Source organism: Bombina bombina, chromosome 2 (genome assembly GCF_027579735.1).
Source record: "Bombina bombina isolate aBomBom1 chromosome 2, aBomBom1.pri, whole genome shotgun sequence".
NCBI lineage: Eukaryota > Metazoa > Chordata > Amphibia > Anura > Bombinatoridae > Bombina > Bombina bombina.
In genome coordinates this window covers 439912379-440200736 of record NC_069500.1, presented here as the reverse complement: position 1 = coordinate 440200736, position 288358 = coordinate 439912379, and positions in this window count along the sequence as shown.

The window sequence follows — 288358 nt, the reverse complement described above, 5'->3', positions numbered from 1 at the left end:
GCTATACCTCTTTGTAAGTCCTCCTCTAAATCCATAGCAAAAGAACTAGTACATATATTTAGTCGGTGGGATTCCCAAAAGAAATCCTTACTGATCAGGGAACCCCTTTTATGTCCTGAGTTATGAAGGAGTTGTGTACACTCCTTAAAATAAAACAGTTAAAAACTTCTGTGTATCACCCCCAAACAGACGGCTTGGTAGAGAGATTCAATAAGACCCTTAAAACCATGCTACATAGTGCAATTGACACAGATGGAAAGAACTGGGACCACTTGCTCCCATATTTCATGTTTGCCATTAGGGAGGTTCCCCATTCCTCTACAGGTTTCTCCCCCTTCGAGCTGTTGTATGGGCTTACTCGATATAGTTAAAGAAACCTGGGAACAGGAGACCACCCCATTAAGTAGTGTCATAGAACACATTACTTAAATGCAGGATCGCATAGCTGCCATTAGGCCTATAGTAGTGGAACACATGAAAAAGGCCCAAGAATCCCAGCAAAATACTTATAATCATAATACCCGGGTCCGTGTTTTTCATCAGGGTGATAGAGTACTTGCCTTCATCCCTAATGTAGAAAATAAGTCTCTTGCCACCTGGCAAGGTCCATATGAAGTAATTGAGAGGGTGGGAGAGGTGAATTACAAGATAAGCCAGCCAGGTAGAAGAAAACCTGAACAAGTTTTCCATGTCAATTTACTTAAACCCTGTAAGGATAGGGAGTCCTTGCTAGCATCAGGGGCAACAGCACGCTCTACTGACATGTCCTAAGAAGTAAATGTGTCCAATGGCTTATCCCACCATCAGAGACAAGAGGTTAAAGATTTCTTAATAAGAAACAAAGATGTGTTTTCTAAGTACCTGGGAAAACAGATCTTATAAAACATGATATAATTACAGAAGCAGGGAAGAATGTGAATCTTAAGCCTTACAGGATTCCTGAAGCTCAACGGGAATCTTTTAGCGCAGAGGTAAAAAGATTCTTGAGCTTGGGGTGATCGAAGAGTCCCACAGCAACTGGAGTAGCCCTATTTTACTTGTACCCAAACCTGATGGGTCCATAAGGTTTTGTAATGATTACAGAAAACTAAATGTAATTTCAAAATTCAACACCTATCCTATGCCAAGGGTTGATTAATTGATTGAGAAACTTGGAAGGGCTCGTTATATTTCTACTTTGGATTTGAAAAAGGGGTATTGGCAGGTACCCCTCACAAAACGTGCAAAAGAGAAAACTTCCTTTTCAACCCCTGATGGGCTCTTGCAATACACAGTTTTGCCTTTTGGGTTGCATGGGGCCCCAGCTACATTTCAAAGATTATTGGATAAAATCTTAAAACCCCATATTCACTAGGTATCTGCCTATTTAGATGATGTGGTCATCCATAGTGAGGATTGGGAGTCCCATCTACCAAACGTCCAAGCTGTTCTCAATGCCATCAGGAGTTCTGGTCTTACTGCCAACCAAGCTAAATGTTTTATAGGGTTGGAAGAAGCAAAATATTTAGGGTTCTCCATTGGAAGGGGTTTAGTGAAAGATAGATGCCATCCAGTAACCAAAAAACAAGTAAGAACCTTTTTGGGATTTATAGGATACTACAGGAGTTTTGTTCCTGGATTTTGAACAAGAGCAACCCCACTAACAGATCTCACTAAGGCAAGAAGTCTAGTTAAAGTTAAGTGGACTACAGAGACAAAGCAAGCCTTCCAAAATCTAAAAGAGTCAATTTGCTCTACTCCTGTTCTGGTAGCAAAATATTTCTCTAAAGAGTTTAATGTTCAAACCGATGCTTCAGATGTAGGCTTAGGAACACCAAGGGGCAGAGCATCCTATCATTTATCTTAGCTAGAAGCTTCTGCCACGAGAGCAGAATTATTCTATTGTAGAAAAGATATGCCTTGCAATTAAGTGGGCATTAGAAACCCTTCAATACTACTTCCTTGGTAGAAACTTCAGTCTAGTTACTGATCATGCTACTTTAACCTGGAAGTGCCAAAATAAAGAGAAAAATGCAAGGTTCACTAGGTGGTTCTTGAGTTTACAACCCTTTAATTTTACCATTTAGCACAGAGCTGGGTAAAGCCATGGCAATGCGGATGGGTTGTCTAGAATCTACTCCATGATGTCCGTAGATGCTCGGCCATCTAGGTCAGAGCTGGGGGGAGCGATATGTGAAAGATCCCATGGTTTTGTCATAGAAAGCAGGTATGTGAGGAAAAGGATTCATGCTGCTATAAAGATAGAAATCTGAGTTAGTTCAGGGCCTTCACTTCCTCACTGCAGAAAAGAGAGCAGCTGCCTGCTGTTTGAAGGCCCTATACATTAAGTTAAACATCTTTTGCCTTTAACGTTGTTTGTTTTATGTTAGTTTTGTCAGTTCTAGAACTGCTAACTGACACTAGTTAGACACTATTGTTGTATGTTTAGTTAGTGCCTAGACGGGCAGGATTTTGTTTTATATTTTGCTGCTGTTTTCATTTGAATTGCCTGTGACGTGCAAAATAAACAGGCAGACTGCCGCTTGATCTCCATTATTTTGTGTGAGGAAACTTATTCCAGTGCCCTTTGCAGTCAAGTAGCTGAAAACAGGAAAAACCATATTTATGAAATATTCATATTTAAAAAAATGTTTAACTGTGTATTTACTGTAAATATGTTATATATGTTCTAAGTTTAAATAGATATTCATTTATATGTATATATACAGTACATATATATATTTATATATATATATCTGTATATATTGTGACAGAGTGCTAGGCCGTGTTGTGGATGTGTTGTATTTAAGACCTAGCATTTTAAGAAATCACTACTCTGATATGTGAGATAATACAGGCAGTCCTGGGGAAAGACTGTATTTAAACTAACCTGTTTTAGTAATTGTGTTTTATGGGTTCTGTGGGTTAGAGTATTCAGAAGAGACAGGTCACCAGATTCTCCACTACGCTATCAGGATGATTGATTATACAGGATACAGTCCAGATTTTACTAGGTTCTTTTTCACTGTCAGCTAGATTACGAGTTTTGAGCGCTATAGGGAAATTAACGACTGCCACAAAAGCGGCAGTATTTAAACTCCATATAGCGCTGCTATTACAGGTTTTATAAAACCCGGCTGGCGTGGGCGATATGGTTGCGTTGAGCTCCATACCTCACCCAAATACAAGCAGTGTATAACGTGCTCGTGCATGATTTCCCCATAGACATCAATGGGGAGAGTCGGCTAAAAAAAAGCCTAACACCTGCGATTGCGGAAACAAAAGCTCCGTAACGCAGCCCCATTGATGTCTATGGGGAATGAAAAAGTTACATTTAAACCTAACATCCTAGCATAAAAACCAAGTCTAAACACCCCTAATCAGACCACCCCTAACATCGCCGCAACCTACATAATGTTCTAAACCCCTAATCTGCTGCCCCTAACATTGCAGCCACCTAAATAAAACTATTAACCCCTAATCTGCCGCCCCCAATGTCGCCGCCACTATAATACAGTTATTAACCCCTAAACCTCTGGCCTCCCTCATCACTAACACTAAATAAATATATTAACCCCTAACCCTAACGTAACCCTAAGCATAACCCTAACGTAACCCTAAGCCTAAATCTAACCCTAACCCCCCTAATTTAAATATAATTAAAATAAATCTATATAAAACACAATTATTACCTAAAAAACAATTTAATAATAATTTAAAACTAAACACTTACTCACCTGTAAAATAAAACCTAAGCTAGCTACAATATAACTAATAGTTACATTGTAGCTAGCTTAGGTTTTATTTTTATTTCACAGGTAAGTTTTTATTTATTTTAACAAAGTAGACTAGTTAGTAAATAGTTATTAACTATTTACTAACTACCTAGTTAAAATAAATACAAAGTTACCTGTAAATTAAACCTGCCTTACACTAAAACCTAACATTACAATAAAATAAAATAAATTAAATTAATAAAATACAATTATCTAAATTACAAAAAAATAAACACTAAATTACAAAAAATAAAAAAACAAATTATCAAAAATAAAAACGAATTACTCCTAATCTAACAGCCCTATCAAAATAAAAAAGCCCCCCCCAAATAAAAAACCCTAGCCTACACTAAACTGCCAATAGCCCTTAAAAGGGCCTTTTGCTGGGCATTGCCACAAAGAAATCAGCTCTTTTACCTATAAAAAAAAGAAATACAACCAAACCCCCCAAATAAAAACCTATCTAAATAAACCTAATCTAACCATTGCGCTGAAAAGAGCATTTGGATGGGCATTGCCCTTAAAAGGGCATTTAGCTCTTTTGCCATGCCCTTAAAAGGGCAATCAGCTCTTTTACGAAGTGCCTAAACCCTAAGCTAAAAATTTAACCCACCCAAAAACCCTTAAAAAAACCTAACACTAACCCCCGAAAATACACTTACAGTTTTCGAAGTCCGGACATCCATCCTCATCCAGCCGGCGAAGTCCTCATCAAAGTGGGCAGAAGTCTTCATTCAAGCGGGCAGAAGTCCCCATCAAAGTGGCCATCCAGGCGGCATCTTCTATCTTCATCCATCCGGCGTGGAGCCGGTCCATCTTTAAGACATCTGGTGCGGAGCATCCTCTTCTTGTAATCAGCCAATAGGATTGAGATTTCATCCTATTTGCTGATCCAATCAGCCAATAGGATTGAGCTTGCATTCTATTGGCTAATTTTAATAGCCAATAGAATGCAAGCTCAATCCTATTGGCTTATTGCAACAGCCAAAAGGATTTCTTCACCTTTAATTCCTATTGGCTGATAGAATTCTATCAGCCAATCAGAATGTAAGGGATGCCATCTTGGATGACGTCACTTAAAAGGGAAACTTAATTCTTCAACAGCCATCGGAAAGAGAGGATGCTCCGCGCCGGATGTCTTGAAGATGGACCCGCTCCGTGCTGGATGGATGGATGAAGATAGATGCCATCTGGATGAAGACTTCTGCCACTTGGATGAGGACTTCTGCCCGCTTGGATGAAGACTTCTGCCCTCTTCGATGAGGACTTCGCCGTCTCGATGAGGATGGATGTCCAGACTTTGAAAACTGTAAGTGGATCTTCGGGGTTAGTGTTAGGTTTTTTTTAAGGCTTTTTTTGGGTTGGTTGGGTGGGTGGTGGGTTTTACTGTTGGGGGGTTCTTTGTATTTTTTTTACAGGTAAAAGAGCTGATTTCTTTGGGGCAATGCCCTGCAAGAGGCCATTTAAGGGCTATTGGCAGTTTACTGTAGGCTAGGGTTTTTTATTTTGGGGGGGCTTTTTTATTTTGATAAGGCTATTAGATTAGAAGTAATTCGTTTTTATTTTTGATAATTTTTGTTTTTTATTTTTTGTAATTTAGTGTTTATTTTTTTTTGTAATTTAGATAATTGCATATTATTAATTTAATTTATTTTATTGTAATGTTAGGTTTTAGTGTAAGGCAGGTTAGGTTTTATTTTACAGGTAACTGTATTTATTTTAACTAGGTAGTTAATAACTATTTAATAACTAGTCTACCTAGTTAAAATAAATACAAACTTACCTGTGAAATAAAAATAAAACCTAAGCTAGCTACAATGTAACTATTAGTTATTTTGTAGCTAGCTTAGGTTTTATTTTACAGTTAAGTATGTATTTAGTTTTAAATAGGTTACTTAGGTAATAATTGTAAGTTTTATTTAGCTTTATTTTAATTATATTTAGGTTAGGGGGTGTTAGGGTTACGTTAGGGTTAGGGTTAGACTTAGGCTTAGGGTTACATTAGGGTTAGGTTTAGGGGTTAATATATTTATGTAGTGATGCAGGAGTTCGGCAGTTTAGGGGTTAATAATATTTAAATAGTGTTTGTGATGCGGGAGGATGGCGGTTTAGGGGTTAATAACTTTATTATAGTGGTGACGATGTCGGGGAGTGGTGGAATAGGGGTTAATACATTTGTGGCGGCGATGTCCAGAGCGGCTGATTAGGGGTTAATTAATTTATTATAGTGTTTGCGATGTGGTAAGGCCTCGGTTTAGGGGTTAATAAGTAGTTTATGGGTGTTAGTGTACTTTTTAACACTTTATGAGTTTTATGTTACAGCTTTGTAACGTAAAACTCATAACTACTGACTTTAGATGGCAGTACGAATCTTGTCAGTATAGGGTGTACCGCTCACTTTTTGGCCTCCCAGGCAAACTTGTAATACCGGCGCTATGAAAGTCCCATTGAAAAAAAGACTTTTTTAAAAGTGCAGTACTGACGTTGCGTGATGGCCAAAAAGGTATGCGGTAAATCTATACCTGCAATTGCGGCGTTTGGGAAAACGAATCGTTATGAAGCATAACGATGCTTTTTCACTCATAACGCAAAACTCGTAATCTAGCTGTGTGTTAATTAATTTGATTACATTTACCTGGATTGTGTTAAGGCTATAAAGCTCTTGTTAAGTGAGTAATGAGCGAGCTCTGTGTCATGATGGTGAAATAAAGTGCTGAAGTGTATTATACTGGGATTATATGATGGACTATATGATGAAAACTCATTGTTTTTTTATTTACTGGAATGCTGCTGTGATCCACAAATAAACAGGCTGCAGGCCTTTCAAATTTCACAACAGTTTGGATGTAATTTTCTTACAACTCTAGAGGGATATGCAGATAAAGTCCCATTCAGATAGGTAGTCTTTTACATGTAGTGGAGAATACGGGCACTGCATTGAAGAAGCCGGTGGGTATTGAAGAAAAAACTACCAGGCTACAGTCACACAGCATCAAGCCATAACTGCAGAGCAAGAAAATATGTCATCTTTACAGCAACTGGTAATTGCTCAAAAGGCAATACAGATGCCATGATTCAGCAAGTTGTCATCTCAAACAGAAGCAAACTGTGTGCTTAGGGAGGAGCAGCAACAAGCTACCAGCATTATACAGCAGGAGATTAAAGACTGGGTTATGGGTTTGACTAGAATCCCTGAAGAGACACACCCAGAGGCTAAGATGCCAGCTGTTACCTTCAGAAGATGACACCTGCAGATGATATTGAAGCATACCTTCTGGCATTTGAATTGACTGCTGAGAGGGAAGGATAGCCTGCAAGTGAATGGGTATGCATACTAGCACTTTTTTTGAGTTGGGAAGTTTTGGGAACCCCTGATTTTTCTAAATATTTAGTTGTACAGACAGATGCTTTTGAGGTTGTTTTGGGAGCAGTATTATCTCAGAAAATTAAAGGTAAAGAACATCTTTTCTCACCAAGAGGAAAATAACTCTATAGTTAAGAAACAGTCAGCTAGATTTAGAGTTCTGCGGCCAAAGGGGTGCGTTAGCTACGCATGCTTTTTTTCCCCCGCACCTTTTAAATACCGCTGGTATTTAGAGTTCACAGAATGGCTGCGTTAGGCTCCAAAAAAGGAGCGTAGAGCATAATTTAACGCCACTGCAACTCTCGATACCAGCGGTGCTTACGGACGCGGCCAGCTTCCAAAACGTGCTCGTGCACGATTCCCCCATAGAAAACAATGGGGCTGTTTGAGCTGAAAAAAAACCTAACACCTGCAAAAAAGCAGCGTTCAGCTCCTAACGCAGCCCCATTGTTTGCTATGCGGAAACACTTCCTAAGTCTGCACCTAACACCCTAACATGAACCCCGAGTCTAAACACCCCTAACCTTACACTTATTAACCCCTAATCTGCCGCCCCCGCTATCGCTGACCCCTGCATATTATTATTAACCCCTAATCTGCCGCTCCGTGCACCACGGCAAGCTACATTATAGCTATGTACCCCTAATCTGCTGCCCCTAACACCGCCGACCCCTATATTATATTTATTAACCCCTAATCTGCCCCCCTCAATGTCGCCTCCACCTGCCTACACTTATTAACCCCTAATCTTCTGAGCGGACCGCACCGCTACTATAATAAAGTTATTAACCCCTAATCCGCCTCACTCCCGCCTCAATAACCCTATAATAAATAGTATTAACCCCTAATCTGCCCTCTCTAACATCGCCAACACCTAACTTCAAGTATTAACCCCTAATCTGCCGACCGGAGCTCACCGCTACTCTAATAAATTTTTTAACCCCTAAAGCTAATTCTAACCCTAACCCTAACACCCCCCTAAGTTAAATATAATTTTATTCTAACAAAATAAATTAACTCTTATTAAATAAATTATTCCTATTTAAATCTAAATACTTACCTGTAAAATAAACCCTAATATAGCTACAATATAAATAATAATTATATTGTAGCTATTTTAGGATTAATATATATTTTACAGGCAACTTTGTATTTATTTTAACCAGGTACAATAGCTATTAAATAGTTAAGAACTATTTAATAGTTACCTAGTTAAAATAATTAAAAAACTACCTGTAAAATAAATCCTAACCTAAGTTACAATTAAACCTAACACTACACTATCAATAAATAAATTAAATAAACTACCTACAATTATCTACAATTAAACCTAACACTACACTATCAATAAATTAATTAAATACAATACCTACAAATAAATACAATGAAATAAACTAACTAAAGTACAAAAAATAAAAAAGAACTAAGTTACAAAAAATAAAAAATGTTTACAAACATTAGAAAAATATTACAACAATTTTAAACTAATTACACCTACTCTAAGCCCTCTAATAAAATAACATAGACCCCCAAAATAAAAAAATGCCCTACCCTATTCTAAAATTAAAATAGATAAGCTCTTTTACCTTACCAGCCCTGAAAAGGGCCCTTTGCGGGGCATGCCCCAAAGAATTCAGCTCTTTTGCCTGTAAAAAAAAAACATACAATACCTCCCCCAACATTACAACCCACCACCCACATACCCCTAATCTAACCCAACCCCCCCTTAAATAAACCTAACACTAAGCCCCTGAAGATCTCCCTACCTTGTCTTCACCACACCGGGTCCCGATCTGTCCAGAAGAGCCTCCGATGTCTTGATCCAAGCCCAAGCTGGGGGCTGAAGAGTGACGTCCATCCTCGGGCTGAAGTCTGGATCCAAGCGGCGGCTGAAGAAATCCATCATCGGGCTGAAGTCTTGATCCAAGCAGGCGCTGAAGAAGTCCATAATCGGGATGAAGTTTTCTATGAAGCAGCATCTTCAATCTTCTTTCTTCCGAAGCCATCATCTTCCAGCCGACGCGGAACATCCTCTTCTACCGACTCCTACTTGCCAAATGACGGTTCCTTTAAATGACGTCATCCAAGATGGCGTCCGTCGAATTCCGATTGGCTGATAGGATTCTATCAGCCAATCGGAATTAAGGTAGGAAAATTCTGATTGACTGATGGAATCAGCCAATCAGATTGAGCTCACATTCTATTGGCTGATCGGAACAGCCAATAGAATGCGAGCTCAATCTGATTGGCTGATCGGATCAGCCAATCGGATTGAACTTGAATCTGATTGGCTGATTCCATCAGCCAATCAGAATATTCCTACCTTAATTCTGATTGGCTGATAGAATCCTATCAGCCAATCGGAATTCGAGGGACGCTATCTTGGATGACGTCATTTAAAGGAACCGTCATTCGGCGAGTAGGCGTCGCTTGAAGAGGTTGGATCCGCGTCAGCTGGGAAGAAGATGGCTCCGCTCCGCTCCGGAAGAAAGAAGATTGAAGATGCAGCTTGATAGAAGACTTCATCCCGATGATGGACTTCCGACTTCAGCCCGATGATGGAGTTCTTCAGCCGCTTGGATCAAGGCTTCAGACCCTCTTCTGGACCGATCGCTGAACCCGGTGAGGTGAAGACAAGGTAGGGAGATCTTATTTAATTGTATTTATTTGTAGGTATTGTATTTAATTAATTTATTGATAGTGTAGTGTTAGGTTTAATTGTAGATAATTGTAGGTATTTTATTTAATTTATTTATTGCTAGTGTAGTGTTAGGTTTAATTGTAACTTAGGTTAGGATTAATTTTACAGGTAATTTTGTAATTATTTTAACTAGGTAACTATTAAATAGTTATGAACTATTTAATAGCTATTGTACCTGGTTAAAATAATTACAAAGTTGCCTGTAAAATAAATATTAATCCTAAAATAGCTACAATATAATTATAATTTATATTGTAGCTATATTAGGGTTTATTTTACAGGTAAGTATTTAGTTTTAAATAGGATTAATTTATTTAATAATAGTTAATTTATTTCGTTAGATAAAAATTATATTTAACTTAGGGGGGTGTTAGGGTTAAGCTTAGACTTAGCTTTAGAGGTTAAAAAATATATTAGAATAGCAGTGAGCTCCGGTCGGCAGATTAGGGGTTAATGTTTGAAGTTAGGTGTCGGCGATGTTAGGGAGGGCAGATTAGGGGTTAATACTATTTATTATAGGGTTATTGAGGCGGGAGTGAGGCGGATTAGGGGTTAATACATTTATTATAGTAGCGGTGCGGTTCGGTCGGCAGATTAGGGGTAAGGTAGCGGCGATGTTGGGGGGGCAGATTAGGTGTTAATAAATATTATGTAGGTGTCGGCGATGTTAGGGGCAGCAGATTAGGGGTACATAGGGATAATGTAGCTGGCGGCGGTGTACGGAGCGGCAGATTAGGGGTTAAAAAAATTTAATAGAGTGGCGGCGGTGTGGGGGGCCTCAGTTTAGGGGTACATAGGTAGTTTATGGGTGTTAGTGTACTTTAGAGCACAGTAGTTAAGAGCTTTATGAACCGGCGTTAGCCCAGAAAGCTCTTAACTACTGTTTTTTTTCTGCGGCTGGAGTTTTGTCGTTAGATTTCTAACGCTCACTTCAGCCACGACTCTAAATACCGGAGTTAGAAAGATCCCATTGACAAGATAGGATACGCAAATGGCGTAGGGGGATCTGCGGTATGGAAAAGTCGCGGCTGCAAAGTGAGTGTTAGACCCTTTCCTGACTGACTCCAAATACCAGAGGGCGGTAAAAACCAGCGTTAGGAGCCTCTAATGCTGGTTTTCACGGCTACCGCCCAACTCTAAATCTAGCCGAGTGTCTTGCCATCAAGTAGGCATTGAAGTCTCTAAGGTCTTATCTCCTGGGCTGTAAATTTAAGTTTGTAACTGATCATGCTACCTTAACGTGGATGAGTGAAAATAAAGATAAGAATGCTAGAGTGACTAGGTAGTTCCTAAACTTGCAATGTTATAATTTTACTATTGAACATAGGGCTGGGTCTAAACATGGAAATGCTGATAGCCTGTTCCAACACCATTCATTTATGTACATGGTTGCTCCCTCCACATAGTCTGAACTTGGGACAAGGATATATGACAGACTGGTAGGCCGAGTTGTGGATGGGGTCTATTTAGGACCCAGTGTTTTAAGAAATCAATACCCTGATATGTGCGATAATACAGACAGCCACAGGAAAATACTATGTTTAAACTAATCTGTTTTAATTATTGTGTATTATGTGTTCCCTGGGGTGGAGTATTCGGAAGAGACGGATGGGGCTGATTATATGCTGAAAACTCACTGATTTACTGAAATACTGTTGTGACCTGCAAATAAATAGGCTGCAGGCCTTTTAAACTTGACAACAGTTGGAATGTGCTTTCCTTAAAACACTAGAGGACAGTATGTTGTAATATTTATCTATCTGTCTATCATCACACACACATATATATATATATATATATATATATATATATATATATATATATATATAAATTTACAAAAAATGTGGAAGAAAAACTAAGATGTCCAGAACCTGTCTTAATAAAAAGACACAGGAATTTTTTCCGGTAAATTATGTTTATATATCGAATGACTCAGGGTCAGCTGAAATCAAACGTGGTGCAGACCCCTAAAATTTAAATTTAATCCAGTAATATATAGATAAAGAAAAATGGTAGAGCTATATGAGATACCATAGTTAAAGTAGGGGATTTCAGCACTCAAAATTTTAACCCATTTAATCCAATTTCTTAGAAATGCATGGCTGCAGAACAACACAAAACCCAAAAAAATGAACTACACATGCACAGACCTAAACCCATGCAGACAGTTTATTGCAAAAAGTTACCAAACATACAAGTAAACAGCTAAAAAAAGCTTGTCATCTCTAAAATACACCACTGCAGTGGATTTATTACTTAAGCATATCAAACAAAATGTTGAGACATCACAGGTATTAAAGAAAACATATGCAGCAAGCTAGAGAGAAAACATGTGATCTACAAATTTCTAACTGATTTGCACATAAACACATATTATGCCGGTTTCTCTGTGATGATAACAGAACAAAGTCCTTTTATAGACCATATAAGTCCTTTGTGGAGAAAATCAGATGTTATATTTAGTAGCGATTTGTATCACTTAATAATCCAGCTGAGTGCAACATTTTGTAAGCATATGTTCATTGATTATTGTTAACCGAGGTAAAAACGTCCTCTAATGTTAACTGGAAATTGACATTAATACCGCTTGATAGCAGATAAATCTTCATTCAGTGGTGAAAAGCAGATACAACAAAGCAAACCTGTGTTGAAATATTGCAGCAAAACTCAGAGAAAACAAAGTCACAGTATTATTAGCAAACGGACCGGGACATGAGCCTCTGACATCCTTGTCTCACCTCTTCACAGCCGCGTCTCCCTGCTCACTGGGGACACAAACTTGCAGGTGTATATTTTGCTTCTGTGCTGAGCATTATGGGGCGAAACGCGCGTCGACTTTCCCAGAAACAGCTATTACTGCACCTGTGAATTAAGCAGCTGGCCTGAGCCTGCCCGGGAATTTCAAAATTCAAACTGAAGAAGCAAGCCTGGATCTTGCGGTAATCAAGTGGTTGCTTTAAGCCGCCTGGATACGGCTTATGCACAGAAGCAAAATATACACCTGCAAGTTTGTGTCCCCAGTGAGCAGGGAGACGCGGCTGTGAAGAGGTGAGACAAGGATGTCAGAGGCTCATGTCCCGGTCCGTTTGCTAATAATACTGTGACTTTGTTTTCTCGGAGTTTTGCTGCAATATTTCAACACAGGTTTGCTTTGTTGTATCTGCTTTTCACCACTGAATGAAGATTTATCTGCTATCAAGCGGTATTAATGTCAATTTCCAGTTAACATTAGAGGACGTTTTTACCTAGGTTAACAATAATCAATGAACATATGCTTACAAAATGTTGCACTCAGCTGGATTATTAAGTGATACAAATCGCTACTAAATATAACATCTGATTTTCTCCACAAAGGACTTATATGGTCTATAAAAGGACTTTGTTCTGTTATCATCACAGAGAAACCGGCATAATATGTGTTTATGTGCAAATCAGTTAGAAATTTGTAGATCACATGTTTTCTCTCTAGCTTGCTGCATATGTTTTCTTTAATACCTGTGATGTCTCAACATTTTGTTTGATATGCTTAAGTAATAAATCCACTGCAGTGGTGTATTTTAGAGATGACAAGCTTTTTTTAGCTGTTTACTTGTATGTTTGGTAACTTTTTGCAATAAACTGTCTGCATGGGTTTAGGTCTGTGCATGTGTAGTTCATTTTTTTGGGTTTTGTGTTGTTCTGCAGCCATGCATTTCTAAGAAATTGGATTAAATGGGTTAAAATTTTGAGTGCTGAAATCCCCTACTTTAACTATGGTATCTCATATAGCTCTACCATTTTTCTTTATCTATATATTACTGGATTAAATATATATATATATATATATATATATATATATAAATTGTTATAAATATATATTTTACAAAATAATCTGTATATATATATATATATATATATATATACATATATATATATATATATATATATATAAAAACCATCCAAGAAACAGGCACTCACTGGACTTTATTAAATTAAAAGTATAAATTTATTAATCCATTTAAAAGTTAGACATAACATTTCGGCACATAGTTGTGCCTTTGTCAAATGTTAGAAAAAATCCAAAATAGTATAATAAAGCACCTAAAACCATTAACAAACAACTTAAAACACACTCCTTATATAACATCAAGGTTACCGCCATCTACCCGCTCGTGTCTCCTCAGATGCGCATCATTGACGTCACACTGGCACTCTAACGTCCCTAGCGTGATAACGCATGGCCTGATGTTGCCATTGCAACGTCCACATATACAATAACAAAGCGCATGTTACAACTACGTGCAGCTGATGGGCACATACAAACCAGATGCGCACGCGCTCAAGGTGATCACCGATAGGTACAGCATGTTGTCAAGGCAACCATCAACATAAACACAGCGTGCATCTAGATAATTATATGTGAACATCAGACATCTAGTGGTGATAACAGAAGACCATATGTACTAAATGCCAAGTCTTGCATAGGTGAATAGGACAATAGCTAATTGACCACTCACAGGATCACATCAGGCATAGTGAGTTAAAATACTCGTCAGCCTACTCAAACCTAAGCTAGCATGTTAGCATATGGGACATATGAAAAAAGTCATCAAAAAGAACATGATTAATCATACAGCACACAATAAAATGGCATGCCAGACAAAGAGGAACATGATATTAATTAGGTGGAACTGCCCAAAGTAGATAGTGCCAACTATCTTGTGTGTGTGTGTGTATATATATATATATATATTTATTTGAGAATACATAGAACATATAAATATTTATTTGAGAATACATAGAACATATAAATATTTATTTGAGACTACATAGAACATATTCATCAAAATGAAAAACATTGGAATGTGAAATATTCATATTTCATGTCAGGTTAAGAGCATTTGAATAAATGCAATTGGGTAATCGCGCGAGTATGGGTTTAGGTTTTTCTTGCAGTTCTTGCGCTCCATTGACTTCTATGGGAGAATGCATTAGCACGGTCACAATATTTAAATTTCCACTTTTTGCATGTGTATGTGTTTTCTCCCGCACACTAACTTTTTACTTTCAGATAAACACAGAACAGAGGGGCACCTCATGTGTAGATCAGCAGTACAAAAAGTAGATGCACATCAATAATAGCCAAATGGGTACTCACATATGGCAAAAGCACCGTTGTGTGCTAGTAGTAGTGGGTTGAAATCTCAGGGTGTATCAGCTAACCTTCTCCTGGCTTCATGAAATCGAACTGGATCCAAAGCTGTGAACTCAGTACACCAAAATATTTTAAAGGGTAAACAATAAAAAGGTGATTTCACTATGCTTAAGTTAAAAATGGTTTATTAAAATCACATTTAAAACATCAAGCAATAAGTGAAAGGGGCATGAACAATCAACTAATAAAACAAGCGTGTACAAAAAGCCTCTGTCTAGCGAAGTTAAAGGGACACTGAACCCAATTTTTTTCTTTCATGATTGAGATGGAGCATGCAGTTTTAAGCAACTTTCTAATTTACTCCTAGTATCATTTTTTCTTTGTTTTCTTGCTATCTTTATTTGAAAAGGAATGCATCTAAGCTAAGAAGTCAGCCAATGTTTAGTTCAGAACACTGGGCAGCACTTGTGTATTGGTGGGTGAATGTATCCACTAATCAGCAAGAACAACCCAGGTTGTTCACCAAAAATGGTCCGGCATCTAAACTTACATTCTTGCTTTTCAAATAAAGATACCAAGAGAATGAAGAAAATGTGATAATAAGAGTAAATTAAAAAGTTGCTTAAAATTACATGCTCTATCTGAATCACAAAAGAAAAAAGTTGGGTTCAGTGTCCCTTTAACACGATTTGGAGCACAAAATAGCGCTCCATTTGTAATCTAGCCCTATATGTCAAATGATACAGCTCTGATCTCACTTTTTAAACACTCCTTTCTTGATCATGCACTACACATCATGCACTAATATTTATATTTTTTGTAGTTTTTGTTTAGCTTCCAATATATTGCAAAAAGTAATCCATAAAGGGAAAGGTCAAAATGTTATATTTTTGTTTAAGCTAAACTTCAGAAATGATTGTCACAAAGAGAATAATTCTTAAAAAAACTGATGTTTATTTTAACAAAATGCAAGTTGTATTTATTTCCAATCTTTATGTATTGCACATTCCCCCCATAGGCTTCTTATCATAATAATATCTGATTGATTTTCTATGGGAATGAAAGAATATAGTGTTGCTAAAAGGGCTTCTCCACCATGAAAAGCAAGTGATCTTTTCAAAGCAGAAAAAAATAAAAAAATACACATGATTCTCTGGTTTGGCCCAGTGGTCCCTGTTGTTTGCAGAGGTTTTATTCATACACGCCTGGAAGGCTTCCAGTTCTTGCTTAGCCTTGTAAATGGCTTAAACACCTTCTGCCAAATAGCAGAATTCCCTGGAAATCAAAATGAGAGACAGAAGTAGGGGGAGGCAGAGGATTAAATGCTCAAAGTGTGCAGAGCTTATATTGTAAACCAAAGGAAATCCGTAAAACAAACAGTAGAGCAGAAGAAAAAAAAACCTATAAATTAAGTATTAACAATTTGTTTTAATAGAGCAAGGTGATAAGATGCATACTGTGCCATATTAAATATTATAATTTAAATGACATAAATGTGTCTAAATTATTATGTATTCAAAATTATTTAATTATAGGGAATTTATTTGAATTAGTATTGTGAGGTATCATTTACACGATTAAATGCAATAGTGTGAAATAATCTGACTGTGAACTGAAATACTAGGAAGCAATTTTAAAATGAACAAAGCTTAATTGGCATGGCTATTAATATACAGTATGTAAAAGAATTACAAGGTAAATATCAGACCTGTCTTGCTCCGTGTTCTTCATTCTATTGTTATTCCTAAATTAAATGTCATTAAAGAGACAGTCAACACCAGAATTTTTGTTCTTTTAAAAGATAGATAATCCCTTAATTACCAATTCCCCAGTTTTGCATAACCAACAAAGTTATAATAATACACATTTTACCTCTGTAATTATCTTGTATCTAAGCCTCAGCAGACTGCTCCCTTATTTCAGTTCTTTTGACAGACTTGCATTTTAGCCAATCAGAGCTGTCTCCATGGTAAATTCACGAGCATGAGCTCAATGTTATCTATATGAAACATGTGAACTAATGCCCTCTAGTGGTGAAAAACTATCAAAATGCATTTAGATTAGAGGCGGCCTTCAAGGTCTAAGAAATTAGCATATGAAACTCCTAGGTTTAGCTTTCAACTAAGAATACCAAGAGAACAACGCAAAATTGGTGATAAAAGTAAATTGGAAAGTTGTTTAAAATTACATGCCCTATCTGAATCATGAAAAGTTTTTTTGGACTTGACTGTCCCTTTAAGTTCAGCAAAGATGGATCTTTTCTTAGCTTCTATTAGTTGCTGTTATTGAACAACTAATGTGCCTTTTAACTTGGAGAACCAGTTTTATTGCGTCATTTAATGAAATAGTTTCACAAATCTTTATTTTTGTTATCAAAATCATCTGTTATTGTTCATTATTCACAGTATACTACTTCTCCCACACCATAATTGATATAATTGATGTGTCAGAAAAGTTTGTTTGTCTTCTAATTATAAGATTCATAAAAGTAATAAAATGTAAAATATAATTTTATGTTACAGATTGTTCTTGTAGTTTATTATAAATGATATACCAAACATATGACAAAGATTATATTTGCAGAATATTTAAATAAAGAACTCAACATTCTGACAATAATATTGGATCACACCAATGTAAACAAATTTATGTCCAGAATATGAGTGGAGTACAAATTAACGCTTCCGCTTAAGTGTTAATTGTGCCAAAAGTAAGCTTTTTACACTCGTCGGGTTGCGTTTATATTATGAGTTGAATATAAATTGTTTTCACTCGCATGGCAACCTGGCAAGCACAAAAAGCAAAGTCAGAATATCGCTTGCATGCTAACACCCCACTCTCTCACAAACCTGATTGCATATTCTCATGTGCTCCAATCCAGCATAAAAATATGAATATTTCACATTCCAATGTTCTGCACATAGAATATTTCCTATTTATTCAGAAATACATATCTCTACATATATCTGATGGTATTCTGGTACAATAGATATCTATATATAATTAACATAGAATACTCAAGCACTTCTTAGGATAAAACGCTGTAGTTTATTGATACATGTTATAAAAACAGGCAAAGTTAATGTTCATGTGAAGTCTCCAACTCAGAGACAAAATATCCACACGTTGACACAGCTAATACACAGTGAATGAGTTACTGTTGGAACCCTGTGCAGCAGAGCAGACATGTTTCGTGCTCAAACAGCACTTGTTCACTGCTCACAGGATACCCAGACTCCTTCAATCCTTAAATGAACTTTTTCCTAAAGGCATATATGCTCAATTTAATATGTCCTCATCACATTTCATTTTGAACAATCCTCTGCGGGCACAAAGTTGCAAAAGAGATTTATATATTTTCTTATATTGCTATGTTACATTCATTTTTCTTTTTGTAGAATTAATTAACTATTAACTATTAAAAGTTTGCACTATACAAAATTGCTATTGGAGGTTAAACACATAAGTTAATATCCCTCTTAAAATTTAGACCAATGGGTATGGAAGTATTCATGGTAGAGATCCAAAAGACTTCTCTAAGGCCTAGCTTTTCCTCCATATCTCCCCCTCTTTTCCATATTGGGACATGGTCTATTGCTTGTACAGATAATAAAGTGACATTAGAGTTATGATTTTCCCTAAAGTGTCTTGCTATGGGAGTATCAGAATCAGGATCCTCAATGGATCTCACATGTGCTAGAAACCTGTCCTTTAGGGATTGTTTCGTTTTTCCTATATATTGCCTATAGCACCCCCTACAGGTTAACAAATAAACTACATGTGTTGTAGTGCAATTAATAAAAAAAATAATTTTATGTGTCTTATTTGTACTAGTTGAGACAAAGGTGTCTCCTTCAATTACATAGTCGCAGGTTTTATAGATCTTTTCCCTGCACTTAAAGAAGCCTTTCCTTTGTTTCAACCAACAAGTATTGGTAGATCTTTTTGAACAATCTGACGGTGATACATAGTTTCCTATGGTTTTCCCCCTCCTAGATACATAGTCACAACCTCCTTTCACAATCTCCTTTAATCCTGGATCAGTATGTAATAAAGGAATATTCTGTTTAACAATGTTACAAATCTTTTTATATTCTAAGCTATCAGTTGTAATAAACGTAGGATTCCGTTTTTTATCCCTATTCTGCTGTTTTTGTTCTTATGTATCAGTAATTCTTCTCTAGTTAGTGTGTCTACTTCTGTGCGTGCTTTATTCAGGATATTTAAATCATGTCCCCTGTCCAATAGTCGCTCTGTTATGATGTCTGCTTGTTTCTTATAGCCATCAATACTAGAGCAGTTTCTTTTTGCTCTAATATATTGGCCCTTCGGGATACCATGTATGGTGTGTCTCGGATGGTTTGAATTAAACTCTAATATAGTGTTTCCTGGTGTAGGTTTCCTATATAGATCAGTTTCTATTGAACCTGAGATATAATTTGCTGAAATGAGTATATCCAGAAAACATATTTGATGTACATTTTGTTCACCCACAAATCTGATCCCGCTTTGTTTAATGTTCAGATATTCACAAAACTTTTCCACATTATGCTCATCACTGTCTATGATGAAAATCAGGTCATTAATAAATCTTGCATATAAGATGATGTTATCCTTTAGGGGATTCCCATCTCCAAAGACGTGGAGCCGCTCCCACCATCCCATGAAGAGATTGGCATAACAGGGGGTGAATTTAGCCCCAATAGCGGTTCCACATCTCTGGAGATAGAAACCCCTCTCAAACATAAAAAAATTATGTGTGAGTAAATACTCTATAGAGTACATCATGAATTGTTTAGTCTTCCCATCATAGTTAATCTGGCTTTCCAAAAATAATTCTATTGCTTTAAGATCATTTTGATGTGTTATGGAAGTATATAAAGAAACCACATCTACCACCAAAAATCTATAACTGGATTTCCATTCAACTTTCTGTAATTTTAAAATTAAATCTGTTGTATCTTGTATATAACTGGGTAACATATTTACCAACAGTTGTAGAAAGGAATCCATTAGATCTGACAAGGGTTCGTTTAGGGAATTAATGCCCGCTATTATTGGGCGACCCGGTGGATTTTCCATGTCCTTGTGGACTTTCCGAAAATAATGAAATATTGGCGTGACCGGATTATCTGGTATTAACATATCCTCTGTAGATTGTGTAATTACATTATTATATCTTGCCATTTTAATAATTTCACAGAGGACTCCTTTATATGGTATAATGGGATTCTCTCTTAATCTAATATACACCTCAATATCATGTAACTGTCTTAATGCCTCTGTGACATATGCAGATCTATTTAATACTACAACGTTGCCCCCTTTGTCAGAGGGGCGAACAGTAATTCTTTTGTCATTAGTAATTTTGTTTTGTTCTTCCTTTTCTTTAAGTGACATATTATACTTTGGCTTATTAGATTTTTCATTAAGCTCTCTAAGTTGTTCTTCTACTACTTTCTGAAAAGTTTCTACAGGATGTGTTCTAGAGCTTACCGGATAAAAATTGCTTTTCTTTCTGAATTTAGTTAAATCTATATCACTTTCAGTAACTAGATGTTCTACGTCACCTATACTAGCACCTAGTAGGCCCTGTAAATCCATTACAAAACAGATTTCAGAAAATGTCAAATTTTCTTCTGTTAAACCATCACTAGAAACATTTTGTCTTATCTTGTACATCCACATTTTCTAACAAACCTATTCACATCCAATTTCATATTGAATAGGTTAAAATGCTGTGAAGGTACAAAATTGAGACCCTTAGATAATACATTTATCTGAATACCTGTCAACACCACATCAGATAGATTTAACACATTGTTATTTATGCATATTTTTTCTGATGTGTACCCGATCTTGTCACATAGAGTTTTTTGTTGTTGTATCTTCTTTTTGTCTTGTTTCATATTCTCTACTTCTTCCTCGTGGTCCACATACGATCCTTTTCCCCCATTTTCCTCTATTTACTTTTTTCACCTTCCTGGGGTTAGAGTCTTTAGTTGTTCGTTTTTTGACACCTTTGCTTTCGGTACTTAAAAGGAGGTTTGTAATACTGCTGGTTCTTGTTCTTCTACATTTGTTCTCCTTCTGAGGATTCAACTTCATACTCAGTATCGGAGAATGTAACCTGTTTTTCTTTTTTATTTCGGTTCCTAAACCATCTTTTCCCTCCTTTTTTGGGTTCCCTGCCAAAGATGTCAGCATAAATTCTATTAAGAGCTCAATTAAAGCAAAGGAGCAAGTATCCAGAATAATATTCCATTTATTGATGAATTCAGTGTCTAGGACGCTAAATGAAGGGAATTTGCATATACGTAGTCCTCTTGGTATTCTCTTATTATGTTTATAAATTACAAAGGTTTTTATATCCAATTCCAACTTTATATCTTTTTTCTTAACGTATCAATATAAAAAAAGAGACTGTCAATAGTATAGACAATATCTTCATTTGTGTCATAAAGCGTGAGATATTCCCCAAAATCAGTGAGTACATATGATTCATCCTCACTGCCTTCCATATTTAATATTGAAAAAACACTAAAACAGTCCCAAACCAAGACATTTGATTGTCAACAAAGCGTTAATATATCAGTCCCAGAAAGAGAGATTGATGCAATATATATATAGCAAATATGTGTACTCAATGACCAATACGCAGAATCACATGTGTAATAGCTTAGTGTCAAATCTTCACTCTTGATACTTTTATCACCATTCATATGTCTGTAATATTGCACCTTGTGTGCTATAAAAATACTGCCATAACAGGATGCATTAAAGTTCAGTTTTTACACTTACCCCACTCCTCTTCAGCTGTTCTTCAGTGCTTGCTTTCCGCTATGGGTTTTCAGTAGGCTGCGACCGCTACTCGAAATCATTCCATACACAACAGAGATTGTAGAGTCGCGCTCTGCCTTACCCTGCACGCTTCTACAGCACACTGGAGCTTCGGGGGCTGACGTCAGATGTTCTCACTAGGAAATGCTCACCAGGGAGCACCGCTTGTCAACAGTGCCAAATGTAGGTAATTAACATAGAATATTTTTTTCGCCTTCCTTGGGTTAGAGTCTTTAGTTGTTCGTTTTTTGACACCTTTGCTTTCGGTACTTCAAAGGAGGTTTGTAATACTGCTGGTTCTTGTTCTTCTACATTTGTTTCTCCTTCTGAGGATTCAACTTCATACTCAGTATCGGAGAATGTAACCTGTTTTGCTTTTTTATTTCGGTTCCTAAACCATCTTTTTCCTCCTTTTTTGGGTTCCCTGCCAAAGTTCTCAGCATTGTCCCACCTATATACATTTTGATGTTCATAGTCATATTTTTCCTGTGACATCTTCCTAGATTTGAACTCCCATAGCTCCTGACGGAAAGATATCATGTTTTTCTCAAATTGTTTGTCATATGGTTTAAATTCGGGATCTTTTTGTACTGCTTTCAGTTTTTCTTGTATAATTTTCATTTCTTCCAACAATTCCACCCTCTGCTTTTGTTTAAATTCTATTAAGAGCTCAATTAAAGCAAAGGAGCAAGTATCCAGAATAATATTCCATTTATTGATGAATTCAGTGTCTAGGACTCTAAATGAAGGGAATTTGCATATACATAGTCCTCTTGGTATTCTTTTATTATGTTTATAAATTAGAAATGTTTTTATATCCAATTCCAACTTTATATCTTTTTTTCTTAATGTATCAATATAAAAAAAGAGACTGTCAATAGTATAAAAATTTCTTCATTTGTGTCATAAAGCGTGAGATCTTTCTCCAAAATCAGTGAGTACATATGATTCATCCTCACTGCCTTACATATTTAATATTGAAAAAACGCTAAATAACAGTCTCAAACCAAGACATTTGATTGTCAAATGTCTTGATGCAATATATGTACTTAATGCCCAATACGCAGAATCACAAGTGTAATAGCTTAGTGTCAAATCTTCACTCTTGGAGACTTCACACGAATATTGACTTTGCCTGTTTTTTTAACATGTATCAATAAACTACAGCGTTTTATTCTAAGAAGTGCCCGAGTATTCTATGTTAATTACCTACATTTGGCACTGTTGATGAGCGGTGCTCCCTGGTGAGCATTTCCTAGTGAGAACGTCTGATGTCAGCCCCCGAAGCTCCAGTGTGCCGTAGAAGCGTGCAGGGTAAGGCAGAGCGTGACGCTACAATCTCTGTTGTGTGTATATATATATATATATATATATATATATATATATAGAGAGAGAGAGAGGGAGAGAGAGAGAGAGAGAGAGAGAGAGAGAGAATGAGAGAGAGAGGTATAGATATATACAAATATATAAAGGAATATCTATTTAGAAACAGAACATTTGAATGTGAAATATTGACAGTAAATATATAGTTAAAACCTGTATTAAAAATGAATATTGCATAACTATGCTTTTAGATATTTTCATTTACCTTTATATATGTCTGTATATGTGTACATATGTATATATGTCTGTGGATACATATATACACATATAAATACCTATGTACATATATATAGACATATATACAGTTTATATACATACATATGGATTTTCAACGTTAAAACCTTTTTCCTAACACCTGAGATCTCATATTTTTTAACCTTTATAACATTTGTGTGCAATACTTTATTTTTAAATGTTTTATTAGATGGTGTTATAATAAGTGAAACATTACTTTGCAATTTTTTTTTTAAGTGTTTTGTGCCTCTTTTAGTTTCTCGAAACAGTTAACCAGAGCCCTGAAGTCGAGTTAATCATTCTAGCGTAAATCACAACTGCTCTCAAGGGATCGCGTTTACTTTCAACTCGTAATATGAGCAGTAAGAACTATGAGCTCAAACACTCGTGATTAACCCCTTATCGCTCGGGCGCAAATGTAATCTGGCCCTTAATATATCTGGAACTGAACCTTTTAACTATACCTTTAAAAATAGATTTTTTAGAATGCTCTCTAGATGTGAATTCTTTTAGACATTATATTTTGAAATGGTTTATTTTCAATTTAGATTTGACTAGTTCTGATATTTTTGTTTTTTACTTTTATACTTTAGTGGAAGAAGATAAACAAATAGCAAACTGTTTAAATGATTACTATTGTTCAGTCTTTACAACAGATGGTAAAGATAGTGAGATTCTATTAAGGGATGTTACTGTAAATAATAATGTGAGTAGTACTATTCTTTTTACAGAGGAAGAGGTTTCAAGGGCTTTATCAAAAATAAAATTTAATATGTCTTTGGGTCCAGATAATATTCATCCAAGGGTTCTAAGAGAACTTCGATCTGTAATAGCTTCTCCATTAGCTGATTTATTTAATCAGTCACTTCTAAAAGGAGTTGTTCCAAAAGACTGGAAAATTGCCAGTGTAGTCCCTCTTCATAAAAAGGGTAGTAGGTAGTAGGGAAGATTCTGCTGACTATAGGCCAGTCAGTTTGACCTCAATTGCAGGGAAATTAATGGAAACTCTTTTAAAGGAAAGACTTTTATCTTTCATTCAGAAAAACAACTTAGAAGACAAAGGACAGCATGGTTTCACTGCTGGAAGATCATGCCTGACTAATCTAATTGATTTCTTTGACCATGTAACTAAAATAATAAACCAGGGAGGAGCCGTAGATGTTGCATATCTAGACTTTAGCAAAGCATTTGACACCGTCCCACCCAACAAACTTATTCACAAAATGTATTGCCTTGGAATAGATGCTAAGATTGTTACGTGGGTAGAATGCTGGCTTAAAGATAGACGACAGAGGGTTTCAATTAATGGAGTACCTTCAAATGAGGCATCAGTTACTAGTGGTGTTCCCCAAGGGTCAGTTCTTGGGCCTGTTTTGTTTAACATGTTTATAAGTGATATTGGAAGTGGGCTTAAGGGGAAGGTTTGCTTGTTTGCTGATGATACAAAAATTTGTAACAGGGTAGATGTTCCAGGAGGAGTTGATCAAATGAACTGTGATATTAATAAACTAGAGGACTGGTCAAATAAATGGGATCTGAAATGTAACATTACCAAGAGCAAAATTATGCATATAGGATCCAAAAACCCAAAGGCCAATTATAGTCTCAATGGTACATTACTGACTGTAATTAAAGAAGAAAGGGATTTGGGAATTATTATTTCAGATGATTTAAAATTTGGTACACAATGCCGCAGTGCAGCCAGCAAGGCCAGTCAAATGCTTGGTTGCATTGGAAGATGTTTTAGTAGCAGAAATAGCAAGGTTCTTATGCCACTTTACAGATCATTAGTTAGACCAAATATGGAATACTGTGTACAGTTCTGGAGACCATATCTTCAGAAAGATATAAATAAACTAGAAGCTGTCCAAAGGAGGGCTACTAAAATGGTACATGGTCTAAAATATAAAACGTACAAAGAAAGACTCTATGATCTAAATATGTATAGTTTAGAGGATAGAAGGGAAAGAGGTGACATGATAAAAACCTTTAAATATATGAAGGGACTTAATAAAATAGAAGATGAAAGCATTTTTCACAAAAAAATAAATGCAAAAACAAGGGTCACAATCTAAAGTTAGAGGGTAGTAGATTCAGGAGAAATTTGAGGAAACATTTTTTTACAGAAAGGGTGGTGGATTCATGGAATAAACTTCCATTTGAGGTGGTAAACACAAAGACTGTAAAGGAATTTAAAAATGCCTGGGACATGAATAAGGCTATCCTAAGGAAAAAGTAACATGTAATATGGGTAGACTTGATGGGGCATTTTGGTTCTTATCTACCATCAAATTCTATGTTTCTATGTTTTACTTTTAGGTGGGAGGAAATAAAATAACATTTTATTACAATGTGTAATTATTATTTAAAGTTTGCTAAAAGAAAAAGTCCTTTCCTCATTATTCATTAACATTATATAAACAATTGTTATACTGGCAGACAATTGTTATACTGGCTAGATTACGAGTTTTGGGTTATGAGTAAAAAAGCAGCATTAAGCCTCATAACGCTGCATTTTTTACTACCGCTGCTATTACCAGCCTTGTAGGTACAGCTGTCCCAAACACTTTTTTGGCCGTACTGCAAATTAACTTATGCAATTTTCGTAAAGTCTTTTTTCAATGGGACTTCCATAGCGCCGGTATTACAAGCTTTTTTTTTTAGGCCAAAAAGTGAGAGGTACAGCCTATCCCGCAAGATTCGTAACGCATTCAAAAGTCAGTAGCTGTAGCATAAAACTCATAACTAAAGTGCTACAAAGTACACTAACACCCATAAACTACCTATTAACCCCTAAACCGAGGCCCACCAAAATCACAAACACTAAAATAAAATTATTAACCCCTAATCTGCCGCTTCCGACATCGCCACCACTAGAATAAACATATTAACCCCTAAACCGCCACACTCCCGCCTTGCAAACACTAGTTAAATATTATTAACCCATAATCTGCTGTCCCTGACATCGCCGCCACCTACCTACATTTATTAACCCCTAATCTTCCGCACCCAACGTCGCCACCACTATACTATATTTATTAACTTCTAAACCTAAGTCTAACCCTAACACCCCCTAACTTAAATATAATTAAAATAAATCTAAATAAAACCTACTATTAATAACTAAATAATTCCTATTTAAAACTAAATACTTACCTGTAAACTAAACCCTAAGCTAGCTACAATATAACTAATAGTTACATTGTATCTAGCTTAAGGTTTATTTTTATTTTACAGGCAAGTTTGTATTTATTTTAACTAGGTAGAATAGTTACTAAATAGGTATTAACTATTTAATAACTACCTAGCTAAAATAAATACAAATTTACCTGTAAAAGAAAACCTATCCTAAGTTACACTAACACCTAACACTACACTACAATTAAATAAATTACCTAAATTAAATACAATTAACTAAATTAAATACAAATACCTAAATTACAAAAAAACAAACACTAAATTAAACAAAATAAAAAACAAATTAAAAGATATTTAAACTAATTACACCTAATCTAATAGCCCTATAAAAATAAAAAGCCCCCCCAAAATAAAAAAAAAACCCTAGCCTAAACTAAATTACCAATGGCCCTTAAAAGGGCCTTTTGCGGGGCATTATCCCAAATAAATCAGCTCTTTTACCTGTAAAAAAAATACAAACAACCCCCCAACAGTAAAGCCCACCACCCACACAACCAACCCCCCAAATAAAACCCTAACTAAAAAAAACCTAAGCTCCCCAATGCCCTGAAAAGGGCATTTGTATGGGCATTGCCCTTAAAAGGGCATTAAGCTCTATTGCAGCCCAAAGCCCTAACCTAAAAATAAAACCCACCCAATAAACCCTTAAAAAAACCTAACACTAACCCCTGAATATCCACTTACATTTTTGAAGAGCCGACATCCATACTCAATATAGCCGGGAAAAGTCCTCAGTGAAGCGGCAAGTCTTCAACGAAGCCGGGAGAAGTCTTCATCCAAGCCGGGAGAAGTGGTCCTCCAGACGGGCAGAAGTCTTCATCCAGATGGCATCTTCTATCTTCATCCATCCGGCACGAAGCGGGTCCATCTTCAAGACATCCGGCGTGGAGCATCCTCTTCTGCCGATGACTACCCGATGAACGAAGGTTCCTTTAAGTGACGTCATCCAAGATGGCATCCCTTAGATTCTGATTGGCTGATAGAATTCTATCAGGGGCACCGCACACTTTTTTGGTCTTACTGCAAATCAACTTACGCAAATTGCGTATAGTCTTTTTTCTATGGGACTTCCATAGCTCCAGTATTACGAGCTTGTCCTGGGAGGCCAAAAAGTGAGCGGTACACCCTACCCTGTCAAGATTCGTAACACATTTTAAAGTCAGTAGTTATGAGTTTTACACTACAACGCTGTAGCATAAAACTCATAACTAAAGTGCTAAAAAGTACACTAACACCCATAAACTACCTATTAACCCCTAAACCGAGGCCCTCCATCATCGCAAACACTGCCACTAGAATAAACATATTAACCCTTAAACCGCTGCACTCCCGCATCGCAAACACTAGTTAAATATTATTAACCCCTAATCTGCTGTTCCTAACATTGCCACCACCTATCTACATTTATTTACCCCTAATCTGCCACCCCCAACGTCGCCGCCACTATATTAAATTTATTAACCCCTAAATCTAAGTTTAACCCTAACACCCCCTAACTTAAATATAATTAAATATTTCTAAAGAAAAATTACTATCATTACCTAAATAATTCCTATTTAAAACTAAATACTTACCTATAAAATAAACCCTATACTAGCTACAATATAACTAATAGTTACATTGTATCTAGCTTAGGATTTATTTTTATTTTACAGGCAAGTTTGTATTTATTTTAACTAGATAGAATAGTTACTAAATAGTTATTAACTATTTACTAACTACCTAGCTAAAATAAATATAAATTGACCTGTAAAATAAAACCTAACCTATGTTACACTAACACCTAACACTACAATACAATTAAAGACATTACCTATATTAAATACAATTCCCTAAATTAAATACAATGAGCTAAATTCCAAAAAAAAACAAAAACTAAATTACAGAAAATAAAAAACAAATTACAAGATCTTTAAACTAATTACACCTAATCTAATAGCCCTATCAAAATAATAAAAGTCCACCTAAAATAAAAAAAACCTAGCCTAAACTAAACTATCATTAGCTCTTAAAAGGACCTTTTGCGGGGCATTGCCCCAAAGAAATCAGCTCTTTTACCTGTAAAAAAAATACAAACAACCCCCCCAACAGTAAAACCCACCACCCACACAACCAACCCCCCAAATAAAAGCCTTACTAAAAAAAACTAAGCTCCCCATTGCCCTGAAAGGGAATTTGGATGGGCATTGCCCTTAAAAGGGCATTTAGCTCTATTGTGGCCCAAAGCCCTAACCTAAAAATAAAACCCACCCAATACACCCTTAAAAAAAACACTAACCCCCAAAGATCCCCTTACCAGGAGACGTCTTCATCCAATCGGCAAGATGTCCTCTACGAAGCCGGCAGAAGTGGTCCTCCAGATGGGCAGAAGTGGTCCTCCAGATGGGCAGAAGTCTTCATCCAGATATCATCTTCTATCTTCATCCATCCGGCGTGGAGCGGGTCCATCTTCAAGACATCCAGCGCGGAACATCCTCTTCTTCCGATGTCTTCTTGCTGAATAAAGGTACCTTTAAGTGATGTCATCTAAGATGGCGTCCCTTAGATTCTGATTGGCTAATAGAATTCTATCAGCTAATCGGAATTAAGGTTGAAAAAATCCTGATTGGAACAGCCAATAGAATGCCAGCTCAATCCTATTGGCTGATTGGTGTTAGGGTTAGGGTTAGACTTAGATTTAGGGGTTAATAAATATAATATAGTGGCGGCGAAGTTGGGGCAGCAGATTAGGGATTAATAAATGTAGGTAGGTGGTGGCGATGTTAGGGACGGCAGATTAGGGGTTAATAATATTTAACTAGTGTTTGCGATGCGGGAGTACGGTGGTTTAGGGGTTAATATGTTTATTATAGTGGCGCGACGTTGGGGGCAGCAGATTAGGGGTTAATAAAATTATGTAGGTGTCGGTGATGTTGTGGGCAGCAGATTAGGGGTTAATAAATATAATGTAGGTGTCAGCGATGTTGGGGGCAGCAGATTAGGGGTTCATAAGTTCAATGTAGGTGGCGGCAATGTCCGGAGCGGCAGATTAGGGGTTAATAAGTATAATGCAGGTGTCGGCGATGTCAAGGGCGGCAGATTAGGGGTTAATTAGTATAATATTAAGGGTGTTTAGACTCAGGGTTCATGTTAGGGTGTTAGTTCTAAACATAAAATGTGTTTCCCCATAGGAATCAATGGGGCTGCGTTACTGAGATTTATGCTGCTTTTTGGCAGGTGTTAGACTTTTTCTCAGCCGGCTCTCCCCATTGATGTCTGTGGGGAAATCGTGCACAAGCACGTACAACCAGCTCACCGTTGACTTAAGCAGCGCTGGTATTGGAGTGCGGTATGGAGCTCAATTTTGCTCTACGCTCACTTCTTGCCTTTTAATGCCGGGTTTAGAAAAACCTGTAATACCAGCACTGTAGGTAAGTGAGCGGTGACAATAATGTTAACACCGCACCCCTAATAACGCAAAACTCGTAATCGGGCCGTATGGTTTTTATTATGCAAAATAATTTAATTCTGGGCCCATAGCTCTCATTGTGCTTATATAAAAATTCACAAACTATGCAAAAATGAATTTGAGTTCATTTTTGTTTTTAATGATTACAGCCTTCATTGGAAACTTTCAGGTCTATTTTAAACCAATCCTCATGCTTACACTATTTTCCAAAACTTCAGTGATTGAAATAGGTTGGTTTTTAATAACAATGTAAATCCCTCCCCCCCTTCTTTCATGATGTCTGGGCCCCACCAAGGTTTATTTTCACCACTAAAAAAATGCATTGAGTTTAAAGTCACTTTAATGATTTTAATTAACTCCTCTTAGTTTTTGTTCTGTGCAACTTGTGAAAATGAGACCATAAAGAGGTCCTGGTTTGTGTAAGCTGTAGGTTTTTGGTAGACAATGAAAAAAGTACATCCTCATTCTTGCACTTAAAGTTACTTTTATGATCATTAATTCTTTCACGAGCTTTATGTGTGGTCTCACTAATGTAAATCATCCAGCACGGACACTTTATTAGATATATAGAAAAGGTGGTTCCACAAGTATGGTATATTTTTTACCTTTAAATTTATGTAGAAAATATGAGTCCTTTTTCAGGGAATTACAATTACCATAATTAAGGCACAGGTAACAGCCATTACTTTTACAGGTTAGAAAAGTTTGTCTTACCCTTTTAGAACTCTCTATATCAGTATGTACAAGCTCAGATTTGGTGTTACGCCTTCTTCTAAAAGCAGACATAGTGGGTAAATTAAACTTCACTAGCTCAGGATAACATGTATGTAAAATGATGAATTTTTCCTAAACAATCCGGATGATCTAATTGCTATGCTCAGTATAGTCCATACTGAAAATAAACAATTTCTCCTCACTTAGGGCCAGATTACAAACAAATTGAGCACAAAATATCGCTTCCACGAAAGTGTTATTTGTGTTCAACTTAGTAATACCAGCGCACGCAAATGTGCACTGTTATTACGAGTTAGGTGCATTTGCATTGTACAGAAACATTGCGCTGATGAGAGAGCATTTCCATGGGCTCCAATAGGAGCCTTGCATGAGAACTGGTGCAGCAAAGGGGGTAAGTCACGCAGCGATGGGCAGCAAATCTAAATATATATGTATATGCTTATATAGGAGAAAACAGGACAGTCGGCACTTGCTTCGATTAAAAAGTCCAAATTTATTCAACAAAAATTAAAACGAATTGCTGCAACATGCAGCTAGCAGCAAAAAGCAATTTTCTTATATACACATATACAGGGAGTGCAGAATTATTAGGCAAGTTGTATTTTTGAGGATTAATTTTATTATTGAACAACAACCATGTTCTCAATGAACCCAAAAAACTCATTAATATCAAAGCTGAATAGATTTGGAAGTAGTTTTTAGTTTGTTTTTAGTTATAGCTATTTTAGGGGGATATCTGTGTGTGCAGGTGACTATTACTGTGCATAATTATTAGGCAACTTAACAAAAAACAAATATATACCCATTTCAATTATTTATTTTTACCAGTGAAACCAATATAACATCTCAACATTCACAAATATACATTTCTGACATTCAAAAACAAAACAAAAACAAATCAGTGACCAATATAGCCACCTTTCTTTGCAAGGACACTCAAAAGCCTGCCATCCATGGATTCTGTCAGTGTTTTGAACTGTTCACCATCAACATTGCGTGCAGCAGCAACCACAGCCTCCCAGACACTGTTCAGAGAGGTGTACTGTTTTCCCTCCTTGTAAATCTCACATTTGATGATGGACCACAGGTTCTCAATGGGGTTCAGATCAGGTGAACAAGGAGGCAATGTCATTAGATTTTCTTCTTTTATACCCTTTCTTGCTAGCCACGCTGTGGAGTACTTGGACACGTGTGATGGAGCATTGTCCTGCATGAAAATCATGTTTTTCTTGAAGGATGCAGACTACTTCCTGTACCACTGCTTGAAGAAGGTGTCTTCCAGAAACTGGCAGTAGGACTGGGAGTTGAGCTTGACTCCATCCTCAACCCGAAAAGGCCCCACAAGCTCATCTTTGATGATACCAGCCCAAACCAGTACTCCACCTCCACCTTGCTGGCGTCTGAGTCGGACTGGAGCTCTCTGCCCTTTACCAATCCAGCCACGGGCCCATCCATCTGGCCCATCAAGACTCACTCTCATTTCATCAGTCCATAAAACCTTAGAAAAATCAGTCTTGAGATATTTCTTGGCCCAGTCTTGACGTTTCAGCTTGTGTGTCTTGTTCAGTGGTGGTTGTCTTTCAGCCTTTCTTACCTTGGCCATGTCTCTGAGTATTGCACACCTTGTGCTTTTGGGCACTCCAGTGATGTTGCAGCTCTGAAATATGTCCAAACTGGTGGCAAGTGGCATCTTGGCAGCTGCACGCTTGACTTTTCTCAGTTCATGGGCAGTTATTTTGCGCCTTGGTTTTTCCAAACGCTTCTTGCGACCCTGTTGACTATTTTGAATGAAACGCTTGATTGTTCGATGATCACGCTTCAGAAGCTTTGCAATTTTAAGAGTGCTGCATCCCTCTGCAAGATATCTCACTATTTTTTACTTTTCTGAGCCTGTCAAGTCCTTCTTTTGACCCATTTTGCCAAAGGAAAGGAAGTTGCCTAATAATTATGCACACCTGATATAGGGTGTTGATGTCATTAGACCACACCCCTTCTCATTACAGAGATGCACATCACCTAATATGCTTAATTGGTAGTAGGCTTTCGAGCCTATACAGCTTGGAGTAAGACAACATGCATAAAGAGGATGATGTGGTCAAAATACTCATTTGCCTAATAATTCTGCACTCCCTGTATTTATGTTAATATGTGAATATACATATATTAAAACTTATAACTATATATGTATATAAGCATATACATATATATGTACAGGGGAAAGTTTCCAAACCTTCCGCACTCAACTGTAGTGTTATTCAGCGTCGACACATTCAGTGGGAATGGTCATCTGATAGGTGATACGAGACCACCTCCGTCACGGCAGTAAATTCAAAGATATATATTTACAGGTAACACACAGTTCCCATAGACAGCAATGTAAATGCACTTTTCTTTTCTAACACACCACACCCACCACTTTTAACCCCTAAAAACTGTTTAGTGCAGTATTTTTTATGGAAAAATGCTACTTTATATATATATATATATATATATATATATATATATATATATATATATATATATAAACTAAAAGACCCTTTATTTTAAGGGCAATTAGGGCACTTTTAGAAAGTTAACCAGAGCTCTGATCTCTGTTTAATTTTCTGAGTGTTAATTGCTACCGCAAGCTTGTGGTAGCAATAACCAGCCACTTGTAATGGCTGGTTATTTTTTTTGTGTGCACGCAATATAGCATGTCATTTTAACACTATAATAGGCCTTTAAGGGTCAAATTGTCATAAATTCACTCCCACCTTACCCCAATAAACACGCAGACACAGGTTTGGAGGTAAAAGACTGTGGAGCAAGGTCGCTTTTATTTAAAACAACCAGGAAAAAAACTCTAAACTTTTTCTGTGAAGCTTAAGGCTTAACTCAAGGTGGTGACATCTGAGACCTAGTATATATCTTGATATCTATAAATAACTTAATATATACAACAAGCGTAGTGAGGTCACCGGCCCGGATTGGTAATCACAATGCTCCTACCGAATATTGCCCTTCAGGGGTTGGCATCATCCTCAAGGGGTTTCTAGGACAGCAGGCCCACGGGGAGAGGTGTTACAAGCTGCGACTTGCAACATCATGCCCCTACCATTAGCTCGACCACACCCTCACGGAAAACATAAAAAATTATTAGTCCGGGACCCCGCCACGCCATTCCGTGAAATCTTACCCTCATCTCCTATGCTTCACACCATAAGGACCATCATGACATAAGACGAACAACAAACGCTCCTGCCAAAGTCCTACAACCACCCTAGAGGTAGCCGCTCTCTCAGTGCAGCCCCCTTTTCCTGAAACAAAAAATGGTTAAACATACAAACAGAAAGGGAGGGATGCGCAGGGAAAAAACCTTTCACCAGCAGTCGAAGACCAGAAAGAGGGAGTGCTCCAGCATCCAATATCAGGTAAGAGTTCCCACCCCAACACTGGCAACAATGTTGCACACTCACACACTGCACAGCTTCACGTCTCAGTCAGCATAACCCTTAAGACGTTACAAGCACAATTATGCTCTCCACTACCATAAGGGTCAAATTGTCATGATTTCACTCCCACCATACCCCAATAAACACACAGACACAGATTTGGAGGTAGAAGATCGTGGAGCAAGGTCGCGTTTATTTCAAACAACCAGGAAAAAAACTTTTTCTGTGAAGCTTAAGGCTTAACTCAAGGTGGCAGCATCTGAGACATAGTATATATTTTTATATCTATAAATAACTTAATATCTACAACAAGTGTAGTGAGGTGACTGGCCCGGACTGGTTGTCGCAATGCTCCTGTCGAACATTGCCCTTCAGGGGTTGGCATCATCCTCAAGGGGTTTCTAGGTCAGCATGCCCATGGATAGAGGCATTACAAGCTGCGACTTGCAACATCATGCCCCTCCCATTAGCTCGACCACACCTTCACAGAAATCATAAAAAATTATTCGGCTGGGACCCCGCCACAAGCGATACATACTATACCCCCATAATGGAGCTCTTGCCACCACCACGCTAATTAGGGAATAGCTAAAGAACATTGCACCTCAACGCCTCGATAAATTAGACAAAAACAGCTCAAGGCCCTCCTCAGTTAAATGGACCCCATCGTGTTTATACAGGCACTTGCAGTCCCCTAAAATGTTATTGTGCCTGATCACGAAACCACCTTCCTCCACGATCAGCCTCCCAACATCCCTATTCAGCTTCTTCCGAATGCGTATAAGCTGAACTGTGCACTCTCACGTGCCTCCACTGCAAGCGAGCAATGACATTCGACCATGCCACATGCACTCCTGGAAAACGGGCTCTCATCCACCACACATCCAACTGGATAATAGCCGTCAACTCCAGCACAGGCACACTACCAACATCATTCCCCCCCAGATGCAACACAATCAAAGAAGGCCAACCCCAATGAAGAAAGGCTTCTTCAAGACTTTCCCCGGCAAGTCTCTCCATGGCATTCCCCTCCTCCCCAGCCATCTAATTGAAACCACATCTGGTCAAAGTCCCAGCTACTGGCCGCCCGGATGCTTCAAAACGTGAATTGCCGCCCAATGCACATATGAATGGCCTACTATCCACGCTCTACATGGAGGGATCCTTAAACCTAAAATAAACAAGAGCATCCATTACTACCAAACTTTAATGTGCTGAACCTATTCTAACTATATGTTGCCCTAGAGAGGTCTAATGTACAACTTGTACCTTTTCCACCTACCCAACTTCTGTATCTAACGCTCTGGCACCCTAGCAGCTGCCGCACTGGTAGCTGACCCGATGCAGAACGAGTGTGGAGCAATCACTTCGAGATCAAGGCCGGCTCTTTTAGCTGCCTCCTCCAACACTCTCCTAAACTGATATCTAGACAAGTTGGACCCATCCCCGTGAATGAAAAATTGCTCGGAATTCTCCAGCCTCCTCAAGGAGAATTCCGAAGTGAGCCAGACAGGGCAATATGTTAAGCTAACCTGATGTTGCATAGTCAACCACACACCCTTTTTGTCCTGATCGGTTTTCGATCTAGGAATGAACAACAGCAATGCCTGCATATCAAACCTAATATGACGCGCCTGAATTCCGCTACCCGTAGATACCCTGGATTGGCCAACTAATTCCCCAGTCCTAAGGGCTCCAAAAAACGCAACTGGAAATGCAGCCCTAAACAAACGGACCTCGTAATCATCTGCGCACACCTCTGGGAGCACTGCCAACAAAGCCACTAACCTTTGTATGGTAATCGACTTGTGCCTATCTGCGGGCCGGGCCTCAATCCTACCCCAGCCCTTCATTACATGCTGGACCAAGAAGGTACTCATACCATCCGGGAGGCCCCACCATTTACTAAAAAGGACAAAGCTGCATTGTTCCTTTCTTACAGCCACCCTCCTTCAGACGCACCATCCATTCGAGCAACAATGCTGGAGAGCCAGCCTCTTTAGGAATACCCTTATCCTTCAGAAATACTTCCCACTCTGCCCAGTGTTTAACATAGGCATTCCAAGTAGCAGGCGCCAGCGACGTCCTTACCATTGCCATGCCGCAAAGTCAATATTGTGCCAAAATCACCTCAGCACTAACCATCAAAGATATCTCACAACAATTGGGGAAGAGGCTAAAAGATTGTTGATAGCGAACACAACACTCATATTGTTGCACCAAAAGATCACATTCCTATTGGCCAACTGCTGTCCACATAATTCAATGGCAACTACAATGGGAAACAACTCCAGGAGAGTGAGATTCCTGGTCAGCCCCTGCTCAGTCCAAGTCCGGGGCCACTCCTCCACGCACCACTGAAGTATTCCCCATACCCAAAGGCCCCTGCCGCGTCCATAAACAGGTGAAGAGCCTGACTGGACATTCTACTCTGTCTCCACAACAATACCCCATTAAAGTCCTCAAGGAACAACTTCCAGACCATTAAATCCTCCATCATGTCCTGCAATATACTACACTGCTTGAGATCCCCACTGCCCCCTTTTAATGGGCCCTACAACCTCCTGTTGAACACCCTGCCCATGGGAATAACCTTGCAAGAAAAATTCAACAGACCCAGCAACGACTGCAACTCCTTCAACAGGAGCCAGGCTGCCGCCGCAGTTGCTGAAGCCGCAGCAACCATCAGCGCCATCTTATCAACTGGAAACCTACACTGCCTTTCCTGGGTATCAATCTCGATACTCAGAAACATCAGGCAAGTGCATGGCCCCTGGGTCTTGTCCTCCACTAAAGGAACCCCAAACTGCGGAACAGTGCCCTCATCACTGACATGAGCCTTGCGCATTTCACTTACCCCGCTCTGCCTATCAGCAAGAAGTCGTCCAAATAATGTGCTATTAGCCCCCCTCCTGCCACCGAAGAGACTACCCAGTGTAAGAATGTACTAAACGCCTCAAAGAAAGGGCAGGAGACTGTGCAACCCATCAGTAGACAATGATCTACAAAGTAGGCCCCCTCAAACCAGCTCCCCATCAGCCGAAAGGATGCCTGGTGGATCGGCAGCAAGCAGAAGGTGGACTCAATGTCCAGCTTTGCAATGAGGGCTCCCACGCCGGCCTGCTGCACCAAAACCATCGCTTGGTCAAACAACTGATAGTATACAGAACTAACTTCCGGATCGATAGCATCATTCAGCATCAAGTGCTGAATCAACAAAATTTTCCCCCTTCTTTCTTTGGCACAACCCCTAGCGGGGAAATCACCAATTCTTCCATGGGGTGTTCCCTTAATGGGCCCATCATGCACCCCAGCTTTAGTTCCTTGCCCAACTTTTCCCTTAATATGTCAGAGTACTTGTATGCTGACTTCAAGTTCTGCTTCTGCTGGGCTACTATTTCCCCTGACACTGGAATGCAAAGCCTTCGGCCCGGACAGGAGTAGCTCCCCCGCCCACCTGTCTAGGTAAGCCCTGAGCCACGGCTCAAGGGCATCCAGCCTCAGAGGCATTGGAGCCCTTTGAGCCAGCTGCACCCCTGCCGGCACCCTGGCCTCAACCTTCCTTTCTCCTTCTGCACTCCGTCCCTGGGTGACTCTCTCCACAGTATAAGCAGGAGTGATGAAAGGAGCAGTTCGCTTCCCGCTCACACTTCGCGTTATTATACTTCCAACACTCCCGGCCCTTTCTCTTGACCCCACCTAGCTGCCTGCTCGCCCCCGCCCTTCCACCCAGTGGGGGCGAAGGGGAACACTCCGGCCCCAAGCACTGCCACAAGTGCACATTCGTTGTGCCAAAAGTCAACAACGGGTTCCCCACCATCTTCCTCCTATAATCAGCATTGTAAGATCACCACACACCTTCCTTATAAGTTTTGTGCACAAACTCTATCATCTCCATATATTTCAGCACGTCCACCCGCAACTCTGGCCTTGCCTCAACAAGGCAGGACGCCAACACCCTAAAGCATGTACGCCACTCTTCCATTGTCTCCGGCCTCTTTACCTTTTTCGGACCATAGTCGTCCTCGCTCCTCTTTTTTGCCTTATATGCCTTGAGCGACAAATTACCCCGCTAACCATTGCGGGATACTGAGGGTGCCCAGACCCCGCGGGCAAAGCACGTGCTTCTTGGGCCAATATTGAGGCCAACCTGAAAATTTCCCCCATCACCGCCTGTTGTCCTCGCTCCAGAGGCTCATGCCCACCCCCCAGTTGATCCCCAAACTCCATCCCAGTACCCACTTGAACAATGCTCCAATGTGCCTCTGGCACCCCCGCCACATCACCTGAGGTCCCAGGCCTCCTTCCCCTACCCCCTTGTATGGAGCCAATGTGCCCTCTTTGTCCTTGACCCCCCTGTACCCCAGCACCACAAGTACCCGCCTCTGCCGGTGCCTGCCATCCACCCGCCACCAACTACCCACCCCCTACTGCTACCTGCCTACCTCCGGTGCCACCCCCAAGGATCCCCTGCCTCCCGACTCACCTGAACTGAAGTCATCACCGCTCCGAATGCCCACCTGACCTGAACCGCGCCCGAAACCGGAAATGATGCCACTGCCACGACCACCGGAAGTGACGTCATAACCGAGACACACTGCCCGGAAGTCACCGCCAGATGAAGATGCACCGCCCGCCGCTCCCAGAGAACGACACCCGCAATGGAACCACCTGCTGACAGAACACCACCTGCTGGACCTACCTGGACACCGCTGGACTGCCCACCGCCCGCAGCAACACCCGAACTGGACACCCCTTAGAGGGCCTAGACAAAGGCCACAACTGCCACCCTCGCCGCCTCAGGAATAGGTAAGTCTGGTACGTACTCTGCCCTAAAAGGGCCGCTAGGCCTCCTGACCCACTGGGACCACCAATGAAGGGAGGGGAATCAGCAGGCCGCCACCCATGCCACCCCCATACTGGAAAGGAGGGGGTAAGCCACTAGGCCACTAGGCCCCCCACTCACATGCAGACACATGCACACACAGGCAGGAATAGGCAGATACATGCACACACAGGCAGTAATAGACAGAGACATGCACACACAGGAAGGAATAGGCAGATACATGCACACACAGGCAGGAATAGACAGATACAAGCACACACAGGCAGTAATATACAGAGACATGGACACATAGGCAGTAATAGATAGAGACATGCACACACAGGCAGTAATAGGCAGAGACATGCATACACAGGCAGTATTAGGCATACACACACACACAGTCAAGCCATAATAGCAGACACAAGCACTCACAGGTGAATTTGTGAAAACTTGCCATTGTTATTATGGAGTAAATGACTCATACACACACCCATCACTATTAAGCATTTTTAAACAATAACGGCTAGATTTAGAGTTTTGTCGGTAACGACCCGCGTAGCTAACGCATGCTTTTTTTCCCCCGCACCTTTTAAATACCGCTGGTATTTAGAGTTCACAGAATGGCTGCGTTTTCAGTGCGTTAGGCTCCAAAAAGGGAGCGTAGAGGCATATTTACCGCCACTGCAACTCTCGATACCAGCGGTGCTTACGGACACGGCCAGCTTCAAAAACGTGCTCGTGCACGATTCCCCCATAGGAAACAATGGGGCAGTTTGAACTGAAAAAAAACCTAACACCTGCAAAAAAGCAGCGTTAAGCTCCTAACGCATCCCCATTGTTTCCTATGGGGAAACACTTCCTAAGTCTGCACCTAACACTCTAACATGTACCCCGAGTCTAAACACCCCTAACCTTACACTTATTAACCCCTAATCTGCCGCCCCCGCTATCGCTGACACCTGCATATTTTTTTTTAACCCCTAATCTGCCGCTCGGTACACCGCCGCAACCTACATTCTACCTATGTACCCCTAATCTGCTGCCCCTAACACCACCGAACCCTATATTATATTTATTAACCCCTAATATGCCGCCCCCAACGTCGCCTCCACCTACCTACAATAATTAACCCCTAATCTGCCGACCAGACCTCACCGCTACTCTAATAAATGTATTAACCCCTAAAGCTAACTCTAACCCGAACCCTAACACCCCCCTAAATTAAATATAATTTAAATCTAACGAAATAAATTAACTCTTATTAAATAAATTATTCCTATTTAAAGCTAAATACTTACCTGTAAAATATAAATTATAATTATATTGTAGCTATTTTAGGATTAATATTTATTTTACAGGCAACTTTGTAATTATTTTAACTAGGTACAATAGCTATTAAATAGTTAATAACTATTTAATAGTCACCTAGTTAAAATAATTACACAATTACCTGTAAAATAAATCCTAACCTAAGTTACAATTAAACCTAACACTACACTATCAATAAATTAATTAAATAAAATAACTACAATTACCTACAATTAAACCTAACACTACGCTATCAATAAATTAATTAAATACAATACCTACAAATAAATACAATGAAATAAACTAAGTTAAAAAAAATAAAAAAATATTTACAAACATTAGAAAAATATTAGAACAATTTTAAACTAATTACACCTACTCTAAGCCCCCTAACAAAATAACAAAGACCCCCAAAATAAAAAAATGCCCTACCCTATTCTAAAATTAAAATAGAAAAGCTCTTTTACCTTACCAGCCCTGAAAAGGGCCCTTTGCGGGGCATGCCCCAAAGAATTCAGCTCTTTTGCCTGTAAAAAAAAAAACATACAATACCCCCCCCCCCAAACATTACAACCCACCACCCACATACCCCTAATCTAACCCAAACCCCCCTTAAATAAACCTAACACTAAGCCCATGAAGATCTCCCTACCTTGTCTTCACCACGCCTGGTTCACCGATCGATCCAGAAGAGCCTCCGATGTCTTGATCCAAGCCCAAGCGGGGGGCTGAAAATGTCCATGATTCCCGACGAATGATGGTTCCTTTAAGGGATGTCATCCAAGATGGCATCCCTCGAATTCCGATTGGCTGATAAAATTCTATCAGCCAATCGGAATTAAGGTAGGAAAATTCTGATTGGCTGATGGAATCAGCCAATCAGATTCAAGTTCAATCCGATTGGCTGTTCCAATCAGCCAATAGAATGTGAGCTCAATCTGATTGGCTGATCGGATCATCCAATCGAATTGAACTTGAATCTGATTGGCTGATTCCATCAGCCAATCAGAATTTTCCTACCTTAATTCCGATTGGCTGATAGAATCCTATCAGCCAATCGGAATTCGAGGGACGCCATCTTGGATGACGTCCCTTAAAGGAACCGTCATTCGTCGGGAAGTCGTCGGTGAAGATGGATGTTCCGCGTCGGCGGGATGACCATGGATCCGGAAGAAAGAAGATTGAAGATGCCGCTTGATAGAAGACTTCAGCCCGATCATGGACCTCTTCAGCTCCCGCTTGGATGAAGACTTCAGCCCAATCATGGACCTCTTCAGCTCCCGCTTGGATGAAGACTTCAGTCAGATCATGGACATCTTCAGCCCCCCGCTTGGGCTTGGATCAAGACATCGGAGGCTCTTCTGGATCGATCGGTGAACCCGGCATGGTGAAGACAAGGTAGGGAGATCTTTAGGGGCTTAGTGTTAGGTTTATTTAAGGGGGGTTTGGGTTAGATTAGGGGTATGTGGGTGGTGGGTTATAATGTTGGGGGGGGGTATTGTATGTTTTTTTTTACAGGCAAAAGAGCTGAATTCTTTGGGGCATGCCCTGCAAAGGGCCCTTTTCAGGGCTGGTAAGGTAAAAGAGCTTTTCTATTTTAATTTTAGAATAGGGTAGGGCATTTTTTTATTTTGGGGGTCTTTGTTATTTTATTAGGGGGCTTAGAGTAGGTGTAATTAGTTTAAAATTGTTGTAATATTTTTCTAATGTTTGTAAATATTTTTTTATTTTTTGTAACTTAGTTCTTTTTTATTTTTTGTACTTTAGTTAGTTTATTTAATTGTATTTATTTGTAGGTATTGTATTTAATTAATTTATTGTTAGTGTAGTGTTAGGTTTAATTGTAGATAATTGTAGGTATTTTATTTAATTAATTTATTGATAGTGTAGTGTTAGGTTTAATTGTAACTTAGGTTAGGATTTCTTTTACAGGGAATTTTGTAATTATTTTAACTAGGTAGCTATTAAATAGTTATTAACTATTTAATAGCTATTGTACCTGGTTAAAATAAATACAAAGTTGCCTGTAAAATAAATATTAATCCTAAAATAGCTACAATATAATTATAATTTATATTGTAGATATATTAGGGTTTATTTTACACGTAAGTATTTAGCTTTAAATAGGAATAATTTATTTAATAAGAGTTAATTTATTTAGTTAGATAAATATTATATTTAACTTAGGGGGGTGTTAGGGTTAGGGATAGAATTAGCCTTAGGGGTTAAAAAAATTAGAGTAGCGGTGAGGTCCGGTCGGCAGATTAGGGGTTAATGCTTGAAGTTAGGTGGCGGCGATGTTAGGGAGGGAAGATTAGGGGTTAATACTATATATTATAGGGTTATTGAGGCGGGAGTGAGGCGGATTAGGGGTTAATACATTTATTATAGTAGCGGTGAGGTCCGGTCGGCAGATTAGGGGTTAATAAGTGTAGGTAGGTGGAGGCGACGTTGGGGGCGGCAGATTAGGGGTTAATAAATATTATGTAGGTGTCGGCGGTATTAGGGGCAGCAGATTAGGGGTACATAGGGATAATGTAGGTGGCAGCGGTGTGCGGTTGGCAGATTAGGGGTAAAAATTTTTTAATAGAGTGGCGGCGATGTTGGGGGGCCTCGGTTTAGGGGTACATAGGTAGTTTTTGGGTGTTAGTGTACTTTAGAGCACAGTAATTAAGAGCTTTATGAACCGGCGTTAGCCCAGAAAGCTCTTAACTACTGACTTTTTTTTTTGCGGCTGGAGTTTTGTCGTTAGAGTTCTAACGCTCACTTCAGCCAAGACTCTAAATACCGGCGTTAGAAAGATCCCATTGAAAAGATAGGATACGCAAATGGAATGGAAAAGTCGCGGCTGCAAAGTGAGCGTTAGACCCTTTCCTGACTGACTTTAAATACCAGCGGGCGGTAAAAACCAGCGTTAGGAGCCTTTAACGCTGGTTTTGACAGCTACTGCCAAACTCTAAATCTAGGCGTAAGTAAATAAATAAAAAAAATAAAAAGGCATAATGTCAAAAAGATTTTTTTTTAATTCAACAGTTCTTAACAGAAAACCTGTTCCTTAGTATGTGGAAACCCAATTTTTATAAAGCAACTTTTTTAATTAGCTTATTAAAACGAAAAAATATATACATATCATTATGTAAAGACCATTAATAGTTTGTCATAGGCATAGAACATAACTCTTTAGTGACACAGATCAGTGAGATAGGAGACTGCTTTCCTCAGGGTGATTCCTCTCTTTTTTACTTTCAGTTTTAGCTCTAAGTAGTTATCCAGTCTTAACATGCCCCCTTTGTGATCTTGTTGCTCTATTAGTACGATTGACATCCAATTTAGCCAATTAACAGCTTTTTTAAAAAAAAATAATATATATATATATATATATATATTAATTAATGTATATGCTTGTGATCTGTGTATTTTAACCTTTGCTATACCAGTAGTTTATCAAGCACGGCCACTTTACCACAACTAATATTGAAGCAAAATTGGATTAATTAATGTCTAAAGGGATTAATAGAGAGCTTGACCTTAAGGTTTTCTTGTAATCTGTGTATATGGTAAAATGATATGATAAAATATGAAAATACAGGATACATTTTCAATCTTAGATTTCAATAGGTATTTGTTTTAATGTTTTTATATTCACATATGTATTCATTGAAATAATAGGATAAGTAACCACTAGGTGGTGTCAGTAAATTCTGTATGTCATTGTAATAAGTATTGAATGGGTAAATGTGAAAGCCTAAAAAGAGCATCTAACAGATGAGGCCTATTAGCATGATTAAGGGATAACCTTGTGAAACGTCACTAATACACGTTTGTACCTCCATGTGAAAAGATGCATAAATAAAAGCAGAAGAATACAAGGTGCTGTGGAGCATTTTGCTTTGCCTTTGGGTTTATTAAAGAAAAAAAACAAAAAAAAAACAAAAGCAAAACACAATACTGATAATTTACATATGAAGGAGGAATAAATATTAATTTTATGTCACATGATATACACGGCCTGGCACTTTTTACTAGTAACTTAGCTTTAAAGTTGAAATCTGTTTTGATTCTTTATTTTTATTTAATTTCTAATGCATTTTATTTTTATTCTTAATTTTTTTAGATATTATATTTATTTTAAGACTAATAGTTGAAAGAAATAATGTTTGGTCAAGTGGGTTAGTAGAAAGTTTGAAACTGAGGGTTCAATATACTAAGCAGTTTATGCTGTTTTTGAGTTTTTGTTGGGCAGGCTCGCACATGCAATCCTGTTTTCTGCAATAAAGGACACAACAGTCACTAGAATTCTGCTTCTTACACTCGATACCACCTCTGAGTTGGTAGAAAGAAATCACCCCAAACATGTTAGTTTAGGGTGACTGACAGGCCCTTCACTAGTGTGATTGGTCATTCAAGGGAAGGGGGCAGCATTATATACACACACTTCTGTATAATGATACATATGTGCAGCGGATATACAGTATCTGCTGCCTGTATGCAGCAAAGCCGGGTGGACAGGTTCTCAAGTCGAGATTTTTGTCCGAACCGACCTTAGTACATAGGGCCCTGAGTGTTCAATACCTAGTGAGGGTAGGGTTTATTTTAATTTTTGTTTACCAAGTTTTTGTTTTTATTGTTTACATTTATTATGTTAGTGAATTTAATTTTGTATATTTATATAATTCTTTTTTAATACGTTTATTATATCTAAGGTTTTTATTATATTCTGGTCCAACTTACTAATAACAATGTTAAATTGTTTTTATAGAAATATATAGAATATGTTATTCAATTTTGAATAGCAGCTGTTTTTAATTTAATTTTTACATATGTCCATTATGGAGCGTTCTACTGACTAATTGGATCAGCATAAGGAGTTTAAATAGAGGAAGAAGAATGGACCAATCAACCTTGAAAAAACTAGTTTGTGTGTCATGTCACAGAGAAGGGGAGTACCATCATGTAACTTTATACATACATATTCTGTATTGTAATTAATGTATTGTTGGCTTACTGTGTTTATGCACTTGTATCCCTGAGTGGCTTTGTTTGGTTTAACCTGTGGGTTTATGGTGTTGATGATACATATAGAGTGCTATTCTGTGAGCCAGTTGAGGTTCTCCACTGTCTTAGTAAAATTCCATTGGGAACACACGTAAATAATTAGTAAACAGAATTATGCTATTTTTCTTTCTCTATTTGTTTTATGGGGGAGAACCATCTATTTGGACATGTTTTCAAGTGTACCAACTACATTAAAGAGGCATAGGGCTCCATTTATGAAGCAGCTTCGGAGGCCCATTGTTTCAGGCTTGCATGAAACTGAAGTTATAACTGCTGCTCTTTAACCTGTCCATCACCTTTTAGGTGGCGGATTTAAATCATCCCGATACAATACAATCAGGATGATTGACAGCCCCTGGCCTCCAGTAAGCAGGGGGCACCATTGCACAAGCATTTTACTAGAAATGCGTATTTAATGATAAATGCCGACAGCGTATTTACCCCATTGTATATACAGTATTGCTAATTTTTCTGTATTAATTTATTTATTAGTTACCTCTATTAATTGATAACAAAGACAGCTGACTTTGTTAATTCAGACCTCTGTACCTATTACATACCTATATTTATGTTAATTTTCAAAAATAGGATGTAATAATGTAATTTGTATTTACAGGCTAACCTACAAAATGATCACACTGCAAAAAAAAATATATTGAAATGTATTATTATGAACATTTTAATTTTACATTCTTTAGGAAACAAATGCAAATCTCTAGATGTATAATGATGAGAATAAAGGCAAAATAATAATATTAATAATAATAATAATAATAATAATAATAATAAATAAATAAATAAAGCACACATGTATATCCTATTTTATTCCTTAAAATAGTGAGCTCCTAATTTTTTAATAGGATTTTTAAATTTATTTTACAAGGACCCTCACAGACCTAGCAAGCATAAAATTAGCAGCTCATTTATCAAATGAGTTTTATTTAATTTGTCCACAGAATTACAGTACTATTGCAGCTGCTTATCTAATTGCAGCAACTGATGTTGCCCAAGGATAAGCCTACTTTATTTATCTTTAAATGGACATTAAACTACAAATCTCCAAATGATTGTCATACGTATGACTAATAACTGGAATGGATTTGTGTGCCCCTTATGGCTGTGTGATTGATTGCTTACTTATAAGAGCAGGATCTAAACTTGTAATATGGAGCTTTGGCCAAAGGAAAATTGCTGTAGACAAAAATGGTAACACATGTAACAAGAAATGAAGAACAGCCTGAAACAAAATACCTCTTAGTCAGGAATGGTCAGGGACAGCAAATTTAGAAGAAATAATTGGACTTTGTAAACTTATACTTAGACATTAACTGGGTTAACAACTCTCCAGGTCTGCAGGACAGGACTTAGTGAACTAAGGCATGGATCCCAAACACCCTGCTATTGATAGGGAATGATCCACAACACGATCACTATCAGTAAGAGCCTGCAAATTATCAAAACCCTTCCCTAAAAATGTTGAAAGGTAGCACTCATGTAATAGCTTGTACTTGAACTTTTTATGGCAGTGACTAGAACATATAGTGACAATATGTTAGGCATTTTGCTTTTATTTGCTTTAGCAGACAAACCTTTTGTAGGGGAATGTAAATCCAGATGGTTTTAGCTTGTATACAACTGTTTTAAGGTATGCAAAACTCAATGCAAAGGATTATTTATTATTGATCTTCTCACCCAGTTGTATTAAGTTAAACTCATCTGTACACTTTTCAGTGACGGAATAAAAAATTGTTAATAAGTTTGACAGCCTGTAGTCTACCTTAATTTTTTAGAAATAAAGGCAGATTTTATGCAAAATGTAAAGCAGAAGTTATAACTCTTTGCATTGTTATAACCCTGCCCCATTTTATCTCAAACTAATGTTAAACTGATTACCACAATATAACTGAGCTTTAACGAACCTCCCTTACTGAAAGCAAATCTAAATGAACTTTCCAGATCCTGTCACCATAATTAACCTTTCCTTCAACACCCCAACATCAAACAATAATTAACCCTAGTTGGTGGATTAATCCTTAACCAGCACAATCCAAATCTTAAACACACCTACTACATGATCCCCACCACAAACACCCCTTTCTGCCTGACCCTAGAACAGTAATCCACCAAACTATCCCCAAGTAACCCTTAACTTTATTGACCCTCCTACACTGTCCTGACACCTGATATAACTGAGTCGTTACTGAGAGCTCTAGGAATGGACTTGACCAACTCATAGTTTGGAATGAACAGGTCAGCAGCTGGAGGACAAAACCTGGCAATCTTGTAGGCAGATAAAGATCAGTTGAGCAACTTGGAAATAATCAGACAGGCCTAACACAATTAAAGGTGTTCCTTTAATGCATCTAAAATTAATTTTAAGTTTTACTATAATTAAAGGGAAACTTTCATAATTAAGATAGAGCATGCAATTGTAAAAATGTCTCTGTTTACTTCTGTTATCTAATTTGCTTCATTCTTTTGTTATCCTTATTTTTTGAAAAGCATAACTAGGTAGGCTCAGGAGCAGCAATATGACATCTCTTTATTGAAAACTATTATGAGGAACACTCTTTTACATGGTTGGAGTAGGGGGGGGGCAAAAAGTCAGTTCATTCAAGTCAAACAGAACTGTTCTGAGACTAGGGATTTTTAAAAGAAGGGTATTCTGCATTTATGGAAAAGAGGGTATTCTTAATCACTGATTGATAGTACTTTTGAAAAAATAAAGGCCCTATCTCGACAGTCACTGCTTAAATCTCATCTTGAGTCCAAGCATATTATGGATAAGCAAAATGCAAGAAATAGACCTAGGCTTATCACCAAATATTCTAATCAGTATACAAAGATTCGTAAAATTATACACAAATACCGGCCAATCCTGTATGGTGATTATGACCTCAAGGATGATATCAAAAGGGGTTGCCGATTTGTGTTTACTAAAAATATATACTTCCTCAAAACTATATGCTTCCGGACAAAATGCATCAGATCTGCTTTTTTTTTACCAATTTTAATAAGCCTGACATGATGTTCAAAAAAGTCTTTACTATTTTACTTTATTTTGTCGGTGCTTGGACTCATTTTCATTTCAGGAGCAGCAATTCCATACAGGGAGCTAGCTCCTGATTAGTGGCTTCACATATATGCCTCTTGTCTTTGGCTCATCCTTTGTGTTCAGCTGGCTCCCCATAGTGCAAAGTGGCTCCTTAGATAAAAGTATACCAAAAGAATGAAGCTAATTCAAAAATAGAAGTAAAATGGAAATGTGTTTAATATTAGTATGCTTCAGCAAAATATTGCAAGTTTTAGCATATTCATTCATTCAGATTAGTAGGTCTCATGTGATGGCATAATCAACTTTCTCCAGAATGGCTGTACTTTTATAAGATACTTGTCTCTAGATACTCTCCCTCCCGTCCCCTTCGATCAGCTCAGGATCTCCTCCTCTCCTCCTCTCTTGTTACTTCCTCACATTCACGTTTACAGGACTTCTCCAGACTGGCCCCCATCTTGTGGAATTCCCTGCCTCGCTCCATAAGACTCTCCCCTAGTTTTAACAGCTTCAAGCACTCCCTAAAAACTCTACTATTCAAGGATGCTTACAACCAACACTAACCTTTCCTAATGCCATTGCTTTCCCCTTGAACCCCTTAGATTGTAAGCCTATGGGCCCAGCTGTTTACAGATTGCTTCATAAGAGCTGACTACAACAGTGAAACTCTCGGCAGGGCCCTCTACCCACTTGACCCCTACAAAAGCTATCCTGTACACCGACTATGTTTACAGCACTGCGGAATCTGTTGGCGCTCTACAAATACCTGATAATAATAATAATAATAATAAAAAGATAGACCTTGCCTCATGTATTCAAATGGTATGCAAACAGTATCATATACATTTTTCAAACTATGTGTCCGAACAAAATGATGATTAATTGGTTGTTATTTATTTCCACTTTGGTGGTCATTTTAATTAATTATCATCTTAAAATCCAAATGATTGGCTGTTGTATGCATATGTAAAATCCAGTAAATGAATGGTTTATGGATGTTTTTATTTCTCAGATTACATCATAAACCTTAAGGAAAGTGCAGATATGTTTATATTTTCCTGTTTTTCCTATAATCCCAGCCAAACTTTACTAGACTTTTTATACTAACTGAAATGTGAATCCCTAAGCCATCTTGTATAATGTTTTTTTTGCATTATCATTGATGTTTAGTTATTTACAAATATAGATATTTTTAATATTACAAAAATATGTATTTCTAAATACATTTTTCATCCAGGTATTCTTTTAAAAATGGTGTCTAAAAAAAATACCACAATTAAATTGTCCCAGGATAGATATGTGTACGGCTTGTAACTCATTTCAGTCAATAAATTCAATATGAATTTATTTATTGCTTTTCCAGAATGCAGTAATTACTTTGGATTGAATATGCAATTTTATAGAAGATACAGTAAGTGGCAGGTAGGAGGGAAGTATATTTTTATTACAATTGTAAAACAAGTATTACTTGCTATGTTCTTTCTAGAGTTAAAGAGACAAAGAGGATCTTAAATGATATTTGTTAAAAATTCATTGAATGAGACTACTGTATGTGCCATATTATTAAAATATGCACTAAATTCTTCGTTGTTTTGAATTATGAGACAGTTTCCTAATTACAAGGTTATCAGACTGGAACGGATGGAAGTTTCTTGAAATACATTTATTACAATGGCCTGTTGAGCCCTCCATAGGGTAAAAAATAAATCTTTATTTTATTTTATGAGCATTTTGATTAAGGAAATGAAAAGTTATAGTAGCCATATAGTACAAAACTGTTTTCTTGCTTACGAAATAAGCGCAATATTTTCACACAAAAAATACACAGTGAATACAAACAGGTATATTTCCAATTATTGATTAAAATTTAGATATATTTTATTATTCATGTTCAGATGTATATTCCTGTTAATTAAATACAGAAACATGAATTTGGCAATCTTTCACATAATTAACTTTTTTAGTTTTACATTTAAAGTAAATTTATGTTTATAACTTTATATTGTTTATATTGTTTATTCTGTCATACATATTCTTAAAAAAAACATGTGTGTGCAACTTAAAAACCTAATCAAAATTGTCAACATTTCTTTTGAAATGGTCTTGGACAATGTGTTTGAGTAAAATTCACGTCAGGCATATGATGTTTCTTTAATTGGGATCAGAGATTCATTTCATTTTTGGATAAAAAGCAAGGACATTTTTTTCTGTTATATGTGATTTTGTGAGAGATTGATATTCAAAATAGATTTTTTTTTTTCAAAACAATTTGTAATATGTTTGATGAATAAAAAGTTGATCAGGGGGACATGAATTAAGATAATTATCAGAGTAATGAAAGTGCCCAACATATTACATCATATGTGCTGTGCATGTCTTGGAATGTTTATGATACATACTTATTAATAAATAACTAAATAAACGGAGAGGTTTTCAACAGAATCAGACACTTATTAGAAGTTAGAGATTACTTCACACCCACCATTTCATTGGGTTGGATCAATATCCCTTAGCTAATCTATGGTTTATAGCTCAAGGTAGATCTCATTCTATTGCTGTTTTCTTAGTATAAAATACAGATAGCTTTGGTATGTCTCGATTTGTATTTATTTTTTCTTTAGTCTTTCATTTTATTTTTATTCTATTTAATCATTAATTTTTTTCTAAGACACACCAAAGCTAAAATACAAAAGTTTAAATGGACACTGAACCCAAATTTTTTCTTTCATGTTTTAGATAGAGCACAACATTTTAAGCAACTTTCTAATGTACTCCTATTATCAATTTGTCTTTGTTATCTTGATATCTTTATTTTAAAAGCAGGAATGTAAATCTTAGCAGCCAGCCCATTTTAGGTTCAGCACCATGGAAAGTGCTTGCTTATTAGAGGCTTACATTTACCCACCAATAAGCAAGCATAATCCAGGTTCTCAACTAAAAATGGGCCGGCTCCTATGTATTACATTCCTGCTTTTTAAATAAAGATAGCAAGAGAACGAAGAAAATTTAATAATAAGAGTAAATTAGAAAGTTGCTTACAATTGCAGGCATTGAGGCATATTTAAGAAATGTCTTGCGGACCTGATCCGACAGTGCGGATCAGGTCCGCAAGACATCACTGAATGCGGAGAGAAATACGCTCTCCACATTTAACATTGCACCAGCAGCTCACAAGAGCTGCTGGTGCAACGCCGCCCCCTGCAGACTCAGGAGCTGCCAATCAACCCGATCGGGTTGAATTGTTGCGATTCCTGTCCACCTGCTCAGAGCAGGCGGACAGGGTTATGGAGCAGCAGTCTTTGTGACCGCTGCTTCATAACTGCTGTTTCTGGCGAGTCTGAAGACTCGCCAGAAACACTGGCCGACAAGCTCCTTTCGGAGTTTGATAGATAGGCCCCTCTATCTGAATCATGAAAGAAACAAATTGGGTTTAGTGTCCCTTTAAGCCAATATTTCCCATTGGCAGGAACCATGAATAAACTTAACACAAACATTTATCACTGTCACCACAGTGTACAAAACACAATATCCCTTCGCTTATTGATGTTGACACAAACTTGCTAAAACCTATTGATATGCATGAATTACATTATCTCCTATTTTGATTAAATGCTTTTGAATAAAATAATTGTAAGCTTTAACTTTTTAAGATAAGCAGACTCAGCTTTGAAGTACACAGTATGAGTGAGCAACAGATTTTCTTCAAAGATCAATCATTTTAGGTACAAAACAAACAAATGAAAGAACTTATATCGCTTTATGCAGAAAATAACATAGTAAATGTAAAGCAATTCAATGTCAGTTTTATATTTCTCATTTGTAATGTTTATCCTGAGATGATTGATGTTGTATATTAGATATAGCCGTTCAGTTTCAAATGAATATAATCAATATCTAACTTTTTACTATTTGTCACAATCAGCAGAAAATAAGAAAAGAGAGTTCCTTTACTGAATTAATGAAAAAATAAATGTGCGCAACAACCAAAATGTAATTCATCCATGAATTCAAATGTTTCTCTGCAAGCAGAAAAGGGACTATCCATTAAGGATCCAGCAATGTTCTTGCCAGTTGATTCTTTCCTGTGGTTGCAAATAATTATTTAAAGTTCACTGTTGCTCTTGGGCAGTCCTGACCTGATAAGAGGATGGCTCAAAAACATTATAAAGATATCTGCCTGTCAGTGGTCGTTTCTTTTCACTTACTCGGTCAGCTTGTATGCCTGTATCAGATAGACTGCTTTGCCGAAAGGGAGAAAATCCCTGGAACTCACAGAAAGTGACTCAGTCAGTCCCATACAAGTCTGGGTGCTAAGTACAAAAAGTGCAAAGTCCAATAGGGAGAGATCACGTGTATCAATCAAAGCATACAGGATAACCAGCACTCACTTAAAGGGACAGTCAAGTTAAAAAAACATTTATCATTCAAATAGGGCATGTAATTTTAAACAACTTTCCAGTTTACTTTTATTACCAATTTTGCTTTGTTCTCTTAGTATTCTTAGTTGAAAGCTAAACCTAGGAGGTTCATGTGCTAATTTCTTAGTCCTTGAAGGACGCCTCTGCATTTGACAGTTTTTCACCACTAGAGGGTGTTAGTTCATGTGTTTCATATAGATAACATTGAGCTCATGCACCGGAATTTACAGAGGAGTGAGCACTAATTGGCTAAAATCCATCGGCTAGATTTAGAGTTTGGCGTTAGCCGTAAAAACCAGCGTTAGGGGCTCCTAACGCTGGTTTTGGGCTACCGCTGGTATTTAGAGTCAGTCAGGAAAGGGTCTAACGCTCACTTTGCAGCCGCGACTTTTCCATACCGCAGATCCCCTTATGTCAATTGCGTATCCTATCTTTTCAATGGGATCTTTCTAACGCCAGTATTTAGAGTCTTGGCTGAAGTGAGCGTTAGAAATCTAACGACAAGACTCCAGCCGCAGCAAAAAGCCAGGCGTTAAGAGCTTTCTGGGCTAACGCCGGTTCATAAAGCTCTTAACTACTGTGCTCTAAAGTACACTAACACCCATAAACTACCTATGTACCCCTAAACCGAGGCCCCCCCCACATCGCTGCCACTCTAATAAAAATTTTTAACCCCTAATCTGCAGACCGCACACCGCCGCAACCTACATTATCCCTATGTACCCCTAATCTGCTGCCCCTAACATCGCCGACCCCTACATAATATTTATTAACCCCTAATCTGCCGCCCCCAACGTCGCCGCCACCTACCTACAATTATTAACCCCTAATCTGCCGACCGGACCTCACCGCTACTATAATAAAGTTATTAACCCGTAATCCGCTTCACTCCCGCCTCAATAACCCTATAATAAATTTTATTAACCCCTAATCTGCCCTCCCTAACATCGCCGACACCTAACTTCAAGTATTAACCCCTAATCTGCCGACCAGACCTCACCGCTACTATAATAAATGTATTAATCCCTAAAGCTAAGTCTAACCCTAACACTAACACCCCCCTAAGTTAAATATAATTTTTATCTAACAAAATAAATTAACTCTTACTAAATAAATGAATCCTATTTAAAACTAAATACTTACCTGTAAAATAAACCCTAATATAGCTACAATATAATGAATAATTATATTGTAGCTATTTTAGGATTTATATTTATTTTACAGGCAATTTTGTATTTATTTTAACCAGGTACAATAGCTATTAAATAGTTAATAACTATTTAATAGCTATCTAGATAAAATAATTACAAAATTACCTGTAAAATTAATCCTAACCTAAGTTACAATTAAACCTAACACTACACTATCAATAAATTAATTTAATAAAATACCTACAATTATCTACAATTAAACCTAACACTACACTATCAATAAATTAATTACATACAATACCTACAAATAAATACAATTAAATAAACTAACTAAAGTACAAAAAATAAAAAAAGAACTAAGTTACAAAAAATAAAAAAATATTTACAAACATTATAAAAATATTACAACAATTTTAAGCTAATTACACCTACTCTAAGCCCCTAATAAAATAACAAAGCCCAACAAAATAAAAAAAAATGCCCTACCCTATTCTAAAATAAAAATAGAAAACCTCTTTTACCTTACCAGCCCTTAAAAGGGCCTTTTGCGGGGCATGCCCCAAAGAATTCTGCTCTTTTGCCTGAAAAAAAAACATACAATACCCCCCCAACATTACAACCCACCACCCACATACCCCTAATCTAACCCAAACCCCCCTTAAATAAACCTAACACTAAGCCCCTGAAGATCTTCCTACCTTATCTTCACCACGCCGGGTATCACCGATCGGTCCAGAAGAGCCTCTGAAGTCTTGATCCATCATCGGGCTGAAGAGGTCCATCATCGGGCTGAAGTCTTGATCCAAGCGGCGGCTGAAAAAGTCCATCATCGGGCTGAAGTTTTGATCCAAGCGGCATCTTCAATCTTCTTTATTCCTGATCCATCTTCATCCTGCCGACGCGGAACATCCATCCTGCCTGACGACTTCCCGACGAATGACGGTTCCTTTAAATGACGTCATCCAAGATGGCGTCCCTCGAATTCCGATTGGCTGATAGGATTCTATCAGCCAATTGGAATTAAGGTAGGAAAATTCTGATTGGCTGATGGAATCAGCCAATCAGATTGAGCTCGCCTTCTATTGGCTGTTCCGATCAGCCAATAGAATTCTATCAGCCAATCGGAATTCGAGGGACACCATCTTGGATGACGTCATTTAAAGGAACCATCATTCGTCGGGAAGTCGTCGGGCAGGATGAATGTTCCGCATCGGCAGGATGAAGATGGATCCGGAAGAAAGAAGATTGAAGATGCCGCTTGGATCAAGACTTCAGCCCGATGCTGGGCTTCTTCAGCCGCCGCTTGGATCAAGACTTCAGCCCGATGATGGACCTCTTCAGCCCGATGATGGATCAAGACTTCAGCCCCCGCTTGGGCTTGGATCAAGACTTCGGAGGCTCTTCTGGACCGATCGGTTATACCCGGCGTGGTGAAGATATGGTAGGAAGATCTTCAGGGGCTTAGTGTTAGGTTTATTTAAGGGGGGTTTGGGTTGGATTAGGGGTATGTGGGTGGTGGGTTGTAATGTTGGGGGGGGGGGGTATTGTATGTTTTTTTTTCAAGGCAAAAGAGCAGAATTCTTTGGAGAATGCCCCGCAAAAGGCCATTTTAAGGGCTGGTAAGGTAAAAGAGGTTTTCTATTTTTATTTTAGAATAGGGTAGGGCATTTTTTTTATTTTGGGGGGCTTTGTTATTTTATTAGGGGGCTTAGAGTAGGTGTAATTAGCTTAAAATTGTTGTAATATTTTTATAATGTTTGTAAATATTTTTTTATTTTTTGTAACTTAGTTCTTTTTTATTTATTTTTACTTTAGTTAGTTTATTTAATTGTATTTATTTGTAGGTATTGTATGTAATTATTTATTGATAGTGTAGTGTTAGTTTTAATTGTAGATAATTGTAGGTATTTTATTTAATTAATTTATTGATAGTGTTATTAACTATTTAATAGCTATTGTACCTGGTTAAAATAAATACAAAGTTGCCTGTAAAATAAATATAAATCCTAAAATAGCTACAATATAATTATTCGTTATATTGTAGCTATATTAGGGTTTATTTTACAGGTAAGTATTTAGTTTTAAATAGGATTCATTTATATAATAAGAGTTAATATATTTCGTTAGATAAAAATTATATTTAACTTAGGGGGGTGTTAGTGTTAGGGTTAGACTTAGCTTTAGGGGTTAATAAATTTATTAGAGTACCGGTGAGGTCCGGTCAGCAGATTAGGGGTTAATACTTGAAGTTAGGTGTCGGTGATGTTAGGGAGGGCAGATTAGGGGTTAATACTATTTATTATAGGGTTATTGAGGCGGGAGTGAGGCGGATTAGGGGTTAATAACTTTATTATATTAGCGGTGAGGTCCGGTCGGCAGATTAGGGGTTAATAATTGTAGGTAGGTGGAGGCGACATTTGGGGCGGCAGATTAGGGGTTAATAAATATAATATAGGGGTCAGCGGTGTTAGGGGCAGCAGATTAGGGGTAAATAGCGATAACATAGGTGGCGGCGGTGTACGGAGCGGCAGATTAGGGGTTAAAAAAAAATATGCAGGGGTCAGCGCTAGTGGGGGCGGCAGATTAGGGGTTAATAAGTGTAAGGTTAGGGGTGTTTAGACTCGGGGTACATGATAGGGTGTTAGGTGCAGACTTAGGAACTGTTTCCCCATAGGAAACAATGGGGCTGCGTTAGGAACTGAACGCTGCTTTTTTGCTTTTTTTTCAGCTCAAACTGCCCCATTGTTTCCTATGGGGGAATCGTGCATGAGCACGTTTTTGAAGCTGGCCACGTCCGTAAGCACCGCTGGTATTGAGAGTTGCAGTGGTGGTAAATTATGCTCTACGCTCCCTTTTTGGAGCCTAACGCAGCCCTTCTGTGAACTCTCAATACCAGCGGTATTTAAAAGATGCGGGGGAAAAAAAGCCAGCGTTAGCTACGCGGGTCGTTACCGACAAAACTCTAAATCTAGCCGCATGTCTGTTAAAAGAACTGAAATAAAAGGGCAGTCTGCAGAGGCTTAGATACAAGGTAATTACAGAGGTAAAACTTGTAGTATTATAACTGTTGGTTATGCAAAACCGGAGAATGGCTAAGTAAACGATTATCCATCTTTTAAAACAACAATAATTCTGGTGTTGACTGTCCCTTTAAATGCACACATTTGTGCATTTGGTCCAGGTGAATACCCAAAGCCATGAATTTTGCAGAGGCATGAAATGTGCACTTGCCATTCTGGTTTGAGAGTTTTATTCACCTTTTTTATCCTTTTTTATGATATACAGTATATTGTGAAAATATATATACAGTATATATATATATATATATATATATATATATATATATATATATATATATATATATTAGAGAGGTGCATTAGTTTCTAGCGACAAACAAAGAATGCCCTGGGAGACGCCACATAAGAGGAACGGGTTAGTGCGACTCTCCAGCACTCTCAAGGTGAGTATAAGCTACAGGGGAACTATTTCACCTGTAGCTTAGGAACATTTACATTTGTTCTACAAATATTCAGTATTTTGTTTTGGATCCTGTAATATGTACTGTTCTTTTCAGCATAACTGATTAAGCTATATCAGATTGGATGTGTACTGTTTTTATGAACAACAAGTTTCAAGATTTATAAAAGATTCTCAGTTGGATTGAAGTCTTGACGGAGCCATTCTAAGCCATTCAGGGTTTTTGGTTTTAATTCTCTTCAGTATAGGTTTGACTGTGTGATTAGGATCATAATCAGTCAAGAAGGTAAAGACAGTTTTAGGTGTTGCAAACTAAAAATAGTTTTTCCTCTAATATTACCTTGTATTTAACGTAATCTATCTTGGACACAACCCTAATTCGTTTTCCTGTCCCTGCTGATGAAAAGCAACTCTACAAGAGGATGCTACTGCCACTATGCTTCACCACTGTTATAGTGATTTCACAGTGCTCATACGGTTGTTCAAAATGTGGGATCATGGGGGCGGAGTTAACTGCCGTGCTGGAAGGAAGCACTCTTGAAGAGCTCCGTGACTAAAACCTGACTAAAAGCTTTTAAAAGTGGTTAAATCTAATTTCCTTGCTGAAATTTTGTGGTCCAAGGGAGAGCTTTATCATACAGGACTTGGTCACTGCTTTTATGTGATCTACAGAGGATTTTTTTTTCTACTTTACAGACATTACTCTTGTGCACTTAACGGATGGTGCAGTGCTTGCTGACATATTGCACAAGACTGCATAGATCCAATCTGCCTGTTGCAGGTGAGACTAATTGCCTCGGCTGATATATGAAACCAACTGAGCTCCGGAGGTCCGAGGACTCATACCGGATTAAGCCATGCTGTGCAGCGCTGCTGCCTTAGCTGCTGGAGCGACTGATTTCTAGATCGAGAGTTCACAGTAACTTTTGGGACATAGTCCCCTAACAAGACGGTGCCAAAACAGCTTGGTGACAGATACGATCGTTCTCCAACAAAGGGTGAGGTACGATTTGGCCTAAATAGTGCCCACGGCAAACCGGAGAGCACTATTGAACGGGATATATTGTGTTATAGGCTGCCTGCTATTAGGCGCGAACTGCGGCCATCTTGGATTGATGTAAAAGCAGCAAGGTGGCCTATGTGTTGAGAAGGCTGTACTATTGAGACAACTGAGACTCTTATGGAAGGGACTTTTGATTATTTTGATCACACAGTTCTGTGCTAGAAGCGGATCTACAGCTCTCAGAGGGAACCGGGACAAACAGTCTCATATCAGTAAGTGCGCAGTTCAAATTTACCTGTACATACGTTGTCAAATAGCAGAGGCCTAACTTTAAAACTTCTAGAGGTACAACTCTAATTGAAGTATAGCCAATACAAGATACTGTACACTCCACTGAAGTTTAAGCCATCATTGATTTCCACTGCAGCGCCTAGATTGAACTTTGCAGCTTTCTTTATATGGGAACTATAGACACTGTTGAATTTAACCTGAAAGAGGATTTTCTTTGCAACTACGGAGGTAACAGGGCCCTCTCCTCCCTTTCCCGCTGGCACACTTGCCTGCAGGTCATACCCACTTACCTTTTGCCTTCCACTGTTCAGAAGGAACAATTCCCCAGGAGAGAGCCCTCAGATATACAACACAGGAAGCATTACAAGTGTATAGTATTTGGGCTGAGCAGCGCTGGTGTACCATTTGTGCCCCATCTATGTTAGACACTGCCGCCGGCAATTAAACTATTGTCCTGTATTATTTACATATACAAATGAGATGCTAATGTGTTAGTGCTAAGGAGGAGGGGGTGATGTGAACCACTGAGCACACTTCTTATTTTTGCACCAACTTATTTCTTATTTTTGTCGCCTGTTTTTATTTATCACTTACAACCTTATCTGCAGCTGCGGCCTGAAAGAGGAGTGGGGTTGAGAGGTGTGTAAAACACAAAGTATTAACTATTTTTGCTGCTAGCTCTTCTCTGCCGCTTCAACGAAGTCTACAGTTATGGCGCAACTGAACAAAAGAAAGTCTAAGGCCTTAGCGGCTGGGACCAAAAGGACGGTAGCAGATCACTCCCACACTATATCCCCCGCATCTCCAGATGACCAACAGGAGGACTCAAATATGTCCCAAGCGGAAGGAGACACTGTGGCCTCTACTTTTCAAGCACTTCAGGAGGCAGCTCCTGCTACAGTGACCCCTACTTTTATCCTGGACTCTCTCAAATCTTTACTAGCTGCCCATCACTCAGCTTTCCAGTCTCAGGTTACTGCTTCCTTAGCGGACCTTCGCAGAGATCTCACTTCAACCTCAGAAAGAGTGGATACTGTGGAGAGGAAACAAGAGGACATGGCTTTAGACCAGGCTAATGTTCTAGCTTATGCCCAAAGTTTAGCTGAACAGATGATCTGTCTGGAGGACAAGCTAGCGGATATGGAGGACCGCTCTCGTCGAAACAATCTATGACTAAGAGGTATCCCAGAAAGCATAGCCCCTGGAGATCTTACTCCTTTTCTGACAGAGTTTTTTGAACATCTTGCTCGCCCTGCTGACATGACTGAGGGCCTTATTGATAGAGCTCATAGGGCACTAAGACCTAGAAGTCTGTCGTCTGACAAGCCAAGGGATGTCATTGTAAGACTGCACTTTTTTACATACAAAGAAAGGATAGTCCGAGCATCCCTTACCAGGCCTACCCTTCCAACTAAATTCCAGGATATTGCTGTGTTTGCTGATCTCTCTTACCATACACTCCAGCAGAGGAAGTTATATAGAGAATTTACTAAGTTCCTGAGGACTCATGATATCAAGTATCGTTGGGGTCACCCTACCAGAATCATAGTTCATAAGGACAATCAACAACACATTGTTACTACACTAGACCAGAGCCAATGGCTTATGAAACTATGGGATGCTCCAGCTTCAAATGACTGTCCTCTGGGGGATCCCATGAACCCCTCAGCTCTGCCTTGGGCCTCATCTTCGTTGGGGACTTCAGTTAACACAGACCCTTCTGGTTCTGCACAAGATGCGGATGGTGATTGAATATAGACTGTTCGCAGGGTAATATGTATACTAACCTTTCTTTGTTTCAGGCACTCCGAGTAATTCCCTACTGTAACTAGGTTGTAATGTTGTAATGTGCAATATGCGATTTATATTTTGGTGTGTTTTTTTTTTTCTTTTTTTTTTTCTTTTTCTTCCAGTATATGGATATGTCGCATCATTTAGGAAGGAGTAGAAGCTACTTTTAATATTCCCTGGCATCTTTTTGATGCTGTTAGACTGTTACTGTTCCGTGCTCTACCCTAATATAGAAGAACATATGTAGGGGTTCATATGGCTCCAATAACCTGATGTTGTTTGATGGTTTTTCTCAATTGTTCAGAATAAAATATAGTAACACACATTTGAAGGTTGGTGAAGCCCTGATATAATTTAGCTATGTTTTAGACAAGTTAACTTCAAATGTGTCTAGTTTGTTATATGTTTCAATACTCACATCTGTTACTCAGTTTATGCACACTGTTTTTTCTCTATACCCCTAATGAGAGTGTTTCATGCTACATTATTTCCTAAGCCTACTTATTGTCAAAAATATTGTTTTTACCCCCTAGCACTTAGATACGAGCTTCCAGTTAAGAAGCTGTAATAGCTTTGCTTTATAGGTGTTGAATGCCTCTATGATAATGTATGATTATTATTGTCCAATGATCTACTTCATTGTGGGAGGGCACATCTGAGACCCATATATATCATCATCTCCCCAAAAAGGTTTCATTATGCTCTGGATAGGTTAATCACAAATATATCTGATTATGTGCCATCATAGCCTTAACTGTGGTTTTCTCATACATGTTATGTTTTTCTACAATGTTTATGATTGAAGCGCTCTACATTGCTTTTTGTACATGTCTACTAGTTGTTTGAATGTACAACCCTTTCCCCTGTTTTCCCTTTCCCCCCTTTTTTTTTTTTTTCCTCTCTCATATTCCAATGTGGTTCCCCCCCCCTCCTCCTTCTCTTATACCATCTTCTGTACGATACCCCATATAATCCACCCTTGATTGTCTACCTAGTCACGGTGGCTTAAGATTCTTTCCCCCCCCCTTAAGGTACTCTGAATTTGGTTTTCAGAGGCTATCAAGGCGGTTACCTATTTTATATACCGCACAACCTTGTTTTGTGACATTAGGTTATGACTTCTAGATAAGGTCTCTTTTGTGATACCTGTGTTTTCTTTTCTTCTATCCTCTCTCTTAACTTCTTTGCCTCTTCTTCTCTTCTCGTCTCCCCCCCCTATTTTTTTTTTTTTCCACTTCCCCTATCCTTCCTCTTTCTATCCTCTCACTCCCTCTCCCAGCCCCTTCCCCCCCCTCTCCCTCCTTAATTCATCTATCCATAAGGCTACTCGACTCTGGGCATCATGCCATACACTTGTATTACCCAGAATGTTAGGGGGCTAAACCCTCCGACCAAAAGGAGTATGTTGTTGCGATCTTTACACAAGAGTAAGGCCCATTTGGTCTTCCTCCAAGAGACTCATTGGCTACGGGATATAACAGTTCCCCTGCGATCTAAGCTGTTTCCCGTGGTGGAGACCTCGAGTTTCTCACAGAAATCGAGAGGGGTCGCTATCCTTATTCATAAGGATATAGCATATGAACCTATTTATTCAGAAATGGACCAGCAAGGCAGATATTTGATTCTCCTCTGTAAATTAGATGGAGTGACCTATACATTAGCCTCCTATTATGGACCCAATAAACGACATATTGCGACGTTGCGTAAGTTTTTACATAAAGTAGAAAGTTTACGACAAGGCTCCCTTCTTCTTGCAGGGGACTTTAACTCTGTGTGGGACCCCCTTTTAGACAAAAAAATGCATAATACCCGTAAATGCGATAAAGCTGTGGCGGACTTATCATACAAATTTAAAAATCTTATGTGTCAATTCAACTTGTTCGATGTGTGGCGAGCTCTTAATTCGACTTCACGAGACTATGCATATTTTTCGTCGGTCCATCACTCTTACTCGCGGATTGATTTTTTCTTTTGTGAACCCGGATTATTGGACTGCATTTCCAGATCATGGATCTCTCAATGCCCCTGGTCTGATCACGATCCTGTACATATCATTCTTAAATCCCCTTTAGAATTACAACGTATACCAACATGGCGTCTCTCCCCATCTGTTTTTTCAGACCCTAGTGTAACAGCTGATATATCTAGAAATATCACTGAGTTTCTCCAAATAAATGATAATGGGGAGGTAGATGATTTCACCCTGTGGGCATCATTAAAGGCATATGTGAGAGGGTCTTTTATGAAAATAGCAGCGGCACAAAAAAAAAAACAGAGGTAAATCTCTGGCTCAATTAACGTTATCTCTCCGTAACCTCACTATTGAACATAAAAATGATCCCACACCACGTTTGTATGAACAGCTAGTAGCTGTTAGGACGAAAATAGTCCAATTGGAAACGGAACGGTCGGCGACTAGGCTCCTCAGGCTTAAAGAGGTTTTCTATTTTAAAGGTAATAAAGCAGATAGGCTCTTAGCCAATCAGCTGCGTCAGCGCACGAGCGGCGGCTCATATACACTCTTTGAAGACGGGAGGTAAATCTGTAACTCATCCGCGCGAGATAGGGACAGCTTTCGCGAATTATTATATGTCCCTTTATAATTTATCAAAAGATAAAGAGACCCCACCTCCTACTCTAGATAGTATTGATGACTTCTTGTCCAAGTTAGACCTTCCGGAGATGAGTGATCCTCAAGCAGAGGCGCTACTCTCCCCCATTTCTGGTGATGAGGTTAAAACCGCCATCCTCTCCCTTAAAGCCCTCAAATCACCTGGGCCAGATGGCTTCTCAGATTTATTTTATAAGAAATTTCAGGTACAGCTTGTCCCCCCTTTGTTGCGATTTTTCTCTAAGGCTAGTTCAAGTGGTACCTTCCCGACCGACTTTTTGAAGGCCACAATTATTACATTACCTAAACAAGGGAAGGATCCCACGGAATGTTCCAGTTACCGACCGATTTCATTGTTGAACTTGGATGTCAAGTTATATGCCAAAATTTTAGCTGCACGCCTAAATTCTCTACTACCAGCTCTGATCCATTGTGATCAGGTTGGCTTTGTCAAGGGTCGAGAGGGTCCTGATAACAACAGGAGACTCTTGAATGTATACTTTGCTGCTCAGAAATTAAACATACCGTGTGTCACCCTGTCGTTGGATGCAGAAAAAGCCTTCGACAGGGTGAACTGGGAATATATGTTTGCAGTCCTGAGGAGGTTCGGCTTCCCGACCTCTTTTATAACATCTATAGCGGCTCTGTATTCCAGCCCTTCGGCCACAGTTCAGGGGCTCGGGTTCTGTTCTGATCCCTTCGAGATCACAAATGGAACGAGACAAGGCTGTCCATTGTCACCGCTCATCTTTGCTCTTGTGATGGAACCGCTAGCTGCTGCCATTCAGCTGAATCCCCATATCATAGGAGTGGACATATATCATGTTACTCAAACTACGGCCTTATTCGCTGACGATCTGACAATATTACTTTCAGACCCCATTGGCTCTCTACCGCACCTCTTTGCACTATTGGAAAGGTTTGCTTCAATTAGCTACTACAAGCTTAATGTCTCCAAAATGGAGGCTTATGCTATCCATATCCCGACGGAAACATTGACTGAATTGAAAAAGACATACAAATTTCATTGGTCTACCTCACATATTAGACATTTAGGCGTCTGTCTATCTCATAGTATTCCTACTATTCTCTCGCTAAACTTCTCCCCTTTGCTGGCCGAAATAGCAAAAACCACGGAAACATGGAATGTTCCCTCCCTGTCGTGGATGGGGCGCATAGCCGCATTTAAGATGAGCCTCCTGCCCAAGTTGACATACCTCTTTAGATCCTTGCCTTTTCCGATATCTAAGTCTCTCATTCGAAAATTTCAACAGCTATGTAATAAATTTATTTGGCGAAATAAAGTTCCCAGAATTGCTACTAGTACTCTACAGCAGCCTATATCTTCAGGAGGGGCAGCTGCCCCTAATATTCTCTATTATCATGAAGCCGCTCGTCTATCACATGTGACTCAGTGGGGCTTCCCGGCTTGCAGACGATGGGCAGAATTGGAACAGGCTTCCCTCCCATCGGGGGTTTTGCTTGCAGACCTGATTTGGCTCCCGGCGCATGCTAGGCCACCAATGGCTCTAGTAAACCCTATAGTGAAAACCAATCTAAAATTTTGGGATAAGATTCATAATTTACCTACGATTGCGCCCCATCCGTCTCCGTCTCACTCGATAAAAGGCCTCCTTCTAGCATTGCCGGACACTCATCCACTCCTTTGGGAGGACCTAGGTATCCTTAGGGTTTCGGACCTATATGAGGGGACCCACCTACTCTCCTACCAGGCTTTTCTCCGAAAGTACCACCCACCGCTCCCCCTTCATTTTGAGTTTTGGAGACTACGTAGTTTCCTTAAAGCTTGGGGCTTCGACAAAAGCCCACTACGACCTAAAACTAAGTGGGAGACGAAATGGGACCTTAACCTCTCATTTAAGAAATTACTCTCCTCATCTTACCAGGATATACTACGTCCTCCAATTTTTCTAAAATCTTCACCGATAAAGAGTTGGGAATCTTCCCTAAACATAACCCATGAACCACAGGTGTGGCACTTGGCGACACAACTAACTAGAAAAACGGTGCACTGTGTCACACTGTATGAATTGTTTCTTAAAGTGCTTTTGCAATGGCACCTGACGCCGGTCCGCTTATTTAAGATCTCACACACAAATTCCCCAAAGTGCTGGAGGGGCTGCGATGCCCTGGGTACCCCAACTCACATTTGGTGGTCCTGCCCTGTTATTGTACCACTGTGGCAAAAAGCAATTCACTACTGCAATACTAAAGGTATTTTAATACCATCTACACCAAGTGTGGCCTTGTTCCACATCCTGCCTCCTAAGTTGCCTGTCCCACAGAAAATGTTCTGTGTCTATTTATTCCTTGCGCTTAAACTATCTATTGCTAGGATGTGGTTACAGTCGACCTCCCCAAGCTGGGACCAAATTGTAGAAACCTTAAAATATCTCAAATCAATGGAAGCCTATGTGTCTCATGTTCATAGTACTGAAGATCAACACATTTTGATTTTGGAGTACAGTCCTGATTAGCGCCTTTCAGACTTAGTAGCCTTCATAACTTCTGTCCAAGTCAATACGTCAAGGGACCTTAGGTCCTTATGACTCAACCCTCCTGGTCCCTAAGATTATGATCCTTTTCCCACCAATAATCTGCCTTTCAAGTAACAACCTCTTATCCCTTTTGTTTCCCCCTTCCCCCTGCTCCTCACCCATTTCTCTCCCTTCCTTATCCCCCCCTCCACCCCCCCCCTCCTCTTTTTTTTTTTTTTCTCTCTTCCCCTCTTTCTGCTGTCTCTTTCTCTTCCCCCCTTCTCCTACCATGCATGTGCTCTACTTCTTTCCCACCTCTCTTCTTCTTCTGTCTCTTTGGAGATATTGTCTGTTGTCGAGACCTAGTTATAAGCTAACTCACAGAGCGTTTTATTTTGTTGATATAACTATACTACCTGTGAGTCATCTTTGAAATGTCTGCTAATTATATGTTGTTTCATTATTATCACACTGTCATAACTATATGTTTATGTTGAATACAGAGGCTATTTTCCTATTATGCTGAAGGACACTTTGTTTTGTTGAGAACTTTGAGAGCTCAGCTCTCTTGTCATATGTTGTGGACTACGCCTCATGCGTCTCAATGTCATGCACAATATAATTATTGCTCCTGTAACTTTGACGATTGATGTTCTTAATTATGACTGTATTGTGAATGTTTAAATAAAGCATTTAAAAAAAAAAATGTGGGATCATATTTATATAATTGTCCCTTCTTCCCTAAAACTTAATTTCAGATTTGTTTTGAGAGCTCCATGTTCTTCATGGAGAAGTTTTGTAAAGAGATATGAAACCGATTTTATTTTTATTTTTTTGTAATTTAGACAGAACATTTCATTTTAAAATCCTTTCTAATGTACTTCTATTATCCACTTTGCTTTGTTCTCTTTGTTGAAAAGCATACCTAGGTAGACACAGGAGCAACAATGCTCTACTTAGTAGCAGCACATATATGCCTCTTTACCGATGTGTAAACCTACTTCCAGAAGTAAAATGCTGTTCCTTCAACATAGGATACCAAATTAATGAGGCATATAGATGGAAATTGAAAAGTTAAACATTTTATGCTCTATCTGATCCATGAAATAAAAATAATCATGTCCCTTAAAACATGCTCTCTATCAAACTCTGTGGCCTTTATTTATTGTGTGAAAATGTGAGTGCACTCAATAGAATTCAATTCAGCTAAGTATGTGATTTGCGAAGGCAATTATTATTTGAGGTTTTTCAATTAAATGTGTTTCAATGCGATCACATAATTTCAAGGCTAGGGTTGGATCATAAAGGGCTGCCTACGATGCTTGGCATGCCCCCTAGTCAGATCTCCCATTGATTAAAAAAGGCAGGACGTTCCATTCCATCCTAACGGCATTAAAGCCCAGCTCTGTTAGGACAGCATGGAACTAATGGTGTCGAAGGGTTAGAAAGCTATGGAGCACCTTAAAGGGTCACTCAATCAAAATTAAACTTTCATTATTCAGATAGAGCATGCCATTTTAAACAACTTTCCAATTTACTTCCATTAACAAAATGTGCACAATCTTTTTATATTTAAACTTTTTGAGTCACCAGATCCTACTGAGCATGTGCAAGAGTAAGTGTTTATGCATTTGTGAATGGCTGATGGCTGTCACATGGTACAGGGGGAGTGGAAAAATACATAACTTTTAAAATTGTCAGAACAAAAATCTACTACTCATTTGAAGTTCAGACTAAGTGCTATTGCATTGTCTTGTTATCTTGCATTTGTTGATTATGCAAATCTACAGTGTTGACTGGTCCTTTAAGATTGTCACATGGAAAATGTTTCATTATAAATGTATTATCTATTTTTCCCCCGTTTCTGTAATTTAACTCTGGAGTTGTGGGTTCTGCATCTTCCTGTAAGAATTGGAAGTGCATAGTCATACTTGGCAAGCCTAACACTGCTATATTATAAACAGTGATTGTTTGATCACTGCAGTACCTCATTTATATCTGCTTGTAATTGGCCTCAATCGAAGAGATATGAGGCTATCTGAGGATTCTGCAAAACAGTTTAAATCAAACTGGGAGACTAAGCGCTAGGGAAAAAACACCTGTAGCTCTATATAAACGGTTTCCTAGCAAAACTTTAGCAAAATATAGAAAGTGAGGGGGTGTACAGAGCGCCTATGCAAAAAGGCTAAGGTGGCTAAAATACGATATATTTAATTAGGGTAAGAAACTTACAGCATAAAAGTACAATAAGGCATAAAAATACTATGAAATTAAAAACATGGATCCATGTGTAAACTCTGTAAACAATGTCAAATATTGGTATTCCTAAAAATCGATGTTCCTAAAAACAGCGATGTGGATAGAAGCTCCGGTTCTGCTAAGAACATTAATCTATCTAAAAACAACAATCTTACTAAAAACAAGACGAACCATTCTGGCATACTAAGATGGTTACAAATTCTAAAAATATGTCAACAAAATAAGTAAGTGGTATAGTATAGGACAAGGGAGTAAAAGAAGCGCAAAATAACAATCTTGAGTAATTTATTCAGAACATGTAAATAAATAAACATAAAAACTTACACTCTGGTAAGCAGCAACATTCGTCCAAGTCATACACAAAATAAAATGTGGTCCAGTAAAAGCCTGCGGAGGTCTGAGTCCTGCTCTAAACAAACTGAACATCTGTGATGGAAAACAAGCCGTCAAGCCCAAAGTGGTATAGTATATTGCCTCAAAGAGCGTATAGTGATGTGTACCTTATAAGGTCTAGTACAGAGAAAGGTACATAAATAAGAGAATGAAAATGAAAATGCGTCCAAATAGTGTCCCAAAAAGAGTAAACACAAGTTCGAAGCAAAAAATATAATATCTCTTCAAAAAAGTGGAGCCATGTATAAAAACGTGAACTAAAAAAAGCAAAAATATTGTGGTGGTGTACACAAAAAATATATAAAAATTAATGCAAATAAATGCAAAGAGTGGAACTTGCTGTGTTCTGGTGATCTCAATGTGGCCAAAATGAATTCCTTGAGTGTCCTAGAAGTCCTCGTGGGAATCTTGAATTGTCCTGTGAAAATAAGTCACAATAATGTAGTATGTCTATACCAGTTAGTGTCAACGCGTTTCAGCCTCTATAAGTAGGCCTTTATCAAGACAAAAACTGTGGAATTCTGGTAGCCTTATATAGGTTGTATCACCTATCCTTAAAGTGACATTAAACCCAATTTTTTTTATTTCATTATTCAGATAGAGAATACAATTTTAAACAACTTTCTAATTTACTTCTATTATCTAATTTGCTTCATTTTCTTGATATTCTTTCCTGAAAAGCATATCTATATAGGCTCAGTAGCTTCTGATTGGTGGCTGCACATAGATGCCTCATCTGATTGGCTCACCCTTGTGCATTGCTATTTCTTAAACTAAGGATATCTAAAGAATAAAGCAAATTAGATAATAGAAGTAAATTGGAATGTTGTTTAAAATTGTATTCTTTGTCTGAATTATTAATTAAAATTTTGGGGTTTAATGTCCCTTTAATTGTATTGTTTGAGTGCCAAATTTATTTAGACCTGCCCCTTTCCTGTTAAAGGGCCATAATACCCAAATGTTTAAACACTTGAAAGTGATGCAGTGTAGCTGTAAAAAGCTGACTAGAAAATATCACCTGAACATTTCTATGTAAAAAAGAAAGCTATTTTACCTCAAAAGTTTCTCAGTAGCCACATCCCATTGTAAAGGACTTCTAAGCAACAAATCAGTATGTCTTTCCCGGGACAACAGAAGGAGCGAGCTTACATGTACACTCATCTTATTTACCTATTCAGTGTAAGGAAATTTACTATGAAATCTCATGAGAGTTAAGTGAAATCTCATGAGATCACAGTAAAAGAGTTCATGACCTCAGCACTGTTAATGCTGATTGACTGCTGTTCATTTCTTAATTTTTATTTTTTTACCTGCAGCTGGGAGCAGCTGAGTATAACTTTTTACACAGAACTTACTCTGCAGAGCTGAGGAAATTGTGAGGTAAAATATCTTCCTTTTTTACATAGAGATACTCAGGTGATATTTTCTTGTTAGCTTTTTACAGTTATACTGCATCAGTTTCAAGTGATTTAGCATATGAGTATTATGTCTCTTTAAGCGACATTAGTTTGAACCAGGATCCGAAACCGGAAGTGACGTGTATTACTGGAAGTGATGTGATTTGCTTACATCACTTTTGTTTTCAACTCACGGTTTGATAGTTGTGCGGCTTTATTGGGGCTTCAAATCTCAGATTGGTATGTGAGTTGCTTAACACATGCCTATCTGCTTTGATTATGTATTTTCTATATGATGTAATTGACTTGGTGTTTGATGATTATCCCTTATGGTACTGTTGTTTCCAATCCGATATAGCACCACGTCATTTCCGGTCTCTGGTACATATTATTACAAGTTCATGGAGACACTTACAATGGCAGTAAGAGACTTCTTTCATGATTTTACATTTTCTTAAATATATATTATCAACCTACATTACCAGATGTATTCTAGTGAAATCTCATACATGTATGAACAGTGCAAAATCTGGAAATGATGGTGAAGGTTAAAATATAAAATATGAAATCTAAAATTTAGAATATATTAATAGTGTAAATCATTATAGAATGATATAAATTGAATCATGTTAGAATTGAGGGGGATATTTTGGTGCAAGCTGCATGTTTCTTGCTGTCTGTCATCAGTCTGTAAAGGTGTCTATAGTTATGTTATTTGGATAAAGGTTTGTACATATATTGCTGATGTTTACACAAAAGTGAATCAGTGTTATAGAGATAGTTGTAATTATAACTATAATGAATATATTGATTTCTGTGTGGTGTCTTAGCATCAACTGGGAGAGGTGTGTTCTTATAGTATGGGGTATACGGTCTATGTGTCTGTTTTTTGCAGTATGTAGCACAAACATATTAAGCAATGGGAAGTCACTAAAATGGGTTGCCCCCTTGCCACTTTGTGTATCTTATTCTCTTGGATAGATGTAAAACAACGTTAATCTATAGTCTACTTAAATTCTTATCTTTGGAAAGAAGCTTCCAAATCTCTCTCTATGAGGACTAGTATGGAGATACATGTGATCATGGTCGGGCTTTATTTTCTTCTTCTGTACCCAACATTTATATCCTTATGTTTAGGAGGTTTGATAGGTCTTCTTTATTGTTAAGACCTTTTGGGTACAAGCAGTCCAAGGTGACTATCCATTTAGATTCTGCATTCAATAGTTTCCTCTCATAGTCACCACCTCTCCAATTCCTTCTGACTTTTTGAATCCCAAGAAAAATGGGAAGAACAGGCTGTAATACTAAAGAACAGATTTATTGATAGAGGGTATGAGGAGGACACACTGAATACGAAAATAGACGAAGTAAGGAAGATAGCCCAGAAAGACCTCATCCAATATAAGGACAGAACCCTGAAAGAGACGGAGGAGGAGACCATCAATGTCCCATTTATCACAGAGTATAGAGCGAACAAACATATCATCGAAAAGATATTCAGAAAACATTGGTCTTTACTCAGAAATGATGACATAATTGGAGAGAGACTGCCCACACAACCGGGTATTATCTATAGAAAAACAAACAACCTGATGAACATGATAGCACCCAGCATACCGACTTATGTGGAAAAAAGATCAAAGGTTTTTTCCCATGCCCCAGTTGCGAGGCATGAAAATGCGGCCAAAAAACAAGCAACTTTGTTTCACATAACACAAAAGTGACATACTAAATTTGGGGTCTCATCAGATGTCAGGACAAAGGAGTGGTATAGCTGATCCAATGCACATGAGGACTACAATATGTAGGGCAGACATATAGACCACTAAAAGATAGGATCAGGGAACATCTACTACTCATCAACAAGATGAATATAGAGACACCACTGTATAGACATTTTACAACTAAACATCAAGGTAACATCAAGGACTTTAGCTTTCTTGGGATTCAAAAAGTCAGAAGGAATTGGTGAGGCGGTGTCTATGAGAGGAAACTATTGATCGCAGAATATAAATGGATATTCACCTTGGACTGCTTGTACCCAAAAGGTCTTTACAATAAAGAAGACCTATCACACCTCCTAAAAATAAGAATATAAATGTTGGGTACAGAAGAAGAAAATAAAGCCCGACCATGATCACATGTATCTTCATACTAGTCCTTGTGGAGATAGATTTGGAAGCTTCTTCCCAAAGATAAGAATTCAAGTAGACTATAGATTAAAGTTGTTTTACATCTACCCAAGGGAATAAGATACACAAAGTGGCAAGGGGGGCAACCCATTTTAGGAACCTTCCCATCACCTAAAATATGTTTGTGCTACATACTGCACAAAACAGACACATAGACCGTATACCCCCACACATAGACCGTATACCCCATACTATAAGAACACACCTCTCCCAGTTGATGCTAAGACACTACACAGAAATCAATAGATTCATTATAGTTATTATTACAACTATCTCTATAACACTTATTCACATTTGTTTAAGCATCAGCAATATATGTACAAACCTTTGTCCAAATAACATAACTATAGACACCTTTTACAAAATGATGGCAGACACAGAGAAACAACAGCTTACACCAAAATATCCCCCTCAATTCTAACATGATTCAATTTATATCGTTCTATAATGCTTTCCACTATTAATATACAGGTAGCCCTCAGTTTACGCCGGGGTTAGGTTCCAGGAGGAATGGTTGTAAATGAAAACCATTTTAAATTGAAACCCAGATTATAATGTAAGTCAATGGGAAGTGAGGGGGTTAGGTTCCAGGCCCCTCTTAAAATTGCCATAAGTAACACCTAATACATTATTTTTAAAGCTTTGAAGTGAAGACTTTAAATGCTAAAATTACACCATATAGAAAATACATAATCAAAGCAATAAAGCCGCACGACTCTACCAAACCGTGAGTTAAAAACAAAAGTGACGTAAGCAAATCACGTCACTTCCGGTAATACACGTCACTTCTGTTTTCCGATCCCAGGTCAAGCTAATTACGCTTAACAGGAAAGGGGCAGGTCTAAACAAATTTGGCGCTCAAACAATACAATTAAGGATATGTGATACACCCTATATAAGGCTACCAGAATTCCACAGTTTTAGTCTTGATAAAGGCCTACTTATAGAGGCCGAAACGTGTTGACACTAACTGGTAGGCTCATTCCTTATACCATATAAAGGTGGTATAAACATACTGCACTATTGTGACTTATTTTCACAGGACACTTCAAGATTCCCACTAGGACTTCTACGACACTTAAGGAATTCATTTTGGCCACGTTGAGATCACCAGAACACAGCAAGTTACACTCTTTATTTTTATTATTTTTTATATATTTTTTGTGAACACCACCACAATATTTTTGCTTTTTTCAGTTCACGTTTTTATATATGGCTTCACTTTTTTTGAAGAGATATTATATTTTTTGCTTCAAACGTGTTTTATATGTTTACTCTTTTTGGGACACTATTTGGACGTATTTTCATTTTCATTCTTGTATTTATGTACCTTTCTCTGTACTAGACCTTATAAGGTGCACATCACGATACACCCTTTGAGGCAATATACTATACCACTTACTTATTTTGTTGACATATTTTTAGATTTTGTAACCATCTTAGTATACCAGAATTGTTTGTCTTGTTTTTAGCAAGATTGTTGTTTTTAGATAGATTACTGTTCTTAGCACTGGATCTTCTTTTCACATCGCTGTTTTTAGGAACATCGATTTTTAGGAATACCGATATTTTACATTGTTTACAGAGTTAACACATGGATCCATGTTTTACATGTCATATTTTTATGCTTTATTGTACTTTTATGCTGAAAGTTTATTACCCTAATTTAATATATCGTATTTTAGCCACCTTAGCCTTTTTGCATAAATGCTCTGTATACCCCCTCACTTTCTAGATTCTGCAAAACAAAGCAAATTTTGTTAACTAAATTTTAAAATATTTTATTGTATACAATCTTTTGAAACATAAGGTTTCATATGATTTCTGTTTTATATTCTTTAGTGGCACACACAGTGCACTGAACTGCTGTAATTTAAGTATTTTTATTACATTGGATGCATTACTTACTCCACCTGCCTTTGCTCTGTAGGCTATGTCTTACATAATTTTGCCTTTAGAACTGCCTTAATTTTTTTTGTGGTATAGATTCTAAAATGTGTTGAAAACATTCCTCTGAGATTTTGGTCCTATTGACATGATAGCATCACGCAGTTGCAGCAGATTTGTCTGCTGCACATCCATGATGTGAATCTCCTGTTCTACACATCCCAAAGGTGCTCTATTGGATTGAGAACTGGTGACTGTGGAGGCAATTGTAGTACAGTGAACTCATTATCATGTTCAAAAAATAGTTTGAGATGATTTGAGCTTTGTGACATGGTTTATTATCCTGTTGGAAGTAGCCATCAGAAGATGTGTACACTGTAGTCATAAATGGATGGACATGGTCAGCAACAATACTCAAGTAGGCTGTGGTATTTAAAACAAAGTTCAATTGGTACTAATGGGCCCAAAGTGTGCCAAGAAAATTTCCCCCACACCATTACACTACCACCACCAGCCTGAACCATTGAGCAAGGCAGAATGGATAAATGCTTTAATGTTTTTTATGCCAAATTCTGTCCCTACCATCTGAATGTCACAGCTAAAATTGAGACTTATCAGACCAGGCGACTTTTGCTTCTAATCTTCTATTGTCCAAGTTTGGTGAGCCTGTGTGAATTGTAGCCTCAGTATCCTTTTCTTAGGCTGACAGGAGTGGCCCCCAGTGTGGTCTTCTGCTGCTGTAGCCCATCTGCTTCAAGGTTCGATGTGTTGTGCATTCAAAAATTATATTCTGCATACCTTGGTTGTAACAAGCATTTTTTTGAGTTAGTGTTGGCTTTCTATCATCTCGAACCAGTCTGCTGCCCATTCTCCTCTGGCCTCTGACTTTAACAAGGCATTTTTGTCCACACAAATGCTGCTCACTGGATATTTTCTCTTTATCAGTCTATTCTCTTAAACCCTAAAGATGGTTGTGAGTGAAAATCCCAGTAGATCAGCAGTTTTTTTAAATACTCAGACCAGCCCATCTGGCACCAACAACCATGCCATGTTCAAGAGTCCCTTAAATCCCCTTTCTTCCCCATTCTGATGCTCAGTTTGAACTGATGGCAAGTTGTCTTCACCATGTCTAGATGCCTAAATGCATTGAGTTGCTGCCATCTGATTGGGCTGATTAGCAGTTTGTGTTACTGAGCAATTGAACAAGTGTACCTAATAAAGTAGACGGTGAGTGTATGTATATGTATAGTGTATATATATATAAAATAAATATATATATATATATATATATATATATATAGATATAGATATATATGCATACATACACAAAGCTTCACGCCTTGCAACACAGCTTAGTAACTCACTTGTCTTTTATTTTCAATCTATGTAACAATTAGGTTTGGATTGTTTAGGATAAGGTTTTTATGACCGGGAAGTTACATGGGACTGTTTGTGTATTAGTTGCTATGGTAATGGGCTTATAGGAGTATGATTGGTGATCCGGATACATTTAAATGTTAAAACCAATGCGGTCCACCTAGTCAGCCCTTGTAGATCAGTTGGGAATTATTATTTCTTTGATTATGGTTGATAAATGAGCATGTAAAAAAGTTTTTTTTTACAGTGTTAGGCAGAATAGGAAGTGCTCTGAGTCACTTCTGGTCGCTGTGAGCAAGCAATAAGAAGAGTATCCCTTATGAAGTTTGCTTGTTGCAAATGAAACGCGTAGGGTAATTCAAGGTTTGATCCAACTGCAGTTCAATGTATGTGTAACTGCATCAAGACCTAACTCGTGACGGTTCTTTTGTGGAGAAAATAACAGCGTATTGGCAAAGATCTAGAAGATATCAGACAGTGCTGCAATCCTAAGGAATAAAATGCAAAGACTGCATCTAAATTCCTTAGTAATGACACTGCGGAAACACTTTTCAAGAACCTTCCATTCGGGGCCGGGACACGACTAAGCTACAGAGATTTTGTCACGTTAGTGATACGCCTTCTTACTACCTCTATCGTTGTGAGTGTGATGTATGCTTTTTTGTGCTTGTAAATAAAAACTGTTTATACTACCTTGAATCGGTGGGCGCTGTGTGTCTTTTATATTTTAATTTTCATTATGCTGTTTGGAATATTATTGGTGTGTGGAAGCTTTGTGTGAATTCAAACCAGTTGTGTAACTTCCAGGTTTGCAGAGATCAAGGGAGGGTCTGTGAATTGGGGGAAGGGCCAAGCACGTTTCCCTCTAACAGTCACTCACTGCACATTGAAACACTTCCTTTTCTCTGCAAGTCTTTAGCAGCAAATAACCTGCTGCCAAAGGGACAACATTTTTTCCTTATTTCATTTAACCCCAATGTGCTACTGTGAGGATATGTTGCAGCACTTGTGGGCAGCCATGTGTCAGGGGCATAACTACCATTGGTGCAGCAGGTGCAGTGGCACCAGGGACCAAGTGCTGGGGGGGCCCATAACAGCCAGTCTATATATGTGCATGTGTAGAATGCATACAATCCCTACTGCAGGGGAGCCTTTTATTAGTGCAAATCAATCTATCACCTACCCAAAATCATTATACAGAGCAGCATTCATTTTATTATTATTGCTTACTAATGAGTTGCCTTTGGTGGGCCCTAAATAAAAAACTTGCACCAGGATTGGTTGGTGTTAAATGTATTCCACTCTCTCTATATATATGACTGATAATGTTATGCACTCCCACCATCAAACAATGGTCCACCAGGGTGCTGTGATGTTGATTAAATGTAGATTTGTAAAAATATGCACTGGTCTTCTGCCATCCATGATATCTATCTAGCAGAACATTGGAATGTGTAATATTTACAGTAAATACACAGTATAACACTTTATTAAATATTAACTATTTCTTAATATGATTTTACATGTTTCATCTACTTTACTTCAAAGGGCTCTAATGCACTTCTATATATGTCTACATAGTGTATTTATGTGTTTGTATGTGTATATTTGTCTGTAAATACATATATACACATATAAACACATATAAGTGCCATCATTATCAGTACCTAGCAACACTAGCAGTTCCATAACTGCCACCACTAACAGCAGTAGAAGGGCAGTCATGGGGTGGCTACTGTGTCATATCACTTAAAAATGTGGGATCACAGCATTAGAGATGGGTGCTTTGCTAAGTGCAAATTATGTGAAGTTAGCCATTGGAGAGTTTTGGGTCTCACCAGTTCTGGGATGAATCAACATCTCTGCATGCACCAGAAGGCCATGTTAATGAGGGAAGAAAGGGGGACCAGAAGCAGAAACAGGAGAAGGTAGGGCTTACAAGCACCATCTTAAAACAAGATATTGCTACTAGGTAGAACTCAACTTTGGAGATGGTGGAAAGTATTTTGTAACAACAGAGGTATTCACCATGCTATGGCATCAATTCAATTAATTGGGAATGGGAGCACATTAAGAAGAGATGAGTGGATTAGGATTGGTCAGTTAGTGACAGTCCTTAAGTCTTCTAGGAATGTCACTAAGAACTATAGTCTAAAACATGACCAGTCTGGGGTCAAGTCATACCCTTCATGACCCTTGTTCATTCACTTACTGAGGCAAGTTGGATGCCTTCCTCTACTATGGTAGTAATGTACAGCACTTGTTAAGAAGCTCAAGGGGGCAGCTGAAAGGTCACATGCATGAGTGTCTGAGAAATCCCCAGAACTCATGCAAATAAAAGGAAAATGTCTCTCTGAAATAATACCCTGCTAATTTGGAGGGACAAACTGCTTTTTCAGTGAGTTTGAGATTCAAGAAAAGGTGGGGCATACTATTTGAGGGAGAAGTGCAGCAGCAGAACAACAAAGCTGAGTGGAGCAGGTTGCATTTTGGTTGCAGGCTGTAGACTGTTTGGTTGGGACCCACTGAAGCCCCCTCAAAAATGAGAGTAGTGCCTTTGAAATGGGTTATGGTTTTGTCTTTGTCAACCTTCTTTGTCCCCTACAGCAGATTGGAGCAATTAGGATGACAAGGAGGATTGTGTGACCTGCCCTGTCTATAGGTAGGTCAGGAACTTCCTTCTCTTTTCCTCCAATCACTGTATGAAGTAAGTGAATGTTTTCAGTAACTGGCAAACAAACTAAATCCTCAGTACTCCCAACTTTCACCGCAGCTCATGGAGTGAATAGCATTTCCTTCCAAAGTAGGTTACCCTGCCCTGAGCTTTGGCACTGATTGAACTTGAAATGTTTTGCAATACAGCTGCTGCCTGCTGCTGCTTCTTCAAGACTCATTTAGCTGATGCTGTTACATTAAATGTATTTAAAAGCCTCCTCCAAAATAGCTGCTGCACTCCTAAACTCCACTGCTATTACAGTAAATGTATCATTTGCTGCTGCTACTCCTGCTGTTCCTGCTCTATGGTGGTCAGTCAATGCCAAATCCTTAGAAAAACAGCTAGCCAAGTGTGTCCAAGGGATTTGTTGACATATATTTGTGATCATGTCAACATTGGAAACTAGGCATGTGCATTCAGTGGTCTTTCGGTACTAAACAAATGCAAAAGATGACAGCCTCAAGCCACAGTCTGCAATTTTTAAAATCAAATTCATGATTGTGAAAGTCCAAGTCCAACACACTAAAATCTGGATATGCACATATGTGTGTTGCAATCTCACAAGAATAAATCCAGCTCAGAATATTGCTGAATGCCGTCCTCCATCTTTGGCATTAATTGAGTGCTGAAAGGCACAAATGCACATGCCTGAAAACAGCTCTTCTGCAGCTCATAACATGTAGATAACTATCCACAGCTAGATTGTGATCTGTCCTAATGTGTTTAATTAGATGATAATATAGAACCAATTTAGAAATATACATTAGCCAATAGGCCCATGTACTAAATTTCTTATCAAAGGTTATTCCAAAAACCTTTTAAACCTACGTATTTTTAAAGAAATATTTGTAACAATTAAAAAGGACATGTTTAAAACCAAAAGAAAGACTTTAAGACAAATTATTGCTATTTATTTGGGAGGAACTGGAGGAATTTGCAGATGAACTTTAAAATACAATTTTTTTACACATATACATTTGTAAAATAAAAATCTCAATGGGATATAAATATATATGGTACTAACAGGGTGTTCTCTGGCACATGATTGCCCATAGGGACTGGATTTAAAATCTGGGATCCTTCAATCAATGGTCCATTTAGTTTTTTTTCATTATGTTTATATTTGTTTGGTTCTCCGACAATCGTTAATTACTACATAATATCTGTTCTTTGCACTTTATCACTTTAAAAAAAATATATTTGGTGCCTTATTTATTTTGCTAAAAATAGTTGGAGACCCTTAAAATTAAGTTTTATACTGGGGATATTTTGTCAGGTTACTGAACACTGTGGGCCACATATGAAAGTCAGACGTTGTCTTGTTGTATTAACCTATATTGTTGCCCTATTTTATTGTTTTTCCTTAATCCCTATATCTTGTAATATTTCAGATTCTTATGTATGTCTCCTGTTCTACAACAGAGGTGTATGTACTGCAAAGCAGCAAGTTAATGACCCATTTTTGGTTATAAATAGTTATTATTTCTGTAAAGGACATTTCTTTTTAGGTTGTGCAGTATTTGTTTCATACACAGCCTCGCAACAGTAATTAGTTGCTGCTGTCACTAATTATCCAGGGTAGAGAAACAAACTCACAGGCCCTATACCACTGGTTTTCAAACCTGTCCTCAGGCCTCCCTAACAGGTCAGCTTTTGTGGATAACTGAACTAGAGCACAAGTGAAATAATCAGCTGATTAGTAAACATTTTACCTGCTCTCACCCAAGGTAATCCTGAAAAGCTGGTGTGATGAGAGTGCAAAGTGACGTCACCGGATGGGGGCATGGTTTAGGGGATTGATTGTCTATGGCGCAGTTACCAAGTTATATGTTTTGTACAAGCTGTATACTTCTATGCTCTGCAATAAAATAGGCGTTGTACCTTCTATCTGTGTCCTGCATCTCATGACATGGTGTCAGAAGTAATTGCCTGCGCTTCTGTTTCCTGATTAATGATGATGTCGAAGTTTACCCCACCTGAACCTTTTGATTTCTCTCAGCCTGCAGCTTGGCCCACATGGCTCAGCGGTTTCAGCGCTTAGGATTGCTTCCAAGCTGGACAAGGAGAGTGGTGAAGTACAAGGTAATTCTCTTTTATACTCTATGGGGAAAGATGTGGAGCCAGTGTTCAAGTGCCTTTACTTTCCAAGAAGGGAAGAATTTGACTTTGAAATAGTTATGAACAAACTCAGTGCTTACTTTGTGCCCAGAAAGAGAGATGTGATTCATGAGAGGGCTTGTTTCATAAACGTGCTCAGGGCGTGTGGAGAATCTGTGGAGTCATTTGTATGCAGCCTGTATGAGCTTAGCTGAATTCTGTGAGTTTGGTGTTGCTAAAGAGAATCAAATCAGAAGACAGAATAGTCATAGGAATTGCAGATGCTGAAGTCTCACTGGAAGCTACAGTTGGGAGGCTGATTTAACATTGGATGGGGGCTATTAGGATGGCCACCAGAGTGAACTGGTGTAAAAGCAAAGTGCTGTTCTGAGGTCTGAGAGTATTGTTGATGAGTGCAGCAGTTCAGGAGAGCTGCTAGTGAAAGAGGCATAGTGTGAGCGGTAGACCAAGGCAACAGATTGGCCCAGAAGCGGATGGCGCAGTATGCTCGCTGCACAGGTGTAACCGTACCCATGATCAGAGTGTCGTATCCCTGGCTAGAAGACAAAAGATGTAGAAAATTAAACCGAATGGGGGCCATTTTGAAGTGGCGTGTAAAACTGAAAACATTAAGGCAGGATGCAGGTGGATGGGGGTCAGAGAGTGTGCTTTGCAGGGTTCATTGTTTGAACGGTCTGGTCAGGATGAAGATTGGCGGGTTACTCTTACTGTAATGGGAGCCAAAGTTGCCTTAGATTGACACAGGAGCAGGACATCACTGTTATGTCCCTTGCAGCATTCATAAAACTGCCTCAACAGCCTCAGCTGGCGAAAGTTACAACAAAAGTTCATAGTCCTGGTGGCCGCATCAATTGTGCGGGGAAATTTCTTGCCAGCTTGCGAGTACAAGCAGAGGAAAGTCACCATGTGGGTACATGGTGATTAGAGGTCAGTGTGTTAACAACCTAGTTGAGCAGAAAATCAGCCTGTGGTTTGGGCCTGGTCGCCAGAGTGGAATGAGGATTTCAGTAAGACATGTTTGGTGAATTGGGCCTACTGAATTTGCAAACCCAGTCTGAATATCACTTAAAGGTGACGCAGATCCCATACAGCATTACCACTCCTCATAGAATTCCGTTCCCGCTCATTCTCAAGTGGAGAAAGAACTTCTGCGTATGAAGAATATGGGGAGGTTATTGAAGAATTGTTGAATCAACTAACTGGTGTGCCCCCATTGTGCCTGTTGCAAAGAATAACGGAAAGTATGCATCTGCCGTAGACTTGAAAAGGCGAAATGAGGCGATGAAGAGAGAGAGGATATGTACTTCCAGACACGTGAAGACATAGCTCCAAAATTGGGCTGGGGGCAAAGTTCTTCTCTACACTGGATGCTTCCAGCGGCTTCTGGCAGATACCTCTAGAGTCCAAAGTGCATCAAACTGACTACCTTCATTACACCGGTAGTCGGTTTTTGCGTCTGCAGACTCCCCTTCGGATATCCTCTGATTCTGAAATCGTGCAAGAGAGAGATGATTCTCTCCTAAGGGACCACGAGGGCATGGGGCAGTCGTCATGGACGAGCATTTTTGGAAGAACATGATCAGCGATTGAGATGTTGCTGCAGACCATTAGAGAGTCTGCGCTGGAAATTAAATAAGGTAAATGCTTATCAATGGGATGGCAGCAAGCTGGACCCTGATAAAATCCTGCTATTGAACAGATGAAAAAGTCCTTCTAATGTACATTAGCTGAGATAAATATTGGGCCTTGTGAATTATGTGGGCAGGTTCCTTCCAGATTTATCCACAATACTACACCCTATCACAGAGTTGTTAAAGAAAGATGTTGCCTGAACCTTCACAGGAAAAATCTTTTGTGCAGGTCAAGTCCCTGCTGGGGTCTGCCCCAGTGTTGGGGTTCTACAACCCTTCTAAAAAGACTGTGGTTAGTGCTGATGTGAGCAGTTATGGGTTAGGGGCCAACCTCCTGCAGTTGAATGAGAACAAACTACAGCCCATCTCCTACTGTTCCCGTACACTGATGGCTGCTGAGTCGAAATACGCCCAAATTGAGAGAGTGCCTGGCTGCAGTTTGGGCCTGTGAGTGTTTCCAGTGTTACCTAGTGGGTTTAGAGAAACTTAGTCTGGAGACTGACCATAAAGCGCTAGTCACTCTAATCAACTCCTATGATATTGACAAAACACCCCTACGATGCCAGAGACTTCTAATGAGGCTGCTCAGGTTCAACGTTCAGGCAGTGCATGTGCCGGGGATACAACTGGTAGTGGCAGATACACTTTACAGGCTCCCGCTGGCTGCTGCTGAAGAATGTTCAATGGAATCAGATGTGAAAGTGTATGTAGATTCAGTTCTGGCATCCAAATCCATTTCGTCAGGAAAGCTAGAGCAAATAAGAAAGGAGACATATTTAGATACTGACCTTCAAGAAGTTATTAAGTACATAAAAGAAGGTTAGCCCGAGATCCGGGCAGCCTTGATGTCTTTAAGTTCTTACCAGTCAGAAAGGTCACAGCTCACGGAACTGGATGGGTTGGTGCTGTTCCAGGACCGCATTGTTATTCCTGTTAGCATGCGGCAGGAGATGTTAAGCAGGATTCATAATGGCCACTTGGGCATTACAAAGTGCAGAGAAAGGGCAGCTACAGCAGTATGGTGGCCTGGGATCAGTTCTGACATCACAAGCCATGTGTCAAAATGTGCCTTTTGCCAGGAACGCCGGCCTTCTCAGAGAAATTGGAAACACTACAGTGGTGCTGCTGTGATTTTGTATATTTGATGTTTCTTGGGTGCTTTTGCAGTTTGCAGCCTCACAGCTTTTTGCACAACCTTGGGAAATTCTGTGCTGGATACAGACCTTTGACTTTGTTGGCTACTCAGAGAAGGGAGCCCTTGATTTCTACTCTACTGTCCTGCCGCCCTTGGCAGAAAATAGCTGCTGATTTGTTCGAGACTGCACAGGAAAAAGTACCTAGCATGATTGACTACTATTCCAGGTATTGGAGATTGCACGCTTGAATGAGGATCACAAGTCAAGCCGGTATCCACTCGTCTCAAGAGCTTGTTCGCCCGGTGGGCAGACACAATGGAGTTAGTGAGTGATATTGTAAGATGCAGTTTGCTTCCACGGGAGTTCAGTTTTTCAGCAGTGAATATGATTTTGTCCATTCTACGTCGAGGTCCACATTACCCCCAGGCCAGATGGAATGGCTGAAAGGGCAGGTTTAAACAACAAAGTAAATTTTTAAGCAATCTGAGCCGTATCTAGGCCTCTTGGCCTATAGCGCGACCCCCATTCAAGCCACGGGTTTTAGCCCCGCACAGCTGATGCTAGGACATCAGATTCGCACCACTTTACCCTCTGTGGGTGTCTTCCAGCCAACTAGCTCTGTTCCTCGGGACAAGGTCCTTAGTAGGGATGAAGAGGCTAAAAGTGGCTATCGATTCTTCTACGACAGGAAACACTCTGTGAGGCCCTTGCAGTAGCTGAATGTGGGGCAAAGTGTCAGAGTTAAACTGGATGATGAGAAGAAATGGAAGATGCCTGCTACGGTAATTGGACGCTCTCCAGAACCAAGGTCTTATGTAGTCCTTACTGTTGGAGGGACAGTCACATGTCGAAATTGAAAATATCTTCAGCCAATACCTGAGAGTTTGGGACTGGATGCTTCAGTACCACTGCCGGTGGGATCCCCTGTTTTAAGAGGAGTGTCTTCCCCTCAGCAAGATCACAGCGGGGGATACTTTCTTTGCTTCCAGCAGACTCTCAATCAGCCTTCTTCTGTATCTAGGACAGTTCATGTAAAATTACATCAGTGGAAGGGTGGTGAAACTTCGAGCCCAATATCGGGATTAGCACTAGTTAGAGCAGTGACCGGAAGTATGGGCCGAATAATTCCTTGGTCACTGGTGGACTAGGGTAAACTACCCCGATGTTCAAGTCAGTATTTATTTCATGTTGTTTATGTATATCCTCTTAGACATGTTATTTGTTGTTGTCAGGGGTTTTAAGAACATATTAACACTGGTCACTTTAAACCTGACTCCTTTTACCCTATTTAAGCCCCTCCTGCTCTATACTCCCTGCTTGGTAATTGGAATCAGTTGTACTAATCGACTCCTGCCTAAGAAACCTAGCCCTATTCCTCTGTCTAGGGGGATTTCATACCTTATCTTGTGATACTCTGCTGAGTACTGCCGTCCTCAGCTCCTCTGTGTGCCGTCTACCTGAATCTGCTAACTGCAGCCATACCGGAACCAAAAGGTTCTGCGTTAAGTTGCTCCTTTGTGCTACTCCTGGTGTGTGGGGACATCACACCCGGCATCTCAGCGTTCTCTCTCTCCTCCTTCAAGGTAACGGTCGCCATCCAGCAACTGCTGACTACGCTGTTCCAGCTATTTAACCTCGGATTTGGTCTGTATACATTACTTACCTTGTGCAGGATAACTGAATGTCTCTCATGTTTTGCTATCTGCAATACCGCGACTTTTAATTGACTGTTTTGCGTACCTCCATACTGCAAAATAACCTTATCTGCCTACTCATTGCTTACTAGTTAGCCGGGATATCTGCATGTTCTTTGTAACGGCTTGCTGTGTTTGATTTCAACTAACCTAGTGACTGTTTTGCTTATATTACTTGGCCGGCCATATCATCTACTATCTGCATATCCCAAAATAACTGTAGTCGTCTATCACCATCAACCTCAAGTGTTGCATTTATATACAGTAATTACATCAACATTTTTTGGACAAGGTTTTGTTATCAGCTTCAACTAACACATACTGTGGTTGTGCTTTGTACCATATATTGTCTACATACTCAGTCTTCCCCAAACATTGCAAGTTTAGCATTCCACTCAAATTACATTGGGGGTTATATTCTCTGCCTTATGCTACACTATGGCAGTATGTATGTCTGAGTGTGTGTGACTTCTACATATACTATCTGCCTACTGTGCATGTGTGACTCTTCTACCATATATATACATATATATATACTTGTACCTTGAGGAATATTTATCATATCTATCAGTAGATTCATTTCTATCATATTTATCTGTTGATATCTATCTATCATATATTCTGGTTGCGTGACAACTCCGATTTCACTCTGTACCCTGCAGTAGTGACCCTCAGTTCAATGAGCATAACCGAATTCCTATAAATTAGATCTGTGTGAATTCAAGGTTTGGTGTGAGGCTACAATAGAGGATACTAGGTACCAGAACTATTCTATCACTTGTTCTGACATACAACACGTATCAATGACAGTTGTATACTAGACAAAAGTATTTCTGTATGCTTCTTGTATACCTTGTTATTTGATGTATTCAAAGAAGAAAAAAAAATGTATGCTTTGTCCTTTGAAAAGGGATGGGGGAGTGGTTTAGGGGGATTGATGTCTATGGCGCAGTTACCAAGTTAGATGCGTTGTACAAGCTGTAGACGTTCTATGCTCGCTGCAATAAAATAGCGTTGTACCTTTCTATGCCGTGTCCTGCATCTCAGACAGCTGACCTGTTAGGGAGGCCTGAGGACAGTGTTGAAACAAATGAGTCTATACTGACACTCTACCACATGCTGCTACACTTTCCAGAGCTATATTTGCTCACTCGCCACCCATTTCCTTTCCTTATTATTTCCCTAGGGCCATCACTCACTCTCAGTCCCCCTGCCTTAGATCTGCCTTATTTCCCCTCTCCCTTCCCTTCTGTGTCCATTGCCTTTTCTTTAGATTGTAAGTTTGGAGAGCCACTCTACCTGTAGACCCCTTTGTATGTAAGTGGGATTTCTACTGGATTGTGCTCAAAGGACAATCCGATTTGTATAACCTATTAATTGCACTGTTTGTTAGACAACCTAACAAATGTAATGTACACTTATTGTACTTGTCTGTTATGTATTGCATCCCAGTACCTGTTTTGAACTTTGGGTTTGTGCTGCATAATCTGTTGTGCGCTTTATAAATAACTGATAATAATAATAATACATTTACTTTTAACCTTTACTTCTAATAATGTGTTTTTATAGATGTATTAGATATTGTACAACAATACTATTACTTTCCTAGTGAATAGCACTGTTTAAATCTAGCACTTTAGTATTGATTTGGGGCCATCCCGTTCGTATGCCAATATCCCTGCCAATAACAATACTGATAAAATGTGATTCATTCATGATTTGCTGCCACAAACGTACATGTAATGATTAGACGCATAATCTTTTTTAATGTTTTAAACCCAGTGGAGATCCATCATCTTGATTTCTCTAATTGGTTGTAACATAACTCTATGATTTCTCTGTTGATAATTTATTGGGATTTGGAAACTATAGTAGTCATCTATTCATTGGGGCCAAATTATCAAGCTCCGAATGGCTCCTGTTTCCCCACAAGTCTTCAGGCTCGCCGGAAACAGAAGTTATGACACAGCAGTCTAAAGACCTCTGCTCCATAACTTGTCCTCCTGCTCTGAGACAGCAGACAGAAATCAATTGATTGACACCCCCTGCTAGCGACTGATTGGTCACGAATCTACAGGGGGCGCTATGCTGTTGGCATTTATCGATGTGCGATGGACATGATACGCTGCATCGTGTCATGTCCGCTCACACTATGATAAATTGGCCCCATTATCTATATTTAGTATAGCATTGTCTATGGAGTTTGTTTGTTCCGTTGTACACTATCATGTTGGTAAAGTTGCTATGACAACTGCTTAAAGGACCAGTCAACACAGTAGATTTGCATAATCAACAAATGCAAGATAACAAGACAATGCAATAGCACGTAGTCTGAACTTCAAGATGAGTAGTAGATTTTTTTCTGACAATTTTAAAATGTATGTCTTTTTCCACTCCCCCTTTACCATGTGACAGGCCATCAGCCAAATCACAAATGCATACACGTACCATGTGACAGCTATAGCCATTCAGCAAATGCATACACACTTATTCTTGCACATGCTCAGTAGGAGCTGGTGGACTCAAAACGTTTCATATAAAAAAGACTGTGTACATTTAGGTTAAGTGGAAGTAAATTAGAAAGTTGTTTAAAATGGCATGCTCTATCTGAATAATGAAAGTTTAATTTTGATTGAGTGTCCCTTTAAGCATCTATCAATTACTAATGTCTGTGAGCCATAACAAGACATGGGAAATATGATAGATGGTTCTTTGAGACACAGAAGCTCTGTTTAATCCTAAGGGAAACCTTTCAAACCTGTCCTCAGGCTTTCCCAAAAGGCCTTTTTTCAGGGATTACTTGATGAGAGCAGTTAAAAATCACACGCCTAGATTTAGAGTTCTGCGGCCAAAGGGGTGGCGTTGCTTCGTGTGCTTTTTTTTCCCCCCGCACCTTTTAATAACTGCTGGTATTAGAGTTCACAGAAGGGCTGCGTTAGGCTCCATAAAGGGGAGCATACAGCATATTTACCGCCACTGCAACTCTAAGATACCAGTGGTGCTTACGGACACGGCCAGCTTCAAAACGTGCTCATGCATGATTCCCCCATAGAAACAATGTGGCTGTTTGAGCTGGAAAAAAAATCTAACACCTGCAAAAAAGCAGCGTTCAGCGTCCTAACGCAGCCCCATTGTTTCCTATGAGGAAACACTTCCTAAGTCTGCACCTAACACCCTAATAGTGTACCCCCCGAGGCTAAACACCCTAATCTTACACTTATTAACCCCTAATCTGCCACCCCCGCTATCACTGACCCCTGAAAATTATTAGTTAACCCCTAATCTGCGTTCCGTACACCGCCGCCACCTACTGTTATCCCTAGGTACCCCTAATCTGCTGGCCCCTAACACCGCCGACCCCTATAGTTATATTTATTAACCCCTAATGCTTGCCGCCCCAACATCGCCGCCACCTACCTACAATTATTAACCACAAATCTGCCGACCGGGACCTCAACCGCTACTATAATAAAGTAGATTAGAACCCCTAATCCGCCTCACTCCCTGCCTCAATAACCCTATAATAAATAGTATTAGAATCCCTAATCTGCCCTCCCTAACAGCACCGACACCTAACTTCAAGTAATTAACCCCTAATCTGCCGACCGGACCTCACCGCTTGAGCTTGCATTCTATTGGCTGATCGGAACAGGCCAATAGAAATGCGAGCTCAATCTGATTGGCTGATTGGATCAGCCTATCGGATTGAATTTGAATCTGATTGGATGATTCCATCAGCCAATCAGAATTTCCTACCTTAATTCCGATTTTGCTTGATAGAATCCTATCGAGTGGACGCCATCTTGGATGACGTCCCTTAAAGGAACCGTCATTCGTCAGGAAGTCGTCAGCCAGGATGGATGTTCCGCATCGGGCGGGATAGAAGATGGGATCCGGGAAGAAAGAAGATTGAAGATGGCCACTTGATAGAAGACTTCAGCCGGATGATTGGATCTCTTCAGCCCCTGCTTGGATCAAGACTTCAGCCGGATGATGGATCTCTTCAGCCCCCGCTTGGATCAAGACTTCAGCCAGATGATGGACCTCTTCAGCCCGATGATGGGACCTCTTCAGCCCCCGTTTGGGCTTGGATGAAGATTTCGAGCCTCTTCTGGACTGGATCGGTGAGACCCGGCGTGGTGAAGATAAGGTAGGGGAGATCTTCAGGGGCTTAGTGTTAGTTATTTTAAGGGGGGGTTTGGGTTAGATTAGGGGTATGTGGGTGGTGGGTTGTAATGGTTGGGGGGGTATTGTTATGTTTTTTTTTTTACAGGCAAAAGAGCAGAATTCTTTGGGGCATGCCCCACAAAAGGCCCTTTTAAGGCTGGTAAGGTAAAAGAGATTTTGTATTTTTATTTAGAATAGGGTTAGGGCATTTTTTTATTTTGGGGGGGATTTGTTATTTGTATTAGGGGGCTTAGAGTAGGCGTGTACTTAGCATTAAATTGTTGTAATATTTTTATAATGTTGTAAATTATTTTTTTATTTTTTTAGGTATGTTATTAATTGTATTTATTTGTAGGTAATTGTATGTAATTAATTTAATGATAGTGTAGAGTGTTAGGTTTAATTTTAACTAAGGTTAGGATTTATTTTACCAGGTAATTTTGTAATTATTTTAACTAGGTAGCTAATAAAAAGTATATAACTATTTAATAAGCTATTGTACCTGGTTAAAATAGATACAAAGTTACCTGTAAAATAAATATTAATCTAAAATAGCTACAATATAATTATAATTTATATTGTAGCTATATTAGGGTTTATTTTACAGGTTAGTATTTAGCTTTAAATAGGAATAATTTTATTTAACACCCCTTAAGGGACCAGCGACGTACCCTGTATGTCGCTGGCCTTTTTTGGGACTTGACCTGTTTTTATAGCGTGGACTTTCCACCAAGCGTTGAGACCTGCTCTATTCCACAAAGCCTGATGGACGGAGGGGAATTAATAGCGTGTTCTTGCTAGACTTGTGCTATTATGGTCCTGAAAAAAACCCTTAACGACCAGTGACATACAGGGTACATTGTGGTCATTAGGGGTTAATAAGAGTTAATTTATTTCGTTAGATAAAAATTATATTTAACTTAGCGGGGTGTTAGTGTTAGGGTTAGACTTAGCTTTAGGGGTTAATAAATTAATTAGAGTAGCGGTGAGGTCACGGTCGGCAGATTAGGGGTTAATACTTAAAGTTCGGTGTCGGTGATGTTAGGGGAGGGCAGAATTAGGGGTTAATACTATTTATTATAGGGTTATTGACGCGGGAGTGAGGTGGATTAGGGGTTAATAACTTTATTATAGTAGCGGTGAGGGTCCGGTCGGCAGATTAGGGGTTAATAATTGTAGGTAGGTGGCGGCGACGTTGGGGGGCGGAAGATTAACGGGTTAATAAATATAATATAGGGGGTCGGCGGTGTTAGGGGCAGCAGATTAGGGGTACATAGGGATAATGTAGGTTGCGGCGGTGTAGCGGTCGGCAGATTAGGGGTTAAAATTTTTTATTAGAGTGGCGGCGATGTGGGGGGGGCCTCGGTTTAGGGGTACATAGGTAGTTTATGGGTGTTAGTGTACTTTAGAGCACAGTAGTTAAGAGTTTTATTGAACCGGCGTTAGCCCAGAAAGCTCTTAACTCCTGGCTTTTCCTCTGCAGCTGGAGTCTTGTCGTTAGATTTCAACGCTCACTTCAGCCAGACTCTAAATACCGGCGTTAGAAAGATCCCATTGAAAAGATAGGATACGCAATTGGCGTAAGGGGATCTGCGGTAATGGAAAAGTCGCTGCTGGAAAATGAGCGTTAGACCCTTTCCTGACTGACTCTAAATACCAGCGGGCGGCCAAAACCAGCGTTAGGAGCCCCTAATGCTGGTTTTGACGGCTAACGCAGAACTCTAGATCTAGGCGACAATGTTTACTAAGCAGCTGATTATTTCACATGTGCTCCAGTTCAGATATCCTTGAAATGTGGCCTGTTTGGGAAGCCTGAGCACAGGTTTTGAAAACCAATGCTTTATGGCTTTACGGCTTGTGCAACAAATGTATTGATTCCTGTAAAGGAACAGTAAATTAATCTGAACTTGCTGCATTGTAAACTTTGTACCTAAATATATGTTTTCTTAATTTTTCAAAAGCATTTCAAATTGTTATTTGTGTGAAGAAAATGGCACTGTTTTCAAGTCTAGGGAAAAACCTTTTGAAAGTTTGTTTATATTTTTTTCCTTTCGGTGGAATAAAATAATTAAGATCCTACACATTTCAAGCAATCACTGTGCAGTGGGTAGGAGCACTATGTGGTCTGCATTTGACATGGAGGCAATATAAAAAAACATTTTATTTTTGTTTCAAAGTGTATGTAATCCACAAAATACAATGGGAGGAGCCACAAGTGCAGGGAGTCATTAAGAATCAGAAGCACTGTTTTAAAATAGGAAAAATACTTTAAAAAACTATACTACCCAGCAGTCTTTTGTGGCAGTATGAGGGTTATGATATCACACATAAGGTGTGGAAGTCAGATTCAAATTATGTAGTAAACCCCTTGTCTAATGAGTGTTTCAGTTTGTGATTGAGATAATATATGTGCCGTACCCCCTTGTGTGAATGTGTTTTCTTATATCGTAAAACCCACTACATGTTTTCTGCCTGTTTTTATTATTAAGTACTAATTTCAAATGATTTAATTAAATAATTAACATCTCACTAAAAGCCATTTTATCATTTGTAATTTATGCTTCCCAACTTGGCCTTGTACCTTGAAGATGTGAAAAAACTCTGCATAATTGCTTATAATATATGTGAATGTTTCATAAATTTATATTCTTAGGTCAGATTAAAGTTATTTTCCTGTTTGGGCTAATCAGATTGCTTAACATTTTGATTGAATCACTAGTGCTCATTAGGGAAAAACCTTTAAATCTGGCCTGTTAGGGAACTGGAGGATAAAAAAACATTGCTTTATAAAACCAGTTAAAGAAAGTCCTTTGTCCTCTTATGCAAGTCATATTAACATTTAATACTATTATACTCAAACTAATGCCAAAAGCTATTAATGCAGTAATTGCTTTTTAGCATGATCACACACTTTTAAACTACAGCAACAAATGGTATTTAAAATAAAGAGTTAATAATATGTTGATGATGCAGCAAAAAATATCTGCAATTTGTGGTCATCTTTGAAAAAAAAAATGTTAAACATCCAGAATGAAAGCAAAGTACATTTTACAACCCAGGACTGCAGGCATAGAAAATCGAAGATTTTAACTGCTTTTTACGCTGGCTGAACCAGTAACAAAATAATTCAAATGCTGCTACAAATAAATATATTTTACACTATACCCATAAATATCTAGGACAATCTTGAACACTCATAGGTTGTCAAAATAGCCAGAATTTCAAATGTGCTCTTTTATGATATTTAGTGCTTTAATATTTTTTTATTTGTTGGGAAGAAAAAAAGCAAAAAACTTGAAACTAATGCAGTATAACTGTAAAAAGCTGACAGCAAAATATCACCTGAGCATCTCTATATAAAAAAGGAAGATATTTTACCTCACAATCTCCTCAGCTCAGCAGAGTAAGTTCTGTGTTAAAAAGTTATACTTCACCTGCCTCCCAGCTGCAGGTAAAAAAAATAAAAAAATGAAGAAATGAACAGCAGCCAATCAGCATCAGCAGTGCTCGAGGTCATGAACTCTTACTGTGATCTCATGAGATTTGACTGTTAACTCTCATGAGATTTCAAAGTAAGCTTCCTTTACCTGATTGGTGAAATAATATGAGAGTTCACGAGGCTCATCCCCTAAGCTGTCCTAGGACAGACACACTAAAATGCTGCTTAGAAATCCTTACAATGGGAGGTGGCTACTGAGGAACTTTTGAGGTAAAATATCTTTCTTTTTTACATAGAGATGTTCAGGAGATATTTTCTAGTCAGCTTTTTACAGCTATGCTGCATCACTTTCAAGTGTTTAAGCATTTGGGTATTATGGCCCTTTAAATAATATTTGACAAATTCACATGCTCTGACTGCATAAGAAGAATTATTGTTAATGACACTGTATTTATTTGTCATGCACGTTATTGAGTAGAAACTAAAATAATAATAGTAGATTCAAATATTCATACACTTTGCTTTTATGTAATAAGGCTGCAAATATGGAATTCTATAGCTGTCTGAGAGAATACACATTTTTGTGAGTTATATTTTGGATTAATAAAAAAAATTAATAATAATTCTTAATTTTATAAGAGGAAAACACCAAAGTGTTTTATTATCTTCACAAAAGCATATATTTTAATTACTTACAGTTTTCAAAGCAGAAACAATAAACATTTTCTGTATACTTGTAAACACTATTTAGTATAGCCATTAATTTTTCATAATTCAAAATTCCACGATCCATTTACTAATTGTAATTTTTTTTTAATGATGGGTTTCCACAGCAAAATAAAAACATTAAATTCTAAGAGGACAATATCAGGGATAATATAGATAATTTTGTAAAATATGTCATCTGTACACAGATCACATTTTAACAGAAATGCCTTCCTGAGTTTCTGCAGAACAATTCTCTAGTTCTGTTGTTTTCAATTGTGATCACAAAGCTGTGAATGATAGCCTTCTGTATTGACTTCAACAATTTCTTATTTACTTCATCTTTATTCCACAGTTCTATATTTCTTCTTAATGTGCACAATACTAAAACTGCAACTTTTCTTTCCAAAGTAATTCAGAACATAGTGTGAGCTGCAATTTAATTGAAAAAGCAGCACTAACTGCAGTTGGAGAATGGATATCTAGAACATATTTTTAATATAGATGCATAATGTTAAATAAAATAGTCTCCTGCAGTATTTCCAATCATGGCAATCGTGAGAGGGTTTAAACACCCAGTTATTTTTTTCTGTTATCATCTGTTATTATATTGAGTGGAGTAATTAAATGATGTAAAATGCTGATACATTTTTACAGTATGTAGTAAACAATGTTTGAGAGTTGTGCCAAGAAACGCTTTTCAAAAGATACTAAGAGTATGAAGAAAAAATTATAATAGAAGTAAAGTAGAAAGTTTTTTAAAATTGCATGCTCTATCTGAATTGTAAAATATATTTTTTTGATTTTATATCCTTTCAATATGTGTGCAGTGTATTTTAATTATTATATTTTAAGTGAAGACATACCTATACATTTACCTCCTAGGTAGGTCACTTTATCAGCCTTATCTCATTCCATTGGTTTTTAATTATGCTCAGTGTAACAATGCTATACAAAGTCCCTCCTTTTCCTCTGCCCTCTGTTTTAGATTGCTAGTATGTACGGACAACTGTAATTCAGAGACCAGCCAAAGCAACCATGAAAAATAAGCTTCAACTACCAATCCTATATAATAAAAGACAAGAGTTTGTCTGAAGCCGTCATGCGCAGTTCAGACAAACTCTTGCCCGCGAGGAACCCGGCAGCAGCGCGAGGACTCCAGAGGCGCGCGAGGACCCGGCGAGAGAGAGAGAGAGAGAGAGAGAGAGAGAGAGAGAGAGAGAGAGAGAGAGAGAATGAAAGAGAGAGAGAGAATGAAAGAGAGAGAGAGAGAGAATGAAAGAGAGAGAATGAATAAATAACACGGCCCGTGTCAACGGGCTTTAGGACTAGTTAGCAATAAATGTCTCCATGTACTCAGGCAGCGGATGTTGCACTTGGGGACAGCTTATTACAATGTAGAGGTGGAGGAGATAAAACATGCTAAACATGTTAATTTGGGGTGATTTACTTTAACATAAGTTCTCATGCAAGAGCAGGGGATGGCACTGAACAAGGATGTCCTTGTGCAATATTGTCTGTTGCCCATTCGCTGCAAAGGTGGGTGGACAGGTTCAGAAGTTGGGAAACTTGTCTATCCGATGTTTAGTACATGGGCTTCAATGTGCCCCTAAATTTTTTAAGAACTGTGCTCAAAAAGTTTGGCCTTTAAAACATTTGACTAAAATGTGTGTCCACCTTTAATCTTGTGCAGACAAATTTGGCTGCATCTCATGAGTGTGAACTGTTTAGTATGTTGTTCTCTACATAGTATAATGCATTTATATAAGTATATCAAAGTAATTGTAAGTATAATGGAGAAAGATGAAATAATATACTGTCAAATGCGTTACAATAACATTTGGTCTTTTTGTTTAAGTTTTGTGCTCCATACCTATTTTACTTGGAGAAAGTGTTTGGGAAGGGATTTATTGGTTACCCTACGGTAGTTAACCATTATTTAGCAAGAATATCACATGTAGGTTGCTACTATATACCATATAAAGGAGAAACTTGATATATCACACCATCACTGTAAAATAAATTGGTTCCTTTTGCGCTTGTATAAGGGTCCTGATAACAAATAGAAGGATTTATTCACCAGAGTAACAGCTTCCTGGGGAGCTGCTAATTTGCCCAGAACACCTGCACTGACATCTGCTAAAATGGTGTACCCTTGTGAGTATATTTAATTTGTTTTTTTTCTTCACACATCTATACAAACTATATTACACTATTGGGGTGCTCTCTTTTGTTTTGTGTTATGTTTTCAGGAATTCTTCCATGACAAACTAGAGGATTTGTAAAATAAGCTGATCTGATCTTCAGTGTTACTGTATTTATTTGTACTCTGTCATTGAACACCTCTGAATTTGGTACATTTTAAAAAAAAATGTTATTATTGATTCATATGTTTTCTTTTTGTAATTTGTGTATTGTACTTTCATATTTGTGTAATTCACATATCTGTGTAAATTTTGTGCTAAATTGCTTGCATTTTAGATTAGGTAACTGCTATTTTTTTAACTATGATTCCGTGGTGTATTGCTTTTGTTGCAGAATTTGTAACAGTATTTATTGTGTAGTTTTGTTTTTTGTTTCCCTGTTTAAAGATCTAATTACAGGGAGCAGTTTCACATTGAGACATTTGCATCACACTTTTAGTTTTTGGTGACACTATTTAGTGGCACTTCTAGTTCCATATAATTTTTTTCTGAAAGTGCTTGTTAGAAGGGCATAAGGCCAGTATGACAGTATACAAATGTTAGACAATGTAAGAAGCAATGCACACTTAAAAATTAAATGTGCCCTTGTAGAAGCAAGCACACACCTTAGAGGGGAACAGTTGTTTATTAAAGGGACAGTCTACTCCAGAATTGATATTGTTTAAAAAGATAGATTATCCCTTTATTACTCATTCCCCAGTTTTGCAAAACCAACACGGTTATATTAATACACTTTTTTACGTCTGGGATTACCTTGTAACTAAGCCTCTGCAGACTGCCACATTATTTCAGTTCTTTTAACTGATCTGCATTTTAGCCAATCAGTGCTTACTCCTAGGTAAATCCACAGGAGTGAGCACAATGTTATCTATATGGCACACATGAACTAGTGCTGTCTAGCTGTGAAATGCACTGAGATAAGAGGTGGCCATTAAGGACTTTGAAATTAGCATTACGAGCCTACCTAGATTTAGCTTTCAAAAAAGAATACCAAGAGTACAAAGCAAATTTGATGATAAAAGTAAATTGGAAAGTTGTCTAAAATTGCATGCCCTTTCTGAATCATGAAAGTTAAATTTTGACTAGACTGTCCCTTTAAAGATTTACCAAGTTCAACATTTACTATTGCACAACGTTTAGTTAATATAATTCCTAATAAATGCAGAGTATTTGGTAATTTTTAAGAAGTGGTTGTTTCCCAACTTAAAGCTAAATCAAACATTGTAACCCATGTACTTTAACGCGGATCAGGAGGTCCCGACTTGGGAACCTGTCCACCCTGGATTTACAGCAAATAAGCAGTGGAACTGTACTTTCACTGCTCATATAAGCCATTGCACAAGCATATGTTTATGCAGCACTTCCCCCCTGCTAATGTACAACCAGGGCCTGTTTGCTGTGATTTCTATCCACCAACTCAGAGGTGGCAGTGATAGTAAGAAGCAGCGGTCAGATGACCTCTGCTTTTTACCTTGCGGAAAACAGGTTTGCATTATTTATCCCCTAAAGTATGACCTGACATGGTGTTTCTCATTACTATTGTTCATGAGACCTAGGAATAGGCAAAGGTTGGAAAACCTGGTAAATATGGTCTAGAAATAAGATATATAAATGACCTAAGCAATAATTATCAAAGAGGAATGACTACACAAGTACTGCCAAAAGATCATTTATTTACAAAATTAAAAAGAATAAAAAGGTTTTCAAAGACAGCTTTAAAAGTCTGCTGAGCATCTAACTGATAATTACTAACATACAGGTAGATTAAAAGTTATGCGCGATAGAGGATATTTAGCGAACGCAACAAAAGTTGTGTTATTTCACCCTCCATAACACTGCCATTACAAGTTTTAAAACAGCTGTCTTGTGCATGCGATATGGTTGCATTGAGCTCCAAAACGCACAAAATACAAGCGCTGTTTTGACGAGCTTGTGCACACTTTCCCCATAGACATCAATGGGGAGAAAGTGTTAGAAAAAAAACCTAACACCTGCGATTGCAGAATGAAAAGCTCAGTAATGCACCCCCCATTGATGTCTGTGGGGAAAATAAAGTTACGTTTGAACACCCTAACATGTAAACCACGTCTAAACACCCCTAATCTGCCACCCCCGACATTGCCGACACCTATATAATGTTATTAACCCCTAATCTGCTGCTCCCGACATCGCAGCCACTGAAATAAATGTATTAACCCCTAATCTACCGCTCCCGACATTGCCGCCACTATGAAAATTAATTAACCCCTATTCCGCCGCTCCTCGACATTGCCAGTACTATAATAAACCTATTAACCCCTAAACTACAAGCCCCCCACAACGAAATATACTAAATTAAAGTATTAACCCCTAAACCGAAAGCCCCCCACATCGCAATAAACAAATTTAAACTAGTAACCCCTAAGCCTAACGCCCCCCTAACTTTATATTAAAATTACAATTTCTCTATCTTAAATAAAATTAAAACTTACCTGTCAAATTAAAAAAACTAAGTTTAAACTAACTACCAATTAAAGAAAACTAAAATACACTTTTAAAACACTATAAAAAAATACGTAATTACAAAAAATAACAAACAAAATTATCAAAAATAAAAAAGAATTACACCTAATCTAATAGCCCTATAAAAATAAAAAAGGCCACCCAAAATAAAAAAAAACCCTAGCCTACAATAAACTACCAATAACCCTTATATGGGCCTTTTGTAGGGCATTGCCCCAAAGAAATCAGCTCTTTTACCTGTAAAAAAAACCCCACAAAGACCCCCCAATAGTAAAACCCATCACCCAACCAACCCCCCAAAATAATAAACCTATCTCTTACAAAAACCTAAGCTACCCATTGCCCTCGCACTCAGGGATAAAATTGAAGTTAAAATATACAATATTAGTGAGAATGTTGGTATGAAAAGAGGGCCCTGAACACATACCAAATTTGATAAGGTCAAGCTCAGAATTCATACCTTCTGGAACCCTGGTTCTCAACCTGAATATCCAGAAGGCCTCCCTTTCCGCCAGTTTTCTAGACACAGATGCAGTAAGCACCAGCAGCAGAGTTCTGTTTATCACAGAATATTCCAGAAAATACTCCAAAATATGTGGAATAGTAAGGAAACACTTTCCATTAATTGCAGCAGATGATGGCCTCCAAGAAGTAGTGGAAGAAGGAGTTAGATTTGCATACAGGAGGGGTATGACTGTTGGTAATATTGTGGCGCCCACTAGATTAAAAACCACAGTAGAGAATAATTCCTCCTGGCTCAGAATCAATGGGATGCATCGCTGTAACCATATGACTTGCGTAGCTTGTGCCAAGGCACAAACAGGCAATAGTTTAAGCTCTCTGGTTACAGGGGAGACATTCCATATAAAAACATGCCTCAATTGCCGTTCTACGTACATAGTATATGTAATCTCTTGTATGCAATGTGGACTCCAATATGTGGGTCTCTCCACCCGAGAGGCACGGGTCAGAATAAAGGAACATCTAGAGAACATCAGGACAGGCACCCGCACTACACCTCTCATTAATCACTTCTCAAGGTTTCATGATAAGGATGTGAGAGACTTTAGGTGGAACCTAAAAGAGAGGGTTTATAAAGTCAAATCAGGGGTTAGTAGGAATAGGAAACTGGCGGAAAGGGAGGCCTTCTGGATATTCAGGTTGAGAACCAGGGTTCCAGAAGGCCTGAATTCTGAATTTGACCTTATCAATTTTTGGTAAGTGTTCAGGTCCCTCTTTCCATACCAACATTCTCACTAGTATTGTATATTTTAACTTCAATTTTATCCCTGAGTGCGAGATGACTTGATAGGATAGGATTAGATATGATCTAATTGTAATTTCTAGCTAACTATTGGTTAAAACCTGAGCCAATATGAATTGATATTAACATATCTTATTAAGACATTTATATATGTTATTTGAATATGGTCCTAGTAGAACTAATTCTCATCTCCTCATTGGTAACATTGTGTCCAAATTGAATACCATAGGGGTAGGAGGCGCTAAGGACATAACTTTAAAAATTAATTTCTTAGGATTGGGTCGCTATTAAGTCACTATGATTTAAACAGTATATTTGAAATCCTTAATTAGAATGTATTTAAATATTTGTGCATACAATGAATTTTGTCCTTGTTCCTCCTAACTAGGAAATCAATGGTTACCTTTAAGAGCCATCTGGTATAAATAGAATCAGGTTATTATAGTATTCAGCATCAGGCGGAGTGTCCTTCAGAATTTCAAATCCCAGGGATTGACCATCCTATTATCAGAGAGCGGCAAGACCGTTGGAATTCAAATACTTTTTTCATTGCATTGTTTTGTTGGTTGGTGTCAATTTTTTTGTTTTAGGTTAAATGGTCTGTATTATATTATATATTGTCAGATTGCTAGTTCATCAAATGTATATTTATCAATGAGTATTATCACTGTCTGATTTTATTAATATATATACTAAGGAAGGGCCCCCTATTGGGATTGATGCCTTGTTGCATTTCTCCCTAATATATTTGGGGTGTCTAGTGTACTTAGTTTACTATTTCCTCACCAACAGAGTAACTATCATAGGTAATGACACCCCAGCGTAGGATATGTTTTGTGTCTTATCTTACCTAAGGACACACAAACTAGTGTCAGAAAATGTTGGCACAATCACCATAACATATCGCAATAACAGTAAGGTTTATTCAGCCTCTAATAATCATAGACTGAATGTTTAATTATAGCTGCCCTGTTCAACAGTCATAAATTAGAAGTACAATATATGATTACTGACAGCGCTAATAGAGGGGGCGTTATTTGTATCAATGCCCACACACAGCGTTTCAATGGGATGGGAGCTGTCAGGCACAACTAAGAAAGAAAAAATGTGTGCAGCTTAGTTATTTGGACCACAACTGCTGGAATGTATAAACAATAAAAATTGTATGGTTGTTTGCAACAGAGTGAAAAGGTGAAACAAAATTTAGGAATTAGGCAGCTATGTAAAACATTATTCCTTATTGCAAAGTTTTAGTATACAGGCAGTAATTGAGCATATTCCCTATGGCTGCCACATGTGTCTGGGTAGTCACTGTGAGAAAGTAAATGCAGCAGGGGTATGCCCAGATAAACCTTAGATTTTAACATTAATAAAGGTAAAAATTAAATAAGCAAGGAGAAAATTGTGGAGTAAGGATTTTTGGTAGTATGGTACTATGATCATAGAAAAAAATAAGCAATTGCTATTGTGAACAGAGTTACGGTAGAACAGCAAGATATCAGGGAATGAACTAAAAGTCACAGAAATAACAGCAGCAACTGAGATAGTAAACTTAGAGTATAGCAGCAAAGTAAAATTCAGAGACTGGCTTACCGCTAATAGAACTATTAGAATCTTAGTTGAAAACACCGGGTTGTAATGGCGACTTGCCAGAGGGAGAAAGGAAGCTCAGTAGCAGCTGGCTGATGACATCACAGCATGAGGAAGCAGAGCTCCGTGAAAGGTGAATCCCAAGGCCGGTGTGAGCTGCAGGGAAAACCGGCTTAGAGGTAAAATTGGAGTGAGGCTTTTGAAGTAGCTGAGTCTCTGAGGAAGAAGCAGGCAGGAAGGAGAGGATGACAACAGAAATCCAGTTAGGAGGAGTAGAGCAATCCAACAAACAGAAGTAGTATGATAAATCTCACAGAGAGCAGGCTCAGGTTAAGGTTTAAGTCAAACTTCAATACTAAGCAATGTGAAAATGCTGGGAGGGGCCTTAAATAGGCTGATGTTAATGGGAGGAGGGTCTGATGGACTTGTGCACCTTTGAATATCTCAATGTGAAGGAACCGGTGACACCTATTTTCCATCATTTACCGAAGGTGCACAAGTCCATCGAGAATGTGAAGGGCAGACCCATTGTATCAGGGATCGGCTCATTATTTGAAAATTTGTCAAATTGGGGTTGAGTCCCTTTTACAACCTCTGGTGTGGAAGTTACCAACCTTCCTTCGAGACACCAAGCATTTGTTGAATTGTGTGGAGGAGATCATGTGGGTGTTCAGAATATTGCTGGCTCACGGTGGATGTGGTGGGATTATTATTCCGCCATACCACATGATAAGGGCCTACAGGCCATTAAGTATATGCTAGACTTTCTGAGTGACTATTCGCCTGAACTAAGGGATTACATTGTACGAGTCATTGAATTTTTGCTTGATCACAATTTCTTCAATTTTAATGGATGTTTTTATCTGCAAAGGCGTGGGACAGCGATGGGAGCCAAATTTGCCCCAGCCTGTGCTAATTTGTTCATGGGCTGGTGGAAGCTGTCCCACGTCTTTGCAGATACAAATCCTTCAGTGAACAGATAGTTGGCTACAAGCGCTACATAGATGACCTGTTGTTTGTTGGTCAGGCAGCAGGGAACAAAGTGAGCAGTTTGTGTCATACCTCAACAGCAACGATGTGGGCTTGTCATTTACTCATTGTTTTGACAAGATAAAGGTAGATTACCTTGACATCACGCTAATAGGTGACAGCGTTGCTGGTGGGGTTAGGACGAAACTGTTCACTAAACCGATTTCAGCCAACTCATTGATTCATGCGAGAAGCAGTCACCCATGCCATATGCATTATGGTGTGGCAAAGGGCCAGCTAATCAGGGCTAAACGCAATTGCTCTGACGAGTTGGACTTTGAAACAGAAAGTGAGACTCTCATGGCAAAACTAGAGAAAGGGGGTGGTACCCAGAGGGTCCTATAAAAAGAGCTCAGAGAGAAGTCAGGAATATGCCCAGAGAAACATTGTTATTACCAAAACAACGAAAACAGGAAAACCCGTAGTGAGATTACATTTGTTACAGCATACACCAGTCAATTTCACAAGATTTGTAACATCATCAAAAAGAATCTTCAGATTCTAAGAGGTGATGACATCTTAAAAAATGTGATAGACAAGGGCTGTCGATTTGTTCCTAGGAGGAATATCACCATAGGGAATATGATCTCCCCAAGTATGCTCAAGCCACCGAAAAAAGAGAGTAGCTGGTTGAGCAGCAAAGGGCACTACAAATGTGGTGCCAGAAGTTGCACAGCGTGCAGCTATGCTTTAATAAGCAAGGTGTTTCAATCGGCACATACAAAGAAGGTTTTTGAATGTCAGAGATGCACTAACTGCAGGTCAGAATTTGTCGTGTACCTGGTGACATGTAACGTTTGCAATTTGCAATACGTGGGGTGCACTTCAAGAGAGGCTAGAGCAAGGATAAGAGAGCATCTCAATGATATCGACAAAGAAAAAACAAGTACAGGGGTAGCGAAACATTTTCTGTATGATCATCATGGTGATGCAAGTAACTTCAGATGGATGATCATAGAGGTGATAGACAAGAAACCTAGAGGGGGGGAGTAGGATGCAGGAGCTATTACGTAGAGAGGCATACTGGATCTTCACCCTAAATACACGGAGACCAGTGGGCATGAATATAACAAATGACATCATCAATTTTTGGGAGTAGTGGAAAGGACAAGGAATAGGTGTACCGAACTCCCTTGTATAATTAACACAATATGTTGGTGTTCATTACTGTGATATAAAGATTGAAAAAATTGTGTTCAAATTTAGGAAGTTTATTTATGTCAGATTTATTTACAAAAAGCGAATACAGATAATGATAATCGCTGCTCCATACATATAACAATTTAGGAACATTAGTGTTAAGCTACATGAGGGCTGGCTAATTTTATTTCTTTTCTTTTCTGTGACACACAACATTATAAACCAACACATATTTTCCCTTATTCTTATCCTAATTGGGTTTAGATAATAGGTCCAGAAATCACTGAGGCAAACGTGACATGTCTATGAATGTAATAGGCAACTGTGACAGGCTTTAAATAATGAAAAGTATGTTGTGTGCAAAGGCAGATGTCAATCAATGTCAATTACGCATAAGGGAGGAGTTATTACAGACACATTACACAGGCTACCAATCAGATTGTGAGGGGGGCATTTAAAGTCCCACAGGTGAATTAACAAAATTAAGTCTATGAATAAGGCATATCAGCCGAAACGCGTCAGACTGGCCTGTTTGTGACTAAGCAGCTGTTTGAAAATACTTGTTACTGCACGCTGGCATCAAGTTTTTATGTTGATCAATAAAGTACTGAGTTTTACCTTAGCGGCATTCTCTTTTTTCTGTGGATATCGTTTGGCCTAGGAAGGGGCCATTGCTTGCTGCAATAGGGCTGCTTGCCCGAATTTACCCGTGAGAGCTCCGGGTAGGTGTAATTCAAATCACTGCTGTGACCGGTAGGAGCTGGAGAATAGCAAAGACACCGCGCACCCAGTCTGCCCCGTGATTGGCTAGGTACGGTCACGAGAGAGTGACGTCAGACGCCGTCCGAAAAAATTCCCCGAGCACGGTCGAGAACCGAGGACGGGTACAGAGGAGATGGCAGTCATCGGGACAGAGGTGTTTTGAAGGTGAGGTCATTTCTTTCACAGCCACCGCTAGCAGGACGGATCCCCATGAGTCAGAGGAGTACCTTTCTTTACACATTTGAACCAATTTCCTTCCAAACTCCGAGACTGGGCATCCGGGACTCCAGACAGGTAAACCCAATTGGGAGTTTACTTTTTTCACGTTATTAACGTATTGTTATTTATGATCGAATTGAATTACATGAATGAGCTCATATATACCAAGTGTGGACACAACATTACATTCTTTGAAACAATATTGAATGTTTACACCAGTACTTAAATATGGCACAAGGACTGTTGACTGTTGACAGATATTACGGATATATCTAGAAGTACATACAGGCAGTCTAAACATGGATAATAGACCAGCTACGTGCAGTAACTACTACTCACTCACAAGTTTTGAAGACATAGAAAGACACAGACCAGCACTCAAAGATATTTTCAATCCAGATACACAAATAAGGGAAATATCAGATGTATTTTTATCAATGGAGAAAACACTCACCAAAGAGTATCAAATATGGTGGGATAAGAAATCATTAGACAAATACATAGACATGAGAATGATCCCAAGGGGTCTCAGGATTAGGAAATATCCTTCCTTTCAAGTCACAGAGGAGTGGTTCATTACTGAATGGAACGACACACTAACAGATTGCTCCATCAGGTTAATGAACATCATTATCAAGTATAAAGACCTTAAACTTGAAGAAACTAGGAGACATATTAAGGACATACAGAAAGACCTAAACAACTTTGTCGATCATGACAAATATGAACAACTGGATATGATATTAAGGGAAACGATAGATAATCTCAAAAGAGAAGTGGACAGACTGAAATACCGTAAATATGTCAGGGATGCAGAGGACTATACTAACAACAAGGTTTATCAGTGGAATACACAGAATCCAAGAAGATTGAGGCAATCAAGGAGGTTTAACAACAAGAAAGGAAATACATCAGGAACTAAGGGACAGCCAATAGAACAAGGAAGGAAACAAGTGACTTTTGTGGACACTGATTCAAGTGAAGAGGCTGACATGCGAGATTTTGTAGATTATACTACAAGTGGGGGCTCATCTGAGGAAGAAGGACCCCCTAATAGCAAACTTAGTGAGAGTCCAGCATCCATTCTGTCAGCAGAGAATGTTAGTATTCCCCAGTTACCAGTTACCGCCCCTACAGGGGTTTTAGGTATATTGAGAAATAAAGGTAGAGGTGGCAATAAAATGAATAAATATTCTGCCACATTAGACACCCAGCCCAAGCCCAATCCATCACCCGTAGATTTTCAGGTTTTTCGGGAGGAAGAGGACAGAGGGCAGGGGGGACGGACAGGAGCAACGGGGGGAAGAGGAAAAGGAAAAGAACCATTAGCCAGACGAGAACAATACACATTGAGAAGAGGGAAACAGAACAAATACAGAATATGAGAGTTATCAACCTCACGGGTATTGAATTAAGCACTGAAGAAATAAAGGTTTTAGAACTAGGTCTTAATTTTGTTCCAGCAGCTGACTTCAGGGTATTCGATACACTAATGGATGTCAATAGGTTTGTTCGTAGTTTAACCTTAAAGAAGTATTATTATACTGAACAGACTTTAGAACAACCTCCAGGGGGTGTCGGGATCTTGAAGTCAGAAACTGGACAGGTGGTGAATGATTGTTTTCTCTTCAGAGACACCATTGATCTGTTAACTTTAAGTCAGTTAGAAAAAGAGAGTATGGGAGAATCAACACTAAAAGATAGCCATACAGAGTACAAAAACAAATCAACATTCTATCCAACTCACTACAGGGGGGAAGTGCTGGAGAGTTTTCACAAGAGAGTTGAGGAGGATTTGGTAAAGCTCAAAAGTGAAAACAGCAATCACACACATAATCTCACTCACATTGAAAAGGTGGGTCTGAAGAAGCTGAAAGAGAGACAAGGTATAGTGATTAAGAATGCCGACAAAGGTGGCACAATAGTTGTCATGACCGAATCTGACTATATCAAGGAGGCTAATAGACAGCTCAGTGATGGAGAAATATATCAAAGACTGTCCTATGATCCCACAGTCAGGTTTCAGGCAGAGCTGAGAGATCTGCTTGATGATGGTCTGGAGCAGGGTCTGATGGACTTGTGCACCTTTGAATATCTCAATGTGAAGGAACCGGTGACACCTATTTTCCATCATTTACCGAAGGTGCACAAGTCCATCGAGAATGTGAAGGGCAGACCCATTGTATCAGGGATCGGCTCATTATTTGAAAATTTGTCAAATTGGGTTGAGTCCCTTTTACAACCTCTGGTGTGGAAGTTACCAACCTTCCTTCGAGACACCAAGCATTTGTTGAATTGTGTGGAGGAGATCATGTGGTGTTCAGAATATTGCTGGCTCACGGTGGATGTGGTGGGATTATATTCCGCCATACCACATGATAAGGGCCTACAGGCCATTAAGTATATGCTAGACTTTCTGAGTGACTATTCGCCTGAACTAAGGGATTACATTGTACGAGTCATTGAATTTTTGCTTGATCACAATTTCTTCAATTTTAATGGATGTTTTTATCTGCAAAGGCGTGGGACAGCGATGGGAGCCAAATTTGCCCCAGCCTATGCTAATTTGTTCATGGGCTGGTGGAAGCTGTCCCACGTCTTTGCAGATACAAATCCCTTCAGTGAACAGATAGTTGGCTACAAGCGCTACATAGATGACCTGTTGTTTGTTTGGTCAGGCAGCAGGGAACAAAGTGAGCAGTTTGTGTCATACCTCAACAGCAACGATGTGGGCTTGTCATTTACTCATTGTTTTGACAAGATAAAGGTAGATTACCTTGACATCACGCTAATAGGTGACAGCGTTGCTGGTGGGGTTAGGACGAAACTGTTCACTAAACCGATTTCAGCCAACTCATTGATTCATGCGAGAAGCAGTCACCCATGCCATATGCATTATGGTGTGGCAAAGGGCCAGCTAATCAGGGCTAAACACAATTGCTCTGACGAGTTGGACTTTGAAACAGAAAGTGAGACTCTCATGGCAAAACTAAGAGAAAGGGGGTACCCAGAGGGTCCTATAAAAAGAGCTCAGAGAGAAGTCAGGAATATGCCCAGAGAAACATTGTTATTACCAAAACAACGAAAACAGGAAACCCGTAGTGAGATTACATTTGTTACAGCATACACCAGTCAATTTCACAAGATTTGTAACATCATCAAAAAGAATCTTCAGATTCTAAGAGGTGATGACATCTTAAAAAATGTGATAGACAAGGGCTGTCGATTTGTTCCTAGGAGGAATATCACCATAGGGAATATGATCTCCCCAAGTATGCTCAAGCCACCGAAAAAAGAGAGTAGCTGGTTGAGCAGCAAAGGGCACTACAAATGTGGTGCCAGAAGTTGCACAGCGTGCAGCTATGCTTTAATAAGCAAGGTGTTTCAATCGGCACATACAAAGAAAGTTTTTGAATGTCAGAGATGCACTAACTGCAGGTCAGAATTTGTCGTGTACCTGGTGACATGTAACGTTTGCAATTTGCAATACGTGGGGTGCACTTCAAGAGAGGCTAGAGCAAGGATAAGAGAGCATCTCAATGATATCGACAAAGAAAAAACAACTACAGGGGTAGCGAAACATTTTCTGTATGATCATCATGGTGATGCAAGTAACTTCAGATGGATGATCATAGAGGTGATAGACAAGAAACCTAGAGGGGGGAGTAGGATGCAGGAGCTATTACGTAGAGAGGCATACTGGATCTTCACCCTAAATACACGGAGACCAGTGGGCATGAATATAACAAATGACATCATCAATTTTTGGGAGTAGTGGAAAGGACAAGGAATAGGTGTACCGAACTCCCTTGTATAATTAACACAATATGTTGGTGTTCATTACTGTGATATAAAGATTGAACAAATTGTGTTCAAATTTAGGAAGTTTATTTATGTCAGATTTATTTACAAAAAGCGAATACAGATAATGATAATCGCTGCTCCATACATATAACAATTTAGGAACATTAGTGTTAAGCTACATGAGGGCTGGCTAATTTTATTTCTTTTCTTTTCTTTTCTGTGACACACAACATTATAAACCAACACATATTTTCCCTTATTCTTATCCTAATTGGGTTTAGGTAATAGGTCCAGAAATCACTGAGGCAAACGTGACATGTCTATGAATGTAATAGGCAACTGTGACAGGCTTTAAATAATGAAAAGTATGTTGTGTGCAAAGGCAGATGTCAATCAATGTCAATTACGCATAAGGGAGGAGTTATTACAGACACATTACACAGGCTACCAATCAGATTGTGAGGGGGCATTTAAAGTCCCACAGGTGAATTAACAAAATTAAGTCTATGAATAAGGCATATCAGCCGAAACGCGTCAGACTGGCCTGTTTGTGACTAAGCAGCTGTTTGAAAATACTTGTTACTGCACGCTGGCATCAAGTTTTTATGTTGATCAATAAAGTACTGAGTTTTACATTAGCGGCATTCTCTTTTTTCTGATGTTAATGGGAGCAGGATGCTTTAAAGGGACAGTGCAGAGAATAAGTATGGCATTATCCTGACAGAATCCCCCCTCCAAGGAGCCACTCCAGAGGCTCAAGGCCCAGGACGATCCGGATGTCTCTGGTGGAAATGAGATATCAAACGAGGAGCGGATATGTTGGTAGCTGGTTCCCAGGAATCATCATCTGTAGAGAAACCCTTCCAACGAACAAGATATTCAATACGTCCCCTGCGGAGACGGGAATCCAGGATTGAGTGAACTTCATACTCCATTTCAGGGTCTAGAGAAATAGGTGGAAGAGACGTTTGTAAAGAGAAATCCCTGAGATCCTTATAGGGTTTGAGAAGGGATACATGGAATGTGGGATGAACCCTTAAGTTATCGGGTAACTTAAGTCGGACAGCATTGGCATTAATGACGAGTTCAACAGGGTATGGACCAATGAACAACGGAGAAAGTTTTTTCGAAGGGGTTTTCAAACTTAGGTGTTTGGTGGATAGCCAGACGAGATCACCTTTTGTGTAGACAGGAGGCGGAGTTCTGCGGCGATCATAATACTGTTTCTGGAGTTGTTTTGCTGCTATGATGTTGGACTCAATGGTTTTAAAGTTGGAAGAGATGGAATCAGAGAAATCTGATATACTAGATACTGGAACGGTAGAAGATGGTAGGATGTGAAACTTGGGGTGAAAACCGTAGTTTGCGAAGAAGGGAGTTTGACCAGTAGTGGAATGAATGGTGTTGTTGTAACAAAATTCAGCGTAATGCAGGAAGTCACTCCAAAGATGTTGCTGAGAGGAACAGAAGAGTCTTAAAAATTGTTCCAACCACTGGTTACAACGTTCAGTTTGACCATTACATTGCGGGTGGTAAGCAGTAGTTAACTTTCTCTCAACAGATAAAGTTTTACAGAAATGGTACCATAGTCTGCTAGAAAATTGACTGCCACGATCACTGAGGATTGAAGTAGGAAGTCCATGATACTTAACAATATGTTTGAGAAGCAATTGTACTGTCTCCAAAGCGGTAGGAAGTTTGGAGAAGGGGATGAAATGGCACATCTTCGTGAAGAGATCTACAACGACAAGGATGGTGGTATTCTTTGAAGAGACTGGCAAATCTACAATAAAGTCTAAAGCAATCTCCGACCATGGATTCTTTGGAGTAGGCAAAGGCAAAAGCAACCTATAAGGAGAGCTTTTATCCCTTTTTGAAATGGTACAATTAAGACAAGAGTTTACATAGTCCTTGACTTCAGTTGCCATTTGAGGCCACCAGTAATCCCTTTTTACTAGATCGAGAGTTTTATGGATACCTGGATGACCAGCTAGAGGTGAATCATGTACAGATTGAAGGAGAATGAGTCTGAGGGAAGGCGGAACGTATATCTTTGATTTATGAGAATAAAGTCCTTGAGTATTAAGTTGAAGAAGGTGTGATGGCTTTGTAGAGTCGGCCAACTGTTCCTTTTTAAGGTTAGATGAGACTTCAAGAGTAAAAGAAATGAAGTTTTCTTTTGGTATGATGGATTGGTCGGTAGTTTGATGTGGAAGACTTGTGGGTAACCGGGATAGTGCGTCAGCTTTTTGGTTCTTTCCAGCAGGATAGTATGTGATGAGGAAGTTAAAACGAGAGAAAAAGAGATTCCAGCGAACCTGTCTGGCTGACAAGGTTCTAGTGGCCTTCAAGTACTGCAGGTTCCTATGATCTGTATAGATGAGTGTAGGAATGAAAGTACCTTCAAGGAGGTGTCGCCAGTGTTCCAGGGAGAGTTTTATGGCTAAGAGTTCTTTGTCACCAATAGGATAGTTTTGTTCCGCACTATTCAAAGTCTTGGAGTAAAAAGCCACAGGATGTAACGGTTTTGACAAGTTTTCTCTTTGGGAGAGAACAGCGCCAATAGCAGAATTTGAGGCGTCCACCTCAAGAACAAATTGTAGACTAGGGTCAGGAAAACGGAGTATTGGTGCTGAAGTGAATTTTTGTTTGAACAAATCAAAAGCGGATTGTGCTTCTTTAGTCCACCTGAAATGTGAATTATTTTTTGTTAGAACAGTTAAAGGAAGAGCAAGTTTGGAGAAATTTTTAATAAATTTGCGGTAGAAATTCGCAAAACCCATGAAGGACTGAACTTGACGTTTAGTTGTTGGTATGGGCCAATTTAAAACTGCATCAACCTTTTTTTTGTTCCATATGGATACCTGAAGGAGAAATTTCATATCCCAGAAAGGATATGGTCTGTGAATTGAACAGGCATTTCTCAGCCTTAGCATACAAGTGGTTACCTCTGAGCCTTGATAAAACTTGTCTAACATGGGAAATGTGTTCCTGATAGGTCTTGGAATAAATTAAAATATCATCCAGATAGATGACAATAAAGACATCTAATATATCCCTAAAAATGTCATTAATTAAGTGCTGGAAAGTTGCGGGCGCGTTACAGAGCCCAAAAGGCATCACAACGTATTCGAATAATCCGTATCTTGTTCGAAACGCCGTGAGCCACTCATCTCCAGATCTAATTCAGATGAGATTATAGGCTCCTCTTAAGTCCAATTTTGTGAAAAATTTTGCTCCCTCCAACCTTTCAATTAACTCCGGGATGAGGGGTAATGGATATCTGTTTTTTACTGTAATTTTATTTAGTTGTCTGTAGTCTACGATTGGCCTCAATGAGCCATCCTTATTTTTAACAAAAAAAATCCCAGCACTAGCTGGAGAGGTGGAGGGACGGATGAAACCTTTCCTTAGATTTTCATCTAAGTAAGATTTAAGGTGTGTTAATTCAGGGTTTGAGAGTGGGTAAATATGACCCGTGGGGATCTCAGAGCCAGGTATGATCTCAATAGGACAATCATACTTCCTGTGAGGAGGAAGATTGTCGCACTGGGTTTTGCTGAATACATCTGCATAATCCTTATAAACCTGAGGAATTTGAATTGTCTCATTGGATTCGGTGGTTTGCAAAATAGTAGCTGGGAAACAAGTAGTAGAGCAGAATGTAGAATTAAATGTGACTGTTGAGGTAGACCAATTTACTTCAGGATTATGAATTCGGAGCCAGTTTATACCGAGAACTATGGGTGAAATAGGGGATGAAATTACATCAAATGACATATACTCCCTATGGTGGTCTGGGGTAACAACAAGTAAGGGTATTGTTTGATATTTAACTGGACCTGATGTGATTGGATTACCATCTATTCCACGTAATAACACAGGAGACCTTTTTTGCACAAGTGGAATTTTATTGAATTTAGTGAAAACAGTATCTATGTAGGAGGCTGTAGCTCCTGAGTCAATAATCGCGGGAGCGTTGATTCGATGTGACTCCCACTGTAAAAGAAGAGATAAATTTAGGTAAGGGAGAGCATGATCCTGAGTGGTACAACAGAAAGGTTCTTTATACATCTTACCCTTGTTTTGTTTCAGGAGGGAAGGACAGTCCCTGACAGTGTGTTTGTCTGAAGCACAGTATAAGCAGAGGTTATTAGCCCTTCGTCGGATCTTCTCCTCAGGGGTTAATGGTCCCTTAACAAAACCTATATCCATAGGTTCAGGAGTTGATTTGCTGGGGCTGGGTGTATGTTGTTTCTTTGCAGGATATTCATGAAATGATCTCTCCTGCTGTCTCTCTCTAAGTCTTCTGTCTATAGTTATGCTAAGTGACATTAAAGCCTCAAGAGTATGTGGTAGTTCAGATCTAGACAACTCATCCTTAATTCCTTCTGAAAGGCCTAATCTAAACTGATTTCTCAGTGAAAGGTCATTCCATTGAGTGTCTTTCGCCCATTTTTTAAATTCGGCAATGTAATCCTCAACTACTCTTTTCTTTTGTTTCAAGCCTCGCATTGCAGTTTCAGCAGTAAGCTGTTTATAAGGATCCTCATATAGCTGACCCATAGCAGAAAAAAAACTTTCCAAGGAATTAAGTATATCATCGTTATTCTCAAAGTAAGTGTTGGCCCATGTGCGGGGCTCACCTCTCAAATAGGATATAACTGTGAGTACCCTTGCTCTATCAGTGGGATAGGTATGAGGTTTAAGGGAGAACATAAGCAAACAAGCATTCTTGAAATCTCTATACTCAGATCTCTCACCACTAAATTTTTCTGGGGTACTAACCTGTGGTTCTAATATAGGTACCCTCTTATCAACCACATCCCTGATATAAGCTTTTAAAGTATCATTTTCTGTTTTCAAAATATTAACAGCCTCGGTTAATAGATCAACCCTCTGTGTGATATTTTGCACATGGGCGTTCATTCCAGCTGGGTCCATAGTTTAGGCTTAGTATTATGTCAGGCACAACTAAGAAAGAAAAAATGTGTGCAGCTTAGTTATTTGGACCACAACTGCTGGAATGTATAAACAATAAAAATTGTATGGTTGTTTGCAACAGAGTGAAAAGGTGAAACAAAATTTAGGAATTAGGCAGCTATGTAAAACCTTATTCCTTATTGCAAAGTTTTAGTATACAGGCAGTAATTGAGCATATTCCCTATGGCTGCCACATGTGTCTGGGTAGTCACTGTGAGAAAGTAAATGCAGCAGGGGTATGCCCAGATAAACCTGAGATTTTAACATTAATAAAGGTAAAAATTAAATAAGCAAGGAGAAAATTGTGGAGTAAGGATTTTTGGTAGTATGGTACTATGATCATAGAAAAAATAAGCAATTGCTATTGTGAACAGAGTTACGGTAGAACAGCAAGATATCAGGGAATGAACTAAAAGTCACAGAAATAACAGCAGCAACTGAGATAGTAAACTTAGAGTATAGCAGCAAAGTAAAATTCAGAGACTGGCTTACCGCTAATAGAACTATTAGAATCTTAGTTGAAAACACCGGGTTGTAATGGCGACTTGCCAGAGGGAGAAAGGAAGCTCAGTAGCAGCTGGCTGATGACGTCACAGCATGAGGAAGCGGAGCTCCGTGAAAGGTGAATCCCAAGGCCGGTGTGAGCTGCAGGGGAAACCGGCTTAGAGGTAAAAGTAGGAGTGAGGCTTTTGAAGTAGCTGAGTCTCTGAGGAAGAAGCAGGCAGGAAGGAGAGGATGACAACAGAAATCCAGTTAGGAGGAGTAGAGCAATCCAACAAACAGAAGTAGTATGATAAATCTCACAGAGAGCAGGCTCAGGTTAAGGTTTAAGTCAAACTTCAATACTAAGCAATGTGAAAATGCTGGGAGGGGCCTTAAATAGGCTGATGTTAATGGGAGCAGGATGCTTTAAAGGGACAGTGCAGAGAATAAGTATGGCATTATCCTGACAGGAGCTGACACTAAACATACATGGAGTTCTGATTGGAGCTATGTTGGAAGGTGTGTACCTCTAGTCCAATCAGTAAACAGAAAGTCATTTTAAAGCTTTAGGGTGTGAAATGTTTTTCACGAGGCTACGAGCACAACTAAAACCGAAACATGTCAGCCTATGATTTCATTTTCTGTATCCCACATTGATGGTTTTACCTTGGGTATTTTTAACCCTTATGCTTTTATAATTGGACTTAAATAAAGATATTACATTTTAACCCTACCCAGCTCGGTTCTCCTCACTCATTTGCCTGTTTTTGGTTAAAAACTTTAGTAAAGTGGGGGCGATGTCGGGGAGCGTCGGAATAGGGGTTAATATACTTTATAAGTGGCGGTGATGTCATAAGCTGCAGATTAGGGGTTAATAACTTTAATATAGTGTTTTTGATGCGGGAGGACTTCGGTTTAGGGGTTAATAGGTAATTTATAGGTGTTAGTGTACTTTGTAACAGTTTAGTTATGAGTTTTATGTAACAGTTTTTTTGCGTAAAACTTATAACTACTGGTCTCAGATGGTGGTACGGATCTTGTCATTATAGGGTGTAACACAAGCTTTTTAGCCTCACCGCAAAACTCGTAATGGCAGCGATACAGAAGTTCCATGTAAAAACGTAATTTTTACGAGTGTGGGACTGACGTTGCGTCACAGGTTAAAAGGCTATACTGACAAGACTTGTAATGGCTGCTGTTTTAATGCTGAAATTACAATTTTTCAGAGATAAAAGATGAACTCACAACTCGTAATCTACCTGTAAGAGAAGTATGTAAAGTTTTCTAAACTGCAGCCTCAGAAGTATTAGCATCAAAAGCCAATTAAATTTAGACTGCAAAGACCCTCTGGAATTAGCTGAGTTTGTAGATGATAATCATTAGCAATACATTGTACTATACAATTTGATAAAGTTGTCCTTGAAGGAGCATTACCTTTCATATGGCCTTGTGGAATAACATATAGAGGGAATTATGTTTTGATGACACTTACTTTGTCCTCTCCAAAGAAATGTGAATGTAATGCACTAATTTCGAAGTGTGTAATATCAAATCCTACTAACGATCTTGATCTAAGAAAGATTAAATATAATTTTCTGAAACCTAGAAAAGACATGTAAACGTTTGATACTGCATTAGAGAGTAAACTAGTCACAAAGAATAGCAATATTCTGATCAAGCTCTGAAACCCACTATGCAGATGCAATAACAACCTAGAAAAGTAAGTTTAATGTCAGATTCCACAAAGAAGGTTCAAATGAATACTCTTTTAGAGAAGCAAGCATGGACAGATCCTAAGGTGGCATGAAATCCTTTACTTTAGGTAATTTGTGAGCCAATGCCTGAAAAAAATAATGCCCATCACATCACTGAGATTGCTGAGATGGCTAAACATTTTAAGTTTTAGAAGCTTGAATGTCTGCAGTAGAAGAGTAATGTTCAATCATCAAAGCATACAATGTATTCCAGATATATTAGTGATAGTGAACTATAGATGAAGAGTACTTTCTTGCCAAAACCTTAAAGGATTACTTTCCGTTATAATTTTTAAGCCAAACAACTAACATATTAAAGTAAATAAACATTAATTAAAACCTACTGACCTATATTTTCTCCAAAACGAAGTTTCATAACGTTCTAAAAGTTATATCTTTTATTTGCTGATGATGTCACGTTATCCTGCCCACTATTTTCAGCACTGCATGTTCAAAATACTTAAACCAATGAAATTGTGTTTAAAGCGCCATTTTGAAACCTAGGTATTGTAAACGGATTGGTACAGAGCAAAGGATACCTGCAGAGTGGGTTTGGAAAACAATTAAATTTGCAGACAAGATTTCTGATATACGGTAAAGATATGTTAATGAAATGCTATTGATAAAAAGCCTTTTTGGGGTAGCTAGTTAGTAACAGGCATAGAAAATATTTACTTACAGTGGCCCTTTAAGTCTGAATTACTGGCTCTGGAATGTATATTATCTATTATCATGATCACTCAACATCCAAGTGGCCAACTGGAGTTTCTCTGGATTTGGACGAGTCAAAGGACTCTAGTATAAAGAACTTCTAGCAATACTTAAAGAAACCATAGTGGTCTTTGAGCTAGAATATTGTATAAAGAAATCACTGAAATCAGATTATTTTAGCAGTTTCTTGATTTAACAAAGTAGACAAGTTATGAGGACTACTACAGGGTATGCATAAACCAGGCTGGTTCTTCAAATATATAGCTCAAAGTATCCATTCCCGGACAGTGGCCACATAACTGAATGCATTCAACTTTAAGTGATCTGTAAGTACTTTAGACAGGAAACCGAAGGTCTGTTGTGAACATGAAAAAATAGGTTAAGAAGATTCTGCCCTATCTTTTTTATACATTTATGGGGTTTTAAAGGGTTTCAAAGCTGAAAACTATGCAAAAATCATGATGAATACTGGAATAGATACCAATGAATTTTTTTTCTAATTGAGATTCTCAGTCTTCTATGCGAAACTTTTCAGTGTGCTTTTTCGTGAAACTTTTGCTTAGAATTTTACTCACATTTATTTCACTTCTGCCCTTTTAAACCCGTTACTTATAATACTTACCTATTGTTACGTATGATTAATTTGTTTTATTGTCCCTGTCTTCAGACTGTCTCTCATTTTCGTGTGGTGTTAAATGACCTATGTAAACTTTGCAATCCTGATGTAATATTCCAGCTCTCTAAAGCATTTTGTTTAATCATTCATTTAGTCTTTGATCTATTTTTGTACTAATTTGTTTTCATTTCAATTTAATTGACTTTAAAATACTGTAAATTATTTAAATATATTAATGTTCTCCATTATATTTTAACTAGGAATACAATGCACATTGCTGATTTATTATACATACATTAGTTCAATGTACAATTTATAGTCTTTTACAGTTATTGTAGTCTGCAAGTGATAAATGTTTCAATACAATACCCCCATTAAAAATAAAATTATTATACTAAGTCAAAAAAAATAACCTCATAATTACCTAGGTGACATTACCTTTACATTCTGTATTAGTAACAATTTATAATTTGGAAATAAGGCACTGCTTCTTTTTTTAAACAATATTTGACCCGAATGACTATTACAGACTGAGACATAAAAGGTGTGCATCTAGTCAACAAGATTTAGCTTGGGATAATGTTCACTTTAATTTTTTTTAAGGAAAATAAAATGAGGTCGGATTTATATACCTCGAGAACTCCTCCTGTATCAATGTCATTGCCATGTCTAATCGTATTATATTGTTTACCATAATGTACATCTGCTTATTGGTGCAGAATACTATAGTGCTTTACAATTAAATGTTAATACTATTAATAATAATAATTATAATAATAATTATAATAATACAGTGCATTGCAATATTGTTAAATGCTTAATGTCCGTTTAAGAGAACACCTGCTACAATCGTTCTAACCCCTTTTAAGTTTATGGTGCACATTCTTTCAAGAATTGAGAGATTGGTAATCTTTAGTGAGAGCTTTTATAGAATAATTCAGGGTTTTGTATTATATAAATAAGACACACAGTATCAAACCAAGTGCTAAGTTTCTAAAGTCTAACAAACATGGGTAAGAGGATGAAAGATGTGGTAAACAGGTTAGGTAATAGGAAGATAGAGAGAAGAGGAAGTCGTGCTTGTTTTCAGCAGGGAATGTTGTATAGCTCTTTTGGAATCTGTTATGGCCCTGGTTAGATTGTAAAATTGATGACAAGTATTACAAGGTTTATTTCCTTAAATTATGTTTCTCTTTGAATGGCTGCTCTAGTAGTATATGGTATTATAAAAACTTGTAAGTGAATATTTAAAGGGACAGTCAAGTCCACAAAAAAATGTTTCATGATTGAAATAGGGCATGCAATTTTAAACAACTTTTCCAATTTTGATATGTTCTCTTGGTATTCTTAGTTGAAAGCTAAAACTAGGAAGTACATATGCTAATTTCTTAGACCTTGAAGGCCACCTCTAATCTGAAAGGATTTTGACAGTTTTTTACCACTAGAGGGCATTAGGTCATGTGTTTCACATAGATAACATTGAGCTTATGCACTGATTGGCTAAAGTGCAAGTCTGTCAAATGAACTGAAATAAGGAAGCACTCTGCAGAGGCTTAGATACAAGGTAATTACAGAGGTAAAACGTGTATAATTATAACTGTGTTTGTTATGCAAAACTGGGGAATGGGTAATAAAGGGATAATCTATCTTTTTAAAAAACAACAATTCTGGTGTTGACTGTCCCTTTAAAGTTCAAAGCTCTGTGTTTGCACATAGGGGTTTTTTGATATTTTAGTCCCTTTTAATCAATAATAATTTGACTGCCAGTAATTACAGATTTGTAATAAATTATTCTTATCTCTCTCTATTTTTGCTTCCTCTGTTAGCTTTTCTCACTTAATTTTAAATTTCTAGAACTTCACCTGGATTTTATCAATGCAGAGAACCCCTAAAACACATCTCTCTACATCCCTGTACTCTCCTCAAGAAACAAATTTACTACAGATCCATCAACCTCATTCACTAGGATTCACCTTGCACACATCTCTCTACTTTACCCTTTGTTCTGCAAATTTACAATGGTTATGAAGTCTCTGTTCAATTAATGTTATTATAAACAGTCATATATTTTCTGTATGTCTTGTGCTCTATTTCTTACCTACCTCATCACTATCTCGCTATGTACATGAATTAAGACTGCTCTACTATTTCCATCCTCTGCAATACTTTCTATTCTATCATCCTTTTTTGTTTTGATTGCATTAATGCAGAAAAGGTTTGGAATACCACACTGTGATTAGCTCGAAATACAACCACTTCTTCAACCCACCCATCCCATCTACACACCAAGCCAATCATCTTCCCCAGCTCTAATTATTATTTTTTAAATAATAATCACAGCCCCATTGATGTCTATGGGGAAAGAAAAAGTTTAAACCTAACACCCTAACATAAAAAAATTGGAATAGCCAATAGAATACAAGCTCAATCCTATTGGCTGATTGGATCAGCCAATAGAATAAAAGCTCAATCCTATTGGCTGATTGCAACAGCCAATAGGATTTTTTCACCTTTAATTCCTATTGGCTGATAGAATTCTATCAGCTAATCGGAATATAAGGAATGCCATCTTGGATGACGTCACTTAAAGGGAAACTTCATTCTACAGCAACCATCGGAAGAAGAGGATGCTCCGCACCGGATGTCTTGAAGATGAACCCGCTCCACACCGGATGGATGAAGATAGAAGATGCCGTCTGGATGAAGACTTCTGCCCACTTGGATGAAGACTTCTGCCCACTTGGATGAAGACTTCTGCCGCCTGGATGAGGATGGATGTCTGGTCTTCGAAAACTGTAAGTGGATCGTCGGGGGTTAGTGTTAGGTTTTTTTAAGGGTTTATTGGGTGGGTTTTATTTTTAAAATAGGGTTTTGGGCCATTTAAAAGAGCTAAATGCCCTTTTAAGGGCAATGCCCCTCCAAATGTCCTTTTCAGGGCAATGGTTAGCTTAGGTGTATTTAGATAGGTTTTTATTTGGGGGGGTTTGGTTGTGTGGGTGGTGGGTTTTACTGTTGGGGGGTTGTTTGTATTTTTTTTTACAGGTAAAAGAGCTGATTTCTTTGGGGCAATGCCCTGCAAAAGGCCCTTTTAAGGGCTATTGGCAGTTTAGTATAGGCTAGGGTTTTTTATTTTGGGGGGCTTTTTTATTTTTATAGGGCTATTAGATTAGGAGTAATTTGTTTTTATTTTGGATAATTTAATTTTTTATTTTGTGTAATTTAATGTTTATTTTTTTGTAATTTAGATAATTGTATTTGAAATTTAATTTTAATTGTAATTGTATTTGTAATTTTAATTGTATTTGTAATTTAATTTTTTTTATTTTATTGTAATGTTAGTTTTTAGTGTAAGGCAGATTAGGTTTTATTTTACAGGTAAGTTTGTATTTATTTTAACTAGGTAGTTATTAAATAGTTAATAACTATTTACTAACTAGTCTACCTAGTTAAAATAAATACAAACTTACCTGTGATATAAAAATAAAACCTAAGCAAGCTACAATGTAACTATTAGTTATTCTGTAGCTAGCTTTGGTTTTATATTACAGGTAAGTATGTATTTAGTTTTAAATAGGAATTATTTAGGTAATAATTGTAAGTTTTATTTAGATTTATTTTAATTATATTTAAGTTAAGGGGTGTTAAGGTTAGGGTTAGGGTTAGACTTAGGGTTACGTTAGGGTTAGACTTAGGGTTATGTTAGGGTTAGGGGTTAATATATTTATGTAGTGATGAGTTTTATGCTACAGCTTTGTAACGTAAAACTCATAACTACTGAGTTTAGATGGCGGTACGGATCTTGTGGTTATAGAGTGTACCGCTCACTTTTTGGCCTCCCAGGGAAACTAGTAATACCGGTGCTATGAAAGTCCCATTGAAAAAGGACTTTTTTGAAAGTGTGGTACTGACGTTGCGTGATGGCCAAAAAGGTGTGCGGTACACCTATACCTGCAAGACTTGTAATTGCGGCGTTAGGGAAAAAGCATCATTATGAAGCATAACAATGTTTTTTCACTCATAATGCCAAACTCATAATCTAGCTGATTATGATTTATAGCACATTGGTTACTTTACTCTGCAACATAGCACTCATATAACTTAGCCTGTGACTTTTTTTCTTTTAATTTATCTCAACATGAGATTCTAAGCTTAAAAAGCCTGTCTGTCTGTGGTACACTTTGTTTAAAGCTGCACTAATTATCATTGTTCATTATAGGAAATTATCTCATCTTGTTCTGCTATTGTCTAAATCTCTATTGTTATTATTCACATTCATCATTAAATTTGACATAGAGCTTAAAGGTGTAGGTGATTTTGTTTTTCTGATGGAAAGACAAGCAGGTCAGAAGATATACAATTTCAAAATGGTGAAGCAAAATATAGCAGGTTAATTCAAATTTGTATTCAATTTATAATAGGTACAGCTTCTGTTTTCAAAAACAAATCAAAATAAGTTTTATATCCGTTTTGAAAGTGTTAATATTATTCATGGATTTGTGGATTGATCAATAATATAAATATCAAGTAAATTTATCTTTTTCTATAACAATCACAGACACACAGAAGCACTAAAATCCTCTTTTTGTTTGAAATATATGATAAATCAATATACTATTAGTAATGTGAATACACACACAACACTACAACAGTCTTACTTTGGGATAGTAGTAGTACTTTAAGTCAGTCCAGTAAGTCCAATGAATCCAATATAGGATATATCATAAATGTATCCCAAAAAGTTTCATGAGACACACTCAGTTCCAGCAGTCTTAGAAATGCAACTCACAGTTTGTTCCACAGCCGGCAAAGTATCAAGAACAACAGGATCTAGAGCGCAAAAGAAAACACCCAAGGGTAGTGTGAGATCCGATAAACATTTATTATATTCACATAATTCGAACTAGAGATACATGCACGCGCAACCATTTACTCACACCACTTCCTGGATTCCTATTTTTAAACAGGAAATTAAATATTTGTGGCACCTTAAAAAAATGTGTGTATATTTGAGTTATTTTGTTATGTAGTTTAAGGATTTCTTGAATGTCTTGTAGTGTGTATAAAATATTTTAAGGTTTCTTAATCTCTCTTAAATCTCTAGAAATCTCCTAAAAATCTAATCTCTATTAGATCTTGCCCATTGTGTATCATTTGCTAATCCTTGTAAAACAACTGAGGATGTTACTGAAGGTAGGGTCTTATGTAGGCTTTACACGTGTATCATGCTGTGACAGCATTATTTTGCTATTGGAGCATCAGCTGTCCATGTTAGATAGCAACACAATTCAAGAAAAAAATAATAACATTTTCAGATCAATTATCATCTTTTACAGGCATCAGAGATGTATAATCCACATATTTTAGTCAATTCTACCAGCTGGGATTTTACAGCATTCAGTTTTATTGTAACAGTTGGTTTAGAATGTTCAGTCAAATGGACATGAAACCCAAAATTTGTCTTTCATGATTCAGATAGAGAATACAATTTTAAACAATATTCCAATATACTTCCATTATCTAATTTGCTTGATTCTTTAGATATCCTTTTTTGAAATAATAGCACACGAGGCATCTATGTGAAGCCACCAATCAGCAGCTACTGAGCCTATTTAGATATGATTTTCAACAAATAATACCAAGATAATGAATCAAATTAGATCATAGAAGTAAATTGGAAAGCTGTTTAAAATTGCATGCTCTTTCTAAATCATGGGGGACAAATCTGGCTTTCATGTACCTTTAACATATCAATGAAATATAAATTAGGGCCATATAAGAGAAATAATCATTCTGTGATTAAGCCAATGACGAAATATGTAGAAGGTACAGACCATTAAAATATGCAGAAAACATAGGCCTAGATTACGAGTTGTGCGTTAGGATTAAAAAGCAGCGTTAAGAGGTCCTAACGCTGCTTTTTTAACGCCTGCTGGTATTACAAATCTTGAAGGTACAGGTGTACTGCTCACTTTTTTGGCCAGACTCAGAAATACCGCAAATCCACTTACGTCATTTGCGTATCCTATATTTTCAATGGGACTTGCATAGCGCCTGTATTACGAGTCTGACCAAAAGTGAGCGGTACACCCTCTCCTGTCAAGACTGGTACCGCATTTAAAAGTCAGTAGTTAAGAGTTTTACACTACAACGCCGTAGCATAAAACTCTTAACTAAAGTTCTAAAAAGTACACTAACACCCATAAACTACCTATTAACCCCTAACCCGAGCCCCCCCCCACATCGCAAACACTAAAATAAATATTTTAACCCCTAATCTGCTGAACCTGACATCGTGCCACTAAAATAAATATATTAACCCCTAAACTGCCGCACTCCTGCCTCGCAAACACTAGTTACATTTTATTAACCTCTAATCTGCCGGCCCTAACATCGCTGACACCTACCTACATTTATTAACCCCTAATCTGCCACCCCTAACGTCGCCGCCACTATAATAAAGTTATTAACCCCTAAACCTAAGTCTAACCCTAACCCCCCTAACTTAAATATAATTTAAATAAATCTAAATAAAATTACTACAATTAACTAAATAATTCCTATTTAAAACTAAATACTTGCCTATAAAAAAAAACCTAAGCTAGCTACAATATAATTAATAGTTACATTGTATTTAGCTTAGGGTTTATTTTTATTTTACAGGCAACTTTGTATTTATTTTAACTAGGTACAATAGTTATTAAATAGTTATTAACTATTTAATAACTACCTAGTTAAAATAAAGACAAATTTACCTGTAAAATAAAACCTAAGTTACAATTACACCTAACACTACACTACAATTAAATTAATTACCTAAATTAAATACAATTAATTACAATTAAATAAAATTATCTAAAGTACAAAAAAACAAACACTAAATTACAGAAAATAATAAAGAAATTACAAGATTTTTAAACTAATTACACCTAATCTAATCCCCCTAACAAAATAAAAAAGCCCCCCAAAATAAAAAAAGCCCTACCCTACACTAAATTACAAATAGCCTTTAAAAGGGCCTTTTGCGGGGCATTGCCCCAAAGTAATCAGCTCTTTTACCTGTAAAAAAAAATTACAATTCCCCCCCAACATTAAAACCCACCACCCACACAAACAACCCTACTCTAAAACCCACCCAACCCCCCCCTTAAAAAACCTATCACTAACCCCTTGAAGATCACATTACCGGAAGACATCTTCACCCAACCGGGCAGAAGTGGTCCTCCAGACGGGCAGAAGTCTTTATCCAACTGGGCAGAAGTGGTCCTCCAGACGGGCAGAAGCCTTCATCCAGACGGCATCTTCTATCTTCATCTATCCGGCGCGGAGCTGGTCCATCTTCAAGAAATCCGACGCAAAGCATCCTCTTCATCCGACGGCCGACGACTGAATGAAGGTACCTTTAAGTGACGTCATCCAAGATGGCGTCCCTTCAATTCCGATTGGCTTATAGAATTCTATCAGCCAATCAAAATTAAGGTAGAAAAAATCCTATTGGCTGATGCAATCAGCCAATAGGATTGAACTGACATTCTCTTGGCTGATTGGAACATAGAATGCCAGCTCAATCCTATTGGCTGATTGGATCATCCAATAGGATTGAAGTTCAATCCTATTGGCTGATTGCATCAGCCAATAGGATTTTTTCTACCTTAATTCCGATTGGCTGATAGAATTCGTTCAGCCATCTTGGCTGATGTCACTTAAAGGTACCTTCATTCAGTCGTCGGCCGTCAAATGAAGAGGATGCTCCGTGTCGGATGTCTTGAAGATGGACCCGCTTTGCTCCGGATGGATGAAGATAGAAGATGCCGTCTGGATGAAGACTTCTGCCCATCTGGAGGACCAATTCTGCCTGGTTGGATGAAGACTTCTGCCCGTCTGGAGGACCACTTCTGCCCGGTTGGGTGAAGACGTCTGCTGGTAAGGTGATCTTCAAGGGTTTATTGTTAGGTTTTTTTAAGGGGGGATTGGGTGGGTTTTAGAGTAGGGTTGGTTGTGTGGGTGGTGGGTTTTAATGTTGGGGGGGGGGATTGTAATTTTTTTTACAGGTAAAAGAGCTGATTACTTTGGGGCAATGCTCCGCAAAAGGCCCTTTTAAGGGCTATTTGTAATTTAGTGTAGGGTAGGGCTTTTTTATTTTGGGGGGGCTTTTTTATTTTGTTAGGGGGATTAGATTAGGTGTAATTAGTTTAAAAATCTTGATATTTCTTTATTATTTTCTGTAATTTAGTGGGGGGGTTTTGTACTTTGGATAATTCTTTTTAATTGTAATTAATTGTATTTAATTTAGGTAATTAATTTAATTGTAGTGTAGTGTTAGGTGTAATTGAAACTTAGGTTAGGTTTTATTTTACAGGAAAATTTGTCTTTATTTTAACTAGGTAGTTATTAAATGGTTAATAACTATTTAATAACTATTGTACCTGGTTAAAATAAATACAAAGTTTCCTGTAAAATAAAAATAAACCCTAAGCTATTGTAGCTAGCTTAGGGTTTATTTTTAGTGATGTCGCGAATAGTTCGCTGGCAAATAGTTCCCGGCGAACATAGCATGTTCGCGTGTGCCGCAGCGGGCGAACATATGCGATGTTCGATCCGCCCCCTCTTCGTCATCATTGAGTAATACTTTGACCCTGTACCTCACAGTAAGAAGACACATTCCAGCCAATCAGCAGCAGACACTCCCTTCCAGACCCTCCTACCTCCTGGACAGCATCCATTTTAGATTCATTTGAAAGCTGCATTCTTAGTGAGAGGAGGGACAGTGTAGCTGCTGCTGATTTAATAGGGAAATTGATAGCTAGGCTAGTGTATTCAGTGTCCACTACAGTCCTGAAGGACTCATCTGATCTCTGCTGTAAGGACAGCACCCCAAAAAGCCCTTTTTAGGGCTAGAACATCACAGCAACACTTTTTTGACTGTGTTAAATAATAGCAGTCAGTTTCCTTTACACGTGTGAGTTTCAGGGCCTGCCTGCCAGAGCACAGCGTCACCCCAGTGCAACTCATATCTGGTGTAACAGTAGTGTAGATTTAAAAAAAAACAAAAACACTTTTTTGACTGTGTTAAATAATAGCAGTCAGTTTCCTTCACACGTGTGCATTTCAGGGCCTGTCTGCCAGGGCACAGTGTCACCCCAGTGACACTGGGGTGACACTACCTGATCGATACAACATCATACCTGATGTTTTAAAGCACGTTATTCCAAACAATTTAGGAATGTTAGGTGATTTATGCCCTTTATGGCTTAAAACCAGACTCTGCATCAACTATGTAATTTTCCATGGGAGTTTTGCCATGGATCCCCCTCCGGCATGCCACAGTCCAGGTGTTAGTCCCCTTGAAACAACCTTTCCATCACTATTGTGGCCAGAAAGAGTCCCTGTAAAAATTTGCCTGCCCATTGAAGTCAATGGGGGTTCGCCCAGTTCGCAAACTTTTGGGGAAGTTCGCATACGCTGTTCGCAAACCCAAATTTTTAGGTTTGCGACATCACTATTTATTTTATAGCTAAGTATTTAGTTTTAAATAGGAATTATTTAGTTAATTGTAGTAATTTTATTTAGATTTATTTAAATTACATTTAAGTTGGGGGGGTTAGGGTTAGACTTAATAACTTTAATATAGTGGTTGCGACGTTGGTGGCGGCAGATTAGGGGTTAATAAATGTAGTTAGGTTGCAGAGACATTGGGGCGGCAGATTAGGGGTTAATAAATATAATGTAGGTATCAGCGATGTTGGGGGCATCAGATTAGGGGTTCATAATGTAGGTGGCGGCGGTGTCGGGAGCTTCAGATTAGGGGTTAATAATATAATTTAGGTGTCGGCAATGTCGGGGGCGGCAGATTAGGGGTTAATAAGTGTAAGATTAGGGGTGTTTAGACTTGGGGTTCATGTTAGGGTGTTAGGTGTAGACATAACTTTTGTTTCCCCATAGGAATCAATGGGGCTGCGTTAGGAGCTTTACGCTGCTTTTTTGCAGGTGTTAGGTTTTTTTTCAGCCGGCTCTCCCCCATTGATTCCTATGGGGAAATTGTGCACGAGCACGTTCAGCCAGCTCACCGCTATCGTAAGCAGCGCTGGTATTGAGGTGGTATGTGGAGCTAAATTTTGCTCTACGCTCAGTTTGCCGGGTTTGTAAAAACCCGTAATACCAGCGCTGTCTGTAAGTGGGCGGTGAGCATAAACTGCTCGTTAGCACCGCACAGCCTCTAAAACAAAACTCGTAATCTAGGCGATAGATTCTTTAAAAAAATACGATTGTCTAAATATTGAAAGATTGTATTGTGTTTGGTAAGGTTGTATTGTATTGCTATGGAGACTCAATTGCATAGGCCACAGATATATTTTCTTTTGAAATGTATTACTTTATTCATACTGTTCACTGATGATCATGAGAAAAATATTCCATTTAACAGATTTTGTTTAAGTATAGATATAAGCATTGTGTGCTTCAACAAACAGATCCACACAACATTTCACTTCTGCTTCAATTCACTCTGATATTTATTCTCCGAGGATACATTCTGTCATTTTCCCATACACACACAGTTTAGATGAATCCTTGAAATGAAAAATATACTATACATGTAATTTGTGTTGAATCATAGGATTTTTTTTAAAAAATATATCAGCAATATTTAACTACTATTTTCATTTTTTTGCTTTTGCATAAGATAGTTTAATTGACAACTGGGATGATAAAAAAACAAAAACAATTATATTATTGTATGTATATATCTATATATCAATTTAGCTGCTTTATACACTTTATTTAATAAGAGATAAATGCTAGCAGAGGTCACAATTTAAGGTTGGAGGAAAGGAGATTTAATCTCCTGCAACGGAAACGTTTTTTCACTGTAAGAGCAATAAAATTGTGGAACTCATTAGCAAAGGAGGTAGTAAATGCCAATACCCTAGATACATTTAAAAATTATTTGGATACATTTCTGTCTATAAACAAAATTCATGGATATGATTGCTGGTATTGAATGGGTCACCTTTTAGTGGGATTATTTAAGTTTAACTGGAGCTTTTTGTATATATTTTAGATTTGTGTAGGTTGAACTTGATGGACTTCGGTCTTTTTTCAACCTCATCTACTATGTTACTATGTTACTATGTAAAATACTTCTTGACATTTTAATAATAGTATGAAGGCTGATAAAACAAGGTGGTTCAAAGTAAGAAACAAATAAAATAAAGATACATTTTATTTGTCTATATAGTAAGGGCTAAATTACAAGTGCCGCAGTAAATAAAAATGATGCGCTAGTGAAAACACAATGCTAGCATTATACTTTTTGCGCTTCTCAGGTTCCCTTGTATTACAAGTTGAAATAATCTTGCTTTTTCGCTAGTGGTAGCTCGAAAAGTTCAAAAATTGCTAGCAGGGTTTTCGCATGCACTTACATGTGCTCCCTCATAGAAATCAATTGAGAAACACCCTACTCAAGGAAAACGATAAAAAAGTGAAAAAACCTAAAACCCTTGCATAAGCACCTAGCCTAATAACCCCTAAACCTCCATCCGCCCACATCGCAAACAATAAATAAAACTGTTAACAAACTAACTAAACTATTAACCCATGAACCGCCACCCCCACATAAAATAGCTAAATAAATTATCAGCTCCTAAACCCCCATTTCACCCACATTGCAAACTAACTAAATAAACTATTAACCCCTAAACCACCATCCCCCAAATCACAAACTAACTAAATAAACTATTAACCCCTAAACCACCATCCCACCCACATCGCAAACTAACTAAACTATTAACCCCTAAACTGCCACCCCCACAATGCAAAGTAATATACTAACATCTAAACCCTCTAACCTAACACCCCCTAGCATAACCCAAATTAAAATATCCATAAATTAACTTTAAAAAATCCTAACTACCTTAAAAAAACTAAAAACTTACCTGTAAAATTAAATTCAAGCCTAAGCTTACCTTAAAAAAACATACCCTTACTGTAAAAAAAACTAACATTACAAAAATAAATAAAATTTTCAAAAAATAAAAAACCTGATGGTCTGAAGATGAGTACTAAAGTCTTACCCTTAAAAGGTAGAGATAGAAGCTTGGATTTGGAAGTCAGCAGACCAAGACTAGAAATTTTGGCTCCCAGCCTGACTACTTGCATACTGGCATCACAGATAAAAGAATTAGCCAGCTTTGGAGCCTTGATCCTATCCTGGATCTCCTTTATAGTAGTCTCCTCAGAGATTAGATCAGACAATGAGTCACAGCAATAAGAGGCTGCACAAGCAACCGACGCAATACTAGCAACTGGTTGCCATTGCAAAACCTGATTTTTCTTAAATAACCCTCCAGCTTCTTATCCAGAGGGACCTCTAAAAGAGGAACTATACTCAAGAGGAATAGTAGTTCTCTTGGCTAAGGTATATATATCGCCCTTTACTATAGGAAAAGTGTGCCAAAGATCTTGCACAGAATCAGCCACAGGAAATATATTTTTAAACACAGGAGATGGGTTAAAGGGAACCCATTCCTGAGATATGTCAGACATGCAATCTGGAACAGGAAAAACCTCCACAGATTTAGGTTTGACATCAAAAACTCTGTTCAGCTTATTAGCCTTTTTAGGAGCCTCTGCAATCATTTCAGAGTCATCCAAAGTAGCTAAAACCTTCTTCAAAAGTAAACAGAGATACTCCAGTTTAAATCTAAAATAAACCTCCTCAGAATCTACTGTACCAAGAACCGCAAATTCAGAATCAGAGATCTCACCCTCAGAAGCTGGAGAGGAATGATGCTCGCTAGATAACTGAGAATGACTAACCAAATCAGTCTTGGCGAAATCAGAATATAAATATTCTTAGATTTTCTCCTTCTTTTACCAGAACTAGGTAAAGCACTTAGGGCTGCAGAAACTGCAGAAGTCAACTGTGCAGCAAAATCTTTAGGCAAACAAACACTCCCAGAGACTGACGGAGAGGAACCGCAGGGCACTGCATGTGAATATATCAAAGACTGAAACATGTTAGAAAAAGGCTGAGGCAAACCCTGAACAGCATTATCCTGAGAAAAAGAAGGCACAGATAGAGAATCCTTATCTTTAGATAATAAAACCTTATTAAGGCAAGGTGAATAAAATTGCACAGGAGGTATAACCTGGGCATCTACACAATAAATACATTTGTCAAAGGACAGAGAAAGGTTAGGATTGGCATCCATAGCAAATTAAATAACCCCTTTTTTCCCTTATACTCTAATTCCTATATAAATAATTAGAATTTTTTTTTTTACATAAATATCAATTAATTAATATAAACGGCACCTCTAAAACCCAGTCATGCTGGAGAGACTCACCCAACTGGTAACCAGGAATCAAATCCACGCCAGCAGATCCTGTTTAAACTGCAGATCCTAGAAAACTGCAAACATTAAAAACAATCCACATCCAAAAAAAACAATCCAACACCAGAAAATCTGCTTTGTCCCCTTGTAATCTGGCTTTCAAACAGTCGACTAGAAACAAACCGCTCAGCACTCAGGAAGTAAACTAAGCGGTCACATGATCGCAAGTTCAAAAGTGATATGCGTTAAAAAGAACCGCCAACAAACTCCTTAAAGAGATATTACCCTAAATGAAAAATCAAGGAAACTGTGCAAACAAATCCCCATAGCAAAAATAAAACCTTCTTATGACAGAACAGTGCCCAAACAAATCCCCAATCTTAAAAGGGATATACAGTCCCATAAGGATCCACCTTGTTCTATAAATATCCTTTTTCTTCCTTTCAAACAAGGAACTCCTAAGTGCTGCATCATTCTCACCTTGGAGGTAAAAGCACTTAACTGTGGATTCACTGTAGGGCAGGTACAGCAACAGGTGTGACAGAATCCTCACTGACATAGACCTGTAGAAAATACAAAGTAACCAACCCTGGTTTTCTATATAGGGGTAGCAAAAATGACTACCTCACCATCTTCCAACTGCTAAAAGCCACCATTACTCTTACTAAAGATTAATAACTTGATTTCCTTCAGACACCATCTTCGCACATCACCAATGTTACACAGGCAAAATATGACTGGGTAATGTGGGAAGTTGGAGGATACTTGAAGCTTTGCTGGGGTGTTCTTTGCCTCCACCTGGTGGCCAGGAGTTGAATTACCACTAGTAATTGAATGGATTTGTGGACTCTCCATGCCATTGAAAATAAATATTTTTTATTTTCATGACATTGCTGGCATTTGTAATGCAATTTTAACACAAAAATATGTTTCTTGATATTATAACAATATTGCTGGCATTGGTAATAAAATTTTAACAGAGAAATATGTTTCTTGATCTTTACAACAAAACTGTATACATGAATTATACATTTCCCCAGTCAAATATTATTGAAACATTTTTTTCAACTTGTGTTTTTATATATTATATAATATTGGTATGTGCCAATTCCAAAATTAATGTGACAGTAGTGTGAGAAATAGGGTGAACAGTTGCTGCTGTGAGGAGGAAGGGGGCAGAAAGGATGAGGTATAGCGAGTGGAAGGGGCTGTGTGTAAGATAGAAAATTGGAGTGGACATCTGGTTTGTGGAATACTGTGTGGATCCAGAATATCATTTATCAGCTAATCCTGAAAGTTGAGTTTTTTAACAAAGGCTCCAATCGTTCAGCTTTTCTTGATAACAAGCTATGCAGCTTCATTATTCTACTACTGCCAATGGGGATACTTCACTGAACTGCTTCATTCCACTGATCAACAACATTTCTAACTTCATTCTTTTATTTATTTTTTATCGATGTAGGCTTCAGGTGTGGTAAGGTGATGATAATCACACAATGATTTTGTTTTGCTTTTTTCTAAACTATTTTCCATTAGATAACATCCAACTGTAATTCTGTAATTTATGCTTTACTATATAATACACTTCCACAAGTCTCAGTTTTATTGCAGATGACTGAAGAAGCTTTACTTATACACTAGATGTTACTTGTTATATTCTTTATCAATTTTCTATAATTAGAGGTTTCTGGTTGTTTATCACTGTGTAAGATACTAATCACCTACAAATAATGGTGTATACAAATCTCTTTTCAAACATTTGGCCAGATTGATACTAATCACCTACAAATAATGGTGTATACAAATCTCTTTTCAAACATTTGGCCAAGATTAAGCTTGCATTCTATTGGCTGATTGGAACAGCCAATAGAATGCAAGCTCAATCATATTGGCTGATTGGATCAGCCAGTAGGATTGAAGTTCAATCCTATTGGCTGATTGCATGAGCCAATAGGATTTTTTCAACCTTAATTCCGATTGGCTGATAGAATTATATCAGTGAATCGTAATCTAAGGGACGCCATCATGGATGACATCATTTAAAGGAACCTTCATTCAGCAAGAAGACGTCGATTGAAGAGGATGCTCCGCGCCGGATGTCTTGAAGATGGAGCTGCTCTGCTTTGGAAGGATGAAGATAGAAGATGCCGTCTGGGTGAAGACTTCTGCCCGTCTGGAGGATCACTTCTGCCCATCTGGAGGACCACTTCTGCCGGCTTCGTTGAGGACATCTTGGCGCTTGCGTGAAGACTTCTCCCGGTAAGTGGATCTTCGGGGGTTAGTGTTAGGATTTTTTAAGGGTGTATTGAGTGGGTTTTATTTTTAGGTTAGGGCTTTGGGCCGCAATAGAGCTAAATGCCCTTTTAAGGGCAATGCCCATCCAAATGCCCTTTTCAGGGCAATGGGAAGCTTAGTTTTTTTTAGTTAGGGTTTTATTTGTGGGGTTGGTTGTGTGGGTGGTGGGTTTTACTGTTGGGGGGTTGTTTGTATTTTTTTATGGGTAAAAGAGCTGATTTCTTTGGGGCAATTGGTAGTTTAGTTTAGGCTAGGTTTTTTATTTTGGGTGGGCTTTTTTATTTTAATAGAGATATTGCATTAGGTGTAAGTAGTTTAAAGATCTTGTAATTTGTTTTTTATTTTCTGTAATTTTGTGGGTTTTTTTTGTAATTTAGCTAATTGTATTGAATTTAGTTTAGGGAATGTATTTAATTGTAGGGTTAGGTTAGGTGTTAGTGTAACTTAGGTTAGGTTTTATTTTACAGGTCAATTTTTATTTATTTTAGCTAGGTAGTTATTATATAGTTAATAACTATTTATTAACTATTCTACCTAGTTAAAATAAATACAAACTTGCCTGTAAAATAAAAATAAACCCTAAGCTAGATACAATGTAACTATTAGTTATATTGTAGCTAGTTTAGGGTTTATTTTATAGGTAAGTACAGGTGGCCCTCGGCTAACGCCGGTTCAATTTGCACCGTTTCAGAATAACAACCTTTTTTTTCAGTCATGTGACTGCTATTGAAAAGCATTGACTGCTATTGAAAGCATTGAGAAGCATGGCATACATTAAAATAGCCAGTAGGTGGAGCTGTTTGCTTGTATTGCAGCAAAGACATGCAAAGCCAAGCATGCCAGACGTGATCAATAGATCAGCTTTCAAAGGAACAAGATCTAGCAGCCACTTCCCTTAGCTGCAGACTCAATGCAGAGAATTGTTTGCAGAAAAAGGCAAGTAAAAACACGTTTTTGTTCATTAAACTTAGTTTGATGATGATACAGTCTGTTGTGTGATTAAACACAGGCAGGCTGATATTAATCAGTGTATAACAAGACCTGAGCAATGGAGATGTTTTTAAAGGAACAAGATCTAGTAGCCACTTCCCTTAGCTGCAGACTCAATGCAGAGAATTGTTTGCAGAAAAACGCAAGTAAAAAAACGTTTTTGTTCATTAAACTTAGTTTGATGATTATACAGTCTGTTGTGTAATTATTGTGTTTTTGTTCATTAAACTTAGATTAATGATGATACAGTCTGTGTGATAATTTTATTAGGTGCGGTTTAGCAAATGTTTTTGTTCATTAAACTTAGTTTGATGATGATACAATTTATTGTATTTGGTTTATAATGCTGTTTACCATTTAAAGTCTTCATTTCAAAGCTTTAAAAATAATGTATTAGATGTTACTTATGACAATGTTGAGAGGGGCCTGGAACCTAATTCCCTCACTTCCCATTGACTTACATTATAAACTGGGTTTCAATTTACAACGGTTTTGATTTACAACCATTCTTCCTGGAACCTGACCCTGGCGTAAACTGAGGGCTACGTGCATTTAGTTTTAAATAGGAATTATTTAGTTAATGATAGTAATTTTTATTTATATTTATTTTAATTATATTTAAGTTAGGGGGTGTTAGGGTTAGGGTTAGACTTAAATTTAGGGGTTAATAAATATAATATAGTGGCGGTGACATTGGGGGCGGCAGATTAGGGGTTAATAAATGTAGGTAGGTGGCGGTGATGTTAGGAACCGCAGATTAGGGGTTAATAATATTTAACTAATGTTTGCGAGGTGGGAGTGCGGCGGTTTAGGGGTTAATATGTTTATTATAGTGGCAGCGATGTCGGAAGTGGCAGATTTGGGGTTAATCATTTTATTTCAGTATTTGTGATGCGGGAGGGCCTTGGTTTAGGGGTTAATAGGTAGTTTATGGGTGTTAGTGTACTTTTTAGCACTTTAGTTATGAGTTTTATGCTACGGTTTTGTAGCGTAAAACTCATAACTACTGACTTTAAAATGCGGTATGAATCTTGACGGGATAGGGTGTACCGCTCACTTTTTGGCCTCCCAGGACAAGCTCGTAATACCGGCGCTATGGAAGTCCCATTGAAAAAAGACTATACGCAAATTGCGTATGTTGATTTGCGTTAAGGCCAAAAAAGTGTGCGTTGCCCCTAAATCTGCAAGACTCGTAATAGCTGCGGTAGTAAAAAAAGCAGCGTTATGAGGCTTAACGCTACTTTTTTACTCATAATGCAAGACTCGTAATCTAGCCGATTGTATTTAACAACCTGTTATTTAATATTTGTATGTAATACCCCTAAGTGAATATATATTTAACTGTGCCAGATAATTTGACCTAAGTGTACTCACCTAGCATATACTTTTTGACTATTTTCTTGCTTCTTTGGTTATCTAACTATTTCCTGTGTTAAAGACTAAAAGTAATTTTACCCTCACTCCTCCACTCTGATCAAACGGCTTTGTTCACAAAAGAACTTCTGTTGTTAATTTACGATATGTAAAACATATTATTACATATTTTTGGACCCTAAAGAGGGATCTTGGGTTAAGCCCAGAGTTGGAGGCCTTCCTGCTGTCCTTGGATGTAGGCATTTGACCTGGTAGAATGGGATAATCTATTTAATTCATTGAGAAATTTTAACTTTCAAGGCTCATTTTTTTGACAATATAATAAATATTGTATTTGTTAATAATCCTCTCCAAAATTGACCTAAAATCCTGCAAGTTATTAAAGACTTCAGCAGCTTCTCCGCATACAAGATCAATATGGGTAAATCAGAATTTCCAAACAAGTCAGCGCTCTCAAAGAGGACCACCAACACCAGAACAATGTAGATAAAACAAACCTTTTTTATTACAATTCTTTAAAAACCAAAATACACAAAGAGTGAGGGTACTAAAAACAAGCCACCAGTACAAAAAAATATTACCGTCTCTTGACAGAAATGGGTTTTGTGCGCATGCTCGCTTGTTCACTACAACTAGGAGCTGTTCAGAATGGCCATATATATATAGCAAATTTGAAGGCATTTATACATCTTTATATATTTGATAGTATGCAATCCCTAAAAATTAACAAATAAAGTGTAGGCACAATTTATTATTAAATATTACTAAAAAATGAGTTTTAACATTAACTATCTTTCAATCTCATAAACACATACAGTGATGGCGAAAATTATAAAGATCTTACACAATGAGTGTCTGAGAGTTCAAAATTCTCAACTACTTGAATAATGCTTTGAAGGTATATTGACTAAAGGAGAATATGCAAATGAGTTCACACAAACACATTTTCATCAGATTCAGTATTTAAATCCTTAGGTTTACTAGTATTCAAAACAAAAATTCAATAAACCTCTCTTAAACTCAATGTTGCTTTCCAATCCCCTCCTCTCTTATGAATCGGAAAAGAAGCAATTCCCTGTATTTGTAAAAGTGTGGTATAATACTCTTAAAATTGATGGAAAGCGCATACCACAGGAATATCCGAATCTGGATGCTCTATGGACCGGGCATGCTCCAAAAATTCTCTGAGTCTTCATTTCATTTTACCAATGTTTTGTTTTAAACAGCTTCCACATTTGTTGCAATTGATGCAATTTGTTGCAATTGATGGAATACCTAATATTGTACTCATGTCCTGTTATCTCAAATTTAAAAGAGGTCCCTTTCTTGACAAAATGAAATGTTTTGCAAATTCTACCATTACACGTAAAGAAACCTTTTCTTCAACTAAGTCAATTCTTCTTAGTTTTGCTAGATAACATTGATAAGATAATTGCCAACAGTCTTCCCTTTCTTTGCTACAAATGTACACCCTTCATTTACAATGTCTTGCAAAATAGTGTCTGAATATAAAATGAGTAGTGTCTCTTTCTATGTTACAGATTTTGTTGCATTTGAAACTGTCCCTAGTTACAAAAATAACTTGATCTCACTTAATCATTTTGTTACTTATTTTATAGCTTAAAGTGCCATACAACAGGTTGAGATCTGTGCATATCCTAAAAGGGCTAATTAAAGGGACACTGAACCCAAATGTTTTCTTTCATGATTCAGATAGAGCATGACATTTTAAGCAACTTTCTAATTTACTCCTATTATGAAATTTTATTTATTCTCTTGGTATCTTCATTTGAAATGCAAGAATGTAAGTTTAGATGCCGGCCCATTTTTGGTGAACAACCTGGGTTGTCCTTGCTGATTGGTGGATAAAATAATCCACCAATAAAAAGTGCTGTCCAGAGTACTGAACCAAGGAAAAAAGCTTAGATGCCTTCTTTTTCAAATAAAGATAGCAAGAGAACCAAGAAAAAATTATAATAGGAGTAAATTAGAAAGTTGCTTAAAACTGCATGCTCTATCTGAATAATGAAAAAAAAAATCCTGAAAGAAAAAATTTGGGTTCCGTGTCCCTTTTATCAGTGTTTAGACACAGGCATTGTATTTCAACTGAGTTCACAGCTTCTAGGCATGCTCCAGCAGATAATCCCTATTTACTTCTGCATTTTACCAAAACAAAGGTGGCTATAGCTACAGCCATAAAAGGAAATGTGTGGGGGGAGTTAGAGCTCTACAATTCAGAAACTAAAAAGAAAGGGTTAATGACGAGGCACTGCAGTATAACTTTGCAGGTAAAGTAATTAAAGTACATATTACATTATTTTGTCTCTATTTCAACTTGTTTTATGTCCCTTTAATAATTCCTCTTGAGGAATAGCATCTACCTCGAAACATATCTTCTTAATGATCTAGCATATCCTCTCAAAACTAAGCAATCACACAAAGCTTTAGCCTACCTGTTATACATTATATCACTAGAGTAGTTTCTTTTAACCCTAAGCTGTCTCTTGGGAATGCCCCTCATATTGTGTCTAGGGTGACCGGAATACTACTATAAAATTGTATTGCATGCAGTTAATTTACAATAAAGTTGGGTTTCCACCTTTTTATGTGAAGAATTAACTCTTAAAGACACATCCAAAAAGTCAATCTCCTCACTAATCTGTTCTGCTGTAAACTTGTCCAAAAATTAGTTCATCTGTCAGAGCATGCTCTGCTCCTTGGAGTGCCTGGAGTTGAACCTGTGTTGAAAATTAGGTGCCTGGAGTTGAACCTGGAACCTCCAGTCTCTGGCCATTTACCTTACACCTTGAACCACTGGAGAGCTTAAGCCGCTTGTTTTGTGAGTGAATTATTGAATTATACTGCCGGCACTGGCTTACTCTCTAGCTCCACCTGCCTGCCAGCTGCAGGCAGTTACCTAATCAGCAGCTTATAAAAGGCCGCTTCCTGTCCTTGCCCATGTATGGTTCTCTGTTTCCTGGGTGCACTACTTCTGGTATTGTACTGTTTGCTGCTGATCTCTGCCTGGATATTTGACTACTCTCTGCTTGCCTCCTGCCCTGACCTCTTGGACCATCCGGACTACTCTTTTGGCTCTTCCTTTTGGTACCTTTGCTGAACATCCAGTATACTGATCATTGGCCTGTCTCTGACTCTCCTTCTGTTTGATGATTCTGCCTCACTCTGTGCCTGCCTGTTGCTGATTTGAACTGCTAACTATACCTCTGTGTTTGTGCCCTCCTCTGTCTACGTGCTGCAGGTTTTCATGGGAATCTCATTGCCTCTAGGTCCCTTACTCGTTACCTCTGGCTGCCGGACTTTCTACCTGTCACTTCACCTGGTGCTGGGATAAGAAGACTACTGGACAGGCAATTGGAGTGGCAGGTGAGTTTCCATGCAGGCCTGATATCATCAATATACCAAAAAAAAATTTGAAGTTTTTATTTCTGGAACAGCTCCCACCAACTCATAAGAAGGTTTGCGTAATGAGGGGGCTAAAATAGCTAAAGAGGTTTACTGTAAAAAAGAATCAACAAATTCTGAAAAAAAGTTAATTAAGTGAATTAATCCCTGCTACTATAGGGCGTCCTGGGGGACACTTAAAAGTGAATGTAAATTTTGATGCTAAAGTGCCCGGTTTTTAAAACTTTGATTAAAAACAGGGGCACTTTAATTCATCAATATTTTCATTTCACTCCTGTTGTGAAAATAAACTTACTTTTTAATCTTCACAGCAGCTCCAGCTTCCTCCACCTGTTTCAAAGCCTCTTCCTGGGTCTAAAATGAGGTATCTGGCTTCCTCCAATCACAGCAGTGAATCAGACACTGAATCCCCCGGGGGGGAATCTGTGATTGGAGGATGACCTATCAATCATTTCTGACATCAGAAATGGCTTGTGAGACCGGAGGAAACAGCAGCTGCTGTGAAGTTTAAAAGGTAAGTTTTTTGTCACAACAGGAGTGAAATGTAAATTTTGATGAATTAAAGTGCCCCTGTTTTTAATCAAAGTTTTAAAAACCGGGCACTTAAACATCAAAATTTACATTCACTTTAAGAGTTCTTTGGAATATTTTGCAAAAAATGAAACAGAGGAGTAACTGGAAATTTTGGTAACAATTAATCATATATTTGAGCATTGATTAGACCATAATGTCTACCTAATATCAATATCACTATTATATCTTAGAGAGTTTTTAATTAATATATATATAAATATACAAGAGATGAGGGGAGAGGGAAGCTAAATTGAGTTTAAGAGAGGTTTATTGTATTTTTCATCTGAATACTAATAAACCTACTAGTAAACATAAGGGTTTAAATACTGAATCTGATGTTAATTTGTTTGTGTGATCTAACTTGCATAGCCTCCTTTAGTCTATGTACCTTCAAACCATTGTTCAAGTAGTTGAGAATTTGAACTTCTCAGACACTCATTCTGTAGGCTCTTAATATCTTTATATATATATATATATATATATATATATATATATATATATATATATATATATATTTTTTTTTTTAATTGTTGTATCTATTTACACACTAACAGGTTAATGAGATTAATAGATTGTTAATGTTAAAATAATTTTTTTTATTTTTTTTTTATAATTAATTGTACCTAAACTTTAGCTGTTAATTTTTAGGGATTGCCTACTAGTAAATAAATAAAGATGTATATATGCCTTTACCTTTTGTATGTATATATGGCCATCTAGAAAGGCTCCTAAGTGCAGTGAAGAAAGTGCACATGCGCACGAAATGCATTTGCATCAAGAGTCAGTGGTATTCTATTGTACTAGAGGTGTGTTTTTGGTACCCAGACTCTTTGTATAGTTTGCGTTTAAGGATTTTAATAAAGAAGATTTGTTTTATCTTTATTGTTCTGGTGTTGGTGGCCCTCATTGAGAGCGTTAACTTGTTGTTTAGATGTAGGCTGTTTGAGACTGGGAGTGAGAGTCATTTTCAGCTTTGTGTATGGGCACCTCCGATTTGACATAAGTGCTGTGATGGAAGATTTACATATATATATATATATATATATATATATATATATATATATATATATATATATATATATATATATATAATAACTCATAGTGTAGTTCATTAACAAATCTAGACAGGCCCAGAGGCTTGTTTTCCCACAGAAAACTTCTGAATTACATTATTTCCAATGCAGCAAAGGATTCTGGGTAAGATATGCAAATTAAGTACACAATGACACACCTTTTTACTTCAGTCTGCTTTTCAGCAGGTTCCCTTTACGCCAAAGTATCGCTGTTCACACAGCTTATAAACTTAGCTAGGGTTAGTGCAGTGATTCATAACCATCCCAGGACAGACTGTTTCGTGGTTTTTGCCACTCATCAGCTGGGAGAAGGTTAGAATCACTGCTGGGTGAAGTTGATTCCAGGCAGAATACAACAACATTTTAAATTAGGGGGAGATAAAAGGCGAGTTTAAAATCCTCCACTACGCACAAAATATAGAAAAAATAACTCATTGTGTAGTTCATTAACAAATCTAGACAGGCCCAGAGGCTTGTTTTCCCACGGAAAACCTCTGAATTACATTGTTTCCAATGCCGCAAAGGATTCTGGGTAAGATGTGCAAATTAAGTACTAGATTTGTTAATGAACTGCACAATGAGTTATTATTTCTATATTTTGTGCGCAGTGGAGGATTTTAAACTCGCCTTTTATCTCCCCCTAATTTAAAATGTTGTTGTATTCTGCCTGGAATCAACTTCACCCAGCAGTGATTCTAACCTTCTCCCAGCTGATGATGCTGCACTGACGATTCTGGATTCTGAGTCATGGGGAAAACAAAAGAATTGTCAAAGGATCTGTGGGAAAAGGTAGCTGAACTGTATAAAACAGGAAAGGGATATTAAAAGATATCCAAGGAATTGAGAATGCAAATCAGCAGTGCTCAAACTCTAATCAAGAAGTGGAAAATGAGGGGTTCTGTTGAAACCAAACCACAGTCAGGTAGATCAACTAAAATTTCAGCCATACCTGCCAGGAAAATTGTTCGGGATGCAAAGACAAACCCACAAATAACTTCAGGTGAAATACAGGACTCTCTGAAAACATGTAGTGTGGCTGTTTCAAGATGCACAATAAGGAGGCACTTGATATTACAATTCAAACAGCACAAAGACAAGCCTCAAACCTTCTGACACAAAGTCATTTGGAGTGATGAGACCAAAATTGAGCTTTTTGGTCACAACCATAAACGCTACATTTGGAGAGGAGTTAACAAGGCCTATGATGAAAGGTACACCATTCCTACTGTGAAAAACAGAGGTGGATCGCTGATGTTTTGGGGATGTGTGAGCTACATAGACACAGGAAATTTGGTCAGAATTGATGGCAAGATGAATGCAGTATGTTATCAAACAGAACCCCTCATTTTGCACTTCTTGATTAGAGTTTGAATACTGCTGATTTACATTCTCAATTCCTTTGATATCTTTTTACATCCCTTTCCTGTTTTATTCAGTTTAACTACCTTTTCCCGCAGATCCTTTGACAATTCTTTTGCTTTCTTCATGACTCAGAATCCAGAAACGTCAGTGCAGCACTGGACTAAAGATGCAAGGGTCTGTCAGGAGTCCAGAAACTCAATGACCTTTTATAAACATACACTAATTACAAGCAAACAGATCACAGGTGAGGATGGTTACCTTTTATAGCCATTCAAACCCCTTTGTGTCAGCTTGTGTGCATGTTATCAGACCAAAATCACCAGGGTATGTAAACTTTTGATCAGGGTCATTTGGGTAGTTTCTGTTGTCATTATGATTTAAAAAGAGTAAACACAGTTGATTGATAATAAATGGCTTCAGCCAAACACTAACCATGAGTGAAAGAAAAGTTTGCTTTCACTCATATTCATATTCTCTGAAAAATGGCCAAGAAATCATAAATTCTGCCAGGGTATGTAAACTTATGAGCACAACTGTGTGTGTATATATATATATATATATATATATATATATATATATATATATATATATATATGTTAAAGCCCTTTGCAGGCTTTTTTTTCTATCACCTAAGACCGCATATCTTTGATCCCTTATAACTTTTTTATGCTATTTTTTGTAAAACAAAAATATCTGATAGTGTAATTAGAGGTGTAACTGTACTTTTCAAGGCATTTTTGATGTTTTTTGTGCAACTTTTTTCTGATAACATTTAACCAGAGCTCTGAAGTTGCGCTTATCTGATGAGCATTAAATTTGATTGAGTTCAAGCGAACGCGTTTACTTTGAACTCGTAATATAGGTGCTACTTGCGACGTGCACAAAGAGCTGTGATATACCCCTTATTCCTCACACGCAACAGGTAGCACTTGAATTGTAATCTAGCCCTTAATGAGCTTAAAACAGCAAGATGAAACTGCGAGACAAGATACTTTACAAGGGAAATAGGTTCTTTATGAATCCCACATGCTGGGTTCGGTTACCATGAAAAATCCATCTATGCTCTGGAAGATCCTGGAGACACCTTTCTTTCAAGACAACCTAACTTTAACAAAACTGACATGCAAATATTCTACAATAACCAATTATGTTACCAATTTTGCAGTCCTGTTTCCTAAGCATTGTAGTTGTAAGTGTTGTTTTTATACCTTACTAGCGGTTGTCATATGATGTGCGAGATGTCATGTATTGGGAACAACATACAACTATAGAAATTAGTAGAAAAAACACCCACTAACAAAATGCTGGAAAAAAGGTAAAGCAATGCTCAATTTATTTTGAACAAGGCCCTTGTGTAATCTCACAAGGTCTAGCCTATTATCTGAATGTTTTATCTTCTATATACAACTGAATATTTTGTTTTACTTTTGCTATTCTCCATGTCGCTTTCAAAATGGGCAATGTTTCCCTTTCTGAGCTGCATGAGATATTATTATGTAAAGAGACCACTTTGATACAACCTGATCTATTAGACAAATGGAGACTGAGACTAGAGAGCATTACTCTTCAAGAATTTAAGAATAGCTTGGAAAAAGTGAAAAACAACAGTAGCTATGCAATTTAGAGATGCCCAAATGCGCATGTTACATCTAGATTATATTACTCCTAACCAGTTGTCTCATTGAAAACAATCTATTGAGAATAAGCATATAAAATGTGCTCATGAAGCGCTAATTTTTATCTTGTGCCCAAAAATAAAATCCTTTTGGGGTTAATAGCAATATTGGATTCAAAGTTGTTTCTATGTTGATGTTAACTTAAATTTGGAAACAATACTGCTATTTAATTGGGGCAAATCTCATGCTGAACAATAGAGCTTTTGGACTGTTATATCACTAGCTAGACTGTGCATTTTAATCTTATGGATTGATAACTGAATAATTGAAACAATTGTTTATAGAGCAATATGACGTCAAACTGGACATACTTAAAGGGACACTAAACCCAATTTTTTTTCTTTCATAAGTCATATAGAGCCTGCAATTTTAAGCAAATTTCTAATTTACTCCTATTATCAATGTTTCTTCGTTCTCTTGCTATCTTTATTTAAAAAGCAGGAATGTGATGCATAGGAGCCGGCCCATTTTTGGTTGAGAACCTGGGTTATGCTTGCTTATTGGTGGTTAATTGTAATCCTCCAATAAGCAAGCACTATCCATGGAGCTGAACCTAAAATGGACTGGCTGCTAAGATTTACATTACTGCTTTTAAAATAAAGATAGCAAGAGAACGAAGAAAAATTGATAATAGAAGTTAATTAGAAAGTTGCTTACAATGTCATGCTCTATCTGAATCATGAAAGAAAAAATTTGGGTTCAGTGCCCCTTTAATAGACTAAGCCCTTTCTTGAAAAATTGGGGGTATACATTAAATTGCTTATCCCTGCTATTCAAAAACAATTATTGATGCCATTTCCTCAAACTGAATTGATGTTATCAGCATCTTTGCATGGCGAATGGACAATTTTATATTCTACACATGAAGATAGCTCCACTCTTAACACTGTAGGAGGCTTGTTGCTTGAGAATGTTTTTTAAGGGTGGAGTGGAGCTGGGAGAAGATGGAATGTTGAACTAAATCTTACTTCCTATCTTTTTTTTTTAAATATATATGTGTGTGTGTGTGTGCGCTAACTCGACATAGAAAAAATGTATTTTTATTATTAAATATATATATATTTATATATATAGTATTTTCAAAATAGGACTGCACTCACTGGGTTTAAGCATAAAAACTTATTTTATTGTGGTAACGTTTCGGAGTCCACAGACTCCTTCCTCAGACCAGAACCACGTTCTGGTCTGAGGAAGGAGTCTGTTGACTCCGAAACGTTACCACAATAAAATAAGTTTTTATGCTTAAACCCAGTGAGTGCAGTCCTATTTTGAAAATACTGTGAATATTACTGACTTGGCACCCTGGTTGATGACTGGAGGAGATTGTGAGTGCAGATACACATGGAGGATATTTTTATTTATATATATATATATATATATATATATATATGATACTGTTCATGTAAAATATATATCTATAGCAGGGGTTTCAAACTCATTTGAGTCACGGGCCATATTACATACAAGTACAACTCACGTGGGCCGCACACTACCTACAAATCTGGTCATTAATAAACAAAGCAGTGGCATTTGCTATAACTGTATACATTTGAAAAGATTGTGTTCTTTAACTCCTAATTAACTTACTCTGGCTTGATGAAACGTGCTCTAATGCTTTTAAGAAGGTGACACACACGCTCCATCTGTGCTATCTTTTTCTATAGCAGCCCTATTCTGGGCCCACTCACAGTTTAGCATACCGATGCGCATAGTATAACATTTCCTGTGCATTATAAATAGTGGGTCACAATACTGTTGGCATAGCCACCCACTGTTTATATAGTGACATATAACTGTTTTATATAATGTAAAATAAATACATATAAAAAATATATTTATCAAATATAAAGTATGTGATTTTAGTTAAAGAAAAAATTATGCAAAGGAATGGGGCAAAAATGATGTGTGAAATCAGTAATGAACACATATAAAGTGCTGCGTGTGTCAAATAAATCATTATGTACTTATCTGTGCTAATGTTTTCTGTTTAATAACAATGTTACTCGTTAAAGACAGTAAGCACACTGACTCTTTAAGTAATAAGCATATTATAATTATTAGAAAAAAAATCTGTCTATGCTCTGGAAGCCTCAAGAGTCACATTTTATTCTATCCAGCGTCTATCCAAGTCTTGTTTTTCTACATAACGAGTATTTGTCTTATGATGTGCGGGATGTCATGTATTGAGCACAACATACAACTATAGATTTTAATGGAAGGAATGCCCACTAACAAAATGCTGGGAAAAAAATTAAAGGGACAGTCAAGTCCAAAAAACTTTCATGTTTCAAATAGGGCATGTAATTTTAAACAACTTTCCAATTTACTTTTATCACCAATTTTGCTTTGTTCTCTTGGTATTCTTAGTTGAAAGGTAAACCTAGGAAGGCTCATATGATAATTTCTAAGCCCTTGAAGGCCACCTTTTATCACATCCTTTTTTATACACTTTTCACAACAGGGGAGAGCTAGTTCATGTAATCCATATAGATAACATTGTGATCAGGCCCATGGATTGTGGCAGACACTGCACTAATTGGCTAAAGTGAAAGTCAATAGATAACAAATAAAATATCATGTGATCAGGGGGCTGTCAGATGTTTAGATACAAGGTAATCAAAGAGGTAAAAAGTATATTAATATAACAATGTTGCTGGGTAATAAAGGGATTATCTATCTTTTAAAACTACAAAAATTCTGGTGTTGACTGTCCCTTTAAAGCAATGCTCAACTGATTTTGAACAAGGCCCCTCTGTAATCTCACATGAACCTATCTAGCCTATTATCTGTATTTTTATACTCTTTTTTTTTTATACAACAGAATAGTGTTATAACTTTGTTTTACTTTATTAATAAATAACATACATGGGTTTATATGTACATTTTTTACATTGCTTTGCAGTGTTAAAGGGATACCGAACCCAATTTTTTTTTCTTTCATTATTCAGATAGAGCATGCAATTTTAAGCAACTTTCTAATTTACTTCTATAATCATATTTTCTTCGTTCTCTTGCTATCTTTATTTGAAAAAGAAGGCATCTAATCTAAGGAGTCAGCAAAATTTTGGCTCAGCACAATGGACAGCACTTGTTTATTGGTGCTGTCCAATCAGCAAGGACAACCCAGGTTGTTCACCAAAAATGGGATGGCATCTAAACTTACATTCTTGCTTTTCAAATAAACATACCAAGAGAATGAAGAAAATGTGATAATAGGAGTAAATTAAAAAGTTGCTTAAAATTACATTCTCTATCTGAATCACAAAAGAAAAAAATGGGGTTCAGTGTCCCTTTAATAGCAAATATACTTAGGTACAGTTTATATTGGGGTGTTTTGAAATGAAAGTCAAAGTCAAACTTTCACAATTCAAATGGAATTTGACTGCACACTGATAGCCCTTAGGGTAAAGCCACAGACCATCTGCAAGTTTAGTGAATGCCAATATTTTTGGTATATCTCCTCCTTTTCTGTCATGTCAGTTTGAGATAGATTCCCTGTTTAGCCAAAACCTCCCTGTCTGTTAAGACATTTAATCCACATCTGGGAAAGAAAACCCTTTGTGTGCCTTTTCCTGGGGACAACTACTGCATCTCACCTGTATTCCCACTATTGCCTCCTCCTGCATCTGCTAAGGAAACCACACGGTATTCATGATTACAGTTGGTCATCAAAAGGTGAAGGTACAGCTATGTGGCTTTTTTTATATTTGCTTACTATAATTTGTCTGTTGTTTGCTTTGACAAATATGGATCAATCCTCTTGTTGTTTCCTATGGAATTCACAACTTAAAAGGTGTAAAATATAAACAAGTAATTGCGATATTCTTCACACTACAGATATAGTCTGATTAAATGATAACTTTAGTTTGATTGTAAATCAATGATAGGTTATATTCTAAGGTGAAGCATATACCCAAACAGATGGTTGAAATCTTCATACATGGTCGGTCATGCTCTCTCTCCCCTCTCTTTTATTCTCTCTCTCCTTTCTCTGTTGCTCTCTATCTCCCCTGTCTTTTGCTCTCTCTTTCCCCCCTTTTTCTCCTCCCCTCCTCTCTTTTGCTCTCTTGCTCCCCTCTATTTTGCTCTCTCTCTTTCCTCTCTTTTGGTCTCTTTCTCCCCTCTCCATTGCTCTCTCTCTCTCTCTGTCCTTTTTTATTTGTATTAGGGCACTCCCACTGCCTCCTCTTCCCTGCTGAGCCACCCACCCACCATCCGCCCACACCTCCCGCCGGCACCAGCAGAAGATCATTACAGACGGTGACACACACAGTGTCACCATCTGTAACGATCAGGCATCTGGCTTCATATGGAGACGGAGCACTGATCGCGCTTTGGCTCCATATGCAGCAGATGCCTGAAGCTTCAGGAGCTCCAGCTCTCAGCTGTTATGTTACAGCTGAGAGTTGGAGCTCCTGAAGCTGTCTCGTCACAAGGTGGCTGCGCGCATCCAGCATTCTTTTGAGGATGCGTGCGCAACTGCCGACGGCGACGGACATTACAAACACAATTATAGTATAGTTCATTATCCAATGTTTCAACTGGTTTGTGGGTTTGATTTGAATTGTAATAATTATAATGCCTCTCAATAACTAAGGCTTTTCATTAAGCAGCAAATGTTGCATAAACTATACATGAGAGAAACATAACTTTAAAGGGGTAATAAACTAAAAAACAACAACTTGGGAACCTGTCCACCTGACTTTGCAGTGAATGAGCAGCAGAAACTTACATTTGCTGCTCAGATGTATCATTACACACCCACTTGAGTGTTTAATACCACCCCTTCCTTCATGTGACCAATCATGCAAAAGATGGGCCTGTCAATCACTCACAAACTAATGTATTTGAGATAATTTTTATCCACCAACTCAGAGGTAGTGGAGAAGATAAGAAGCAGCGTTCTGTCGAGCACTGAATCTTATTTTACAGAAAGCAGTCTCCATTACTCTGCATAGTACATTAAACCTTACATTTCAATCTATTATTATATTGATAGTTAAAAACAGATGGCTAACTGAAAATTGTTCATTTTAGTCCCAAGGGCAAACAATGGGCCTTTATTATTTTTTAAAGGTATGCAAATCTTGATCTACTTCTGTAGGTAGTCCCAATAGTTTGTCCTTTAGTGAAGAAAACTTTTTTAAATTAAAACTTATGGTTCTTTCTTTCCAAAATGTATTTAAGGTTTTGCCCATTTTAATCTAAACTCTATATCATTTTAGGACATCCATGCTTTTTTTACCATAAAAAAATGTTATGGCACAAGTTTTTTCAATATAGATTATAATGTTGCATTCGGATTGCTATGACATTGAATACAAACTCTATATTTGTAATTGCATTAATGAATATATTAAACACTGATACACTTTTTTTTAAATAAAACCACAATTGAAAATTTGTTTTTATGGTGGTGCATCTTAATCATAAACTGTTTTATAACATCAAATATCAGAGTTTTATTAAAGATCAAGATCATAGACAGCAGTAATAAGAATCTCAACTTTATTTAAGAATTTTGATCAAAATATGTTTCTATGCAGGTATATACACTCAATTGTTTTACATCTGAAGAAGGGGATACTAGATTCATGATAAGGGTTTTTAGGAAAATGAGTAATAAATAACTTGAAAAGTCTGGTTGATAAGTTCATGGAAAAGAATTAAAGTAAGTCAGCCTTTTATCATGCAGTGTACTGAGCCATAAAAACTGACAGAGATTAATTGCTCCTCCGCTACTGGCAAATTAGTCACTTGATTATTAAAACTGAGTTTTCTACTGCTCTTGCTTTTATTAATAATTAAGTGCAACAATTGTGGACTCATTTGGCATGTGATTTTGTTTTATAGTGGATTTTAGAACAGCCTCTACTATTTTGTTATACAAAAGAATCTAATCTGCATTTACCGATTGATACTGATCCAGTATCCTGAAAAGATATAAAAGGAAGAGGAGGTTATGACATGGAGTTTATGCAAAAGTTGCATGGATAATCAAATATATCCTGACTGAGATAATTGCAATATACTCATCTAAAGCCATATTTAACAATTTCATGATTTTGCTATTTAGTTAGTTTGATGTCCCTTCAAGTTTTGCTTAGAAAGAGCTTTAGCATATTAAAAATTATATATATACAGCTCTGGAAGCAATTAAGAGGCCACTGCAAACGTATAATTTTCTCTGGTTTTACTATTTATAGGTATATGTTTGAGTAAAATTAACATTTTTTTTAAATCTATAAACTAGTGACAACATTTCTCTAAAATTCCAAATACAAATATTTTCATGTAGAGCATTTATTATATCACATTATATATACCACTGCTGCGGTCATCACTTTCCTCTTTTAATAGGACTAGCTGCATTGATGGCAACAACTGTGCTATTAGTACCTCAAAAGAAATTGAAATAAAAAAAATAAATATTGACCATTCCAAAAGAGTTAAAAAGAAAAGTTTAGAGTGAGACAAAAAAGAGGTTTAATTCTGTCGATATTGCTAGAGAGATACAGTGAGTGTCAGGTTGCTTCCATCCTTAAAATTTCAAAGACTGCAGTTCATAAGAACAAGCAGCAAACATAGTGGACAACAAAGCTGCAGACAGGCAGAGAGCGAAAATGACTCTCCACTGCCCAGGATGACCGCCACCTCATTCGAATGTCACTCAACAACCGTAGGATGACATCAAGTGACCCTCAAAAAGAATAGTAAATGGCAGCTGTTGTGAAGTGTGTGGTGAGGGCAGTTTGAAAAGGGCTCCTAGGGGCAGGGCTGATGTCATGCAAAACGAGAAAAAGCTCTTCATCAATGAGAAGCAAAGAAGAACCAGGCTGAGGTTTGAAAAGGACCATGAGGATTGGACTGTAGAGGACTGTAGAAAGGCCATCTTCTCTGATGAGTCCAATTTTCAGCTTTACCCAACACCTAGTCATCTAATGGTTGGATGAAGACCTGGAGAGGCATACAAGCCACAGTGTCTCACACGCACTGTTAAATTTGGTGGAGGATCGGTGATGATCTGGGGGTGCTTCAGAAAGGCTGGAATCATGCAGATTTATCTTTGTGAAGGATGCGTAAATCAAGTCATGTACAAGGTTATCCTGGAAGAAAACGTGTTTGCTTCTACTTTAACAATGTTCCCCAACTCTGAGGATTGGTTTTACCGCAGGACAATGCTCCATGCCACACAGCCAGATCAATCAAGGTGTGGATGGAGGACCACCAGATCATGTCCCTGTCATAGCCAGCCCAATCTCTAGACCTGAAACCCATTAAAAATCTTTAGAATGTGATCAAGAGGCAGATAGTTAGTCACAGGCCATCAAATAATTCCGAGCTGCTTGAGTTTTGGACAAGGAGTGACATAAAGTCACCCAACAGTAATGTGAAAGACTAGTGGAGAGCATGCTGAGACACATAAAAGCTATGATTGACAATCACGGTTATTTCACCAAATACTGATTTCTGAACTCTTGCTAAGTTATAACTTGTGTTGTTTAGAAAATGAATATGAACTTACTTTACTTTGCCTTAATCAAGGTCTGAAAACACTGCATCTTTTATGTTATTTTTTTTTTTATAATATTTTTATTGAGGTATATTTAAAGGCATACATCAATCATAAAAATAAGTTTTTGCATCACATGTCACATACAGTAAGGCTTCAATGTTACAGGAATGGTGAAATAAACATAAAAGAAACGTAATAACAATAATTTACATACCATGTGACCATTGTATATATGGGATGCCAATCATTTAGAAACCTTCTACATGACACCCTAGGCCACTCTTGGACCATCATAAATAATAGAAAACACTAAGGTGGAAGAAGGCAATTATGAACAAAGGAGACCACTTTCGGATCTCATTAGTAAACCTCGATTTTATAGGGTTTTATAATGTGCTTATATAAATTGAGTGTATATTAAAAAGTTTTATAGGGATGTATAGTATAGTTATATACCTAGTCCAGAATAACATAAAAGGAAAATAGTAGTGTGTCGCTCTCAATATGAATAGAGGTAAGAGAAAGGTTACTAGGTTAAAGGGCTTCTGAACCGTCTGGTTCTGGAGTTTCAAGGTGGGAATTTTCATAGTTATAATTGCGGTATAGAAAAGATGAAGCGCTTTGGTAATCCTCCAGACAATGGAGGCATATTATGTTGGGTTTGGGGGGGCGGAGGAGGTGGTTAATTAAAGTGTGATAAGGAGGCAAGATATCTTATAATACAATAACTCAAGAATGAGATGAACTTCAGTATTACTCTCAGGAGCAAATGGGTTACTAAGGGGATAGTATAGAGGAATGGTATAGAAGGGTTGGCTTCGTGCTAAGCTTTTTTTCTGTCTTTCTTTACTTTTCCTTATCTTTTTTTTCATTCTTTTTCTTCCTTTTTTTTCTCTTTTCTTTTTTCCCCTCTTTCATTTTCTCCCCCTTTTTCCTTTTCAGACTGACCTGTCAAACCTTTAGGGTCTGAACCTTCTGTTTAAACATGGATTATACAAGGTTTAATATATAGGGGGACTGTAAGATAGAGGAGCAATAGTGGAGGGGAGGGGGTGATATTGTGTAGGAGGTAAGCGGAGTAGTAGTCAAACTGCCATAGCTATGTGAAAAATTTTAAGGGCGCCTGGATGATCTAAGAATATATTGGCACAAGCTCATTATCAGATGGGCCAATACTGCACCCAACAGGAGAGGAGCAATAAATCCAAGATGGTAACTCAGGCTTCGGTTGAGTAGCTCATTTACAAAGTTATGATGAGGGAAACTATACATAATAGCACCAGTGTAGGGCCAGCCTTCTCTAGTACTGTTTTCTAATATGCTCATACGAAAACCCTCAGGGCATAATTACATAAGTCAGGGTGTGTTGACGGGTGGGATGGAGAACATGCAAAAACATAGGTTAATATTGGAGCAACATAAATACTAAATGTGATTCTATAGCCCCCCAGTTTGTGTAGATTATTGTAGGGGTTAGGAATATACATATAAATTAGCTATACTTTTAATTTAGGGGAAGAGATTTAAAGAAGTTATATATATGCACAGTGAGATTTTTCTAAGCTCTGACCGAGATAAAGAGAATGAAAAATTAAACTGTTGCAGCATTACTTACTTACAGCATAGTAAACAATTTAAGGCAAGAGTGTAGCTGTGGCAACATTACTTCTGTGAGAGTGCGAAATAGGGGCGTAAATCAGAACGTAAGTGAGTTGCCCCTTTCCTGTATATACAATGTATAAGCAACTACCACATTTTCAACAAGTTTATAGTATTTAGAGCTTGCATGGTATAAAGACCCAACCTTTTGGTTAAACATAGCAAAGATTAATTAAACATTAAAAACTAGGGCGACCTGGGTCCTAACACTCAGAACCCAGCTGCTAAGCAAGCAATACAGAGAAAAATGTAATATTTGAAGGTATATGTAGGTAAGTGCAAATGTAGTATGCAATGAGAGAGCTACAGGATAACATTTTGGATACACATAAAACGCCAGGGCATATTAGTAAATGTGATGGGAGAGGAGGTATTAAATTTAAATAAGCCATATAGTGTGAAGAGTAGATCTGCTGCCGGGCATAGGCCCTATGCCCCGCAGCATTAGATATAAAGTTCTTACAGTCAGTTAAAAGCAGTATCAAACTATTCCCAAGTATATAATGTGCATAATAAGACAGCAGCTACAGGGAGTGCAGAATAATTAGGCAAGTTGTATTTTTGAAGATTAATTTTATTATTGAACAACAACCATGTTCTGAATGAATCCAAAAAACTCATTAATATCAAAGCTGAATAGTTTTGGAAGTAGTTTTTAGTTTGTTTTTAGTTATAGCTATTTTAGGGGGATATCTGTGTGTGCAGGTGACTATTACTGTGCATAATTATTAGGCAACTTAACAAAAAACAAATATATACCCATTTCAATTATTTATTTTTACCAGTGAAACCAATATAACATCTCAACATTCACAAATATACATTTCTGACATTCAAAAACAAAACAAAAACAAATCAGTGACCAATATAGCCACCTTTCTTTGCAAGGACACTCAAAAGCCTGCCATCCATGGATTCTGTCAGTGTTTTGATCTGTTCACCATCAACATTGCGTGCAGCAGCAACCACAGCCTCCCAGACACTGTTCAGAGAGGTGTACTGTTTTCCCTCCTTGTAAATCTCACATTTGATGATGGACCACAGCTTCTCAATGGGGTTCAGATCAGGTGAACAAGGAGGCCATGTCATTAGATTTTCTTCTTTTATACCCTTTCTTGCCAGCCATGCTGTGGAGTACTTGGACGCGAGTGATGGAGCATTGTCCTGCAGGAAAATCATGTTTTTCTTGAAGGATGCAGACTTCTTCCTGTACCACTGCTTGAAGAAGGTGTCTTCTAGAAACTGGCAGTAGGACTGGGAGTTGAGCTTGACTCCATCCTCAACCCGAAAAGGCCCCACAAGCTCATCTTTGATGATACCAGCCCAAACCAGTACTCCACCTCCACCTTGCTGGCGTCTGAGTCGGACTGGAGCTCTCTGCCCTTTACCAATCCAGCCACGGGCCCATCCATCTGGCCCATCAAGACTCACTCTCATTTCATCAGTCCATAAAACCTTAGAAAAATCAGTCTTGAGATATTTCTTGGCCCAGTCTTGACGTTTCAGCTTGTGTGTCTTGTTCAGTGGTGGTCTTCTTTCAGCCTTTCTTACCTTGGCCATGTCTCTGAGTATTGCACACCTTGTGCTTTTGGGCACTCGAGTGATGTTGCAGCTCTGAAATATGGCCAAACTGGTGACAAGTGGCATCTTGGCAGCTGCACGCTTGACTTTTCTCAGTTCATGGGCAGTTATTTTGCGCCTTGGTTTTTCCACACGCTTCTTGCGATCCTGTTGACTATTTTGAATGAAACGCTTAATTGTTCGATGATCACGCTTCAGAAGCTTTGCAATTTTAAGAGTGCTGCATCCCTCTGCAAGATATCTCACTATTTTTGACTTTTCTGAGCCTGTCAAGTCCTTCTTTTGACCCATTTTGCCAAAGGAAAGGAAGTTGCCTAATAATTATGCACACCTGATATAGGGTGTTGATGTCATTAGACCACACCCCTTCTCATTACAGAGATGCACATCACCTAATATGCTTAATTGGTAGTAGGCTTTCGAGCCTATACAGCTTGGAGTAAGACAACATGCATAAAGAGGATGATGTGGTCAAAATACTCATTTGCCTAATAATTCTGCACTCCCTGTATTTATCAGAATCAGGAATAAGAATTCCCAATCTACATTTCTCTAATTGTTGTGCATACTAGGTATGACAATGGAGCATTGAAAACTCTGCCAGTATCGAAGACGGGCATAGTTATTTAGCATATATCATGTAAACTAGTTTGGAGCACATTATGCAAATGCTTGTAATGCAACACCTAATGCAGCAACAGCATCTTATGCTATTAATTCTTCCTGGGGTCCATCAGAGCTGATTAAGATAACTGGATTCCTAATAATATGAACTAATAAACATATGTTTAGTCTATTACTGACCAAAGTTCAGCTAGTGCTCTATATCTCCAACCTATGTTAGTTCTATCATACAATCCATAAAGACTGAAAATATGGCATAGTAACTAGGGTTTTTCAAAAAGAAAATAGGCAACTGTTGGGCTAAACTCAGTTAACTCCTATCTATATACATGGTAATGTGGGGAACTACCATCTACTTAATACAAGGCAATGGAAACATTATAAGGCAGCAATTATTAAGCCCTGTAAGTAAGGGAGAATAAAACAATTTCAACAGCAGGCACAGGATTGTAACCACGACTCATTTCAAGCAAATATAAGCATATTGTCACTGAGAAAAAACGGAACCCCACATAACAGTAACATAATACACTATATTATGAACAAAACATAAGTTGGGATGTCTATATAGTACATAACTGGGGATGGGTAATCCAGCTGATGCACCGGTAAGTCAGGAAATCAAGTGCAAGACTGCCATAAAGCTGCTGATTAACCCCAGAGCCCCTAGAAGTTCATCCTTTACAGCTAATGGAGAGTGGACATTTTCGCCTGCGGTCCCACTGATAAAGGTAATGGTAAATAGTCATTATCCCACGCCGGATCACCAGAGAGACCTCTCACTATTTCCATAGCTCCTGGACTCACCCAGGGAGTAGGTGTAAATCAGCCCCATATCACTTTGGAAGGTGTGTTCAGGTGTCCCTGCAGGATTACGATTGACACCATGCAGACCGGGACTCTTAGGTACAAGGGTGAAGCAGGGTCTCTGTTGATCCACTGAACTCAGCTTCTGCGTCTGACTTTGCCAGGGAACTTGTACGGTAGTAAACACTGCCTCAGCATTAGCTCCGTGGGTGGCAGCAGTTGTGTCCCATGTATTCCCTCTCATATTGCATGTCCCGCAGTCTTGAGTTGCCTGAGAGATAGGTAGGAAGTCACAGCCGGGTTTCATAAAAAACTGAAGTAAGTGTACTTTTACAAGCTGAAAGGAGGCCTCAATGTAGCCCAGAGCCACTGATTCCCAATCTTCGGCAGTCGCCATTCCTCCACACCTCCAGTATTCGGGTCCCCAAGCAGAGTAGAAATATCGGTGCACACTGAGGGGATTATACTATGAAAAACTTGTAGTGGTTAACTCCAGTCTGTCATCAACTGTGCTTGCAGACTATATTCACGTGGCTGCGTCATAGACCAAAAGTAAGAGTTAGCTTGATGCAAAAAACTTCCCACGCCAGGTTAGGAGAATGTTTTATGCCGCAATATTGTAGGGATCTGTAGTGGTACGCCTGCATCCCTTGATGAACTAGATTTTGCCTCTAATTATCTGGCCTAAGAGCCAGAGCTCTTACAATGTGCGTCCGACATCTTAGGCAGTTGGCTCCGCCCCCCCCCCCTTTTATGTTATTTTGACCATTTGTCATTCTCTAAAAATAAATGCTCTAAATGACAATGGGACAGATTACAAGTGGCGCACTAACAGTTACTGTGGTTGTTTGCACGTGTCGGTTGTAAAGCTCATATTACAAGCTGATGGTAAATGCGATCGCTTGAGCGTAATTGAAGTTAACACGTGTCAAGATAATGTTTCCTCAGAGCTCTGGTTAAAAGAAAAAATATGTCACAAAACACATAAAAAATAAATTGAAATGTACAGTTACACTCATAATAACACTATTTAATGCAAATTATAAACAGAAAAAACAATTTACAGAAAAGTTATAAGGGCTCAAAGATATGAGGTCTTAGGTGTTAGAAATATATATATATATATATATATATATATATATATATATATACTAGCTGTTGTCTGTGGCTTCGCTCGCATGGATTTTGTGATTTTGTACATTTATTTTTTAAAGAAACGTGAGTTTTTTTGTGCAAACTCTACAAAATATACTTTACAGGTTGATGTCTAAACAAAATAAGCAATGTTTATTGCAGACGTTAGTCGAGGCGTATTACAAAACAAAGATAGTTGTTATTGGTTCTCCCTTCAGGTTCTAGGAACACCAGAGAGTTAGGTGAGCTCACAGGCAAGAAGCAGTCTTCCCTTAGGTCAATCCCTGCTATTGCTATTAGAAACATCATCAAGCTATTAGAAACATCATCAAGCCAAATAAGCATCAAAATGGCCACTCAAAAGATTTTTCATAAAACATAACCATTATACAGGGTTACCTTCGTTACTGAATTTATTTTTTGTGAATATATTATAGAAAGATAATTTAAACCAAAGAAACAGAAACAGTATTTGAAATGAAGTAAGAAATCAACCGTATCTAGGAACAGACCAATACAGCTACAAAATATTATTAAAATCAGCTAACTTGTGGGCGGGGCATCCATCAGGCACATTAAAATATGTTATTATTATTCTGTTCACAATTAGTTTAATATTAAATTGTAATTATATATTAGGGCTCAATAGTCATATGTGAAAAAAGGATATTCATTTTTAAATGATATCTATATCTTGAGAACTACTGACGTTAGGAGCAATACATTATATATTTTTTTCTTCATTTTTTGAGATATAGGTCTCCTCATAAAAAAATCACCTCTTAGGGATGTAATTTAAAAAAATCCTACGTGATAAAAACAACTTACCTTCCAAATTTCACATTCCTTGGATAAACGGTTTGAGCTGGGCGTTGATGAGTCAGTCAGTCAGGACTTCTTCTTTTATATACAGTCAAAAAATATTGGCACCTCTGCATTTCTGTCAGATAATGCACCACTTCGCCTAGAAAATTGTTGCAATTACAAATGCTTAGGCATTCTCATGTTTATTTCTTTTGTTTGTATTGGTATGACACAAAAAAGTGGAGAAAAAAAGCCAAATCTTGAGACATTCCACGCAAAACTCCAAAAAAGGACTGGACAAATTTATTGGCACCCTCAATTTAATATTTGGTAGCACACCCCTTGGAAAAAAAGCTGAAATCGATTTCTTCCTGTAACCATCAATGAGTTTTTTACACCTCTCTACTGGAATTTTGGATCACTCTTTTTTCACCAACTTCTCCAGGTCTCTCAGATTGTAAGAGTACCTATTCCCAATTGCGGTTTTGAGATCTCTCCACAGGTGCTCTATGGGATTGAGATCTGGACTCATAGCTAGCTAGTTCAGTACTCTCCAGTGCTTTGTTCTAATCCATTTCTGGGTGCTTTTTAACATGTGCTTTGGTTCATTGTCCTGCTGTAAGACCCATGCCCTCTGGCGGAAACCCAACTTTCTGACACTGGGCCCTACATTGCTTCACAGAATTCTTTGGTAGTCTTCAGATTTCATAATGCTATGCACAAAGTCAATATAAAAGTAGAAGGGGTTATCTGTACACACTTTCTAATGTGATATAGCTCTTTTAATGAGGATCGGCCTCTATTACCAATCCTGTACAAAGATGCAAATCTATAAAAAAAAGGTGAAAAAGAGCGCTAAAAGCAATCACATAAATCAATATGGTAAAAAGCAATTCCTATTAAAAACATTTGAAAATAAATGACAAAAGCAATTAATATTTAAAAACACTTTATAACAATGATTATTCAAAAACACATATAAATAAACAAAAGAAAAGAAAATAGAAAAAAAATAAATAAAAAATATATAGAAAATATATTGGTACAAATAAGTATTACTGTCCAGAAAAACCACTGGCGGTTATATTATCCCAAAAAAATTGCTAGCATAAAATGTTTCCATAAAATGTTTCCAAGACTTGTTTCGTCTCCAGAGTACAATAAAAAAAAACAACAGGTGCCAAGGGGATTCCCCAGCTTCCTTGAAAGCCTTCATATTAATAGTAAGGTTACTCACAGGGAAAGATAGCCGTCTACTTTACACAATGGCCTCTAGTTATCAAGCCGTCAACCTCAAATACGCTGGAATTCTGCAGCGTATTTGTGGCAAGGCTGATTCGCCTAAGTTATAAAGCACTACACACCGGCAAAGGTAGAATTTAGTGACGTAAGCTTCGATCCACCGGACTCAGTCCGACACAGATCGATTCTTACGTCACTCCAGATGTTCCGCACACAAGTTCGGCACAATCTGACTACTTTTGCTAGTTAGCAAAAAACTAGCAGGTACGCTCGGCACTTTTCCCGGCCCAGCATACCTGGTTTTCAATCCGCCGCCCTGGAGGTGCCGGATCCCATAGGAATCAATGGGAGTCTGACCATAGCGAAAGTTGATGTTCGCTGCTGCCCGACATCCCATTGATTCCTATGGGAGCTGTCTACACCTAACACCCTAACATGTACCCCGAGTCTAAACACCCCTAATATGTCCCCCACTACACCGCCGCAACTAAATAAATGTATTACCCCCTAAACCGCCGCTCCCGGAGCCCACCACCAGTCTAATAAACTGATTAACCCCTAAACCACCACTCCCGGACCCCGCCGCCACTATAATAAATATGTTAACCCCTAAACTGCCGCTCCCGGACCCCGCCGCCACCTACATAATACCTATTAACCCCTATCCTGCCCCCCTACACCGCCACCACTATAATAAATTTATTAACCCCTATCCTGCCCCCCTACACCGCCGCCACTATAATAAATTTATTAACCCCTATCCTGCCCCCCCTACTCCGCTGCAACTATAATAAAATTATTAACCCCTAAACCTAAGTCTAACCCTAACCATAACACCCCCCTAACTTAAATATTAATTAAATACATCTAAATATTATAACTCTTATTAACTAAATTAATCCTATTTAAAAATAAATACTTACCTGTAAAATAAACCCTAAGATAGCTACAATATAAATAATAATTATATTGTAGCTATTTTAGGATTTATTTTTATTTTACAGGCAAATTTCAATTTATTTTAACTAGGTACAATAGCTATTAAATAGTTAATAACTATTTAATAGCTACCTAGTTAAAATAAAGTGAAATTTACCTGTAAAATAAAAACTAACCTTTTACAGTTACAATTACACCTAACACTACACTATACTTAAATAAATTATTCCTATTTAAAACTAAATCCTTACCTGTAAAATAAACCCTAAGATAGCAACAATGTAATTAATAATTACATTGTAGCTATTTTAGGATTTATATTTATTTTACAGGTAACTTTGTATTTATTTTAGCTAGTTAGAATAGTTATTAAATAGTTATTAACTATTTAATAACTACCTAGCTAAAAGAAATACAAAATTACCTGTAAAATAAATCCTAACCTAAGTTACAATTAAACATAACACTACACTATCATTAAATTAATTAAATAAATTACCTACAAATAACTATAATTAAATACAAATAAATAAAATAACTAAAGTACAAAAAATAAAAAAAACTAAGTTACAAAAAATAAAAACAATAAGTTACAAACATTCAAAAAATATTGCAACAATTTTAAGCTACTAACACCTAATCTAAGCCCCCTAATAAAATAACAAAGCCCCCCAAAATAAAAAAATGCCCTACCCTTTTCTACATTAAAAAGTTAACAGCTCTATTACCTTACCAGCCCTTAAAAGGGCCTTTTGCAGGCCATGCCCCAAAGAATTCAGCTCTTTTGCCTGTAAAAAAAAATTACAACCCCCCCAACATTAAAACCCACCACCCACATACCCCTAATCTAACCCAAACCCCCCTTAAATAAACCTAACACTACCCCCCTGAAGATCATCCTACCTTTAGCCGTCTTCAGCCAGCTGACCACCGATGGAACAGAAGAAGACATCCGGAGCGGCAGAAGTCATCATCCAAGGGGCGCTGAAGAAGTCTTCCATCCGATTGAAGTCATCATCCAAGGGGCGCTGAAGAAGTCTTCCATCCGATTGAAGTCAACATCCAGGCGGCGTCTTCAATCTTCATCCATCCGGAGCTTAGCGGAGCCATCTTCAGACGAGCCGATGCGGAGCCATCTTCTTCCACCGACAACTGAACGACGAATGACGGTTCCTTTAAGTGACGTCATCCAAGATAGCGTCCCTCGAATTCCGATTGGCTGATAGGATTCTATCAGCCAATCGGAATTAAGGTAGGAAAAATCTGATTGCTCACATTCTATTGGCTGTTCCTATCAGCCAATCGGAATTCGAGGGACGCCATCTTGGATGATGTCACTTAAAGGAACTGTCATGCGTCGTTCAGTCGTCGGTTGAAGAAGATGGCTCTGCGTCGGCTCGTCTGAAGATGGCTCAGCTCCGGATGGATGAAGATTGAAGACGCCGCCTGGATGATGACTTCAATCGGATGGAAGACTTCTTCAGCGCCCCTTGGATGATGACTTCTGCCGCTCCAGATGTCTTCTTCTGTTCCATCGGTGGTCGGCTGGCTGAAGACGGCTAAAGGTAGGATGATCTTCAGGGGGGTAGTGTTAGGTTTATTTAAGGGGGGTTTGGGTTAGATTAGGGGTATGTGGGTAGTGGGTTTTAATGTTGGGGGGTTGCATTTTTTTTTACAGGCAAAAGAGCTGAATTCTTTGGGGCATGCCCCGCAAAAGGCCCTTTTAAGGGCTGGTAAGGTAATAGAGCTGTTAACTTTTTAATGTAGAATAGGGTAGGGCATTTTTTTATTTTGGGGGGCTTTGTTATTTTATTAGGGGGCTTAGATTAGGTGTAAGTAGCTTAAAATTGTTGTAATAATTTTTTAAATGTTTGTAACTTATTTTTTTTATTTTTTGTAACTTAGTTTTTTTATTTTTTGTACTTTAGTTAGTTTATTTAAATGTATTTAATTGTAGTTATTTGTAGGTAATTTATTTAATTAATTTAATGATAGTGTAGTGTTAGGTTCCATTGTAACTTAGGTTAGGATTTATTTTACAGGTAATTTTGTATTTCTTTTAGCTAGGTAGTTATTAAATAGTTAATAACTATTTAATAACTATTCTAACTAGCTAAAATAAATACAAAGTTACATGTAAAATAAATATAAATCCTAAAATAGCTACAATGTAATTATTAATTACATTGTAGCTATCTTAGGGTTTATTTTACAGGTAAGTATTTAGTTTTAAATAGGAATAATTTATTTAAGTATAGTGTAGTGTTAGGTGTAATTGCAACTTAGGTTAGTTTTTATTTTACAGGTAAATTTCTCTTTATTTTAACTAGGTAGCTATTAAATAGTTACCTATTGTACCTAGTTAAAATAAATTGAAATTTGCCTGTAAAATAAAAATAAATCCTAAAATAGCTACAATATAATTATTATTTATATTGTAGCTATCTTAGGGTTTATTTTACAGGCAATATTTATTTTTAAATAGGATTAATTTAGTTAATAAGAGTTATAATATTTAGATGTATTTAATTAATATTTAAGTTAGGGGGGTGCTAGGGTTAGGGTTAGACTTAGGTTTAGGGGTTAATAATTTTATTATAGTTGCGGTGGTGTCGGGGGGGCAGGATAGGGGTTAATAAACGTATTATAGGTGGCAACGGTGTAGGGGGGGCAGATTAGGGGTTAATACATTTAATATAGGTGGCGGCGGGGTCCGGGAGCGGCGGTTTAGGGGTTAAACAATTTATTTAGTTGCGGCGGGGTACGGGATCGGCAGGATAGGGGTTAATAAATGTATTATAGGTGGCGGCGGTATAGGGGGGGCAGTATAGGGGTTAATAGGTATTATGTAGGTGGCGGCGGGGTCCGGGAGCGGCGGTTTAGGGGTTAATCAGTTTATTAGAGTGGCATTGGGCTCTGGGAGCGGTGGTTTAGGGGTTAATACATTTATAAGAGTTGCGGCGGGGTCTAGGAGTGGCGGTTTAGGGGTTAATAACTTTATTTAGTTGTGGGGGCTCTGGGGGCGCCGGTATAGGGGGTAGAACAGTATAGTTAGTGTGGGTGCTTAGTGACAGCTTGTCAATAAAGCTGTAAAAAAGCCGAAGAGCAGCAAGATCGAATGAGTGATAACTATCACAGTCCGCTGCTCATCGCCCCATATTTGGTATGCGGCTTTTTGACAGATTTATTGATAACTTTGGAGAGCGTATTCAGGTCCGCTGTTGATAACTAGAGGCCAATGTCTGTCCAGTTGAAACTACACATCCGCCGTTTGCTCACCTTTAGCTTCCAAACTTCATGTGCTTTATGTTCTCACTTACTGCGATCTGCACTGGTTTGTATGGCTCTCCCAGGTGTATCCGTAACGCTCTCTTGGCGTCCTGCTCGGCTTGTTACAGTGGTGTGTCTGTGTCTCCGGTCACGTGGTCAGACCTTGTCCAATCCAGACCTTCCTCCTCCGTGTAAGTGTGCAGACCTTTTTTTCCACATTAGCCAGGTAGTTCACAGAGCTCTCTGTATCTCAATTGGCAATATCAAATCTCCTACATTAATCTACTCATTTCAGCCTGCACTTGGCCTTTATCAAAATTTTGCCTTTTCCAGAGTGAGCTCACCTAACTCTCTGGTGATCCTAGCACCTGAATGGAGAACCAATAAGGTAGTTTACAAAGAAGTACTCAAATAGTTTTTTTTTGTAGGCTGCAGATTATTTTTTACTCTGTCTCATTGTCTGTTTGTAATTACAACATGAATAAAATTGCTGGACAAATATCAATGGAACAACTATCTTTAGATTTAATATTGCCAATTGAAATACTGAGGCCCATTTATCAAGCTCCGAATGGGCCCGTCTGAAGACTCACCAGAAACAGCAGTTTTGAAGCAGTGGTCTAAAGACCGCTGCTCCATAACCCTCTTGTGAGCTGCTGGTGCAATGCTGAATACGGAGAGCGTATTGCTCCCCGCATTCAGTGATGTCTGTCGGACCTGATCTGCACTGTCGGATCTTGTCCCACAGACATTTGATAATTCGGCCTCACAGAGCGCTCTGTGAACTACCTGGAAAATGTGGAAAAAAACGTCTGCATACTTACACGGAGGAAGAAGTTCTGGATTGGACAAGATCTGATCACGTGACTGGAGACACAGACCCACTGCTGTAACAAGCTGAGCAGGACGCCAAGAGAACGTTACGGATACACCTGAGTGAGCCATACAAACCAGTGCAGATCGCAGTAAGTGATAACATAAAGCACATGAAGTTTGGAAGCTAAAGGTGAGCTAACAGTGGATGTGTAGTTTCAACTGGACAGATATTGTGTAAAGTAGACAGCTATCTTTCCCTGTGAGTAACCTTACTATTGATACAAAGGATTTCAAGGAAGCTGGGGAATCCCCTTTGCACCTATAGTTTTTTTATGGTACTCTGGAAAGTCTTGAAAACATTTTATGGAAACATTTTATGCTAGCAACTTTTTTGGGATAATATAACCACCGGTGGTTTTTCTAATTTCTTTTCTTTTGTTTATTTATATGTGTATTTGAATAATCATTTATATAACGTGTTTTTAAATATTAATTGCTTTTATAATTTATTTTCAAATGTTTTAATATGAATTGATTTTTACCATATTGATTTATGTGATTGCTTTTAGTGCTCTTTTCACCCCATTTTTTTATATATGCACACAGTCAAGACATCCAGTGCCTGGAGCAGCAAAGCAACCCCAAAACATCAGTGAACCTCCACCATGTTTGACTGTAGGGACTGTAATCTTTTCTTTAAAAGTCTCATTTCTTTTTCTGAAAACATTAGAAAGATGGGCTTTACCACAAAGCTGTCATTTTGTTTTGTCTGTCCACAGCACATTTTCCCAAAAGGATTTTTGCTTCCTCATGTAAGTTTTGGAAAACTCCAATCTGGCTTTTTTATGTTTCTGTGTCAGCAGCGGGGTCCTCCTGGGTCTCCTACCATAGCGTCCCTTTTCATTAAGATGACGATGTATAGTGCAAGCTGACACAGTTTTACCCTGTGTCTAAAGGTCAGCTTGAATTTGTCTGGAAGTTGATTGAGGCACTTTATCCACCATTCGAACAATCCTTTGTTGCAATCTTTGATCAATTTTTCTCTTTTGTCCACGTCCAGAGAGATTAGCTACAGTGCCATGGGCTGTAAACATCTTGACAATGTTGTGCACGGTGGACACAGGAACATTAAGATCTCTGGAGATAGATTTGTAACCTTGAGATTTTTCATGCTTTTCCCCAATATTTGTTCTCAAATCCTCAGACAATTCTTTGCTGCTCTTTCTCTTCTCCATGCTCAGTGTGGCACACAGAGACACACAACAGAAATGTTAAGTCAAATTTTCACCATTTTAACTGGTTGTGGGTGTGATTTCTATATTGTCAGAACCTGTTAATTGATACAGGTGAGTTTAATTACAAATTACAGGAGCATCACAAACTTGGAATGCAATTATTTCTTACAATTTTGAGAAGGTGCCAATAATTTTGTCCAGTCCAATTTGGAAATTTTGCGTGGAATGTGTCAGATTTGGCTTTTTTTCTCCACTTTTTTGTGTTATACCAATACAAACACATGAAATAAACATGAGAATGCCTAAAAAAAATGTAATTGCAACAATTTTCTGGATGGTGCATTATCTGACAGAAATGCAGGGGTGCGAATATTTTTGGCCATAACTGTATATATGTTTATACATTTTCAACTTGTAATGCGAGTGTTAAACAATGTGCGTAAAAAGCTTACTTCTAGCTTTTATATGGAATTTGGGAGAAATGTTGTCAGTAGTTTATAAAATAAAACAAAAATGTTTATTTTACTCAAACACGTATCTATAAATAGTAAAACTAAATAAACTGAATACTTTGCAGTGGTCTCTCTCTTTCTCTCTCTCTCCTCTCTCTCTCTCTCTCTCTCTCTCTCTCTCTCTCTCTCTCTCTGTCTATATCTCTCATCCAGCCTTACAACCACTTACTTATAGCATTAGAAGGATTGTAATAATACTGCAAAAGAAGACATAAACATGAAACCACCTACTCTTCTGTAGAAAATGTATTAAATGAGATCGCTAATGGCAAATTTATTATCAGTGAAAAAATATTTGCAGAACAACAAAATAAATAATTATTACCCTTTTGAAAATCTTGTTCTCTGGAAAACGTATCAGATATACAACACATAGTCCCCCTTTTATCATAGTTCAGACAAACAAGGTTCCCACCTGGTAACTTTTATTCCCGACATTGGGGAGAGTGGGCAGCATTGGCTACCCGTGGTTATTGCCCCATCAATGTTAAGCTGCACCCCCTGCGTGTATGCAACCAATTACTTGATAGGAGGGCTTGTCAATCATCCTGGTTAGGATCATTTGAAAAATTGCTTGATATCATCAATTTATAGATGATTTGGAATGAGAATATGTGTCATACCAGATTTTTTACTAGATTAAAAAATATTGCTTATGAATTCAGTGAAGAATAGGAGGAGTCACTGCTTGTCAAGGGATATCTCAAATGCCCAGAGTCTAAAATATTCATTATATTTAACCTACAGTTAAAAACGTTGTGTCAACTTTTACCTGTGCAAGGTAGGGAAGAGGAAGGAGCAGTGATTCTATGAATAGAAGGCGTATGCATAACATTAAAACTGGCAACCAGAAGAAAATTACATTTTACAAATTCGTATTACAACTAGTCTAAAAAATGAATTTGCACCAGGGAACATTAGATAAGGAGTAGCCTCTGTGTAAAAATTATTGAGTTTGTAGATACCAATTAAATTTAGAATAAGTATTGGAAAATAAATTTGTTCAATTAATACTTGTTCTTTTTGTCTTTTAATTTCCTTGCATGCCAAATAACACCCAGATTATTAACAAATTATTTATGTTCCCTGTATTCTAAGAGGTTGGGCAATGAGATATGTGAAAGTTCTGGTTTTCTCATATTATAAAGAAATTACATCCATTGACCATAAAAAAATAAATAAAATAAAAAAAACAGCATACATAACTTTCCATTGTGAAATTCTTCACCATGAAACACTGGGGAAACATAATGGCTGGACTTTCCAGATTATGACAAGGAATAAAAAACAATAAATGGGTTCAGTGACACAAAACATTGAAGTCTGTAAAAGGTGGATATGGTTCAACATCAATTTAGAAGGAAAAGAACAATTCTAATAATAGAACTAGTTTGTTTCCTATAAAGTAAAACATTCAGCAGAGCAGAGATGGACCTAAGCCATAGTCAGAGAAGTATGAGTCAATAGAAGGAAATCCCCAGAGTTGCAAAAGAAAATTAAATGGGGAATATAAAGTAAAATTGTCATACTGTTTTACAATCCAAATTTAATGACACACAATCATTGCAAAATGGAGACCAAGTAAAATAGAAGTATGGCAACAGATTATATATCAAAATGAATAGACCTGACAGTCTATTTGGTTTAGGGGAGGTAGATCCTTGATAAAGATAATGTCAAATAACCTAGAAGTTATGTTAGGGCAAAGTAAAATTTTTGAGAAAAGTGGAAAACTGGCATAGGCAATGTATCCTTGACAAAAAGACAACACAAGGAATAGCTGGTGTTTCATTTGTGGAATTTCATTGTTACAGAATTAAAATTATTTTAATACCATTGAGTGTGGTTAGTGATATTAACATATTTAAAATGTTGACCCCATCCTTCAGTATCATCTGTAACTTGATATGACAGTTATGTATATAACTGATAAAATTTCTTGGCTTTGTCTTCAGACTTGGTAGTAGAGCTCCCCATGAGCTCAGTCTACAACAATTAGACATCAGGCAACATGGTATGAAACCATCTCTGTTGGCAACCTGGTAAGGCATTCCACAAGGTGCAGCTGGATGTTGTAGATTGTTAGGTTGGTCCTTTGGAAACTTTTGTTCAGATCCTCTATGTCAAATTCTTTGTCTTTTTTTTTTAAGAGTTGTTTTCTAAGATAGTGGAAGTGACATTTCTACTTCCTGGGTATGGCATTCAGCGTTCCCTCTAAGGCCACATTTTATGAGCGACCCAACAGTGAAACAGTTAATAAGGGAGCCATACTTTGCAGTTTGCATTTTTTAGTGTTTACTATTTGCAGGATGGGGAACCCTAATTAACTGTTTCACTTTTGGGCCACTCACAAAATGTGGCCCAAGAGAGAACATTGATGGCATTCCAAAATAGTTGTCATACATGTTTGTATTATTATTATTTTTATTATCATCATTAATTTATAAAGTCAACAATTTCAATCTTTCGTAAAAGGAAAATGGTTATTTTTTTCTTTACCTATATCAGCTCAATTACAGTTCATCTCAGTTATATCTAAATCACATATTTTTGATTCAGCTGTTTTGAATGAAACGCTACCTGTGTATTGGTTAAAGCAACTGTAGCTTGTTTTTTTTTTAAATGTATTTTTTTATTGAGGTTTCAAAAATATACAGAAATCAGAAAAAAAACCTCAACATTCCAGCGGTCAGTGGTGTTATAGAACGATAAAAGGAGTTGTAACTCCATTAACAGACAGTATAAATCAACAACATAGGTATCATATTGGTGTACAAGAAAATGAGGACTCAGATATCCATCTCTGCTACATGGTAAACCTGACTGATGAGTTTTGTTCTATGAGTAAGTTTTAGTAAAAAGACCATGAAAAACATGCTATACAATGTTGAGTTGAAATAAAAGTGACCTCAGTTTTTAATATAGGTTATATTATGGTAACTAGAGCTCAGGTATAGTATAAATTAATGGAGAAAAACGTACTCATGAGAAGATTAGTGGAAACCTTGTTACTTCTAAGATTAAGTAAATAATATATGGTTCCATAAAAAATTTAAGGCGTATAATCGATGAGCCTAGTTAGTGAACGGGGTAAAAGGTAAGGAGGTACAGCGGGCAAGAGCCGCTCAAAGACGGGTGAGGGAGTATTCCAATTATATAAACCGGACCTCTTAGAGTATGTTATTAAGGGTAGGGGTTGCATGTAGGGGTTATTAACGGAGACGCATATGTAAGTGGGGTCAGCCATGTGGAGGCAAAGGGGCCCAGAAGGAGTAAATGGAAATGGCTGCTTAGGGGGCAGGGGTGAGACCCATCAGGCATAAGATAAGTGATGGGATCTGTAGTCAATACTAAGCTATGTAGGGTAGGATAAGGGGGGGATACATTGTTATAAATTGTAAAGTAATGGGGATAATTACTCAATGTTTGGGGACAGGGGTGAGACCTACAAGGCATGAGATGTCAGATGGGAACTGTAGGCTATGCTAAGCCTTATAGGGTAGGAAAAGGGAGAGACACTTTTTACGTTGAGAAAGCAAGAAAACCAAATAAATAAGAATGGCCAAGCATAGTGTAATATAATATGTTCTCTATCTTTGTAGATATACGTAGTAATAGATAACTGGGGAAATCTCATAACCATTGCTGATCTAAAGTTGTATGCAGTTTTGTGGATGTAAACTATAAAAGAGGTCATTCTGTGATCACCAAACTGTAAAATGCTTCATATGACTAGTTAATAATCTAGGGCTACTCAAAAAGAGAGTACACATCTCCAAGTTCCTAGGCTAAAGTAAACCACTAGATAGATACATAATAATAATAAAGGGATGGAGAATGCTAAAAATTGCTATATGGGTCATAGGTAAGAGAATAAAGGAGTAGGTTGTTGTATGATTTGAGGGCAGAAAATAATCGCCCAATGTAAACAGATAAGACTGTACTCTGCAATATTCATATCTCAGGGGACATGTAATCTATTTGTTCTACCTTACCTGAACCCATGCTGTTAAACATCAGGTAATCTGCGCCATAAGCAATCTGTGGTTTATGCATATAACATTTAGTACATGGATCAAGTTTTATATACAGATCAAAGTGTTATGTTGGTTGCACAAATACAGTTTAATATTAGGTAATTTAAATTCCCCATTTGGTACTCATATGTGACTTGAATTACTAATAAGAGCTTAGCCTGTCTGAATATGCAATGGTTATAGTTACATGCGAATGGCCTAAGTGGGATGCTTACAGCAAAGAGGATCCCTTGATTTAAACAACATTAAGAGGGTAGCAATCTCACCGGGCTGCTAAATACTACCAAACATGAAGAACATCTCAGAGTAACATACCAAACCACAACAATATCATCAACATCTGTGAGACAGTAGGGAGGTAAATAAATGTGAATAACAAGAAATTTAGTACAGATTTGTTCCTAGGCTGAAAGTATGAGTCCATTCCACCATAAGTGACTGTGCTGTTTCATCCTATGCCAATCGGTTTGTGAAGGCAGGGGCGTGGATAACTAATCCACATAAATTCACTTTCAGGGTGTGAAGAGTTTCGCTGATAGAGCCCTTCAGCTAACAGAGAGTCATCTTGGTGCCTTGGTGATCCGTTCGTTGGTAAGTCCACAGTGGTGCACGGCAAACACATGATAGGATGCTTCAGGTTGAGGCCTAACCGGAACCCCCTTTTGACTGGCCACAGCTCCAGTGGGTCTAGCTTCGGCTCAGTATCGCTGGGTGAAATGTCAGAGCGTAGGCGTGTGGGGAGCATGGTGTCTGGCCGTGTAGAGCCAGATGTGGTCTCTGCAGTATCTCCGGATAGACTGGCTATGAGATCAGCTACACCTGGGCAATAAAGGTAATCGCTGCTGTAAACTGCAACTATCTCCTTCTGTATAGTGATTAGGTTGGCCTCTGAGCTGAGATTCACGTCTTCACCATCGTCATCTCTCTCAGATCTCAATGCCGCCATGAGGGAGATGTGATGTCTTTCCATTTTGCGTATAAGTAATTGTAGTAAGGCTTTTATTGCGGCTTCCATCGTGGGGTAGTATATTCTCGTTTGCTTGCTAGAGTTAGTAGATAATGTTGCTCACCCCTCCTCCACATGAAAACCCCTCTGAGTTTGGATGCAACCGTTCTACCCAGCTAAATATGAGGCCAGGGGGGAGAGATGGTAAGATAGTAGCATGGGCCACAGCCAGAGGTCTCAGCTGTTTAGGATCATCTGAGGTGTAGAAATTAAGTAAAAATACTGTAATTGAAGATCAATCCTCTTCTCCGGTAGATGCATAGCAAAAATATTGGAGTTATATTTCTGGAAGTTGAGAATAAATATCCAATTCTTCAAAATAGTACCGGAGCTGCTAAGAGGCATGGCTGTGGCTTGGACACGCCCCCCTGTAGCTTGTTTTTAATATATTCTTGGTATTTTAGGAAGGGCAAAGAGTTGAGGGAGTATATCTAAATGGAATGTATTTACCTATCTATTTTTTCCTCTTTTCTCTTTTATTGTAATTAAAAAACTGGGAGTAATGTATATATCTTGAATTTATATCTTACATATCATTAAACCCATATCTAAATGTTGTTAAAGTTTGGCAATGTTTTGTTTATTCTGAATCTGATGTATACGTTTCAATAATGAGGATTTATTTATATAAATTATGATTTTTTATGTTTGATTGTTTTGTTCTTGTATCTCCCTGTAATATATAAATATTAAAAAAAAAATTATAGTAAAAGAAATCAGCTGAGGTGTGAGATTTCCTCCAGTGCTGTTTAACATTTTGGGCTATAGTGTGGGCTATACTATAGGGTGACCAGACGTCCCTGATTTCCGGGGACAGTCCCCGGATTGAGGTGACTGTCCCCGGACAAATTATGTCCCCGGAAGACAGATGGTCTGTACCGCTCCTGTTACAAAACATTCTCACATCTTCAGCACGTTCAGCTGGCCAGGGGCGGAGCTACTACTAGAGGTGCAGAAGTTGCTATATTCAGTGCAATCGGCAGTACATGCACTGTGTGACTGTATTTTGTTCAGCAAGCACAAGCCTTAACAAACTGTGCGGCATAGGTGGCAGCTCTGTAAGTAACACTATCCTACCATAAGTTATTTAGTTGCACCTTGGCCCCGCCAACCTCTTCTTGCAGTACACTAAACATGTATATAGTCTGTAATCCTGTACCATCAGCATGCATGTCCAGGGAGAGGCGGTGAGAGGAGCTGGCATTTTGATCCCTGACATTTGTGTGCTTGATTTAAACTTCTCCCTCTGTGCTCTGGCCACACTCCGCTCAGGGATATTTTCCTGCAATAAGGCTCTAATTGAGCAGAGTTTAGGTGAGGGATGGGGCACACAGACAGCAAGAGACACTAGAAGAACCTGGAGTCAGTTTATGTTTTATTATATTATATTGCCCCCTCTGTCCTTTTACATCTGCCACTAGCCGGTGAACCCTGCTGCTTCCTGAGCTGTCTGTCACAGTAAGCAGCCAGTGAGATAAATACTGCAAGTCCTCATTGCCTGACAGTCAAGCCTCTATCACTATTTGCTTAATTAGTAGGAAGATATTTTTAATTGCTGTATTTTATTTTTATAATATTGTTTCCCTGATCTCCTAATTCTCCCAACCAAAATGTTATTACACCCCCATACTATCACCCAATGTGTAAGCAACTGTGGAGTATCCTGTGCTAATAAAATAGTTTTTTACCATTTGCCAATATAAAAAAAATGTCCCCAATTTCATTTTAAAAATATGGCCACCTTACTATAATGGGAGGAAGAGATTAGTGTGGAATTATACAGAAAATATTTAATTAACAGATAAGATCTAAATTGCACTACAATCCAAAAGAGTGAGAAAAGTGTATCAAATAAAAAGATTTCTATGAGATACAGTGCTAATCCTCCAAAATAACAATTCAATTAAACAAAAAAGAGAAAGTATGGGGGCTTACAGCACTATTCCCTACTAATAAAACATAGCCTTTATTAATAAATTAAAATAATTGACAGAAGGTAATATCACATCTAATCACCCTGCTCACATACCACCCTCCTTTGGGTAAGGTTATAAAGTACAGAAAAAAAGCAGAGTGAATAAGAAAATAAACAGAAAAAGTTTAAAAGAAAGCATCACACTAATACCAAAGAACTGTGGCTGATATACTGGAACCTCGGCATCTGGTGGGATAGTGGAGAGGCAAGTTAGAAAAGATAGTGCAGCAAACAAGTTTTGGCCATGCACAGCCTTTTTCAATGCTAAAATACAGCATTAAAAAAAAATGTGTATGGTCGAAACCTGTTTGCCTAGGTTCCATTATATCTGCCAGGACTCTTTGGGATTAGTGTGATGCTTTCTCTTTTTTAACTTTTTCTGTTTATTTTCTTATTCATTCTGGGTTTTTTTTTTTGTACTATATAACTTGAGAGGGTGGTATGTGAGCAGGGTGATTAGATGTGATATTACCTTCTGTCAATTATTGTAATCTATTAATAAAGGCTATGGGGGCCATTTATCAAGCTCCGTATGGAGCTTGTGGGCCCGTGTTTCTGGCGAGTCTTCAGACTCGCCAGAAACACAAGTTATGAAGCAGCGGTCTAAAGACCGCTGCTCCATAACCTGTCCGCCTGCTCTGAGCAGGCGGACAGACATCGCCGTAATTCAACCCGATCAAGTACGATCGGGTTGATTGACACCCCCCTGCGAGTCTGCAGGGGATGGCGTTGCACCAGCAGCTCTTGTGAGCTGCTGGTGCAATTCTGAATACGGAGAGTGTATTGCTCTCCGTATGCAGCGAGGTTTGGTGGACCTGATCCGCACTGTCGGATCAGGTCCGCCAGACTTTGATAAATTGGGGCCTATAAGTTATCAGTAGGGAATAGTGCTGTAAGCCTCCATACTTTCTCTTTTTTTGTGTAATTGAATTATACAGAGAAAGAGAATACTCAAGACAGAAGAGGGAAGACATTGTATGGAGAAGGTGGTTAAGAGCTGGAGTATTTTTGAGTGGTTAGGTGGTGAGTGTGCTGTAGGTGCAGGTGTTGCAATGCTACCTTTTAAGAGATGGTGATACGAAAGATGGAATGGGAAGTTAGTAAAAAAAAAAAAAAAAGACAACTGCAGTGGCTAAAAATTAGATAAACTTAGTGGACATCTCATTAAGTGTCCATTGTGAGATGATAAAGGATGAAGTAAACTTGAAAAATAGAAGCACTGGGACTAAGAGTAAAGATATTTCAGTCACAAACAATAATGGCAGATGTGTCAAAAGAAGGAAAATAGGGTAGCTAGTCAGCAAAATAAATAAGGAATTTCATAGTTGATCCAAGGGGGTAATATATGACAGCAACTCATTTTGAAAATGAAGAGAAAATTTCATCCCATGGACTTTAAATGAAGAGAAAATAATCTAGATCTTCTTATTGGAAGGAGGGGAGGTTCTTTTGGGTGTTGGATCTAAATCCTTCATGGCCTGAATAAAAATAGTTCCTGTACATTTATTGTTTTAATTTTCCCAAACAGTAGGTGAAAACATGGTTACAAAGAATTGAAAGTAGAATCACGTTTCTGCAGATTAGCAAATGCTCTGCAGGATATTAAAGGGACAGTCTACTCCAGAATTGTTATTGTTTAAAAAGACAGATAATCCCTTTATTACCCATTCCCCAGTTTTGCACAACACGGTTACATCTGTAATTACCTTGTATCTAAGCCTCTGCTGACTGCCCCCTTATTTCAATTCTTTTGACAGACTTGCATTTTAGCCAATCAGTGCCCTCTCATAAGTAACTCCATGGCGTGAGCACAATGTTATCTATATGGCACACATGAACTAACACCCTCTAGCTGTGAAACTCTGTCAAATGCATTCAGATAAGAGCCTTCAAGGGCTTAGAAATTAGAATATAAGCCTACCTAGGCTTAGCATCCAACTAAGAATACCAAGAAAACAAAACAAATTTGATGATAAAAGTAAATTTGAAACTTGTTTAAAATGACATGCCCTATCTAAATCATGAACGTTTCATTTTGATTAGACTGTCCCTTTAACAGAATATATGCTTATGTATTACCAAATTAAAGGTGTTAAATTATATACTAGAAACCCATATCATAGTTTATTCTGCAAGTTAATAAAGTGCAAAACTAGAAATAGAATAATTAATTGAACCTGGTTTTGTAAAATGCAAATATCCTGACTTCTTTATAGCAAGTGCATTGACATTGGTAGATATAGTGTACAAAAATTAAGCAACAAAACAGCAAACAAAATATATGAGTTGCTGTGAAAATGAGGGATGTTTATGCCAGTTGATAAACTGAGAACAAGACAGATGTAGAAGCTGTTTTTTTAACAATTATCATCATGTTAACTGATGAGCCATTTCCAATTACAAAGAGCTCCTAATCAGTTATTTTTATTGCTTATCATAACCCATTTAGTTTATTATTGTTTTGGTAAAAAAATTATATAATTATACCATCCTTTACATGTGCCACTCCAGTCCAAATTCTCTATACTGAATAATACTGTACATTTATAGGGTAATTTTTCTCTAATCAAATTTAGCATATACAGTTGTAATCAAAATTATTCAACCCCCATAGCAAATTAGGCTTATTGACAAAATGTACAGACTTTCAGCTGTTCTCAATGAACAAACCAAACAAAAGCAATTTACATATCTCAGCACAATGAATGCTTTAAGTGGTTTCCCCAAATTCAACAAAAAATGCAACTTTTAATGAATTCTGCAGTCTCAAAATTATTCAACCCTATCATGGCAAGCATCTTTAGTAATTAGTAGAGCACCATTTTGCTGTTATGACCTGCTGCAAACAAGATGCATAGCCAGACACCAGCTTCTGGCAGCGTTCCTGAGGAATCTTAGCCCATTTCTCATGAGTAATGGCCTCCAGTTAAGTAATATTCTTGGGCTTGAGTGCTGCAACCTCTTTTTTTCAAATCCCACCACAGATTTTCTATGGGGTTCAAGTCAGGTGACTTTGATGGCCACTGTAGAATCTTCCAGGAATTATTCTGCAACCAAGCCTTGGTGGAATTTGAGGTATGCTTGGGATCATTGTCCTGTTGGAAGGTCCAATAACGCCCAAGCTCCAGCTTCCTTACAGACGGCATGACGTTTTCTCCTAGGATTTCCTGATAGGATTTCAATTAATCCATCTTGCCTTCTACACGCTGCAGGTTTCCAGTGCCAGAGGATGCAAATCAGCCCAAGAGCATCGCCAAGCCACCACCATGCTTAAATGTAGACAGAGTGTCTTTTTCAGCATATGCTTCATTCTTCTTCCTCCAGACATACCGCTGATCCATCAGGCCGAAAATTTCCAGTTTTGTTTAATCGTTCCACAGAAAAGAATCCCAAAAACTTCTGTGACTTATTTATTAATTTAAGCACATTGGAACTTACTTTTTTGAGCTCTAGAGTTAGTCTTGGAGTTCTGGCATGGAAACCTTCCGTGTTTAGTATGCGCCTTACTGTTAAAACTGAAACCTCAGTGCCTGTTGCCACAAAGTCTTGATGCAGGTCTTTTGCAGTCACCTGAGGGTTTTTCTCAAGCTGCCTTATCAGAAATCTGGTTGCAGCCATTGATAGCTTCTTTTTTCTTCCCCGTCCAGGTAGTGTAACCTCTGTTCTTTTAACTTTGAACTTGCGAACTATGATTCCAAGGTGTCTCTCCTTGTTTGTGAAGGGCGATGATCTCTTTTCTTAACTTTTTTGGACCATTCTTTTTACTTATCCATATTTCTAACATGCAGTCAAAATGTGACACTCAACAAACTCCTAGCCAGTTTAGATATTTTTTATGTGTTCTAGCTCAAGCACACCTGGTGCAACTAATGAAGCCCTTGATTAGTTGCATCAGGTGTGCTTGAGACAACACCTGTTTTGCATATTTGTGCTGTTGTGAGTGATTCTATTCAGGGAGTTGAATAATTTTGACAATGCAGAATTTATTAAAAGTTGCATTTTCAGTTGAATTTGGGGAAACCACTTGAAGCATTTGTTGTGTTGAGCTATTTCAATTGCTTTTTTTAATTTGTTGATTGCAAACAGCTGCTTGCGCGAGTCGGGTTGCACTAGTTTTATGAGTTAAAAGTAAAAAGTTATTGCTCCAGCGCTAACCCGACTCGCGCACAAAGCCACTATCACTACACTATCATGCATGCGTGCAAAAACCTACTGCCACATAAAAGTCAAAGGAGACAAAAAAGTGGGAAAAAACGCTACTCGCACATTAATCAGAATCCCCATAAGACCCCTACTCTAATAAACCATAAACTGTCACATAATTAACTACAAAGTCTGCACTACACTATTAACCCCTAAACCACCAGCCCCTCAACGCAAAGTAACCCACTTATATCCAAACCCACTAACCTTACACCCAAATTAGACTAACCCTAGCTTTACACAAATAAAAACTTACCTTTTTAAAAAAAAAACTACCGTTACTATTAAAAAATAAAACTACTATAACTGTTAAAAAAACAACCTACCATTACCAAAAAAAAAAAAAAATGCATTACTAAAAAAAATAAAAAATAACTAACATTACAAAAAAACCTCTAACATTACCAAAAAAACCCAAACACTAACGGCTAGATTATGAGTTGTGCGTTAAGGTAAAAAAGTAGCGTTAACAGGTCCTAACGCTGCTTTTTACACCTGCTGCTATTATGAGTCTTGCAGGTATTGGTGTACCGCACACTTTTTTGGCCTTACCACAAACCATTTTACGTAAATTTCGTAAAGGATTTTTTCTGTGAGACTTCCATAGCACCGGTATTACGAGTTTGTCCTGGGAGGCCAAAAAATGAGCGATACAGCCTATACCGACAAGATTCCTAACGCATTTTAAAGTCAGTAGTTATGAGTTTTATGCTACAAAGCTGTAGCATAAAACTCATAACTAAAGTGCTAAAAAGTACACTAACACCCAAAAACTACCTATTAACCCCTAAACTGAGTCCCTCCCACATCGCAAACACTATAATGAAACTTTTAACCCCTAATCTGCCACTCCGGACATCGCCGCCACTATAATAAACATATTAACCCCTAAACCGCCGCACTCACGCCTCACAAACATTAGTTAAATATAATTAACCCCTAATCTGCTGTCCCTAACATCGCCACCACCTACCTACATTTATTAAGCCCTAATCTGCCACCCTCAACATCACCGCCACTATTCTAAAGGTATTAACCCCTAACCCTAACCCTAACACCTCCTAACTTAAATATAATTTAAATAAATATAAATAAAATTACTATCATTAAATAAATTATTCCTATTTAAAATTAATACTTACCTATAAAATAAACCCTAAGCTAGCTACAATATAACCAATAGTTACATTGTAGCTAGCTTAGGTTTTATTTTTATTTTACAAGCAAGTTTGTATTTATTTTAACTAGGTAGAATAGTTACTAAATAGCTATTAACTATTTACTAACTACCTAGCTAAAGTTACACTAACACCTAACACTACACTACAATTAAATAACTTACCTAAATTAAATACAATTAAATAAATTAAATACAACTACCTAAATTACAAAAACAAACAAACACTAAATTACAGAAAATAAAAAAACAAATTATAATATATTTAAGCTAATTACACCTAATCTTAGAGCCCTATCAAAATAAAAAAGCCCCCCCAAAATAAAAAACCCCTAGCCTAAACTAAACTATCAATAGCCCTTAAAAGGGCCTTTTGCGGGGCATTGCCCCAAATAAATCAGCTCTTTTACCTGAAAAAGAAATGCAAACAACCCCCAACAGTAAAACCCACCACCCACACAACCAACCCCCCAAATAAAACCCTAACTAAAAAAACCTAAGCTCTCCATTGCCCTGAAAAGGGTATTTTGATAGACATTGCTCTTAAAAGGGCATTTAGCTCTATTGCTGCCCAAACCCCTAACCTAAAAATAAAACCCACCCAATACACTATTAAAAAATCCTAACACTAACCCCCGAAGATTCACTTACCGGGAGAAGTCTTCATCCAAGCGGCAAGATGTCCTCAACGAAGCCGGCAGAAGTGGTCCTCCAGATGGCATATTCTATCTTTATCCATCCGGATCCATCTTCAAGACATTCGGCGATGTCCATCTTCAAGACATCCGGCGATGCCAATAGAATGCAAGCTCAATCCTATTGGCTGATTGGATCAGCCAATAGGATTGAAGTTCAATCCTATTGGATGATTGCCTCAGCCAATAGGATTTTTTCTACCATAATTCTGATTGGCTGATAGAATTCTATCAGCCAATCAGAATCTAAGGGACGCCATCTTGGATAACGTCACTTAAAGGTACCTTCATTCCGAAGAAGCCGTCGATTGAAGAGGATGCTCAGCACCAGATGTCTTGAAGATGGAGCCGCTCCGCGCCGGATGGATGAAGATAGAATATACCGTCTGGATGAAGACTTCTGCCCGTCTGAAGGACCGCTTCTGCCCGTCTGGAGGACCACTTCTGCCGGCTTCGTTGAGGACATCTTGCCGCTTGGATGAAGACTTCTCCCGGTAAGTGAATCTTCGGGGGTTAGTGTTAGGAGTTTTTCAGGGTGTATTGGGTGGGTTTTAGCAATAGAGCTAAATGCCCTTTTAATGACAATGCCCATCCAAATGCCCTTTTCAGGGCAATGGGGAGCTTAGGTATTTTTAGATAGGGATTTTTTGGGGGATTGGTTGTGTGGGTGGTGGGTTTTACTAAGGGGTTGTTTGTATTTCTTTTTCAAGTAAAAGAGCTGATTTCTTTGGGGCAATGCCCCGCAAAGGGCCCTTTTAAGGGCTATTGATAGTTAAGTTTAGGCTAGGTTTTTTTTATTTTGGGTGGGCTTTTTTTATTTTGATAGGGCTCCTAGATTAGGTGTAATTAGTTTAAATATCTTGTAATTTGTTTTTTTATTTTCTGTAATTTTTTTTTTTTTTAATTTAGCTAATTGTATTTAATTTATTTAATTGTATTTAATTTAGGTAAGTTATTTAATTGTAGTGTAGTGTTAAGTGTTAGTGTAACTTAGGTTAGGTTTTATTTTACATATAAATTTGTATTTATTTTAGCTAAGTAGTTAGTTAATAGTTAATAACTATTTAATAACTATTCTACCTAGTTAAAATAAATACAAACTTGCCTATAAAATAAAAATAAATCCTAAGCTAGCTACAATGTAACTATTAGTTATATTGTAGCTAGCTTAGGGTTTATTTTATAGGTAAGTATTTAGTTTTAAATAGGAATTATTTAGTTAATGATAGTAATTTTATTTATATTTATTTAATTTATATTTAAGTTAGGGGGTGTTAGGGTTAGACTTAGACTTTAGGGGTTAATACATTTAGAATGGTGGTGGCGACGTTGGGGGCGGCAGATTACGGGTTAATAAATATAGGTAGGTTGCGACGACATTGGGGGAGGGAGATTAGGGGATAATAAATATAATGTAGGTGTTGGCGATGTTGGGGGCAGCAGATTAGGGGTTCATATGTATAATGTAGGTGGCGGTGATGTCCGGAGCGGCAGATTAGGGGTTAATAAGTATAATGTAGGTGTCAGCAATGTCGGGGGCGGCAGATTAGGGGTTAATAAGTGTAAGATTAGGGGTGTTTAGACTCGGGGTTCATGTTAGGGTGTTAGGTGTAAACATAAAATGTGTTTCCCCATAGGAATTTAAGGGGCTGCGTTACTGAGTTTTACGCTGCTTTTTTGCAGGTGCAGACTTTTTCTCAGCTGGCTCTCCCCATTGATGTCTATAGAGAAATTGTGCACGAGCACGTATAACCAGTTCACCGCTCACTTAAGCAGCGCTGGTAATGGAGTACAGTGTGGAGGGCAAATTTGCTCTACGCTCACTTCTTGCCTGTTAACGCCGGGTTGATAAAAACCTGTAATACCAGCGTTGTAGGAAAGTGAGTGGTGAGAATAAACTGCAAGTTAGCAACGCACAGCTCATAATGCAAAACTTTTAATCTAGGCGTAAGATTACAGAAAATAACAAACAAATTACCAAAAATAAAAAGAGTTATGCCTATTCTAAAACTCCAAAATAAACTCTTTGAGCAGTAAATGTGATTGCATTTGCACAATCGTATTTTCTTTCAACTTGTAATATGAGTGCATATTACAGCTCTACGCTATCCATAGAAAATATGGTAAGTGTAAATTACTGTGAGTTCACACAAACAAATTTTCGTTACTTTTAACAGCGCACCACTTTTAATATGGATTGAGCTTAAAGAACACCAGAATCTCGCAATCGTGTTCACCCTCCGCTCTTTAACAGTAATGCTCTAGGCCTATATTAATAATGCCCATCTTCAATATCACTGAACACTGTAGAAAAGAGATCAAGCAACAGGCTCTTAATCTGTGATGTAATTGATAAGCACAAAACTAAACAATTGTGAGTTGAACAACAATGAGCCTACACACCTCTTCAGCTTGTCCGGTGTATTGTAAGTTTTAAACGTATATGCCAATAAATGTGAAGTTGTATCCACATTACGATCCAAGCTAAGATTGTTGCCTTTCTTACTATTATGCTTCTGTACCTTTGTTCTATGGATATTACCTTTTGCAGTTTTGTATACGAGTGTGCAGGATTCTTTCAGGTGCTACACATGCCTTAGCCGGGGAAGTAACGTTTGCTATCTGGAATCGGCAGAAAGCAAAGTGAGTGACAGATTTTCTCATTTCTATGTTAATGAACAACAATGAGTATGTGTTGTTTTCAGTAGATAATGATTTTGAACTTTAGGGATATTATCAGCAGAAGTAGTATGGTATTATGATCACTAAAAACACACTGGAAATATTGGCCAAAGCTCAGAAATGATTATCTACAAAAAGTGCAAGATTGTGATCACCTCCATAATGATTTATTCTCTGTAAGAATAACAAACAGTATTTATCTAGACGTTCTAGGGTTCTTTTTCTGCTTTTTTAGAGTACAGAGTACAGGTCTGGGTGCTTTGTAGAAAGGAGTGATTAATATATATACCCCTACGCTAACCGTACCTTTATTACTGACTATAAAGCCAAGGTGCAATTGTTTTACGATGAGTTGCACATTTTATTCTCATCAAAGTATGTATTACTTTGGCCATTCTTTTACATAGCATACACAAAATAGCTTTTATTGATTGACTGTTAAAAAAACATAATTTATGTAAGAACTTACGTGATAAATTAATTTCTTTCATAGTAGCAAGAGTCCACGAGCTAGTGACGTATGCGATATACATTCCTACCAGGAGGGGGCAAAATTTCCCAAACTCCAAAATGCCTATAAATACACCGCCCACCTCACTCATTTCTTAGTTTAACTTGTAGCCAAGAAGGGAGGTGTAAAAAAAAAGGAGTAAAAAGCATACATAAAGAGGAACTGGAAAAAAATAATGTGCTTTATACAAAAAAAAAATCATAACCACAAAAAATAGGGTGGGTCTCATGGACTCTTGCCACTATGAAAGAAATTAATGTATCAGGTAAGTTCTTACATAAATTATGTTTTCTTTCATGTAAGTGGCAAGAGTCCATGAGCTAGTGAGGTATGGGATATAATACCCAAGAGGTGGAATCCACAAGTCACTAGAGAGGGAGGGATAAAATAACAACAGCTAAATCTGCTTAAAATTAAATCCAAAAAAATAATTGATTTCTTAAAAATTAAAAAAAAAACTCAAATCAAAGGCACTAGAATCAAACTGAGACAACTGCCTGAAGAACCTTTCTACTAAAGGCTGCTTCCGAAGAAGCAAACACATCAAAATGGTAAAATTTAGTAAAAGTATGCAAAGAAGACCAAGTTGCTGCTTTGCAAATTTGTTCAACTAAAGCTTCATTCTTGAAAGCCCAAGAAGTGGCAACTAATCTAGTAGAATGAGCTGTAATTCTCTGAGGCAGAGACTAACCCACCTCCAAATAAGCTTTGTGAATCAAAACCCTCAGCCAAGATGCCAGAGAAATAGCAGAGGCTTTCTTACCTTTCCTGGAGACAGAAAAATAATATATAGACTAAAAGACTTTCTGAAATCTTTAGTAGCCTCCACATTATATTTCAAAGCTCTAGCCACATCCAAAGAATGTAAAGACCTTTCAAGAGTATTCTTAGGATTAGGACACAAAGAAGGAACAATTTCCCTATTGATGTTGTTAGAATTCACAACTTTAGGCAAAAATTTAAACGAAGTCTGCAACACAGCTTTATTTTGATGGAAAATCAGATAAAGAGACTCACAAGAGAGAACAGAAAATTCAGAAACTCTTCTAGCAGAAGAGATAGCCAAAAGAGATAACACTTTCCATGAAAGTAATTTAATGTCCAGAGAATGCATAGGCTCAAAAGGAGGAGCCTGTAAAATCTTCAAAACCAAATTGAGACTCCAAGGAGGAGAAATTGATTTAATAACAGGTTTAATACGAATCAAAGCCTGAACAAAACAGCGAATATCAGGAAGTTTAGCAATCTTTCTATGAAATAAGACAGAGCAGAAAGGTGTCCTTTCAAAGTATATGCAAACAAACCCTTATCCAATCCATCCATTCCTGAAGAAACTGTAAAATCCTAGGATTTTTTAAAAGAATGCCAAGAATAATCATGAGCTGAACACCATGAAATATAGGTTTTCCAAACCCGATAAAAAATTTCCTTGAAACAGACTTACGAGCCTGTATCATAATAGTGCTAATAACTGAGTCAGAGAAACATCTATGACAAAGCACTAAGCATTCAATTTCCATGCCTTCAAATTTAGAGATTTGAGATCTTGATGGAAAAATGGCCCTTTAGACAGAAGGTTTGGCCTTAAAGGAAGTGGCCAAGGCTGTCAACTGGACAGCCTGACAAGGTCCGCATACCAAAACCTGAGAGGCCAAGCTGGTGCTATCAGAAACACATAAGATTGTTCCATTATGATCTTGGAGACCACCCCTTGAAGAAGAACTAGAGGTGGAAAAATGTAAGCAGGTTGGTAAAACCAAGGAACTGCTAGAGCATCCACCATCTCCGCCTGAGGATCCTTGGACCTGGAAAGGTATCTTGGAAGCTTCCTTTTCAAACGCGAGGCCATCAGAACTATTTCTGGAGGACCCCACATCTGTACCAAAAAAACACATCTGGATGTAGAGACCGCTCTCCCGGATGTAAAGTCTGATGACTGAGATAATCCCTTTCCCAATTGTCTACTCCTGGGATATAAATCACAGAAATTTGACAAGAGTTGGATTCTGCCCAAGAAAGTATCAGAGATACTTCTTTCATTGCTGAAGGACTGTGAGTCCCCCCTTTATGATTGACATATGCCACTGTAGTGACATTGTCTGTTTGAAAACAAATGTAAAGTTCTCTCTTCAATATAGGCCAAGCCTGAAGAGCTCTAAAAATAGCATGGAGTTGTAAAATATTGATTGGTAACCTCACCTCCTGAGGTTTCCAAACACCTTGTGCTGTCAGAGACCCCCTAGACAGCTCCCCAACCCAAAAGACTTGCATCTGTTGTGATCACAGTCCAGGAAGGATGAGCAAAGGAGGCCCCTTGAACAATAAGGTGATGGTTTAACCACCAAGTCAGAGAGTGTTGAATGTTGGGATTTAAGTATATCCACTGTGATATCTGAGTATAATCCCAGCACTATTGGTGCAACATGCAAAGCTGCAGAGGTCTCATATGAAAAAGAGCAAAGGGGATCATGTCAGATACTGCAGTAATGAGACCGAAAACTTCCATGCACATAGCCACTGAAGGGAATTAGAGACTGAAGGTTTAGACAAGCTAAAACCAACTTAATTTGTCTTTTGTCTGTCAGAGAAAGAGTCATGGACAATGAAGCTATCTGGAAACCTAAAAAGATTACCTTTGTCTGAGGAATCAAGAAACTCTTTTGTAAATGGATCCTCCAACCATGTCTTTGAAGAAACCACACAAGTTGTTTTGTGTGAGATTCTGCTAAATGAAAAGATTGAACTAGTACCAAGATATCGTCCAAATAAGGAAACACCGCAATACCCTGCTCTCTGATTACAGATAGAAGGGCACCGAGCACCTTTGAAAAGATTCTAGAAGCTGTCACTAGGCCAAACAGAAGAGCGACAAATTGGTAATGCTTGTCTAGAAAAGAGAATCTCAGAAAACGATAGTGGTCTGGATGAATAGTAATGTGAAGATAAGTATCCTTTAAGTCTATTTTGGACATGAAATTACCTTGCTTAACAAATGGCAGAATAGTCCTTATAGTCAACATCTTGAAAGCTGGGACTCTTACAAAACAATTTAGAGTTTTCAGATCCAGAATTGGTCTGAATGAATCTTCCTTCTTTGGAACAATGAACAGATTTGAATAAAAACCCAAACCCTGTTCCTGTTGAGGCACTGTAACAATCACCCCTGAAAGCTCTAGATCTGAAACACACTTTAGAAAAGCCTGAGCCTTCACAGGGTTTGCTGGAACATGAGAAAGAATCTTCCCATGGGAGGTATTATTCTGAAACCTATTCGATACCCCTGAGAAACAATATCCTGAATCCACTAATTTTGGACAGAATCTGCCCAAATGTCTTGAAATAATTTCAATCTGCCCCCCACCAGTTGAACTGGTTTGAGGGCTGCACCTTCATGCAATCTTAGGGGCTGCATTTAGTTTCTTATAAGGCTTGAATTTATTCCAATTTGTATATGGTCTCCAATTGGAACTAGAGGCCTCAGGGGAAGGAGTGTTTTTTTTGTTCTTTAATCTGACGAAAGGAATGAAAACGATAGGGAACTTTGAATTAACCCTTAAATTTCTTATCTTGGGGCAGAAAAACTCCCTTACCCCCAGTGATAGTGGAGATAATAGAATCCAATTGAGAATGAAATAAATTATTACCCTGAAAAGATAGACATAGTAATCTAGATTTAGACACCATATCAGCATTCCATGATTTAAGCCATAAAGCTCTTCTAGATAGAATAGCTAACGACATAGATTTGATATCAATTTTAATCATATCAAATATAGCATCACAAATAAAAGGATTAGCATATTGAAGTAAAAGAACAATGCTAGAGAATTCAGTATTTGATAACTGCTGTGGTAGACTGTCCAACCAAAAAGTTGAAGCAGCCGCAACATCAGCTATAGAAATAGCAGGTCTAAGAATATAGTCAGTATGTAAATATGCTTTCCTAAAATAAGATTCAATTTTTCTATCTAAGGGATCCTTAAAAGAAGTACTATCTTCCATAGGAATAGTAGTACGTTTGGCAAGAGTAGAAATAGTGCCCTCAACCTTAGGGACGTTCTCCCAAAGCTCTAAATTGGACACAGGTAAAGGATACAATGTTTTAAACATAGAAGAAGGATTAAAAGAAGTACCAGGGTAGACCAGTCCTTAGTAATCATATTAGAGATAGCATCTGGAATAGGAAAAACATCAGGAGTAACCTCAGAAGTCTTAAAAACAGAATTCAAACTTTTGCTATTCTTGTTATCAAGAGGACTAGATTCCTCAATACCTAAAGTGAACAATACTTCTTTTCACATAGAATGAATATATTCAATCTTAAAAAGAAAGGTTGATTTATCAATTTCAATGTCTGAAGTAGGATCCTCTGAGCCAGAGAAATCCTCATCAGCAGAAAATACTTCAGTATGGTGTTGATCAATACAAACTTCATCAGATTTATGAGAAGTTAGGAGAGACTTTTTACGTTTATTTGAAGGTAGAATAGCAGTCATAGGGGCCTATTTATTAAAGGTCATGTGGACCTGATCCGACAGTGAGGATCAGGTCCGCAAGACCTCACTGAATGCAGAGAGCAATACGCTCTCTGCATTTAACATTGCACCAGCAGCTCACAAGAGCTGCTGGTGCAACGCTGCCCCCTGCTGACTTGCGGCCAATCGGCCGCCAGCAGGGTGGTGTCAATCAACCTGATCGTACTTGATTGGGTTGATTTCTGGTGATTCCTGTCCGCCTCATCAGAGCAGGCAGACAGGGTTATGGAGCAGCGGTCTTTAGACCGCTGCTTCATAACTGGTGTTTCTGGCGAGTCTGAAGACTCGCCAGAAACACGGGGCCACAAGCTCCGTTCAGAGCTTGATAAATGGGCCCCAGTGCCTTCTCTATGGCTGCAGCAATATAACCTTTTATATCTACAGGAATATTATGTACCAGGGACGGAACTACAGGGGGTGCAGAGGTCCCAACTGTGCCCCTGAGGGTGGTGGCCCAGCTTAAAAAAAAAATATATTTTTTTTCAATAAAAAACATTGACCTGCCACTGCCTGCACTGATATCATGTGAGTGTGATGGGATGCTTCACTAGTGTCTCTGTCTCTGACTACAGGGGTTAGTGTTTCTGTTTTACCCATTGGTGCTTATGTGTGTGTATGTGTGTATGTATGCATGTGACTGTGTATTTATGCATGTATGTGTGTGTGTGTGTGTATGTTTGTAGAACCAGCAAATAACAGACCTTTTTACTACAGCATGGGGGGGGGTAAACAGTGTCACTATACAGTACCACTATATACAATACAGGGGGGGGGGGCTGGACCATGTCACAGACTACTGTGGTCACTTTATAAAGTACTAGGGTGGGTAGGGTCAGGCCAGCCATCTCACCGGCAGATTACAAACTGTGTCACTAACTCACTATATACAGTACTGGTGGGTTAAACGGTGTCACTATATACAGTAATAGGGGGTCAGACCATCTCACAGACTGTGGGAATAGGGTACCTCCTTTTGTAGACATGTAATCTGTTAAAAAAAGATATGTATCAAATTCACCTTTTTTTTGGGGGGGGGTCCTTCTTAGATTCTTGCACCTTGGCCCTGTGATTTCTAGTTACGCCTTTGTCATGTACATTAGACTATGAAGGTTTAACAGTAAATGTATTTGTACTTATAGAAACATTATCAGCATGTAATAGTTTTTCATAAGAAGTGCCACATATTTGAGTTGAAGAAGTAAGATCAGCTAATTTACAACATACATACTTAGCTTTGGTAGATTTGTTTTTTAGGCAACATGGTTCCTACAGTAACATCAGAGGCAGGATTAGTTTGAGACATCTTGCAAAATATAACAAAAAAAAAAAGAAAAAATAACATTTAAACAAAATATCCAATTTCCTCAAAATAGCAGTTTCAGGAATGGGAAAAATGCTTATGAAAAAATATTTATATGAAAATAAAAGCAAAAGCAAACATCATAGAGGGAGAGACTTATAACCAATTTTTGGCGCCAACAATGACGCAAACAAAGATGACACAAATGCTGTAAGGATTTAGTAGAGAGTGAGGATGGATCTCAACTGCAGAGTATGCAAAATAAATGATTTGTATCACTTTTGGCAAATGGATTATTGAACAGCATAGACCAAGCTGCTTTCAGTGAAGTTGTTATTCTCAAGTAATTGAATTGCAGATCAGAAACTTGTCTGGCAACGAATGATGTAAATCACATATGCTGTTGAACGTCACAGCATTAGTATAGACATAAACAAAGGCTGGATCAGAAGAAATATAAAAAATAAATCAATTTCTTAGTAGCAATCTTTAGAGTTCAGCTAGCTCCCAGTATGATAAATCTTGATAAAGAAAAGCAGAGTTCCAGAAAGCAGGTAGTGTTGCTATTAGTGCTGGAGTAAGATATAACAGTTCAGTGTGAAGTGTAACTCTCAGTTTTAGACACTGTTAGTTAGTTTGTCACAGAACGGTATACACATGTGCTGATAGTCTTGCGGTCAGTAGTGCAGCAGGGAAAAGCAAAGTTCAAGGTTTATTTGTACAGCACAGCTTAAAGTAACTACAGTGCTTACCCCCAGTCACCGAATGGTGTGTAATAGAAGCGGAATTAATTCTGGGATGTCCTTGTACTTAGTCCGTGGGAGGTTGTTTGTAGAAAAGTTGCACTGTGTTGCAGTGGAAGAGAGGTTGAAGTCCGGTGTGTGAGAAACGCTTCAGTGGCTCAGATGAGATAGCAACTCAGAGGGAGATGGCAGCAAACATACTGCAGTATGAAATAAGTCTCTGTTGTAGCGTGCACGCTAAAAAGAATAACTCGCCTCTGTAAAACTTTCTGTAGGCAAAATGAGCATATGAACCGGCAGTAAAAAATAAGTAATCCCAAGGTAGTAGCTGGTTCAGTAATTGGAAGAAAAGCAGACTGGTTTGTTTTCAGAAAAAACACACAGCAAGTGGAAAACAGACACGCTTCAGAGCTAGTCTAGAAACTTAATAATTAAGCACCTGTCTGCAGTCAGCTGATGCCTTAAGTACAGGTAAGGCTGAAGTCAGGTGAATGGGAAAGGCATAGGTAAAACATGGAGCGGAATCCATACATAAGGTGAATGGGAAAGGCATAGGTAAAACATGAAGCGGAATCCTTACATACGCCCCCCTTCAAGCAAGCCGATCCTCGGCTTGATGTTTAGGTCTAAGGGGATATCGTCTGTGGAAACGAGAGATGAGTCTAGGTGCATCTATATTGGTATAAGGCTCCCAAGTGTCATCATCAGGTGAGTAGCCTTTCCATCTGACCAGATATTGTAAGACACCTTTATGCCGTCTGGAATCCAGGAGGTCTTGAATTTCATAAGTGTCCGGATCTAGGGGTACAGGTACAGGTGGTAAAATGGTTTTCACTGAAGGATCATCTGAAGCTGGTTTAAGAAGGGACACATGAAAAGTAGGATGGATGGGTATAGAACTAGGAAGGTCCAGAGTAACTGCATTCGGGTTAACAATGTGAGTGATAGTGAACGGTCCGATATATAATCCTGCTAGTTTTTTACTGGGAACAGGGATTTTGATGTTTTTTGTCGAAAGCCAAACTTTATTGCCTATGGCATAAGATGGTGATGGTCGTCTGCGTAAGTCGTAGTATTTCTTCTGTGAGGTCTGAGCCTGTTGAATATTTGCTTTTAGGAAGTGGAAGTTTTCAGCGAGCTTCTGTAGTAGATCATCTACAGAAGGAGAATTTGGGTTATCTGTTTGTTCCAGGGAGAAATGAGGATGAAAAGCATAGTTTGCAAAGAAGGGTGAAACTTTGGTGGATGAATTAACCGAGTTATTGTAGGCAAATTCGGCCAGATATAGGTATTGTGACCATTCATTTTGCTGATAAGAGCAATAACAGCGTAGATACTGCTCTAGCCATTGATTTAATTTCTCTGTTTGGCCATTTGTTTGTGGATGGAAGGCAGTACTTAGGCGATGATCAATTTTCAGTTGAGCAGAAAGACTTTTCCAGAACTTCGAGGTAAACTGAGTACCCCTATCAGTTGTTATGATGGAAGGAATTCCGTGGTATCTGACAATCGAATTTAAGAAGAGTTGTGCTGTCTCACTGGAAGTGGGAAGTTTGTTAAAAGGGATAAAATGAGCCATTTTGGTCAGGATGTCTGTGACAACTAGAATGGTGTTGAAACCTGAACTCACAGGTAATTCAACAATGAAGTCCATGCCGAGATGTAACCAAGGTCTATCAGGTATTTGAATTGGAAGAAGATGTCCATACGGCTTGGCCCTTTCCTTTTTGGAAGTAATGCAGATGGAGCAGTTTGAGATATAGTTTTTCACAGATGTTTCCAAATTTGGCCACCAGTAGGATCTGCTGAGAAGTTCCTTTGTTTTCATAATACCTGGATGTCCAAGGAGAGGTGGATCATGATGTTGTTTAATTAGAGCAGGTCTAAGAATCTCGGGGACATACAAGAGAGTCCCATGATAGTAGAGGTTGTTTCTACGAGATAGTCGGAGTTGAGGTAGCTGAGGATCTGACTGTAAAGCTGTTTGAAGTTGCGTCTTGAAAGTGGACAGTAGACCCAAAAATCTATCTGGGGGAATGATAGAAGTAGATTCCTGAGTGTTTGGAGGTCTAGGGTCTTTCCTAGAACGTGCGTCCGCCTTTCCATTTTTAGAGCCGGGCCTGTAGATGATTTGATAGTTAAACCTGCTGAAGTATAGACTCCATCTTACCTGTCGACTAGAGAGAGTTTTATTCCTCTGTAGGAACTCGAGATTACGGTGATCCGTGTAGATGATTATTGGTAAAACGGTGCCCTCCAGGAGATGCCTCCAATGTTCAAAGGCACGTTTTATCGCCAGGAGTTCCTTTTCTCCAACAGCATAGTTCATCTCAGGTGCAGAAAGAATTTTGGAATAGAAAGCTACTGGATGTAGTGGTTGGGATATACTGCGTCTTTGCGAGAGGACAGCTCCAAGGGCATAATCGGAGGAATCCACCTCCAAAATGAATTGGAGAGAAGGGTCAGGAAATTGAAGTATTGGAGCTGAGCAGAAGGAGTTTTTTAATGAGTTGAAAGCTTCAGTTGCCTTGGAGTTCCAGGTGAAAGGTGTACTGGAACTGGTGAGTACAGTGAGAGGTTTAGCAATTTGAGAGAAATTTTTAATAAACTTTCTATAATAGTTGCTAAACCCGAGGAAACATTGTAGTTCCTTCCTATTTTTTGGTTGTGGCCAGTTTTTTACTGAATCGACTTTGTTAGCCTGCATTTGGATACCTTTTGGGCCAATGGAGTACCCCAAAAAATCTATTTCCTTGGTGTGGAATACACACTTTTCTAGCTTTGCATATAGCCTATGAACTTGGAGCCTGGAAAGTATCCAACTAACATGTTTAACATGTTCTTCAAGCGTGTTTGAGTACACTAGAATGTCGTCCAGGTATACGACCACACAAGTATCAAGAAGATCGTGAAATATATCGTTAATAAAATACTGGAATGTGGCCGGGGCGTTAGTTAACCCGAACGGCATTACCAGGTACTCAAACAGGCCGTATCTTGTCCTAAAAGCGGTCAACCACTCATCCCCTTCTCTTATGCGGACAAGGTTATAAGCCCCCTCTTAGATCTAATTTGGTGAAGATTTTGGCATGTTGGAGGTGTTCAATGAGTTCGGGGATGAGTGGTAGGGGATACCTGTTTTTTATCGTAATTTTATTGAGTTCCCTGAAGTCGATGATTGGTCGAAGGGAGTTATCTTTGTTTCTTACAAAGAAGAACCCGGCTGCTGCTGGAGAGACTGAAGGACGTATAAAACCTTTTTTTAAGTTTTCATCTAAATACATCTTTAAATGATCAAGCTCGGGTTGGCAAAGAGGGTAGAGATGACCGTAGGGAGGAGTGGTACCAGGTTTGAGGTCGATCGGACAAGTCATACGACCGATGAGGAGGTAGAGTATCAGCTTCCTTCTTACTGAATACTTCTGCAAACTTCTCATATACTTTAGGTATGTGTGGAGTTTCTGTCAAATGGAAGAGAACAGAATGATTTAGACAGGTTTGCTGGCAATATGGTGAATCAAATTTTACTTCCAAAGAACTCCAATTGATCACAGGTTCATGTAAACGAAGTCATTGCAACCCTAGTACAATGGGGAATAGAGGAGAGGTAATAACATCAAAGGTGATGTATTCCTGATGTGAACCTAGGGTGGATACCAGAATGGGAATTGTATGCTGAGTAATAGGACCAGAAGAAATTTCAGACCCATCTACAACCCGTATAGAGACAGGAGACAATTTAGTGATGAGAGGTATTTTATTTTTTTCAACAATAGCTTTATCTATGTAATTCCCTTGGGCTCCTGTGTCAATTATAGCTTCTTTCGTCATGCGATTGCTGTCCCACTGTAAAGAGAGGGTTAAAGTACAGTGAATTGGTTTATCATGTTCAATCATTGAAGTCAAATGTAAGAGAGACTTACTATTTTTATTTTTACGTAGGGAGGGGCATTCGCGGATAGGATGGTTTGGACTTCCACAATACATGCACAGTCCTTTTGATTTTCTTCTAAACCTTTCTTCAGAGGTCAATGGACCCCTCATAAAGCCTATAACCATAGGTTCAGGCACACTTGATGAAGAAGCAGTTGGAGGAGGATGGAATGATCTCTTGTAAGAAGAATCCCCAATTTGACGCTCTGACTTCCTTTCGCGAAGCCTTCTATCTATTTGCATTGAGAGCTTCATGAGGCCGTCTAAGGAGTCAGGGAGATCAGTTCGGGCTAGCTCATCTTTAACTGCTTCCGAGAGTCCTAGGCGAAATTGGTTTCTTAAGGCAATCACGTTCCATTGGGAGTCAATGGCATGTTGTTTAAACTCCGTTATATAAACTTCAACAGGACGGTTGCCTTGCTTTAGTTTCCGCATCTTGCTTTCTGCAGTCAATTGTAAATTTGAGTCTGAATAAAGTTCATCCATGACTGCTAGAAAAGACTGTAGGGATGATAGAATAGGATCGTTGGTTTCAAAGAGCGTGTCTGCCCAGATTCGGGGTTCACCCCGTAGATAGGTAATCATTGTGAGCACTTTAATCTTATCATTAGGATATGTGAGTGGCTTAAGGTTGAAAGTGAGGAGGCAGGCATTCCTATATTGGCGATAGAGACTCCTATCACCATTGAACAAATCAGGTGCTGCAATCTGTGGTTCCACAATAGATTCAGCAGCTTTTGCTTTGGGAGGAGTTGTCTCTCTTATAACCTTAGTTAAAGTCTCATTTTCAACCTTTAGATCTCTAAGGCCTTGACTGAGTTCATCTACTCTTTTAGACAGGTTGTAAACGAATTGGGGCAATTCTGCTGGATCCATAATTTTTTAGGGCTTAATTATTCTGTAAAGATTTAGTAGAGAGTGAGGATGGATCTCAACTGCAGAGTATGCAAAATAAATGATTTGTATCACTTTTGGCAAATGGACTATTGAACAGCATAGACCAAGCTGCTTTCAGTGAAGTTGTTATTCTCAAGTAATTGAATTGCAGATCAGAAACTTGTCTGGCAACGAATGATGTAAATCACATATGCTGTTGAACGTCACAGCATTAGTATAGACATAAACAAAGGCTGGATCAGAAGAAATATAAAAAATAAATCAATTTCTTAGTAGCAATCTTTAGAGTTCAGCTAGCTCCCAGTATGATAAATCTTGATAAAGAAAAGCAGAGTTCCAGAAAGCAGGTAGTGTTGCTATTAGTGCTGGAGTAAGATATAACAGTTCAGTGTGAAGTGTAACTCTCAGTTTTAGACACTGTTAGTTAGTTTGTCACAGAACGGTATACACATGTGCTGATAGTCTTGCGGTCAGTAGTGCAGCAGGGAAAAGCAAAGTTCAAGGTTTATTTGTACAGCACAGCTTAAAGTAACTACAGTGCTTACCCCCAGTCACCGAATGGCGTGTAATAGAAGCGGAATTAATTCTGGGATGTCCTTGTACTTAGTCCGTGGGAGGTTGTTTGTAGAAAAGTTGCACTGTATTGCAGTGGAAGAGAGGTTGAAGTCCGGTGTGTGAGAAACGCTTCAGTGGCTCAGATGAGATAGCAACTCAGAGGGAGACGGCAGCAAACATACTGCAGTATGAAATAAGTCTCTGTTGTAGCGTGCACGCTAAAAAGAAAAACTCGCCTCTGTAAAACTTTCTGTAGGCAAAATGAGCATATGAACCGGCAGTAAAAAATAAGTAATCCCAAGGTAGTAGCTGGTTCAGTAATTGGAAGAAAAGCAGACTGGTTTGTTTTCAGAAAAAACACACAGCAAGTGGAAAACAGACACGCTTCAGAGCTAGTCTAGAAACTTAATAATTAAGCACCTGTCTGCAGTCAGCTGATGCCTTAAGTACAGGTAAGGCTGAAGTCAGGTGAATGGGAAAGGCATAGGTAAAACATGGAGCGGAATCCATACATAAGGTGAATGGGAAAGGCATAGGTAAAACATGAAGCGGAATCCTTACACAAATGCAGAGAAAAAAACTTTTGGAGCCAAAGTTAACAATAAATGACACGACTCGCATCGTAACAGACGCGATTTTGCGGCAAAACAAACAAACAACAAAGACTCAAGAAAGTGACTCGATTTACAACAAACGCAACCTTCACGCCAAAAATATTTGCTCCAAGAATGATGCAATAAATAGAAGCATTTTGCATCATCCCAAGTCTAATTTGCCCGCGAAAATTTGAAAAAACAAGTCCGAAGTTACAACTAGCTGGAATGCCAGGTAAGAAAAAATAACAACATTTCTCCCAAAAACATTATTTCAATGCTGAAACTGTAAGACTTCAAAGGGAAAGAAACATAGACCTGACTCATGGCAAATATATACAATATATATTAAAACTTTAAAATATAAAGTGCCAAGCATAGCTGAGAGTGTCTTAAAAAATGATTTATACTGTACTTACCTGAAGACACCTATCCACATATAGCAGACAGCCAAACCAGCACTGAAACATAGCAGCAGAGGTAATGGTAGGGGAGTATAATGTCGATCTGTAAAGGAAGGTGGCAGATGAATCCCCACAACCGAATTTACAGAGACCCTTAGAATAGATTTCCCATAGGTGAAAACATGGTATCATTAGGCACATACTCCCTTCACATTCCTCAGACAAACACTGTACTTTGAGAGGAACTGGGCTTCAAAATGCTTAGAAGCACCTTTCACAGAAGAAATCAAGCACGACTTGCTTCACCATCCTCCAACGAAGGCAAAGTTTATATGAGTGAGGTGGGAGGTGTATTTATAGGTATTTTGAGGTTTGGGAAACTTTGTCCCCTCCTGGTAGGATTGTATATCCCATACGTCACTAGCTCATGGACTCTTGCCAATTACATGAAAGAAAACAGTGATTTGTAAAAAACATAAAATATAGATATTGTCCCAATTAAAAGCAGACTTATCCTTCCATATAGCTTCTAATGAAGTAAAACGTTAGCAGGAGGGGGGGGGGGACTGGGTGTAACCTTTCTAATAATTCTGGTTTTCCATAAAACCCAAAACCTCAAAATATGATTAACAGGAAATGACCAGATTGCCTGTTTCCATTGCTGAATTTTAATCAAAAACAATTAGATGGAACAAACCAAAATTACCTCAGGGGGTGATATATTTTAATAAGAATATAATACAATCAAAAATCCCCTGGTTTATCCAAAAATATATTTGACCCGATAGGATCAGAAAATATGCCCTGCCTTGGTGGTAGTTAATGGGACATGAAACCCAACATTTTTCTTTCATGATTACTTTCATGATTCAGATAAATACCATTTTTAAAAATGTTTCCAATTTACTTCTATCATCAAGTTTGCTTCATTCTAATGTTATTCTTTGTTGAAGAGATATTTAGATAGGTAGCTTGCATATAACTGGAGCACTACATGAAAGGAAATAGTGCTGCCATCTAGTGCTCTTGCTAATATAAAACATTGTTTTTAAACTCCTGCCATATAGTGCTTCAGCCACGTGCACTCTCCTGTGCACGTGGCTGAAGCACTATAAGAAAAAAAGACAAATAGATAATAGAAGTGAATTAGAAAGTAGCTTAATGTTATATCTTGTATCTGAATCCTGAAAGAAAAATGTGTGTTTTTATGTCCCTTTAAGCTCACCAAATCTTCCATTTTACCATACTACACAGTGACAAAGAAAATATCAGGAATCGAGTGATCTCCCCTATCTGTTTCATGGTTGTAAATAAAGCAGGTTAAGGGCTTATTAAAGTATAAGAAATAAGAAACCCCTGCCATAATAATAACTACTAAATATGTAAATTACTACATAAATACAGAAGAACAAAGACAATCCTTGAAAATAAATATTTCAATAGATTTTTAGCACTTACCTTTTCCATGAACTTTTTCCTTGAAATTATGATGCATTCACAAGTTCATATCTGTAGGGTTTATATATTTTCCACACATACCAAAGATAACAAAAGAGTCTGTGTCAAAAACATAAATGCATCATATAAGTCCGTAGATTAAATCTTAACACAAAAGCTGTACACATTTCTACAGTGATTGTATTTTATGAAATACTTTATATAAATATATTTGTTTGTTCTTCATGTGAAATAGACGTTGATACATTTGTTTTAACTACCTTAAAGGGACAAATTAGCCAACATTTTCTCTCCTTTAATTTGTTCCCAGTGATCCATTTTACCTGCTGGAGTGTATGAGATAGTTTACAAATAGCTCCTTTACCTTTATTTTGGCATTTGAGATAGCTGTGGTATCCCTACCTATACTGAACGTTTCAATACTTAAGCATAAGCTATAGAAAAGCTGTTGTCAGGTACCTTTCTTTCTTGGGATGGCGAGTGTTCATCTCTGGTCGTCGGGGTCACGTGGCTATGTGTGGATCGCTCGTGTTCATGTGCTGCACCTGCATAGACATGTTTACAGGTTTGGCAATGTGGCAGGTGCTCTTTCTTTTTCCTAAATTCGCTATTCTCATGCATGTGCTTCTGGCCTTCCTAGTCAGCTTCAACGAATACCTTGGGGCCCATTTATCAAGCTCCGGATGGAGCTTGAGGGCCTGTGTTTCTGGCGAGCCTGCAGGTCCACTGCTCCTTAACCTGTCCACCTGCTCTGAGCAGGCGGAAAGACATCGCCGCAATTCAACCCGATCGAGTGCGATCGGGTTGATTGACACCCCCGTGCTGGTGGCTGATTGGCCGCGAATCTGCAGGGGGTGGCTCACAAGAGCTGCTAGTGCAATGCTAAATAAGGACCTGATCCGCATAGTTGGATCAGGTCCGACAGACCTTTGTTAAATTGGGCAAATTGATGTCCGCAGCCTTTCCGCAGCCTCAGAGCAGGTAGAAAAGTTATGGAGCAGCGGGCATCAAGCTCCATTCGGGGGTTGATAATTCGCCCCCCTAGCATAAAGTGAAACCTAAATAAAATGTATTAACCCCTATTCCGCCACTCTCCGACATTGCTGCAACCTAAATAAACATATTAACCCCTAAACCTCTGGCCTCCCACATCACCACCACTAACTAAACCTATTAGTCCCTAAACCGTCAGCCCCCCACATCGCCATAAAAACTAAATTAAGCTAATAACCCCTAAACCTAACAAGCCGCTAACTTTAAATTAAAATTACAACATCCCTATCTTTAAATACATTTAAATTTTCCTGTAGAATTTAAATAAACTATTTTAAATTATTAATTAATCTACCCTAACTATTATCCAACAATTAAATTAAACTACCAATTAAATAAAAAAAAATACATAACTCAAAAAACCTAACCCTACTCAAATTATTTAAATATACTATTAAACATTATTAAAAGTACTAAATTACCGGGGCGTGTCTGGGCAGGGGGCATGTTGAGTCGCAGAAATGGGAGCTCCACATCTCTCCTAAATAATCCGCCGATTATTATAATATAGCTGGGACATCAATGAATGCTTTATATATTGTTTATGAGCTTTAACAGGATTACCTGCATCGATAGATAACACAATTGAGTATAATACCTTATGGGGAGTCCTATTCCAGACCATTGCAGAGTTTGGCGGCGGCCTATTTACTACTCTCTATACCCCCCTCCCCGGCCTCCAGGGTTAAGCAGTATATACCAAACTGCGACATCAAGCCTACAGTAAACATCTACCGCAAAAGCTTCAGCAACACATTATTCAGACTAAATATGGAAGAATTTAACTTTGAGCTACATATACTCTTGTAGGATCTGGGGGAAAATTTTAGTGCCCAGATTGAATCCTTGACTCTATCTCTGAGGTTGGGATTTGAACAACCAACACCAGTAATAGGAGTACTCTTGACTACAACTTTCACATCGCAGTCTGAAGAACTACCACACAAAGTGCCATGCAATTTGGCTTCACCTCTGATAATGGTTCCGAGATCGGATATGGAGGCAGTGGATGAAGTAGGAGGTGATTAGGTCATACCATACGCTGAGATTGCATCATGGAATACCCAACAAGTACCGCTATTACATATCAACTGCACCAGTGGATTTCCTACTCTGACACTAGCTCAGGTGGATGTGGTTGGCCTGCCGAGGCAGGTGGTCAGTTATTTGACGAGGGGGGCTATGGATAGAAGAGATGTGGAGGTCTTTTTTTCCTCTTCTCACACCCCTTATAAGCCTCTTAACGACATTAGACATCATAACAAAAAATAGGTAATCAAATGATATCCTTAAGGGGCGCCTACAATAGTCTAAAATGGAAAATAATTGTGCGTGTGTGTGATGCTCTGCTGATCCAAAAACCTTGAGTGGAAAATTTCCAAAATACACTTGTGTGTCATCACATGTGTTAGAAAATATAAATAAGAATATAAGTGTGACCTAATAAAAAATTTAAATAAAAACTGAATGACTTCCACAAAATTGTCTGTACACCTATTAGACAGATAGAAAACAATAAAAATCATACATAAAAAAAGATAATTAGAAAAGTGGCTGTGAGTGAAATAGGTTCACTGTCCCATAGAGAAAATATGTCCCAAAAAGCAAAATGTTAAAATAAAAATGTCCCAATATCAATAAAATTCAATTTAAAGTCTCAAATGGAAAGACAACAATACTGTTGGGTACTGTGCCAAACTGGGGTCGGTAGACCAGATAGAAGAGTAAGGCTGCTCCCCTGGAAAACCTGATGCTGCAGGCTTGTCTGTAGAAAATATAGAGAAGAGAGAGGAGGCACTTAGTGTGTTGCGTAAAATTCTGCACGATGTGGAAATAACAAAGTTACACTCACCCAGTGTGATGGCACCCGTATCGGATTGGGGTGCAAATGGGCTGGCTAACACTCTCAGCGGTTAGCACACTGATCACAGATGTTCCATCAGCTTGTCACCAAAATCCTGACCCCTGGGAGTATTGACCAAAAAAGTTGCAGGAAGCGGGTGGTTCCAGGATCCGCTCAGGAAACTGCTCAGTGCAAAGTGCTGCAGGACTGTTAGTCTTTGGAAGAGAGCTGATCCAAATAATGATCAAGTCCTGTTAAATAAAAAGCATTTTAATAGTGGGTCATAAAATTGCAACGCGTTTCTCAACCATTCTGAGGTCGTTTCATCAGGCAAAAAAGTATATAAAAAAACAACTAACATGCAGTCCTTTTGTACATCCGAATCATAGACCGGAAATGGTTTAGTTCTAGAAGGGGGCCAATCACGGATATTCTTTAAAAAAGAGTTACACTCACTAATGCTAACACGTATACATATTGTTACATTCAATTTAAAAGCTTAAACAATAAAAAAAATGTTATTAAGAAAAAAAAATATATATATATATATATATATATATATACACACATATATATATGTGTGTGCATATATATACTGTACACACATATACACATGCATCCTAAATTAATATTGACAACAATAATATGAATAAAAATAGAGGGAATATATACAATCTACACAGATTAGTGATCATAATGCAGAGATAAAATTATGTTTTAAATCAGAAAATTAAATTGTAATTAAAATTGAAACAGTTATTTGTGGCCGATCAAAAAAAGTATATAAATATTGCATAATTTTCTCGTATATTTGCATCCTGTAGTCCTAATATTTTATGTTTATAAAACAGCTGATAATGAATAGATAAATGTGTAAGCATTATATCTACAAAATAATGTAAATAGGGTAATGTGTAATTGCAGTGTAATTCATGTATGCGGACCATGGATTAAAAAAATATTTCATGAAAAAGAAATATATATATACCATAAAAAATATGGCATCAAAAAATATATATATAAATATACTTGGTAATGTTTGTAAGTATTGGATCATGATAATCATGATATCTAGATGTAGAGAATAAAGTAATGTGAATATGTAGGTGTTTCAAAAGGGGAAAGTGGGGCAAAAGAAATATATGTGTGTGTTGACTGTGTTTATGAAATGAATAGTGTGTGAATGTGAAGGATTAGTGATCATTGAAAGGTATCATAAACTGTTTAGTGTGATGCTCTGGTGTGGACCTAGTAATATAAAATAATATAGCAAGTGTATTTTTGTTAGTTAAAAGCTGCCACATCAATATTGGCATTAAATCCTAAAGGTTATAAAGTCTTAAAGGGCCACTGTAAGTAAATATTTTCTATGCCTGTTACTAACTAACTACCCCAAATACGCTTTTTATCAATAGCATTTCATTAACATATATCTACCGTATATCAGAAATCTTGTCTGCAAATTTAATTGTTTTCCAAACCCACTCCGTGGGTATCCTTTGCTCTGTACCAATACGTTTACAATACCTAGGTTTCAAAATGGGGCTTTAAACACAAAGTTATTGGTTTAAGTATTTTGAACATGCAGTGCTGAAAATAGTGGGCAGGATAACGTGACATCATCGGCGAATAAAAGATATAACTTTTAGAACGTTATGAAACTTTGTTTTGGAGAAAATATAGGTCAGTAGGTTTTAATTAATGTTTATTAACTTTAATATGTTAGTTGTTTAGCTTAAAAATTATAACAGAATGTAATCCTTTAAGCTTAAAAATCCAGAAAGTCTCTTGTTGTCTAAGTATTAAAAGTCGATTATAGTCATTTGATCTTGGAACATAGTCAATTGGTAGAAATTTGTAAATGTGAGCATTGCTTGCATGAACAGTCAAACAGTGATTAGGGGGGGAACTTCCGGGCGGCGGCCATGACAGGTCGCATTACAGTTAGCTGCGACAGACCTAAAGATTAATCTTGCAAATATCTGTTTCCACATCTGACATCGAGCTGAAACAAATACAAATTCTGATGCAGATAACAATGCTCAACTGATTGCAGCAAAAATTTATTAACTTACTCGCAATTACTATATACCGGAGACTACATGAGGTTGCGGCCTCCTATCTAACCCCCCGGCAGAGTATCCTTGGATCTCTGTCGTTACTTAGGGCTGTGAGAGAGCACCCTTTCTTTGCTTCTATTCTATATACACCCGCCATCAATATCTATTTGAAGTGCTGGAGAGATGGCAGATTTACTCTTACAGGCGATCAGCGATCTGTTAGACACATACCAAACGGCTTTCACCGAGGCCATGTATGCAGCTTTTCATCCCAATCCACTGGGCGAGAAACCTATATATGCACCCAATGGGTATGGGGGTGGCGGTGCTTTGGGGCCCCGGCATCAGCCGCCTGCCTCCCTGGCTGTTAATAGAGACTCGGACAATAATTACCTGCTCAGTGGCGGGAGTGAGAAGCTTCCTGTGATGGAATTGGGGGATAGCAGCGTAACTACCGTACTTGTAGAGGGAGAGTCTACAGCAGTGAGCCTAGATGGTGAAATTGAATCTTTTGGCGCAATACCCATAATACTAATTGCTTCAGGACATCGCAGGGTTAGCGCTCCATCACAGCCACTACCGAGACCTACCGGAACCCAGGAATCGCTGGACTTAGCCGAAAGGCAGCAACCACGCCAAGTGAGCTCCATGCAGCAATCATCAGGGAGGTATCTGAATTTCACCTCCATGGCGCGCACTGACAGAAGGTACCTACCCTTATTGCTACAACCCTTCAGAATTCCTGGGAGTCTATACAAGGGTGAGCGGGACATTATAACTACCGCATCCCTCTTACTATACCTCCTCTGGGTCACCGCACTGAACTTTCTCTCCTGCACGGGATGCCGATCCCTGCCCGATAGATCTGGAGTGGGGTAGCTATGCGATGATAACATGAGGACTGCCATACAGATACTGGACCCTAATGTTCTTCCCTATTTATACCTTACACTGCAAGCATATTGTCAGGGATTCTGTACCTTTAAGCAGTAACATTCCTTTCTGTCTACCTGCAACTTCCTGGCAATCACTGCTTAGTAATTCTTGTTTGTCCTAACAGTCACCTGAAGACCTGAGCTACATTGCAAAATACCTGAGAAGGGATAAATCCACTGATTGAATATTTTCCAGTCTGACAAGGATAATTCTAATTCTATCGTCTGAGGCTAAATACTCCAAACGAATCTATCACTCATCTCATCAAAACTCAGACCACCTTTCACAGATCTACAATCAAGTAATAAGTATTCACAACTCTCACCACTGCTGTCTCTGCCTTGTAATATCCACAGTCAGCTTGTTTGTTTGGCAATTCGGCTTCACTGCTTCAGCCGCACACGGGAGTTGCACCCTCCCCCAACACAGACTTCCGCCTTCACACGCTGCAGGAGAACGCCGCGGATAGAATCCTATTCAACCGGCTGCAGTGTAATTCAGCCCGCATTCAGCAAGGAGTTGTTAAGGTAAAACAAACATTGTTCAAGTACCATATTCGCACTGATGAACTGTTTAATAACCGAGTAATCATTACTCTGAAGAGAACTGTTATTCATTTGAATATCCTGCTTGTTCATAAGGTATCTGTTATGCAGCCATTGTAATACAACATATAACTATAAAAGCCTGAACTTTACACCAACTGAAAATCTGGGATTAATTCTAATCTGTACAACTCCATACTTGTTACAGACTTTAAACTATATTACTCACTTGCTTGCAACATTGATTAATTCACTGCTACAAAGATACCCTTTACACATAGGGGGATTCTAAAACCTCAGTGACACAAATAATAACCAGGTTTACTACTGCTGTTTCATAAATAAACTGTGTATTATCTACTGCATTTACGAATTAATAGATAAAGAAGTAATCTGCAGCTGAGCTCCTTAAAGGGATAATAACCTCCTTACATAATTACTAAGCCTGTCAGAATGGAGCCAGCAGAACTTCCTCAAATAGTGTATAATCTCACACAGAAGGTTGATCAACTAGCACAAGCTGTGCATGACTTACAAATTGAAAATCAATCCCTCAGGAACATTATTAGGGATTCCATTTCAACTAGACCCTCACATCATGATCCAACCCCAGAACCACAGATTACGCTTGCAGAGCCTTTCTCTGGGAATCGTAAACTTTACAGACAGTTTAAGAACTCCTGTCAATTGCTGTTCAACCTAAAGCCTAGAACATACCCCACTGAGAGGGTAAAAGTTTTGAGTACAATTTCCTTCCTCAGGGGTGAGCCTCGCACTTGGGCAGACAACCTCTGTGAAACAGATGACCCCCTACTGGGATGCTTAGAGGATTTCTTTACTTCCTTGGATGAATTATACCAGGACACTGACGTTCAACTCACAGCTGAATCCTCCATGAGGAATCTAAAACAAGGTAAGAGACCAGTGGAGGACTACATAACTGACTTTAAATTGTATGCTACAGATTCGCAATGGAACCAAGTGGCTCTCAGGAACCAATTCAGGCTTGGTTTGGCTGATAATCTAAAGGATGAGCTAGCACGGATTGAACTACCCAAATCTTTAGAAGCACTCATGCGAACTGCCACCTTAATGGACCGCAGGTTACGTGAGAGACGTGCTGAGCGCTATGCAATAGAAGCTCGTCCTAGACCTTCGACTTTTCTACCACCCAGGGAGGTTCCCTCCACAACTAAACAGTTGGACCAACCCATGGAAATTGGAATAATAAGAGGTCCTTTAACTCCTGAGGAACGACTTCGAAGAAGGGTTAAATCTTTATGTATGTACTGTGCCAACCCTACACATACAGTACAAGATTGCCCTACACTACTAAAAAATAAACAAAGTAAGTCAAAAAATGTCTATACATCAGTAATTAATGCTAACAAACCTGCTTACTGCATTTTATCTCTTTCCCTACAGTGGGACCAAAGCCAGTTGACACTTGATGGAATTATCGATTCTGGAGCCTACGGAAGCATCATTGATTTAGAAACTGTAAAATCAAATAATTCCAATTATTCAAAAAGCAAATTTCCATCTGTGTCCGTGTCATTGATGGTTCTACAATCACTACTGGTCCAATAACTCACCACACCATACCCATAAAGGTTTCTGTTGCTGGTCATAGTGAATTACTTTCTTTTGATGTTTTACCTTCTCCTCATTTCCCTGTTGTTTTAGGTATTAAATGGTTGCAGCACCACAACCCCCAAATAAAATGGTCACCCTATCAAGTGACATTTAACTCGCAATATTGTTTACATCATTGCAATCAACATCAAATCCTGTTAAATACTGATACTAATATTCCGGCTTTGCCTGTCGAATATTCTGATTACTCCGATGTTTTCAGTAAAACTGAGTCAGAGACTTTACCACCACATCGTCCGTACGACTGCCCGATAGAACTTCAACCTGGAGCAACTATACCCTACGGACACCTCTATCCTCTGAGTCAACCCGAATTGGACCATTTAAAGACATATTTGGAAGAAAACCTCAGGAAGGGGTTTATCAGGGCCTCAACCTCACCAGCTGGTGCGGGCATCTTCTTTGTCCAAAATAAAGATTCAAGTCTCAGGCCTATCATCGACTACCGGCAACTGAACAAAGTAACGATAAAAAACCGTTATCCACTTCCTCTAATACCTGAGTTAATTGAGCGACTCTCGGAAGCTACTATATACTCTAAACTTGATCTAAGAGGAGCGTACAACCTAATAAGAATCAAAGAAGGTCATGAATGGCTCACAGCGTTCAGAACCAGGTATGGGTTGTACAAATATTTGGTCATGCCTTTTGGCCTATGTAATGCTCCCGCCACCTTCCAGCATTACATAAATGACGTTTTTCGTGACCTCCTCGACATTTGTGTTGTCGTCTATTTAGACAACATTTTAATTTATTCAAAGTCTTATACAGATCATGTCTCACATGTGAGGAGTGTCCTCTCCAGGTTACGACAACACAAGCTTTTCGCAAAACTAGAAAAATGCATGTTCCACACCGACAGAGTGTCATTCCTTGGCTATAACATCTCACCAATTGGCATAGAAATACAGAAAGAAAAGGTTGATGCCGTGAAGAATTGGCCTACACCAAAAACCAAAAAATATCTCCAGAGATTTCTTGGGTTTTCCAACTATTACAGTAAATTTATAAAAAATTTCTCAAAACTTGCAAAACCACTTTCCAGACTCACTAGTTCATCTGTTGTGTTCCACTGGACTCCAGACGCTAACTCAGCTTTCCAAACCTTAAAGAACTGTTTCATTTCCGCACCTATCTTGAGGTTCCCAGACCCATCCTCTTATTACGTTCTGGAAGTAGACTCCTCTGATTATGCCATAGGAGCGATACTATCACAACAGACTTCACTGGATTGTCCTATTCACCCAATATCTTACTATTCTAAAGTCATGTCTACAGCTGAGAGGAACTACCCGATTGGGGACAAAGAGCTGTTAGCGATAAAACTCTCCCTAGAACATTGGAGACACTTACTAGAGGGCACAAAAAATACCCCATTAAGATTTATACTGACCATAAAAACCTTCAATACTTGCAAAGTAACAAGACTCTTTCTGCGAGACAAGTCAGATGGAGCTTGTATTTCTCTAGATTCTCTTTCAACATCATCTACAGACCAGCTAATAAGAATGGGAAAGCTGATGCCCTGTCACGTTTACCAGTAAAGCCAGATAATGAGTACATCAACGCTGACATAATACCAAAAGAAAGATTTATAGGATTAACTTCTTCCCTTATGTCACAACTCAAAGAACACACAATCCAGGACAGAAAAGATGTTACATCTGAGCATCCCACTCTTACAATTAAATCAGGGGTTCTATATCATGGTGATAAAATATACGTACCCCAAGGTATGAGACCAACTATATTGAAGATATTCCATGATTCACCACTCTCTGGTCATCCAGGTTTCCGAAGAACATCAGAACATATTAAGAGAACCTTCTGGTGGCCCAAGATGGATAATACTATACACCAGTACGTTAAAACCTGTCTAATTTGCACTACCTCCAAATCTGAAAAAAACCCTCCATATGGATTACTCATGTCTCTCCCAGCTCCTACAAAACCATGGCAACATTTTTCGATGGATTTTATTGTGGACTTACCAATATCAAAGAGTCAAACTACAATTTTTGTTGTTGTGGACATTTTCACCAAGATGGCCCATTTCCTGCCATACCATAAACTCCCAACCTCATCAGAAACTGCTCAACTTTTTTTGCATCATATAGTTAGACTCCATGGAATACCACCAACTCTCACAACTGACAGAGGTTCCCAGTTTACCTCTCGTTTTTGGACCAACCTCTGCAAGCTGATGCACATGGATCACAGGTTTTCTACCTCCTTTCATCCGCAGACAAATGGTCAAGCAGAGCGAGTTAACCAGTGGTTGGAACAGTACCTAAGATGTTTCTGTGCTTATCATCAAAACGACTGGATGGATTACCTGTCCATGGCAGAGTTCGCTTATAATAATTCGGTTAACTCTTCTACGAAACTTACTCCTTTTTATGCGAACTATGGATACCATCCAACCTTTGCACTATCCACACAAGAAACCATTGATTCACCTATAGTGGATGATTTACATAACTCCCTTGTTGATAACTTTAATTATATACATCAAAATATTAAAGATGCCCAGGATGTCCAAAAGAAGTATTATGATCTTCGTAGACGGGTACCCCCAGCATATTCCATTGGAGACAAAGTTTGGTTGTCCACAAAGAATATTAGGCTACAGATCCCCAGCAAGAAGATGGCAAGTCTATACATTGTTCCTTATTCAATAAAACGAATAGTAAATCAAAATGCAGTTACTTTAGAACTTCCTGATAATTTAAAGATCCATCCCACCATACATGTATCTTTATTAAAGCCTTGTGGAGAATTACGTGACACCAGCACTTTACTTCCTCCACCTCCAACTGTTCTGGATCCTAATGAGTATGAGGTTCACTCTATATTGGACTCTCGTATGCGCTCTGTCAAGTTACAGTATTTGATACGCGGGAACCCGCTTCCAACCTCAAAGCTCCCAGATTGCTTTCTGCTTTCCATCGGAGACACCCAGACCGACCTCGTTCGGTAGCTGTGGAACAGCTCCCTTAGCGGGGGGGTCATGTCAGGGATTCAGTACCTTTAAGCAGTAACATTCCTTTCTGTCTACCTATTGGTTGCTTCCCTGTTAAATACCTGCAACTTCCTGGCAATCACTGCTTAGTAATTCTTGTTTGTCCTAACAGTCACCTGAAGACCTGAGCTACATTGCAAAATACCTGAGAAGGGATAAATCCACTGATTGAATATTTTCCAGTCTGACAAGGATAATTCTAATTCTATCGTCTGAGGCTAAATACTCCAAACGAACCTATCACTCATCTCATCAAAACTCAGACCGCCTTTCACAGATCTACAATCAAGTAATAAGTATTCACAACTCTCACCACTGCTGTCTCTGCCTTGTAATATCCACAGTCAGCTTGTTTGTTTGGCAATTCGGCTTCACTGCTTCAGCCGCACACGGGAGTTGCACCCTTCCCCAACACAGACTTCCGCCTTCACACGCTGCAGGAGAACGCTGCGGATAGAATCCTGTTCAACCGGCTGCAGTGTAATTCAGCCCGCATTCAGCAAGGAGTTGTTAAGGTAAAACAAACATTGTTCAAGTACCATATTCGCACTGATGAACTGTTTAATAACCGGGTAATCATTACTCTGAACAGAACTGTTATTCATTTGAATATCCTGCTTGTTCATAAGGTATCTGTTATGCAGCCATTGTAATACAACATATAACTATAAAAGCCTGAACTTTACACCAACTGAAATTCTGGGATTAATTCTAATCTGTACAACTCCATACTTGTTACAGACTTTAAACTATATTACTCACTTGCTTGCAACATTGATTAATTCACTGCTACAAAGATACCCTTTACACATAGGGGGATTCTAAAACCTCAGTGACACAAATAATAACAAGGTTTACTACTGCTGTTTCATAAATAAACTGTGTATTATCTACTGCATTTACAAATTAATAGATAAAGAAGTAATCTGCAGCTGAGCTCCTTAAAGGGATAATAACCTCCTTACACATATGACCTCTCCTCATAAAAGACAGAGCTTCCTCCCCACCTTACTTGCCGTGTTTTGAAGGTTACTATCAGAGACAAATTACAACTGTTTATTTACCTATAGGTATTATTGCACATCGATTGTATCCCAGATCTCAGTGCGTCTGTTCACTTGTGTATGAGTCTTGCAGGAGCTATTACGCATTATTTGAGATGCCCGCTTTCACTATAAACTCTACTTATTGACAATAATCTTTCATGGGGTACCCGGCACCCTGCTGCGAAGCCTGCGGCCGAGGCAGGGCAGCATACTGTGTGTTGGGGCTTCAATATGTACTCACATTGCTTATCTGGGATATGCGATACCACTATTTCCTAAACTGCTTTACCTAATAAGATAAAAGTTTATTGCTATCATTTTCGCCAACTTTGTGATATAATATGTACTCTTTAGCTGACCTGGTTAATGTATGATATGTCTGTTAGTTTTGTATTAAGCTCTGGAGGACCAGGGATAACATACTAGAGGGCTCAGAATAAGCCTCCAATAGCAATATAGTAATCATATGAGATTCTATGTGATATAGCTTGGAAAACTTTATATATAACAGTGTGTAACTACTCTTAAGAAGGGAACAGGCCTGGCCATATTTCTAATAGATCATAGGCTCATACCTACAATTCAGATTCATATTACTTACAGCCTATATGATTGAGAGTGTCTGTTTGACTATCAGATTACCCAACTCCTGGCCCAACTCCTGTACTTCAGTACCTTCCCCACATAGTAAGAGCTGAGGAGCTCCTGTCCTACTCACCAAGTTTTACCACAATCTTGTTAGAAGACCACATAGCTGTTTAGTTTTTATGCATATTAAGTCTGTAACGAGCAGTAGATGTTAAATATCTGCCTGGTAATGTGGAAACTGGCTTCCCCCCCTCCTATTTATGGCTGGACATGTACAGCAGATATTTGAAATACCTTGTACATAAAGACAACTGGCGGGTGCCCTGACTAACTATATGTAATACATATTATATACACCTAACACTTACAAAGCTTCTCAAAATGTTGACTCTACCTTGTGTATACCAAATATCCTAAATCTATGTGTGATTTTGTCAAACTTATAACACTGTACTACCCCGTATTTCTATATGAGTTACTATTAAATTTATATAAAAGAGGTTCTCACTTAGAGATCCAAGAGTGGTCTCTTCACTAGACATAGCCCCCTATCTATGATCCTGTGTATATGAATGAGGTCCAAGAGTGGCCTCCTTTGTCAACTAGGAGGCACACAGACTATTAGGCATAACTCTTGAATAGTATGCTTTTGCATTTTCCTTTTAGAAATGTATTATGGTGTCACGTAGAATTGTACAATATGTTCCCTGCAGTTTTCTATCACTGTGTTTGTTTTTCACATTTCATGTATGCCTTACTCAGAACCTCAATAAAAAGATTTAAAAAACAACAAAAAAACAAACAAACAAAAAAAACAGTGATTAGGGATACTATGTTTAATCTTGCCTTTTTGGCAATTCTTGCAATTTCTAAAATGTTCGCCCCAACGTATCTTTCTGGAGGTGCGGCCTACATATTGTAGGCCACACAAACACTCTAAGAGATAGACAACAAAATTGGAATTGCAATTAAAAAAAAATAAAATAGGAAAATTTTCCGTGGTTACTGTAGATGTAAATGATTTCTCCATGGAACGAATATATATCTACAGGAGTTACAACCTCTTTTCCCACATTTATACACCCCTTTTAATCCAAATAATCAATTTTTTATTAATGGTTTGTTGTTCCTCAAATGAGAATTGGCATGCTTGTCTTTCTTGCTAGGTGTTAAACTGTTTCTAAGTGTGGGAGCTCTTCTATAAACTATGTTTGGTTTTTCATTTATCAAATTTCTCAAAATGAGATCTTTCTTTATGTCATGCCAATGTTTATACAGTGTGTTATTAATTTTGTGGTAATTGCTATTGTATTGTATTGTATTGTGTTATGAACAAAAGGGTATGAACAAAAGGGCTGATTCACTTTTTGTTTTTCTTTTGGAATTGCTTATTCTATTCAAGAGGGATGTTCTATCTAGAGCTTTAGCTCTGTCTAGTGCTTGATCTAATAGAAGAGTGGGGTAGCCTTTTTACTTTGTTCTAGAAACATGTCTGTATTGGTGCAATTTTTTCTAATTCGTCTGAATTGACTGTATGGGATATTTTTAATCCAACTCTTGTGGTGATTACTAGAGAATTCCAGATAACTGTTACTATCTACTTCTTTAAAGTAGGTTTTAGATGTAAGGAGAGTCCCAACTTAAAATAAGATCTAAAAATTCAATGGAAATGGTCTGTATGTTAGCCGTAAAAGAGATCCCTAGGTCATTAGACATCACCCTACTCAGAGCACAGAAGGAAGATTTTCTTGCAACTGGTATGTAATAAGAGATTCATCTGTGCTAAAAGATCCTTATGCAACTATAACTGAATCCAGAACTGCTCCACTACTCCATTATGATTCTATACAGCAAGCCCCTGGGATGTGTGAGTTGTTTCTTTTTCAAGATGTTCTGGTTAACTCTCTTGACTACTTGCTCAATAAATGTTTTTCCTTGTGTGCTTTATTTTCCTTGAATTTGCGAGTCAGTGTGTGGTTTCCCTTCTCTGCATTTGACCACTTGACTAGATAAAGAGGAATTTTGAGAGACATTGAAAAGCTTGTATGTCATATTAACTTAATGTTTGTCTGAATAATAGTATTTTATGGAGGGTTTCCTAGTCTATTTGCAGATCCTTGTAATTACTTCACCCACATACCCAATTGGATATATGAGGTCTGTACTGCCTGTTTTTTCAATAGACGCTTCGATATAGGCTATGTAGTGCTTCCCCATAATAAGTATATTATCCTAGTTTTCATCCTATAGCAAATTACTTCCTTGGGGCCTCGACCATACATTGTGCTCAGATAATCCCTATATCAACATGAGCATTGATTGCATTTTCCCTATAGATGTGACCTCTCATGTGACCTCTCACTGATTGATAAGATAAGTTTTTACTATCTTGTTTGTACCACTATATTCTGTCTATCTATGTTTATATATGCTCCTTAAAACCTGCATATGTTCTGATAGTAAGTTATTAATTTGCAGACTGACTTGCAGGCACATTTCTCTATTTTAGTCCAGTTGTCTGTTATATTTACTGATAATAGAGATCTCATCGCATCTCTATAGGGAATTGGGTAATTAATGTTAGCAGAGAGTGTATTGAGAGGATTGCCTCATAAGTCTGGACTTCCTCAGACTCCCTTCAACCTCTCCCCCTAACTTATATATTAGATAGGCCTCTGATATTGGCGTATAGGGCCCTAATGATTGTAGCACTACTTGAGACATGGACCTGTAAGCTCTCTTGCGCTGGCCACTTGTATAGCTCATATTTTGTATATTCCTTCTCTGGTTTTCTCTCAATGGCAACAACTAGACAAACTAGTTGTAACTGAGAGTACAACAAAGTTTTAAAGAGAGAATAATTCCACTTGTGTATTTATCAAACTTAACTCTACTAGATTCATAAAGTGTTCAAAATAATAAAATCGTTCCCAATCATTCATACATTAAAGTTTATTAGTTCAACTAAGGAACTCACACTCATACAGTAGCAAAAGCTGTGAATTAAAACCACTTAAACTCTGTGGTTTTCATAATAGCTATTAAGTTAATATGTCCACTGTTAAGTATCCTCAATCCGTTAGAATTAAAGTTAACTAAGCCCTTACAATCCGAGGGCTGTATTAATTTTTACATATAGCAATAAAGGATTAGAGGATATAATTATAACTTCTTAATAAACTAATTTTCCACAAGAGCAAGCAAATTAAAAACGAACAACAGGAGACACAAAGCTACCCCTGTTGGACCCCTGACGCGCGTTTCACGAATGCTTCCTCAGAGGGGGTCGCGTGAAACACGCGTCAGGGGTCCAACAGGGGTAGCTTTGTGTCTCCTGTTGTTCGTTTTTAATTTGCTTGCTCTTGTGGAAAATCAGTTTATTAAGAAGTTATAATTATATCCTCTAATCCTTTATTGCTATATGTAAAAATTAATACAGCCCTCGGATTGTAAGGGCTTAGTTAACTTTAATTCTAACGGATTGAGGATACTTAACAGTGGACATATTAACTTAATGGCTATTATGCAAACCACAGAGTTTAAGTGGTTTTAATTCACAGCTTTTGCTACTGTATGAGTGTGAGTTCCTTAGTTGAAATAATAAACTTTAATGTATGAATGATTGGGAACGATTTTATTATTTTGAAAACTTTATGAATCTAGTAGAGTTAAGTTTGATAAATACACAAGTGGAATTATTCTCTCTTTAAAACTTTGTTGTACTCTCAGTTACAACTAGTTTGTCTAGTTGTTGTCAGTTGTTTCAGTGAGTAATCCACTCCAGGTTTTGCTTTTTTACAACATTTATAATTCTAGTATTTTGAATACCATTTGCAAATAGTAAATACATGTAAAACCTGGTACTATTTTTATAACTCTACTCCCCCCAACCCCTCTTCTCTAAACAGTTTCTCTCAATGGCATTCCCTTCCTAATTTGTAAATTTAAAAAGGGTCTTGTAGTTATCATATTATATAGATCAGAATTAGTGTCCCATTAGGCTTAAACACAAGGATAACATGTATACCATATACCTAACGCTCTGAACACTTGAATACAGCATAACCACTAGTAAGCTAGATTCATAGTACTATTTGTTATTAATTGCTAACAGCAGGGTTTGTGGGTAGCTCTGCATTTTATCATCACTTATCTGTTAGTTTCATGCGCTCCCTAGATGAAACATGTCTGCTAGCGACATCTGCACTTCATGATTCAACACCAGCAGACCTATGGGTATGCAAACGTTCAGCTTTGCATCTAGCTTAAGTCTTTTATCTTTGAAGTTGGTGGGTATTCACCATGTTATCTCCAACTGTCCATGCTGATATTACTGGTTTACAGCCACTATTAAGGAGGTTATCTCTCGTTATTGTGCTATTGTACATATATATATATAGGTATGTGGTACTTGTCCTACCCTAAATCTCTAAACATCTCAAGGTCTCCTGATAATGTGTTTATGTTTGACATTTGAGGTTATACTTTCTTATATAGCCGATCTATCACATAGACTTCCTCATTCCTCCTGAAAGTATTTACCTCAGCATGATAGAAACTCACCAACTCTTTTGTCATCTCACCAGAAGCTATCAAATATTAGTCAACACTTCTTATAAATGATCCAAATGAGACTCACTTAGGACCCACCCCCATGTCATAACCCCTCATCTGGGTACAAGAGGGACCCTGCACAGCTTAGGAGGTGTTTCAGTTTAGTTCAATTGATATAAATGAGGGAATGAAAAACCTATACCTAAGACTTATATAATGATATTAAATATTCAGTTACTATATAAAAAGCTACCTTAGTTAGCCAATTTTTTCCATTGTAATTGCTAAGCTATATACACAAATATTTTTTATATATCTATACCTACCGTCTTTATATGCTGGTTTTTATCCTATACCTTAGAGAACCTGACTTCATATGTTCGCCCCCAGACATATCTTACTGTTTAATATGAATTACATATACAGCGAGCCTCATGGGATCCACGTGACCTATAACTAGATCCATTCTCACATTACAGTACTACTTTACCCAATTTGCTATATAACTTTAAAAGGGAGCACCTCACTATCCCATCATTTCAGAAAATTCTGCTAATTGCAACATAGGCACACATATCTCAGCAATATTTTAAAGCAGATTGTGTGTAACCTCTAGACAAGGAGTTATACCCTCTTGCACCCAAGTTTGAATATTCCTATATCATTAGACTTCCCGGACACATACCTCCCCTTCTCCCCCCTTCTCCCCCCCCCCCCCAATATTTGAGCAGCTCTTGTCTGCTGATTTCCCCCAACTTTTCATGTATTACCACATATTCAATGTTAACCCTATCAAAAAATCATTATCCTAGTCCCATTTACTTATTCAATGGTGAAGACCTGAGATGACTAATAGGTATGTTTAGAAATCTTATAAGGGAAAATGTTTTATTACATCTTAACACACAATCATGTATTGTTATATAAAAGGGCATCTCTGTTGGGTACTTAATTGAAATTGTATCTACTTTTCCCTTTAAAAGAACTTTTATAGCCATACATGCTTTGAGAAAATACTTGTGTTCCCTATCATTGTCACAAAAAAAACTAAGGCCTAGATTTGGAGTTTGGCGGTAGCCGTGAAAACCAGCGTTAGAGGCTCCTAACGCTGGTTTTAGGCTACCGCCGGTATTTGGAGTCAGTCAGGAAAGGGTCTAACGCTCACTTTTCAGCCACGACTTTTCCATACCGCAGATCCCCTTACGTCAATTGCGTATCCTATCTTTTCAATGGGATCTTTCTAACTCTGGTATTTAGAGTCGTGTCTGAAGTGAGCATTAGAAATCTAACGACAAAACTCCAGCCGCAGAAAAAAGTCAGGAGTTAAGAGCTTTCTGGGCTAACGCCGGTTCATAAAGCTCTTAACTACTGTGCTCTAAAGTACACTAACACCCATAAACTACCTATGTACCCCTAAACCGAGGTCCCCCCACATCGCCGCCACTCGATTAAATTTTTTTAACCCCTAATCTGCCGACCGCCACCTACGTTATACTTATGTACCCTAATCTGCTGCCCCTAACACCGCCGACCCCTATATTATATTTAATAACCCCTAACCTGCCCCCCTCAACGTCGCCGCCAGCTACCTACACTTATTAACCCCTAATCTGCCGTCCGCACGCCGCCGCCAGCTACATTATAGCTATGTACCCCTAATCTGCTGCCCCTAACACCGCCGACCCCTATATTATATTTATTAACCCCTAACCTGCCCCCCACAACGTCGCCGCCAGCTACCTACAATAATTAACCCCTAATCTGCTGACCGCAAAGCGCCGCTACTTACGTTATCCTTATGTACCCCTAATCTGCTGCCCCTAACACCGCCGACCCCTATATTATATTTGTTAACCACAAATCTGCCCCCCACAACGTCGCCTCCACCTGCCTACACTTATTAACCCCTAATCTGCCGAGCGGACCGCACCGCTATTATAATAAAGTTATTAACCCCTAATCCGCCTCACTAACCCTATAATAAATAGTATTAACCCCTAATCTGCCCTCCCTAACATCGCCGACACCTAACTTCAAACATTAACCCCTAATCTGCCGACTTGAGCTCACCGCTATTCTAATAAATGTATTAAACCCTAAAGCTAAGTCTAATCCTAACACTAACACCCCCCCTAAATTAAATATAATTTACATCTAACGAAATTAATTAACTCTTATTAAATAAATTATTCCTATTTAAAGCTAAATACTTACCTGTAAAATAAATCCTAATATAGCTACAATATAAATTATATTTATATTATAGCTATTTTAGGATTTATATTTATTTTACAGGTAACTTTGTATTTATTTTAACCAGGTACAATAGCTAAAATAGTTAAAATAATTACAAAATTACCTGTAAAATAAATCCTAACCTAAGTTACAATTAAACCTAACACTACACTATCAATAAATTAATTAAATAAAATACCTACAATTACCTACAATTAAACCTAACACTACACTATCAATAAATTAATTAAATACAATATCTACAAACAAATACAATGAAATAAACTAACTAAAGTACAAAAAATAAAAAAGAACTAAGTTACAAAAAATAAAAAAATATTTACAAACATCAGAAAAATATTACAACAATTTTAAACTAATTACACCTACTCTAAGCCCCCTAATAAAATAACAAAGACCCCCAAAATAAAAAAATTCCCTACCCTATTCTAAATTACTAAAGTTCAAAGCTCTTTTACCTTACCAGCCCTGAACAGGGCCCTTTGCGGGGCATTCCCCAAAGAATTCAGCTCTTTTGCCTGTAAAAAAAACACATACAATACCCCCCCCAACATTACAACCCACCACCCACATACCCCTAATCTAACCCAAACCCCCCTTAAATAAACCTAACACTAAGCCCCTGAAGATCTTCCTACCTTATCTTCACCATACCAGGTTCACCGATCGATCCAGAAGAGCTCCTCCGATGTCCTGATCCAAGCCCAAGCGGGGGGCTGAAGAGGTCCATGATCCAGCTGAAGTCATCATCCAAGCGGGAGCTGAAGAGGTCCATGATCCGGCTGAAGTCTTCATCAAAGCGGGAGCTGAAGAGGTCCATGATCCGGCTGAAGTCTTCTATCAACGGCATCTTCAATCTTCTTTCTTCGGGAGCCATCATCTTCCATCCGACGCGGAACATCCTCTTCTCCCGACGCCTACTCGCTGAATGACGGTTCCTTTAAATGACGTCATCCAAGATGGCGTCCCTCAAATTCCGGTTGGCTGATAGGATTCTATCAGCCAATCGGAATTAAGGTAGGAATCAGCCAATAGAATGCGAGCTCAATCTGATTGGCTGATTGGATCAGCCAATAGGATTGAACTTGATTCTGATTGGCTGATTCCATCAGCCAATCAGAATATTCCTACCTTAATTCCGATTGGCTGATAGAATCCTATCAGCCAATCGGAATTTGAGGGACGCCATCTTGGATGACGTCATTTAAAGGAACCGTCATTCGGCGAGTAGGCGTCGGGAGAAGAGGATGTTCCGCGTCGGATGGAAGATGATGGCTCCCGAAGAAAGAAGATTGAAGATGCCGTTGATAGAAGACTTCAGCCGGATCATGGACCTCTTCAGCTCCCGCTTGGATGAAGACTTCAGCCGGATCATGGACCTCTTCAGCTCCCGCTTGGATGATGACTTCAGCCGGATCATGGACCTCTTCAGTCCCCCGCTTGGGCTTGGATCAGGACATCGGAGGAGCTCTTCTGGATCGATCGGTGAACCTGGTATGGTGAAGATAAGGTAGGAAGATCTTCAGGGGCTTAGTGTTAGGTTTATTTAAGGGGCGTTTGGGTTAGATTAGGGGTATGTGGGTGGTGGGTTTTAATGTTGGGGGGGGTATTGTATGGTTTTTTTTTACAGGCAAAAGAGCTGAATTCTTTGGGGCATGCCCCGCAAAGGGCCCTGTTCAGGGCTGGTAAGGTAAAAGAGCTTTGAACTTTAGTAATTTAGAATAGGGTAGGGCATTTTTTTATTTTGGGGGTCTTTGTTATTTTATTAGGGGGCTTAGAGTAGGTGTAATTAGTTTAAAATTGTTGTAATATTTTTCTGATGTTTGTAAATATTTTTTTATTTTTTGCAACTTAGTTCTTTTTTATTTTTTGTACTTTAGTTAGTTTATTTCATTGTATTTATTTGTAGATATTGTATTTAATTAATTTATTGATAGTGTAGTGTTAGGTTTAATTGTAACTTAGGTTAGGATTTATTTTACAGGTAATTTTGTAATTATTTTAACTATTTTAGCTATTGTACCTGGTTAAAATAAATACAAAGTTACCTGTAAAATAAATATAAATCCTAAAATAGCTATAATATAAATATAATTTATATTGTAGCTATATTAGGATTTATTTTACAGGTAAGTATTTAGCTTTAAATAGGAATAATTTATTTAATAAGAGTTAATTAATTTCGTTAGATGTAAATTATATTTAACTTAGGGGGGTGTTAGTGTTAGGGTTAGACTTAGCTTTAGGGGTTAATACATTTATTAGAATAGCGGTGAGCTCCAGTCGGCAGATTAGGGGTTAATGTTTGAAGTTAGGTGTCGGCGATGTTAGGGAGGGCAGATTAGGGGTTAATACTATTTATTATAGGGTTAGTGAGGCGGATTAGGGGTTAATAACTTTATTATAATAGTGGTGCGGTCTGGTCGGCAGATTAGGGGTTAATAAGTGTAGGCAGGTGGAGGCGGTGTTAGGGGCAGCAGATTAGGGGTACATAGGGATAATGTAAGTAGCAGCGGTTTACGGAGCGGCAGATTAGGGGTTAAAAATAATATGCAGGGGTCAGCAATAGCGGGGGCGGCAGAATAGGGGTTAATAAGTGTAAGGTTAGGGGTGTTTAGACTCGGGGTACATGTTAGGGTGTTAGGTGCAGATGTAGGAAGTGTTTCCCCATAGACAACAATGGGGCTGCGTTAGGAGCTGAACGCGGCTTTTTTGCAGGTGTTAGGTTTTTTTTCAGCTCAAACAGCCCCATTGTTTTCTATGGGGGAATCGTGCACGAGCACGTTTTTGAGGCTGGCCGCGTCCGTAAGCAACTCTGGTATCGAGAGTTGAAGTTGCGTTAAATATGCTCTATGCTCCTTTTTTGGAGCCTAACGCAGCCATTCTGTGGACTCTCAATACCAGAGTTATTTTAAAGGTGCGGCCAGAAAAAAGCCAGCGTTAGCTACGCGGGTCGTTACCGACAAAACTCTAAATCTAGCCGTAAGTTACAAAAACAAACACTAAATTACAAAAAATACACATTATCAAAAATAAAAAATAATTACACCTAATCTAATAGCCCTATCAAAATAAAAATGCTCCCCCAAAATAAAAAACCCCCATAGCTTACAATAAACTACCAATGGCCCTTAAAAGGGCCTGTTGTGGGGCATTGCCCCAAAGATATTAGCTCTTTTTCCTGAAAAAAATACAAACAGCCCCCCAACAGTTAGACCCACCACCCACCCAACCAACCCCCCAAATAATAAACCTATCTAAAATAACCTAAGCTCCCCATTGCCCTGAAAATGACATTTGTATGGGCATTGCCCTTAAAAGGGCATTTAGCTCTTTTACATGCCCAGACCCTAATCTAAAATTAAAACCCACCCAAAAAAACCTTAAAAAAACCTAACACTAACCCCCGACGATCCACTTACAGTTCTTGAAGTCCCGCCTGAAGGATCCATCCAGCCGGAGAAGTCCTCATCCAGGCGGTAAGAAGTCTACATCCGGACGGCCTCTTCCATCTTCATCCAGCCGGAGAAGTCCTCATCCAGGTGGCAAGAAGTGTTCATCCAGACGGCATCTTCTATCTTTTTTGGGTGGGTTTTATTTTTAGATTAGGGTCTGGACAGTAAAAGAGCTAAATGCCCTTTTAAGGGCAATGCCCATACAAATGCCCTTTTCAGGGCAATGAGGAGCTTAGGTTATTTTAGATAGGTTTTTTATTTGGGGGGGTTGGTTGGGTTGGTGGTGAGTTTAACTGTTGGGGGTGTTTGTATTATTTTTAACAGGTAAAAGAGCTGATATCTTTGGTGCAATGCCCCACAAAAGGCCCTTTTAAGGGCCATTGGTAGTTTATTGTTGACTAGGGTTTTCTTTTTTATTTTGGGGGGACTTTTTATTTTGATAGGGCTATTAGATTAGGTGTAATTCTTTTTTATTTTTGATAATGTGTTTTTTTTTCGTAATTTAGTGTTTGTTTTTTGTAACTTTTTTGTGGTAATTTAGTACTTTTATAATGTTTAATAGTATATTTAAATAATTTGAGTAGGATTAGGTTTTTTAATATGTAATTTATTTAATTTAATTGGTAGTTTAATTTAATTGTAGGATAATAGTTAGGGTAGGTTAATTAATAGTTAAATAGTTTATTTTAATTCTACAGGTAAGTTTAAATTTATTTGAAGATAGGGACGTTGTAATTTTAATTTAAAGTTAGTGGCTTGTTAGGTTTAGGGGTTAATAGCTTAATTTAGTTTATGGGGGGGCTGATGGTTTGGGGTTAATAGGTTTAGTTAATAGTGGTGATGTGGGATGCCAGAGGTTTAGGGGTTAATACGTTTATTTAGGTTGTGGCGGAGTCGGGGAGCGGCGGGATAGGGGTTAATAACTTTCTTTAGGTTGTGGCAATGTCAGGGAGCGGCGGGATAGTTTTTAAAAAGCCAGCTTCTGCACAAAATACAAGCGCTGCTTTGACGAGCTTGTGCACGCTTTCCAATAGGGAGAGAGGGTTAGAAAAAATCCTAACATCTGTGATTGCAGAATGAAAAGTTCCATAACGCAGCCCCATTTATGTCTATGGGGAAAAAAGTTAAGTTTAAACCTAACACCCTAACATAAACCCTGAGTCTAAACACCCCTAATCTGCTGCCCCAACATTGCCGCCACCTACATAATGTTATTAACCCTAATCTGCCACTCCCGATATCGCCACCACCTAAATAAATCTATTAACCCCTAATTCCCCTGCACCCCAACATCGCCCACACTATAATAAATCTATTAACCCCTATTCCGCCGCTCCCCGACATCGTCACCACTAAATAAAGTTATTAACCCCTAAATCTCTGGCCTCACACATCACTACCACTAAAATAAACCTATTAACCCCTAAACCGCCAGCCCCCCACATCGCAACAACCTAAATTAAAACTATATTAACCCCTAAACCTAACCGTAACCCTAACCCTAAAACTAACCGTAACCCTAACACCCCAACTTTAACATAATTAAAATAGTGCTAAATAAAAGTTACAATTATTAACTAAATAATACCTATATAAGACCAAATACAAACTTACCTGTGGAATAAAACCTAAGCTAGCTACAATATAACTAATAGCTATATTGTAGCTAGCTTAGGTTTTATTTTTATTTCACAGGTAAGTTTGTATTTATTTTAACTAGGTAGACTAGTAATACAACTTACCTGTGAAATAAAACCTAAACTGCCTTACACTATAACCTATCATTACAAAAATAATTGTTTCACAATCCTAACCTTTGGATTGGTTAAATATTGGCTTCTGGTTCACTAACTTTTTTGCAAGACAACCGTATACAGCACCCACATTGGCAAGCCCCCCTCTCTGGAGGAAACTTCTCTTTAGTACTGCACCGGTTCAAGACATTTTGCTAACCCTGCATTTGAGTCCTCGGCACAGATCCCATACAATACAGTGACTGGCAGGATCTCGCAGTGGCATATTCTACAACAGAATCTACACTAACACAGACATAGTCTGTTCGGAACAAAGATTCTACCTTCAAACCAGAAGCCGATATTTAACCAATCCCAAGGTTAGGATTGTGAAACACTGACATCTAACCAATCCCATGTCTAGGATTATGAAACATCGTCATTCATCCAATACCATTTCTACAAATACTTGACCCGGAACCATCCAGGTTTGAACAGAGTCACATCAAACATATTGGCGAAAGTTTGTTTGTTTGTTTGCTATCTGTATCCACAACGATCTGGAACCCTCCGGTTTCTATTTCTGCTCAGGATTGCTAAGGTACTGACTGTTTTTCACCTCACTTCAAGACTTTTCTAGCTATTGCCTGAATAGCAGAACAAGTGATCTATTCTGCTATACATTCTTATGGTCCTTCTTTTTTATCGTACCTTACACTGCAGTGTGAATCCTATGGTTATTTATGTTACCTTGCAAGGTGTATGTTTTTAATGTTTATTACTTCTTTTTTATCTTCTCATTATTAGATTTTTAGGTGTTTATTATCTTTTATTTATATATTTTTATTAAAGTGACCACTTTTCCCCTTATTTAGTACATTTGATTTACTATACTACAAATATGATACAAGGTACCTATCACCCTGATATATGGGTTAATCACTTAGGGGCCTATTTATTAAGCCGTCAACTGCAAATACGCTGGAATTCTGCAGTGTAATTGTGGAGAGCTTGATTCGCCTTATTTATCAAAGCCTACAGACCGGCAAAAGTACGCCTAGATTTAGAGTTTGGCGTTAGCCGTCAAAACCAGCGTTAGAGGCTCCTAACACTGGTTTTGGGCTACCGCTGGTTTTTAGAGTCGTGTAGGTAAGGGTCTAACGCTCACTTTCCATTGCGTATCCTATCTTTTCAATGGGATCTTTTTAACGCCGGTTCATAAAGCTCTTAACTACTGTGCTCTAAAGTACACTAACACCCATAAACTACCTATGTACCCCTAAACCGATCGGAAAACAGCCAATAGAATGTGAGCTCAATCTGATTGGCTGATCCAATCAGAATTTTCCTACCTTAATTCCGATTGGCTGATAGAATCCTATCAGCCAATCAGAATTCGAGGGACGCCATCTTGGATGACGTCCCTTAAAGGAGCTGTCATTCGTCGGGAAGTCATCGGTGAAGAAGGATGTTCCGCGTCGGCGGGATGAAGATGGATCCGGAAGAAAGAAGATTGAAGATGCCGCTTGATAGAAGACTTCAGCCGGATCATGGACCTCTTCAGCTCCTGCTTGGATCAAGACTTCAGCCGGATCATGGACCTCTTCAGCCCCCGCTTGGGCCAAGACTTCAGCCGGATCATGGACCTCTTCAGCCCCCACTTGGGCTTGGATGAAGACTTCGGAGCCTGGACCGATCGGTGATACCCGGCGTGGTTAAGATAAGGTAGAATGATCTTCAGGGGCTTAGTGTTAGGTTTATTTAAGGGGGGTTTGGGTTAGATTAGGGGTATGTGGGTGGTGGGTTGTAATGTTGGGGGGGTATTGTATGTTATTTTTTACAGGCAAAAGAGCTGTTTTCTTTGGGGCATGCCCCGCAAAAGGCCCTTTTAAGGGCTGGTAAGGTAAAAGAGCTTTTCTATTTTTATTTTAGAATAGGGTAGGGCATTTTTTATTTTGGGGGGCTTTGTTATTTTATTAGGGGGCTTAGAGTAGGAGTAATTAGCTTAAAATTGTTGTAATCTTTTTGTAATGTTTGTAAATTATTTTTTTATTCTTTGTAACTTAGTTCTTTTTTTATTTTTTGTACTTTAGTTAGTTTATTTAATTGTATTTATTTGTAGGTATTTTATGTAATTAATTTATTGATAGTGTAGTGTTAGGTTTAATTGTAGATAATTGTAGGTATTTTATGTAATTAATTTATTGATAGTGTAGTGTTAGGTTTAATTGTAACTTAGGTTAGGATTTATTTTACAGGTAATTTTGTAATTATTTTAACTAGGTAGCTATTAAATAGTTATTAACTATTTAATAGCTATTGTACCTGGTTAAAATAATTACAAAGTTGCCTGTAAAATAAATATTATTCCTAAAATAGCTACAATATAATTATTTGTTATATTGTAGCTATATTAGGATTTATTTTACAGGTAAGTATTTAGCTTTAAATAGGAATAATTTATTTAATAAGGGTTAATTTATTTCGTTAGATTTAAATTATATTTAACTTAGGGGGGTGTTAGGGTTAGGGTTAGACTTAGCTTTAGGGGTTAATAAATTTATTAGAATAGCGGTGAGGTCCGGTCGGCAGATTAGGGGTTAATACTTGAAGTTAGGTGTCGGTGATGTTAGGGAGGGCAGATTAGGGGTTAATACTATTTATTATAGGGTTATTGAGGCGGGAGTGAGGCGGATTAGGGGTTAATACATTTATTATAGTAGCGGTGAGGTCCGGTCAGCAGATTAGGGGTTAATTATTGTAGGTAGCTGGCGGCGACGTTGTGGGGGGCAGATTAGGGGTTAATAAATATAATATAGGGGTCGGTGGTGTTATGGGCAGCAGATTAGGGGTACATAGGTATAATGTAGGTTGCAGCGGTATACGGAGCGGCAGATTACGGGTTAAAAAAAATATGCAGGTGTCAGCGATAACGGGGGCGGCAGATTAGGGGTTAATAAGTGTAAGGTTAGGGGTGTTTAGACTCGGGGTACATGTTAGGGTGTTAGGTGCAGACTTAGAAACTGTTTCTCCATAGGAAACAATGGGGCTGCGTTAGGAGCTGAACGCTGCTTTTTTGCAGGTGTTAGGTTTTTTTTCATCCCAAACTGCCCCATTGTTTCCTATGGGGGAATCGTGCACAAACAAGTTTTTTAAGCTGGCTGCGTCCGTAAGCACCGCTGGTATTGAGAGTTGCAGTGGCGGTAAATTATGCTCTACGCTCCCTTTTTGGAGCCTAACGCAGCCCTTCTGTGAACTCTAAATACCAGCGGTATTTAAAAGGTGCGGGGGAAAAAAAGCCAGCGTTAGCTACGCGGGTCATTACCCACAAAACTCTAAATCTAGCCAGTAGAATTTTGTGACGTAACATACGATCCGCCAGTCTCAGTCCGACACAGATCGATGCTTACGTCACTACAGATGTTCCGAATGCAAATTTGGCACTATCTGACTACTTTTGCTAGCTATCAAATAACTACCAGGTACACTCGCCACTATTCTGGCCCAGCGTACCTGGTTTTCAGAGCGGCGGATGCCATAGGAATCAATGGGAGTCCGAAAGCAGCGAACGCTTATGTTCGCTGCTGCCCGTTATCCCATTGATTCCTATGGTAGAATAAAATTTAAGTTTACACCTAACACTCTAACATGTACCCCAAGTCTAAGCACCCCTAATCTGCCGCCCAACCTACATTATACTTATTAACCCCTAATCTGCCGCCCCGACACCGCCGACACCTACATTATACTTATTAACCCCTAATCTGCCGCCTACATAAAGTTATTAACCCCTATACCACTGCTCCCGGACCCCACCGCAACTAAATACATTTATTAACCCCTAAACCCCTGGTCTCCCACATCACTAGCACTTACTAAACCTATTTACCCCTAAACCGCCAGCCCCCCACATCGCCATAAACTAAATGAAACTATTAACCCCTAAACCTAACAACCCGCTAACTTTATATTAAATATTAACTCATCCCTATCTTATAATAAATTTAAACTTACCTTTAGATTTAAATTAAACTATATTAAACTATTAATTAATCTACCCTAACTATTAGACTAAAATTACATTAAACTATATTAAACTAATTAATTTAATCTACCTTATTATACTAAAATTACAATAAACTATATAAAATTAATAATTAACCTACCCTAACTTTTATGCTAAAATTACAATAAACTATATTAAATTAATAATTAATCTACCCAAACTTTTATACTAAAATTACAATAAACTACAAATTAAATTAACTATTTTATATATTTAAACACCTAACCCTACTCAAATAATTTAAATCTACAATAAAAATTACAAAGTTAGAAAAAACTAACAACTAAGTTACAAAAAATAACAAACACTAAGTTACACAAAAAAAAATAAACACTAAGTTACAAAAAATAAAATAGAAATTATCAAAGATTTAAACTAATTACACCTAATCTAAGGGCCCTATGAAAATAAAAAATCCCCCACAAAATAAAAATAAAAAAACCTAACCTACAATAAACTACAAATAGTCCTTAAAAGGGCCTTTTGTGGGGCATTGCCCCAAAAAATTCAACTCTTTTACATTTAAATAAAAAATACAAATACCCCCCCAACAGTAAAACCCACCACCCACACAACCAACCCCCCAAATAAAAACCTAATCTAAAAAAGCCTAAGCTCCCCATTGCCCTGAAAAGGGCATTTAGCTTTATTGCAGTCCAAACCCTAATCTAATACTAAATCTCACCAAATACATCCTTAAAAAATCCTAACACTAACCCCAGAAGATTCACTTACAGTTTTGAAGATCCGACATCCATCCTCCAAGAAGCCGGCAGAAGTCTTCATCCAAATGGCCGAAGTATTCATCCAATCCCGCAGAAGTCTTCACCCAGACGGCATCTTCTATCTTCATCCAATCAGCCAATAGGATTGAGCTGGCATTCTATTGGCTGATTGGAACAGCCAATAGAATGCGAGCTCAATCCTATTGGCTGATTGGATCAGCCAATTGGATTGAAGTTCAATAGGATTTTTCAACCTTAATTCTGATTGGCTGATTGAATTCTATCAGCCAATCAGAATCTAAGGGACGCCATCTTGAATGACATCATTTAAAAGAACCTTCATTCTGAAGAAGCTGTTGATTGAAGAGGATGCTCCGCGTCGGATGTCTTGAAGATGGAACCACTCCGCGCCGGATGGATGAAGATAGAAGATGCCGTCTGGGTGAAGACTTCTGCTGGCTTGGATGACGACTTTGGCCGATTGGATGAAGACTTCTGCCGGCTTCTTGGAGGATGGATGTCGGATCTTCAAAACTGTAAGTGAATCTTCTGGGGTTAGTGTTATGATTTTTTAAGGTTTTATTGGGTGGCTTTTAGTTTTAGGTTAGGGTTTGGGCTGCAATGGAGCTAAATGCCCTTTTAAGGGCAATGCCCATCCAAATGCCATTTTCAGGGCAATGGGGAGCTTAGGTTTTTTTAGATTTGGTTTTTATTTGGGGGGTTGGTTGTATGGGTGGTGGGTTTTGCTGTTTGGGGATATTTGCATTTTTTCTTTACAGGTAAAAGAGCTGATTTCTTTGGGGCAATGCCCCGCAAAAGGCCCTTTTAAGGGCTATTTGAAGATTATTGTAGGTTAGGGTTTTTTTTATTTTGGGGGGCTTTTTTATTTTCATAGGGCCCTTAGATTAGGTGTAATTAGTTTAAATCTTTGATAATTTCTTTTTAATTTTTTGTAACTTACTGTTTATTTTTTTGTGTAACTTAGTGTTTGTTATTTTTTGTAACTTAGTTGTTAGTTTTTTGTAACTTTGTAATTTTTTAGTGTAGATTTAAATTATTTGAGTAGGGTTAGGTGTTTAAATAAAATACAGTCCTAGAAGACAAAAAACGAGAGGCGCTCTTGGTGCAGCAAATTCCAAAAAGGTGCAAATATGATTACAAAATATGTATCATATACTCACAAGTAAAATTGCACAAGCAGTGCAATATCATGCAGGCCGAAACTTCTGAGCCGTTCGGCTGACTCACAGTGGCTGAAGCAGATGGTATCCAGAATGAGGCTCCAATCCTGATACTCGTCACCTCTCAGGAACGCCAACAGAAACCGATCAGTGCTATAGAAATCCAGCACTAGGACATACAACATTACAAGAGAAGGAAACACAGAGCGCGGTTCTACTGTGTGAGGGAGAGCGACTGAGCGGGTTATTATACTGAATGAGGCAGTGGGGCTTTACGGACTGACAGAGCGCACTGTACAAACACACGGCGCTGTACCCGGGGGACACAAGGAGCCACTTAGTCTTGCTCTGGACCCTTTATTATCTCCGGTGTTGTTGGAGTGAAACACCTGGTTGGACTCTCAGCCGAGTGCTGGATTTCTATAGCACTGATCGGTTTCTGTTGGCGTTCCTGAGAGGTGACGAGTATCAGGATTGGAGCCTCATTCTGGATACCATCTGCTTCAGCCACTGTGAGTCAGCCGAACGGCTCAGAAGTTTCGGCCTGCACGATATTGCACTGCTTGTGCAATTTTACTTGTGAGTATATGATACATATTGTGTAATCATATTTGCACCTTTTTGGAATTTGCTGCACCAAGAGCGCCTCTCGTTTTTTGTCTTCTAGGACTGTATTTTCTTCCTGCCATTTTTTTGGAGAGAGCTGCTGCACGTCATGGGATCTGGTCTATGGTTCATATGGACTTATATATATATTTATATTCACTCTTCTGATTTGGGACTTTGATAGGCTTATTAAATATATATAAAAAAATTTTTTTTTGTTATCTAGGTTTTTATACTATTATTAATCATTTATTATTTAACAGTTTATCTCGTATGGTCTTTATCTATGCCCCAATACTAACAGGCTTGAGAATTGATTTTATATACGCTAATTTTTTCGATTTCTATTGGCGCACCTCCTATATAGACCCTGATAGTGCAGCTATTTAGGTTTCTAGTGGTTTTAAATATATAATATAGTTAATTTAATTTGTAGTTTAATGTAATTTTAGTATAAAAGTTAGGGTAGATGAATTATTAATTTAATATAGTTTATTGTAATTTTAGTATAAAAGTTAGGGTAGATTAATTATTAATTTAATATAGTTTAATGTAATTTTAGTATAAAAGTTAGGGTGGGTTAATTATTAATTTAATATAGTTTAATGTAATTTTAAAGGTAAATTTAAATTTATTATAAGTTAGGGATGAGTTAATATTTAATATAAAGTTAGCGGGTTGTTAGGTTTAGGGGTTAATAGGTTAATTTAGTTTATGGCGATGTGGGGGGCTGGCGGTTTAGGGGTTAATAACTTTATTTATGGTGGGCTCCGGGGGTGGCGGGATAGGGTTTAACCCCTTAACGACCGACGACGTATGCCATACGTCCTCAAAAAAAAAGCACTTAACGACCGAGGACGTATGGCATACGTCGTCGGTTTAACAGAGCACTGGAAGCGATCGAAATCGCTTCCAGCTGCTCTAACAGTATTGCAGGCTTGCCTTGAGGTCTAGGCATCCTGCAATACTGTTCCCGAGTGCCGGGACCGGATTGATCACTCCCCCACGAGTGATCACTTCCGGTTTCGCTCCACTTGGAGCCCGGCAGTGTTTCAGAGCATCGGAAGCGATCGGACACGCTTCCGATGCTCTGCTTGTTTGCTAAGTGCCTCGGTGGGTCGAGGCACTTAGTTAGTTGTAAATTAAAATAAAAAATAAAATAAAAATAAAAACAATTAAAATAAAAAAAACACTAAATAGCCCCCTTCACTAGGCATCCAAGATGGCGATGCCCAGTGCATCATGGGGCCTCTGGGGGTGTCCCTAGCCTGCATCATCATAGGGGCAAGCTAGGGTCACCCAATCTGAGCCTCCCACCCTAAAAAAAAAAATAATAATAAAATACCCCATTTGTCTGATCATGTCAATATTTGTAAATATTGACTATGATCAGTGTGGATCTCCCTCCCTCTCCTCACTTGCCATTTTGTTGGAGAGAGAGAGAGACCTGTATTTAGCAGAGAGAGAGATTTATTTCTTTTATTTGTTAAAAAATATAGAACCAAAGGCTCTTTTCAGAGCCATTAACCCCTAGCTTGCCAGTGATCACTATATATCACTGGCAGTAACATAGGTGCACTTTTTTTTTGCTGCATTTTGCTGTCTGTGCGTTTTTTGAGGGGTTAATTTTGTTGTTGTAATTTTTTAAAAACCCAAAGGCTCTTTTCAGAAACATTTAGTTAATTTAATTTAATTTTCAGAGCCATTAACCCCTAGCTTGCCAGTGATCGCTATATATCACTGGCAGTAGCAAAGGTGCACTTTTTTTTTTGCTGCATTTTGCTGTCTGTGCATTTTTTTAGGGGTTAATTTTGTTGTTGTAATTTTTTAAAAACCCAAAGGCTCTTTTCAGAAACATTTAGTTAATTTAATTTAATTTTCAGAGCCATTAACCCCTAGCTTGCCAGTGATCGCTATAAATCACTGGCAGTTGCATAGCTGTACTTTTTTGCTGTCTGTGCATTTTTTTAGGGGTTAATTTTGTTGTTGTAATTTTTTAAAAACCCAAAGGCTCTTTTCAGAAACATTTAGCTAATTTAATTTAATTTTCAGAGCCATTAACCCCTAGCTTGCCAGTGATCGCTATATATCACTGGCAGTAGCAAAGGTGCACTTTTTTTTTTGCTGCATTTTGCTGTCTGTGCATTTTTTTAGGGGTTAATTTTGTTGTTGTAATTTTTTAAAAACCCAAAGGCTCTTTTCAGAAACATTTAGTTAATTTAATTTAATTTTCAGAGCCATTAACCCCTAGCTTGCTAGTGATCGCTATAAATCACTGGCAGTAGCATAGCTGTACTTTTTTGCTAGTTAATTTAGTTAATTAATTTAGTTAATTTAATTTAATTTTCAGAGCCATTAACCCCTAGCTTGCCAGTGATCGCTATAAATCACTGGCAGTTGCATAGCTGTACTTTTTTGCTGTCTGTGCATTTTTTAGGGGTTAATTTTGTTGTTGTAATTTTTTAAAAACCCAAAGGCTCTTTTCAGAAACATTTAGTTAATTTAATTTTCAGAGCCATTAATCTCTAGCTTGCCAGTGATCGCTATAAATCACTGGCAGTAGCATAGCTGTACATTTTTGCTAGTTAATTTAGTTAATTAATTTAGTTAATTTAATTTTTTTAGTAATTGTTTTCTGTGACAGATACAAAAATGTCACAGAAAAGATATAGTGCTGAGGAGGCGTATGCCATCCTTGCGTCAGAGTCAGATGCCTCTATTTCTGACTCAGACCCCAATTTTGACCCTGCCATGTGCTCAGATACATCACTAGAGGCAGTCTCAACTGATAGTGATGTATCTGTGGCTGCTAGCCCCCTGCCAGCCCCCCTGCCAGCCCCCCTGCTAGCCCCCCTGCCAGAAGGAGGCGTGTTGCTGCCATTGCTGCTGAAGAGTGGGTAACGCCTCATCTCCAGAGGCCAGATATCCCACCCTTCACAGCAAATGCTGGCATAAATATAGATGTGGCAGGTTTTAGCCCCCAGCAGTTTCTGGAAGTGTTTCTGGGCGATGATATATTGGGGAACATTGTCGCCCAAACTAATTTATATGCCCATCAGTTCCGTGCTGCAAAGCCTGGAACATATTTGGCAAAGCAGCAATGGGCCCCCATCAATGTGCCAGAATTCAAAAAATTCTGGGCATTGACTATGCTGATGGGCATCATAAAGAAACCCTCCATTCGCTCCTACTGGAGTACTAGCCCCATCTGCTCTACCCCCATTTTCTCCCAGACTATGTCGAGGAAGAAGTATGAAATGATTCTGCATTTCATGCACTTCAGCGACAACAGCCTGTGCCCCCCTAGGGAGCATCCCCAATTTGACAGGCTGTATAAAATCCGCCCCCTGATAACCCACTTTTCTGCCAGGTTTGCAGAGGCTTATACACCTGGAAGGAATATATGCGTTGATGAATCCCTAATGAAGTATAAGGGAAGGCTGGGATTCAAGCAGTATATTCCTTCCAAACGCTCCAGATATGGGGTAAAGGTGTATAAGCTCTGTGACAGCGAGACTGGGTATACTCAGGCCTTCCGGGTGTATGAGGGAAAGGATAGCCACCTTGACCCTCCAGGTTGCCCAGAACATATGGGAACCACTGGCAAGATTGTCTGGGACCTGATATTACCCCTAATGAACAAAGGGTATCACTTGTACTTAGACAATTTTTATACAAGTGTCCTTTTGTTCAAGCTACTGTATTGCTTTGATACAGTAGCTTGCGGTACAATTAAAAAGAACTGTGCAGGTTTCCCAGGACAGCTTGTACGCACCCGGCTACGAAGGGGGGAGACCTCAGCTCTGCGCCAAGAGGAGCTGTTGGCACTGAAGTACAGAGACAAGAAGGATGTATACCTTCTTACCACCATCCACACAGAGAGGACGGTGGCAGTTTCTGTACGTGGCAGAGCTGAGATCATAAGGAAGCCAGTGTGCATCAAGTCTTATAACCGGCATATGGGTGGGGTTGATCTGGCTGATCAGCTGCTGCAGCCCTACCTAATTATGCGGAAGACAAGGGCCTGGTACAAAAAGGTTGCAATTTACCTAATGCAGATTGCAACCCACAACGCTTTTTTGTTGTTCAAAAAAGCAAACCCCAGAGTTAAAAAGACTTTTTTACAGTTTCAGCTCCAGATTATTACGGGGATTTTGTACCATGATGCACCTGCTCCCCGGGCGGTGATGGGAGAGAGCAGAGTTGGGGCTACCCATTTTATTTTTAAAATCCCCCCTACTGCCACAAAGCAGAAACCACAAAAAAAATGCAGAGTCTGTACCAAGAGGGGGAAGAGAAGGGACACCATATATTTCTGTCCTGATTGCCCTGGACAGCCTGCACTCTGCATTGGGGACTGCTTCAAGCGGTACCATACAATGGTCAATTTTTAAAAAAATAAATACATTTGCTGTTACATATATATATTTTTTTTTTGGTTATGTTTACAGTTAGATGTTTTTTTGTTTTTTTTACTTTTACTGTGCCAGATTTTTACATTTCACTACTCTATTTTTTTCTAAAATTGGGCCTGTTTTTTTTTTAACCAAAACCCCTGTCAAACCTATGCTTGGGGGACATAGGTGTTCTCAGGGTGCCTTGCAGAAAACAACCTGAAGTATGTTTTTGTAATAACTTACAACAGTCTCTCCTAAATTATAGTCAAAAAGCAATGTGTCTGTAAAAATGAAAATTGAAAAATTACCACCATACACTTTCTCCAATTTTTTGGGCTAAAACGGTTGCTTCAAAGGCATCAAAGCACACCATATACAATACCTTGGGGTGTCAACATTTAAAAAATATACACTTTGAATGCAATAAATAAAAGTGGGGTATGTGATAGGCCCCAATCTAAAGATAGGCCTATCAGAAGAAATACTCTCATTTTTAATAACTAAAATCACAAGTCATAAAATTGTAACATAACCTTCCCAAAATCCTGGCAAACCTATGCATGGGGGGCATAGGTGTACTCAGGGTGCCTTGCAGAAAACAACCTGAAGTATTCTTTTGCAATAACTTACAACAATCTCTCCTAAATCATAGTCAAAAAGCAATGTGTCTGTAAAAATGAAAATTGAAAAATTACCACCATATACTTTCTCCAATTTTTTGGGCTAAAACGGTTGCTTCAAAGGCATCAAAGCACACCATATACAATACCTTGGGGTGTCAACATTTAAAAAATATACACTTTGAATGCAATAAATAAAAGTGGGGTATGTGATAGGCCCCAAACTAAAGATAGGCCTATCAGAAGAAATACTCTCATTTTTAATAACTAAAATCATGTAACATAACCTTCCCAAAATCCTGGCAAACCTATGCATGGGGGGCATAGGTGTACTCAGGGTGCCTTGCAGAAAACAACCTGAAGTATTCTTTTGCAATAACTTACAACAGTCTCTCCTAAATCATAGTAAAAAAGCAATGTGTCTGTAACAATGAAAATTGAAAAATTACCACCATATACTTTCTCCAATTTTTTGGGCTAAAACGGTTGCTTCAAAGGCATCAAAGCACACCATATACAATACCTTGGGGTGTCAACATTTAAAAAATATACACTTTGAATGCAATAAATAAAAGTGGGGTATGTGATAGGCCCCAAACTAAAGATAGGCCTATCAGAAGAAATACTCTCATTTTTAATAACTAAAATCACAAGTCATAAAATTGTAACATAACCTTCCCAAAATCCTGGCAAACCTATGCATGGGGGGCATAGGTGTACTCAGGGTGCCTTGCAGAAAACAACCTGAAGTATTCTTTTGCAATAACTTACAACAATCTCTCCTAAATCATAGTCAAAAAGCAATGTGTCTGTAAAAATGAAAATTGAAAAATTACCACCATATACTTTCTCCAATTTTTTGGGCTAAAACGGTTGCTTCAAAGGCATCAAAGCACACCATATACAATACCTTGGGGTGTCAACATTTAAAAAATATACACTTTGAATGCAATAAATAAAAGTGGGGTATGTGATAGGCCCCAAACTAAAGATAGGCCTATCAGAAGAAATACTCTCATTTTTAATAACTAAAATCATGTAACATAACCTTCCCAAAATCCTGGCAAACCTATGCATGGGGGGCATAGGTGTACTCAGGGTGCCTTGCAGAAAACAACCTGAAGTATTCTTTTGCAATAACTTACAACAGTCTCTCCTAAATCATAGTAAAAAAGCAATGTGTCTGTAACAATGAAAATTGAAAAATTACCACCATATACTTTCTCCAATTTTTTGGGCTAAAACGGTTGCATCAAAGTCATCAAACCACTCCATGTATAATACCTTGGGGGGTCAACTTTTTAAATATAATCACATTTATGGAAAACAAATAAATTGGGGTATGTTAAAAGACCCCCAAAAAAAGACGATAGGCAAAGAAAATATGTTAAATGTGAAAAAAAATCACAAACACATGTCAGACATTTGGCATTGCACCGCCCAAACAAGCCACCAAACCTATGCATAGGTGGTATCACTGAACTCAGGAGATGTTGGTGACCACATATTGGTGTCTTCTTTGGTAGTAACACATAACAGGAGCTGTGAATCCATGTCTAAAGTACAATGTATGTGAAAAATAACACAAAGAAATGAATGCCCAATAGTTTGACAAAGACTAGTGGTTGAATTAGTGTATGGAAAGTGTTAAAACACCTGCATTTGAAATATAAAAAGAAATTCCTGAGGAGGAAAAAACTTAAGAGGATGCGCTTGGAACACAGGTTATCAAAGTGGGACCTACCACTTTATGATTGGGTTTGTACCCGTATGCATAAATAAAAAAAATATTTTTATAAACAGCACAGTGTTTGGTATGTGTAAAAAATTATAATAATGACGAAAATAAATTGTGTGTAAAACAAGTGCTCAGGACAATTTGTGTATAATATTAGTGATACATTGAAATAATCAGATATCACAGATAAACAATGATATTTGTGGCGATTAGTAAAATATATAAAAAAAGTACTTATCAATGTCCCAAAAATTGCTGTGATGTAAAAAATAAGTGTCCAATCCTAATATGTGAACGGTGATGTGTTCAGGTGTTTGGCGTGCTCCTCTTGTGTCCCGCGGTGCGATGGGTCAGGGTGTCTAGAATGGAAGATAAACAAGGGGCGCCAACATAGTGTGAATCGTTCAAACAACAAATATAAAAGTGATGTGCAAAAAACTACTCACAAGGAAAGTGGCACCTTAAATGAATAAGGTGCGATAAAGCAGGCTGACATTCAAATTCCAGCAGTCAGTACGCTGGAGGTCTCACCCAGAGGACCTGTGGAATCCAGATAGGCGTCTAGAAAGTAGCACCCACGTTTTTTAGGGCCAATGGCCGAACCAGGTGAGCTGCAAGCTGATAGGTGTTCTCCTGCTGCACTCACGCCACCGAGACTTTTCTCCAAAAACGACAGTGTCAGTGTATGAAAGGTTCCGTGGTAAAAGTCCTGTTTCAAAAACAAGTGGATCGTGGAAAGAAGCAAAAATACCGGGTCGTGGTATAAAACAAACAGTATTTATTTTGCAACGCGTTTCTCAGTCTATTCCAGACCGTTTCATCAGGCCTGATGAAACGGTCTGGAATAGACTGAGAAACGCGTTGCAAAATAAATACTGTTTGTTTTATACCACGACCCGGTATTTTTGCTTCTTTCCACGATCCACTTGTTTTTGAAACAGGACTTTTACCACGGAACCTTTCATACACTGACACTGTCGTTTTTGGAGAAAAGTCTCGGTGGCGTGAGTGCAGCAGGAGAACACCTATCAGCTTGCAGCTCACCTGGTTCGGCCATTGGCCCTAAAAAACGTGGGTGCTACTTTCTAGACGCCTATCTGGATTCCACAGGTCCTCTGGGTGAGACCTCCAGCGTACTGACTGCTGGAATTTGAATGTCAGCCTGCTTTATCGCACCTTATTCATTTAAGGTGCCACTTTCCTTGTGAGTAGTTTTTTGCACATCACTTTTATATTTGCATTTGAAATACCCTAGGATGTCTAATTTTCAAAAATATATGGTTTTATGGGGGTAAATTACATTGGCCGGCTTCAGAAATGTCTTAAATAGAACATGGGTGCATGGGATGTGAAAATGGGAAGTGTAAAAAATGGAATGCGCTTCCTAAAAATAAGGCCTTCTAGCCCCCAGAGAACCCAACACACCTATACATGGGTGGTATCACTGTACTCAGGAGATGTTGTTGAACACATATTGAGGGTTTTTTTTGGCAGTAACACATAACAGGAACTGAGAATCCATGCCTAAAGTACAATGTGTGTGAAAAATAACACAAAAAAATGACTACCCAAAAGTTTGACAAAGACTGGTGGTTAAATAAGTTCATGGAAAGTGTGAAAATACCAGCATTTCAAATACCCTAGGGTGTCTACTTCTCAAAAATATATGGTTTTATGGGGGTAAATTTCATTGACCGGCTTCAGAAATGTCCCAAATAGGACATGGGTGCATGATGACCGATGTGAAAATTCCAAGTTGAAAAACTGGAATGCGCTTCCTAAAAATAAGGCCTTCTAGCCCCCAGAGAACCCAACCCACCTATACATGGGTGGTATCACTGTACTCAGGAGATGTTGTTGAACACATATTGAGGTGTTTTTTGGCAGTAAACACATAACAGGAACTGAGAATCCATGCCTAAAGTACAATGTGTGTGAAAAATAACACAAAAAAATGACTACCCAAAAGTTTGACAAAGACTGGTGGTTAAATAAGTTCATGGAAAGTGTGAAAATACCAGCATTTCAAATACCCTAGGGGGTCTACTTTTCAAAAATATATGGTTTGATGGGGGTAAATTCCATTGACCAGCTTCAGAAATGTCCCAAATAGGACATGGGTGCATGATGACCGATGTGAAAATTCCAAGTTGAAAAACTGGAATGCGCTTCCTAAAATTAAGGCCTTTTAGCCCCCAGAGAACCCGACACACCTATACATGGGGGGTATCACTGTACTCAGGAGATGTTGTTGAACACATATTGACGTTTTTTTTGGCAGTAACACATAACAGGAACTGAGAATCCATGCCTAAAGTACAATGTGTGTGAAAAATAACACAAAATAATGACTACCCAAAAGTTTGACAAAGACTGGTGGTTGAATTAGTGCATGGAAAGTGTTAAAATACAAGCATTTGAAATACCCTAGGGTGTCTACTTTTCAAAAATATATGGTTTGATGGGGGTAAATTCCATTGACCAGCTTCAGAAATGTCCCAAATAGGACATGGGTGCATGATGACCGATGTGAAAATTCCAAGTTGAAAAACTGGAATGCGCTTCCTAAAATTAAGGCCTTTTAGCCCCCAGAGAACCCGACACACCTATACATGGGTGGTATCACTGTACTCAGGAGATGTTGTTGAACACATATTGAGGTTTTTTTTGGCAGTAACGCATAACAGGAACTGAGAATCCATGCCTAAAGTACAATGTGTGTGAAAAATAACACAAAAAAATGACTACCCAAAAGTTTGACAAAGACTGGTGGTTAAATAAGTTCATGGAAAGTGTGAAAATACCAGCATTTCAAATACCCTAGGGTGTCTACTTCTCAAAAATATATGGTTTTATGGGGGTAAATTTCATTGACCGGCTTCAGAAATGTCCCAAATAGGACATGGGTGCATGATGACCGATGTGAAAATTCCAAGTTGAAAAACTGGAATGCGCTTCCTAAAAATAAGGCCTTCTAGCCCCCAGAGAACCCAACCCACCTATACATGGGTGGTATCACTGTACTCAGGAGATGTTGTTGAACACATATTGAGGTGTTTTTTGGCAGTAAACACATAACAGGAACTGAGAATCCATGCCTAAAGTACAATGTGTGTGAAAAATAACACAAAAAAATGACTACCCAAAAGTTTGACAAAGACTGGTGGTTAAATAAGTTCATGGAAAGTGTGAAAATACCAGCATTTCAAATACCCTAGGGGGTCTACTTTTCAAAAATATATGGTTTGATGGGGGTAAATTCCATTGACCAGCTTCAGAAATGTCCCAAATAGGACATGGGTGCATGATGACCGATGTGAAAATTCCAAGTTGAAAAACTGGAATGCGCTTCCTAAAATTAAGGCCTTTTAGCCCCCAGAGAACCCGACACACCTATACATGGGGGGTATCACTGTACTCAGGAGATGTTGTTGAACACATATTGACGTTTTTTTTGGCAGTAACACATAACAGGAACTGAGAATCCATGCCTAAAGTACAATGTGTGTGAAAAATAACACAAAATAATGACTACCCAAAAGTTTGACAAAGACTGGTGGTTGAATTAGTGCATGGAAAGTGTTAAAATACAAGCATTTGAAATACCCTAGGGTGTCTACTTTTCAAAAATATATGGTTTGATGGGGGTAAATTCCATTGACCAGCTTCAGAAATGTCCCAAATAGGACATGGGTGCATGATGACCGATGTGAAAATTCCAAGTTGAAAAACTGGAATGCGCTTCCTAAAATTAAGGCCTTTTAGCCCCCAGAGAACCCAACACACCTATACATGGGTGGTATCACTGTACTCAGGAGATGTTGTTGAACACATATTGAGGTTTTTTTTGGCAGTAACACATAACAGGAACTGAGAATCCATGCCTAAAATACAATGTGTGTGAAAAATAACACAAAATAATGACTACCCAAAAGTTTGAAAAAGACTGGTGGTTGAATTAGTGCATGGAAAGTGTTAAAATACAAGCATTTGAAATACCCTAGGGTGTCTACTTTTCAAAAATATATGGTTTGATGGGGTAAATTCCATTGACCAGCTTCAGAAATGTCCCAAATAGGACATGGGTGCATGATGACCGATGTGAAAATTCCAAGTTGAAAAACTGGAATGCGCTTCCTAAAATTAAGGCCTTTTAGCCCCCAGAAAACCCGACACACCTATACATGGGTGGTATCACTGTACTCAGGAGATGTTGTTGAACACATATTGAGGTTTTTTTTTGGTAGTAACACATAACAGGAACTGAGAATCCATGCCTAAAGTACAATGTGTGTGAAAAATAACACAAAATAATGACTACCCAAAAGTTTGACAAAGACTGGTGGTTGAATTAGTGCATGGAAAGTGTTAAAATACAAGCATTTGAAATACCCTAGGGTGTCTACTTTTCAAAAATATATGGTTTGATGGGGGTAAATTCCATTGACCAGCTTCACAAATGTCCCAAATAGGACATGGGTGCATGATGACCGATGTGAAAATTCCAAGTTGAAAAACTGGAATGCGCTTCCTAAAAATAAGGCCTTCTAGCCCCCAGAGAACCCAACACACCTATACATAGGTGGTATCACTGTACTCAGGAGATGTTGTTGAACACATATTGAGGTGCTTTTTGGCAGTAACACATAACAGGAACTGAGAATCCATGCCTAAAATACAATGTGTGTGAAAAATAACACAAAAAAATGACTACCCAAAAGTTTGACAAAGACTGGTGGTTGAATTAGTGCATGGAAAGTGTTAAAATACCAGCATTTGAAATACCCTAGGGTGTCTACTTTTCAAAAATATATGGTTTGATGGGGGTAAATTCCATTGGCCAGCTTCAGAAATGTCCCAAATAGGACATGGGTGCATGATGACCGATGTGAAAATTCCAAGTTGAAAAACTGGAATGCGCTTCCTAAAATTAAGGCCTTTTAGCCCCCAGAGAACCCGACACACCTATACATGGGTGGTATCACTGTACTCAGGAGATGTTGTTGAACACATATTGAGGTTTTTTTTAGCAGTAACACATAACAGGAACTGAGAATCCATGCCTAAAGTACAATGTTTGTGAAAAATAACACAAAATAATGACTACCCAAAAGTTTGACAAAGACTGGTGGTTGAATTAGTGCATGGAAAGTGTTAAAATACAAGCATTTGAAATACCCTAGGGTGTCTACTTTTCAAAAATATATGGTTTGATGGGGGTAAATTCCATTGACCAGCTTCAGAAATGTCCCAAATAGGACATGGGTGCATGATGACCGATGTGAAAATTCCAAGTTGAAAAACTGGAATGCGCTTCCTAAAATTAAGGCCTTTTAGCCCCCAGAGAACCCGACACACCTATACATGGGTGGTATCACTGTACTCAGGAGATGTTGTTAAACACATATTGAGGTTTTTTTTGGCAGTAACGCATAACAGGAACTGAGAATCCATGCCTAAAGTACAATGTGTGTGAAAAATAACACAAAAAAATGACTACCCAAAAGTTTGACAAAGACTGGTGGTTAAATAAGTTCATGGAAAGTGTGAAAATACCAGCATTTCAAATACCCTAGGGTGTCTACTTCTCAAAAATATATGGTTTTATGGGGGTAAATTTCATTGACCGGCTTCAGAAATGTCCCAAATAGGACATGGGTGCATGATGACCGATGTGAAAATTCCAAGTTGAAAAACTGGAATGCGCTTCCTAAAAATAAGGCCTTCTAGCCCCCAGAGAACCCAACCCACCTATACATGGGTGGTATCACTGTACTCAGGAGATGTTGTTGAACACATATTGAGGTGTTTTTTGGCAGTAAACACATAACAGGAACTGAGAATCCATGCCTAAAGTACAATGTGTGTGAAAAATAACACAAAAAAATGACTACCCAAAAGTTTGACAAAGACTGGTGGTTAAATAAGTTCATGGAAAGTGTGAAAATACCAGCATTTCAAATACCCTAGGGGGTCTACTTTTCAAAAATATATGGTTTGATGGGGGTAAATTCCATTGACCAGCTTCAGAAATGTCCCAAATAGGACATGGGTGCATGATGACCGATGTGAAAATTCCAAGTTGAAAAACTGGAATGCGCTTCCTAAAATTAAGGCCTTTTAGCCCCCAGAGAACCCGACACACCTATACATGGGGGGTATCACTGTACTCAGGAGATGTTGTTGAACACATATTGACGTTTTTTTTGGCAGTAACACATAACAGGAACTGAGAATCTATGCCATAATACAATGTGTGTGAAAAATAACACAAAATAATGACTACCCAAAAGTTTGACAAAGACTGGTGGTTGAATTAGTGCATGGAAAGTGTTAAAATACAAGCATTTGAAATACCCTAGGGTGTCTACTTTTCAAAAATATATGGTTTGATGGGGGTAAATTCCATTGACCAGCTTCAGAAATGTCCCAAATAGGACATGGGTGCATGATGACCGATGTGAAAATTCCAAGTTGAAAAACTGGAATGCGCTTCCTAAAATTAAGGCCTTTTAGCCCCCAGAGAACCCGACACACCTATACATGGGTGGTATCACTGTACTCAGGAGATGTTGTTGAACACATATTGAGGTTTTTTTTGGCAGTAACGCATAACAGGAACTGAGAATCCATGCCTAAAGTACAATGTGTGTGAAAAATAACACAAAAAAATGACTACCCAAAAGTTTGACAAAGACTGGTGGTTGAATTAGTGCATGGAAAGTGTTAAAATACAAGCATTTGAAATACCCTAGGGTGTCTACTTTTCAAAAATATATGGTTTGATGGGGGTAAATTCCATTGACCAGCTTAAGAAATGTCCCAAATAGGACATGGGTGCATGATGACCGATGTGAAAATTCCAAGTTGAAAAACTGGAATGCGCTTCCTAAAATTAAGGCCTTTTAGCCCCCAGAAAACCCGACACACCTATACATGGGTGGTATCACTGTACTCAGGAGATGTTGTTGAACACATATTGAGGTTTTTTTTGGCAGTAACACATAACAGGAACTGAGAATCCATGCCTAAAGTACAATGTGTGTGAAAAATAACACAAAATAATGACTACCCAAAAGTTTGACAAAGACTGGTGGTTGAATTAGTGCATGGAAAGTGTTAAAATACAAGCATTTGAAATACCCTAGGGTGTCTACTTTTCAAAAATATATGGTTTGATGGGGGTAAATTCCATTGACCAGCTTCAGAAATGTCCCAAATAGGACATGGGTGCATGATGACCGATGTGAAAATTCCAAGTTGAAAAACTGGAATGCGCTTCCTAAAATTAAGGCCTTTTAGCCCCCAGAGAACCCGACACACCTATACATGGGTGGTATCACTGTACTCAGGAGATGTTGTTGAACACATATTGAGGTTTTTTTTGGTAGTAACACATAACAGGAACTGAGAATCCATGCCTAAAGTACAATGTGTGTGAAAAATAACACAAAATAATGACTACCCAAAAGTTTGACAAAGACTGGTGGTTGAATTAGTGCATGGAAAGTGTTAAAATACAAGCATTTGAAATACCCTAGGGTGTCTACTTTTCAAAAATATATGGTTTGATGGGGGTAAATTCCATTGACCAGCTTCACAAATGTCCCAAATAGGACATGGGTGCATGATGACCGATGTGAAAATTCCAAGTTGAAAAACTGGAATGCGCTTCCTAAAAATAAGGCCTTCTAGCCCCCAGAGAACCCAACACACCTATACATAGGTGGTATCACTGTACTCAGGAGATGTTGTTGAACACATATTGAGGTGCTTTTTGGCAGTAACACATAACAGGAACTGAGAATCCATGCCTAAAATACAATGTGTGTGAAAAATAACACAAAAAAATGACTACCCAAAAGTTTGACAAAGACTGGTGGTTGAATTAGTGCATGGAAAGTGTTAAAATACCAGCATTTGAAATACCCTAGGGTGTCTACTTTTCAAAAATATATGGTTTGATGGGGGTAAATTCCATTGGCCAGCTTCAGAAATGTCCCAAATAGGACATGGGTGCATGATGACCGATGTGAAAATTCCAAGTTGAAAAACTGGAATGCGCTTCTTACAATTAAGGCCTTTTAGCCCCCAGAGAACCCGACACACTTATACATGGGTGGTATCACTGTACTCAGGAGATGTTGTTGAACACATATTGAGGTTTTTTTTGGCAGTAACACATAACAGGAACTGAGAATCCATGCCTAAAGTACAATGTTTGTGAAAAATAACACAAAATAATGACTACCCAAAAGTTTGACAAAGACTGGTGGTTGAATTAGTGCATGGAAAGTGTTAAAATACAAGCATTTGAAATACCCTAGGGTGTCTACTTTTCAAAAATATATGGTTTGATGGGGGTAAATTCCATTGACCAGCTTCAGAAATGTCCCAAATAGGACATGGGTGCATGATGACCGATGTGAAAATTCCAAGTTGAAAAACTGGAATGCGCTTCCTAAAATTAAGGCCTTTTAGCCCCCAGAGAACCCGACACACCTATACATGGGTGGTATCACTGTACTCAGGAGATGTTGTTGAACACATATTGAGGTTTTTTTTGGCAGTAACGCATAACAGGAACTGAGAATCCATGCCTAAAGTACAATGTGTGTGAAAAATAACACAAAATAATGACTACCCAAAAGTTTGACAAAGACTGGTGGTTGAATTAGTGCATGGAAAGTGTTAAAATACAAGCATTTGAAATACCCTAGGGTGTCTACTTTTCAAAAATATATGGTTTGATGGGGGTAAATTCCATTGACCAGCTTCAGAAATGTCCCAAATAGGACATGGGTGCATGATGACCGATGTGAAAATTCCAAGTTGAAAAACTGGAATGCGCTTCCTAAAATTAAGGCCTTTTAACCCCCAGAGAACCCGACACACCTATACATGGGTGGTATCACTGTACTCAGGAGATGTTGTTGAACACATATTGAGGTTTTTTTTGGCAGTAACACATAACAGGAACTGAGAATACATGCCTAAAATACAATGTGTGTGAAAAATAACACAAAATAATGACTACCCAAAAGTTTGACAAAGACTGGTGGTTGAATTAGTGCATGGAAAGTGTTAAAATACAAGCATTTGAAATACCCTAGGGTGTCTACTTTTCAAAAATATATGGTTTGATGGGGGTAAATTCCATTGACCAGCTTCAGAAATGTCCCAAATAGGACATGGGTGCATGATGACCGATGTGAAAATTCCAAGTTGAAAAACTGGAATGCGCTTCCTAAAATTAAGGCCTTTTAGCCCCCAGAGAACCCGACACACCTATACATGGGTGGTATCACTGTACTCAGGAGATGTTGTTGAACACATATTGAGGGTTTTTTTGGCAGTAACACATAACAGGAACTGAGAATCCATGCCTAAAGTACAATGTTTGTGAAAAATAACACAAAATAATGACTACCCAAAAGTTTGACAAAGACTGGTGGTTGAATTAGTGCATGGAAAGTGTTAAAATACAAGCATTTGAAATACCCTAGGGTGTCTACTTTTCAAAAATATATGGTTTGATGGGGGTAAATTCCATTGACCAGCTTCAGAAATGTCCCAAATAGGACATGGGTGCATGATGACCGATGTGAAATTCCAAGTTGAAAAACTGGAATGCGCTTCCTAAAATTAAGGCCTTTTAGCCCCCAGAGAACCCGACACACCTATACATGGGTGGTATCACTGTACTCAGGAGATGTTGTTGAACACATATTGAGGTTTTTTTTGGCAGTAACACATAACAGGAACTGAGAATCCATGCCTAAAATACAATGTGTGTGAAAAATAACACAAAATAATGACTACCCAAAAGTTTGACAAAGACTGGTGGTTGAATTAGTGCATGGAAAGTGTTAAAATACAAGCATTTGAAATACCCTAGGGTGTCTACTTTTCAAAAATATATGGTTTGATGGGGGTAAATTCCATTGACCAGCTTCAGAAATGTCCCAAATAGGACATGGGTGCATGATGACCGATGTGAAAATTCCAAGTTGAAAAACTGGAATGCGCTTCCTAAAATTAAGGCCTTTTAGCCCCCAGAGAACCCAACACACCTATACATGGGTGGTATCACTGTACTCAGGAGATGTTGTTGAACACATATTGAGGGTTTTTTTTGGCAGTAACACATAACAGGAACTGAGAATCCATGCCTAAAGTACAATGTTTGTGAAAAATAACACAAAATAATGACTACCCAAAAGTTTGACAAAGACTGGTGGTTGAATTAGTGCATGGAAAGTGTTAAAATACAAGCATTTGAAATACCCTAGGGTGTCTACTTTTCAAAAATATATGGTTTGATGGGGGTAAATTCCATTGACCAGCTTCAGAAATGTCCCAAATAGGACATGGGTGCATGATGACCGATGTGAAAATTCCAAGTTGAAAAACTGGAATGCGCTTCCTAAAATTAAGGCCTTTTAGCCCCCAGAGAACCCGACACACCTATACATGGGTGGTATCACTGTACTCAGGAGATGTTGTTGAACACATATTGAGGGTTTTTTTGGTAGTAACACATAACAGGAACTGAGAATCCATGCCTAAAGTACAATGTGTGTGAAAAATAACACAAAATAATGACTACCCAAAAGTTTGACAAAGACTGGTGGTTGAATTAGTGCATGGAAAGTGTTAAAATACAAGCATTTGAAATACCCTAGGGTGTCTACTTTTCAAAAATATATGGTTTGATGGGGGTAAATTCCATTGACCAGCTTCAGAAATGTCCCAAATAGGACATGGGTGCATGATGACCGATGTGAAAATTCCAAGTTGAAAAACTGGAATGCGCTTCCTAAAAATAAGGCCTTCTAGCCCCCAGAGAACCCAACACACCTATACATAGGTGGTATCACTGTACTCAGGAGATGTTGTTGAACACATATTGAGGTGCTTTTTGGCAGTAACACATAACAGGAACTGAGAATCCATGCCTAAAATACAATGTGTGTGAAAAATAACACAAAAAAATGACTACCCAAAAGTTTGACAAAGACTGGTGGTTGAATTAGTGCATGGAAAGTGTTAAAATACAAGCATTTGAAATACCCTAGGGTGTCTACTTTTCAAAAATATATGGTTTGATGGGGGTAAATTCCATTGACCAGCTTCAGAAATGTCCCAAATAGGACATGGGTGCATGATGACCGATGTGAAAATTCCAAGTTGAAAAACTGGAATGCGCTTCCTAAAATTAAGGCCTTTTAGCCCCCAGAGAACCCAACACACCTATACATGGGTGGTATCACTGTACTCAGGAGATGTTGTTGAACACATATTGAGGGTTTTTTTGGCAGTAACACATAACAGGAACTGAGAATCCATGCCTAAAGTACAATGTTTGTGAAAAATAACACAAAATAATGACTACCCAAAAGTTTGACAAAGACTGGTGGTTGAATTAGTGCATGGAAAGTGTTAAAATACAAGCATTTGAAATACCCTAGGGTGTCTACTTTTCAAAAATATATGGTTTGATGGGGGTAAATTCCATTGACCAGCTTCAGAAATGTCCCAAATAGGACATGGGTGCATGATGACCGATGTGAAAATTCCAAGTTGAAAAACTGGAATGCGCTTCCTAAAATTAAGGCCTTTTAGCCCCCAGAGAACCCGACACACCTATACATGGGTGGTATCACTGTACTCAGGAGATGTTGTTGAACACATATTGAGGGTTTTTTTGGTAGTAACACATAACAGGAACTGAGAATCCATGCCTAAAGTACAATGTGTGTGAAAAATAACACAAAATAATGACTACCCAAAAGTTTGACAAAGACTGGTGGTTGAATTAGTGCATGGAAAGTGTTAAAATACAAGCATTTGAAATACCCTAGGGTGTCTACTTTTCAAAAATATATGGTTTGATGGGGGTAAATTCCATTGACCAGCTTCAGAAATGTCCCAAATAGGACATGGGTGCATGATGACCGATGTGAAAATTCCAAGTTGAAAAACTGGAATGCGCTTCCTAAAAATAAGGCCTTCTAGCCCCCAGAGAACCCAACACACCTATACATAGGTGGTATCACTGTACTCAGGAGATGTTGTTGAACACATATTGAGGTGCTTTTTGGCAGTAACACATAACAGGAACTGAGAATCCATGCCTAAAATACAATGTGTGTGAAAAATAACACAAAAAAATGACTACCCAAAAGTTTGACAAAGACTGGTGGTTGAATTAGTGCATGGAAAGTGTTAAAATACCAGCATTTGAAATACCCTAGGGTGTCTACTTTTCAAAAATATATGGTTTGATGGGGGTAAATTCCATTGGCCAGCTTCAGAAATGTCCCAAATAGGACATGGGTGCATGATGACCGATGTGAAAATTCCAAGTTGAAAAACTGGAATGCGCTTCCTAAAATTAAGGCCTTTTAGCCCCCAGAGAACCCGACACACCTATACATGGGTGGTATCACTGTACTCAGGAGATGTTGTTGAACACATATTGAGGTTTTTTTTGGTAGTAACACATAACAGGAACTGAGAATCCATGCCTAAAGTACAATGTGTGTGAAAAATAACACAAAATAATGACTACCCAAAAGTTTGACAAAGACTGGTGGTTGAATTAGTGCATGGAAAGTGTTAAAATACAAGCATTTGAAATACCCTAGGGTGTCTACTTTTCAAAAATATATGGTTTGATGGGGGTAAATTCCATTGACCAGCTTCAGAAATGTCCCAAATAGGACATGGGTGCATGATGACCGATGTGAAAATTCCAAGTTGAAAAACTAGAATGCGCTCCCTAAAAATAAGAGCTTTTAGCCCCCCGAGAACCCGACACACCTATACATGGGTGGTATCACTGTACCCAGGAGATGCTGCTGAAGACATATGAGGGTGTTATTTGGCAGTAACCCTTAATATTATCAGTAAATGTATTCTTAAATTGCTATTTTGTCAAAAAATCAAATTATTTTTTTTCCCCCCCCAAACTTTGGCATAGATTGGTGGTAAAATGGTTGCATGAAAAAAGTCAAAATACCCCAAGTTTAATACCTTAGGTTGTCTTCTTTTAAAAAATATATACATTTGAAGGGTTATTCAGGGATTCATGACAGATATTGGTGTTACAATGTAACTATCGCCAATTTTGAAAAAACATGGTTTTGAAATAGCAAAGTGCTACTTGTACTTATTGCCCTATAACTTGCAAAAAAAGCAAAGAACATGTAAACATTGGGTATTTATAAACTCAGGACAAAATTTAGAAACTGTTTAGCATTGGTATTTTATGGTGGTTGTAGATGTGTAAGAGATTTTGGGGCTCAAAGTTAGAAAAAGTGCATTTTTTTTCATTTTTTCCTCATATTTTATATTTTTTTTTATAGTAAATTATAAGATATGATGAAAATAATCATATCTTTAGAAAGTCCATTTAATGGCGAGAAAAACAGTATATAATATGTGTGGGTACAGTAAATGAGTAAGAGGAAAATTACAGTTAAATACAAACATTGCAGAAATGCAAAAATAGCCTTGGTCCCAGATGGTCAACAAATTGAAAAGTGGTCTGGTCACTAAGGGGTTAATAACATAATGTAGGTGGCGGCGGTGTAGGGGGCAGCAGATTAGGGGTTAATAACATATGTAGGTGGCGGTGGGCTCCGGGAGCAGAGGGATAGGGGTTAATGCATTTATTAGAGATGTGGTGGGCTCTGGGAGCGGTGGGATAGGGGTTAATAATTTTATTAGAGTTGCAGCGGGGTTCAGGAGCGGCGGGATAGGGGTAAACAGTTTAGTATAGTGGCGGTGCATAGTGACAGTATACAAATAAAGCTGTGAAAAAGCCGAATAGCAGCGACATCGATGACTGTTAGTTAACAACAGTCCGCTGCTCATCGCCCCGTACTTGGTGCGCCGCTTTTTGACAGCTTTTTTGTTAAATATGGAGAGCATATTAAGGTCTGCGGCAGCAATGTTAGTTGATGTCAGGCGAGTGTATTGGTGCCGGCGAATGCAGCAAAGTTGACGGCTTGATAAATAGGCCCCTTAGTGTTTATTAATACAATATATTTGATCTCAATTTGCTATTAATTTAGCGCTCACCTATATTGCTTTTTTGTGCTCACTTTTATTACAACTTGAGGAAAGGTTGTAATTTTGTAGGTGTAGCTTATATTGAGACTTGGAAGTGTTTTTCCTCTGTTTTGTTTCTAAAGTTATTAACCCCTAATCCGTTGCTCTCCGACATCGCCGACAACTAAATAAACCTATTAACCACTTAAACACCTGCCCCCCACATCGCAAAACACTAAATTAAACTATAAACCTTACACCCCCTAACTTTAAATTAAAATTATAATATAACTGTCTTAAAATAAATAAAAACTTACCCATGAAATAAAAACAACTAAGTTTAAACTATAAATTAACCTAACATTACTATTCTAATAAAATAAAAAAACTACCAATTAAAACATTTAAATTACAAATTTAAAAAACCTAACACTACTAAAAAATTAAAAAAATCTAAAATTACAAAAAATAATAAACACTAAGTTATGAAAAATAAAAAAACACTAAGATTAAAACAAATAATAAACGAAATTATAAAAAATAAAACAATTACACCTAATCTAATAGCACTATAAAAATAAAAAAGCCCCCAAAATAAAAACACCCCCTAACCTACAATAAACTACTAATAGCCCTTTAAAGGGCCTTTTGTAGGGCATTGCCCTAAGTTAAACAGCTCTTTTACCTGTAAAAAAAAATACAAAGTCCCTCCAACAGTAAAACCCACCACCCAACCAGCCTCCCAAAATAAAAAACTAAGCTACCCATTGCCCCTAAAGGGGCATTTGTATGGGCATTGCCCTTAAAAGGGCATTCAGCTATTTTTCACTACCCTTAAAAGGGCTTTCAGCTCTTTTACACTTTGTCCAAAGTCCTAATCTGAAAAAAAAAACACCCCCAAAAAATAAAAATAATACCTAACACTAACACCAGAATATCTACTCATGATTCCAGTCCGGACATCTATCTCCTTCAAGGTGGCGAGAAGTCTTCATCCAGACGACGAGATCTTCATCCATCACGGGGTCGTCTTCTATCTTTATCCCGGCGGCACAGAGCGGAGCCATCCAGGACGATGAAAACATCCTGCACGGAGCGTCCTCTTCATACGGTCACCGCCGTACACTTAAGTTGAATGCAAGGTACCGTTTCAAAATGGCATACCTTGAATACCTATTGGCTGATTTGATTCTTCAAATTCAAATCAGTCAATAGGGTCAGAACTTCTGAAATCCTATTGGCTGTTCAAAACAGCCAATAGCGTGAGGGCTACTGAAATCCTATTAGCTGTTCAAATCAGCCAATAGGAATGCAAGGTATGCCATTTTGAAACGGGTACCTTGCATTCAACTTCAGTGTACGCTAATTTTAGTATGCCACTTGCCATTTCAGTGTACGCTAATTTTAGCATGCCACTTGTAATCTAGCCCATTATTGGTAACATAACATTTTTTAAATCATAAATATAATTATATATTAACCTCCAAATATTCAGTCCCTTTTCTGCAACCATACTTCATTTTATACCCTAATACTAATGTTTAGAAATACATTAACCATGTTGTTACATTATTCAGGCTCAATGCACATGTTTGGAGTAATTGAGCTATAACTATAGACACCAATATTAGTTAATCAATATTTGTAAACAAATGTATACACTTTGTATATATCTTTATACTGTATGTCCTTTTCAATCTCTGGGTTACACGTAAGTTACATATTGAAATAGGATTCTCTACATACTGTTTATCACAATTATATTTACAGAATATCTGTATCAAAGTAATGGTATTAAAATCCCAAGTCTGAGCTGATATTCAGATTAATCTTAATGGCAAATAGTAACAAAAAACAACAGTATGTTATACTCAAGATATTAACTTGATTTTCCATCTAAAGATTTTTCAATGCCAAAAATGAATCAGATCAAACTTGGAATCAAAACCCTTTGGCATTCTATTCTTCAGACAAAAGATCCAATACACTTTTACTTACGGCTAGATTACGAGTTTTGCGTTATGAGCGACGCAGTGCTAACTTGCAAATTATTGTCACCGCTCACTAACCTACAGCGCTGGTATTACAGGTTTGCAAAAACCCGGCGTTATCAGGCAATATGTGAGAGTAAGCAAAATTGTGCTCCATACCGCACTCCAATATCAGCGCTGCTTTGAGCTGGTTTTACGTGCTCGTGCATGATTTTGCCATAGAAATCAATGGGGAGAGCCGGCTGAAAAAAAGCCTAACACCTGCAATAAAGCAGCGTAAAGCTCGGTAACGCAGCCCCATTGATTCCTATGGGGAAACTAAATTTATGTTTACACCTAACACCCTAACATAAACCCGAGTCTAAACACCCCAAATCTGCTGCCCCCAACATCGCTGACACCTACATTACACTTATTAACCCCTAATCTGCCACCCCCAACATCACTGCCACCTACCTACACTTATTAACCCCTAATCTGCCACCCCAAATGTCGCCACCACTATACTAAAGTTATTAACCCCTAATCTGCCGCCCCTAACATCACTAACACCTACCTACATTTATTAACCCCTAATCTTCGGCCCCCAACGTCGCCGCCACTATACTAAAGTTATTAACCCCTAAACCTAACCCTAAGTCTAACCCTAACACCCAATAACTTTAACATAATTAAAATAAATCTAATTAAAAATTCCTATCATTAACTAAATAATTCTTATTTAAAACTAAATACTTACCTGTAAAATAAACCCTACGGTAGGTACAATATAACTAATAGTTACATTGTATCTATCTTAGGTTTTATTTCTATTTCACAGGCAAGTTTGTATTTATTTTAACTAGGTAGAATAGTTAGTAAATAGTTATTAACTATTTACTAACTACCTAGCTAAAATAAATACAAATTTACCTGTAAAATAAAACCTAACCTGTCTTACACTAACACCTAACCTTACACTATAATTAATTAAATTAAATTAATTAAATACAATTAACTAAATTACAAAAAAACCCACTAAATTACACAAAATAAAAAATAAATTATCAGATATTTAAACAAATTACACCTAATCTAATAGCCCTATCAAAATAAAAAAAGCCCGCCCAAAATAAAAAAACCTAGCCTAAACTAAACTATCAATAGCCCTTTAAAGGGCCTTTTGTGGGACATTGCCCCAAAGAAATCAGCTCTTTTACCTGAAAAAAAAAATACAAACAACTCCCCAACAGTAAAAACCACCACCAACACAACCAACCCCCCAAATAAAAACCTAACTAAAAAAACCTAAGCTCCCCATTGCCCTGAAAAGGGCATTTGTATGGGCATTGCCCTTAAAAGAGCATTTAGCTCTTTTCCGCCCAAACCCTAATCTAAAAATAAAACCCACCCAATAAACCCTTACAAAAAAACTAACACTAACCCCCGAAGATCCACTTACAGTTTTTGAAGACCGGACATCCATCCTCAGCGAAGCCAGGAGAAGTCTTCATCCAAGCGGCAAGAAGTCCTCAACAAAGGCGGGAGAAGTCCTCAACGAAGCGGCAGAAGTCTTCATCCAAGCCGGCAGAAGTCTTCATCCAGACGGCATCTTCTATCTTCATCCATCTGGTGCAGAGCGGCTCCATCTTCAAGACATCCGGCGCGGAGCATCCTCTTCAATCGATGTCTTCTTGAAGAATAAAGATTCCTTTAAATGACGTCATCCAAGATGGCGTCCGTTGAATTCCGATTGGTTGATAGGTTTAGGGGTTAATAGGTAGTTTATGGGTGTTAGTGTACTTTTTAGCACTTTAGTTATGAGTTTTATGTTACGGCATTGTAGCATAAAACCCATAACTACTGACTTTCAATTTACGGTATGGATCTTGACGGTATAGGCTGTACCGCTCACTTTTTGGCCTCCCAGGCAGACTCGTAATACCGGCGCTAGGAAAGTCCCATTGAAAAAGGACTTTTTGAAAGCTGCAGTAGTTAAGTTGCATTACGGCCAAAAAAGTGTGCTGTACAGAAATACCTGCAAGACTCATAATACCAGTGGTAGTGAAAAAGAGCCATAACAATGCTTTTTCACTCATACCGCAAAACTCGTAATCTAGCCGTTAGTTATTTATCTAGGTCTCCACCTCTTGGATTTACTATAACCTTTTCTATAATTGTCCAACTAAAAGAATTTGTCTGTATAATACATTTGTTTACAAATATGAATGAACTAATATTGTTTTCTAATGTTATAGCCACTACCACTTTTTTTATGTTTTTGATGTGTTTTTTTTTATTACTTTTGCTGCTTTTAAATGACCTAATAACATTTTTGTCATTTATCGAGCTCCTGGCTGGATATCTTGCTCCTAAGCATACCAATGTATGCTTTTATACAAAAGATACCAAGAGAACAAAGCAAATTAGATAATAAAAGTAAATTAAAATGGTATGCTTTACTTGAAACATGGGCATTTAAATTTGACTTTCCTGTCTAGTTAAGCACAAAATTAGGTGAAACTCTATAACAGACATAGCTTACATTTTTTAAAAGTAAATTAAAAGTAATGCATCAGAAAATTAGCTCAGCAATTATGATGATTGATATCTCTTCGCATGCTTTTCTACTTAAAGGGACATGAAACTCAAAAATTGTCATTCCTGATTTAGGTAGAACATACCATTTTAAACAACTTTCCAGTTTGCTTCTATTATTAAATTGGCTTCATTCTTTTGTTACCATTTGTTGAAGGAGCAGCAATGCACTTCTGGTTTCTAACTGAACACATGGGTGACAATCAGTTTATTTATGCAGCCACCAATAAGCAGCTAGAACCTAGATTCTTTGCTGCGCCTGAACTTACCTAGATAAACCTTTCAGCAAAGGATAACAAGAGATGGAAGCAAATTAAATAATAGAAGAAAATTGTATAGTTGTTTAAAATTGTATGCTTTGTCTAAATCATGAAATAAAATATTTGGGTTTCATGTCCCTTTAACCAATAATATAAAAAAAGTGTGCAAGTAATAATCCCATTTCTTATTAATTAATTTTATGAATAATATTTCACTGAACCGAGAAATTGCACCTTTTTATGAAACATATTTTAATGTGTGAGAAAAGTTTAAAAGCCCACTATGTGGGCCAGAAAATGCTGCATCCATTTTTATATGCGAGCTACTAATATTCTGTACTGTTAAAGGGACATGAAACCCACATTTTCTCTTTCATGATTCAGAATTTATGATTTTATACAAATTTCCAGTTTACTTCAATTATATAATTAGTTTTTTCCCTTTGTGTCCTTTATTGAAAAGTATACCTATGTAGGCTCAGAAGTTGCTGATTGGTGGCTGCATTAGCTTTGTGTTATTAATTTCCAAAGGCATTCAACTGCGCTCCCACGAGTGCTTTACCTGCACTGAACTTTTGTTTATCATTGCGCACCCAGTTGTGCACGCATTACAGGTCACAAGTAAAACTTTTGTACTCTCATGGTCAAATCCTCACCCTGAGAATAAAAGACTTTGCAAAGTTTCAAACGCAGGATCGTATTCCCCCTTAGACTTTAATGCAGCCTCGTTTTAAACCTAAACAATAGCCGCTATCTTGCACAAACACGAGCATGGATCCTATGGATCCCTATGTAAAAGCACTTTTGGCCCTGACATCTCATATCTTTGTGCCCTTTTTATTGCAGATTTATTAGATAGTGTTATTATGAATGCTACTGTACTTTTAAATGTATTTTTAACGTGTTTTGTGGCATTTTTTTTACTCGCATAACAGTTAACCAGAGCTCTAAAGTTGCAGTAATCGAGCGTTAATCACGATTTTGCTCACTTATTTGCATTTACTTTCAACTTGTAATAGGGGCGGAATTTAACTTAACACAAAAACCCGATATCGCTTTATGACGCACCACTCGTAATCTAGCCCTTATTATCTAATGCCATTCAAGGTTTCTGCGAGGTGCTTATTTAGTCAGCTTGTGTGTGTCTTAGTTTATTGAGTTATCATTATAGTATAGTATAAGAATGTGATATGTTGTTGATTTCCATGTCATTTAACTTTTTAAATCATATTTAATTAAATGTAATAATGCATATTAGAATGAGAATACATAAACACACACACAATATTAACTAATAGAAAATTAGAATGATAATATATTATTAAATAAATTGCAAGTGAGAACAAAAATATATTTATTAATTATGTAGTTAGAATGAAAGTATGTTAACAAAAAAGCAAGTAAGAACAAGTATATATTCTTCCCCACTAGAAATTGCATGAAACTAGTTTCGGTAACACATTCCGTTTGGTATCTAATTTTCGGACTAAACAAATTTCCATATATAAACAATTTTTGATCAAAATAAAAAAATGTAAAAGCTCTGAACAATGATTCATATCAAATACATTTTGATCCCCTTTGCTTTCTGGTGTTAACATAATAGGGTTTTTTTTTTGTTTTGCACTTCAATATATATTTTTTCAAGGTTTTATGTCCTTTTAAATAATGTATAACTTGAGTCCCTGTCTTTTCTGAGATGTACGTTTATTGCACTTTTTCTACCTTATATATTACATAAATTCTATTATGGATCTGCGCCAATTGAATTAATAAAATGAATAGGTTTTGATTTTATTTGTATGCTCTCTTCATTGGGTTTTTTAACATATAAACTATTTAGGGCTAGATTACAAGTGGAGCACTAAATTATTGTGCTCGTGCAAATGGGCAAACTTGCCGTTTGCGAGAGTGCAATAATTAACCAGCCATTACAAGCGGCTGGTTATTGCTACCGCAACCTCGTGGTTCCAATTAGCGTTCTGAAAATTAACAAGAGATTAGATCTCTTTCTAAAAAATACTGATCTAGGCATTTTTGGTGCTTTAAGTTGGTGATAGTGGGGTGTTAGGAAAAAAACTCAACTGACAAGTGGCTTTACATTGTGGTCTATGGGAACTGTGTATTCCCATAGACCGCAATGTAAAGCCACTTGTAAATACATATGTAAATACATATGTATATGCTTTTATATATATATATATATATATATATATATATATATATATATATTATATATACAGTATATATATATATATATATATATATATATATATATATAGGCATCCAAAGAGAAAAGCACTCACCGGGTCTTATTGAGCAAAAACACTTTTAATCCGTGACGTTTCGGGGTTGCCCCCGTCTTCAGACAACAATTACAGTTATACACAATAACTCACCCTTTATAACAAACAAACCTGCTCCAAAGTGCAGTCCCGCCGGTGGCGTACCTGAAGTCAGCAGCCGTGCGCAGAACACTACGTCACTGGTTGCCATAGCAACCAGGACGCCTCCCGGCGGAATCCCTGTTATAAGTTAAAACTTTAAAAATTAAATAGCTGTGCATAGATACAACATTATATACAAAATACTGAATCAAAAATATATATATGCTGGGAAACACTTCTAAAGAATGGGCTCAGACATCCAGGTAGTAAATCATACCCTAATCATTAGGAAAACATCCTAATCTCCCTAAGTCCCTACACTATAATAATCAATATACAATATCAATGAAATCCTAGATTGAGTGTATAGCAAACACATAATAAACGGGGATAAATTATCCTAACACCGTAACAAACAAGGTAAGCTAAATAAGCAAATCTAAATATATTCCATATTAAGTCTCAAGCAACATAACATAAGCAATGGCAAAGTATCATTGTCACTATGTATTTGTTACACTGTGTATGTGGTTTGTTCTATGTGGGGAAAACTGTGGACGACCTCCGTACAAGAATGGCCAACCACAGATCAGTCGTGGTGACTCTGAGCAACCGGTGGCAAGGCACTTTGCCTTATTGAAACACTCAGTCGCTGATCTAAAGTATATCATTATTGATCATGTGCCCCCACTTACAAGAGGGGGTGACAGAGGAAGAATATTGTTGCAGTGAGAATCTAAATGGATTTTCAATTTGTGCACTATGGCTCCACGGGGCCTGAATGTCAACTTGGATTGGCATTGTTTTCTATGATATTTCTCCCTCTATTTTTATTAAATTGCATGTCTCTTGGTTCTTCTTTCTTATTCTTTCTTATTCTTGTATTTTGGCTTTCCCCTTCTTTTTGCTCTAATTCACATTTCATCCTTTTCTTTCTTTTTTATTTTATTTTATTTCTATTATTATTATTTTTATTTTTATTTTTATATTTATATTTATTTTTATTTTTATTATTATTATTATTATTTTTTTATTTTTATTTTTTATTTTTTATTATTATTATTATTTTTATTTTTATTTTCTTTCTTTTTTATTACTATTTTTATTTTTATATTTATTTTTATTTTTTATTTTTATGTTTATGTTTATTTTTACTTTTATTATTATCATTTTTATTTTTATTTCTATTTCTATTTTTATGACTATTTTTTGTTTTTGTTTTTATTCCTATATTTATTTATTTTTCCACATGGTGTTTATTTTCTTCGTTTTTTAGGTTTCCTTTATTAATTAATTTTTGGATTTCTAGGTTGTACTTCTGATCCATGATCCAAGATTCATTGACAATGATATTTTGCCATTGCTTATGTTATGTTGCTTGAGACTTAATATGGAATATATTTAGATTTGCTTATTTAGCTTACCTTGTTTGTTATGGTGTTAGGATAATTTATCCCCGTTTATTATGTGTTTGCTATACACTCAATCTAGGATTTCATTGATATTGTATATTGATTATTATAGTGTAGGGACTTAGGGAGATTAGGATGTTTTCCTAATGATTAGGGTATGATTTACTACCTGGATGTCTGAGCCCATTCTTTAGAAGTGTTTCCCAGCATATATATATATATTTTATTCAGTATTTTGTATATAATGTTGTATCTATGCACAGCTATTTAATTTTTAAAGTTTTAACTTATAACAGGGATTCCGCCGGGAGGCGTCCTGGTTGCTATGGCAACCGGTGACGTAGTGTTCTGCGCACGGCTGCTGACTTCCGGTACGCCACCGGCGGGACTGCACTTGGGAGCGGGTTTGTTTGTTATAAAGGGTGAGTTATTGTGTATAACTGTAATTGTTGTCTGAAGACGGGGGCAACCCCGAAACGTCACGGATTAAAAGTGTTTTTGCTCAATAAGACCCGGTGAGTGCTTTTCTCTTTGGATGCCTGTATTGTTATTTTTAAGCACCCCGGGCAGGCTGAATAAGGATTATGTTACCGTGAGTGCTTATACCTCTTGGGATATTATATATATATATGTATATATTCATATATATTTAAAAATGATGCCCATCACTGTGCTACTTACCTCCTTCGCTGCGCAAGGTTTAGATGCCATCTGTGACAGCATCAGAACTAGGCTCCCATAGGAGCCTATGGAAGTGCGCTCTTGTGAGCACAATGCTTCCTAGCAATGGGAATGTGAGCTTGTGTTTGCATTCCAAATAACTTGTAATACCAGTGCACATTATCGAGCGCTGGTATTTCGAAGTGGAGCGCTAATATCGCTTGCATGCAAGAGATATTTAGCACTCCACTTCTAATCTGGCCCTTTATATGTTAGATGTAAGGTAAATTATTATTTCACTATTTTAAAGTGTTACTAGAAAATTATATGTATCTAAACGTTATAGTTCAAAATGTCTGCTTTTATAGAAAAAAAAAAGAAAAAGAAAACATAAATGGAAAGCTTTACTGTTCAACCAGTATCAAGTTATTTGACATGGTGTTTGAAATAGTTATTAAGTATCATTGATTTTGACCAAGATTTAATGGGAACAAAGACACAAAATAGAAAGCCCAGGGTTATAAGACTTCTGATTAAAACAGAGAGTTAGACTGTAGTGCTATAATTTGTTATTCCGGTGTATCAACAATTTTGTGAGGTTTTAAGGCCAGACAGCTCATTCAAGGCTGTTGGCTGATTCATTCTAAGTAGGTTTTACCCTTGAGAATTTGTCTGTTTTGTATTGATTAATGTAGTGTCTCATTCCTCCAGATTTTGTTCTGTGAAGAGTAGTTAGTTTCACAATGGGTCTTAATTACTGAGTTTATATGAAAGCAGAAAATACAGTTTACAGCAACAAGGTGAATACAGTTCATTAAGCATACAAAAAGCTGGCCTCTGGTTTTAAATTTGCAATAACTGAATTTATTATGTTTGAGTTCAGTTCATTATAAAAAAACATTTATTTTATTTTAGTTAAAGGAAAATAGCACTCAGTTTTTATATACAAACTATATAATAGCAATTTAGAGGAATATTTCAAAAGGTCTGCATGTAAAATAAATGTTTTAAAAGCATATAAACTAAATAAAGGTTCATCATCTGCTCTTTCATTGTCTCAGGGAAATCAAGATATTGGGGCCTATTTATCAAATGTCTTGCGGACCTGATCCGACAGTGCAGATCAGGTCCGCAAGGCATAGCTGAATGCGGAGAGCAATACGCACTCCGTATTCAACATTGCACCAGCAGCTCACAAGAGCTGCTGGTGCAACGCCGCCCTCTGCAGACGTGCAACCAATGGGCCGCCAGCAGGGGGGTGTCAATCAACCCGATCGTACTCGATCGGGTTGATTTCCGGCGATTCCTGTCCGCCTGCTCAGAGCAGACGGACAGGGTTATGGAGCAGCGGTCTTTAGATCACTGCTTCATAACTGCTGTTTCTGGCGAGTCTGAAGACTCGCCAGAAACACGGGCCCACAAGCTCTGTTCGGAGCTTGATAAATGGGCCCCTAAGCATCATTTTGAATAAAATGAAACACACACTATTATTGTGTGGGGTATCTAGAAACTTAAAGTAGGCCATCAAAAAGGTCTAGCAACCCCAAAGACCTCTTGTATGCTTGAGTGCAATTGAATTTAATCCGAGTCGGGTTAGCGGCACAAAATTAATCAAAAATACATTTAAAAATTAGTTTAAATTCATAATAACTCTATTTAATAAAAAATTATTAAAAATAAATTGTATAAAAAGTTGTAAGGGCTCATAGATATGAAGTCTCAGGTATTAGAAAGAAAAAAGAGAACGGGGGTACTATAGATCTTAGATTCAGATCTAAAGAGTAATAGTCTTCAGATATGGAACTGCAATTAAACTATAGTAAGGAGATATTTATCCAGCTGTTATTGTGGAAAATTCGTACTCAAATACTTAATAAAATGTGTATATTAACTTAGGATATAAGTATTCAGAGCGTGCTTAGAAATTTGTGATATAAGTACTTGTGTATAAACATTCAGTCTTAGCTGATATGGATAACAAATTTGTGTAATCTAATTTTATTCTTTACCCTTTGGTATCCATTATTTTATTGCAACACTACCCAGTATCCAGTTATCTTGGCAATTGGCTCTTAACGGGTGAGCAATAACCGCACATTTGTATTCTGAGCTGATCACAGTTCTGTCAGCTGGAAAGACTGCCTGGAGCAGAGACTACCACCGGAGCTAGCACAGCCGGTCTATACGAGAGGACGTATCCTACCACACTGGAGTGGGAGTTAACTGGACGACTCTGAGGGTCCAGGAGGCTGTTGTGACACTTCTCAAGTGTCTGCAATCTTGTGAGTACATTTCGACTTACATTATTTGCGTGTCTTACCTCATTGATTTTTGCACTATGTTGGCGCCTTCTTTTATCTCACTTTCTATCTGGATAACAAATTTATTGCCGCTTTATAAGAAAAGTAATAGGTGTCATATAATTCATAACATATATTACAGGTATAATTTTATCCTTAAGTTGTATTCGTTCCAATGTATAGAGGGATGTTTATACTGCTGATATAGTTGAGGGGATTATACTAAATACTGAATAGCGTATATATATATATATATATAGACTCAGGATATGAGTATTCAGAGCGTGCTTATGGATTAATATAAAACGTGCTTGTGTAATACCATTAAGTCTTGGCTGATGTTAGTAACAAATTTAATGCCTCTTTTTGAGAAACATAATTAATGTCATATAATTCGTAACGTATATTACTGATATAGTTTTTCCTTATGTTTGAATTCGCTACAATGCATGGTCTGTATAATAGCTTCTCAAGTTATACTTATTTTAGTTGCAGTACTTTCCTCTCAGTAACTATGTCTCTTTTACAAATAGTTTAATGCAAACGTTACCGTGTTGCTGTGAATATATGATAGACTTTCCAGTTTAAACTCAAGATAAGTGTTAGTTACATATACGCTAAATAGCGGTTACTTGTATCATTTTAGTACTTGTGCGTTTAAGATAGATTATAAGTAATATAGGTATATAACCAAACACGTTTCCAATATGATAGTAAGTGATTATTACTGAAATCCAACTATAAAATAGTAAAGATGAATCGTGTACAACAGCATTATATATGGCTATCTGCCTCAGATCAAATGATTCTGACGACGCTGATATTTGTAGTCACCGCATATCAATGAATACTTATGATGATTTGAATTACAGTAAATCGCGGTAAGTTATTATAAGCTAAATGCTTAGAAGAGCGGCGTTTGCTAATATAAGCTGAATACTTAAAGCTTTAAGTTAGATTCCATATAGTTGGTATATGTTCAACCGTCACAGACTGCAGCTGCTATAGCTGCTGTGTGTCCAATATTAAATATGGATTGTATGTAGTTGGATTAAATATAGTCATCTTCTGTGTACAATTTTTAAAGTCAAGTATCGCTAAATACCAGTAACCGCCAATGCCCAAATACACTGTAGTAGTTTTTAAGTAGTAAGTTTAAATAAGTAGCTGGCGGTTACCAATATAGGTTAAGTATTACAAGTTTAAAGTAAATTGTACGTGGTCAGAGTATATATGACCGTCCACACTAGCTAAGTATTACAAGTTTAAAGTAAATTGTACGTGGTCAGAGTATATATGACCATCCACACTAGTACTAGCATTATGAGATCAGATTTAGCTAATGTTAACAACCACAATTTCTATCCCTGCAAGTTTAAAATTATCTTTATAACAAAAAGATTAACTGGTCCCTGACATGTTTCTCCACATTTGGCTTTATCAAAGGGTACAGCGCGGCGTGAAGCGTGAGTATTTATAGGCTTAAACACTCCACCTCCTATGATGTCACATTCCACTTACAACGGGTTTAACAAAGATCCAATCACTAGTGATTACAGAATGTTTCACAGACTGTGCTGCATAGTTATTGGCTTGATTGATGTAATGTGTGGGATTAGGCTGGCTAAAGATTATGGATATATTGATAAGATGACAATCTGTAAGTTAGATCTAACTAATTCAACTAAGATCTGTATTTAGGTATACATATAGAACGATTTTGCTGATGGCTAGGTACACCAGTATATATGATAATAATGTATATGCTTATACCATTATCATTTGTTGATCGTTAGTATCAAGTGCATATTTTCAACAGTACTGCAAGTAACTAGCATCTAGTTTAAGTAACTCATAAAATAGTTTCTAAACAGTACTAAGAGTAGTAAGTATTTATTGCTCGTAAAATTGTTCTTACATTATTAGCCCAAATAAATTAATAAAGTTAGACCTAGCAGATTAGTATAAGATTCCTGTTAATGTATACATGAACATAAATTTAGCAAGTTATCTCATATGCCAATATATAAAATAATATTTACCTCTTGGTTACCGTAATAAATTAATTAATGCTAAGTGTATATACTTCAAAGAATATAATAAAAATTATTTTTAAAAAATATATTTTTAATGATAATGTTAAAATAATCTTTATTTATTTTTAATGTGATTATCTGATAGTGTGTTCTATTATAAAATTAAGAAATGAAAAGATGAATGTTGTATATAAACATCCATAGATAAAATATATATTGTAATGTTATAATCTGGTGAATAATGTGCAAAAACTAAGGTACTAAAGTGTGCAAAAAATGATATTTAAATATCGAAATACCATTAATGTGATAAAGTGATGAATACATAAATATAATAGTGTAGTGATAATTATTAATAAAATATGCTACTAATAGAGAACTTTCCATTGTTCTTGTGTTATATAAATTACAAGGTGACTAATATCAAGTGTGATCCTACATTATCTTAATGATTTAGGTAGTTTATTATAAGTCTAAAATTGTATGAATTAATAGTACATGTAATCATACAAAAAAGTGATATTTTCCACTGTAATAATTGTTGTATATTCATGTTAAGAGTTTGTTCTTGATTGGTAATATTTTTATCCATGTATCAAAGTATAACAGTTGTTGTACTTAAACTTGAATTCACAGATAAGAAAAATAGTTGTTATGTTCGTTTAACCCATTTGGTTGAACTGCATTAAGCAGATATATCCATCTGCTTTCGAGTTGCAGTAGAACATTTTCTTTATCACCTCCACGTATGCCAAGGTTAACTTTTTGAATCCCATAGCATTTCAAGCCATCTGTTTTAGCCTGATGATATCTATAAAAATGATATGCTACAGATGTAAGAGATTTCTTATTCTGTATATCTTTGGCAGCATTTCTGATGTTACATACATGTTCCTGTAGTCTTGTTAGTAGTTTTCGTGAAGTCATACCTACATATACCTTAGAACATTTACAGTGTAAAACATAGATCACCCCTTCTGTATTACAGTTAATAAACGATTTGATGATATGTATTTTATTAAATCTGTCTTTGACAGTTACTGTCTTTTTTAGGAATTTACAACTGATACAGGTACCACAGGGGTATGATCCATTTGGTATACTTCTGTTGGTCATGGTTTTATTTTTGTGAACAAAGTGGCTAGGACTTATCAAGTTTTTAAGGTTTCTAGTTCTTCGGTAGCTAACCTCTATTTTAGGTCCAATTAGCTTAGCAAGTATGGGATCTGACTGAAGAATAGGCCAATGTTTCTGTACAATTTTAACCACTTCCTGACTTTGAGCATTATAGGTTAGTACCAATCTGGTTTTCCCATCATTTTGGCGTGATTTTGTTTTTAACAGGTCTTGTCTTTTGGTATTCTTGGCTCTTTGCCTTGCCTTTTTGATGGATGACTTACTATACCCTCTTTGACTGAGTCTATCTGTTACTTCTTTAGCTCTAGTGTGGAATAATTCATCTTCTGAGCAATTTCTCTTGATCCTCAAAAATTCACCTATGGGTAAGGACTTAATTGTACTCAGGGTGTGTGCACTTGTGCTATGCAAGATTGTATTAGTTGCAGTCTCCTTTCGAAATAGATCTGTTCCAATCATACCATCCTCTTTCTTAAAGATTCTCAAATTTAAGAATGATATCTCAGTTTGGCTGGATTGGTATGTTAATTTGATGTTCAGGTCATTAATGTTTAGCTTTAATAGGAAAGCATCAAGTTTATCCTTCTGTCCCTCCCATATTAACAGAATGTCATCTAAATACCTCAGCAAAAGAGGGATATGTTTGATGTATTCTTCATGTTCTTCTGAAAAGATGATATTATGCTCCCACCATCCGAGAAATAAATTTGCATATGTGGGGCACGTGCGGTGCCCATGGTGGTTCCTCTTGTTTGCAAATAGAATTGATTATTAAATGTGAAGAAGTTCTCTTTAAGCACAAATTCCAATAATTTCAAAATGAATTCATTATGGTTCTCATCTTCTTCTGTAGACATGTTCAAATAATAATGTACTGCTTTTAATCCTAATTCATGCTTGATGCTGGTATATAGGGCCTCAACGTCCGCAGTGACTAACCACATATTAGGTCCTTATTGAATATCTTGAAGTTGTTAGAGTGTTTCCATCGTATCTTTTATGTATGAAGGCATTTGTGTTAAAAATTCTCTTAGCCTTATATCCACATACTTGCTAGCTATCTCTGTTAAATTTTCATTCCCTGATACTATCGGTCATCCAGGGGGATGTTTGTTATCTTTGTGGACCTTCGGTAGTAAATAGAAGGTTGCTACCTTGGGATTGACTACAGTTAGGAATGTTTTCTCTTTTTCTGTAATGATGTTGTTGATTTTAGCATATGCAATTAGATCTTTGTATTGAGTATGAAATTCTTCCATTGGATTATTCCACAATTTTTTTATAACACATGTTGTTATTTAATTGTGAATATACTTCTTTCAAGTACATTACAGTAGGCCAAATTACAATGTTCCCACCTTTGTCAGCTCTGCGGATGATGACATCATCCCAGCTTTGAATTTCAGTTAACGCTTTCTTCTCTGTTGAGGTCAAATTATTAGGTGGTGCTTTAATCTTTAATTCAGAAATTTCCTTACATACTACATTGTTGAAGATTTGTATACTAGGGCTTTTAGAGGACTTAGGTAGATATTTTGATCTATTTATTACATTCTGTCACCAATTTTGGCTATGGTCTGGTTCATTTTCTTTTAATAAATCTTCCATATCTTGAAGTAATGATAATTCATCTGCAGTCCAATTGTTTGCATTCTCTACTTCTTTATTATTCTGCACTATTTATTATTCTGCACTATTATTGTGTGGGGTATCTAGAAACTTAAAGTAGGCCATCAAAAAGGTCTAGAAACCCCAAAGACCTCTTGTATGCTTGAGTGCAATTGAATTTAATGCGAGTCGGGTTAGCGGCACAAAATTAATCAAAAATACATTTAAAAATTAATTTACATTCATAATAACTCTATTTAATAAAAATTATTAAAAATAAATTGCATAAAAAGTTGTAAGGGCTCATAGATATGAAGTCTCAGGTATTAGAAAGAAAAAAGGCAGGCAAAGGGCTTTAACATAGAGATACATACATATACAGTAAATGTCTAAATATGTGTATATATATATGTATATATATATATATATAGATATATACTGTATATATATATATATATATATATATATATATAATATATATATATATATATATATATATATATATATATATATACATATACAGTCTTGGCCAAAAATATTAGCACCCCTGCATTTTTGTCAGATAATGTACCACTTTGCCCAGAAAATTGTTGCAATTTCAAATGTTTAGGCATTCTCATGTTTATTTATTTTGTTTGTTTTGGTATGACACAAAAAAGTGGAGAAAAATCTGACACATTCCATGCAAAACTCCAAAAATGGACTGGACAAAATTATTGGCACCTTTTCAAAATTGTAATAAAGAATGGCATTCCAAGTTTGTGATGCTCCTGTAATTTGTAATTAAACTCACCTGTATCAATTAACAGGTGCTGACAATATAGAAATCACACCAGCAACCAGTTAAAATGGTGAAAAATGTATCAACCTTTCTGTTGTGTGTCTCTGTGTGCCTTACTAAGCATGGAGAAGAGAAAGAGCAGCAAAGAACCGTCTGAGAATTTGAGAACAAAAATTGTGCAAAAGCATGGACAATTTCAAGGTTACAAGTCCATCTCCAGAGATCTTAATGTTCATGTGTCCACTGTGTGCAACATTGTCAAGAAGTTTACAGCCCATGCCACTTTAGCTAATCTCCATGGACGTGGACGAATGAGATAATTTGATCATAGATTGCAACGAAAGGATTGTTCGAATGGTGGATAAAGAACCTCGATCAACTTCCAGACAAATTTAAGGTGACCTTCAGGCACAGGGTACAAATGTGTCAGCTCGCACTATATGTTGCCATCTGAATGAAAAGGGACGCTATGGTAGGAAACCTAGGAGGACCCCGCTGCTGACACAGAAACATAAAAAGCCAGATTGGAGTTTGCCAAAACTTACCTGAGGAAGCCAAAATCATTTTGGGAGAATGTGCTATGGAAAGCCCATCATTCTACTGTTTTCAGAACAAGAAATAAGGCTTTTAAAGAAAAGAATACAGTCCCTTCAGTCAAACATGGTGGAGGTTCACTGATGTTTTGAGGTTGCTTTGCTGCTTCATGCACTGGATGTCTTGACTGTGTGCATGGCATTATGAAATCAGAAGACTACTAAAGAATTCTGTGGTGCAATGTAGGGCCCAGTGTCAGAAAGTTGGGTCTCCATCAGAGGTCATGGGTCTTACAGCAGGACAATGACCCAAAGCACATGTCAAAAAGCACCCAGAAATGGTTTAAGACAAAGTGCTGGAGAGAACTGAACTGGCCAGCAATGAGTCCAGATCTCAATCCCATAGAGCACGGAAGGAACCCTTCCAATCTTAGAGACCTGGAGCAGTTGGCGAAAAAAGAATTGCCCAAAATTCCAGTAGAGAGGTGTAAGAAACTCATTGATGGTTACAGGAAGCAATTGATTTCAGTTGTTTTTTTCAAGTTCTACATGGAATGTGTCAGATTTGGCTTTTTTTTCTCCACTTTATTGTGTCATACTAATACAAACAAAATAAATAAACATGAGAATGCCTAAACATTTGTCATTGCAACAGTTTTCTGGATGAAGTGGTGCATTATCTGACAGAAATGCAGGGGTGCCAATATTTTAGGCCATGACTGTGTGTATATATATATATATATATATATATATATATATATATATAGACTCCAAAAAGCGCACTCTCACTCGCCAAACAAAACTCCAGACCAGGGTGCTCAAAGCATATTAAAATAGATCCAATAATAAGCACTCTCTGGATTTAAACACAGCAACAAATTTGTAAACATCATCTCTTATTGGGTGATTGGTTCAATTGCAATGGGGGAGGGGCCTATTGGGTATTTAATAATGCTTGTATCACATTTCTGGTTGTCTGAGGAAGGGGTGAATGCCCCGAAACGTCACTGCCTATTAAAGTTGCTGTGTTTAAATTCAGAGAGTGCTTATTATTGGATCTATTTTTTTTATATATATATATATATATATATATATATATATATATATATATATATATATATACAGTATATATATATGTGCATTGGAGACCTTTGCAGTCAAGTAGTTGAAAACATGTAAAATCCTATTTAGGCAATATTCCTATTTAATAAAGTGTAGCACTATGTATGTACTGTAAATATTTTACATTCTAATGTTCTTCACATAGGGAGGTATGTTAAGTATTTTTAAATAGATATTCCTATATATATCTGTAGTATATCTATAACTTTATATAATCATATAGATATATAGCAATAGATATATATTTTACAAAAAGACCATCAGATATATATAGCAATATATATTTATAAATAAATAGAACATATTTGTTTATGTGAAGAACATTGGAATGTGAAATATTAATATTTCATGTCAAGGTAGTGCACTTGGGAAAATGCAGTTTGCTTGTGAGTAAGGGTGTTAGTTTTTTTTTTTTTTTTTTCACTTTTCTTGCTCCATTGACTTCTGTGGGGGATACGTTAATGTGATTGCAATATTCTATCTTCGGCTTTTTACTTGCAACTTGTAATACGTGTCTACCTGATACGCACAAAAAGCTTATTTGTATCGGAGTTAGAGCACAAGTGGGAGCGATAAATAGGGCTCCACTAGTAATTTAGCCCTAAATCTGGTTTTCTGAAAAAAGTATTATAGTTTTTACAACAGTTAGAACAGTTAGAAAGGGTAGGAAGGAGAGAGTAAGTGGATGAGAATGGAAGAGAAGGGGAAACAAATCACTATTTCAGGCAAACAATGCAATTCTTAGTTCTTAGTCGGCAAGAAATCGCACTTTCTAACCTCTTGTAGCCTTCAGGCAGGAAAGGACATTGTTACTGGTATAACGCAATCTATTTTTAAAAAGTGTGGGAGCTTTTTCAAACTCCTATATAGAGAAAATGCAAACACATAAGTTTTAGGACTTTAGCTAAATTGTGACCACATTGTCAGTAACATACGAAAATATGTTCATATTCAATATATAATCTAAACAACTGTTATTATTGGAGCACAAAAAGAGTGGGAATATTTGAAGAGTTTCACTTCAGTTACAGCTGCAAACTGTATTAGTCATGTATGTGAAATAAAAGAAATAGGAAACCAATACAGTTTTCAAAGAAGTAGCACGTGCTGTAAACACAAAAAAGATAGTTAATAAATGGTATAATCACAGTCAGATGATGATATGCAAACATGAAGACTCCAACAAGAAAAATCTAAACAGTTAATTAGGATATCTAAAGATCAAGCAGAAGAGAAGATAGCACAATCAGTGAGAGATGGAGACAAAACTCTCCTTAGATATATCAGGAGAAAAAAATAAGAGAGGAATAGTAAAACTGCTGACAGTAGAGATACATTTTAGATTGTCTAAATAATTCTGTTCTGTCTTCACCAAAGATTGTGCAGATAGAATAACTACATTAAGGAATGCTACTAAAAATAAAAATTGAATTGGTGCTTATCTTTTTATCGGATGAGGTTTTATTTGCATTATCAAATATTAAAGTAAAAAAAGTCTATGGGTCCAGATAGTATTCATTAAAGGGTCAAAGGAACGTTTATCTGTGCTATCTGCCCCATTCAACTGATCTATTTAATCAATCACTATTGACAGAAGTTATTCCACACGACTGGAGAATTGAATAATTTAGTACCTCTCCATAAAATTAGAAAGACTGTGGTAACTAAAATAGTAGGGAAATTAATGGAAGGTCTTTTAAAGAAAAAAAATATGACTTAGAAATATACAAACTTTTCAGAGGACCATTAAAGGGACATTAAACACTAAATAAATGCTAGATAGAATGAAGCATTTTAAAGAAAATATTAGTCTGAGAATAACATATAGATGTATATAAGGTTTTATTAGCTGTTTAAACAGTGACAAAATAAGTGTAAATGTTTAGTGTCTATAAAACAGTAGGAGCTGCCATGTTGTAACTTAATTTACCTTCTCTGCTGTGGCAAATTTTGGACAGTTATAAATAGGTCACTAGAGTGTATGGAATAACTGTATGCAATATAACAGTGTTCTGCACTTCCATTTCTAACAGGAACTGAAACATTTACAACTGGAATTACAGGAAAAGGGGACAAAATAAATAATACAAATGTATTGCAGAGTTTTTTTTATATATCTGATGTATAATTTTATATTACAATCTCATAGTGTTTAATGCCCTTTTAACAGCACAGTTTTACTTCTGGAAGAATGTGCCAAGTTAATATAATTGACTTATTTAACTATGTAGCTAAAGTGTTAGACCAGGGTGGAGCAATAGATGCAACTTATATAAATTTCAGCAAAGCATTTGACACTGTCCCACACAGCAAACTAATTATTAAACTTTATTTACCTAAAAACTTATGAAATGGGTAGAATGTTTGCGGAGCTATGTCTGCAGAGGGCGCCCTGCATCATCAGGGATCCCTCCCATCCCAACCATGGACTGTTCGCTCTTCTACCATCTGGGAGATGTTACAGGAGTCTGAATGGCAAGAAAGATAGGCTACGGAATAGCTTATTTCCCAGAGCTGTTACCCAGCTGAACGCAAACTCTTAGTGCTAACTCCCATCACCCACTACCTCCATACCCCCCCCCCCCCCTGACTATACAACCCCATGCCCCTAAGCTACCTTGGACTACAACTGTCCATTATTCTGATTCTCACTATGCACCTATTTGCACTATGCTGACAAATAGACCCTCACTGTCTGGTCTATTGCTCTTGCACACATTATACTTATATTGTACATTTTTAATGTGTTTTAAGCCATTATTCACTTATTCAGTATAACAATACACTGTTCTTTAATTATCGATACTACATATTACACAATGTATGTACATACACCTAGTCATCTTCTATCTTGTAACTTCCAACTGCACTAACTTTTGCACTTTATATTACTTCTTTATATAAAAATTGAATTGTTGCTCACTACTCTGATTTGCACTATGCGCTTATTTGCACCATGCTGACAATTTATTGTCAGCACATAAGGACCCCCATAAGGACCCCCGCTGTGTGGACTATTGCTTTTGCACACATTACACTTATATTGAAAGTATGCATTTTAAACCTTTGTTCATTTATTTAAATTCACAGTACACTGTTCTCTAAGCATTGACACTACATATTTCACAATGTATGTATATACACCTAGTCATCTTTCATCTTGTAATTATCAACTGCACTAATGTTTGCACCTTATGCTGCTTTTTGCTATGTCTGGGTTAGATACTATTAGATACTATTAGATAATAGTTACATTTCATTGTACTCGTTTTTATACTTTGTACAATGGCAAAAAAACAACCTAATCTAATTTAAGAATGCTGGCTAAAGAATAATGTCTTAATACATGGATAGCATTCAATGGAAGGGGCAATTATTAGTTGTGTTCCTAGAGGGTGGTTCTGGGGCCTATTTTTTATATATTTATCAGTAGAGGGATGCATGGTAACGTATGTTTCTTTGCAAATGATATACCAATGTTTAATATGGTTGATGGATCAAATAAGAAGTTATATAAAAAACACAAGTGTAAATTATGCATTTAGGAAAGAAAAAAACAAAAGTTAATAAAACACTTAACAAAAAAAAAACTTCTTTGACTGTCACCAAAGAGGAGCGAACAAAGTGTGTGAATTATTATTTCAGATGAGTTGAAACTTGGTTAACAATTTAGTATTGCAGCTAGTAAAATCATTAGAATGCTTGGTTGTAAAGGTAGAGATATTTGCAAAAGAAATAGTAAGGTTATTATGCTACTTTACAGACAGATCACTAGTTAGAACTCATCTTGAGTATTGAGTGAAGTTCTGGAAGCTATATCTTCAGAAGTATATAAATAAACAGGAATCTGTTCAAATTATTCTAGCAAAAGTTGGAACAGACATTACTAAAGGTTACTAGCTGTAAGGACTGTATCACAGACAAATGTGAACTATATTTAGATACACATTTAACAAAGATGTTATGGATGTATGATTCAATAAAAAAATGTGCCTAAATTATTTCTAAAATTTCAGAGATTAATAGGGTAATACACTAAATGTGTCTTTTATGGAACCTTTAATGAAGCAAAACTTTACTAGAGGTAAAGGCCACCATTTATGATGCAAGAATCACTGTTGGAAGTTAAAGAACGATTTCACACAAACTTACCCCCTGTTTTTGAATAGCATACAAACCAAAAGCAGGGGTTAACAATCACCCTGATTAGATCAGTTCAGAGAGTTTTTTTATCCAGCTTTATTGAAAAAAAGAGAAAACAATAAAATACAAACGTTTCATAAGAATGAAAAACAGTATATTTCAGAGAAGAACTACCTTTTTTAAGAAAACATTTGCTGGAATTTCCCCCCCCCCCCCCAAACTTTATAGAACACATGAATGAAATAAGACAAACATCATATACCAATTCTTTGGACAAAATAATAGGGGCCAGATTACAAGTAGAGCGGCATTTTGCACTTTCGCTATACGAAAACTCGGGTAGGAGTTTTCATTTTTGCGTTAGCCAGGTTGCCCTGGTATTACAAGTTGAAAGTAAACAGTTTTTTCTCCAGTGGTAACGCAAATCACTCTTAAATTCGAAAGTTGAACATCGCAATCACGTTTTCACATACCATCATAGAAGTCAATGGAGAAAAAAAGTTGAAAAAACACTCACTCTCTCGCGCTATGACATATTCTCATTAGCGCTAACTTGACATGTTCTTTAGCATGTTTGCTTGTAATATTTGCATACCCGATTGCATACTCTAATATGCACAAATATGATCGCATACTGTAATATGCGCATAACTGACATGAAAATATGAAAATTATGTATACATATATATTAATGTTTTAATATGTGTATATGTTTCTGTAAATACATATATACACATATAAATACATTAATACATATATATATATATATATACAGTATCTCACAAAAGTGAGTACACCTCTCACATTTTTGTAAATATTTTATTATATCTTTTCATGTGACAACACTATAGAAATTACACTTTGCTACAATGTAAAGTAGTGAGAGTACAGCATAACAGTGTAAATTTGCTGTCCCCTCAAAATAACAACACACAACCATTAATGTCTAAACCATTGGCAACAAAAGTGAGTACAACCCTAAGTGGAAATGTCCAAATTGGGCCCAATTAGCCATTTTCCCTCCCTGGTGTCATGTGACTCGTTAGTGTTAAAAGGTCTCATGCGTGAATGGGGAGCAGGTCTGTTAAATTTAGTGTGATCGCTCTCACACGCTCTCATACTGGTCACTGGAAGTTCAACATGGTACCTCATGGCAAGGAACTCTCTGAGGATCTGAAAAAAGAATTGTTGCTCTACATAAAGATGGCCTAGGCTATAAGAAGATTACCAAGACCCTAAAATTGAGCTGCAGCATGGTGGGCAAGACCATACTGCGGTTTCACAGGACAGGTTCCACTCAGAACATACCTCACCATGGTCGACCAAAGAAGTTGAGTGCGCGTGTTCAGCGTCATATCCAGAGGTTGTCTTTGGGAAATAGACATATGAGTGCTGCCAGCATTGCTGCAGAGGTTGAAGGGGTGGGGGGTCAGCCCATACGCTGCACACTGCATCAAATTGGTCTGCATGGCTGTCTTCCCAGAAGGAAACCTCTTCTAAAGATGATGCACAAGAAAGCCCGCAAACAGTATGCTGAAGACAAGCAGACTAAGAGCATGGATTACTGGAACTATGTCCTGTGGTCCGATTAGACCAAGATAAACTTATTTGATGGTGTCAAGCATGTGTGGCGGCAACCAGGTGAGGCGTACAAAGACAAGTGTGTCTTCCCTACAGTCAAGCATGGTGGTGGGAGTTTCATGGTCTGGGCCCGCATGAGTGCTGCCTGCACTGGGGAGCTACAGTTCATTGAGGGAACCATGAGTGCCAACATGTAGTGTGACATACTGAAGCATAGCATGATCCCCTCCCTTCGAAGACTGGGCTGCAGGGCAGTATTCCAACATGATAACGACCCCAAACACACCTCCAAGGCGACCACTGACTTGCAAGCGAAGCTGAGGGTAAAGGTGATGGACTGGCCAAGCATGTCTCCAGACCTAATCCCTATTGAGCATTTGTGGGGCATCCTCAAATGGAAGGTGGGGGAGCGCAAGGTCTCTGACATCCACTTGCTCTGTGGTGTCGTCATGGAGGAGTGGAAGAGGAGTCCAGTGGCAACCTGTGAAGCTCTGGTGAACTCCATGCCAAAGAGGGTTAAGGCAGTGCTGGAAAATAATGGTGGCCACACAAAATATTGACACTTTGGACATTTCCACTTAGGAGTGTACTCACTTTTGTTGCCAACGGTTTAGATATTAATGGCTGTGTGTTGCTTTATTTTGAGGGGACAGCACATTTACACTGTTATACAGGCTGTACACTCACTACTTTACATTGTAGCAAAGTGTCATCTCTTCAGTGTTGTCACATGAAAAGATATAATAAAATATTTACAAAAATGTGAGGGATGTACTCACTTTTGTGAGATACTGTATATATATATATATATATATATATATCTGTATATATATATACATACATGTTGACATGTATATGTATGTATCTCAATGCTAAAGCCCTTTTGCAGCTTTGTTTTTTCTAATATCCGAAATATAACTTAATGCAATATTTTTTTTATTTTTTTTATTAGACAGTGTTATTATGAGTGTAACTGTACCTTGTAATGTATTTTTATGTGTTTTTTGAACACAGTTAACTACAGCTCTGAGATTGCGGTAAGAATTGTAGTGCTCAACTTGTAATATCAGTGCAATTAAAACTGCTTGCAGAAACACGATATCGCTTGCGCAAAAACATTTGCACCTTACTTGTAATCTAGCCCTAAATATGTAAAATCATGATATTCCTAGAAATATTCCTAAGCATACTGAAAAAGAAAGGGGCTACAAATAATAATAGTTATGGACACATAACTAATGGGTAGGGGTAAAACCCCTAGGTATTGGTAGGTAGAAGGGATACAATGAAGTATGTATGAATCACAAATTTCTGTTATATATATGTAAACTTTTCTTGTAAATTTAAGTCCACCAATTCTGTCAGCTTTGCTACCCACATGCCCAAGGAAGGAGCATCCTGCACTTCCAGTTTAGGCAAAAAGTATATTTAGCACTATTTATAACTACTTTGAAAAATGTGAGTTGAGGAGTATTATGAATTGATGGGTTCTTGCTAATTAACCAAATAAAAGGGTCAGTTATACATAATATATTAAGGGTATGCTCAATTTCCTTTGAAGATGGCAAGATTATTGTGTCAAGATTCCTTTCCCACCCTTCCATACAAAAGGGTAGATAACCTAGGGTTTTTGGAAATATTAGCTTGTATATGACACCAATAAAAACTCTTTTCACCTAAATAATTTCAAGTGATTGATGTGTCAGACTCTATAGTAACAAAGTGTATCTGTAGGTCTCAAAAACACTACTCCTAGAAATAATTAATTATTCATTATTAAGGATGCAAAAGATTATGGTTTGGAAGAAGTCTGTTTGAAAAAGTGCAAAATATGTCCCAAAAAATGAATGTTTCATTAATGATAGGATTAGCAAATTAATTTAAATTTATAGAAAAGGGTAGAAAATATAAGGCACCAAAATGGCAAATTTGACTAAAATCATGAAAGAGTTGAACCCAACACTTGAATTCACAACAAATACTCCAATCAACTATTCTCTATAACTGAACTGCATATCTTTAGTATTCATGGTTTGGCATTCCCAAACTACCTCGACACCTAGGGGAAACACCCTGATTCTAGGGTGTTTCCATAGTGATTTTAATGTGCATCCTCTGAGTTTTTAGACAGGTTAAGGAGCAGTGGGGTTACGATCACTGTTACTTAACCTGTCCATTAGCCAGCCTGCTGGCGTAAGAGCTCCTAAACTGTAACCATAGCTTCCTAAATGGAGCTCAAAATACTTTGCTTCAAAATAAGATTAAGCCTTTTCAAAGTAAACTTAGCTTTAAGGATTGTAATAAAATGATTGCTTCAAGTTCACAGGTATTTATGAAGAATTTGTTATTTATGTAAAAAAAAAGACTAAATGTAGCCACCAATCAGCAAGTGCTACCCAGTTGCTGAACTAAAGATGGGCTGGCTCGTAAACTTTACATTCATTCTTTTTCAAATAAAGATACCAAGAAAAGGAAGAAACATTTATGAGGAGTAAATTAGACAGTTGCTTAAATGACATGCTCTATATGAAACATGAAAAAAAAAGTTGGGTTCAGTATCCCTTTAAGAATGCTCACTAGTACTACTATTTCCCTAGTGGAATTTTATAAAGCCACTTTTTACCGTGAAAACAGGGTATGTCGCTAAAGGGTGTATACTGCATTTTTGTATGGGAAGGAGATACATACATTATAAAAGTATACAACGAAAATCATAATTTAAATATCATAAAAAATATATATAATTGAACCATTCACAAAACAATACTCAGTATAAAATTGTATTGCTAAGGTACACCCAAAATCGTAACAATATTGTTCACCCAAAATCTGATTTGATCAAAAACGTTAAATTTGTATTTAAATTACACAGGAATAAATTGTATTAAATATGCACAGCATAAATCATAATTTAACTATACATAGAAATTTGTAGTTATACGTACAAACTAAAAAATGTATATTTTTTTCATAAACTGAGCTGAACATGGGCGTTCCATGGGTAAATATGAAATTTTCTATCAAATTCCAGCATAATTCTGTAAACATTTTCACACTACAGATCTCATTGTTTTTTCTCGCGAATTAAAAGGTTGAGAAATTTTATCAACATACTCAAAACACTAATTACTCTGAAAGGAAAATCGATGCCTAAGGAAATAACACCAATTTTAGGGTGTGCACTGAAAACAGCATAATTTGATTTGCATTAGGCATATTTTTAAAAAATTTGCTGGGTTCACCCTGTGTACTTGTCCTTCATTGCAAAATTTTACATAGCAGAGAGCTCTCATTTTATTACTCACATGGACAGCCCTTTTTTTTTATAGAATCCCATAAGGGCTGCACCTGCAAGTGTCGACTTGGAAAACCAAATCTATAGTGGCAATTTTTTTTAGAATTGGACCCTATATAGTGTACATGTGTACAGAAAACAGGGAGTTTGGATGCTTTGAGGTAAATATTGTGGGAAAACAATTCCATATTCTCTCCTGAATTTGTTTTTTTCATTTTTTTTCGGAATTTGCAACCATAAATGTAGTTTTACAATATGATTTGTGCGAACTGAGCTATATCTATAAATTGTAAACCTTATAAATTATGTTTTTATGGTCTTATCATATCTGTATTTGGATTTGTGATGCAATAAAAAAATGCTCTGAAATTATTAAATGAGAATGATTTGTGCCGTAAGTTTTTAAACAAATAAAATCTGTGATTTTAGAAAAGACTTATAATGAAATACCATCTCAAGGGCAAATAAAGGCCAACCCTCTTATATAGCATGGGCCATTCCCAATGGTCAGTTTATTCAACTATGTCTGAAATGTACCACACCTGCAAATGAGCCTGAGCACATATGGTCATACTAAAGTCATTTCCTATTGGCTTATAGTACATCTTTAAAGTGGGATACTAAAAAAGAACATGCAAATGTATTTATGTGTTTATTCCTTTTAATAGCATCAAAAGATAAAATCCCAAATGTTTGATAAAGGAAACTTATGTCACATTTTCACTAAAGGTATTTGATGTTATCATATTGTATTGTATTAGAATTTTTATAACGTATCCAGGATTTTAATTGAGCAGATAAAATGCTTATCAGTTTGGGATAATGGAGAGATTAGAATCTAGACCTTTTCTGACAGTGTCTTTAATGTCTATTTGAACAGAAGTTGAATATAAACCAAGCCTTATATCCTATGCTAAAGACTGAAATTAAATGCCAAAATCCCCCAGACTTTCTTCTGACTGATTACTCACAAACCAACTGTCTGTCTGTGAGAGCCTTTTAAACTCAATGTCATATAAACAGAAAGTCCTGGCACAGGAAAGTGATTTGGTAGTTGTGCTCTGTAAAGAGATTATACAGTATTTAATTGTTTTAATGTAAAATCATCAAAACGATGTGCTACAGAATCTGTGTGACCTCTGTTTCCATCTTTTAAACTGAGCTTAAAATACACATTGTTTTTCTTTTTGTCAAAGCTACTGAGTCGCACACTGTGCCTCTGTGTGTTGCATTTTATCCGGTTATTATAATAGGTGTGCATGCCTCTGGTTGAAAATAATGAGACCAAATGGGAATGGAAAAGCCCTCTGAAAAAAAAAAAAGAAACTGATATTTACTGTGAACAGTTTCAATTAGACCACTGGGTAAATCAAAGGCATGTTGCTTCACAGTAGGCAGTAATGCTGTGTCAACTAGTGAACTGTCCACAAATGTAAATAAAAAAAAAACAAAAGATGTTATTGTTCATTATTGGGCTGCTATGTGCATAGAAAACCTTCTTATTTTCTCTTTTAAAAAAATAAAAAAAAAAAAGCTATAGATTTGTAACAAAAGTGTCTTGCTGCTGTCAGCAGCATCTTGGGGTTTCAGATGCATGAAAAGAACATAGTTTGAATAATACAACAACTTTATTATAAAATGCAAGCAGAATCAATATAGTTTACTGTCACTGGCTTGTAACTCTATATACGCTGCAGCAATAAAGCACAAATTGTGCAATACTGAAAATAATATGTATGATTTAATGTTTTTCATTTGATTTTAAGCAACAAATATGAGAAAAGGGCAGTTATAAAAAGTAAATTAGCATTTAAAAATTTATTTATACTTAATGCCGTTTATTAGCAAATAGAAAATAAGAAATGAAGTCAAATATAAATAGAGCAGTAATGACTGGATTAGCATAATTGAAGACCATACTTTTCTGAGGAACTCTCTCTCTTTCAGAGCTATCTTTATTATTTTTGCTTATTCCATAATATAATGATAATGGAAAATGGCATGCAAAGTTTAATTGTTCAATCGCTCAATTAAATGTGGTTGAAGGCTTTAAATTTAACAAGAATCATCATTGTATTGATATCAAAAGTTTTTCTAAACAGTCTGTCTTAAAGTGACAGTCTAGTCAAAATTACACTTTCATGATTCAGATAGGGCATACAATTTAAAAAAAACTCTCCAATTTACTTTTATCATCAAATTATTATATTAGTGCCTTTTGACAGTTTTTCACCAATAGTCACTGCTAGTTCATATGTGCCATATAAATAACAGTCACCTAGATTACAAGTTTTGAGTTGCGGCTTGTAACGCTGAAAATATGGCATTTTCAGTGTTAAAACATAAAAAAAAAATAAGTTTTTTCATCCCATAGCGCAAGTATTACGAGTTTTGCGTTCTGGCTAAAAAGTGAACATTACAGCCTAAAACGACAAGATCTGTACCGCCATCCAAAGCTGTAGCATAAAACTCATAAATAATGTGTTACAATGTACAATAAACACCCATAAACTACCTATTAACCCCTAAACCAAGGCCCTCCCGCATTGCAAACATTCAAATTAGCCAATAGAATAAGAGCTGCTTAAATCCTATTGGCTGATTTGAACAGCCAATAGGATTTTAGCAGCCCTAATTCCTATTGGCTGATTCAAATTTTTCAGCCAATAGGAATGCAAGGGATGCCAACTTAAATCACGTACCTTGCATTGAAGATTCAGTGTACGGCGGCGACCATATGAAGAGGATGCACCGCGCCAGATGTCTTCATGATGGACCCGCTCCGCACTGGCTTGATGAAGATCAAAGAGGCCACCTGGATGAAGACTTCTTGTCAGATATTTTAATAATGGATCTATGTGTAGAAATAAAAATGATAGGTTTAACCCTGAGTATGCAAATTGTAGCATTTGTAGCTTAAACAATTAATTTCTGCAATTACTAATTGCTACAAGATGCAGTTGTTATACAAATAACTACTCCTAAAAGGTTTTATCTTTAACACCAAGGAATAATTACTACTGAATATGATACAAATATATAGATATAACCGGTTCAGGATGAATAGGAAACGGTTAACCAAAAATTATTTCCAGATTGATATGTATGCATACAAAAAAGGTATGGAAGTCCTTCACTCCAATAAATAGACATGCAAAAAAGAGCGGATAATGCTGGGATTCAATAGTGATTATACAGAGCAAGTTTACAAGAGCTTAGAAAGCTGGTGATGCAAGTTTTCCAAAAACACTAAAAAAAATTGGGGAATAATCCGAAAAGAGAGCTAATTTAACTTATTCAGCCAGTCCCATAGTTGAAAGCTTAGAGGGTCCGGAAAGCTGAATGATCTATGCAGAGGAGCTGAGCTTCAGTTTGGTGAAAATCAGAGAGGAAGAGATGCATCAAACTGTCGGGATCAGAACAAGGCTGTGATGTCATGAGATCCGGCAATGTTCACCTGAAGTTAAACAGAGTATCTGTAACTTCGGAACCAAATATGCTGCAAGAGACTGAAAGCAACAATATGCAAAAGTGAAAAACAAAAAGATCAAAGTATTATTCAAGTTGCCAAGATATAGCTTCAATTCAGCTATGACGAACTTGCCCAGGAAACCTTCAGGGTACAAATTTCCAAGCAATTTGGAAAAGGCAGACAGCCACCTTTTAAAGCAGCACAGCTTGTAGCAGCTAATTATTTAAAGAAATAGTACAGCACAACTTGAAGTAACTAAATATACAGAGACAGTACAGAACATTATACTTCTTGCCACCTGGATGAGGACTTCACCGGCTGGATGAAGATAGAAGAGGCCGCCTGGATGAAGACTTCTTGCCGTCTGGATGAAGACTTCACCGGGATGAAGATCGTTCAAGCAGGACTTCAAAAACTGTAAGTGGACCATCTGGGGCTTAGTGTTAGGTTTTTTTTAAGGGTTTAATGGGTGGGTTTTATTTTTTAGTTTAGGGTCTGGGCAATAAAAGAGCCAAATGCCCTTTTAAGGGCAATGCACATACAAATGCCCTTTTCAGGGCAATGGGTAGCTTAGATTATTTTAGATAGTTTTTTTTTATTTGGGGGTTTGGTTGGGTAATGGGTTTTACTGTTGGGGGGAGTGTTTGCATTTTTTTTACAGGTAAAAGAGCTGCTATCTTTGGGGCAATGCCCCACAAAAGGCCCTTTCAAGGGCCATTGGTATTTTATTCTAGATTAGGTTTTTTTATTTTGGGGTGGTTTTTTATGAGTATTAGAAAAGCAATTTTTTTTTATTTTTGATAATTTGTTTGTTATTTTGTGTAATGTATATTTTTAGGGGGTGTTTGTATTTTTTGGAGTAAAAGAGCTGTTTATCTAAATGCAATGCCCTACAAAAGGCCCATTTGAGGGCCCCCAAAAGGCCCTTTTAAGGGCCCTTGGTAGTTTGGGGGGTTGGGGGTTTGTATAGTGTTAGGGGGTGTTTGTATTTTTTTGGAGTAAAAGAGCTGTTTATCTCAGGGCAATGCCCTACAAAAGGCCCTTTTAAGGGCCCCTCAAAAGGACCTTTTAAGGGCCCTTGGTAGTTTATTCTAGAGTAGGTTTTTTTATTTTGGCGTGTTTTTTAAGGGTATTAGAATAGGATTAATCTTTATTTTTTTGGATAATTTATTTTTTTGTAATGATAGTTTTTTTATTTTTTGTAATGGTAGATTTTTTTATTTTTTGTAATGATAGTTTTTTTATTTTTTGTAATGGTGGGTTTTAGTGTAAAGCAGGTTAGGTTTTATTTGACAGGTAAGTTTGTATTTATTTTAACTAGGTAGTTAGTAAATATTAGTTATATTGTAGCTAGCTTAGGTTTTATTTCACAGGTATGTGAGTATTTAGTTTTAACTAGGTATTATTTAGTTAATAATTGTAAATTTAATTTAGATCTAAATTAAAGTTGGGGGGGGTAGGGGTTAATATATTTTAATTTAGCTTGTTACGATGTGGGGGGGCTGGCGGTTTTGGGGTTAATAAGTTTATTTAGTTAATAATTGTAAATTTAATTTAGCTATATTATTATTATGTTAAAGTTTGGGGGTGTTAGGGTAAGCGTTACGTTAGGGTTACGTAGGGTTAGGTTTAGGGATTAATATAGTTTAATTTAACTTGTTGCAATGTGGGGAGCTGGCGGTTTGGGGGTTAATAAATGTAGTATAGTAGCGGCGATATCGGGAGCGGCAGATTAGGGGTTAATAACTGTAGGCAGGCATCAGTGATCTTGGGGGCAGCAGATTAGGGGTGTTTAGACTCACGGTTTATGTTAGGGTGTTAGGTTTAAACAGTATTTTTATTTCCCCATAGACATCAATGGGGCTGCATTACGGAACTTTTGTTTCTGCGATCGCAAGTGTAAGACCTTTTTTTGCTGACTCTCCCCATTGATATCTATGGGGAAAGTGTGTAAGAGCACGTCAAACACAGCGCTTGTTTTGGGAGCGGTATGGAGCTTAAAATCTCCATATCACCCGCACAGGCAGTGTTTTTTTAAACTGGTAATAGCAGCGCTATAGGGAATTCAATAATGTGGCGTTCTTTACTTTCCCTATAGAGCTCAAAACTCGTAATCTAGGTGAGTGTTATTTATGGGTCAGCACTGATTGACTAAAATGCAAGTCTGTAAAACGGACTGAAATAATGTGACAGTCTTCAGAGGCTTAGATACAAGGTAATAACATAGGTAAAAGCTATCACCTAGATTACAAGTTTGTGCGTTTGTATTTTAATGCTGAAAATATGGTATTTTCAGCCTTAAAATAGCACTGCAGCCATTACAAGTCTTGTCGGTATAGGTGTACCGCAAGCCTTTTAGCCTGTAACGCAACGTCAGTATCGCACTCCTAAAAATTACGTTTTTCAATGGGATTCCCATAGCTCTGGTATTACAAGTTTTGCGGTGAGGCTAAAAAGCAAGCGTTATAGTCTAAAATGACAAGATCCGTAACGTCATCTAAAGTCAGTAGTTATGAATTTGACTCTACAAAGCTGTAATATATAACTCATAACTAAAGTGTTAAAAAAGTACACTAACACCCATAAACTACCTATTAACCCCTAAACCTAGGCCCTCCCGCTTCGCAAACACTATTTTAGTTTTAACCCCTAATCTGCTGCTCCCGACATCACCGCCACTAAAAATGTTTATTAACCCCTATTCCGCCGCTCCCCGACATCGTCACCACTATAATAAACGTATTAACCCCTAAACCGCCGCCCTCCCGCATCGCAAACACTATTTAAATATTATTAATCCCTTATCTGCCGTCCGCCCATATCGCCCCCACTATACTAAAGTTATTAAGCCCTACACCGCCGCCACTAAACTAAACCTATGAACCCTTAAACTGCAAGCCCCCCACAACGAAATATACTAAATTAAACTATTAACCCCTAAACCAAAAGCCCCCCACATCGAAATAAACTAAATTAAACTAGTAATCCCTAAACCTAACGCCCCCCTAACTTTATATTAAAATTACAATTTCCCTATCTTAAATTAAAATTTACCTGTCAAATTAAAAAAACTAAGTTTAAACTACCAATAAAACGAATACCGTATAACTATTAAACTAACTACCAATTAAATAAAACTAAACTATACATTAAAAAAATCCTAACACTACTCTAAAAATAACAAACTAGATTACGAGTTTTTGTCGGTAATGGTGTGCGTGGCTAATGCACAGTTTTCCTTCACCGCTCACCTAAAGTAACTCTGGTATTACGGGTTTTTTTAAACCCGGCGTTAGCCGCAAAAAGGTGAGCGTAGAGCAGAATTTAGCTCCACGTCTCACCTCAATACTAGCGCTGCTTACGGTAGTGGTGAGCTGCTAAAATGAGCTCATGCACGATTTCCCCAAAGGAATCAAAGGGGCAGAGCTGGCTGAAAAAAACCTTACACCTGCAAAAAAGCAGCGTTCAGCTCCTAACGCAGCCCCATTGATTCCTGTGGGGAAACACATTTATGTCTACACCTAACACCCTAACATGAACCACGAGTCTAAACACCCCTAATATTACACTTATTAACCCCTAATATGCCGCCCCCGACATCGCCGACACCTGCATTTTATTATTAACTCCTAATCTGCCGCTCCGGACACCGCCGCCACCTACATTATCCCTATGAACCCCTAATCTGCTGCCCCCAACAGAATTCTATCAGCAAATCGGAATTAAGGTAGAAAAAATCAGCCAATCAGCCAATAGAATGCGAGCTCAATCCTATTGGCTGATTGGATCAGCCAATAGGATTGAACTTCAATCCTATTGACTGATTACATCAGCCAATAGGATTTTTTCTACCTTAATTCCGATTAGCTGATAGAATTCTATCAGCCAATCGGAATTGAAGGGACGCCATCTTGGATGACATCACTTAAAGGTACCATCATTTAGTGTTAGTCATCGGATGGAAGAGGATGCTCCGCGTCAGATGGCTTGAAGATGGACCCGCTCTGCTCCGGATGGATGAAGATAGAAGATGCCGCCTGGATGAAGACTTTTGGCCATCTGGAGGACCTCTTCTGCCCAGATCGGATGAAGACTTCTGCCTGTCTGGAGGACCACTTCTGCCCGGTTGGGTGAAGACATCTCAAGGTAGGGTGATCTTCAAGGGGTTAGTGTTAGGTTTTATTAAGGGGTATTGGGTGGGTTTTAGAGTAGGATTGGGTGTGTGGGTGGTGGGTTTTAATGTTGGGGGGTATTGTATTTTTTTACAGGTAAAAGAGCTGATTACTTTGGGGCAATGCCCCGCAAAAGGCCCTTTTAAGGGCTATTTGTAATTTAGTGTAGGGTAAGGATTTTTATTATTTTGGGGGGCTTTTTTTATTTTATTAGGGGGATTAGATTAGGTTTAATTAGTTTAAAATTCTTGTAATTATTTTATTATTTTCTGTAATTTAGTGTTTGTTTTTTTCGTACTTTATTTAATTTAATTGTAGTTAGTTTAGGTAATTAATTTAATTATAGTATAGTGGTAGGTGTAATTGTAACTTAGGTTAGGGTTTATTTTACAGGTAAATTTGTACTTATTTTAACTAGGAAGTTATTAAATAGTTAATAACTTTTTAATAACTATTGTACCTAGTTAAAATAAATACAAAGTTGCCTGTAAATAAAAATAAACCCTGAGATAGCTACAATGTAACTATTAGTTATATTGTAGCTAGCTTAGGGTTTATTTTATAGGTAAGTATTTAGTTTTAAATAGGAATAATTTATTTAATTGTAGTATTTTTTTTTAAATTATTTTAAATTATATTTAAGTTAGGGGGGGTTAGGGTTAGACTTAGGTTTAGGGATTAATACATTTAATATAGTGGAGGCTACGTTGGGGGTGGCACATTAGGGGTTAATAAATGTAGGTAGGTGTCAGCGATGTTAGGGGCGGCAGATTAGGGGTTAATAAAATTTAACTAATGTTTGCGAGGTGGGAGTGCGGCGGCTTAAGGGTTAATATATTTATTACAGTGGTGGCGATGTCTGGTAGGCAGATTAGGGGTTAAAATTTTTATTTAACTGTTTGCGATGTGCGGGGGAGCTCGATTTAGGGGTTAATAGGTAGTTTATGGGTGTTAGTTTACTTTTTAGTCTTTAGTTAAGAGTTTTATGTTAAGGCGTTAGCCCATAAAACTCTTAACTACTGACTTTAACATGAGGTAGGAGTCTTGACAGGAGAGGCTGTACCACTCACTTTTTCCAAGACTCGTAATACCAGCATTAGGAAAATCACATGGAAAAGATAGGATACGCAATTGACGTAATGGGATTTGTGGTATGCTCGAGTCGTGGAAAAAAAGTGAGCGGTACACCTGTACCTGGTGTTAAAAAGCAGCGTTGGGACCTCTCAATGCTGCCTTTTAACCCTAACACAAGACTCGTAATCTAGCCGAAAGTATCTAATTACAAAACCAAAAAAATACTGTTACAAAAAATAACAAACACTAAATTACAAAAAATAAAAAATAAAATAATCCAAAATAAAAAAGAATTACACCTAATCTAATATCCCTATCAAAATAAAAAAGTCCACCCACAATAAAAAAACCTAGCCTACAATAAACTACCAATGGCTCTTTAAAAGGCCTTTTGTGGGGCATTGCCCCAAAGATATCAGCTCTTTTAACTGTAAAAAAACACAAAGACCCCCCAACATTGAAACCCACCACCCAACCAACCCCCCAAAATAAAAAACCCAATTCTAAAAAAACCAAAGCTACCCATTGCCCTGAAAAGTGCATTTGTATGGGCATTGCCCTTAAAAGGGCATTTAGCTTTTTTACTGTCCAGACCCTAAACTAAAAAAAACACACACAAAAAACCTTAAAAAAAGCCTAACACTAACTCCCTGACGATCCACTTACAGTTTTTCAAGTCCCACTTGAACGATATTCATCCTGGAGTTGAAGTCCTCATCCATGTGATGAGAAGTCTTTATCCAGGTGGCCTCTTCAATTTTCATCCTGGTGTAAAAGTCCTGGTCCAAGCGGCAAGAAATCTTCATCCATGCAGCCTCATCAATCTTCATCCAGGCGGCATCTTAAATCTTGATCCCGGAGGCGCGGAGCATGTCCATCCTGAACACATCCATCGCGGAGCATCCTCTTCATACGGTCGCCACCGTACAATGAATCTTCAATGCAAGGGATGCGATTCAAGATGGCGTCCCTTGCATTTTTATTGGCTGAAAATTTTGAATCAGCCAATAGGAATTAGGGCTGCTAAAATCATATTGGCTATTTAAATGAGACAATAGGATTTAAGCAGCTCTAATTCTACTATCGAATTCGACTTCGAAAGAAGTCTTCATCCAGGCAGCCTCTTCAATCTTCATTCAGGCAGCATCTTCTATCTTGATCCCGGAGGCGTGGAGCAGGTCCATCCTGAAGACATCCGGCACGGAGCATCCTCTTCATACAGTCACTGCCATACACTGAATCTTCAATGCAAGGGACACGATTCAAAATAGCATCCCTTGCATTCCTATTGGCTGAAAAATTTGAATCAGCCAATATGATTAGCCAGTTCAGATTACCAATAGAATGAGAGCTGCTTAAATCTTATTGGCTGATTTGAAAAGCCAATATGATTTTAGCAGCCCTAATTCCTATTGACTGATTCAAAATGTTCAGCCAATAGGAATGCAAGGGACTCCATCTTGAATCGCATCCCTTGCATTGAAGATTCAGTGTACGGCAGCGACCATATGAAGAGGATGCTCTGTGCCGGATGTCTTCAGGATGGACCCGCTCTGCACCTCCGGGATCAAGATAGAAGATGCCGTCTGGATGAAGATTTAAGAGGCAATCTGGATGAAGACTTTAAGGGCCCTTGGTAGATTATTCTAGATTAGCCTTTTTATTTTGGGGTAAGTTTTTATTTCAAAAGGGTATTAGAATAGGAATAATCTTTATTTTTTTGGATAATTCCGTTTTTTTGTAATGGTAGGTTTTGTTTTTTTTCTAATGGTAGGATTTTTATTTTTTGTAATTTTAGGTTTTTTATTTTTTGTAATTTTAGGTTTAAGTGTAAGGCAGGTTAGGTTTTATTTCACAGGTAAGTTTGTATTTATTTTAACTAGGTAGTTATTAAATTGTTAATAACTATTTACTAACTAGTCTACCTAATTAAAATAAATAAAAACTTACCTGTGAAATAAAAATAAAACCTAAGCTAGCTACAATGTAACTATTAGTTATATTGTAGCTACCTTAGGTTTTATTTCACAGGTATTTAGTTTTAAATAGGTATTATTTAGTTAATAATTGTAATTTTAATTTAGATCTAATTTCATTATGTTAAAGTTAGGGGGTGTTAGGGTTAGGGTTAGGTTTAGGGTTATGATTAGGATTAGGGTAACGTTAGGGTTACGGATAGGTTTAGGGTTAATATAGTTTAATTTAGGTTGTTGCGATGTGGGGTGCTGGCGGTTTAGGGGTTAATAACTTTATTTAGTTGTGGCGATGTTGGTGAGCGGCAGAATAGGGGTTAATAACTTTAATATTATTGCGGCTATGTTGGGGTGCGGCGGAATTGGGTTTAATAACCTTAGTATATTGGTGGCGATATCGGGAGTGGCAGATTAGGGGCTAATAATTTTATTTAGGTGGCGGCGATATCAGGAGCGGCAGATTAGGGGTTAATAACTGTAGGCAGGTGTTGGCGATGTCAGGGGCAGTAGATTAGGGGTGTTTAGACTCGGGGTTTATGTTAGGGTGTTATGTTTAAACTGTATTTTCTTTTTCCCCATAGACATCAATGGGGCTGCGTTACAGAGCTTTTGTTTCCGTGATCGCAGGTGTTAGACTTTTTTTTGCCGGCTCTCCCCATTGATGTCTACGGGGAAAGGGTGCATGAGCATGTCAAAACACCGCTTGTTTTGGGTGCGATATGGAGCTTAAAATCTCTATATCGGACGCACAAGCCGGGTTTTTCAAAACTTGTAATGGCAGCGCTATAGGGAATTAAATATGCCACTTTTGTTGTGTTTGTTAATTTCCCTATAGTGCTCAAAACTCATAATCTAGCCGATTATTAGTATAAATGTGTTAGTTATGCAAATCTGGGGAATGGGTAATAAAGGGATCGTCTATCTTTTTAAACAATACACATTTTCAGTAGACTGTCCCTTTTATTACACTTGGTAGTAGAACTTTAGGTGGTTTATATTGTCTGTGGGTTTAAATTCCATTACAATATAATTTTTATTAAGGTCAGAGTTTTCACTCAAACACCAGGACAAATACTTCTACCAACAAATTAGCTCCAGCAACAACTACAACATTACCAAATCCATGGCACACTTGGCACATCCCTTTCCTTTCTGTAACAGCTTTTCCACAAAATCCTGTGCTTCCTGCCCACAACTTCCCTTTCCCTTACTTTTCTAAAAACCTCCATCAAATGTTAAAAAAGTATTATTTTACTATGACTCTATATCTCATCAACACACTATAAAATGGTATTAAATTATATTTCAAAGAAATACTGCAATGACTCTGCATTGCTTCAATGAAAAAGGCAAACACTACTCTAACTGAATTCATCATGTAGCAAAGTAAATAATAAAATCTCTTGATATCACAACCACAGATTTCAAAGAGTCACTGAAAGGTTATGGATGATGTCATTAAGGATGTAATATGTAATTAGCCCAGTTATACTCTTGACCATGTCATTGTTTATTCCACAACATCAGTAATGTAAGAAAACCTGGAGTGCCCTTAGAGTTTACACTTGGAACTTCCTTTCTACTGTATTGGGTATTTATGTGTGCTCATAAACCAAATACTTTCCTGGCATTTAAGTGAGGTTTGATTTTTTTTGAGTTTTTAAAGTAACAGGATTTCTTCTTGATCTCATGATCAACACACAAAAGAAATATCAAAATTCCACTTCTCAAGATGCTGTCTTCTTATGGAAAGCTATTTGAGATAGCTACTACTATTTACAAACATAAAACATATTCCTCACTATTTTCAGAACCAGCAGTCAACAAGGTAATATGTACAACGATTAGTACAGCAACTCAGGAGTGCAGTGCTCGTGAAGACAGGGTCCTGCCAAGTCTCCCCAATTCCAATAGTGAATATATAAATGTCCACAGCACTGTATCATTCAAAATATTTTATTCTCTGTACATAACAGGTACTCAAACAGCGACGTTTCGAGTGTTGCCACTCTTACTCATGCTAGTTACAAACTATCAATTACAGCAATTTAAAACCCTCAGTTTGGCGCCAACCACTCTTCAGGTGGATCTGCTGCCCTCTTCTGTTCATTTCTAATAATACATTAAAAACATTTCTAATTACATAATAATATGTAACCAAAATTTAAATACAATGTTTGCTTACAGTCAAGTTATATCTTTTACTCTTTGCATCTCTAATAGATCATATTTTAGCAGGATCACATTTTAATTTTATTTTTATACAATAAAGTTGTTCAACAAATTTCACACTTGGTTATATTTTAAATTTTAAATTTCATACTTTTCCAAGATTATACTTTAAACAGTGTTATACTAGACAGTAAGTAATTATACTATTTGAGAAGGGTTACACTATCCTAGGTGAAGACTATGGACTATTATATTATTAGTGGATGTCATTATACATCCACTGATAAAAGTAGTTTTACAGAAAAATAGACCAATCAAAGTCCCTATTAAGCCCATTTGGTTCCATACTTCCCAATTCAAAGATCCAAAACATTTCTTTTTGTTTTAGTATCTTTTCTCTATCACCTCCATTTCTCTGTGGACCCACACTATCGATCACTTGCCACCTTAATTGGCTTATCTGGTGGCCACATTTTAGGAAGTGATGGGACACAGGGGCTTCAGTATTCTTACACCTTATGTTTGAGCGATGCTGGCATATCCTGTCTCTGATCATACGGGTAGTCTCCCCTATGTAGATCAGAGAACAGGAACATTTTATGAGATAGATTACATATTTAGAATCACAGGTATAGTAATCTCTTATCTCATATTTTTTCCCATTTCTTGGGTGATAGAAATATTTACCTTTTATAATAGAGTGACAACTCATACAGCCC